The sequence below is a fragment of the Amblyomma americanum genome, chromosome 2 (genome assembly GCF_052857255.1).
Source record: "Amblyomma americanum isolate KBUSLIRL-KWMA chromosome 2, ASM5285725v1, whole genome shotgun sequence".
In the NCBI taxonomy this organism is placed as follows: Eukaryota; Metazoa; Arthropoda; class Arachnida; order Ixodida; family Ixodidae; genus Amblyomma; species Amblyomma americanum.
The window spans coordinates 1,063,603-1,273,014 of NC_135498.1; the positions used below are offsets into that span (position 1 = coordinate 1,063,603).

The window sequence follows — 209,412 nt, forward strand, 5'->3', positions numbered from 1 at the left end:
ACCCTATCCTTTGCCAGCTGCATCCACCCTTTGCCTGCAAACTTCTTAATCTCATCCGCCCACCTAACCTTCTGCCGCCCCCTGCTACGCTTACTTTCTCTTGGAATCCACTCCGTTACCCTTAAGGACCAGCGGTTATCTTGCCTTCGCATTACATGCCCTGCCCAAGCCCATTTCTTTCCCTTGATTTCGACTAGGATGTCATTAACCCGTGTTTGTTCCCTCACCCACTCTGCCCGCTTCCGATCTCTTAACGTTACACCTATCATTTTTCTTTCCATGGCTCGCTGCGTTGTCCTTAACTTAAGCTGAACTCTTTTCGTTAGCCTCCACGTTTCTGCCCCGTAGGTGAGTACCGGTAAGATTAAGCTGTTGTGCACTTTCCTCTTGAGGGAAATTGGTAAACTGCCACTCATGATCTGCGAGAATTTGCCATATGCGCTCCACCCCATTCTTATCCTTCTAGTTATCTCGCTCTCATGATCCGGAGCAGCCGTCACTACCTGCCCTAAGTAGACGTATTCCGTCACAACTTCTAGGCTCTCACTGCCAATTGTGAACTGTTGTTCCCTTGCTAGGCTGTTGAACATTACCTTGGTTTTCTGCATGTTAATTTTTAGACCCATCGATCTGCTCTGCCTGTCTAACTCATTGATCATGATTTGCAGTTCACCTCCTGAGTGACTCAGCAAGGCAATGTCATCAGCAAATCGCAGATTATTTAGTTATTCTCCATTTATTCTTATTCCCAACTGTTCGCAATTCAGGCCTCGAAATACCTCCTGTAAACATGCGGTGAACAGCATTGGCGAGATCGTGTCTCCTTGCCTGACGCCCTTCCTTATTGGAATTTTATTGCTGACTTTATGGAGGACAATAGTAGCTGTGCAGTTGCTATATATATCTTCCAGTATTTTGACATAAGGCTCTTCTACCCCCTGATTACGCAATGCCTGTATGACTGCTGAGGTTTCCACCGAGTCGAATGCTTTCTCGTAATCAATGAAAGCTATATATAGAGGTTGGTTATATTCTGCGCATTTCTCTATCACCTGATTGATAGTGTGAATATGATCTATTGTGGAATATCCTTTACGAAAGCCTGCCTGATCATTTGGTTGATTAAAGTCTAACGTTGCCCTGACTCTATTAGCGATTACCTTAGTAAATACTTTGTAGGCAACGGATAGTACCTAAACTGATCGGCCTATAATTTTTCAAGTCCTTGGCGTCTCCCTTCTAATGAATTAAGATAATGTTTGCATTCTTCCAAGCTTCTGGTACAGTCGAGGTCATAAGGCATTGCGTATACAGGGTGGCTAGTTTTTCTAGTACGATGTCCCCTCCATCCTTCAACAGATCTGCTGTTACCTGATCATCCCCAGCTGCTTTTCCCCTTTTCATTGCTTCTAAGGCTTTCTTTACTTCATCTTTCGTTACTGGCGGGATGACGCATTGCTGTGCACTGCTCTCTTTCTCATTAACGCTCTGATTACATTGGCTACTGTACAGGTCTGTGTAGAACTCTTCGGCTACGTTAACTATCTTATCCATATTGCTAATGACATTGCCCTGCTTGTCTCTTAATGCATACATCTGGTTTTTACCTATGTCTAGTTTCCTCTTCACTGCTTTTAGGCTACCTCCGTTCTTTTGAGCATGCTCGATTCTCTCCATATTAAACTTCCTTATGTCGGCTACCTTGCGCTTATTTATTAAGTTTGATAGCTCCGTTAGTTCTATTCTATCGGTAGGGTTAGACGCCCTCATGCTTTGGCGCTTCTTAATCAGATCTTTTGTCACCTGAGATAGCTTCCCGGTATCCTTTCGAACTGTCCTACCGCCTACTTCTACTGTGCACTCCGTAATTATTGATGTTAGATTATCGTGCATTGAATGAACATCAAGATCGTCTTCCTCAGTTAAAGCCGAATATCTGTTTTGCAGCGCTATCCTAAACTCCTGTGCTTTCCCTCTTACGGCTAACTCGTTAATGGACTTCCTCTTCACTAGCTTCTTCCGTTCCCTCTTCAAGTCTAAGCTAATTCTAGACCTTACCATTCTGTGGTCGCTACAACGCACCTTTCCGAGGACGGCCACATCCTGAATGATGCCAGGTTTAGTGCATAGTATGAAGTCGATTTCATTTTTAGTTTCACCATTGGGGCTCTTCCAGGTCCACTTCCTGTTTTCTTGTTTGCGGAAGAAGGTATTCATGATCCGTAAATTATTTCTATCTGCGAATTCGACTAATAACTCTCCCCTGCTATTTCTAGAGCCTATCCCATAGTCACCTACCGCGTGGTCGTCAGCCTGCTTCTTGCCCACCTTCGCATTGAAGTCGCCCATCAGTACAGTGTACTGCGATTTTACTTTATTCATTGCCGATTCTACGTCCTCATAGAAACTTTCAATGGTGTTGTCATCATGGCTGGATGTGGGTGCGTAGGCCTGTACCACTTTCAGCTTGTACCTCCTATTCAGCCCAATTACTATAGCTGCTACCCTCTCGTTTATACTATAGAGCTCCTCTACGTTCCCAGCTATATCCTTATTAATGAGGAATCCCACACCTAGTTGTCGTCTATCCTTTAGTCCGCGATGGCTCAGTATGTGTCCGTCCTTTAGTGCTGTATACGCCTCACCTGTCCTCCTAACTTCGCTAAGCCCAATCACATCCCATTTAATTCCCGCTAGTTCCTCGAAGAGCACTGCTAGGCTAGCCTCACTAGATAAAGTTCTAGCGTTAAACGTTGCCAGGTTCAGATTCCAATGGCGGCCTGTCCGGAGCCAGAGATTCTTAGCACCCTCCGCTGCGTCACAGGTCTGACCGCCGCCGTGGTCACTTGCTCCGCAGCCGCTGGGGACTGAGGGCCGAGAGTTAATTGGTTTGATCATAGAAGGTTGTGGCCAAGTACTACACCAGGGTGGCCAAATCCTGCTCTGGTGAGAGAGTGCGTTGTCGGTTCTGGTCACCGAGATCAGGCCGCACTCCAGGCCTGGTTATGCATTTCCATCGACACGTGGATTTTTTATGTGTTGCATATTGCAATCACTCAGTTCAGCCCTTGGGCGCGGCCGGGCAGCCACCAAACCACGTGACGTGACGTCACGACAGCCGGAGGAAAAGCTGGGCCCCAACTCGCGCGGTCACGCGCGGCCGCAGCCACCACCTGACTCCCGCTCCTCCCGCTAGGGGCGCTGCGCCGGCGCGTGACGTCACAGAGGAAAAGCTGGGCCCCAACTGGCGCGGTCGCGCGCGGCCGCAGCCACCACCTGACTCCCGCTCCTCCAGCTAGGGGCGCTGCGCTATGATTGACGTCACGGCATATGTATAAAAGAGCTGCACTCCTTCGCCGGGACAGTCTTATACCTCTGTCACACGGGCATTTCGAGGGCCCTCGAACCGATAGTCTATCGACTCAAAGGCGATCGAGCGCTGCTACACGGGCAGTTTCAATGGCGATCGAGTCAATAGCCTATCGAGTCAACGGAGCAGCACGGAACTCCATCGAGATATGCAACGCATTCTTGGCTTAACCAAGCTAAGCCTGGCAATTTTTTTTTTAAACCCGGTGGAGAATTGCGCGGCACCTGGATTTGAACCCCGGTCCTCTTGCACGCGAGGCGGATGTTCTACCTCTACGCCATCGCTGCATAATCGCCATCGCTGCATAATGTCTGTTGTCATAACACTGTTAAATTAAAAGTTGCAAAGCTATTTCCATGGTCCAATGTTAAAAGGCATTTGCCAAGGTCGAGTAGATTTGCAATAAGGCAGTAATTATTCATTAGCATCCACCTAAGCGCAGCCGTATGGCTGCAAGGGACAGCTGTACAGCTTTCACAGAAACTTTTCGTTGCTAATGTCCTTATTACAAATCTTACTCCACCTTGGGGGATTCCCCTAAACTTTGGATAACACTGTCCCCACTTGAAATTGATCAATTCGCTCTTACCTGGCCATCTGATCTCCTGGCCGTCCTGATTAGCTCAGTAGGTAGATCGACAGGAGGTGGTCCTGGTTTCAAGCCTGATTTTTTCTTCAACTAGGAAGCTTTCCTTTGTAGCCATGTGGTGAAATTATTGCTCAGATATCCTGTCATTGTTTCGCTCCTTGCCAAATCACCGGTCAGAGGAAACTTCATCCAGGCCGTTCAGTACTACTGATGAAGAGGACAACTGCCTGAGCGATGGGCCATCAACCCGTTAGCTCCGGGTAGCAGCACCCAACACCAACTTCCATGCCACAGGATTTTGTGTCAGCATGGAGCGCAGAAAGAGGAGGACTTCTGCAAGGCTGCATAATCAATCTGTCATGCTGCCTTTTCTCATGGTTTCACTTTTGACCATGACTTCGCCATTGAAAAGGTTGTGTACACCTGTCTGCTATTAGAAACTGGAACAATCGCAACTAATGCTGTGCGAATATCTGACATTTGGGATGTGAATCGAATACCTACGTTTGTTATTTGGTTTGAGGAATAGATATTTGAGAATTTCCGAATATTCAGCAGCAACCGCAACCACCGACTTTCATAAATCTGAGAGCATAAAAAATCACAATGTCTGGGCAGATTTTCTGAAGATCGAGTTTTGAGGCTCAGGAAAACAATACAAACACGTCCTTTTTGCTTTATTCTCCGCTGTTTATTGGGTGGACCACAAGTGGGCTTTCCCACATTTTACATTTCATGAAAACAAGATGGCCGACCGCGTACTTGCAACAGTCGCACAGCAGAAGAGCACTGCCCGTGTGTTGATGCCCTCACCTGTGGCACTCGTCCTGTCACCTTCGTATTGGTCATGAAGCGATGAAGCCTTCTCACAAGGCTTCACTGCATGTTTGTGAATCTTTTTTTTTTTCTGGTTGTGGGGGGGGTGCATATTTTATAACTTGACCTTCAGATAATTCAGCCATTTTTTCCAGACCCCTTTAAAGGGACTCTGCAGTGAATTAAAAGTCGCTTGTAAATGTTTTCAATGGCTAGAAATGATGCTAAGGAGCATTTACACTAAGTATGAGTCTTCGGAACCGAGCCTGCAATTTATTATGAGTTTCTAAAAACCGTGTTTCTCAAAATTCGCGGGCCGATTGGTGTCCTTGTAGTGACGGATCTTGCAACTAAAATCGTGAAAATAGACGCCACTAGTTCCGCGACATCAGCAGGCCACCACACGCTGTCGTTCACTGGAGCCACGGCAGCCACGACAGCTATGGCAGCCACGACGTCACGGGCACACTTCCGCTAGCTGTGAAAGTCACCTGCTCATGCCGCCGCGCGAGCCCCTCGGGCAAGTGCAAGCCAGGTAACTGCCTTCGCGCATATGGTTTCAATTTACCTCTGCCGCCTCTTTCTGTCGGGAGTTCCGGAGCCCCCCGCAGTGCCTTTTTCGTCCACAACAACAGACGACAAGCAAAGAAATCCGACGCACGCCGCAATCCAGAAAGGCGAAGAGAGACCGCGGAGACGCTGCTGATGCTGCTGGGGCGCTGGGTGTGACAACCGGAAGTTGCAAACCGAACGTCAGCGGATGAGACCTGTTTTCTTTATTTTTTTCTGGTGTCCCCCGTGTACGAGTTGAGGGGGGAGAGGACGAGCCTAATTTTCAATCGTCTATATCTTGGTTGTTATTGATGCTAGATCAAAAATTCTTGCACTGGGATGACGGAGTGATTGAATGCCAATCTCTTGTCTGCTTTACGTAACCTCAATTAATTTATTGCACAGTCCCTTTAAGTACAAATCCCCTGGCTTTACTAGCCATTATATTTTTAGTTGCTGGTCATGGATTTCATTTCATAACTCATTTACCATGACCACATTACTGGGTGCACACCGTTATGCTGTCTGTAATTAAGCAATGTACATTTCTATGCATGTCGTGTTTTTTTGCATATTGCTGAGCCAGTCTAGCTTTGTTTAATTTTGGTTGCAGAAACCACAGACTAATCTGAAAAAAATAAGAACAGCTATAGCCTACTTATCTTTTTCTGAAATTTTTTTTTTCACACTGAACAGATATTTGATTTGATATTTGGAGGGATTTTTTCTTCATATTTGTATTCAATTCATATTCAAGAATTTCAGTATTTGCACGTCTCTAATCACAACACAAGAAACAATAGAATAGTACTAGCCACCGCGGTGGCTATGGCACTCGGCTGCTGATCCGAAAGACGCGGATTTGATCCCAGCTGCGGCGGTCGAATTTCAGTGGAGGCGAAATTTTCTTAGGCTCTCATATGTACCCTGTGGGAAGTCTGTATGTGAGGGAATATGTTTTCTCATCTTACCACCTTCATCAGATCGAGTAGATTACGAGGCTAACAAGTGCAGTGGTAATTCAAGAATGCCTCCTCCTCATGTTACCAGATGGAGTGTAACGGGCGCTGTTCTTTCCAATATTTATTACCAGATGCTGTAGTGGTAGCCACTGTTGCTGGCCAAACGATTGTTTTTTGGGCGCAGAAGTCAGTTTTTGGCCCTTAACACACCGGGGTGTCTGTCCATGGTAGAGCAAAAGGCAGGAATTCTTGACGACACAAAACAAGGGTTGAAATCCAGTGTTTCAACTGGAGGACTCGCCTGCCTAAGCGTCCGGCATCATTGGCAGAGCATAAATGGGGCCTGGTGGGCAGTGGAATGTGACAATCTGTTGTCCAGGCAGGATAAAAACAAACAGCAGCTCAACAGAATGGAATCCAAGGGTCGGGGATGGTGGTACTGGGATAAAGCAATTGAGCAGCATGGCACGAGATCCAGGAAGTAAAAAAAGAGAGAGGCACCCCTCACAATGATTACTCAGAGGAAGACAAGTGAAACAATGGGCAAGCAGACCGAGGCTCTTTGTTCTGTGTCGTCAAACACATGGTGTGTTATTTTAAAGCCAAATAAATGCTGAGAAAATGAAATTGAGCTTACATTGGACATCAAATTAACAGAATATGCCGCTAGCTTGAGCTGATGTGTTACTGCCTCTGAGAATTTTAGGCAGAGGCAGGCTGAGCAACTTTTGCAGATGTGGGGCACAGGAATCGTTTCCACTCAGCCACCTTGGGCTTTTTACCTGAAGGCTGCACAGTCCCACGTCGTGCCAGTCGCAATGCACTCTGCCTGACATCCACCCGAGGGGGCCACCCGAGCCCAACACGTGGGCAACGAGCAGTGGCAGGGTGGAGTGCAAGAGGAGGGGCACAGCTCTTCCAAGAAGGGGGTGGGCGGGCGTTGCAAGTAGTGTCGTGTGGCATGTGTGTGTTGTTATGTGGGGGTGCTTTCACAGGTTGCGTGGTAGAGGCTTCCCTAGTGAAAGTGAGCAAGGTGTGCAGCAGGAGGGGAAAAAGGGGGCCTAGTCCAGCCACTGGGAACGGTTGTGAGCGAGGGCAGGTGTTTAGCTGGGCATGGATATGTTGGTGGCAAGATCACAGAGGGAGTTCTGGCTGCCACTGCATACTGTGATGGATCGCAGACAGACAACCAGATCCGTGATGAGAGGTGCTCAGCATAGGCTTGACACTCTTAGCTTTGTTATTTTTCCATTTTTGCACCAACTTAGCACACTGCGAATGCGCACTCTACATGCGCTATTTTATTGTGTACGCTATATTAAAACTCCCTATTAATGCTTCTTTGAATATTGTGAATTACTGGCTATACTGAACTCACCCTAAACATTTTTTATCAACCCATGCAGTTTTTACCACATATATCAACCACGGTTTGATGTTGAGCCCCCAGCAGCAAGAGATGCCTACTCGAATGGCAGGCTTCGCTGCACCTGCAAGTCACTGGTGCAGTAAGTGTTTGCGACGTGGTTGATATCAAAAGATCAACAACTAGGTTCTTTTCGTTTCTTTTTATCCTCGCAAGAAAAAAATCACAGGACGGTTACAAGCGTGTAATGCGAATGCTTGAGCGTTGCCTCTGCTGTGAATTTTCACAAACGTGTTCTGTTTCACAATGACAGCTGTTAAGCGCCCATTCCGGAGTTTTGCATCATAGTAGCCATCATAACCATTGAGTGTGGGGGCTACCCTGGAAGGAGGAGTGAGCCGTTACCACTGAAGGAAGGATGAGCGTGGAGGAATCCCCAACAGGATATGGCACCTGCCAACCGAGGCTTACCTCCAAAGAAACCCAGTTCCTGCATTCAACACATCATCAGAAACCAAGAACAGTTCTATGCCTAGCACAGCATACGCCGCTGTCAAAAATGTGCCTGTGCTCCTTACGTGAAGGGCTTCAGTGAAACCTTGCCCTGTATTCTTGGCAAGGAAGGGGTGCAAACAAGTCAACCACCACCACCATTGGACCACCCGAAAAATGGTCATCCTAAAGAGAAGGCCCAAGGCCTTGTGTACAAAGTCTCCTGCTCAGAGTGCCCGGCTTCGTACGTCGGGGAACTGAATTTCACGAAATGGGTAGGAGCAGCACAAAGCTGACATCAGACAAGCAAAGCGTGGTGGTGGCCAAGCACTGCGAGGCATGTGACTGCAGGATTGACTTGGACGCAGCTATTGCACTGCAGACCGAAGGAAACCCATGCAGAAGGCTGCTGCTGCTTGAGTCGTGGGGAAATAACCGCTCCCTCAGAATGCCTTCCTAAGCCCATGGTTAAGTTTAGTGACCTGGCGGTCAACTGCATGCGTTTAAAAACTCGCCCGCAGTGACACTCCGATGAAGGAACCATGGCATTTTCTTACAAGATGGTTGGTGTGCATATCTTACTTAAATTTTCATCCCCAGCCAGACACACACCCGTCGAATGTTTTCATTTGAGCTCAAATAATGCACCATACCTTGTGTGCAGTATTTTCAATAATGATGCATTAGTATTTATGTACGTTGCAGTTGCACAGTACAAATGTTATGCACATGCACTGAAAATGCTTAATTGTCTGACCTGTTCGAACACAGAAAACAGCATTGACTGGATGTGCCCACTAGACAGTCTTATGAAAAGAAGCATCTTGCTGCCATCGCTCTGCTCATGGACGAGCACATTGCACAGCCAAGTCTTAAACTCACGGAATGGGAAATTTCAACAAGCACAGCAACAAATATGGATGCTCATGTTTCGGAGTGGGCCGAGAGAAATTATTGGCCTTTATTGGTACTTGGCAAGTGCAAACTATTCTTGTGTGCCAAAAAGGATTTTGAATCGCTCTTTTCCTCGCTAAATTAAGGTGCAACTTGGAAAGGGACACAAAGGGTGCCTGCCTGTGCAACAGGTCTTGCAGCACTATTTAATACATTTTTTATGCACCATGGCAATGCAGTGGCCTATGGCTCTCACAACAGTAGACAGCTCCAGATTAATTATGACCTCCTGCACTGCACTGAAATCGGAACAGATTTATTTTTCACCTCCACTGGGATGCAGCCAGGATGTGGCCTTGGCAGCAGGCTCAAACATGTGCATTTCCACCTGTCTTTTGCAAAGGAAGCAACAGTGCAACACTCTTGTTTCACCAGTGGTCCAAAGACCAGCCCTTTAATTTTTAGTGAGGCCATACAATCTCAGCCTGCAGCAAATACCTGTTTGCAAACAAAGGAACAAACAAAAGAAGAGTTACATGCGGTCCAAAGCGCACAAGCCAAACCTCTTGAGCACGCACAGCACAGTCTTGTGGACGGCCTTGATGAGCCACACGCGTGCACACACCGTGGCACTGAGGTGTGGCTCTGGAGGCAGAAGCACCCGCACCTTGCCGTAGTAGGCGCTGAACTCTGAGCAGAGCCCCTCTAGAGCCCGCAAGAGGCTGTGTGCATTCACCTCCACCCTGATGCTGCTGCTCCGTGCAGGCATGGGCTCCCCAAGCACCTGCCAGCACTGGCACAGTCTATGCCACAGCAGCCACTCGGATTCCTCCGACAACAGGGCACAGTCCATGTCCGGCAGTGGGCAAAGGGCCGGGTACACGCCTGGGTAGGGAAGCAAAGAGGGTTACACTAGGAAAATAAAAGCCAACCTAGGCACAACACTGCAGGGTTTCATTGTGAAATGCATTCCGAGGTGACTGACCAGGTATGCTGCAAGCACTAAGTAGAACAACTACTCAAGCAACTACAGGCAGAGTGGGAAAAGAAAGGTTGCTTATGTCATGCAGTCATGCTATATGCCTAGCATCCTACATGTAGGGCACAGCTTTTTTGCACAGTAACTCAAAGTGTATTATGTCCAAGCTTGCGCCCACTAGCGCAGGTTCAAGACAGTCTCAACTTATCCTGTGCAACTGTTGTTTTGTGTGCATTCAACAGGACCCACCAGTCTTCTCTGGATGCCATTTTTGAAATTTGACACCATTCGTCACATTGTAATTGTGCAAGAAAAGCAAGCAATTCTAGCTCACTGTCATCAGGAAAACAATACACGTGATGAGAAATGTGATTTTAGAAATGTCAAATATTTGAAGCTTGAAGTACCTTGAAGTATCTTGCATTATAGAACGGCTCCAAAGTCTGTGTCGAGAAAAATATCTCAACCAATAAAGGGCTAATTCTGAATTGTGAAATAGACATTTTATACCGAAGAATATTTCATTTTTTTTTCTTCAAATTTATGAACTTTCAGCACATATGGGCTAATCAGCAGCATGAAACAGCTTCTTTTGCTAAGAAATGGCATTTTCATTCCATGCACACATTTATTTTAAACCGCTTTGACCACATGCAACATCATGAGCACTGTGCATGCCCCAATAAACTATACTCTGTTTCACACATAGCAGGCAATGCTGCCAAAGCTAGCATGCCTGTTTGCACAGGCTAAGTCCGCGCCCAAGAAATAGTTCACCCTACAACCAAAGTGGACACAAGCATATTTCACTGACATATCTATAAAGTGCCGTGAATGGCAATCTCCTGGACTTCATTCTACATCCTGCCACATTTTCTTCCTCCAACTCATCGAGACTTCAAGAAGTAAGAATCACTTCCAAAAACTCGCCAAGGCTTTAGTGCGACCTGATAATGAGTTTCATAAACCTTGCTTTTTTCTTCTACTGAAAGTTTCCCTCCAGAATATCTTGATGGTCACAGTAGCACACTTAGGTAAATGGGCACAAGTGAGACAATGCTAACTGCCCACAAGTGATAAAATGAAATTCTGGGGATCTCTGCCTTAAGCTAGCAACTAGATTCTTAATGAACTGTGAACTTTGCAAGAAGGCCAACTTCCAGCTGGCTCAAATAACTGCATGAAAGATTCACCTTCTTTGACAGCAGACTCGTACTTGTTCACTATAGCAGCAATTCTAGCCAATGTGTACTGACAAAAATAGTGGCCCTTCTCAGCGTGGCTCAAGCGTTGTGAAAGTTTCATCTTGACATTCTGTTTGCTTGAAAGAAACTCGTAAGCAACTTCAGTTCCAACAAGCATATTGACTGCAGAAGTGAGGTCCTCGGGAGAACAAAAGGCTTGAGGGCGGTGGAAGGCTTCCGTCACAAACGCCTTCCTCTGCTGCCAGTAATCATCAAAGGAACGGTCAGCAGGTTCGACGCTACCCTCGTGCATCAGGTGCAGCACCTGCAGCTTGTTTGTCTCTGCCAGCTGGCACAGTAGTCCAGCCTGCTGCACCACAAAACTCTTGCAGGCAGGGGCCACAACAAGCACGACACCAGGTGGAGGTTCGCAATGACTCTGCACAGCATGGACAAGCTGGCTCGCAATCACAAAAGCTTGGCTGTCGATGCTTATTTTTCCAAGGCATGCATCACAGCCCACCACATCAAGGCCCTCGCTCATGACATAGCTACTCAAATCAAAAGTCATATCCTTCTCATTATAGAACTTTGAGCACCAGGCCACATGGGCTACGTCATTTTCACGCAGGCAGTCCCCACTGCACGTTGCTACACTGACCGAATCCAGTTGCCCCTGTGTGTAAAACGGCCTGCTGGCATAGATGACTGCACCCATGCGTCGTTCAGTGTAGCACCTCGTAACATAGGCTGCCAGTTGTTCAGTCCGGATGCTTGTAAATGAGGTGTCCAGGTGGGGAACAAATATCAGCACATTTTCCTCACTCGTGTAATCTTGTCTCCCTGTTCCAAATATAAAATCAAGAAGTGACCTGTAAGCTGCAGCGCGGTTCAACGAAACTTGCACATAACGCGATGACAATTCGCACTTGGCGACAGGCACCGTCCATGCGGCGCTGGCAGAGAGGAGCTCGCTAGGCAGGCACTCCAAATGCGGCTCGAGGCTGGGCTTCCCGACGAAGATTCGATAGTCCGCCGCCCCGCGCTTAGTGGGTGCACCCACCTCCACAGCAGGAAGAGCGGCGTCGCTCACGTTCGCTCGGCGGCGGCAGAAGTCCGCGAGGAAGGCGGCAATTGCCTCGCGGGCTTCCATCACTCGGCCTTTCGCCGTTTCGCCGGGTATTTCTCCCGTATGCTGTCGTTGCAACCTTCCCTGTTCCGCGCTATCTCCAAGGCGTAAAACTGCACCCTTGGCACGAGGGTCGTGTTCTCTTCGGCGTAGTCCTTCTCGCTGTCCAGTCGCACTAGAGTGGCGAAGTTGAAGTCTTCGACGACGTCTTCGAACTTGGTGCAGAATTCCCTCCACTCCTTTTTGGACTCTTCACTTTTGATTTCAGACTCCACGAGATGTCCGACATCCAGCTCCGGGAACCGTTCCCTGAAGTCCTTATAGATAGCGTCGTCGTGAGGAGTCAACTTGAGGACCTTCGGATCGACAGTGCTGATCAGGCTGAAGTAAACCTCCATGTGCTCGACAGCTTTCATGGCCCACAGGGATTCCACCATGGGATCGTTGCCAAACTCGGAAGCGGGCCTTGTGAGCAGCTGCGCAGCGCCCAGCGCCCCAACTGGATCCACGCCATCCGCAATATTCGCCATTACTACGGCGTCTCGCGATAGACTTGCAAAATGGCCATACACTGCACGATTGGCACGTGCTCGGGTGCCGGTTGCGAGTTGGATGAATGGATGGATGGATACGGCTGAACCCTTTACATCGGGCGGTGGCTCAAGCCACCTAGCCATGTCTTGTGAAATTTTACTCCTGTCTTGCTTTTAGCCACCAATCAGATAACCTTCGCTTGGTTACTTCTAACCTCTTAAAATCCACTTTCCCCTCACTATCCCTAAACCCCAATGCATTGGGTAAGTCAGCCCCGCTGCCTTCCACTGTAGGGTGAAGCCCTTTACAGAAAAGTATCAAGTGTTCAGCCGTTTCCTCCTCCTCTCCGCACGCAATGCACAAAGTGTCTATCTCCTGGTACCTGACTCTATACGTCTTAGTCCGCAAAACTCCAGTCCTGGCCTCAAACAGCAAAGAACTTCCCCTACAATTATCATAGATATTTTCTTTGACAATTTCCTGTTTAAAGGTCCGGTATGTTTCCAGTGCCGATTTCGTCAGCATCCCTGTTTTCCACAACGCTCTCTCTGTTCCTTTAACCTTTTTCTTAACCGATAAATGCTGATTTGCCCCCTTACTGCTGTCCAGATATTTGCTTGTCAATTTTCTAGTTCGCTTTCTCCATTTCGTGTCAACATTCTTTATATACAGGTATCTGAAAACTTTCCTAGCCCACCGCTTTTCCTCCATCCCTCTCAATCGTTCCTCAAATGCTATCTTACTGCTAGCCTCTCTGCTCTCGAAAGACGCCCATCCCATATCCCCCTGTACCCCCTGATTTGGTGTATTGCCATGTGCTCCCAAAGCTAACCTCCCTACTCCCCGTTGCCTAATTTCCAGCCTTGCTTGAACATCTGGCCTCATACACAGGACCGCATTCCCGAGGGTCAGGCTAGGGACCATCACCCCTTTCCAGATCCCTCTTACCACCTCATACCTATTGTAATTCCACAGTGCCCTATTTTTCATGACAGCTGCATTCCTACTAGCTTTATTCATTACATATTTTTCATGCTCTGTCAGATACTCAACACTGTTATTTATCCACACCCCAAGATACTTGTACTCATTCACTACTTTTAGCACGAACTCCTGTATTCTATGCTCGCCGCCCTCTTCATTAAATATCATGACTGCAGATTTTTCCTTACTATACTTGAAGCCTAATCTATCTCCCTCTGTACTGCATATGTCTAACAACTTCTGCAGGTCTTCCTTGTTGTCAGCCATTATCACTATATCGTCCGCGTATATTAGTCCCGGTAATGTCTGTTTAATCAATTCCCCTTGCTTGAAAAAAGATAGGTTGAAGCCTAGTCCACTCCCCTCTAGCTTGGCTTCCAAACCTTGCAGGTACAACATGAACAACAAAGGGGACAGAGGACATCCTTGTCTAAGCCCCCGCTGTATCTCTACAGGCCCTGATACATTTTTTTCCCATTTTATGAGCACTCTGTTACCTCTATATATATCTTTTAAAAGATTAATTACTCCATTTTCCACATCCAATGTGCTCAATATGTCCCACAAATGCTCCTGAGTAACGTTGTCATAGGCTCCCCTAATATCCAGAAATGCTAGCAATAAGGGCCTATGTTCCTTTTCCGCAATTTCTATACACTGTGTCAATGAAAATAGATTGTCCTCCAACCTCCTTTGTTTCCGGAACCCATTCTGTAGTTCTGGCGCTAGCAGCGCCAGTCGGCGTACGATCTGTGCTGCTTTTGCACTTAGTTACACCTACACTGAAGTGAAAGATTTCTCATCTTCTAGTTGCTCCTAACTATTTTTATAGCAAAACGCGGTGCTTTTATAACAAGAAAAAAAAAGCCGTTGCTCCTTTTACGATTTCAGGACAAAGGTCATCATCATCATCTGTAATGCATTTCAAGTCTAGACTAAACTCGCGCATCAAGCACGTTGCCGCAAACTGCGAGCAACTTGCGTTCCGCGCGAAGTCTGTGGCTATTGCTCGTAGCTTGCACGCTTTTGCTAAAGTTTAGTGGTCTTAAAGATGTCCTTGTCTGCCGTGAATCCGTCTAGCCTGCTGCCACTGGGTGCGGTTATCTTGCGCCAATACTTAATTCACGTTGCAACTTTCGCGAGCTCGTAGTGGTCACTCCGGATTTAACTTGCGGCATTCTTTTCCTTGTAGAGCTGATTGACAAATGCATCGGGTCAAAGATTCATATAATCATGAAAAGTGACAAGGAAATAGTGGGAACTCTGCTTGGGTTCGACGACTTCGTCAGTATCCTTTGTTTATTCATTTTATGTTCGTGTTTTTGCTCGTTAACCTGCGTTCTGGTCATTCGAAGTTGAACTTAATGAAAAGGGTAAACAGCGTGAGAGTTCTTGCTAACGCTGCGTTAGTGTCCTGTGTGTTCCTTTCTCTTTGTCTTAAACCTTTCGCGCAGTTTACCCTTACCATTCAGCATGAACGCCCGACAAATCTTATTGTCCTTAACAGCGGCTTGTAGATATGGTGCTGGAAGACGTCACAGAATAGTAAGCTAAGCTTCTACTTTGGACTGCTGCTCCGCTCTGGTCGTGCTTGCGAGCGTGAACAAAACTTACCTGTTCCCTTTCAGCGAAAGCACCCCCGAAGGCAGGAGAATAACTAAACTCGACCAAATTCTCCTGAACGGAAACAACATTACTATGGTAAGCAATGTTCACGCGTTTGTTTGCTTGGACGCACACGAGCGATAATGCCTCGTGACAGCTGCTGTCGTTTTCTTCCTTCAGATGGTTCCTGGAGGCGACATGCCCGACTCTTGAACAAGAAGTGTTCGTGCCTGTGTCGAAAAAGTACATGTCCAACTTCTCATGAATTAAAGCATTTGTCGTGTTTAGTGAGTAAAATGTTTAGCTTGCCCGAAGAAATGGTGTTGAAACTCATCTTCGCGGCACAGATGGGCACACTCGAGGGTAAGGGGCGGTAGGCTTATCCGGCAGTTATCGGCCTGCCAGTGGTTGAAGTGTCATGATGAAATTCGTAAAACTGCTGAAACAAGCGAAATGAAGGAAGCCAGTGTGTGCAAAGAAGTGTGAACAGCTATTTTTTCACACTCGAACCCTGTCCTCATTTTGCTTCATAGTTTTCTAATCTTTTCCAGAACTAATTGCAACTAAACATGTTCTGGTTATTGGCTTTACCACAAAATATATCAGAAGGCACACTGCAACTGTGTTGCACACAACCAGGTGCCGATTCATTGAGCAGGGAAGAGTGTCATGGAGAGTTCGAGCAACGCAAAGCTTGCTGTCTCAGGTCTCTCGTCACGTTTCAGACTGCATTGCAGTTTTTAATGCGAAAGCATTTCTTGGCCCGCGAGTGGCGTCACCGGAAGCTGTGGACAGAGTGTGTCCACACGAACTGAATAAAAGTTAGGGTGCCTTGATAGCGCCGCTTTCAGGGTGAAGGCACCACTCTTAACATCGGCATGTTGGGTCCCACTCTGTTCGCCTACACTGAAAGCAGTGCGGCGGCGTGCTGTTTCAAACAGGAAACTACCTCTACCGCATGATATTTCTCGAATTTGGTGTCCTCCCAAGACAGGGTGGTTCCATAGATTATTTAAGGAGTGAACCATAGTTACCCAGAAATATATCTTCTTTCGCAGCTAATCTGCCGAGAAACTCTGTGCCTTGTGAACAGTCATTACATCCTCACAACGAGCATAGCATACTCCATTATTATATTCGTCAGACTGCTATTCAAACAGCTTTTCGTTCACCATGAAGTCAATTGCAAGAAGTCGCCCTTGACGGTTGCTAATTTCATTTTACAGGGATGGAACGTTAAAGCTGCGCATTATACCTCCGCCCCCAGCAAAAACTGTTCTGGAACGCAAGCATTTCGCATGCCTTACCTCGCATACTTTGAAGTTTGTTGGTTTCCAGTTGTCTCGCTTGACATGTGATTCCCACTTTTTTTCTTTGCGCGCTCTCCTGAGCAAAGCGAAATAGCTGCTGTCCTTTTCTAGCATGAGCAGAACTCCCGGGAACAGAACAGTCCGCTTGATCTCAGACTGCTGCATCACGCACACAATGCATGCACACTTCCAGCACAGGCATGGCCCAATGGGCGAGATTGCCTACTTTCGCCTCGGTTTTGTATGTTTCGAGTGTTCTCCGCCGCCTTCCTTTCTCCCGATTAGAAACACATCATTATGTGCCATGGCGTTTATTCTCCCGAGTACAGCAGCTTCGCTACACATCGCACCTTCTGCACCATGCTGTCAGAAGTCGCATGTTTTGTTCACAAGACCACAGGCAAACCATCAATGCACCAACAGATAGTGGAGACAGCATTCATGGGCTATCACACTTTTGTTCTTTAAACAATGCAAAAAAAAAAAGCTTTGAGGATAAAGGACTTACAACTGGATGTATAACATGAAGTTTATAAAATGAAGTCCTTTGTGATGACTGTTCTGAAACTGAAACTTGCCTGAGTAACAAAGAAAACTTGGTGCTATGAATGCGACTAAATTTATACCTGTTATGGACTGTTTCACTAAAGGAGCACTACAGCTATCGCAAGAAAAATACACACCTGCAGCAAGGTACTTGAACGTTCCAAAGCATTTAATATTTAAACAAGGTACTAGAATTTCGTAATCCACATGCTACATGAATAGCAAGCGATCATTTTGAGGTGGCAGCTGCTGGCACTGCATCCTTCTGTTTTGCCTGCAAAGTAAAATGAGTGTCAACTGTCAGCACTCTTTCAAAAACATTAACATCAGACAGCACTTATGTGGAACCAGTTGACAGCCACCACAAGAGAACACCTTTTATGTGTGAGCATTGGAGGGGACATGTTGCAGAGATGGTGGCAGATGAGTAAACAGAGTGAAGCCCATTGTGACAGGTGGCAGTTAAATTAATGACTGCTCATGAGAGGTTAGGGTCACACAAGCCCCACTGATGGCAGCACCTAACCGCTGCACCAGGAGTGGTATAAGGACTCCTAGGGATCTATGAACATATAGTAGAGAACGATTTATGTCGCATCGTTCAAAGAATGAAAACGAAGATGCCAAGAACAAATTTAAAAATTCGTGAGCGGTCTATGAGCGTAGCTTGCAACAGCGACTGCTCGTGCATTTCCAGTGTGTCACCGAAGCGAGTGCCATTGAATTTTTTTCAAATATAGCCTTCAAGGTCAGTGTTATCTCCCAGAAGAATTAACAAGCCTCTGCTGAAATGCCTGAAAGCATTAGCCAGCACTGCTACAACAAAGACCAGCTAGCACATATGAAGTGGCATGTCAAACTTGCTGTTTTGTGTGAGAAATATTACTGGCAAAAAATTATAGGCATAACAGTGTTCAGGGCCTGGGCTGAATATCAAGGAGGCCTCACAAACAAACAAGAGCACAAACAAAAGCATCAAATCGTTTACAATACAAAACAACACTAACAACTTATCGTGACTAAAGGGGAAGACAAGCAACACATATTCAGTAGCAAGCACAAAGCATCACCAGCAGCAGCAGCAGCATGACTATGCCCACTGCAGGACAAAGGCCTCTCCGATATCTCTCCAATAAACCCTGGATATTGGTAAACTGCCATTCATAATCAGAGAGAACCTGCTGTAAGGCCACTGTAGCGAGCACAAGGCCTTTCCAGCGTGTGTGCCGAAAAAAGAAGAGAAAGAACTTTCCCAAAGGTGCACGCTGCTGTAAGCACACCCCAGCGCAGGGGACAGGATGTCTTCCCCCTCGCGACCTTGGCGAAGCGAAGCATGCGCGGACAGATGTTCGAGAAAGTTCCAGCCCTCTCGAGAAGACAGGGGGAAGGAGACTTAGCTTAATGTGTGCTGGAACGCCTCCTCCCTCTCTCAGCGCCCTCGCCTGCTTCTAGAAATTTCGAAGTAGGTTATTTAAGAGCGTGTAGCATCTTGTTATGCAGCTTTAAGCCAGGCTTCGTGCAGCGATGCAGACAGGCCCCGGCTTTTGGTAAGCCGTAAAGAGCGAGCTTGGAGCTTGAGTGTTAAAACACTGTTGTGACAGCTTTGGTAGCTGGTGCGAAGCTGATGTAGTCTACCATGTGAATTTGTTTCTGTACAGTTTATTTTGAAGTGTTATAAAAGTCCAGTTCCTCTGTTCGTCCGTGTGTCATCATCTTGCTGTCTACTACGGGTCTTAACGCCAAATAAACGAGCAACTCAAAGGAAGTGAGGTGTGAAGAAAGAAGAACCTATCGTCTTTACTCTTGCCATATGCTCTCTACCCCATTCTTCTAGTTATTTCACTCATGTGATGTCATTGAGCTTTGGCGCCCACATTCACAGGTTGAAAGAAGCTGGTTACCCACCCCTTTTTATTTTGGCTGCCTCTGAAATGTTACTCCAGAGGCCTCATGATAACAGACTTCCGGAAGCACGAAAAAAATCTGTGCCTGCCATTCCTTACATTCATAAAGTTTCCCATGGCATAAAAAAAGTCGCAAGGAAATATCAGTTTCAAGTTATGTTTTCCGGCCCGTCAAAGCTCTCAAAGAATTGCACTGTGACTAAGCCGGAGAATAAACGACTGGTTTGCACTATTAAGCATCAAAAAAAGTTCACCAAATGCAGGTCACAATTTGTATGCCAGATTCCTTTAAGCTGCGGTCTCGTTTACATAGGGCAAACCGGTCAATGGTTCATTGAGCGCACCAGTTAACACTTGCGGAATGTGCGCAACCAACATGGAAGCTTCCTTGCAGACCACTGCAAAACCTGCAAAGAATGTCCTCCGGAATTAAACAAAAAATTTTTTTTGAAGAGCGGCAAAGACAAATTTGAGTGACAAGTAGTTGAGGCATATTATATCAAGAAAGCGGGAAGAGTGTGCGCTAGTAGACCGTCCATTTTGATCAGTGACACCGAGGTTCTTTTCTTGAAGGGTGTCTAGGTTTTAATGTTTTGAAGTTTTATGTGTGCATAATTTGTTGTTCCTGGATGTGTTTTGTCAATCAAAAGAGAATTGTTTACAAGCCAATACTTTCAGTACTTTGACACTGAGATGATTTCTTGAAGGTTTTAAAGGGGCTCTGAAAGGGGCACTAATAAAGTTGCGGTATGCAGGGGATATTAAAGCACGCCGCTTCACGAATATTGTCAAGCAAGAATTTTTCTAATGCACTTTTTATAAGCTGAGTTATCTGTAGTCAAAATTTGAATTTCAGCAGCTTTGCACCTTTCCCTCTCCTCTCCTCACTTTTTGCACGCTGGAAGGTCGGCGGTCCTCCGCTGGCCCCACCTCCGGGAGTGGAGCCTCCTCATCCGCCGGAGCTAAGCGGCTTATTGGCCGCAGCCACGGTAGCTGCCCGACGTATGAACGAATCTAACCAATAGCCACCTTTCAACTTGTATACGCAGATGCGAGTGACGGAGGAGGGTGCGAGGATGAAAAAGTCGCCTGGAAGGGCTTGCCAACTTTCGCGCGTGATCGCGGGTTTTCTGCTGCGTGTAGAAGTGTATTATTTGGCTCAGGCTTTCGTGACAACACAGTGTAGTAATTGAGCGAGTTGATGTGCTCTCCTCGGAAGGTGTTTCAGAGCCCCTTCGTGCGCACTTTTTTTTTTTGAGTTATTGTTGGTCATTCAGTCATTGTCACCTGAGGTGTTAAAGAAGGAATGTCAAGACTGCGCCCTGTTTGCCTTGGCCAGGCAAGTGTGTATCTCCGTTGTGAGGATGAATTGCGTTCCTGTTTGGTTTTGCACTCAGATAATCTTGGGACTTAGTCCAACAAGTTTGCTCTTATCAGATGCGTAGTGCTGAATTGTTTCTTCCTGTCTGTTGGAAGTAGCGCCTACGTCCTGAATTATGACTGTTGTTGACTTCTTATCTTCGTATTATATCTGTTCGTATTAGACTACTGTGATACGGCTCAGGCGCTCCATAAAATGTAAGGGTGTGGGTGAATAAACCTCACTTGTGTCACCCATCCTGTTGTGCTCTTGTGCCTCTCTTGTCCTTGTCCCTTTTGCGCCATTATGACGTCAACTACAGCTATCAACCAACTAGCCCGAACCAAACTACTTCTTTAGCACAAGTAGTCCGTCTCATTGATATTCACAGGTCTTTTGGGTATTAGAAGTTGCTTCAAACGTTGATGTCTAGGTCGGTGATGCTTCAAAAATTTCGCTTCTTCGCAATGAGCTTCTTGTGCTAGGAAAGGTAATCTGCACAAAACACTCGGTCAGAGCTATACTTTGTCACCATGAGACGCACGTGCGCAGTGCACGCAGTAAGAGCAAAACGCAAGCACGCCTCTCACTCATCTGCGATGGAAGTAAACATCTGAAAACCGATAGGGAGTGCTGTGCCCGGGCTCCCCTCCACCCTAGGTGGACAGAACGCATCCGGCGTAGCCACTGCGGCGACGGCAACAGCAGGTCCCCTCCGGAGTCACCAGCACATCTTTGCTGGTGCACCCTTTGCCCACTTGATGAAAACTGTTCCCAAGGCCTGCCATAATGGACCACCCAGAGAAGACCCGAGTGACTATGGCTCCAATCACCGTGCTGGGACGTGTCACAATGCGGCCATCGTCAACCGAAAAGAACGTCGCGCTGACCTTTGAACACAAAAGGCCTTGTTTCTGGTGGTTCTTCAGCGTGCCGAGCACCACAGCAGCGCGTGAGCGCGCATTATTCCCATCCACCGCGACCATGTCTGGGGACAAAGGACCAGTTCGTGCCGGTTTCCTCTACCCCATGTGCCTTCCTAAGGACGCGAAAACAAACTCTCAAAGCGTCGCTTTCTAAAATGAGCATCTGTGGTGGGCAGGCGTATGCATATAGTAGTCCCGCTCTGACCACCGCTGCGGAGGTCGAATCGTCTCGATACTGACGTCCTCAGTGCCACCAACACCTTTTTGCTACTCCAGATCTTTCCTAACAAACTGATGTCCAATCCTTCCTGCATTCTGTGGACATAGCAGGCAAGAAGTCAAATATACACCATTTGCCAATCCTTGCTCAAGGGCCTCATTGGAGGGATCGTAACTACTCATCATCATCAGCCTGACTATGCCCACTGCAGGGAAAAGGCCTCTTCCATGTGTCTCCAATTAACCCTGTCCTTTGCCAGCTGCGCCCACCGTATCACCGTAAACTTCTTAACCTCATCCGCCCACCTAACATTCTGCCGTTCCTTGCTATGCTTGCCTTCTCATGGAATCCACTCCATTACCCTTAAGGACCAGCGGTTATCTTGCCTTCGCATTACATGCCCTGCCAAAGCCCATTTCTTCCTCTTAATTTCGACTAAGATGTCATTAAACCACTTTTGTCCCCTCATCTCATACCGCCCGCTTCCTTAATGTTACACCAATCACTTTCCTTGCCATGGCTCGCTGCGTTGTCCTTAACTTGAGCTGAACCCTTTTCGTTAGCCATTCATGATATGAGATAACCTGCCATATGCGCTCCACCCCATTCTTCTTCTTCTAGTTATTTCCCTCTCATGATCCGGATCAGCGGTCGCTACCTGCCCTAAGTAAACGTATTCCCTTACCACTTCCAGCAGCTCGCTACCAATTGTGAAGTGCTGTTCCCTTCCTGGACTGTTGAACAATACTTTGGTTCTCTGCATGTCATTTATTGATGCACTAGAGAAACAATATTATGCAACATAATTTTTATCGGTTGTGAAATCTGATATAAATGAGAATATGTGGACAAAGTTTAAAAAATACAATTTTTTTTTTAAAACTGTCGTCACAAGTTTTTATTGTTCTATGTTTTCTTGAAGTTAACGCGATCATCTCTCGTTATCGAAAAGACATAAATATTACCTCTGACAGATTGATATATCAGTGTGCATAGATGATAACGCACAATTACTGCCACTCTACAAGTCATTTTAAGAGCGTTAGCTCTTGTCATGTTTCTCGATTTCTTGGGGTCTGCTACCACCTCCCTTCGGTGTGAAATTTTCCAAGTCCTAGGAATTCAAGATGTTGGCCCCCTAGTAAATCGATATAGCAACCCAATTGGCGATTGATTGGTGATGTCATTAGTATATCGAACTGGTGCTTAATTGGAGAGGTTTCGTCACTGATTTCGTGACGTCACAATTAACTAGTCACCTGACTATGTTTAATCGCTTATAACTCAGTAAATAATGAGGTCATCATAAAACGAATTAGATATTTGCAATCCTCTAGATGAGTAAAACACGTTAGATGCCAATATTAACTTATGAAGTTCATATTTAATTACAGTTAGGCTTAAATTTAATTTATTTTAAATAATTAACCAATGATGTCATGATCTAGCTAACGACATATCTATAACGGGCTCGATGAGTAGAACATGATAGACATCAATATCGCCTAATTACGTTAATATTTAGATATGGTTAGGCTTAACATGGCGGCCGTGACGTCGGCACTCGGCAGCTCACAATTTCATACCTCATGGCAATCGGGCACCTGCCACCTCGAGGTAAGGAAAAATGGCCCTCCAAAGAGCCGATAAAATTTTTCATCCCAAATTGGTCAAAAATATCCGACCTCAAGGTGGTAGGCGCTTGCTCGCCATGAGGTGTGGAAAAGCCTAATCTTGTGGTAATACATCGCATGGCCGATATATTGCGCCAACAATCAGCTAACGCTCGTGACTTCAACGCCTTACGAGACGGTGGCGGCACGTTTTTGATATAACGGCCTGCAAACTAGAGAGAAAAATGTTCTTTGGGCAGATTTTGACTTATTTTATAAAAAACATCTATAGCTTGCAGACAGACAAAAAAAAACGGAGCACAAATTAAAACAGGCATACCTTTACTCAAACAATTTTCAGATAACTAACGTTGATATATTTTATGTAATTCATAACCAAAGTTGGCCAAAACAAGAGAACACTTAAAGGGGCTCCGAAACACATTTTCAGTGCATTGTTTTACCTGTTGGTTGCATAGAATGAGTTATAGTGATGCTATTAGCATCGGTCGTACCGCGTATACTGCGGTTTTTAATATTTTAATTAGCTTGCAAAAACGAATTCGTGGCGCTGACGGTGTCACCATACAGTGGTGGTTTTTAGCAGCAGATATGACATCACGGAGAGCGAGCTTTATGATTGGACAAAGAGTAAATATACTGCAAATTGGGTTAATAACTAGCGATACATTTTGTCAAGTTTTTGTGTTTTATATTACTTTAACAAAACCAGCTTGTTTGCCCTAGATAAAAGCACTGTAAATCAAGTAAAACAAAAACACGCCACCAGAGGCACTGGCTATTTTTTGCATCGGACTTTGCGCCTCTCTGTAAACATCCTACGACCTAGCACCAAAAACTTATGGCTACTCTCTATGTATCTGAGAGCGGCTTTGCAGAATCGATCCGATCGAGCCATTGAACTCTATAAGCGTTCGTTTTGGTCCCAAGGAAGGATGTGTTCGTTTCACATTTAGCAGGCAGTGCACATCGTCAACTTGTGGAAGATCACCGGGTGGCGGCGCCACGTTTCCGTGAACAGCGCGCGGTCCTTGCTCGCCGTGACCAACCAGCGCGCTAGGAGGGACGAGCTATGGTTGGTGATAAGCAGTAGCGGTACGCGCTATGCTAAATGTGTCTGATATTTTGCGCAGGCTGTCACAGCGTCGCAGTATCTTGCGCTCGAGTTCGGATCAATAAGTAAGAGAACGTCATTGACCAGTGTTCCCTTCTGCGCCGTCGACGTGACGGTGAAGCATTGCTGGATCAGCTGAGCGTTCACATGGTTGTAACCATGCAAACGGGGCTGCCAGCCTTGGCATGAACGAGTTACAGAGAACAGGCAACCATGGAGTGCAAACTTCCGCCACGTGCTAAGATAGGCTGTTTTGATTGGTTGCTCTCGGTGTCGTCATTGGGAGAGTGAAATGGGAAAGGGAAGCTGCGCAAAAATCGAGTTGAGGGCAACATTTTGTTTGCTTGTATTTTGAAATTTCTTCATTGAATAACTCCCGTTCCTATGCATCGATTTTCGTAATTCTTTTTGAGTCAGCATCTGTGTGACATAAAGAATCCATCTGAAGCGTAACCGGCATCCGTTCAAGCAGTGTTTTGCAGCCCCTTTAAGCGCGGAACTCCACTTCGTCAATAATTTCGCGTACTTCGAAAAAAAGTTTTGGAGCAAAACCAATTGCGGATCGCTTCTTTCCAGTGATTAGGCAACAATATATAAAAATTTCAAATAAATTTAAAAGGTTGACCAGCCACCCTTTGCTTGATCTTGCATGCAACCACCCTCCTTTTAGTTACACTAATATGCTTTGGCGGGCTAGTTGGTTACGAAGTATCTTGAAATTAACAGTGCAGTCTGAGACACACACACACACACATACAGAGGGCAAGCAGCGCTGTGCTCATCCTCGGTGTGTGTGTCTCGGACTGTGTTGTTCACTTCAAGATGCTTCTTTATTACAAATGCTTAACTACGAAGCATAAAGCATCCAACTGCAAAATCTGTTGCATAATGCATGAAATAGTGCAGTGGAAGTATGACCTAAAACACATCGACTTGATACTTTCTATGGCAGATGAAAAACTATCCGCAGACATTATCTAATACCAAAGCAAATCCCATTCTGTAGTTTATTGCAGAAAGAACAAAAATTCAGATACATTTATGCGACTTTTGCATGGTCTAAGTCCTTTCCTTCAACCTGAATATTTGCATGTCAACCTAGACTTTACCTGATTTGTGAACCTCTAACACTGCAGTCATAGATGCCCATGACAAATCTTGCAGTCCTGGTGCTCGATTTCTTTAGGGTGAAATGCTTGGGAAATGGGTCTTTGACCCCACCTTGACTAGAAGAAAGTACCTTGTGCCATGGAGCTCTTTGGCCACAGATGCCCTTGCACCATAAAAATCCATCATCACCAAATCTTGGAGTCCTTTTTTGAACACGCTCTATCTTCAAGAACATCTGTGAACAAATTCCACGCTACACACACACACATACTTTAACACTGGCCTAGTATTAGCGGGGTACAAAATTTCCTTCAAAACTCTGGGTGGATGTCCAGTCTAATGTCGCAGTTAGTGTGTTAATGTGATGCCCAGGTATTTCATTTCGTCAACACATTGTACCAGAACGTTATTCAGACATGAAGTAGACAACTTTTTCTTTGCAAAGTGTACATAACATTTTGCTATAATTCAAATCCGCCTTCCATATGCCACACCAAGAGCAATTTTTCTCAAGACCAAACTGCAACACGCATACCTTGTGAACATGATAACATGATATATAACTGACAGTCAAAACAAAAACAGCTGTTTGGGCTTGTTGGTCAGTGAACATGGTTTTTTTCGCGCTGCATTCTTTTACCATGTTCACTGACCAACAAGCCCAAACAGCCGTTTTAGTTCATCAGATTTCTTCTACATTGGGCTCTTTTCTTTCATCCATGAGCAAGCAAAATGCAGCCATAACCTGCGTGAACCTCATCGCTCAGCGCCCTGTCCTGTCCACTTCTGTCCGTCCTTGTTTTTTTCGCGCTGCATTTTTTTACCATAGTCAAAACAAGGCCTTCGGTTGAATAGCTGATAAAAATGAGAAACAGCAGTGGCCCAAGGACCAATCCTTGTGCTGCCATTTGTGATGTTTTGGGAAGCAAAGAAAAAAACTACGGTTTTAACCTATTTAAACCTAGTAAACATGCGAAAGCAAATGTTTAGCCTGACTGGCTCATGGTTTTGTGTTGCTGGGGCATCGGCATGTCTGGCTATGATATTAGACTCGGATTAAGCTCTGATCGATGTTAATGGTTTAGTTTGGTTTATTGGGGTTTAACGTCCCAGAGCAACTCAGGCTATGAGGGACGCTGTAGTGAAGGGCGCAGGAAATTTCGACCACCTGGGGTTCTTTAACGTGCACTGACATCACACAGTACACGGGCTCTAGAATTTCGCCTTCATAGAAATTCTGCCGCCGCGGCCGGAATCGAACCTGCATCTTTCGGGTCAGTAGCTGAGTGCTGTAACTACTAAGCCACCGCGGCGGGTTTGATCAATGTTAAGCTGATCTGATCTGTTCGTGTCGCAGATGGAAGTTGATGCAGATGCCGATGTGCAATGCACAGCGTGAGAGTGTGTTGTAGCTTATGTTTCACACGAGGCCTGATCAGCTGCGGCATTAGCATAGTGCTCTCGTGCAGTGGCCAGCAAAGCTGATCTGTTTGCGCCGCCGTGGGTTCGAATCCTAGTTGCGGGAATATTTATTTATTTATTTATTCAAAGCCAAGGATTCAGTAGTTTGAAGCTTTGGTCATGAAGTAGAGCTTTTGCTCTAAAAAAAAAAAAAAGAATTGGAGGGGACACTTATGCTCTGCCTTAAGAGTATGGCACGATAGCAATTATGGATTAATGGTCATACATGTAGAAATGGTCGTTCTCTACTTTGCAGTCACTGATCCCTGGAAGTCCCCATACCACTCCTTGCGTATGCTGCAGTGGGCAAGCAATGTGCCACTGCCGTGCGATGGCAGTGGCAGGTCAGCCACCGGTGGGACTTGTGCGATCCAACTTGCTCTCCCCAAGCAACCTCTCATGACCAATCATTAATTTAACTGCCACCTGCCACGGTGCGCAGTTTGCTCACACAATCCAGTTGGCAGGTTGTGAAGATGACACAAGGTTGCCTGACCTAAGTGGCCCACCTGCCTCCTAGGTTGCTTCTCTAGGGATTTTTGGTGCATTTTTTGCTCACAACACCAACATTGACGACTACGCCACATTTTCTCTGACATGAAGTGCTTAACACTGTCACATTAAAAAAGAGCGAAAGAATGTGGGCAGCAAGTGCAAAGCCAAAGGGTTCTTGAGAAATGGTAAAATAGAAAGAATAAAAGATTTTTTTTACCTCATCTATTTTTACCTTAAAGAGACCTTAAAATGATTCTAGTGCAACAGATCTGTAGAGGTGGTCTTTGTGGGTATTCAAATCATATTTGAAAGCTCCGAAATAATTTTTGAAAATCGCTGCTCACAGCTCGTAACTGATTAGGGCGACACATCCCACCGCGTGGTCCCTACCCTCATGACGTCAGTGGGCAGATGAGGCGACCTTGAAGGCTGGCTCTTGCTGCTCAATTGTGTTTATCCAGGTCAACCCGACCAGTCATACCATGCCACCTGTCGCAGGAGCTCCCCATGTGTGGACACACATGTTCCCTATATCCCCACCAACCCTTTCTACTGAGCTTGTGCACTTCTTTTCACAGGTTAATCCTTTTAGATGCCATCGTCCCCATCCCTTCCTCTTCAAAGAAGAACTTGGCAACCCTTATTCTCTGACAATAAAGCTTCACTCACTCCTCACAGTGAAAGCCCCACCCACCAATGATGAACGCTTTGTCTCAACAAAGTCCTCTGTCTTTCCCCTCCCTTGTTCACTTGAAGTAAGTTATGCGAGACTACATCAAAAGAAATGAAAACAGCATCTACCACACATTCCATATTTATCAGTCCTACTACTAAAACTGGAACTTACCTCAATTGTCTGGAATCGGCGAAAAACTGCAGTCAGCTGCGGAGGAATTTTCGTCAGAGAGAGCGGAGCAGCCGACTGCAGTTTTTCGCAGATTCTGGACAATCCAGGCAAGTTCCAGTGTTAAACTGTTTGTAAAATAATGCTCACTATCATAAGCTACCTTGCGGTTGGTGATTGAGCCCAAATAGGCCAGTAGTTTGAGCAGAAGAATTTTTTACAACCCAGATAGATAAATACAAAACACGTAGCATATGCATACTTATGTTAAAGCAATGTGCAATGTCATGGATGAATTCAGTAAGCTGAATGAAATACATGCTGAGTTGGGATGAAAAACCGTGGCCATGAAGGTACTTAATAAGAACAGAATAAATAACACATTCAAGCGTTTTACAACAATCAGATGTCAATGACGTCGGTCTATACAGCCGCTTTTAATAATAGAAGTTGCATTCCCCATTTCAGTCAAGGCAATTTTCTAGAATTTCATGACTTGGCAATTCAAACAAAATAGGTGCAAAGCGTAGGAACACACTTGGGATGTGATTTGGTGTCCCACCTGAACCGGGAGCAGAATGAGGATTTAAATTGTGAAATAGTGCCCTCATTTCAGCCTTGCTTAAAAAGATGTCATGCATTTCAGATGACTGTTGTTATAGTACAGGTGCCAGTGCTTGATGACAGGCTATGAAAGCAGAGTGAAAATATACGATCAAGCAATCAGCTTTTCTGGCATCATCTGCAAACATATCTCCTTTATGCGGGTGAGCTGGAACGTCTGTAGTCTTTTTTGTTACTTTTCACATATCACCACAATCCCTTTGGGTTATATATCATCGGCTAACAATGAGAAGTATGCTCGTTTTGCTGTCTAACTTTTCATTTTAAAGTTCTAAGTCTGTGATAGGAACTCTGATTTGGTGTTTTTTTGGACGCACGTACACCCCTGCCTTCTTTTTCACTGATAAACGCAGCTCTTTATTAACCTACGGAGTTAAATCTATAGAGTATCAAGAAATGGCGCTGAACTAAGAAGCGCACACAAGTAAAAGGGGGCTTTATGCTAACCCTATGCCATTGGCACTTTTTTTCTGCAGTACTCGGATGGTGGATGTGCACACACGTTTACCTTTAGCGTGTAGGCGCGCAGCAGGGTGGGTTCGTTGAAGGTGTGCTGGCAATTGTTGTAGCCCATTCCGAATCCGCTACCAATGCCGAACACGACGGGCCAGGCGCGCCCTAGGACAAGAGGTGTGATTTCTCCTCGCGTTCCTTCAACCGAAAAATCGTTCTGCAATGAATATCACTTACTTTTGAACAGCACCAGAGAAAACAGGGCACCGACACCAAAGCCGGTACCTGAAAACGAAGGTTAGAGGAAAGGGTCAGGGGTAATGCCGAGTCTAGAAACGCAGAAGAGACGGAACTGCACTGTAGGTTTGAGACGATAAAGTAGCGAGCAAATAAATTTCTTGTGGGGCACATCGCGACCGGCAATCAAAACATGCTGATCTTTTAGCGCTAACACCTCTGGGGAGCGTTACACTAGCGCAGGGTTACGGTAAAGTTATGGATCGCTGCTTTAATTAGGCACAGAGACACTCACCAACTTTGATTAACGTGTCGGCTACGCACTTATCCCACTTTTCGCCGAGAACGTCCTCCGACCTTGTCGCCATTTTTCGCGAATGGAAGGGGATGGATGTCCACGGCGCTCGCGCTGCTAACATTTAACCATGAAATAAATACTTACAGAAAATTTGTTTACTTTTTTTAATTTTATATTCCAACACTTACTTAAATCCTCACTTTGTTGCTTTCTCGGTTGAGTCGCACTTTCAAACCGTTTCTGTAGAGTCAAGTTGGCCAAGTCGCAATCAAGTCGGGAATAATCGCAGCCGGTGCAGCTGCGGTTTCGAAATGCCACCAAATGCTGCTGTCGCGTAAATTGTACGTCGTTTTACCGCCACTGGCGGCCCAGGGCAGTGTCACTAGTGGTTTCAGGCTTCCCTCACTTCGAAGACAAAGCAGTAACTGTAAGGCGGTAAAGGTGAGCTTTGTTTTTCAACGCATTCATGTTGCGGCGGCACATACGCATTACGAACAGCTGATCTGAATCACGCAGGAATGCTACCGAGTTCTCGGCGTCAGCGAAGGTTCCAGCATGAGAGAGGTGAAAGAAGCTTTCGTCCACATGGCTCGGAAGTACCACCCGGACAGCAGCAGCGGGACAGCGAACGCGGCCAAGTTCGACGAAATCAAGAGTGCCTATGAAACCGTTCGCGGGCACCTGTCTGGCGACGCCGCTACGGCTTATGACGATGTCTACGAAGTCATGGAAAAGGATTTTGGGATAAAGGTGCTTGAACAAGCTTTAGTGATGCAGGGCCGTGATCTTTGAGTTGCAGGCATTCCAACCGTATTTAAATGCCGCTACAGTACTTCTTTTTTTTTTTAGGGACAGTTTTTTTTATTAAACCGAAATTATTCGAAGATTTTGTCTTATACAGATACGTTTGCGGTGAGAAGTTCCCCTTCAGGCGAGAATAGTGTTGAGCTCCGATTTAGACTACAATTTATAAAGTACCGATTTTTGGTTTTCTGCTAATGTCGAAGCCTTCCTGAACATTAGTCAGTGATTTACATGCTTTTCCGCTCTTTACTAGAGCCAGAACAGTGCAGTTCTCGAAACTGTACGTGGCGAGCGGGCTAATTTGGAGCTAACTTGCAGTCACTCACAGTTCTGCTAACGTCGAAAGCAAACGTGGGAACTTTATGAGCTCAGCTGATGCTTCAACAGCAGTTAAGGTGCATGACATGGATTTCATTCGACGCTGGCACATATTACACTGCGCTCTTTTGTCCATATGTGTGTGGCAGGGTTTTATTTTGCTTTTGAATGGAGACTTACGAAGCATGTGCTAGCCTGTTTGGGAAAAGTATTTGCACATATATGTGTACTGTGCAACGTCGGTGCACGTTATGAGAACCGCATCCGGTCGAAATTAATCTGGAGCCTTCCATTATGGCGTCCCTGTCTCTTTGGAAGGGCTACTGACAGCGACCCCTGTCGTGAGCTATGGCTGAAAGGCCCCGGCATTTTGTGCGTCTACAAGGGCCAGAGGAGCGAGCCTCTTGTTACTGTTGTGGACAAATACCCTCCCAGATCAGTTCTGTTTTCTACATCAGCGAAACGAGAGAGGCTCAAGATTTGTCTCCTTGGCAAGCCCAAAATGTCAACGAGCCCTTCAACGACACCATCTGAGAGCGTACCTTGCTTAGAATGTACAGTTTTCATGAAAAATGTAAAGCCCAAGGGGTTCGCTTCTAAGCCGTGCAGCGAGGCTCCTTCGAGAGATTAGGGTCGCTGAGGGTGCGAAGAGCCGCGCGCTGCAGGGCTGCAAACCCCTTGGGCTGTACACTTTGACAAAGCTCTCACATTCAGTGATGGCAGCATGGCTCGAGCGAAAGTATTTGAGGTACAACGGGGGCGCTACATCGTGATATGGTCGTGGGCCTCAATATTCTGAGGTCCGAACCAGGACCGCTAAATTATCACTATGCTGAGCCTGGCCTGAGCCCGTACCAGCAGTCGGAAAATCCACTCAGACTGCAATAACGCGTGAAGGAGTTGGTTTTGCAAACAAAAAGGAATTGGGTGAGGTGGGTTTGCCCGTTCAGCTATTTTGTCTGTGATCCGAGAGCTAAATGAAAAGTGTTGCATGCGCACGTGAAAAAATGCTTTACGTTACCTCTGCATTTCAGTCATTTTTTACAGCCCGCAATGTGTAATTTTACTTGCCCTATTGAGCGAAAACCCATCTGTTTGTGTGTGTGTGCACGCGCAGAAAAACTTTGAGTTCAGATCAAGTGTCCGGAGAGCAGACTTGCCCTCCTGTCCTTGTCAGACGGTTGAGATCCCTTAAGACGTGGCAGCTTCGAAGGCTTGTCTGATGATGGTCTTCTGCTCTTCCAGGTCCTGGCTGCGTAGAAAAACCCCCCGTGACTCCTTACTGTCCACTAAAGTGGTTGACCGGGGCGCGTGCCCACATCACATGAGCAAGGATTGCTCGTTCTCCACAGGCCCTACATTTGCCGTCGTTTAAGCCCGGCAGGAACCTAGTCAGTGTGGCTGGGTTCAGAAAGGTGTCCACCTGCAACTGCCTCCATGCTGCTTCCTCCTTCTTGCTCAGCTCTCTGAGTGGTTCTGGATAATACCGTCTGCAGAACTGTGGGATGTCAGAAAGAGTATTGCCGCTCGTTTTCTGAAACGTATCCGTCCTCGGAGGGATTCGTGGAGATCGGCCGGAAAGCCAGCCCTCAGGCAAGCTCATAAGCTCCCTCATTACCCTGGAGGGTTGGTGTGCAGGCACCCAAATAAAGAGGACGAGATTCTCAATTTTACCGTTCGACAGTATGCATGCTGCCGCTGGCGATACTCTGCCTAAATCAAAATTGCTTGTCGCAGTCACTCATGACCACCTTTATGTCTTTTTGTGTAAGTGCAAGAGCGATGGCCGCCTCCTCTGCCGTCCTGACCGCACCTCTTCTGAGCGTGCAGCCGCTTAATAACCGGGCACCTTCTTTTGCGACCACCACCACCTTGGCTGTTCGTCCGGCGTACTCCAACGACCTGCCGCCCTGCGTGTTTCCGCTGCAACACTTCCGCCCTGTCTTTCCTGCGTTCCTCATGAAAGGAGGGGTGCATATTCCGTGGCACAAGGGGGATCCTTATATTTCTGCCTCGCTTCCGCAGGAATTCCCACCTCAAGTTGTTCACTTGTGTGAGAGAGCATCCCAACTGCCTGAGGATATGTATCTACCCGTCTTCATGGTTGATGGCGTCCTTATGCAACCTGGCATGTGGCTGTTGAACTGGATCACACAAATTCCACCGGTGGCAGCACCTGCCATCCCAGGGCTGTGGCATGCCACTTAACCGCTGTACCACACTGTACCACTGCGCCAGGAGTGGTATGAGGACAACCTGGGATCTGTGAATTTTAAGTAGAGGAAGACCAGTTCTGCATATATGGGCATTAACACATTAGCTATCGCTTCATACCCTTAAGGCGGGGCGCGGGCCGTGGTTTATGGCGACGACTACCTTCACAAAGTTAGCGCGCAGATCGAAGGTCGCGGCGGCAGCTACGTAGAGCTGTACAAAGGTAGAATTGCCAGCTGTGTGGCATCGGGTTACATCATGCCACGGCGCGTGGCGACTGCATTCACAAAGTGAGGGGTGGTCTTACGCCTTCTCACACGTAAGCAGTCTCTACCGACTTTTTCGATATCCTACTCGAAGCCGCAGTAACAATAACTAACACTTTTTTTATGTACACGACTTCGCGGCTTGAATTGATGGCTGCGTTTCAATGGAAACGAAAAGTAAAAGCGCCTGTTTGTTGCGTAGTATGACTCGTAATGGCCATAGCCAATATGCTCTTCACCGTTGGCATTTCTCATAGTGATGTGTTTTGGAGAGCTGAAGAAAGATGATCTTCGAGCAAAGAAATCAATGTCCTCCTCCAGCGGTTACTACGAGGCTTCCAATCTCCAATCGCGAGTGATAGCGCGAAATCTTGCAGATGCGGTGCGCCTTTTGGTTCAGAGCCGACGGCGTGGTGTGTTTACTGGTAGCTGAAACAGCCTAAGCCGGCAGTGCTCTGTATTTTAGTAGGCGAGAACACTCGTGCAATTCAGGCATGTGTAAGGCGTCACTAAGAACGCCGCTGAGCAAAGCTGAGTTCATTTGGGTCGTTCACACTTGCTGGGAGATGGTCATAATTTGTTCGTTAAAGAGCCAGGGTATGCGCCCTATACTTTCGGATTTGTTTCATTATTTTCAATTTTGCCTTCTATTCAACTAGAATTTTTTTTTTTTACGACAAGTATTTGCAGTGTTTATTTCTTTGCCCCTCTGTTCTGTTAGAATTAAAACTCTTTCATAAAAAAAAATCTACTGCGTAGATGTGTGCTATTCCAGTTCAGCAGCTTTGCATCTCCGTGTAGATAAGCGTGAAGAAAGAAAAAGCTAACTTTTTTTGATTATCGAAACAATGAATAACTGCGCTAAAAGGACGGGACAAGAGAGAAGAATCACACGAGACAAGCACAGACTAACAACTGGTTTATTGCACCAACGCCTTCTTCCTTCGACAACAAAGCGCATGTGCACCAACAGCAAAGACAAAAGCCATAATCATCACGCCAAACCAAGAAACTCCAACTCCTTTTCGGCACGTTGCAAGCTGTCGTTTTTGTGCAATTTGGTTATACCAGATAGGCAAAAGAAGATTGAGTGTGGCACCAACCGCAGGAACAAGTTTGTGAAATGAAGAGTGAATGTAATCTATCAGATTTTGCTGAGCTGTGGTAAGGTGTACGTAGGGCAAACTGGCCGATGCATCAACATTAGATTATTAGAGCATGCCAATTCCTTACCTGATTCTAGAGGGCAGCATCTGCCTAGCCATTGCAAGATCTGCAAGCATGACGATAAAGATTGCACTCCACTTTTCGGCAGCACTAAGATTATCGGACGCGCGAGGGATAAGAAAGAACGTGAAGTTATCGAAGCCTTGGAAATCACGAGATTAGGGCCTGACAAATGTGTTAGCGAGGCTTCCATACACCTGTACCGCAAGGAGTTGGAGTTTCTTGGTTTGGCATGCTGATTATGGCTTTTGTCTTTGCTGTTGGTGCGCATGCGCTTTGTTGTCGATTGAAGGAGGCGTTGGTGCAATAAACCAGTTGTTAGTCTGCGCTTGTCTCGTGTGTTTCTGTGTTTCTTCTCTCTTGTCCCGTCCTTTTTGCGCAGTTATTCATTGTTTCGATAATGTTGGATCAACTAGCCCCTCATCGCACTCTTCTAGTTTTCTTGATTGGTTGATTAAAGACTTTATTATTAGCGATGAAAGTAGGGAGGAGGGTGAATTCCTTGAGTCGTTCTTTTCTGTTTTTCTAATAATGGATCAAACGCAACAAGTAATTACATTTCGAGATGTTTAAGGTCGAACTGGCTACTCGGTTTTTCCCAGAAACACTAGTTTCGCGCTTCCTTTGTTGTCATTCAATTTCCTAGCCTCTGTTCTGCATCTCTCACAATAAGAGCACTGGCCCGGGCTGAAAGATATGCTTTGTTTCGCCGGCCATGGGCATTAATTAGTCCCGGGCCGGGCCCGCATGTGGAAGGCCTGCGTCCTGCTTTTGATTCATTATTGCAGGTTCAAGTGCGGGTCCAACGAAATTTTTCGATAAACATCTGGGGAATTCATTTCTGGCATGCGTTGACGCACGTTTTGTTTGTGTGAAAATTCATGCGATAAGCAACAAGGTGAAATCTGGTGCGCGGCATCCATTCCCTAAAATAAAGGCCTCTACACAAGCTGCTGATGAAGCCCACACTGACCCCGTGTACATTCTTTTCCGTTTCACTGCAGAGGACGTCGTTCGTGCAAGCTCTTTTACAGTGGTTTTCGATGTAACAAAATTCCACATTGAATGAAGGGGTTCGCAGAGTCAGCCCACCTTGTTATATACAAGTTTAATTTTAACGCGGTATCATTAAGGCTCCTTCTGCAGAAAATTCGGCGTCAGCATTGTAAGTGAAAAAGTAGGTGGCCCACCTGCCCCCTATGTCACGTGACCTTGTGGCGTCATCAGAACCTGCCCACCGTGGCAGGTAGCAGTTAAATTAATGATTGGTTGCGAGAGGTTATTCGGGGATGAGCAACCTTGGTTTCAAAAGCTCCACTGATGGATGTTTTCTAAACAGCAACCTGCCGGGGCAGTGGTGCTGCACCACAGCCCCAGCAGTGGTATGAGGATTCCCAGCGATCTGTGAATGCAAAGTAGAGATTTCCCATGTGTGCAAAGTGGAACGCAAAGAGGACCCCAGGCCTCTGTAAGAACCCATTAAAGCTATTGCGTCATGCCCTTATGGCGGCCCGTCAGTGATGGCCTGGTCGTGAGTAATACACGGCTGCTAAGAACCTCCATGCTGAAACGCTGAGCTTTTGTTTGATAAAATGTGCCTGCATGTTCGTTGTTAGCGCTATTCACAAACTTCTCTCAAGTGTTGAATCCGACTCTGCGCAGCACACCGTTCCACAGCACCGCCAGTACCTGAGCTTTGAGGGCGTGGGCCACGGGACCCCGACGCAGCGCTGGCAGCAGTACCAGCAGCACCGGCTGCGGCAGGCTGCCCAGAGGGTGCATGACCACCGCCTGGGCAGCAACAGAGTGGAGGAGCGGACGCTTGTGCTCAAGGACGCCACGCTGGCACGCCAGTACAAGACCACGTGAGTGCGCAGCATGCATAGGGGTCTGTGATGTGATGTGACGATCGCCGCCATGCACACGCCTCTCGAGGAATAAGAAGCGACATCTTGCACATGTTAGACGATGTCATCACATTTATTTATTCCTATAGTGCCTGTGACAAGCACGAAGGAAGCACGACACACAAATCTGTTACTGTACGAAACAAAACTCTTATTGCAACTAAAGTAATAAAGCACACAAGTGTGATTTTACATAAGTACTTAAAACAGATCACTGGAAGAATGACCTGAAACAGAATCATGTGATGCATGCGGCATATCAAAAACTGGCCGCAGACACTATCTCATCCGCCAGCACCACGAACAGATTTGGAGCTGTGGCGGCGCCGCGAGATGCAGACGACTCTCCTAACCGCGTCTCCACTGCCAACTTCTTTTTTCCTGTTTTTGGCTTATCGCCTCTCTTCACCCATGCAAGCAGTTTGTCGCATGCCCGAGAACTCAGATGGGAGGGGTAACTGCTAGACTTCAATTGGAAGCACGACACGAAGCACGACACGACACGAAGCATGACACACAAATCTGTTACTGTACGAAACAAAACTCTTATTGCAACTAAAGTAATAAAGCACACAAGTGTGTTTTTACATAAGTACTTAAAACAGATCACTGGAAGAATGACCTGAAACAGAATCATGTGATGCATGCGGCATATCAAAAACTGGCTGCAGACACTATCTCATCCGCCAGCACCACGAACAGATTTGGAGCTGTGGCGGCGCCGCGAGATGCAGACGACTCCTAACCGCGTCTCCACTGCCAACTTCTTTTTTCCTGTTTTTGGCTTATCACCTCTTCACCCATGCATGCTGTTCACCCATGCATGTTTGTCGCATGCCCGAGAACTCAGATGGGAGGGGTAACTGCTAGACTTCAATTGGGCAGCTTGATCAGAGATGGGCATCCTCACGAGGGCAAGCCCTCATGAGGGCGTCCTCACCCTCACCTCATGAGCATTTGGCTCGGTGAGGTGAGGGAGGATGGGAGCATTAAAATTCGTGAGGACGAGGGTGTGGGAAGAAAGACATAGTGAGGTGAGGGCGAGGGAAGGAAGATATGGTGATGTGAGGGTGAGGGAGGGCAAAATGCACTGTCTGAGGGCGACGGTGGTGGCCCGAAACGTACTCCGGGCTAACATTTTCTGTCTGTGCAGCCCGTTATGAATTAACGTTTTAAAGCGCTAGTTCGTAACCCCGCCGCGGTGGCTCAGTGGTTAGGGCGCTCGACTACTGATCCGGAGTTCCCGGGTTCGAACCCGACCGAGGCGGCTGCGTTTTTATGGAGGAAAAACGCTAAAGCGCCCATGTGCTGTGCGATGTCAGTGCACGTTAAAGATCCCCAGGTGGTCGAAATTATTCCGGAGCCCTCCACTACGGCACCTCTCTCTTCCTTTCTTCTTTCACTCCCTCCTTTACCCTTCCCTTACGGCGCGGTTCAGGTGTCCAGCGATATATGAGACAGATACTGCGCCATTCCCTTTCCCCAAAAAACCAATTATTATTAAAGCGCTAGTTCGAGTGAAGGTTTCCGGGGAAGACGTTTCTGCAGTCTGGGGGTACACGAGACGAACACGAAAGTCACGGAGCTGCACGCTTTCTTCGTCGCCATGATGCACTACACCGCTGACAAAGCTATGCCTATAAAAGCGATCTTCTAACTCAAAAAGCCTATTTTTTAAAATTCTGTAAAGTTTTAGGTGAAACACCTCGTATAGAGCGCTAACAAGGAGGCACTGCATGGTCGGACCGTGCGGGTGGCAGCCTGTCCAACTCGAACCGTGGGGCCACAGTCAACATTTTCATTATCAGCCCCGAGTCTGTCGGATGGTCAGAGTCTAGAGTAAAACGTGTAGAAATTACTGTATTTATTCGAATCTAGAGCCGATAGTTTTTTTAAAATAATCATATTCCTAACTCTAGGGTCGGCTTAGATTCAAGGATTTTAAAAAACGTGCCAGTTTTTCATTGAAACTGCTAAATGCGGTACATGGCTAGCGCCATCTAGAAAAGTCAGTATCGCAGCCGCTACTAGCCGTGCCAGTAGCCAACCGTACACAAGCGAGGTCGCCATTTTGACCTGTGTCGTGTCAGCCGTATCGGTGTGCGGCGTGGTGCTATCGCGATGGCACCAAGCAGGAGATGCCACTACAGTGCCGCTTTCAAGCGAAAAGTTGTAATAGTTGCAGAGGCATCGTTGAACCTTCAAGCCGGGCGAGACTTCGGCGTCGACGAGAAAAACGTCCGTCGTTAGAGGGGACAACGACAGCAGCTTTTTGCATGCGCCGCAACGAGGATGGCATTTAGCAGACCAAAGAAAGGCCGTCACCACGAAGTGGAGATAGTTTTGGCCGACTTTGTTCGGGCGCAGAGAGCAGCTGCTGTTCCAGTGACAACAGAAGTGCTCCAAGCGAAAGCTAGGGAACTTGCGAGGGAGCGAGGCCTAATGCCAAAGGATTTCAAAGCCAGCCGGGGCTGGCTTCAGAAATTCATGAAGCGCTTCGTCTTCAGCCTCCGACATCGCACTTCAACCACCCAGAAGCTGCCAAGCGATTTCGAAGAAAAGCTGATAGCTTTTTAGCGCTATGTGCTGCGAAAGAGAGAAGTGGCAGGCTACAAACGTTGTTCGATAATCAAGAATGTCCTATCATTCAATATCCTGTCTATAAATCATAACAAACGAGCAGAAAAGCATATAAATGCAAAGTTTGCTCAAAATAAGCGATGGCTTGCTCTCCTATTGGCCAAGCATTGCAGGCCACAAAAGCCAATATTTCGTGCTTAACAGGCGCACTTTTAAAAAGAAATATGTTCTTAAAAAAAATGTTGTTGCTTCGACATTTTAAAAGGTTTTTCCACAACACTTCAGAAAACAAAAACCTTTTATTGGTGTCGTGTGCTGTTCCGTTTTCGCTACTATGGCTTCTGCACACTACTTTTACGCCAGCTTGCCACGGTGGCTGAGTGGTTACGGCGCTCGGCTGCTAGCCCGAAAGACGCGGGTTCGATCCCGGCCGCGGCGGTCGAATTTTGATGGAGGCGAAATTCTAGAGGCCCGTGTACTCTGTGATGTCGGTGCACGCTAAAGAACCCCAGGTGGTCGAAATTTCCGAAGACCTTCACTACGGCATCCCTCATAGCCTGAGTCGCTTTGGGACGTTAAACCCCTATAAACCATAAACTAATTTTACGCCAAAGTCGTCTACGCACGGAGCGCGCCGTGGATACGGAATGGGACATCTCAGTAATGCCACTCTACGTTCCTGAAAAAAGCCTACTGTCCCGCACCAAGTAGCTCATCGCCCCATGATGCTTTGCGTGCCCATGAAGGTTCAGGTGCAGCGCCGCCAGCCTTCCCTCTAGTTAATAGTAAGAAACTCTTATGGGTGCCAAGGAGGTGAAGGTGCGCTCTGTGGGCTACGAGAAGCAGCGCGCATCTGTGGTGCTGTGCTGCACAGCTGATGGACATAAACTCCCTCCTTATATGATATTGCCACACTACTAACTCCTCTAGTGGCGCCGTACTGCGGCTAAACTGCATTTCCTGGCAGTTGGCAAGCCTTGAGCCATCTCGGGTCTAGATGCTTTGTCGTCTTCATCTCTCGTGCTGCCTTGCGCGTCCAAACAATGATCTGCGCGTATAAGTAACGCAAGTAAACCAGCCCTGCGTACGTCAACCGTTTCTCTGTGACATATTTGGTGGAGCCGCTGGGTAACGGCCCATGTATGCTGACCTCGAGGGCACCCTTGACATCAGTTCTCAACGCGTGGCTACAACACTAGTCCACAAGGTGAGCCGCTGCCTGCGAGGCCTAGAACCCGAGTTCGGCCAACTCACAACATTGGCAAGGGCCATGACGTCCACTATGGCTAGCCAGACAAGTCAGCATTCTGGGAATGCTTCGCCGTTCGTCCTCCACACACCTCGGTTGCCCCCATCGTTCCACGGTGAGAGGTCTGAGGACGCCGAAGACTGGTTGGCCAGCTTCGACCGTGTGGCGGGTTTCAATGAGTGGGATGGCGAGCGCAAATTACGGAACGTCTACTTTGCACTACGGGACTTGGCCAAGACGTGGTATGAGAACCATGAAGCTTCCTTCACTAACTGGGAGGTTTTTCGCCGAGAGCTCTTAGCCACGTTCAGCACTAGCGAAAGAAAGGAGAAGGCTGAAATTGCATCGCAATCGAGGTCGCAGCAGCCAAACGAGAGCGTTGCCATGTTCATTGAGGACTTGACGCGACTTTTCAATTGCGCCGACTCTGGTATGCCCGAGGCCAAGCAGGTACGTCACTTAATGCGCGGCGTAAAAGAGCAGTTGTTTACAGACTGGTACGTGACCCGCCAAAAACTGTGGCCAACTTTGCGAAGGAGGCAACAAGCATGGAGTGCTCTCTGCAGGAACGTGTCATGTCACGCACTACGATTGTCAGGCTAGTGTAGCAGCCGCTCACCACTGTACGCCTACGTCGCTACCCACTGAGGAGCTTCGAGAGCTTGTGAGAAGCCTGGTACCCGAAGAACTCGAGAAACTTTGCTTCGAAGCTCCACAGGCCAGCGTCGCAGCCATACCGGACGTGGTCCAGGATGAAGTCCGGCGAGTTGTTCAGCCGCAGCCGGCACCCTACGTGATGACGTACAGTGAAGCACTACAAAGCCATCCTGGGCCAGTGATGCAAGCTTTCCCCCCGTCACTCCTGTGCCTTCACTGCGGTATCCAATTGCAGCTACACCTGCCGAACTGCAGGAATCCCGGTCCACCATGAGAAAAGCGCACGTTTGGCGTACTCCAAACAATAGGCCACTCTGCTACCATTGCGGGGAACCCCGCCACATTCTCCGTCACTGCCCCTACCGCAGAATGGGCTTGCGGGGGTTTTCCCCTGACGCACCTCGACCGCGCTATGGAGAACGGCCGCGGGATATCGAGCAATGTCTGTCCGATAACGTGCACCAATCGACATCGCAGCGACGCCAGTCCCGGTCACCATCTTCAAGGCGGTTTTCTTCGCCAAGCCGCCCGGCATCTTCTGGCCAACTCAGAGGCACGTCCCCACATCGGGAAAACTGAAGACTGCGTCCTCCGGGGGTAGGGCCGCCGCTATTGGACCAAGTCAAGAGCCTCTACCCGACGATCCGCGGCTACGATCCGAGCGACGACTACTTGACCTCACGACCTCAACGACGACACGCTGTGACCGACTGGTTTCTGCCGAAATCGATTCCCTGCTACGATCCAACCGATGACCTCAACGACGACGTGCTGTGACCAACTGGTGTCTGCCAAATCCCAGTAACCGCTGATAACCGCAATGTGACCGCACGTGTGGATACCGGTGCTGATTTTTGTGTAATGAGCAGTCGGTTAGCCACGGCCTTCAGAAAGGTTCTGACCCCTTGGTCTGGACCGCAGATCCGCACCGCCAGTGGCCATGTGGTTAAGAAATCTAAAGTCTGACGAAAACTCATCTGGTCGGGAAGAAGATTCATGAATGAAGTAAAAGGAACGCCGACCAAAAGGTTGTTGTTTAAAACGAAGACGTTTCGGCTTCCATGCGGAAGCCTTGATCACTGGGCCGAAAGCCCAAAGCACAAAGCTTAAGTAAATCCAGATGGGCTTTGAAAGCAGCGAGACGCATGGATAGCGAAACGTACTGGCGCTTAAGCTTTGTGCTTTGGGCTTTCGGCCCAGTGATCAAGGCTTCCATATGGAAGCCGAAACGTCTTCGTTTTAAACAACCTTTTGGTCGGCGTTCCTTTTACTTCATTCATGGCTATGTGGTTATGCCGATTGGCGTCTGCACGTCACGAATCCAGATCCGCGGTGCTACTTTCCCTGGTTGCTTTGCTGTGCTGCCCGAGTGCTCCAAAGACCTGATATTTGGTTTGGATTTCCTCGGAGTACTGTGCCGTCATCATCCTCCAGGAGCTGGTTGTGTCATTTTCCACTCAGCCCCCTGTTGACGGCGATCCCAAGCCACGCAGGACTAAGTTACGCGTCTATGACGACCACATATTGATCCCGTCAAGATCCAGCATGTTTGTTACCGTAGATTGCGATAACAGCACCGGAATTTGTGGCATCGCTGAAACAACATGTTGCGGCTCCTTGGTCGGCAAGTCTGTGTTGCTCGAGGAATTGTTGAACTGAACAATGGCCGAGCCGAACTCTTGGTGACCAATTTTGGCTGTGAACCTCAGTGTTTGCCTGGCAGAACAGCTATTGCGTATTTGGAGGAACTCGGCGAATCCGCGGGACAGCACGCTTTGTCCGAAGCCCCGGCATCTGTGGAGGAACCGACCACTCAAATAAAAACTGACGTGAACCCAAACCTCCCATCTAATCAGATACGCTGCCTTTAAAGCGTTATCCAGTCTTTCTGCGACTGCTTTGCCTCGACCTCCAAGGTTAGACAGACACCGCTCGCAAAGCACCGAATTATAGTTGACGCCAACCAGCGGCCGTTATGTCAGCCGCCTTACCGGATCTCTTCGAAGGAGCGTAATGCCATTCGCCGCCAATTTCAAAAAATGCTCCAGGACGACGTGATACAGCCGTCGATGAGCACGTGGGCGTCGCCTGTTGTTCTAGTAGCAAAGAAAGATGGAACCCTACGGTTCTGCGTTGATTACAGACGTTTAAACAAAGTCACAAAAAAAGGATGTTTATCCTTTCCCGCGTATTGATGACTCCCTGGACTGGCTGCGCCACGTGAAGTACTTCTCATCGCTAGATTTACGAAGCGGCTATTGGCAAATTGAGGTGGACGAATGCGACCGGGAAAAAACCGCCTTTATTGCACCGGACGGTCTGTACGAATTCCGGGTGCTCCCTTTCGGCCTGTGCTCGGCTCTTGCAACTTTCCAGAGGATGATGGACACCGTTCTTGCCGATCTTAAATGCCAGTCCTGTCTTGTGTACTTGGACAACGTTGCCATCCTCTCAGACACGTTCAAAGGGCACCTGAGACGCCTGCGCGCTGTGTTCAAAGCAATTCGGTCGGCCAGTCTTTCCCTGAAGCCCGAAAACTGTCACTTCACTTTCGAAGAGTTGAAGCTTCTGGGCCACATCGTGAGCGCTAAAGGGGTTAGCCCAGACCCCAATAAGACTGCTGCCGTGGCTGCTTTTCCTGTGCCCACCAATAAGTGCAGTGTGCGCCGCTTTCTGGGTCTCTGTGCCTATTATCGGCGTTTTGTGCAGAACTTCTCCCAGATTGCTGAGCCCCTCACCCGACTCACGAAAGATTCCGAACTGTTCTTCTGGCGCCTGGAGCAGCAGCAAGCCTCTGAAGACCTCCACACTCGTCTCCAAAGTACGCCCATCTTTGGACACTTCGACGAGTCAGCTGACACTGAACAGCACACAGACGACAGCAACATCAGCCTTGGTGCGGTCCTTGTGCAGAAGCAGGATAGTCTCGAACGCGTAATCGCATACGCGAGCTGCACCTTGTCATGATCTGAGGCGAACTATTCCACCACCGAAAAAGAATGCCTGGCCATTGTGTGGGCGGTAACCAAATTTCGCCCGTACCTATATGGCCGCCCTTTCAGGGTCATCAGTGGCCACCACTCGCTGTGTTGGCTGGTAAACCTCAAAGATCCCTCGGAACAGCTTGCACTCTGGAGCCTTCGACTTCAGGAATTCGATGTCACAATCGTCTATAAGTCTGGTAGGAAGCACAGTGATGCAGACTGTTTGTCTCGTGCTCCTATCGAGGACCCCCGAGCTGACCCCGACGACGATTCTGTTTTTCTTGGCGCCATCTCCACGTCCATTCTCATTCAGCACTACGGTCCCTCATTGAGTATCTGGAAGGAAGTGCTCAGTCTACCCTGAGAATCTTTTCGCGCGGGCTGTCGTCGTTCTTTTTACGTGACAGCGTCCTGTGTAAGAAAAACTACAGTCCAACAGAAGCTGTCTATCTACTCGCCGTGCCTACGGCCCTTCGCGACGAAGTCCTGCAGGCGAGCCATGATGACCCATCTTCTGGTCACCTGGGTTTTTGTCGAACTTTGGCACGAATGCGGCAAAAATACTGCTGGCCCAGGGTTGCTGCAGTTGTGAAGTGTCACGTAAGAACTTGCTGCGAGTGCCAGCGTCGCAATACGCCGCCAACTAAGCCAGCCGGTTTACTTCAGCCTATTGATCTGCCTCAGGTCCCCTTCCATCAAGTCGGCATGGACTTACTCGGCCCATTTCCAGAGTCCTCGCTGGGTAACCGCTACATTGGGGTCGCCACCGACTACCTCAGCCGATACTGTGAGACTAAACCTCTTCCCCATGGTACTGCTGACGCAATTGCGAACTTTTTCATTCAAAACATTGTGTTTCGTCACGGTGCACCCATCATCGTTTTAACTGACAGGGGAACAGCGTTCACCTCGGCCCTTACGTAGGAGGTTATGCGGCTGAGCGGCACCAGTCACCGCAAAACAACCGCTTACCACCCTCAAACGAACGGCCTCACCAAACGGCTCAACAAGACGATCGCCGACATGATTTCCATGTATGTCGACGCAGACCACCGGAGCTGGGACGCGATACTCCTTTACGTCACCTTTGTCTATAATACTGCGGTCCTGGAAACAACACGCTTCACTCCATTTCGTTTAGTACATGGTCTCGAAGCCACAACCATGCTGGATGCAGTGCTGCTTTCAGTTAGTGCTACCCCCTCTGTTATGGGTGCTGCCCAATTTGTTCGTTACACTGAGGCCGCCCGCCAACTCGTTCGACAGTGCATCCGACACCAGCAAGTCCACGACGCTCGGCGCTATAACCTCCGCCACCGAAATGTGCGTTACCAGCCTGGCGAACAAGTCTGGGTGTGGAGCCCAATCCGCATGCGAGGACGCTCTGAGAAGCTTCTACGCAGATACATTGGCCTCCACGAGGTGCTCTGCCAGCTCAGTTAAGTTACCTACGAAGTTCTCCCCCAGGGAACAGTTTGCTCTTCTAGACGGCCGACCTCCGAAGTTGTCCACGTTGCCCGGATGAAGCCGTACCACGCCCGCTAGCCCCTCGTGCGTGTCTACACTACACGCCAGACACGTGCAACTACCCTTGTGGTCCTGCCTCCCATTGCTACCACACCGCTATCAAACTTGCTATCAAACTATCGCTCTTCGTCCGTTGGAAGCAAGCTAGAATTATGCAATAGCTGCCGGATTCGTATGCATACCGGCTATAGCGGCCGGGAAGAGCAAAAGTTTGACTTTTGTCAGAGCAGTGCAGCTGAAATTGGGCTCTCCCGAGACCGTCGCAAGCACGCCAGAATTATGCGCCTACCAGATACGTATCCATGCCGCTTATAGCAACCGCGAAAAGCGAAAGTTTCAGTCGTGTCAGAGGAGTGCAGCTGAAATTGGGCGCTCCCGAGACTGTCGGAAGCGTGCTAGAATTATGCCACGCCTGCCAAATACGTATGCATGCTGGCTATAGCAACCGCGAAGACCGAAAGTTTCAGTCGTGTCAGAGCAGTGCAGCTGAAATTGGCCGCACCCGCGACCGTCGGAAGCGCGCTATAATTATGTAACGCCTGCCGGATTCGTATGCATACCGGCTATAAGCGGCCGGGAAGAGCGAAAGCTTGAGTCATGTCAGAGCAGTGCAGCTGAAATTGGATGCTCCCGAGGCTGTCGGAAGCGTGCTAGAATTATGCAACGCCTGCCGGATATGTATCCGTGCCGGCTATAGCAACCGCGAAAAGCGAAAGTTTCAGTCGTGTCAGAGGAGTGCAGCTGAAATTGGGCACTCCCGAGACAGTCGGAAGTGCGCTAGAATTATGCAACGCCTACCAGATATGTATCCATGCCGGCTATAGCAACCGCAAAGAGCGAAGGTTTCAGTCATGTCAGAGCAGTGCAGCTGAAATTGGGTGCACTCGCGACCGTCGGAAGCGCGCTAGAATTATGCAATGCCTGCCAGATACGTACGCATGCCAGCTATAGCAACCGCGCAGAGCAAAAGTTTCAGCCGTGTCAGAGCAGTGCTGCTGAAATTGGCCGCACCCGCGACCGTCGGAAGCGCGCTAGAATTATGCAACACCTGCCGGATTCGTATGCATACCGGCTATAGCGGCCGGGAAGAGCGAAAGCTTGAGTCATGTCAGAGCAGTGCAGCTGAAATTGGATGCTCCCGAGGCTGTCGGAAGCGCGCTAGAATTATGCAACGCCTGCCGGATTTGTATGCATACCGGCTATAGTGGCCGGGAAGAGCGAAAGTTTGAGTAGTGTCAGAGCAGTGCAGCTGAAATTGGGCGCTCCCGAGACTGTCGGAAGCGCGCTAGAATTATGCAACGCCTACCAGATACGTATCCATGCCGGCTATAGCAACCGCAAAGAGCGAAGGTTTCAGTCATATCAGAGCAGTGCAGCTGAAATTGGGCGCTCCCGAGACTGTCGGAAGCGCGCTAGAATTATGCAACGCCTACCAGATACGTATCCATGCCGGCTATAGCAACCGCAAAGAGCGAAGGTTTCAGTCATGTCAGAGCAGTGCAGCTGAAGTTGGGTGCACTCGCGACCGTCGGAAGCGCGCTAGAATTATGCAATGCCGGCTATAGCGGCCGGGAAGAGCGAAAGCTTGAGTCATGTCAGAGCAGTGCAGCTGAAATTGGATGCTCCCGAGGCTGTCGGAAGCGCGCTAGAATTATGCAACGCCTGCCGGATTTGTATGCATACCGGCTATAGTGGCCGGGAAGAGCGAAAGTTTGAGTAGTGTCAGAGCAGTGCAGCTGAAATTGGGCGCTCCCGAGACTGTCGGAAGCGCGCTAGAATTATGCAACGCCTACCAGATACGTATCCATGCCGGCTATAGCAACCGCAAAGAGCGAAGGTTTCAGTCATATCAGAGCAGTGCAGCTGAAATTGTGTGCACCCGTGACCGTCGGAAGCGCGCTATAATTATGTAACGCCTGCCGGATTCGTATGCATGCCGGCTATAGCAACCGCGCAGAGCGAAAGTTTCAGCCGTGTCAGAGCAGTGCAGCTGAAATTGGGTGCTCCCGAGGCGGTCGGAAGCGTGCTAGAATTATGCAACACCTGCCGGATACGTATGCATGCCGGCTATAGCGACCGCGAAGAGCGAAAATTTCAGTCGTGTCACGCTATAGCGCACGCATTACGTAGCGTGAAACGCGGTATCTGAAAGGGGATGAAGAGGGGGCGTGCGAGAGGAGGCGAGTGGAGAGGAAGTGGCAACACCACATGGCCGCTAACAGCAACTCTATGGCCGTCAAACTCGGCTGTACTAAATCTGTCGTGCTGTCTGGCATTATTGGTACTGCAGTCTGGTCGCCATTTAAGTTACGCCAGCCGGATCCATGCCGTCGTCGACTCTTACCGTGGGCACTTGACCGACAAAGTGAAAGCTGCGCTCGCCCAAGTGAACACGGACCTCGCTGTCATACTGGGTGGCATGACGGGCCAGTTGCAGCCACTTGATGTTTGCATCAACAAACCTTTCAAGGATCGTCTGCAGAAATATTACACGGACTGGTTGACTGACGAAGACCACACGCTAAAGGCAACGGGCCACATCAAATGTGCATCGCTATCGCAGCTGGCGGGCTGGGTAGCTTCAGTGTGGGATGACATCCCTGGTACTTTGATCGTGTGCACCATTAAATAGTGCAGCATATCTAATGCGCTTGACAGTACCGAAGATAGTGCACTGTTTGAAGGTGACAGTGACAAGGAACACAGCGACGAGTCTACCAGCGACGATGACGTTGAATGAGCTCTGCAAGTTCAGATTCAATAAATGCTGTTTGCATTTTGTCAATTCTGTCCTCGCTCTTTTTTTTTTGTTCGGCCTACATTCGAGGTAATATATTTTTTTTTTATTGGCTTCGGACTTTAAGGGGTTGGCTTAGAATCGGGGTCGGCTTAGATTCGAGTAAATACGGTATACCTAGTAAGGCTGTTGAATTCCCACGCTTAAACCTTGTTTCCCGGAACTAAGTCCGACTTCAGCTTAGTGAGGATTCAAAGAACTGGCTGCAGCACAAAAACTGCTGCTACGAAATTCCACTGTCAAATCAAAGCCTGTTGCAGCATTGGCGTGAAATTTTTTAATTCATACTTTGACGAGTTCAGTATAGTCGTATCTTTATATTTTCGCTGGAATTGCGGTGTAGGAAAGCGGTGCCGAAATGTGGGGGGCAAAGGCAACCACTGCAGTCTTATGTAAATTAAGCAGCAGCTTAACCACCCTTGTCTGAATCATCTCTCGCTCCGCCTTGTACGAGGTGCTAAAGAAGAAAAAGTTGTACTGCTCTCCAAATAACAGGAACATCTCTTGGTTTATTTCTGTCCCTGGTGAGTCATGTGACCGCGCACGTAATCGCGCATCTGATTATACGAAGCAAGTTTCTTGCAGGCATGGTAGGGAATTGACACTCTCAGCATATGGGTAATGCCTAGACATGCAAGCAAAAAATCACAGGTGGCTGGGGTTAACCACGAATTATCGTGTGCTAGTACCATTAGTCCTGGGGCGGCTTGCACGAAGCAATTTCAAGTCTAATCTTATTTGCAGCCTAAAATCTCTCTCAGCTTTGAGAAAGGGAAAGGCACATAGCTGATTCGCTATGTCGGTGGACACCCCAAGTGCGCCACAAACGCCAACTTAAAGCTTGGCAACCCTAGCTTTTATTTTCCGACAAAGTGAGCCAGCTATGTGCCTTTTGTTTTCTTAAAACCCAAAAGAGGTTTTAGACTGGGAACTACACTGTCTTAATTGTTTCTTGCAAGCTCGCCCTGGCTTTGCATGGTGTATCCTGCCTCTATGAACTGCTAACCAATGTCATCATCTTTGTCACGTACCCGTGTTCGCACGTGTTGAACTGCCAGTCTATCACGCTGTAGTTTGAAAGCGTGGTTTTCATATTCCATCCGTGTTCATGGAAGCGTCATCAGACGACCATGCAGCAAACTGCATGAAATGGTGGGAGGTTAGAAGCGGTGAAATTCAGAAGGCCTAGTCCTATCGCATTGTCATTGGGTAATGAAAATTAAGCGATCTACAAACTTTCCTTGCTCTGAGTCTATCCTGTGCTTAGCATTTGTTGTAATGGTCGTGGTAAACGCTACTGCATTGTTTTCTAAATATTCTTCGTGTACATTAGTTTTTGTGCACAGACACAGCAATGCACTGACTCATTTGAGCAGTGCATTTAGATAAAAATGGAATGTTATAAGTACAAGACACATGTATGCATGCAGTGTGTGCCAGAAGTAAAGGCAGAGTGATAGTTTGGGGCTCAACTCGTAGCTGTCTCGGTTTTGTCTCACGTATTAGCTCAAACAACGCACACACATGTACACGCAGACAAACAACAATATAAGCATCTAGCCTGTCGTCCAACAGTGACTTGAGGGCTTGTCTTATTACTGTTTATGTTTATTACTGTTGTGTTTATTACTCAGTAATATCGCCAGAAGTTGCAGACTACAAAAAACTACTCGAGTTTTAAAACGACTGTTAGTGAGGGTGAGGAAGGAAAAGTAAAAATGAGGGCATTTGTCCAGTTGGACCTTACACATCACACGTTCATTGATTCTTTATTCACATTGGCTCATTTTAGGCATGAGAATACCATATATACTCACCTAATGAACCCACTTTTTTTTTTCAGAAAAGTTGACATCAGTTTGGAGGGAGGGTTCTTTACGCGGGAAAAAATTTTCATATTTTTTTGGAAAAGTCGAAATTTCATATTCATATCATACCTCCGTCCGTTCTTCGGTTATCAACAAATGCACGCGGTCAGACGTGTTCGTTCATGCCTTTGTTGTTTAGTGTCGTTCACTTTGATGCGATCCGCCATTTTTTGGTAGCCAGCGGCGGCGTGAGATAACGCAAACATGCTGAACACGGGCCCTGCAGGTCAGGTCCGCGCTTTTTATGAGAGGTTAAAAAACACAAACACAGGATGGCTGCGAGTGTGTAATGCGAATGTTTAAGCCTTTGCTTAGAGTGCACAACCTCTTGGTGCTCTGCCAAGTTTGCTGACCTCGCCGCACCCCCTCCCCCCCTTCTTCTGGCAGGAGATAAACAAGCCGTGGCTGGCAGCATCTTGGCGTGCTGCCAAGGCCTGCACTGCGAAAACTGAGAAATCCGCTACAAAAACTGAAGGCTAAAAAGAAAATTCTAGACGGCAAAATTGGGGGGCGGGTTCATTATGGGAGTATATATGGTATGATGCCATTTTTCACCAGTTTTCTGTGGCCCGACTTATAGTTCAGGAAAGACTTGGTGGAATGACCCGACTTATAGTTCAGGAAAGACTTGGTGGAATAAGGAGAGTATAACCAACACACATGGTGTACTACTTCTATGTGTAGTCTAGAAATTGGAGTACCCCATCTTTTGGAAGTTGTGTCGTGAAAGTTAGTCCTTGTGCACTTTCTTTAAGCACCTTCAAAACATCTGCTAGTCATCGCGTGGTGTCTCCCTTATGAATAAATGCGATGTAATTGTCTGCATAGCAAAAAATTCTTACAACTAGCCCTCCACAGCTACTATCAATTAATCTGTCTACCCAGGCGAGGAAGATGTTTGAAGGTATCAGTGCTACTTTAGACCTGGCACATATACCATCATTTTGGACAAACGACCTTCCCTTCCATTCAGTTGCAGTCCACTGGAGGTCAAGAGACAAGATCTCTAACAAGATGTCGAGGGAAACGGCACATCTTGCGATGAATTCTGTTTCATCATTGTGTTCAGCAGTTTGTTTTTCACAACGAATCATTACCAACTTGTTCAAATCTCAGCCATTCTACAGCCTTTCCACGGCATGTGATTTCACATTGACGTGTTTTCGTAAAAACATACACCATGCGAGCATTTACATAAATACCTGGCACTACATGAAAAAAAATATGTGAACTACACGCGATTTTGCTCTGATGACGTAAATAAAGCAAGTGCAGTAAAACACGTTGCAGGGCACGTTGGCGCATGGTTTCTGGAAAAAAATAAAGCGCCAAACAGGACAGCGCTGAGGATGAGATGTCAGCGTCTGTCTCGTCGTCCCTTCCTCTGTGCTGTCCTGTTTAGCGCTTAATTTTTTCTACAAGTAAAGCAAATTATGTTGGAAGTATGGTAGTGCAAGGAAACTGGGAAAAAAGGTTAGGACTACTGAACTGTGCTTCTATTTTTTACTACTGAGTATTGTGTTTCCTCTGTAACTGTAGGCAGAATAATAAATGACAGTATTGAAAACATCATAATCGACACTGATGCTCACGGCACTGCATGCCAGAAATGCCGTCGAACCCTTTTTAGGAAGTGTAATACACAACATGCAAAAAGTCACAACACGTATGATAAAATTCTGCTGGGTGCCGAGCCATGTTGGAATAGAGGCTCATTCTTGGACAGCGTTGCTTAGTTCCAATGTACTCATTTCCCACTATTCCAGAATGGCTCGGTATTCATAGAAGCTTCACAGTCTGACCACGCTGAATTGCGTCGGACAGCGGAGGTGCGCTTTCACCGGTCGTGTGTTTTTGGCTGGTCTTGCATCACAAAATGTTGCCCATTGCTCTAGGCCCTGTTCACCAGACAGTTGAGTTGCGTCTCACCTCTGGAATGGACAAATAAGGTTCTGGAACCATCCGTCACGGCGCCCGGTAACCTGATGTCCCACAGGGGAACTCAATCCTCTGGAGACTTCCAGCGGTGCTAATGGAAGGGTTTATAAGATTTGGCAATTGCTGTAGCACAAGCCTCTATGCACAGGTGCGGGCAATGTTTTTCATGCGTTGCCTAATTGAAACTGGAAGCTGTGGTACACGCAAGCTGGCATTGGAGGCTAATGTGCTTTCGCATAGGCGTGATTGCAGTTAGAACAAAAAAGCAATATGTCCACATGTACACATGGACCCTAAGCCTTCTCTGCGAGATTTCCAAGCCAAGTGTACTTTGCAAGGAGGTGACAGTCAATGTGAAGTGACCGTGAGGGACTGCCTATGTGCTGCTGCAGTCAGCTGATGCTGCTTGTGCTGCAGCCAGGCCATCGAGCGGCTGGTGGAGGACCTGATCCAGGAGTCGATGGCGCGGGGGGAGTTCGACAACCTTCGGGGCTCAGGCAAGCCACTCAAGTTTGCGCCCGAGAACCCTTACGTGGACAGCACGACGCGCAAGCTGAATGAGGTGCGATTGCAGCCTCATTCCATCCCAAGTGCTCGAACATATGTTGGTATTGTAGATTTGGACACACAACGCCCTGATGAGTGCATGTATTTCTGGTACCAGCAAGACAACAAATATAGCTGATGTTACAGCGAGCAAATTAAAGAAATTCCCAATGATACGGAGGTTGCAACGGAGATTATATTCAGGTGCAAACTCTCAGTAACGGCAGACGCGAGTTATTTTAGAAATACTAAAATCTAATTAACAAGAACTTACTAATTAGCTGTAATTAGCTTGGCCTGGTATTAGTGTGTCTTGTCCGTGGCTACGAACTCATCATTGGCGCTATAACCACTAGACTTAATTAAATCATTAATTATTAGTAAAGCTCAGTTAATTAGACAATTAGCATGATTTTCAATAAAACTGATGTTCACTGTTGCCAACAGTTTCTTTCTGAACCTATATATCTTTTTACATTTCAACCGCACTATACTTAGGAATTTTTCTGCATGTTCGCTGAAACAGCCAGGGTTTAAGGTATACTTTAGCAATAGTTTTTGTCGGGCTAGTTGGTCTGATGAAAGTTGGTTTGCTCAAAAATGGCAACACATAGAAAAACAAGGCGATAGAACAAGCGCAACTAACAACTACTTTATTCAGGGGTTTGCACCTCCAAATATAAGACAGGTGGCCGGCACATACTCTCAGAGCATGCGTGGTAAACATGAATCATCACAATAATGATTTCAATAAGGCTGACTCGCTTTTGTACAAAACGACAGATGTGTAACTGACGCAGTTGTGTGCATTTTTTACCAGAAAAGCTTCCATTATTTCGCGTTGCTGCCCTGCCTTAAACTCGTGGCAGGGGCAGCCGCAGCCGGCACCCGCGTGCTCGAGTTTTTGTCCCCTATCTCCTAACGTGCCTGTCTTATATTTGGAGGTGCCAACCCCTGAATAAATTAGTTGTTAGCTGCGCTCGTCCTGTCATCTATGTGTCAGCTTTTTTGTGCGAAAAACCTTCCATGGTGTTTGAAGCACAGGGTGTACACTTCTGCAAGCCCCCACCCCCTCCCTAGTTTTTCAGCCGGTAATTTGGAAAAGGAAGAAAGTCCACAAATATTGAGTCCTGTATGTATGCGTTTCCTCGTGGGGAGCTACGGGGAGGCGACAGCGGTTGTTCTGCTCACACTGCTCTTCTCGCACTTCGCCACTGTGCCTCAGCGCCGCTGCCGAGCACAGTGTTCGTCTGCTGCGCAAAAGGAAAGCGATTTGGAATAGCCGCCGCCTATCATAGGTGGCATAATGCTGTTACCAAGAACACACACAAATACAAACAGTAAGTACTGATTTCTGCAATGCAGCGAAGAGGGCGGAAAAACAGGCCAGGAAGCACAGAGGGTTTCTGATCCACTGATCCACTGCTCTTCCCGAGCTCCCGTAAGGCTCATTTTTGCTCACGTAGAGGCTGCCCCTTTCTCGCTGTTGCCACTGTGGGCTGGTGGCAGTTGCATTGAATTTATTTGAATTAATTCCACCATTTTTCGTGACGCCGGCTTCTCACGAGAACGCTACCTCTAATGCAGTCACATTAAAAAGGTGCTGCGGCACCGCAGGTGCTCATCACCAATGGCTATGTGCCCGAGTGGGTGGTGCTGGAGCGCGAGATCGGTGAGGAGAAGCGGAGGCTGCGCGCGATGCTCGCCCAACGCCTCGCCTCGCTGGGGGACGAGGAGGCCCTGCGCGGACTGGAGCCGGAGGCCGCGAGGCTCAACCGCAAGATCGACAAGTTTAACATGGTCGTGCCACTGCTCAACAAGCAGCAGGTGAGCCTCATTTGTGTGCGCCTGCGGCTTTGCTGAGACAGTTGCCACAGGAGTCGTCGTGGCATGGGTTTGCAGATGATTTCCGAGACGAAACACATTCACTGCAGAGGGGGAGGGAGACATTGTTTGACGTCAACGCTAGAGTCCAAGTCCCAATTTTTCTTTGTCATTTACTGAAGGTGTAAGTTGCATGACCCACGTTCGTATGCAGTTACGCCAATGATTTGTTGTCGATTGCGTAAACCTCGTACATTATAATGTCGCGTGTTCTACGACGTCTTTAGAAACCCATCGTTTGTGCAGCCACTGGAACTACTCATCTTTTCAAGAATACGGGCCCTCTGAGCAGCCTTCCTGCTCCCAGCGGCCAAATAGAGTATCTCACGCACTTCACCTTGAGTATTCGCCCACTGAATATACGTCATAAGACGTTGCATGTGCCTCTCAAGGTGCAGAGATCTCTGCACCAGCACTCTGCATAATTCTAACCTTTTCGAAACAGCAATACAGTTTCTCTATGGTTCATCACATCATGGATTTTTACACACTTTCCGGGAAAAGATTCATATCCATATCTGGCCCCTCAATCGCAATGGAAATCCATTGAACTACGCTGCACTGCATGCACAGCAAGCAGGATCTTATGGCCATCTTCCAATCACACTGTGCAGTGTGAGTCAGAAATCCTTAATTGTGCACTGCAAGACATCCCAAAAGAATACATTGCAGTGGATGATGACATGTTCAACGTTTCCTCCTCCTTGTCCCCATGGTACCTGCAGTAGGGAAAAAAAAAGGCATGATATTTCAGTTTTTCAAATTTAACTTTTTACCGCTCTCAGACTTCCGCTTGACCTTGATGGGAAGACAATATCAGAGAGTACCAACGAACATTTATCACGTTATTAGCCACAGTTTGTTCCCAGAGCAAATGCATCGATGAATTGTTTCCTGCCTTGCGTGGAAATGTTTTTATTAATGATGCACCAATTTCAAGAATGCCCTTTTACAATGGCCTAATGCCATCGTATACTTCGCGCTAGAGCCTTCTGTGCCAACCGTTAATTTACACCGTCCAGGCTTGTGGCCAAGGGAGGCTCACGTTTCCCCACTATTTCAGTAGCTGGTCGAATTCTGTCCCTCGGACGACGCGCGAAGTCTTTCCGAATATGTTCAATGGCAGAGACCTCCATAAGGCCCGTGCTCTTCTTCAACAATTTTTGCACAAGCATATGTAGAAGAGTGCTTCGGATCTTTGTCCTGTAGAAACACATTCAAGTTCCAAATTTTTGCATGCCTAAGGAAGCAAAACCTTTTCAATAATTCCGTGGTGACTCTCTTTGTTCATGGTACCTTGAATTAGACAAAGGCGACGAACCCCATGAGCAGAGAATCAGCCCCACGCCATTACGGTACCGCCTCTGTAGTTCACCGTGGTAAGCTGATGACGAGGTCCATATCAAGTGCATTTGGGGCGACGCGTGTAACTAATCACATAACTCCCTACGACCAAGACTGGAATTAGCCAATGAAATCACTCTTTTAAATTGGTTGCATACCCCAACCAGGTGTTCCTTTGCCTAGCTTATCCTGGCAGCCCAATACTCCTCACTGATTTGTGGGTTTTGAGCTGGGCTCCTGCCGTTTAGCTCAGCACATTGCACATGAATGTCTCATAGGCCATTAAGTCTCTGTAGAGCCGGATACCAGGGTAAAATCTCTAATTGTAGATTGTTGAGTGTTTTTTCGACTGGCGTGAGCAATGAGCAACTTGGTTGCTCGATATGGGGTGATGGAAAAACCAAACCTTCCCCAAATCTGTATGTCTTCAAAACTTGTGAAGCCTCGGAATATGCTACTGTGATATGCATTGAACAGGGTTTGGCCAAGGATAATTGATAGTCTTGGTGACGTCATGTGCACCTCCAACCATTCTTTTAAAAATGTGCAGTATTAAACGTAGCCGCCGAATATGTTGCTTGAATATGACAGCAAGTTGTTAATAGTTTAGAACTAGGGGTGTGCGAATATTTAAATTTTCAAATACGAATCGAATACGAATATTAAGAAAAAATGGCTTCGAATATCGAATATCTGTTCAGTACAAAAAAAAAAATTTCAGAAAATGATAAGCAAGCAAACATTGTTGCCCTTATTTTTTTTCAAAATAGTGCACGGTCTTTGCAACTAAAATAAACAAAACTAGACTGCCTCAGTACCATATAAAGAAACATGATGTGCACAAAAATGTATACTACTTGATTAGACAGCATAACAGTATCCAAACTATAATGAGGTCATGCAAAACAAAATCCATAAAATGACAAGAGTGGCAACAAAAAAATAACGACTATTAAACCTCATTCATTCGGAGTTCAAGGGACCGGAAGAAATGCCCGGTTCATCCGAAGGCCTCTGTTAATAAAATTGCCCATGCCCCCCCAAAAAAAAATTCTGCCAAAAATGCTGAAGATGCAATAATGCCTTATGAGGCGGCTCCATCGCGCTCACACCTGCAAGCCCGTGACGAGCCACCCGTTTTGGAGTCCTGGAGGAACAACACAAATGCAAGCAAGGGGCCGGGGAACACACACTGGCGTCGGAACGGCGAGGCGGTTTCTAAAAAGGAAAAAAGAAGTAAGCCGCGCGGAGCTGGGATTGGACTGTCGGCGAATGCGCGGGCCGACATTTAAAGTTGCCGCGGGGCAGCGGTGAAGCACAGAAACCGAAACTACGCAGCCAGGCTATTTTTGTGCCCTAGCGACAGAGGCCTTCCGATCGTTGTCACGCCTGCCGTTACGCCCACTAAAGAGGTGCGCGGGTTACAATGCACTATACAATAGGCAAGATTTTTACAGAGTCGCTTGCCCTATTGTGACTACTCGACGCACCCCTTCAGGAGGCTCCCGCGGCATTCCGCAAGTAGGCTTTCCCGCATAGCGTAGTTCACAAAACGGGATGGCGGAAGTCCCGCTCGGGGAGTTATGAAGGCCACAGGACACATTCTTCGGATGTGGGCATTAAATATGTAACGTATTACCGAAGGACTAAAAAAAAAACGGGATTTCGCGTTGCGATTGCTCGAAGCGGGCCGTCGGCCATCTTGTTAGCAGCACGGGTGATATGTGGGAAAGCCCACTTGGGGAAATTACACGAGGTGAAGCCTTGCGGCGTCGGCATGCGGTCGGTCCGCGTGATAAACGGCGGAGAAGGTAGCGGATAGGACCTCTGTATTGTTTTCCTGGAATTTTTAACTCGATTATCGGCTAATTTGCCCAGATATTGTGGTTTTGCCACGGTCGAATTTATGAAAGTGTGTGCAGTATACGATCGCTGGCGAGTATTCGGGAATTTTCGAATATTCAGAAATTCACGAATATCATATTTCGAATACGAATCGAATATCAAACATATTCAATTCGTATTCGAAATTTCGAATATTTGCACACCCCTATTTAGAACAGATGGAAAGTGAGCGCAATTTAAAGTTCCCATGAAGCGACGCAAATGAAAAAAAAAAATGGGGAGTGGTTTCAACGTAGTTGAACCATGTAGACGTGCGTAAGCATGTGTTTAGCCTAGTTGGCTCACGGTTTTGCTTTGCTGGGTCGTCAGTACGTCTGGCGACGGTATTAGTTCGATATTATTGAAGGGCAGTTTATTAGGACGTGGGAAGTGCTGGTGACAAAGATTTGCACAAGTAATCGGTGAAGCAGCCGGGCGAGAGGCAGGGTAACAAGGAGCAGTTCACCAGCACGAGCGTCAGCCGGCCGCCTCAAGAACTTCATTGGCGTCGGCGGATGATTATCTCCTTCATTCTAGTAGTATTAGTTGATGACAGTGATGTGCAGTGCGCAGCACCAGGGTGCGTATATTAGTTCCATAGCAGTATTCTTTTATGAAGACGACGATGTGCAATGCACAGCTCAGCAGTGTGTTGCAGTCTAACACGAGACGTGGTCGGCTTTGCCGATAGCACAGTGCTGTCATGCAGTGGCCAGCGAAGGTGATCTGTTCGTGCCGCCGCGGGTTAAAATCCCAGTGGCTCACACAGTGAGCCGGTTTGATCTCGCGAAGTAGTTCTCTCGCAAGCAGTTACGACTCTAACAAGTCCTGGTGGAAGGAGTGGGCATTATTGCATTTTGAAGTTAGACAAGAAAATTAAAAACATATCTTTGTGTTCTACCATCAATATCCTTCTTATACAACCAGCTTTTTACTGGTAGGGTCCCTGTAAGAGACAGAAAAGAAAAATTGGCAGTGGCTTAGCGCGGCTATGCCAGGATATACGTAGCGAAAGCTAAGGTATAGCTTGGCTAGCCTTGGTTAACCTTGATTGCAAGTCCAGGTTAGTCTGGTTGTCTAGCTATGTTATTGTTGCATTAAAGACGACACATAACGTGCCCGTCTCGTGGCGGCATATTCACGGCATTTAGCCAGTCGTTTGGCGCACTGTTCCTCTGTTTCCTGGGCGATTCGTTTTCTCTTCATCTTGTTCCGATGTCGATTCCAGGTCTCCTCCTGCTTAGCAGACTTGTCGCCGTCCATACCGCTGCCTCAACTGTGGTTGTAGCGCACATGAGCTCTCCTTTTCAATCCTCCAACATCTTATCAGGCATGCGAAACAGCTGGCGAAGCGAGTGGAGGCGAGCGCAATGACGATGGAAGCGGTGTGACGTCATACCAAACGGCGGCGGCGAGGCGCACGGTGTGACGTCATGCCAAATGGAGCGGCGAGGCAACGGCTCAAGGTCTGCCTCTATGCCTCCTCGGAGCACCGCCACACCGAAATTGCGCAAGTTCGAGGCCAGTAAAGCTTTTGCTTTAAAAAATGTGAACCTCTGACTCTGCCTCGCGAGCTGTTCTGATATCGTGTTCATCATTTTGCACCCTGCAAAACTCTCCCGCCCACCACTGGGAAATTCCTGCGTGCATCGGCAGCCGGGGGAGAAGCGCCAACCTCTGAGCGTGCACGAGAGGAGTGCGAAAGGCGCGAAGGCGCTGAAATTCAAATTTTTATACAGATAACTAAACTTGTACAAACTATTAAGAAAAATTCTTGCTGGAGGATATTCGTGAAGCGGCGTCCTTTATCATTCCAGGAATACCGCACGTTTATGAGAGCCCCTTTAAAGCACCAGTGCCGGCCACGTGCCGAAGGTGGCGCCGCTTCTTGCAGTTGCGTCGACGGACCGGCTGAGGCAGTGACGTCGCCTTCTCTTACATGGTCGGCACATGTACCAGAAGCGGTGAAGGTAGCCAAGAGCTAAAAAACAAATAAACTAAAAGTGGCTCCTGAACATGTCTCCTGCAATGCATTTCAGGCTTTCATATACCCTCGACGACAGGACAGACTTTGCTGGCCTCTAAAAACTGACTGTGCACGACAGCATTTGCGGTCTTTGCAGTTGTGTTGCAAAGCTTACCTTGGGGACTCCACATGGAGCAACATTACACTATGCAGTGCAATCTCAGTGCAATAGCAAGGCCTCTTCGGGAATCCCTACAACAGTTGGCGGTTGTGTTATGCACTGGAAAGAGGGCAAAAAAAAAACGCAGTGTCGCTGTCTGCATTTCTTCTGTCCAGGTCTGCGCGCACTGCAGTGAGAAACGATTTTGCCATTAAACTTTTTCACGCCTCGTTGGGTTTCTTTAACCTTTATTACTCGACTTTTTTCCTCATGTTTTGTTTCAGCTGCACTTTTCGCTGGCGTCGGAAAGTGAAAAAATCCTGACCTCTGTTGTTCCAAGGCAGCAGTCGTCAACGGAAAAGACAAAGGCCCCTAAAGTCAGCAGGAGTGATGATGAAGGACTTCTCTCCTTCATCTTTAGTGCTATAACAAAGTGGTAGCGTTTCTTTCAGCACAAACATTGTGCGTCTGTGTTCTTTCCACACACTTTCTCGAACGCATAGGACAAAACAGTGTCGGTGACATTTGCCATGCTACTGCACGCAGTGTTACTGAGTGAGACCAGATATAACTTCAATCGTTGGCCTTTGCGCACCATTTAAAAATGAACAGTGGGGAGATCCTAATGTTTCAATAGGACCCTTCTTGCTCAGAGGCAGCGCTGTTTTCGCGTGGCCAATGCGAAGAGTTCCCCAAGAAAAGTAAAAAAAAAACGTTAAAATCTCGGGTTAAATTTTATTTTCGGCCGAATCACCCTATGTTCCTAATCGTCCAAAGTTCTTATTGGACAAGAGTACTAGATCCGGCAGCATTCTGCACATAATTTATTTTTTATGAGCCTTGTATTGTACAGCTGTGGTTTAGTTTTAAAAAAAGATATTACGTTATTCGTAGCTTTGTATCCTGGAAGTGCAGTGCCGCCGCGGTGGCTCAGTGGTTGTGGCGCTCGGCTGGTGACCCGAAATACGCGGGTTCGATCCCGGCTGCGGTGAGGCCCGTGTACTGTGCGATGTCAGTGCACATTAAAGAAGCCCAGGTCGCCGAAATTTCCGGAGCCCTTCACTGTGGCGTCCCTCATAGCCTGAGTCGCTTCATAAACTATAAACGATCTTGGAAGCGCAGTGATGCAGGCCGGCAAAGCCGTGACGACGCTTTGTTGCTCCTTGGCTCAGTAAGCACACAAACACACCGCTTCGCCGTGCCATTTTGCATGTAGCAATGACGTCGTGACAATGGCATATCTGAGAGATGAGTTGCATTTGCAGGTTTTAATACTAAAATTAGATATCTAATGCAAACAAGGAGCAAATTCTTGTGAACAATAAGAATGCTTGCTTGTGTAGGCGTAAGCTATTTTGCTGTGTGTGTCCGAATCAAGATATGGGCTGGACTGAAAAAGCTAATGCATCAGCAGCACAGATTGTTGTCAAGCCAGTCAAGAAAATGTCTACACTCTTTCCCATTTGTTGCTATGTGAACATATCTGCTGCTGAACAGTTTGGAGTGCTGTAAAGTGTTGCATAGGCACTGCGTTTTGGGGGATTGGAAGTAAGGAAGTAATTCTTCATTAGCATTCACCCAAGCGCAACCATATGGATACAAATGATGATTTTTTCTTCAACTACGAAGTTTCTGCAAAAGCTGTACAGCTTTCCTTTGTAGTGCTGCGCTATAGGGTGGATGCTGATGAATACTTAGTGTGTTGCATAGACTTTCCAGAAAATGGCAGTTTCTTCCTTGATGGCAAAGGAAACCCGACAATTATTTTATGCATGTGCACAGAATTACTTAAAGGCAGCTCAGTGGGTTGCTTTGCATATTTTAAAAAAATGCACAATGAGAGAGAGGCGTTGAAACGGTCAACAACAAGCGCTGTCGGTGCACGTGATGCAGGAGGAGCTGTAGTTCTGCGAAGCGGGCCACTCTTTGCAAGGTCCATGGAAGTTGGTCGCCGCAGCATCTTCCTCGCGGGCGACTCCACTTGTAACCGAAGCACTGCTCAGTCAAAGTCGGGCGCTTCTATGGAGGGCTGCTCTGAAAGTGAGACATAGCGCGGCAGAGGTCCTCGGTCAATCCTCCGTTCGCTCACCAAAATTTAGTGCTCAAGGAACTACTGCCGTCATTGGCGCCCATTGCAGCCCCTGTTCCTGCGTTGTTTTTGTTCATGTATGTACCAACTCGCCGTTTTACTCCCTGTCCAATGCCGTCCATTATGTGCCCTGCCCATTCTTCTCGATTTCAGCTAGGATATCTAAATGGTGCGCCACGCACTTTCACGTGCATCTTTATCGCAGACAACTTTTACAAATTTTCCCGGCTCAGCCGCTCGCTTGTTTGCAGCGAAACTGCGCACACTGTTTTCTCGTAATAAGTTTGAGCTTGTCTGTTCCGGCCGCGCATGGTGCCGAGATGAAGGGACCGAAAGCTGCCAGCGCTGGGTTTCCGCTGAAGGGCGCCATGTGTCGTCTACACCATGCAACCAGATTAACGAGGAAGAAAAAAGTTACCGCAGTGCACAAGCTCCGTGTGCACCGCAAACGAGCCCCTCCATGGATGCATGCCACCCGCGCACACCTGTGGGCAGGAGACATTAGTGCTAAAGTGAGGAGTGAGCTGTGGAAGAGAAAATGATAGGTGGGAATAGGACAAAGTTAATGATATCCTAGTTGATATCAAGAAGAGAAATTTACGCTGTCATGGCATGTAATGCGAAGGCTCTAAGATAACCAATGGTCGCTTAGGCTAACGGAGTGGATTCCAAAAGAAGGCAAGTGAGGTGGGCGAATAAGATTAGGGCAGTCATTGGACCGGGATAATTGGGAAGATATGGGAGAGGTCCTGCCGGCGACATAGTTAGGCTGCTGCTGATGATGATGATTGTTCCCCGACCCACTCTGCCCCCCCCCCCCCCATGATTTTCCTGTCTTCTTTCATACCACCTCTGAAAGCCAAATAGACTGCTCGATGGTGCTCGGAAGCTATTCAGTTTATTTTGGGGCTAGAAAATTGTGCTTATGTCTGTTAGCCACACACAGCTGGTAGCAGTACTACTCCGGAGCGGAGTTCTGCGAATAGTCGTGACACAAGCAACGAACACATGAAAATACAACTTGGCACCGTGCATGCCTGCTGTAGCATTTCCTTTCCAGCTTGTTGTCGGTCCTCCGTTAAAATAAAGTTGGGGGGATTGGATGGACGTTTTTCCATGCCTCACGTGACACAAAAGCACTCTGACGTCACAGCCATCATTCGGTTGTTGAAACCGAAAAAGCATGACAAAAAAAATTCGATTATAATTTATTTAGCGGTCGTAGGCGAATAAGACATGGTGATTCATGCGTAGTAGTGTCCTCCGCGTCACTGTAGAGAAGAAAACATGCCACCAAAAATTAGATGTCTAGTACAAGCTTTCCTCTGGCCTGGAGCTCGGCTAGTAAGGGCTGAAATGCTTGAAAAATGGGTCTTTGACCCCACCTTGAGTAATCGAAAAATACCTTGTGTCATGGCGCCCTTTGGCCATAGACGCCCTTGCTCCATAAAAATCCATAATCATCAAAATTAGGTGTATATACTCCTTTAAGCTTTCGTCAGCACGTTTTGTGTAGCATTCTCGACAGACGCTTGGCGACTGTTCGCTGTGCACTTTCACGTTTCCCTGTCTTCACTAAACGCTACCGTATAAACTACGAAGCACAAAATGCAACTGATGGACGTAACTCGTAAAAAGATCTCGCAGACTAGACCAACAACGACGTGCTTTTGGTGCCAGCATGACCCGCCATAAAGACGCAAACCGTGTGCAGGCCTCGCTCTGCCAATGGAAACGCGGTTGGAGAAACAGTGGCCCCGACAGGACAGGGTGTCCCGCTGTGCTGGGGCAGACGGTGGACTGTGCAGGGCGTGACGGTCGCCTCGTGGATCGCTCCCGCGCGTGGTGCTGTGATGAATTATTATTGGCTCTTTCTTTATAACAATGGAAGGAAAAGGTGCTGCCGGCCGTGGAATCTGCCATCGAAACCTGAAGCACCTGAGCTGCGGCTAGCGCGAGTAAAAGGAGAGGGAGAAGACAGTAAAGGGGAGAGCGACAGCAAGAAAGGATATGAGACAAATGGAGACTTCGCGCGTTTCCAGACGACCCTGACCACGGGCACCTGGGCTGATTAAGTGCCATTATAATTATAGACCCCTAGAGGGCGGCGCAAAACACACAGACTCCCATGTGCAGTGGCGCGCACGCATTCATCGCTTTGGGTGTGCACGGCTTCTGTGTGTATTCGACCCATAAGGTTTCTTACTACTGACTAGAGGGAAAGCTGGCGGCGCTGCACCTCAGCCACCATGGACGCTCAAAGCATCAGGGGCCGGTGAGCTACTTGGTGCGGGACAGTCGGATTTTTTCGGGAACACGGAGTGGCGTTACTAAGATGTCCCATTCCGTTCACGGCGCGCCCTGCGCGCAGACGATTTTGGCGCGAACGTAGTGCGCAGAAGTCATAACGAAAATGCAACAGCACACGACGCCAATAAAAGTTTTCTGTTTTCCGAAATGCCATTAAAAAAATCTCTTGAAGTCTTTAGGCAACATTTTTTTTTAACACAATTTTTTGAAGAGTGCGCCTGTTAAGCACGAAATATTAATTTCTGTGGTGTGCAATACTTGGCCAATTGCAAAGCAATCCATCGCTTATTTTGGGCAAACTTCGCATTCGCATGCTTTTCTGCTCGTTTGGTGCAATTTATAGACAGGATATTGAATGTTACGGCATTCTTGATCGTCGAACAACGTTTGTTTTTAATTATTTTTTGGCCAAAAAAAGTCGGTAGCTCTCCATCCTATGATGCTTAGAGCACCCATGGTGGCTGAGGGCGTTGGTCTTGAGGAAGCTCCATGCAAACTTGCATAGATGGCGCGCTTCCCTCTAGGTAATAGTAAGAAACTGTATGATTCGACCATAGAGTTTCTTACTGTACACGAGAACATATCCTATGCACGGACCATGCACGGACATAAGGCGCGTCCACTTATCTCCACTAGGGGGCTGGATGGCGCATCGGGCGCCCGAAAGTGGAGCCACTGGCAGTAAGCGGCCTTGTCCCGGAATTCAGCCTTTGGCAGTGCACGAAATCGGACCTCAGCACGGTTTTTCAATTTCAGTTTGTTTTCTCCCCCCCCCCCCCTTTTTTTTAAATTGGTTTTTGGGGAAAGGAAATGGCGCAGTATCTGTCTCATATATCGTTGGACACCTGAACCGCGCCGTAAGGGAAGGGATAAGGGAGGGAGTGAAAGAAGAAAGGAAGAAAGGTGCCGTAGTGGAGGGCTCCGGAATAATTTCGACCACCTGGTGATCTTTAACGTGCACTGACATCGCACAGCACACGGGCGCCTTAGCGTTTTTCCTCCATAAAAACGCAGCCGCCGCGGTCGGGTTCGAACCCGGGAACTCCGGATCAGTAGTCGAGCGCCCTAACCACCGAGCCACCGCGGCGGGGCATTTCGTCTTTTTACCGTTCTCTTCTTTTTCCACGACAATGCCTACCTGTTGCGCCGTCAACTGCATGAGGAGACCAGCAAAGTTTTCGGGAAAGACGTTAGATATGAGGGTCCAATGAATCGCAATGGGACGACACTAGCAGACGACAGAACGTCGCTGCACACAGTACGTACGGAGCTTCGTCTGTTCAACTGTGGCGTCCTGTTGCGCTAGCGTCGCCAACTCTGCTCTTTGTTGTGATGCACGTTGTCGCGCTCTAAGCCCTAGTTATAGACCTCCTGCATGTTTGTAATCAAACGAGGTGGCGCTGCAGTCGCTAGCGGGCTCGTGGTAGGCGAAAGGCCAGGGAGTGTCGTCGCGGAGAGGTGTTGAGCGCGGGTTTTCAAGGCTTGTAGGCGCGTTTTCAGTTTCTGCGAATCACAGCAATGGTTGATGTTTACAGCTTAGTAATTTCTTGAAGTACACGAGCTCCCGTTGGCCACTTGCGGCTTATTCAGAGAAATAGTTTGCCACTGTGTATTGTATATATGGTTAGTAGTAAACAGAAAGCGTTTCCGCCGTTGATTTCTACGCTAGGCATTGAATAAAATAGGAAGTTTTTGACACTATGCTCTAGCCAGAAGGATTTTACTTCGGGACAGTAGTGAGAGGATGTGTTGGCGTTCTTTCGGCGGAGCAGACGTGCGCTCACCGTCTGCTGACATATGTAGGTGTCGTGCTGTGCGAAAAGTGGTTACAGCGTCGTGTCCTTATTCTCCTCTAGCTGTCCCGCTCAAGCGCTGTTTTTATCCGCAGGATCACGCAACAGCCAGGCCGACTTCTCCCCTTGTTAAACTGGTCGATTTGGCGAAAATTTTTGATTTCTGGAATTATTTTCTTTCTTAGTCCTGGGGTGTTCTGTTTCGTGACGAAAAATGATAGCAAAATATTCAGTAGAAATTTATAAAGTACGCTTTCGAGATGCGGTGTCGTCGAAAATTGAGGTAATTCCTTTGAGGCTTTGAGTTCAGGGCCGCATTTCTTTGACCAAAGCGCAAGCGAAGAGGCCAAAAACGAGGAAATAAACATTAATTATAAGGTTCGTTTTCTGACCTTTCACATTTTCTGCGATTGGCATCACTCACACCTTCGTAATTTTGTAACGCATGAAAATAGAATGATTCTATTTGTCGAAAACGATTCCTGAGACGTTGAGGAGTGTAAATTTATCTCTCGATTTTTTTCCTACACGTGCAGTATTACGTTCGTTATTTTTGTAAGAAACGTTTTCACGTAACTATGCATGCATAAGTACATGATCATCTAAAAAAAGAAGTAATAGCGTCATATAGAGAACAGGGCTTTGTGAACATGCTGGCATAAAAAATTTGCGCACTTTCTACTCAATTAGTTAAGACCTTGAGATGACTTGACGAGGGTGTTAATTATAATTACCCAAGAACTGCACCAGGCATAGCTAAAAATAAAAGGCATTTCCGAAACTAGCGTAGCAATTTCATATTTGCACCAAATTTAGTTTCATATCGCGTGCATAAATAACGAAAATACCTTTCATTGCCGCGCCCCCTCTCAATCTCGACACGTCTGTTAGTATAGCACGCCTGCGGCTGCTTCTTTCCAAACAAGTTTAATTCGCGGTCATGGACTGCATCATGAAACATGACATATGCATGATGCAATGAAAAAGCATGTGGCTTTTAGCACACTTAAGGTACGGTATTCTAAGCACGCCAACGTGACCGCGCATGAACTTATCAGACTTCTTTCTACTCGAATCAAATAATTACGTCCGTCATATTAAGAAACACTTTCAAGTAAATATCAAATGCCATAAAACGTGCCATTAAAACATGCTTTGCTATTAACAAAAGAACGCATTCCTTGGGGGCGAGTGAACCTGCCGGCGGGGGCCCCGTGCACACCGGCTCAAGGTGATAAATGCGTGCGCAGCTACATACGTGCCTTTTTTTCCTTGCGCAGTTATAAGCGTACCATGCTGACGTTCAGGTGAATGAACGCAGTAACTTACATGCTGTTAAGTACATTGAGTGGCAGTGCCGATCGACTCCCAGACTTCGCGCTTTAGTACCGCGGCCCATTCCCCGTTAGCCAGTTTGCTAATGCGGTATTTATCGCGAGAAGCCTATCGGGGCTAATTTAAATTTCCTTTTATGCTACTACGTGGATCGAACAGTGACACAGCTGATCAATACATGCTGCTTTTGCAGTGCGCAGGCATGATATGCAACCGCCGGTAGCTGCAGCAGCTGCGGTAGGCACCGGCTGGCCGTAGCTGTTTTGCCTACCATGCGAAAGTCGCTGCTGACATCAGCGCCGCCGTATCTTCGTGACGTCGCGGGGTGAAGGAGGTCTATGGACCTCCTGCATGTTTGTAAACAAACGAGGTGGCGCTGCAGTCGCTAGCGGGCTCGTGGTAGGCAAAAGGCCAGAGAGTGTCGTCGCGGAAAGTTGTTGAGCGCGGGTTTTCAAGGCTTGTAGGCGCGTTTTCAGTTTCTGCGAAGCACAGCAATGGTTGATGTTTACAGCTTAGTAATTTCTTGAAGTACACGAGCTCGCGTTGGCCACGTGCGGCGTATTCAGAGAAATAGTTCGCCACTGTGTATGGTATATATGGTGTAGAAAGCGTGTCTGCCGTTGATTTCTACGCTCGGCATTGAATAAAATAGGAAGTTTTTGACACTCTGCTCTAGCCAGAAGGATTTTACTTCGGGACAGTAGTGAGAGGATGCGCTGGCGATCTTTCGGTGGAGCAGACGTGCGATCACCGTCTGCTGACATACGTAGGTGTCGTGCTGGGCGAAAAGTGGAGGCAGCGTCGTGTTCCCATTCTCCTCTGTCTCGCTTAAACGCTGTTTTTAGCCGCGGGATCACACACCAGCCAGGCCGACTTCTCCCCTTGTTAAACTGGTCGATTTGGTGAAAATTTTTTATTTCTGGAATTATTTCCTTTCTTAGCCCCCTGGGGTGTTCTGTTTCGTGACGAAAAATTACAGCAAAATATTCAGTAGAAATTTATAAAGTACGCTTTCCAGATGCTGGGTCGTCGAAAATTGTGAGGTAATTCCTTTGAGGCTTTCTTTGAGTTTAGGGCCGCATTTCTTTGACCAAAGCGCAAGCGAAGAGGCCAAAAACGAGGAAATAAACGTTAATTTTAAGGTTCGTTTTCTGACCTTTCACATTTTCTGCGATTGGCATCACTCACACCTTCGTAATTTCGTAACGCATGAAAATAGAATGACTCTATTTGTCGCAAAAGATTCATGAGACGATGAGGAGTGTAATTTATTTCTCGATTTTTTTTCCTAAACGTGAAGTATTATGTTCGTTACTTTTGTAAGAAACGTTTTCACGTAACTATGCATGCATAAGTACATGATCATCTAAAAGAAGAAATAATAGCGTCATATACAGAACAGGGCTTTGTGAACATGCTGGCATAAAAAATTTGCGCACTTTCTACTCAAATATTTAAGACCTTGAGGTGACTTGACAAGGGTGTTAATTATAATTACCGAAGAACTGCACCAGGTATAGCAAAAAATAAAAGGCATAGCCGAACTAGCGTAGCAATTTCATATTTGCGCCGAATTTAGTTTCATATCGCGTGTACAAATAACGAAAATACTTTTCCTTGCAGCGCCCCCTCTCAATCTCGACACGTCTGTTAGTAGCACGCCTGCGGCTGCTTCTTTCCAAACAAGCTTCGCGGTCATGGACTGCATCACGAAACATGACACATGCATGATGCAATGAAAAAGCATGTGGCTTTTAGCACACTTAAGGTACGCTATTCTAAGCACGCCAACGTGACCGCGCATGAACTTAACAGACTTCTTTCTACTCGAATCAAATAATTACGTCTGTCATATTAAGAAACACTTTCTAGCAAATATCAAATGCCATAAAACGTGCCATTAAAACATGCTGTGCTATTAACAAAAGAACGCATTCCTTGGGGGCGAGTGAACCTGCCGACGGGGGCCCCGTGCACACCGGCTCAAGGTGATAAATGCGTGCGCAGCTACATACGTGCTTTTTTTCCTTGCGCAGTTATAAGCGTAGTATGCTGATGTTCAGGTGAATGAACGCAGTAACTTACATGCTATTAAGTACACTGAGTGGCAGTGCCAATCGACTCCCAGATTTCGCTCTTTAGTACCGCGGCTCATTCCGTTAGCCAGTTTACTAATGCGGTATTTATCGCGAGAAGCCTATCGGGGCTATTTTAAATTACCTTTTATGCTACTACGTGGATCGAACAGTGACGCGGCTGATCCATACATGCTGCTTCTGGAGTGCGCAGGCATGATATGCAGCCGCCGGTAGCTGCAGCAGCTGCGGTAGGCACCGGCTGGCCGTAGCTGTTTTGCCTACCATGCGAAAGTCGCTGCTGACATCACCGCCACCGCATCTTGGTGACGTCGCGGGGTGAAGGAGGTCTATAACATCAATGGGGGATAAGTTTAAGAAAGAATAGGAGGAAGCCTTCACCAGACAGCCGGCTTTGCAGTGACCATTTTACCGAATTATGTTTAGACCGGCCGAACCGGAGCGAGGGCGAGGCTACTGCCTGGTGAGGTGCCGACGGTGTTCTGCTGGTTCACATTAGCGCCTCCAAAAGGTATGGTACTGCTTCTTTGACGGAGTGTATCATGTACTGTTTCGTACTGTAGCAAATTATGCCTGAATGGGCTTTTATTCGTGATGCTTGGTGCAGTTGACTTCTAACAGCGCTTGTCACAAGCGCTGCAGCATTAGTCTTTCTCGTCACTCTTTTCTCTCGCGCTCTGCAGCTGAGACGTGGTTGTGCTATGGAGTTAACTAGGTTAAAAGTACGCCCGGACGATAAATGACATCCTAAAGCGGTAAACATCACCTGCCGTCGATGAGAAAAGACATTGTTCGCCACCAACTCGAAACTGAAACTGCGCCAGCTGTATAACGAGTGGCTCTTCGAGTGTCAGGATTTCCGCGCCATCGTTGGCCTGTTTTTTTTTTTTTTGATACCAGATAAGAACATGGTGTTTAATGCACGTATCCCTTAGCCGCGGCAGGGTGAGACCTACATGCCTGCTTTCTTTGGCTTCTTTGAAATTACAGGGTTCCTCAATCAATGCTCACATTTCTCGCATTGAGCTTGCTTATTCCTTTGATATTACAGTAGACGTTACAAACTGAGGACGGAAGGGTGAAAGACGCGACTTTTTGCATTGAAATACACAGCAGACACCGAACTTCCGGGATATGCCGCCTAACTTCCGGTGGCTTCACTAGCGCCCACTTCGGGAAGCGGAAATGCGGCATCCAGCCGCCTAGTGGGAAGCACTTTGTGCCGACACGTGTGTTATTTTTTCCCCTGGCTCTATATGCACTGGCCACAGCCTGCTCATATAAAGATGTTAGTTCAGCGCTCTTTCCTATCCGCCTCTTGAAGATTGGTTGGTTTTTGCGGAAAGGAAATGGCGCAGTATCTGTCTCACAGCTCGGCGGACACCTGAACCGCGCCGTAAGGGAAGGGATAAAGGAGAGCATGAGAGAAGAAAGGAAGAAAGAAGTGCCGTAGTGGAGGTCGCCGGAATAATTTCGACCACCTGGGGATATCTAACGTGCACTGACATCGCACAGCACACGGGCGTCTTTTTACGTTTCGTCTCCATTGAAACGCGGCCGCCGCGGTCGGGTTCGAACCCGGGTACTCCGGATCGGTAGACGAGCGCCTCAACCACTGAGCCACCGCGGCAGGTTATCCGCCTCTTCCTTCCTTGAATGTGCCGCTGAAAAGACGATCGAACTCCAACCTGCTCGACAGCTTGCGTTATAGGAGGCACTTGGCTCTCCTGTGGTATTTTAAAGAGTACTTTTAATAAAGGAAGTTATGCTGTATTTCTTTAACAAAATTAGCGTAAGTGAATGCTTTGTATTAGGCTTGTATGGAAGTTAGGAGAGCGTTCATTTGACGCATGTGTCGAGAAAGGCTGTATTAGCTGCTACGGCTAAATGCACACTTTCTACCCGACACTATAGCCAAGCCAAAAGTGAGGCCATTCCTTCACGCCATTACCGCGGTGGATGAAACTTCCTTCTAGGAATGTACGAGAAACCCAATCCACTGCGAGTCAAATGCCTCTCCCATCTCCTCGCAAACTTGAGACTTTGTCGAGTGTGAGCTGAATAGCATCACCCTGTAAAAAGAGGCTCCTGGATGAAGGGATATTCGGCCTTCGGTCAAAATGCGCTCGGATCTCGCCATTTGCGAGGCAACCCCGTAGGCCACGCCCTTTGTCTACAGACGACTGTGCACCACTGAAACTGGCCGAGGCCTCCGATGTTTTTTCAAGTGAAGCTTAGCGCAGTCGCGGATGCCTCTCACGGGCAAAATGCCGGTCAGTTGTAGGCCGGTACTTGGCAAGGATTCCAGGCCTCACTTTTGCGCCGCTCCATCTGCTCGAGGAGGGCGACGGACACAAAGCCGGCCACAATGCAGACGACCAGCATGGCGGCGGCCAGGACGAAGAGCAGCAGCGAGTGGCCCGAGCGATCCTCCTCGTCGTCCTCTTCTCGGGCCTCGCGGCTTCGAGCCTCGCCGTAGCCGCGGCGGGACCTCCTCGTACGCCCGCTGCTCCTCCTGCAGGCGTTCAGCGATCCGTAAGCAGCCATCCGAGTGACGCCGACTACGCTGCGTGGCGCGCAGGCTACGAGCGGTTGAAGCTCTTTATTGTTTCAGTCACCTACGAACCGGGAGATCTTGGGACTTGGCTGTAGGCCGGCAGACTTCAACGCATGTAGTTTGCGGCATGAGGCGTTCGAAGAAGTATGTCTCATGCGCAACTTGGTTGGTTTATAAGATTCCCCCAAGGTGTGGTCGATTTTATTCGGCCAAACTGGCACATGTTTAAATATTCGCTTCCAAGAGCACGCGCGTACCTTGAGTAGGCCGGGAGGACCTGCCCTGCCCGTTCACTGCAGTCGCAGTTGTAAAGGCTGCTATCCTTAGCCTAATTGCACAGAGATCATATTAAGAAGGGGCAGTTGGAAAGGGAAATTGTCGAGGCTGTTGCCATCCTGGGATCGGAGTCAGATAAGTGTGTCAGCGCACCTTCTGTGTCTATTTTTCAGAAAGACTTAGCGCTTCGGTCAGCGTTGCGCTAGGTTGTTTTTGTTTGGTTTTGCGCAGGTTAGTTGTGTCATCGTTACTCGGTTTTTTTCCCTTCGCCGTACCGATTGTTTTCGTCATGGTTGCCATTGAACTGTTCACTCATGCTTCATCTTCATTTTACGATTGCTTGCCAGATTACACGCGCGACTGATCCATATAAACTCTGCTGTTTTTTAATAAATGTTCAGCTGCCAGTACCGTCCTGTGTGGTCGCCTGCCTCAGTCCCGTCCTGTTTTGCGGTTTTGCTCCTCACGGGAGATCTTGTTTGCTTTTGGACGCCATTGCGACGCCTAAGCTTGTATCAGCAGCTCCGATACGCCGGACCCTTTGTCATCATCCGTCGGCTGAGTGACGCCACCTGTGTCATCGCAATTGGTGACGCATCGAAGACGACGCAGCCCGCTCACGTGGCTCCACTGTAACGGTGCAATCCTAGGTCTTCGTCTGCCCGGGTACAAGTGTTGCGCCGATTACGCTGCGCGCAGGGTGGAAGAAGCGCGATGACTCGGGCTGTGGGTCGCCTGACGTTCCCAGCTTTCACCCATTTTTCCGCTCATCTTCTAAATAAGCCCATCCCCGCAACAGAGAGTGTGCGTTGCGACGTTATGACCAAGGGCGGTACGTACTTACTCTTGTCGGCTGGAGCTTCCTCGCCGGATGCGACGACGGTGGGTGCCAACACGAGCGCATCGCTGACGCCGTCGCCCGCTTCGCTGGACACTGGCGCCGGCTGCTGGGCGGCCGCTCTCGCTTCCTCGGGTCGCGCATCGGGGCTAGCAGTGGCGCTGCAACGACCGCGTCATCGCAGCGCTTTGAACACCGCTTTCCTGCCTTGGGTGTGGGCATTCGAGGGATGCAGAGTCGTGTACGGGGGAAGAAAAAGCGGCTCTTCCAGCCCCTCGGTGCCATGGCCAGGCTGCCCTTGTAGCATTGAAATCGCATCCCCAATAGAACGCTGCTCGAGCCATCCTGTGCTTGCATTAGCGCTGGAACATGCCTTCAAGCTGATTTCTTAGTAAGAAATCCGCGCGTTTACAGCATCGCCTCTCTACGATTCTGCTATCACCTGCAGAGTGGCAGTCGCCTCACGACAGAGCCATTCGCGAAGCCTGCGCTGGCATCCAGCGCAGTCACCAATGCTCCCTTTTCATTGAGACAACAGATGGCGCCTCGCAATAGTTCCGCTGATTGGCCTCGTACATTGCTCAAAACGGCTTCCGACTCAAGCTTCGCGAGCTGTAGCAATGTCTCACGAACGCACGCTGCAAATGGCAAACCGTGTGTGGGGCACAGGAGGCTGCATGCGATGTGCGGCCGTACCTCATATCCGCGCCACATGTTGGCGACCGGCCGGCTGGCCTCAGCGGCGGCTGTCCCCGGGGCAGCTGCTGTGCGGAGTAACATGAGACGCTGAACAGCAGTGATGATGGTGATATATCACAGGAACGAAAATAAGTGAGCGATGCTGATGCGCATAGCGCTGCCGTTTGCTTTCGCCGTGGTGAGGTGTTCCATTTTCTACAGCCGCCGTAATAAAAACGTTGGAGGACTCCTGTGCTACGCTTATGAGTTTACGCGATAGCGTACGCCGTTTGGTGCGTCATCTGATGCTGCTGCGACTCTAGATTTTTCTTTACAAGATTCTTTTATTAGGACGACGATATACACCGATACTTAGAATCAGCAAGCATTGGCTTTCCATTCTCAGTTTGACAACTTTGAACGCATTTTTATGTTTTCATTTGTTTCAATTAATCAGTTGACCGGTTTTGCACTCTAAATTTTTTTATTAGCATCATCATGATCATCAGCCTGACTACACCCACTGGAGGGCAAAGGCCTCTCCCATGTCCCTCCAATTAACCCTGTCCTTTGCCGGGTGCGTCCACCATATATGCCTGCAAACTTCCTAATCTCATCCGCCCACCTAACCTTCTGCCGCCCCTTGCTACTCTTGCCTTCTCTTAGAATCCACTCCGTCACTGGAGGTGGTGGTGGCCTGGTTCCAGTCCAGGAGCGGGACCGAGCCTTGGGCTTGTTAGGGGTGGACAGAAACACAACCTCATAATTAAAGCTCATACACACATCCGAGGCCTCCCCACAGGATCTCCTCGAGGAGCTTCGTGATCTCTACTTCCCTGCATATCCCTCCGCAGACCACCCTGACTACACAGGCTCCCCCAACGACCTTCTCGACCAACCGATCACCGAGGCGGAAGTGAGGGCAGAACTTCAGCGCCTCAACGCGTCCTCTGCTTTTGGCCCGACGGAGTGCACAAGGCACTCCGCAACCTCGATTCCCCCTCCGTCAAAGCTCTAACCGACTACTTCAACGAATGCTGGCTGCGCGGCGCCCTCACACCTCAGTGGAAAGACGACAAAGTAGTCTTTATTCCCAAATCCGGCAAACCACTTCTCCCCGCTAACCTCCGTCCCATCTCTCTTACGTCGTGCATGGACAAGCCCGTGGAGCGCGTTCTCCAGACCCGGCTCAGCCGGTATTTGGAGAACAACCTTATGCCTTCGTGCATGTTTGGTTTCCTCCCGGGCTTGTCCACCCAGGACGTCTTTCTACAACTCAAGCACCACATCCTTGACTCCCCCGCGGGACCAAGGCTATCGTCGGCGTCGACCTAACCAAAGCTTTCGACAACGTTACCCACGCAGCCATCCTAGAAGGCCTCCATGCCTTAGGCGTAGGCCAGCGGATGTACTATTACATCCGCGATTTCCTCTCCGAACGAACAGCCACACTCACCATGGGCGACCACCGGCTGTCCGGTGTCTCACTGGGAGCGCGGGGAACTCCTCAGGGCGCTGTACAGTCTCCTATCCTCTTTAATATAGCCCTTCTCCAACTCCCCCAGCAACTTGCCCAAGTACCCGACATACATTTCAGCCTCTATGCTGACGACATCACTGCCTGGGCTAATCGAGGCAGTGATGCCGACATGGAACACAACCTACAGTCGGCGCTCAACATCATCGACTCATACGCTCGCGCGGGCGGCCTAGCCTGCTCCCTTTCCAAATAAGAACTCTTCTACCGCCCCAGGCCGCACCACCCCGCCAACCCTCCCATCTCACTCACTCTAGGAAACCACCCCATTCCCCTGGTCTCCAAGATTCGCATCCTGGGCCTCGATCGGCCTTCACTCCCACGGCGCGCATGGCAACGCCATCCAAACTCTCCAGACCAAAGCCCAGCAGGCCACCCGTCTCATTCGGCGCGTGGCGAACCGGCGCGCGCGGGTCTGCGAGAGCGGAACACTCTCCGCCTCACTTAAGCCTACATCATGAGCCGTACGGCGTACTCATTCCCCTACCTCCCCCTAAAGGAGAACGAGCAGGACTGCATCAACGCGCTCCTCAGGAGCTGCACGACGGTTGCCCTCCGCCTGCCCTCCAGCACCTCTACTGCCCGGCTCCTCAACCTCGGTACCCACAACATGTTTGAGGAGCTGGCAGAAGCCACCCTAACAGCACAGCTGATTCTCCTGTCGAGTACCGCGGCAGGCCGCACTCTACTCTGTCAGCTAGGCATCACCCCGATCACCCATCCTACCGAGGGGGTTCCCCTACCTCCAGACCTACGCTCCCATCTCCTCATCCTTCCAATCCCTAAGAACACGCACCCCGTACACGACGGAGAACGCAGGACAGCCCACGCCAAAGCCCTGCAGAAGCTCTACGGCAACAGTTTTGAGGTAGCCTACGTGAACGCTGTAGCGTACTCGTCGGGCTCCCGCGTGGTTCTCGCCATCGCTAATACTAGGCCCGACTGATCGCACCAGGATCCGTCACCACAGACCCCTAGGAAATTACAGACGAAGCGGCCATTGCACTCGCTCTTGCCTCCACCTCTGCCACCAAAATTATCTCCGAGTCAAAATCCGCCCTATCCAATTTCGCCAAAGGCCTTATATCCCGCACCGCGGCTCGGCTTCTACGCTTCTGGCACCCCACCCACACCGTAACCCTTATCTCGACCCCCGCACACGCAGGCCTCCCGGGTAACGAGGAGGTCCACTCCCTCGCCCGAGGTCTCACTTTCCGGGCTGGAGGTGGACCTCCTCCACCGTCTCAGGAGCATCTGCTTACGTTCAAAGATATTCTTACCTACTACCGAGATAAACAATGATTTATCTGATATTAGACACATCGTTTCTGGTGTCCCGCAAGGTAGCATCTTGGGACCATTGCTGTTTCTTCTTTATGTTAATGACATCGTCTGTATTAGTAATCTTCCAACCTTTGTGATTTACGCTGATGACACCACTTTATTCTTTAGAGCTGCACAGCTGCCAGATCTTGAGAAACAAGCCACAAAATGTTTACAGTCACTCAAAGAATGGTCTCAAAATAATTTGTTAAACATAAACACTGCAAAAACGAAGGCCGTGCTTTTCCGGCCTCGTAACAAGTTGACAAATATGCCACCACTCTGTTTGAGGATCGGTAAGTCGCTCATCGAAACTGTCCCTGCGGTCAAAAGTTTAGGTGTTATTTTTAATGAGCATTTGAGTTGGAATGATCACGTTGACATGGTGATGAACAAGCTGTCAAAGGTTGTCGGTATTTTGTGTCGACTGCGATATTTCATGCCGAAGAGTATCAGGAAAATGTTGTATAGTGCACTTTTTTCCTCTGTTATAAAATATTGTTTTTTGGTGTGGGGTACCACTTCTTTTACAAATATTAACCGCTTGTATCTTCTTCAAAAAAAAAAAGCTGTTCGAAATATTATGAATGCTCCTCGACTAGAACACACCGAACCGTTTTTCAATGAACTTCGAATAATCCGTTTGCCACAGCTGTACGATGTTTTACTTCTACAACGGTATAAAACCGGTATTAATCACAATAATTGCAATATGCTAAATCTGTCAAGATTACAATGCAATGAGCCAAAGTACACTACACGTGCGACACCCAAATGGTATGTGCCTAGGATGCGAACAAATTATGGTTATCAAATGTTGAGCTACACTCTCCCACATCAACTAAATAAGTAGTCCGAATTGATGTACAGCTAATGCCAAATATGTTACTTTTCATTTCCTTTTTTTTATCCCTCGAAGTGCTAACATGTTGTGTACCACTGCAATGCCCTTGTTGGGTGCGTCGGCCTCGTCAAGCCTTCCCAATGGCTTTTTGTCGGCGCACCCAACATCGTCATGATGTTATTTATTTTATTTATTTATTCAATACTGCCAGCCTCCATTTGGTGGCCAAGGCAGGAGCGGTACAAGGATACATCGTACATCGCGACAAAACAAAGCAAGTAAAAATGCGGATAAAGAAGCAAAAGCTAACACACAGGGTTTTATAGAAACACAAAGAGCAAAGTTAAATGCACTCGGTTACCTAAAATACAAAAGAAAGCAAACAAAAGAGCATGAACGAATACACTGCGCTTAAAATGACGATATGACAGCAGATAAAAAAGACTTCTGGTCTGTCAAACGGACCACGTCACATGGAAGCCCGTTCCATTCCAATATCGTTCTTGGAAAAAAAGAAAACTGATACGCTTTCGTTCGGCACCGTGGCACCATGATTGTCAAATTGTGTTTATTGCGCGTTGGTCGTGAAGTGTTGTATGCCATGTAGGTCTCAAAATGAATGTTTGTTAAGTTATTAACAATCCCATGCAACATTGATTGATTTATTGAGATAACCGGCGCGTTTACGCACCGCCGGCTCCCTTCCTAACCTTAACCCAGGCCTTCCACTGGCGCCGACTACAGGCCCGAACTGGTCCCTACCCTATTCTCCTTCATGCCCGCTACCCGACCAATTCTTTTCTTCTTGTAAGCTCTGCGGGAAACCGGGAGACTTCCTTCATGTCCTCTTCACATGTCCTACCTTCCCACACCCTCCATCCCCATCCACGGCGGAGTCATACTGGGAGACTCTTCTGGCCAGCTACGCTGCTGCTGACTAGCGCCGGATAATTACCGATGCCCTGAAGCGGATAGCCCTCCAAGGGCTGTCCTTTGCCCTGTAAGGGCAGCCCCCTAAGGGTTGCCTCGTGCCTTGTTAGGGGGTTTGCCCTTGCTCTGTATTTGGCAATAGATGTTTCCACCACCACCACCACTCCGTCACCCTTATAAGGATCAGCGGTTATCTTGCCTTCGCATTACATGCCCTGCCCAGGCCCATTTCTTCTTGATTTCGAATAGCAGCATCATCAAGCATTGGCTTTTCATTCTCAGCATTTTGACTCCTTTGAACGCCCTTTTTCAACTTTTCCATTTTATCGTTTCTTTAATTCATCAGTTACAATGATTTCATTAACTCGTCATCGCCTATCGCACACCAATCAGTCGTCAATCACTTGAAGCACGAACTACCACGATATTATCTTTTTACGCAGCCCCCAGATCCAGTGCAACGCTTGGCCGGAAAAGAGGCCGTTCTAGGTGGGCACGTTTAATTGGGCTCACATTCGATGTCCGTCTTCTGATTGAGTTGCACTATTATATCCCTGAGATATATTAGGACGTCATCGCTCAACTCGTGGCCGTTTCGACATCGTTGGTATTCGCCATTTTGAATTTGACGTCCCGCTTAAAATGGTGCGTTGTTCCCGAGCAGCGTCGTCGTCAGCAACAAACAAACATCGCATCGGTGGTTGGGCTTGCAGGTGTTTCTGCTCACTGACCGCAGTGGCCGACCGCAGCGTGGTCCGGGATGCACTTTCGAGATATTGTGTGCACAGGGCAGAATAACATCAGTGACGTCCGGGCGTGTGAAGGCGTCATAAATGTTGAAGTGGATGGCAGACCAGAGTTGCTCTGGCTGCATGAGGCACAATGCCGCAGGGGATGGAAACGGCTGCTCGTCAAGTCTCGCGCGCATTGAAGTATGGAGGAGTGTTAACTGGCAAAATCCCTCGAGCGTTGAACGTGTACCCTTGGACCAGGCAGATTGTGCCTTCGGTGTGGCCAGGGTGGTGACACAGCAGACAGCTGTGTGAGCCAGGATCACTCGTTATGAGGAGGAGGAGGATCGCCACGTGGGTGGAAGCTAGCCACGAAGCTCCGCATGATGACGGACACCTAATGGTTCCGACCATCTAAAGGCCTGAGTGCGGTGCAGAAACGGCCGAGCTCTCAGTTGCTCCCCTGCACCTTCTTTCAGCAGTGTTGTCTTGAACGGAGATACTGCAACCAGTGAATGAAACGAAAATTGTTTTTTGAGGAAAGGAACTGTTCCACATACCGCGGCGGACACCCGAAGCGCGCCATAAGGGAAGGGGTAAAGGAGGGACTGAAAGAAGAAAGCACGTAAGAGGTGCCGTAGTGGAGGGCTCCGGTTAATCATTTCGATCACATGGGGATATTTAACGTGCACTGACATCGCACAGCGCACGGGCGCCTTTTGCGTTTCGCCTCCATTGAAATGCGGCCGCTGCGATCGGGTTCCAACCTGCGTGTACTCCGGCTCAGTGCACGAACGCCTTAACCCACCGCGGCGGGTCGGACGGGATCCGGTGTTTCACGGTAGTGAGGGCCGCTTCAGCATCCGTTATTTTCGGCGCTCTGTCCGCTTGGCTGCCTCAGTTTCATGGGCGCCATCTCAGAAGGTTCTGCGTACAGCTGAGGGCTGTCAAGCATCCCGCAAAGAGTGGCCGTGTTCCAGAGAAACGATCAAGAGGAAATCGTCTGGTGCTGAGGCTGCCTGTTCAGTGACCTCAAATAAGTCTGTCAGGGCGATTGATCCGGCGGAGTATGCGTTAGTATTAGTGTTCCCCACTCACCAGGGGGGGGGGGGGGCTGGCATGGTCCAGTCCACAATCCTCACCACTCCGAATGGCTATCAGGGTTTCCCATCTCTCCCTTTCTTCTCTCCTGATCTCCAGTACGCTTCCTCTTCCCGAGGCTTCGGACAGTCTTTGCGCTATGCGGTTTCTAATGCTAGCACATTAATTGGTTTGGCTTGGTTTATTGGGATTTGACGTCCCCAAAGTGATTCGGGCTATGAGGGACGCCGTAGTGAAGTGCTCCGGAAATTTCGACCACCTGGGCTTCTTTAACCATCGCACAGCACATGGGGTTCTAAATTTCGAAATGCGACCGCCGCGGCCTGTATCGAACCCGCGTCCCTCGGGTCAGCAGCCGAGCGCCGTAACCACTGAGCCACCGCGGCGGCTTGCTAACGCGTTATTAAAGGCGACAGCTGCTCTCAAAGCCGCCAGTTTTGAGGTGGAGCTTCCCACTCCAGGCCCTCGGTAATCACATTACGGTATCATCATCATCGTTCCACAGCGAAGCAAGGGAAATGAGTTGCGCAGGGTGGGCGCTGACTCGCAACTTGACTGAATGTCATTCCAGAGCTCAGTATTCGCAGAAAAACCAAAGAAAAAAACAATGAAAAACGCATGAAACGCGCCCACGCACGCGCACGCACAGGCACGCACACGCGCGCACACACACACACCAAAGAAGCGATAAAAACTTATCACAGAAAACATACCTGAATACTACCGGAAAAGCAACTGCCGACTACGCGCGGCGTGGAAGCCTAGCGAACGCAGTGAAGGAGGCCAGCCGCAAGCGCGCGAGACCAGGCAGAGCCAAAAGGTGTCCTACGATCCAAGTGGGAGATTTGGTTCTCAAATGCAACCACGCGCTCAGCGATGCGAGCCCGGTATTGCGGGGTAATCATCGCCGTCCAGGTTCCGGAGCTTCGGCGTCCTGCGTCTGCCGTGGTCGTCGGTCGTGTGCTCCTGTCCGCACCCCCTCGCTGTGCCCCAGACCAGAACCGACCTCGCCGTTCACCCCGACCAGAAGACACGCCGACATGACGACGCCGCCGCAACTAGAACCAATGACCCCGCCGACCCGAGAAGCCGCCAACATGCTCGAACACAGCGCCCTGCCATGCCGTTCGGTGCGTTCACGGGCTTCGGCCGTCGGCTCAAGATGATCTATGGCCCGAAAGCTTCCTGGACCAACGCTCATCCGATCGTCAATCTGGTCATCTCTTTCATCGTGACGGCAAGCCCTGCACCTTCTTCTCTTCTGTGTTCATCCCTCCTGTCACGCCCATCTTCACGTCTTGCTTTTCATCGTCACTGCCATTCTTCTCGTTCGCGCGATCGCGACGATCGCTCGGTGGCCCCGGGTAGGAACTCGAAAACGACAAAGTGGGCAGTGGCGCTCGTGCTGGGCCCACCGCCATAAAATCATTCCATTGCCAACCTGTTTTCATCGCCTTACCGTCACGTAACAATATTTGTAGTGGGTGAACAGCTAGCGTAGCTCCATAAAGGCAGCAATAAAATTGCAATAAGCAAGGGTACCTACCACGGGTACTTCGAGGGATGTTGGTATAATCTATGATTCCGAGATGGTGGAGCCTGATGCGCGGCTTCTTAAGCGCAGCGGGTCCCCCATGTCTCATTCGTTGTCTTCTCTGGGCACCCAGTCCAAATAACAGAAGCAGCAGCTTGGCACTAAACCCAAGGATACCATTTTGGAGCAGGCAGTTGCTGCTGCTAGGCTTTCGCAACCATAGCGTCGTTGCGAGTTCTGCAGTGGAACTGTCGCTCTATTCTTCCCGCTTCCACAGATTTACACTGCATTTCTACCCAGCTTAATCCGGATGTCATAATTCTGCAAGAAACGTGGCTTTCAACCGACAAACATTTTCACATAAAAATTACCGTTCATTTCGCCTAGACCGCCAGTCAAGAGGAGGGGGTTTACTAACTTTAGTCTCTTCAAAATTTTGCCACAGGGCTATGGCATCTTTTCAACAAATGTCTCCCGACTGTGAGATTTTGGCACTAGACTTTGTACTTCCTGGGTGCTCTCCATTTTCAATAGCAAATTGTTATTTCCCCAATGGAGTCCAGGATGTTAGACCTCTGGACTTGTTAGTCGCTAACTGTAAAAACCCAGTTCTCGTGGCTGGGGACTTCAATTCTCACCATGTGTCGTGGGGTTTCAGGACTAATACATGCGGCAAGTGCCTTTGGGACTGGGTTTCTGATCACAACCTGATGTGTTTAAATTCAGGATCGGCCACTTATCTTCGCTCACACACTCAATCTGTTTTAGATCTCACATTCATTAGTCCTGGAATTGGCGTAACGATTTGGTCGACTGTTGATAGCGGCACCTTAAGTGACCCTATACCTATTCATTTTGACATCATATGTCGTGTTACTCCGGCGTCTTCTCAGTTGCGGTCACATGTAAATTATGACAGATTTCAGACGGCGTTGCGCTCTGCCCTTGCTTCAGTGTCTAACATCGCCGAGGTCCACCAGTCAGCAAGCATATGTCTGGCTATAGAGGAAAGCCGTAAAAAGTCGGAGTTCCTGGTGAGGCCAACAAAATGGAATTCTTCTAACTGGTGGAATGCGGACTGTACAAGAGATTACAGTCGGAGGAAGGCAGCATGGAAAAAGCTTCTTCATAACCAATGCCCGAATAACTGGAGTGATTATAAATTTATTGCAGCCACTTTTAAACGCACAGTTTCTCGCGCGAAGGAAAAATGTGACTCAGAACACTTCGATTATCGTTCAAAGGCGGGCAACCGACGTGCACTATTCGGTTTTCTACGGTCTAGGAAACAGCTCATGTCCTCTCATAATTTTCAGTCATTAATTATGTCACCTGAAGAAGTTATTCAGGCGGTTGAATTAATTGCCACAGGCCTGCAAAAGCGGTTCTCGTCTTTACTACCTTTGCGCCCAATGTTGTTTGCACCAGTCGTGCCAAATGATAATGCCTCACAAGTAAATCTATCAGAGCTTTCACAAGTTGTCCAGAGATTGCCAGCTGCTGCTCCTGGTCCTGATGGTGTTACTACAAAGATGCTCAAGATTCTCTTTGAAGAGCCTCCCAACTCCTTATTGCACCTAATAAACTACTCTCTCAAACACGCTTGAATACCTTCTGAGTGGAAGCTGTCCAAGGTGATCCCTTTACTTAAAAATCAGGGTGGAGGCTATGAATTGGATAATATTAGGCCAATTTCTTTAACGTCAAACGTGGTAAAGTTGATAGAAAGGGTGTTACTAATTCGGGTGTCAGCCTTCGTGGACCGCAAAACTATACTCAGCCCGTGCCAACTCGGTTTCCGGCCACGGTGTTCGATATGGAATGTACATGCTGATCTTGAGAGCAGAATTCTCCTTGCTCGTCGTCGACGCCTGGTCGCGGCTTTGGTTACGTTAGACGTCGCCAAAGCTTACGACAGTGTAGAACACTCCATCCTGATACATAGGCTACAGTCTCTTCAATTCCCAGGTTATATAGTTGCATGGGTATCTGCGTTTCTTTATAACAGGGAATTCTTTTGCGTCCATAATGGTGTTCATTCAGAGAGGTACAGACAAACGCGAGGTGTACCGCAAGGAGCTGTTCTTTCTCTTGTGCTCTTTAATATTCTGTTGAGCTCAATTTTTCTCCACCGCCATGTACGCACTTACGTCTATGCGGACGACATTGCGTTTTTTTGCGGCTGCGCCGGATATACATTCCCTGTATGGTATGTTGCAGTCATATTTGAATACACTTGAGCACTGGTTGAGCGCATTACACCTGAAGTTAAATGTTGGAAAGTGCGCCACCCTTGTTATCCCCTCTATACACTCCTGTAGTGGTCTCTCTCACTTGTCAGTTGAAAATAATACCGCAGGTTCAATCCCTAAAATACCTAGGGGTCATTTATGACAACAAACTCACCTGGCGACCTCACATTGACCATGTCGCGGCGAAAGGGGCTCGTGCCGTGGGCATGTTACGGAGATTATGTCATCACCGGTGCGGCATGCGCAGAGATGCGCTATTAATGATCTACACTGTGTATGTCAGGCCAATTTTAGAATTTGGATCAGTGTTGTTTTCAGGCTGGGCTACATATAAACTTCGTCCTGTCGTCCTTTTAGAGAGGGAAGCACTTCGCATGTGCCTCGGCCTTCCAAAATTTGTGGCTATCAATGTGCTGTACCTTGCAGCCCGCATTCCGCCTCTCTTATCATGACTTCAATTTTTAACTGTGCAAACTTACCTCAGGATCTATGAATCCCATTTCCACCGTTCCCAAAGCATTTTCTGTTGTCAGCCGACCTCCTGTTTTGGTGTCCCCTGGTCTCGTTTCAATTCCCCTCAGGTAGTGTTTGTGCAAAGATTACTTCAGCCTTTAGATGCAAACATATATGATATCCTTCGTGCACTTCGCAATGGGCCCGCTATCCACATTGTTTTCGGCGACATATTCCCCAAAAATGCAAAATTTTTGCCGCCGAGTATTCTAAATGGTCTTCTAGAAGATCATCTGAGGACCATACCTACAGATATAGCAATAGCCACTGACGCATCGCAATGCAATGAAAAAGCAGGTGTGGGAATATTTTGCTAGCATTTAGACTGGTCCTTTTCACTGCATCTTCCAGATTTCACCTCTATTTTTCAAGCAGAGTTTCTAGCAGTAGTACTTGCTCTACGCAAGCTATAGAGCCCTCTATTACAGCAGTTGCAGTAATTACTGATTCTTTATCTTTGTGTTCCATTTTAACAACTTTTTTATCCCTACTTCCTCCGCATTTGAGCCTTGTTCATTTAGTATGGGTTCCCGGTCACAGCACTGTGACAGTAAATGAGATGGCTGACAATCTCGCAAAGGTTTCCCTCAGCGGCCCCGTGTTGCCAATCATCCCGGCTACAGCCTATATTACAGCATCTAGATTTCGGCGACGTGCGTTTTTAAGCACGCAAGACAGAACACATTTAACATCGGCGGATTATGAGCACCTTAGATATTATTGGAACAGGAAAATTTGTTGCTCTCGGCAGCTCGAAGTATCACTGACGAGGCTGCGCTGCCGCATCCCCCCTCTGAATTTCTATTTACACAAGTCGGGTTTGGCGCTCTCTCCCCTTTGTGCATTTTGCCGTGATCCTGAATCTATAGAACATTTTTGGCTGTATTGTCGCCGATTCAACTCTCTGAGAAAAAGGTTCTGGAGGAACCCTTGCAGCATCTTGGCCTTGGTTTGAGCAGCCCGCTCTTGCTATCATTTGGCGCCACCACATTTGGGTTCAGCCACAGATCTGTTTGTACCGCTGTTCTAAATTTCCTGATAGAATCTCACCGACTGCCTTGCTATGTTTTCCAAACTTTTCTTTTCTATCAATTATTACATTTTGACAATCATTATTATTTATTTCCTCTCTTTATTATTATTCTTATAATTTTGAAATCAAAACTCTCATCCCTTTTCTGTTCATGACGAAGAATTCACCGGTGTTGCGCTCCCACGTGCATTTCCTTTTTATTAACTGCGTTCAGGTGAATAGTCACCCGATTCTTGGCCGATCCCCCAGTGTGGATATGTGCCACCTTTTGATAGGCTAACAACAACAACAACAACAATTCGAGGCCTGGATTGGGAATAGTTGGGGATAAGAGTTAATGTAGAGTAGCTTAATAATCTGCGATTTGCTGTTGAAATCAGCTTGCTAAGTTAGTCAGGAGATGAAATGCAGAGACTTATAAATTAGTTAGACAGGCAGTGCAGAACGTTGGGTCTACATATTAATATGCAGAAAACCGAAGTAAGGTTCAACAGTCTCGGAAGGGAACAGCAGTTTACTATTGATCGCAAGGTGCTGGAAGTGGTAAGGGAATACGTCTGCCTAGGGCAGGTAGTGACCGCTGATCCGGATCATGAGAGGGAAATAACTAGAATAAGAATGGAGTGTACGCATATGCCGGATCCTCTCACACCTTGAATGGCAGTTTACCAATATCCCTCATGAGAAAAGTATATGACAGCTGTATCTTCCCAGTACTCACCCATCTGGCTGAAACGTGGAGGATAAAGAAAAGGGTTCAACTGAATTACAGCGCAGCGAGCTATGGAAAAATGAAGAAACAATGAGAATGATGAGCGATCAAACACGAGTTAAGGACCCGTAGTCGAAATCAAGAGTAAGAAATGGGCTTGGGCAAGACATGTAATACGAAGGCAAGATAACCGCTGGCCCTTAAGGGTAACGGAGTGGATTCCAAGCGAAGGCAAGCATAGCAGGGAAAGGCAAAAATTTAGATGTGTGGATGAGATTAAAAATTTTGCAAGGGCAGTGTAGCCGCAGCTGGCCCACAACAGGGTTAATTGGAGAGATCTGGTAGAGGCCTTTGTCCTGAAGTGGTTGTAGTCAGGCTTATGATGATGAATGGAGTCAGATTACGGCTGCAGACATTTTCTTGCATTGACGTCAGTGGAACACATCGGAAAGCACAAACCCCGTACTCTGGGAGAACTGGGAGAGGCCTTTCTCCTGCAGTGGTCGTAGTCAGGCTGATGATGATGAATGGAGTCAGGTTACAGCTTCAGACATTTTCTTACATTGATACCAGTGGAACATATCGAAAAGCGCAAACCCAGTACTCTGGGAGATCTGGGAGAGGCCTTTGTCATTCAGTGGTCGTAGTCAGGCTTATGATGATGAATGGAGTCAGATTACGGCTGCAGACATTTTCTTACATTGACGTCAGTGGAACACACCAAAAAGCACAAACCCAGTACTCTGGGAGAACTGGGAAAGGCCTTTTTGGTCCTGCAGTGGTCGTAGTCAGGCTGATGATAATGAATGGAGTCAGAATACAGCTGCAGACATTTTCTTACATCGATATCAGTGGAACACTTCGAAAAGCACGAATCCAGTACTCTGAGAGATCTGGGAGAGGCCTTTGTCCTGTAGCGGGCGTGGTCAGGATGGTGATGATGAATGGAGTCAGATTACAGCTGCAGACATTTTCTTACACTGACGTCAGTGGAACACTTCGAAAAGCACAACCCCAGTACTCTGGGAGATCTCGGAGAGGCCTTTGTCCTGCGGTAGGTGTCGACGACTTCGCGGGACCGATGCGGGCTAAATGTTGGAATGCAAGCTTTGCAGCCCCGCTAAGAACGAATTAGGTGAACTGCAGTTTTCTTTGGGCAGCCCCATTTGGGGTTGGCGACGATTTTTCTGCATAGAGATCCCAGTCGTGTTGTGTGAGCCCAAACTACCTGCCAATGTACCGATGGGGTCTAAATGTGGAAATTTATATTTATTTATTTGTTTATAAATAAATTTATTGATTTATTTATTATAGAATAATAATAAATGCAATATTTTCTGCCACACTAAGCCTGATTCAGGTTCAAATATGGATTAGGGCGGGGAGCTCCATTGGGACTTGGCACTTGAGCATTTTTCTGCATCAACCCGACATTTAAAGGGGCTCTGAAACGCCTTCTAAGGAGAGCACATTAACTCACTTAATCACTGCACTGTGTTGCCAGGAAAACCGGAGCCAAATAATACTCTTTGACACGCAGCAGACGACCCGCAATCACGCGTCAAAGTTGGCGAGCCCTTCCCGGCGACTTTTTCATGCTCGCACCCTCCTCCGTCCCCCGCATCTGCGTAGACATGATGAGAAGCGTGAATTGTTGGGCGAGTTGGTACATGTTGACGTGAAAAAAAAACCAGCGAGAAAAGACGCAAGACCAGAGGAAGACGCACATAGACTGTCGCCGGCAAAAAAAAACCAGCGAAAAAAGACGCAAGACCACAGGAAGACGCACATAGACTGTCGCCGGCGACAGTCTATGTGCGTCTTCCTCTGGTCTTGCGTCTTTTCTCGCTGGTTTTTTTTTCACGTCAACATGATGAGAGGTGGCCATTGGCTAAATTGTTTCAGACATCAGGCAGCTACCGTGGCCGCGGCCAATAAGCCGCTTATTTCCGGCGGGTCGGGAAGCTCCGCTCCCAGAGGGGGGTCGGCGGAGCGCCTGCCTTCCATCGTGCAAAAAGTGACGAGAGGAGAGGGAAAGGCGCGAAGACGCTGAAATTCAAATTTTAACTACAGATAACTCAGCTTCTACAAAGAGCATTTTAAAAATCTTTGCTGGACACTATTCGTGAAGCAGCATGCTTCAATATCCCAGGCATGTCGCATCTTTATTAGAGCCTCCTTCACAGCCCCTTTAAGTTTGAGTCAACCAGCGAGTGGAGCTTGCAGGAATACAAGCCCCACTTAGACACAATCCGACGGTGATTTTTTATGGGCTGTCGTAATTGGACTTGTCCAGATTATTTTTGCATAGAGCCCATTTTGCAGACCCACCACGACTGATTTGGGACATACAGATGCTTTATGTGGGTAACTCCATTTGGGCTTGCCCCGGTTCTCTCAACATGGAGCCCACATCTGTGTTTAGGCTAGCCGAGGGGGGTCTAATGTAAGCTTCATGGTTTAATGCGGGCTCAAGTTACCCTTTTAGTGGCGATGAGGGACCCCCGTGGAACTTGGAGGGATGAACACAATTGGGGCTTATCCACATATTCGCCACTGGGGGCCAATGTTGGTATTTCAGGGGTTTCCGGAGCCCCACTGGCCCCTGTGGGACCCACCGGGGCCCGACATTGTGTGCCACTTAGGTGGTGTCAATAAATGATCGGGCAGCATACACTATAGTTCCCTGTCAGATTTTTCGCGGATGATTGCGTCGGGTACTAAACAACTATGTTCCAAAGTAACCAACAGGAACTAAGCACTAATCTATAAGAAATACAAGACTGGTGCGCCAAGCGGCGAATGGTGCTAGGTCTGGACAAGCCTGCAATTGCGTTTGTTGCCAGAAAACAAAATGTCATGAAATAGTCCTTTCTGGTAGTCAAGTTAATAGGGGCCAACAGCACATGTATCTTGGCTTGGTATTCACTTCCGACCTCATAGCTGATGTGTGCTCCAAGGCGCACAGGATAATTTGGGGATGAAGCCGTAACATCCGGAGAGCAACTCTTGATGCAAAAAGTCTCACTTATAGACGCTTTACAGCGCCGTATCATGGGGGCTGCCATCTTTGGTCACGTGAGCACGCCGCCATTGCACGCCTCCTGACTGCTCCGAGCGCGCCTCGTCGCGACGGCTGCCGCGTCTGATGGTTCGGTTCCAACAGGCTGTGTTTCGGCTGATACGGTTGTAAAATAGTGGGAAGGAGACAGTATGGTTTGCCCAAAGATTCGAGGGGCACGTGAGAACTCTAATTTGATCTCTTGTGGCCTTGAAAACGGTGTCCGGTTTCATAGCCAGCCAATGGATGGATTTCTGATACTTGTCTTTGCGTCCGCAGAAGGCTTTGCTGAATGTTTTTTTATTGTTATTATCTTAAACGGCAAGGTTTAATGCTTCTGCGGCAGCGCAGGTCGTTGTAGTATTCTGTACATGCACGCAGACACCGCTCTAAAACGCTCGCATGCACATCGTACGCATTTGTTTGCAACCTGTTAACGGTGCTTAGGAAACCGAAAATATTTTCTATTGGTTTGTTAAGCACACAAAGGTGACAAAAATAAATAGACACACAAATGTTAACTACCATGTATAGCAGTACCATTCATCAAGCAGCCTTCACAATCTGGCACGCAATCGTTTCGAAGGATTCTGCGATATAATTGTTATAACGCGCACAGCAACGCATTCACACTACACGAAGTTCATAATTATGTCAGTCTCACAAATGAAATTGCGGTACGCTCCACTCTCGATATGCGGACATGAAAATGCTCGAGGTCTCGTTGGTGGTAAGTAATCAGCTTCTCTCTGAGCGCTGGCCTGCGGGGTAACTTTTAGTGGCTGTCTCGCATGGACCGCGAGGAAGTGGCAATCATCCAGCCCAGCAGCCGTAACGCAAATGCTGTATTCCGAATCTGGTCCACGAAAAGCGCTCTACTTGGAGCGAAGTTCAAGAGTAGCACCAAGACGGCATACAATACACGAACGGTAAGCGTTGTCCGTTCGTACAGCTGTGCAGCGCACGATCTACAGTAGCGGCATGTAGGAGCATAAGTCGTCCTTCTTTTCCGTACCTGATCTGGCCTCCGGCGCTGCTGTTACTACAATTGCCGAACACCTTAACTTACGAGCAATGGGGCCTCACTACACACGTAGGCGCAACTGCACAGCAACTGAAAGCACGAAGTGACGGTTTCGGTGGCGGAACACTTTGATCATGAAGCAATGTTGCGCACTTACCCTCGCAGATTTTCCAAGATCGTAACCTTTCTTTCTATATTGGCCATCTAGCACTGGCGGACGTGTTTGTCGCGTTCGCCCGTTCGGAAATGATGCATGGCAAACGGGCGCGAACAGGGGCAGTACTTCCTTGTGCAGTTCGGTTCCGTGAGGCTCGCAAACGATCGCATCCTGCACCTTTAACTCTCTGTCGCAATTCTTGCAATCCACAATAAAGCACGTATTTCCTCTGCCTTTCCCCATCTTCGCAGAAAGAACACTTCGGCAGCCACCCGCGATATTTCCATTACTGCATCGAGGCGTACACTCCGGCGACTTACGAGGTCCGTAATGGCGCCGTGTTCCGAGCGCGTCTGTGGCGCCATCTGGTCTCAAACGGAAGAACTGCGCGCTGTAAACGGTCTATAGGACTCTGGTGAGACGATTCATTGAATATGAGAAATCGTGTGGAATCTCTACACTTCATCTAACAAAACAAAATTGACAGAAGTCTTGCTCCTTGTTTTATGTGCAATAATTATCGCCGCATCTATTCATCGGCTGAGTTATGCAAATTAGCTTTCCTTGGAACTCTCGAATGCAGAACAAAGGTAGAAAGGAGGAAAGTTTATTTTCCTATTTATCCAAGGTCACTTTACGATTAATATGTCGCAATATTTTGCAGTCCATCCCAATGAATCATCAAGACATCTTCATAGCATGAACATTCCTGTGCCACTTTCTCAAAATGAGTGTTTTAGGTCTAGCTTTTTCCCCCGAGTTATTAAAGAGGGGAAGCCGCTGCATGACTGCCCTGAAAAATTATTCCCGTTGAGCCTTTCTTAAAAGCTTTGTATACCATAGCACACCTGACGAATAGTACAAGTTGTGGGTTAAACTTTAGGTTGTGTCTTCTTGTTGGTTTATTTTGGTTTGGTTTTTTGGTTATTTTGTGTTGAATTGTTCCGTTTGCTGAAATTTTCTCTGTATGGATTTATGAATGCGCTTAATCTATTCTCGAGTTTTTCTAATCATATAGTAGCCTGCAAGAGCTGACGGCATCATTAAATGAAATAAAATGAAAATGAAATTCGCTTCTCGAACACGTCTATGTTGGCAAAGCGCAAGAAAAGGTTATCAGCAATCATAAGCCAGAAAATAAAAAGAAAACGTGTGCTTGTGCCTAGCCTAGTGGGCACAACGAAAATTGGGCTGACATAGGCCACCTTTTTTTGTGTAGATAAGCGATGCCGACATTCCTTCACATAACCATTTCCTTATTGTGCCATGAGCCAACAGACATGGTTCAAAAATAAAAAAAGGAGCGCGGTTGGAACTGGAGGGAGCTAAGATACAGGTGTTAGAAAATAAAAGTTAACGATAAAGCTAGCATAATTCCCTTGAGAAATTTTGTACGGCGTCAATTTTCTGTGCATACGAAGTTTCATCAGCTTTCGTCGAATTTTGTTAAAGGAGGTAAAAATTTTCTTGCGCACAGAAAAACCGCTGGTATCCCTCAGCAGCCTGAATCCTTACTTCCGTCGTTTGGTAGTGGGGAGCGTGGCAAATAGGTTTCTTTCCAAGCGATATTGACTCAGGGAATAAAGAAGGTATGTAAATGTAGCTGAAGAAAAAGGGTAGTTAGTGTAATGAAAAGCGGTTGTCTGGTGAAATGAAGTCGAGGAGCAAGAGATGGTGTGGTCTCTGCGTCCAAGCGATATATGACGAAGGAGTGGTCGGTGAGCGACCCGCTGCCCCCAGGCGCCGGATACACATCGGCTTCAGCGGCGGGCAAACCTGTAACAGGTGGTGGATACCGGCCTCAGTATTCTGGGATTTGCAGACGAATACAGTTGTGTTCTTCGATGAAACCAACAGAATACGCCTCTTCTTGCTGTTGTTTGCCTTTAATTAGATGACACATACCCACACTGGGGGAACAGCCAAGAATCGGGAGGCAGAGGTTGCTATTCACCTGTGCTCAGTAAAGGCAAAAGAAAAGCACGCAGAAAAAGCAACACCGGTTGATTCTACCTCAAAAAAGGCATGGGCTGAAAAGGGATAAGAGTTTGGATGCAAAAAAAAAGAAAAGAGAGATAAAAAGGAATAATTAATTTAGTAAAAGGGTAATAATGCACAGAAAACAAAATATTGTAAAGCTTAGCAAGGCAGTCGATGAGATTCTAGCGAGAAATTTTGAACAGTGGTACAAACAGAGCTGCGGCTGACCCCAAGTATAGTGGCGTCAAATGACAGCAAGAGCGGGCTGCTCAAACTAAGGCCAAGATGCTGCAAGGGCTCCTCCAGCAACCGTCTCGAAGAGGTAAAACGGTGACAATGGAGCCCAAAATGATTGATAGATTCAGGCTCACGGCAAAATACACAGAGGGGAGATAGCGCCAAACCAGACCTGTGTATAGATAGAAATTTATAGGAGGGATACGTGAGCGTAACATTGTCAGAGGTACTTGAAGCTGCCGAGATTGACAAACTTTCCTGCTCCAGGAGTATAATCCGCCGATGTAAAAATTGCTGTGTCTTGCGCGCTTAATAATGCGAGTCGACGAAACATAGATACAGACGGGAGGATAGGCGACACGGGGTATCGGCGATCTCGCACGCACGAGAATAAACGTCTTCCTCGTCGCAGCCCGCCGAAGATGGCGCCTCTCACGCTGCGCGGCCCGTCGCAAATGGCCGCCGGCCGGACCCCGCCCGGGCTGCGCTGAACGGAGCTTCGACGGAGCCGCTCTTCCTAACGCCACAGCAGACGATGGAGCTGTGAGTGCCAGAATCTTTTTCGTACTGGTTCGGGCGTAAACTGGACACTGGCCGGCCTCCACTCGCGGTCACTTTCCTAAGCACCAGTCGGCGAGACTAAGGCATTCTGTGGCACTCCCTGGGTTACACAACGGGGCTCCGGTCTCGTACTGACCGCCCGCAGCAGGGTGCTTATACCGTCTTCGCATTTCGCGAGCGTGATGAGCAGCCGCGGGTACGTCCCTCGGAAATGAGCGACTGCAACCTTGCAAGGACTGCACTGCGTCAGTGCACGTCCCGCCTTGTACTGTTTCTCACAAATTGTGAGGGTCGAGAGTGGGAAGTCTTGTGGGCCAGCCGCGACAGTGTTTTTCGCACTCACCCGCCTGATTCTCCGTTTCATCAACCCTCGAGGGGTAAAGGGTTCGTTTTTAACGGGCGCTGAAATGTGACGCTTTCGTGTTTCGCCACTTTACCGTGGAGGCTTCGGGCATGGTTTGCGCTTTTCACATGCCATCTGTTTCGGCGTTTAATGAATTCATTATTAAGCTCCAACCTTTGAACAGGCGTCTAGCAACACAGAGCCTTTAATTTCAGTGTTGTGTGTTAATCGTACTCCGCTCTTTTCCTTTCAGGGACGAGGACAGGGAGCCCATACCGGATGCGGAAACCATGGAGTTCTATCGAATGTGAGCAATACATCCATTGGTGGTACCAAGAGGTTGCGTGATCCGATCTGCCCTCGTAGAACATTGTGCTGCAGCAGCCGTCCAGTCACGAACCAAAATCCGATGCCCGGAGGTTATCGGATGGTGTCGCTGGAGGGTCAGTGGCGCCCTAAAGAAGCTCTTCTTTCTCCGCCATGTACAATGTGCATAGGGCAGCGCTTGACAGGTCACTTGAAGGCCGCAAGTGGCGCGACACTCGGTCGAATATCGAGTTTTGCAGAGTTACGATTAACGCTGGCGTTTTTGGACCCGTTGGAATGCCGTAACTTGACACTACACTCAGACCTGCAACTAGTAAGATTGGAACGTCCAGACTGATATATCGCCGTTGCACCTCCCGTCGGTGAAGCTGCTGCCATGCTTGCAATCGGCGTGTGTCAGGGGGCCGGATTAGCAGTGACGAGGTGTCCCCGTAACAAAATTAAGGGCACCCCCGCACTTCGCGCCCCCGTCTTGACGCGCTTGAGCTTTCGCTTCAGAGAACGGTTGAGAAGTCTGCGGACTGTTTATGAACATCGCCCGTGCGTCTGCTTTCCTGCATAGCACGCGGACAGGCGACTGAAATATCCTAGGAGATGACGGCACATCGACAACGTCATCGCTCAAAAATCAGAACACACGTTCTGAAAAACGGCTCTATCGAGCTACTGTTATTTGCTCAGCTGAATCGGCAGCACGCGATGATTGTCTGCATGTGAGCTGAAATAGACAGGTGGGTCTTGTAAATTAGCTGTTCGCAATTTTTTGTTGTTTAAACGCCACCAGTCGTCTATTAAGTGAACAGTGCGGTGGTAACGGTTCAATGAAAAAACTGCCGCTGATTTGTTGCGCATTTGGTGTGTGGCGGACAGAGAGAAAACTTGAAAACTGTCCAGTTTTGTCGTTTCTGAGGCTTTGTTCAATGCCGCCAGGAACACAAAAAAAGCTAAAGAGGAACCGCAGAGATTGGATGAATTCGTTGCAGTAAAGCATGTTGCCGGGCTAGTTGGTTTAGCATCTGGAAACTTGAAAACACCCTGGCGCAAAAAAAAGAATCCATACACACAATAGAGACGACGCCTGTCCGATGCCCGTCCGTCGTCTCCTGCTCTCTGTTGTGTGTGTGAATTTTTTTACAAATTTCTGGATGAATTCGTGGTCGCTCTGTGCACAGGTGTGCTCCATGGAAATAATAAAGCGCACTAAGGACAACGGACAAGGAAGACCAAACAACACAAGCGCTTACTCGCAACTGGCCGTTTATTCATAAAAACGCAGAAAAAGAGAGAAAGAAACCACAAACAAAACAAAAGCCTTCACGCAGGCGCGTCAAGATGCGAAAACTCTTTCATTCAGGACCACCATTAGGTCAGCAACACACGTGTGCTCATTCTTACGCATGTGATAGGCCTCTGAAACCTCTCTAGTTACTTGATTTGAATGCCGAAAGAAGATTGTGGTTTTGATCAAGCAAAGGCTTGCAATCGCTGCATTTCGAACAGTGCTTAGAGAGATTGGATGAAGGCAGCTTTTTCAAGGACAAAAAATGCTCGTGCAGGCGAACATTAAGGCAGCGCCCCGTTTGACCAGTGTAGGTCCGGCCAAAAGAGAAGGGAATGTTCTACACCACTCCTTTTGCTCATCTGACACAGCGGTTCCCGTGGTTCATGGTGCACCGCTTCCCTTTATCACTCAAGCCGCTGCTGGAGCGCGCGGCAACATTCACACAAATGCTGCTAACTCTTTGGGGGGCAGGAAAGACAACATTAACACCATAACTGTTACCCGCATTTTTTGGTTGATGCGAAAACCTATAAACATATGGAAGAACTGCAACATTTTTCTTTTTCTTCTCCTCCTCTGAACCCGTAGGAAGTGACCTATTGACATCTTTAACATTTTTAAGCACCTTGCTAGAGGCTAGAGACAACACATCCTCTGGAAACTCAGTCAATCTTACCCTATTCACTTGCTCACAGAAGCTATTTTTCATTGCGTGAAGGCACGACTTGAGCAAAGATCGGAAGCAGGCGACAGCAATGCCACCCTTCACAATTTTGTATGACTCGGCTTAAAATTCAAGAGAGGTTTCACTGACCCGGAGAATACCTCCAGCACCCATGATCCTGCATGAAACGAACTTTGATGTCAAAATGGAAATGTACAGCGCAAATACAGACAAGGACACAAGAAAGAATGACATGGAACACACGAGCGCGTTTTTGCTATAAATACTGGTCCGAATTTCGAAATAAACCTGTTGCAAGTCAGCGCTCGTGTGTTCCATGTCATTCTTTCTTGTGTCATTGTCTGTATTTGCGTGTACATTTCCATTATGAATCACCAACATGCCCAGTCTGCCACCTTAGTGAACTTTTTTGATGTCAAGAAACTGCAAGCAATCATTTGTGGGCGTTTAAGAGGTAAACTGGAGTCCACACCCATATTCTTCAAAAATCTTAACATCCACCGCCCGCCTTGTAAATTCAGGTCTATCAACAAACATCAGATAATCATTGACATACCTGAAAATATCTTTTGAATTTTTCATTATTATTAATTGGTTTTTGAGGAAAGGGAATGGCGCAGTATCTGTCTCATATATCATTGGACACCTGAACCGCGCCGTAAGGGAAAGGATTAAAGAGGGAGTGAAAGACGAAAGGAAGAAAGGGGGAAAATTTCGACCACCTGGGGATCTTTAACGTGCACTGACATCGCACAGCACACAGGCGCCTTAGCGTTTTGCTTCCATAAAAACGCATCCGCCGCGGTCGGGTTGGAACCCGGGAACTCCGGATCAGTAGTCGAGCGCCCTAACCACTGAGCCACCGCGGCGGGTCTTTTTTGAGAGACCACTCAGATTTTTTCAGCACAGGAGTCAAGTCGAGATAGGAAGATATCACTGAGGACTGGAGCTGCTTTGGATCCGATACATACGCTCTTTTGAAGAAGCAAACGCCCATTACAGCCATCAAAGGTGTAAGCAAAATAAAAAGATAGCACTTCTAAAAACTAAGGAACCGAAATACGACCAGCATTAACAAAGCGTTGTTCGTCGTTCCCCTCAGTAATGCACTCACAAACAAATTTCATCAATATCAGGTGGCAGCGAGCATAGAGATTCTTAACATCAATACTGAATGCAGAAGCTCCTTTCGGATTATGCAACAGCCAAAGAATTCGTCGTCTGGTATGCGTCCGCTGAAGTACGACCTTTTTAAGTGCCTTAGCAGTAAGCATGAAACGACATGTTGCCAAGTCGACCGCTCAGTGACAATAGCACGGTATGGTATGCCATCCTTATGAGTTTTGGCCGAAAAGAAGACTTCGAGCCTTAGGCCTTCAGCCTTTTTCACACCAGAGCGCAAATGCTCTAGGTTTAAACGTGCCAAAAGTTCCAAAGCGTGTTCATTTACCTCTGTAACTTTGACTTTAACAGGTCTACGATTTGCTTCCATAGCACTATCGGCCTTTTTCTTGAATAAGTGCTCGCGTAACACAACGAAGTAGCCCTCTTTGTCGGAAACAACTACCCGCTGCTCACTGGATGTCAGAAAATCTACCAAAGGCTTCAAGCAACGTTTGCTCTTTATCCCACCGCCAGATTTTTTCATCGCATCTACACATTCCACTATGTACCTGGAACGGTCCTCCTCAAGAACTTGCCTCGAAATGCCTCTTGCAGTTGAAGTCATCTTATGAAGGTTTGGCTTTAGGCAAAGCTTCAGTCCGAGCTCCAACACCTCGCGATGAACATCCTTTTTTTTTTAATAAACGCCCAGTTGCGAGTAAGCGCTTGTGTTGTTTGGTCTTCCTTGTCCGTTGCCCTCAGTGCGCTTTATTTTTTCCATGATGCTATCCCGACTAGCTCAAATGTCGATTCTACCACAGGTGTGCTGTCGAGGAATACTTTTTTCACTTGAAAGTCTTCCGTTCCCGTTTCGCAGAGGTCCGCCGGTTCCCTCCATCCTGCGGAAGCCGGGACAACCATCGAAACGTCGGTAGGTACAGTGCTGCGTGTTTGTTCAAGTAGAGCGGCACAGTGGAGCCCTCACGGAATTCCCTTCAGACCAAAGCGTTGTTCTCGCCTAACAGAAGTTTACAGCTTGACGAGTGCCTTGAGGCAAACAATGCGGCAGTCTCGTTTTATTTCGCTGTCGTCCCTTTGGGTTGTGTTGCCTGTGGGCGTAATAGAGAGCGGTGCTGCAAATGATCAAGCTAGCCTTTTAAGCTTCCGGCTTGTGCTGTGTGCGTAGTGCATGTCTCAAGAAACGCGAGGAATATTTCGAGCAAGTGCTGACGTTCGCCTTTGACTCCTCCAGGCTGGAAGCGTCCCGACGAGTGTCATTCTCCAAGGACGTCTCAGAAGGGTAAGGCCGCGAGCTAGGTCGCCGAGGACTCCGCATCCGCTGCCATGCATGGGCAGCGGCGCCAGTTTCAATGCGCCGCGTGTGTGGCAAGCTGGCTAATGCTCACAGCGAGGCAGTAAGCTTTGTAAACGCGGCGCATCATCGAACCTCCGTAGATTTGAGAAAAATTTCGCTCCCTGCGATTAAGCGTATGCGCGCTGTCGTTTGGATAATCAATGATTCAAGATAGAGCCGTGGTTTCTGTCTCTTGCTTTTGCGATCGCACGTGCTGCTGCCCAGTTCATATTGTTTGTGGCAGTTATCGAGTGCTCGGCAAGTGCGTTTTGATCTCCGCGCCGGTTCCTGACGTCACTCTGGGGATCGCGTAATCTTTGTTCATAGTTCCCTGACTCGCAGTCACGCAGTCGGCACATGGACTGGCCTGGAAATTTTTCTCTCGAGTTTGTCCTTGGCTCTGACTCCTCAGCATTCGAGCTGGACGTCATGGGGGCGCACTACACGCGCCAGAGTTTCACTGATGCCTGGAATTGAAGTCGCTTCTTTCTGGGCACCCGGGGTTTGTCGTAGTACGGCGCTGCACAGAGTCAGCGAAAAATCACCGCCCAGCTTCCGCCACTTCCCGTCTGGAAGAGACGGAGCAGCGAGCACACCACAGAGCGTTGCTGTGCACAGACTTTAGGTGAAGGTAACGCCGGTTTGCCTGGGGTTTCGGCAATCTTTGAAATTTAATCTTGACGACTGTCGGGAGACGAGCACATCAAAAATTACGGTAGACACTTAACTTTACGTGCGGTGAATGCGACAGCATCATTTGACCTAAAGGTCTTAACCCTAGAAGCGTTTGACCTAAAGGCCTTCACCAAAAAAGCCTTTACCATAAAGTCTTTGCCTAAAAGCAATTACCATAAAGGCCTTCACCCAAAGGCCTTTACCGTGGAGAGTTTTAACCTAAAGGTCTTTACCATAAAGACGATTTGGCTGAAAGCCTTCATCATGAAGACCTTAAGCCTAAATCACCTAATGAGTAAACTTCATTGCCCATGGTATACTGTTAACTGTCTTGTGGGCTACTGCTCACGTCATATGAGACCATGGTACGTCATTGGGGGATTCGTAGACCACTTTTTCTGGGCACCATCAGTGCCATGAGCCATGCATTGCTTTCGCATCAAAAAGGGAAGGCCGCCATCGATTTCCTCTTAAACTGTATGGCATGCTCCAGGTTGTTCAGGTGGACAGTAAAGTCGTGCAAGCTTGTTTTATCAGGATGCAAAAGCAACGCATCTCAGGTACAATTTGGGGGCAGGTGTGAACGCTGCTAGTGCGCAGCTCTCGATTTGTGCCATTGTTTAGTTACCGAGCGTAAGGGAAATACCGGGCGTTTCAGCGCACATTTTCAAAAATCCCTGAAAATATTGGGTTCGATATAGCAAAAAAATTAGGTGCAAGATCACACACTCTGCCCTGGCGGACACAATATGCCAAAATCAATCTAGGTATTCAGGTAATTAACAAACCTCGTTAATTAACTTTTAATTATCGTAACTGGGTGGTTAGTCCCAATTGGGAGTTTGATGCAGTGGCCAAGACGATGTCATATCAGTTTTTGAAACGTAGAAAAAACTCAATTTCTAGAGCCCTGCTGCGCCCAGAAATCCGACGCTTTTTCCCGCACGCGACCGAAACCGAGCGCACGAGGAGCGCCGGGAGTAGGGCGTGGGCGGTGCGTCCGCTGGCGACGTGTCGTATTGAATGCGGCGCTTAGTTCGAAACGCCTGTGCTAACTTTCCTCGCTAGAGAACGTCGGCGCTCGGCTTAGACCGCGGCCGGCGTTATCGGCTGCTTCGTCTCTCGGGGTAAGGAAAATTATAGTCATCGTCTGCTACACGGCCGTCGCTTTTGGGAACACTGATAAGCACACCTGGCGCTCTGCCTGTCTGGTTAACTCCGGAAAGTTTTTTTTAAACATTTTTTTCATTTTCGTCACTAGCTTCGTGAAGCGGATAACGGTACTCTTCTCTGACATTGTGCAGATTAATCTTCAACGTTAAATAGTGCCGGTATATCGACATGCATTGTATCATTTCTGTCAAGCGTCTACTTCTTTTATGCGGTATCGGCTTGGCTGTTGCAATAAATAGAATGACTTCGTAGATGAAATCATTCTACCTGAAGACTGCAATTTTAGCACTACGGTGCTACGTACCGGCTGGCTCAATACGGTTGCCGTGTGCTGGATCAGACACGTCCCGTGCTGTAATAAGTGCTAGTACTTTATTATGAAACCTTGTCCACACATGTTTAGCACTTTCTAGTTGAATAACAAACAGGAATGAATGAAATTTGTACCTTTTATGGATTTAGTTGGTTGCAGCCTCACTTGGACACTCCAGGAAAGAACTAGTATATGGGATGAAAAGAAGCAGTCGCGTGCGGTTTCGGTCGCGTGCGGGAAAAAGCGTCGGATTTCTTCGCGCAGCAGGGCTTTAGAAATTCATTGAGTTTTTCTTCGTTTCAAAAACTGATATGACATCCTCTTGGTCACGGCATCAGACTCCCAATTCGGACAAACCGCCAAGCTCCAAGAGAAGGCAAGCGTAGCAGGAGTCGGCAGAAGGTTAGGTGGGCGGATGAGATTTGGAAGTTTGCAGGCATAGGGTGGATGCAGCTGGCAAATGACAGGGTTAATTGGAGAGACATGGGAGAGGCCTTTGCCCTGCAGTGGGTGTAGTCAGGCTTATGATAATGATGAGGCAGAAACCGAGATGCCAGATGATGCACATCGGTAGGAGTTCTTTCTGGCAAGGTTGGGTCGGCCTCAAGGGCGGCGGTGCAGAGGGATTTTACGTCGCATGACTTTCCTGGCGTTTATTTCAAGGTGTCGAAGCTTTTCATCGACGTCATAATAACGCCACCTTTATTTTTCATCCAGGCGATGAACGAAGGGCGGGAAAAAAAGCTGGACATCCGGCTTGACTAGCTGCCTCCTCCTCCCCCAACAGTGTACACATTTGTTTTGCAAAGGCACACAGTACAGCTTAACGTGCACGCACTTTGCACGATAGAAAAAAATTAAATCATAGCGAAAAATAAAATAATAGAAAGTGCGCATTCAGCCAAAGACAACCTTGCATAATACAGGCATCAAAGCACACATATAAAGAAGTAAGCAATGTTCTTGTAATCAGGAATAAAAGAAAGTGGTACAGAGTAAAATTTGTCAACAATTTACAATGAATAAGAGAGAAGCGAAAATAGAACAGAGTTCAATACAGTTTGCCAGAATTGACAAAGCAAAAAAGGTAGTCAAAAATCTGGTTAAGAATAAAAATTACGCAAACTGGCTTTATATAACGTGTGAAGGTTAATGTCATGGTTCAGGCAAAAATTTAACACTTCAGGAAGTTTGCGTTGTATTCTTTTGTTCCCCTAAGTAAGCCTACAAAGAAGAACTTTCCAGTGTTGTTGTAAGAGTGTTATATACAGGCACGTCTGTACTTAAAAAGCCTAGATGGGCAAGAAAATTTGTATTATTTCTTATTTCTGATTTAAAAGAGGAGCACAAGCGGTACATATACGTATTGTGGATGCTAATAAGACCATATTTATGGAAAAGCGGGGGAGAGGACTCACAGTAAGAAGAGTTAGCTATGTTTCTTACCATTTTTGTCTGCAAAATATCTATATATTTTTTTAAGTTGGTGTGAGTATAGTAGTGCCCCACACCAGACAACAGTAGTTCAAATGAGACAAAAATAGGGAGGAGTAACAAAGACGCTTCACTCTAGACGGCATAAAATATCTATTGATGTGGGTAACTCCTATAACACAAGAAAGCTTATAGAGATCGTGTTATTTACATAGTTATCCCAAGTCAACCGTTCTGAAAGTCACTCCGAGAACCTCCGAGTACTAACAATCTCTATTTTAGTGTAGGGTGTAGGCTCCTGCCGAGAACCGGAGAGAGAACTCGGTGCAGAAGCGGCGATAAATTCTGAAAGGACGAAGGCGTGATTATTCATATATAGGGCACACCATGCATGCCTGAATGCCTTTTATTTGCATTTGGGTTTTATTTAACTTTTGCCTGCCCAAGAAACGCGTTGTTGTAATCAGTTGCGTCGCAGTAGAGCCTTTTCAATTGTCCCTTTTAGCTATTTAGCCGGCCGCTTGGTGCTTGACAGGAAAGCGGAATCGCCCGTCTATTTCCAGGTCGACGGAGTCCCTCCCTCACGAGCTTCGCTGCAATGGTCCGCCGCCTGGGAGGACGCTCAGGAAGAAACAGTAAGCAGCGTTTTGTTTGATCTCGTCGCGGCGCACTTTATACTTGGTTCAGGCAATGAGTTCGCTGGCGTGGAGGCAGAGCATGCGCTTCTCCGGGCACAGAAAGGCCGTTCACATCCCTACCGTGTGAGTGCCGATGGAATTGGATAGCCAGGTCTGGCATGATTCCCGTAAACAGCCGAGAATCGGTGAGGTTGAGCTAGTCATGCTTAAGTCGCACTGGAAGCGCTCACTGAAAGAGCAAAGTAAGAAAGCGCCACCCTGGTGCACACACCACGTCACGCATCTCTATCGTAGCGGCTTTTAAAATTCCTCCCGTCTCAGCCGTTTGGCTCGTCTGCAGTGAAACTGCGACGGAAGTTGCATATTACGGTCTCGTGGAAAGTCTGACAACGGAATCGTCGGCGCCGAGATCGAGGGACCGAAAGCCGCCGGGCTGGCTTCTTCTGCACAGGTGCAGATGATTCCGCATGCTACGTAAGTATGCGAGACAAAAGTATGCAAGCTCGTGAACAGCTTCACCGTGAGCGTTTGAGGAGGGAGGATTTTCAAAAGCTGACACGATAGAGATGCATGTCACGGTACTCGGATACCGTTTCCTATAGATCAACACCGTGTTACGAACTAAACGGGAGGTGCGCGGCAAACGGTTTCGAATGGAATGAAAAGTATGCTTAGCACCCTCAGGAATACATGGAAGCATCACCTTCCAAAGCAGTTTTCTGATCTCGGAGTGCATGTCGTCCTTTAGTGAAGAACAACCAAATTCATCCTAGAACAGGTTCTGAAAGCGTGGAGCGTCATTTCGAAGGCGCCGGCATCGTGCCTCCCGCCGATCGGAGTACGCGGCGGTTGCGCGGCCCATAGAAACCTGTGGGTCCACATGTAAGCAAAACTTACCAAATACTGGCCGGGGTAAATCATAATAACGTGAACTTGTAGGCGCCGACCGAAAAGGAACAAACAAACAAACAAACAAACAAAGGCGTTTCGGCTCCCGTCCGGGAGCTTTGTTCACAATGAAAAGAGAAGCGGTAGCGGGAGCTTATGCATGCTTGAAAAGGGGGCGCAGACAGGGCGCGTAAGCAGTTGTCAGAATTCCACAGTTCCTGTTCAGGGTGTTACTGGTTGTTTGTATCGTCAACGATTCCAGTTGAAGGCGAGGGAATTTCTTCTTTTCAGTTGCAAGAATGCGTGCCCAGTCGATATCAGGCTGACTCGATAAGGAGTGCTCGGCAAAAGCTCGCATTACTCGCTTGACACACAACATCCATAGAGGCGGCCGTTCGTAAATAGTTGGCGAGTGCTTTGGAGAAGATGGTTTGGTTTGGTCTCTGGGGGTTTAACGTCCCGAAGCGACTCAGGCTGTGAAAGACGCCGTAGTGAAAGGCTCTGGAAATTTCGAACACCCGAAGTTCCTTAACGTGCACTGACATCGTACAGTACGCGGGCCTCTAGACTTTCGACTACATCGAAATTCGACCGCCAGGGCCGGGAACGAACCCGTGTCTTTCGGGCCAGCTTCCGAGCACGCTAACCACTAAGCCACCACGGCGGACAAGTACGCTTCGTGATTTCGAAGCTATCTTTTGAAGCGAAAGCTTCACTACGCCAGGTTTTCAAGACGGTAGTGCAGTTCCGTTCGTGCCCTTGAAAAGATTTACAGGTCAAACCGTGGAGCAAAGTCACGTAGTGGCGCCATAGTGGCGCATATATGCCAAACCAAGATGGTGGGCCATCCCCCAAATCTGTCGAAGGTCAAGGCCAAAGGTTGAAGAGCTGGGACAACTTGCGATGCTGTATGACGGTGACGCCATATAAAAGGCATTTGAGTAAACAAGGACATCAGTCATGGAGATAGACATCCTGCTTGACAACGGGGGCGGAGCCACCGTCTGTGACGTCAATGGAGAGCTGTGTATTCATACCAACGGCGAGCCGGTGGGGGTAGAAACGGGTTTTGCGATGAAGGAGGAGGAACATCCTGCCGTGATAGCGTGCCGGTAAGCGAAGCTTCAACGTTTCAATCAGGTGTCACTGGTGAGACGCACCGCCTAAAGTACTTTCTGCTGTTTCTTCGCAGTAGCACTCTTGCGTCGTTTCTCGATGCGCGTCCCGTTTCGTACCCCCAGCCGGGAATCACCCCCACGCGCACTTAACGCGTGATTTAAAAATACATCATGGCTTTCGAAATGACGCTTCATACTTTCAGAATTTGTTCTATGATGAACACTGTCAAATGTGAAAACTGCTTTGAAAAATTTTGCTTCCATGTATTCCTATGGACGCTTAGCTTACTTTTCACCCTCACGTTTTCCCCCAGTCGTTCCAGCCGGCGACAGCAGCGCCACCGCATCTTGCTTACGTCAGATATCGGTGTTGTTCTTCATGAACCTCTACAAATGGCTCCCGGCCCTGACTGCCTTACGCCAGCACAGCAGATGAGGCGGCGGGATTCCGCACCCGGTGCATAGACATTTCATGCTATGCTGTGCTACATTAATGACCCACAAGCGGCGTGCAAATCCCAAAATTTCAATTTTTAAGCGTGTATAGCCTGTAGACTGTGTACTGAAATTTACGGTAGACTTGGGAGGGAGAGGGGTGGTCTGCTGGGCGGTAAGAGGGAAAATAGACAAGTGCTCGAGATATTCTGCTTTTACCGAGGGCCTCAGTGCAGAGACAGAGGGAGCTTTATTTTGCACCCAGGTCGCTGGATAATATGTATGGGTCGGCGCCGTGCGGTGGTTACGCAATGACCACCTAGCCAACACAGTCACGGAGCGCGCAACTGACGTATGGGGCAGGGCAGCTGGGCAGGGTCTCTCGGGGACAGAGGACCTGATTGAAAGGATCAAGAGAACAAATGTCTAACGCTTTGCTCATCATCATCATCAGCTGCCTGACTACACCCACTGCAGGGCAAAGGCCTCCCTCATGTCTCTCCAATTAACCTTGTCCTTTGCCAGCTGCGCCCACCCTATGCCTGCAAACTTATTAATCTCATCCGCCCACCTAACCTTCTGCCGCCCCCTGCTAGCTTGCCGTCTCTTGAAATCCACTCCGTTACCCTTAAGGACCTTGCCTTCGCATCACATGCCCTGCCCAAGCCCGTTTCTTCCTCTTGATTTTGACTAGGATGTAATTAACCCGCGTTTGTTCCCTCACCCACTCTACCCGCTTCCGGTTTCCATGTCTCGCTGCGTTGTCATTAACTTGAGCTGAACGCTTTTCGTTAGCCTCCACGTTTCTGTCCCGTAGGTGAGTGCCGGTAAGATACAGCTGTTGTACAGCCTTGCTCAATACGGAGCGTAATGCAGAAGCTAGGAGAGGCACAGGTGCTGCCTTAGCGAGTACACTGCGCTGTGTCGATATACTTTTTGTGCGGATGCCATTCACTTCTAAACGCTGATCACGGAGCCATTTTTGAACGTGATGGACACAAGTAAGGACGACACGCATAGTATCTATCAATACTTTCCGCCCTGCCTGAATGGAAGAGCGGGAAATGCAATTTTCTCAGCAATAAATGCGTCCTGTGCTGCCGGAGAAACAGTAACATGGCTAGAGAGAGCGATTTTTAGCACGAATAAAAGTTGGACAGAGTGGATCTCAGTGTCCCTTAACAAGCGCCAGAGCGCGTAAGTCTCGGACCCGACAGACTTGGCCAAACTCTGAAAGCTAGTTTGTAAGCGTAACCTGAGTGACGGGAGAAGGGAAGACGTCTGAGCATGCCCTGAAGAACGCAGGAAGCCTCGAAGAGACGGAAATCGTATGGTTGAGGCAGTTGCAGAGCAGCCGATACCACCACTTCACCGGAGCAGTCGCTCTACCAACTGAGCTGAGCGGCTGTAGTCGATGTCAGGACGGCGCGAAAGGGACCAGGACAAGAGAGGCCAACAACTTAGCAGGACAGGTGCCTCTCGTGTCCCCTTCGCGCCGTCCTCACATCGACTACAGCTATGAACCAACTAGCCCAAACCAAAGTACTTCTTGAGCTAACCGAGACGGCAACCTTATGGTAGGGCGAGAGCGAATTGATCAATAACGCCAAGTGGGAACAGTGCTGGTGAAATGTTTACGGGAATTCACCTAGGCGGAGTAAAGATGGAGGCAAATGAGTAATGCTCCCTGATTACAGTGCCTTATGTCCTCGAGCGTAGTGAAGGCATACAAGGTATTTACTAAGCTAATTGCGAATAGAACGAGAACTGCCTTAAGGGCTGCAACCAACAGAGGGAACAAGCTGGCTCTCTGGGTGGGCGCTCGACAGTAATAGACCACATTTACGCTGTCAATCAGATGATTCGTTTATTTATTTATCGCAGTACCCACAGCGCTCATAGGCATACAGTGGGGAAATAATTGCGCTGAATACAACGGATATAAATAAGTAAATGCGCAGAATATAACGAGCCACTGTAACAGCCTCGGTCAAATGTTCAAAGGAATCCCCCGAGGTGGAGTAGATTGCAATCAAGGAGTAATTACTCATCTGCATTAACCGAAGCGCAGCCATACGTCTACAAGGAAAAGCTATGCAGCTTTCATAGAAACCTCACAGTAGTTTATAGCCTTATGTCTGCGCTTGAGTGGATACTAATGAGTGATAACTTCCTTATCACAAAACTACGTACTCCACCTTGGGGGATTCCGCTAAACATTGGATCAACACCGTTCGCACTTTCAGTTCTTGGTCATTGGCTGTCGCCCTGATCTGTTAGCCATCCTGGTTGACTCAGTTCGTAGAACGACTGACAAAGACAGGCGGGGGTGCTGGGTTCAAACCCTGGACCAGGACGAATTCTGCTTCCACGACGAAGTTTCTATGAGCGCTGTATGGCCTTCCATTGTAGCCGTGGCTACAATTTCCCCCTGATGATCCGGATCATACCGGTGCTCACCTATGGGGCATAAACGTGAAGGATAACGAAAAGAGTTCAGCTTAAGTTAAGGACAACGCAACGAGCCATGGCTGCGCCTGGGCAGGTGCTAAATAGTATTTACTCCGATGTGGCAATAACCTTAATCTTTTACGACAAAGATATTGATTCGGTTGAACCATCAGACCCGGAAGAAAGGAGCTGGAAAATATCTGTAGGGACTGCACTGCAGCTGTGGTGGCCCACAAGACAAGGGATGAAATCGCGAGCAGGAAGGGTGGCGCACTTTCTCACTGCTGTGTATTTGCAGGAGGAGAACTGCATTGGGAATGTTGGGGATAAAACTTATTGGAGAGTGCCTTAGTAATCCACGATTGGCAATGTCCGGCTAAGTAACCCTCGGGACGACTTGGAGAATATCAGAACGGTGGGGCTCAAAGTTGAGATCAAGAAAACTAGAGCATTGTGAAATATCCTAGGAAACGACCAGCAGTTTACGACAGGCAGAGAGGTATTTTACAAGAGTAGCGATGCCAGTGCTTTTTTGTTTTCTCGGAATAATCAACACAAGACACACGGAATACGCCTAAGTCAGGTAAATAATTTATAATTCATTTTTCTCTCTCATTTTGTTTCCGTTTCGATTTAAACAGATGAATGGTAGCTATGACGTCAGAGTCGAGTTGAGCCACCGCTGAGGTTACGTGAGTACCGGTAAGATGCAGCTGTTGTATGCATTTCTCTTGAGGGATATTGGTAAACTGCCATTCATGATCTGAGAGAACCTGCCATATATGCTCCACCCCATTCTTCTAGTTATTTCCCCTCATGATCCGGATCACTGAGTACCGGTACTCACCTATGGGCCATAAACGTGAAGGATAACGAAGAGTTCAGCTTAAGTTAAGGACAACGCAACGAGCCACGGGAAGAAAAATGATAAGTGTAACGTTAAGAGACCGGAAGCGGACAGAGTGGGTGAGGGAACAAACACGGGTTAATGACGTCCTAGTCGAAATCAGGAGGAAGAAATGGGCTTGGGCAGGGCATGTAATGCGAAGACAAGAAAACCGCTGGTCCTTAAGGGTAACGGAGCAGATTCCAAGAGAAGGCAAGCGTAGCAGGGGGCGGCAAAAAGTTAGGTGGCCGGTTGATATTAGAGAGGTTATCGGGGATGCGGTTACCGCAGCTGTTAAAGGATAAGGTTAATTGGAGAGACATGGGAGAGGCCTTTCCCCTCCAGTGGGCGCAGTCAGACTCATGATGATGAGGTTACGTGAACCTTACAGATAACAGCTGTTTGTTCATTCCTCGTCATTGGGGCTCTTGAGCAGTGTGGCTAATTGATTGGATTAGAAGAAAATGCAGTGATTTTATCACAGTTTGTGTATGCCTCAGTTCACCTCAACGTTGTCTTAACTCGTTGTAACGCCATAACAACCGTTTGGTGGTCATAAACGATTTGGCTGGTCGGCGAAACTGGTCTATAAAGTAGCCGCTTAACAGTTGCATCTTTCTTCTCTGCGACCAGGAGCGTGTCAGTCATCGCCTTCTGCTCGCTGGCCATGGTCACCCTGGTGGGAGTTTTCTGGGGATACATCATTCACGGCATCGTTCACGCAGAAGGTGCTGTCACGCGCCTCCGAGAAAGTGTCGCCGCGCTTCACGTGACTTGCGCGCTTTGTTGCCCGGCTTAGCGAAGCCTGCAACTGACTTCGCGGAGAGAGGAATGTTTTTCAAAGCACAACCGGACCTAGGAAGGCAAGCCTCAGTCCGCTGACAAAGCTAGTCTCAAACTGAGGCTCACCTACCTCCTAGAGCACTGCTCGGGCCGGTCCGAAAGCCCGATCTTCAGGTTGCGGGCCCGTACTACCTCGATGGAAAGAAATGCGAACAGCCGGGCGCCAACACGCCCCGCTGTTGCAATTTATTTTCATCGCGCTTTTACCTGAGTGGTACGACAAAGACGTTAGGGTAGTCCTAGAATGTATCATGGACGAGTCTAGGGTCTTTTTGCTATCACCGAACTAAAAGCGCGATGGAAAGAAATTGAAACTGCGGAGCGTGTTGGCGCCGGATTGTTCGCGTTTCTTTCCATCGAGGTAGTACGTAGAGGGCCTGTGTTCTATTTTTGAGTCATTATTGCGGGGGGGGGGGGGGGGGGGGGAGGGGGAACACTTGGGGTGTTATAGCCGCGACACGGATGAATTAGGGCCATGGTTTTAGCTGAAACAAAGAATTACATCCGATTCAGCTTACTGATCCAAATGGCAAGTATGTGCGCTAGCACGCCGCGTCTCATTTTGCGGTTGGTTCGAGGCTAAGGTTCCACGGTTCAGGCAAAGATCGGCGAAATCGCTGATTGGGGACCTATAAAAGTTTTGGACCACTTAACGCATTGCGATAGCGGTGTGTTTGGATTCATTGCGCACGGGTGGAAGTTGTTAACTACGACAACATGCAATGGACAGCGAGAGAGAGTGGCAGATGAAAACAAGAGGGGTGATCGGTTGCGGCAACAGCAATGTGCTCTCGTGCAGTGGCAAGCGAAGCTGATCTGTTCCCGGGTTACAGACCCAGGCGCGGCGCTGTAGCCGTCATATTTATATTTATTTTATTTTTGCAGGTCTAGCTGGCCTCAGACGAACAGACAACAGGTTTTTTTGAGACTGAAAGCCTTTCTGCTAGCGCACTAATAAACTGCTCCGCGCTCAGGTATAACGGCATTTTCGTCACGCGAGAAAAATTACAAACAACACCGATTTCCGACCGCTACCCCAAACGTCTCGGAAATGAAGGAATGCCGGCGCTGTTCCTTTCCAGCGGCTTATTCACAAACCCCTGGTACTGCTTTTTCGCTGACGCGCAATAAGCCAATTGGTCGACCTAGTTTAATCAGACTCAGTCAGGCACGTCTGGCCGCGTTGAACGATCCACAGGCGATCAGTGCGATTCCTGCGGCACAGCATGCGTTAGCATTAGAACAGGGCAGCCGCTGCCGGGTGCGAGAGGGGGCGGTCCTCTCTTTCCCCACCCCTCGAGTCGCCGGACACTGTTTGCGATAACTGCTGCTCGAATGCTAGCGCGTCGAAATAAAGCTCAATATCTCAGTCTTAGTGGAGCGCTGTGACGCACGAGTGCGTAAACCTAAGTGCACACACCCGCTGTCAGCGAGCACACGCCGTCGGATCTGCCAGAAGGCGCTCCAGATCGGCTCGGCTTCGTGTTTCCGCTCACGACTCGACATATCATGTCTCATAAGAACCGCTGGACAAGGACCTTCGTTCGATTTTTCGACGGGGAGTCGTCCGTTCCCCTACAAAAAACGCATCTCTACGCTTCGAGAAACGCCATTGGAGAAGAGCTTGTTGGTTTAAGACACATCGGGTCTTTAAACAAATACTACACAGTAAAAATGTGCTTTTGCTGTTCATCTCTACAGAAACGCTGCCAGTGCGGTCATGAATTTAACCCGCGAAATCGAGCTCATGAAAACATAAGAAATGTCATTGCTATGACTCCGAGTACTTATTGATATTCAGACATCGAAGGCCATGAAAAAAATAGGTTAAAACTCTAGAAGTTCATTGCGCGTATATGCAACCCTTTCCATTTGGCTCTCGGACAAGATCAGTGTTCGAAAATCTGAGCGGGCTGGCCCGCCTGATCGTCTCCTGTTTTTTATTACCAAACCGATTTTTCGTAGTTTTGCTGCGATTTGAGTGCCTTTGCCGGCCACTTGTTTACTCGTGTAGTATAGGAGACTGCTTGCACTCGCTGGTGACCAATGTGCCTCTTGAACTGTTGCGGGCTCGGGCGTGGCCGGGCCTCCCGTCGAGCTTGGCGGGCCGGGCTCGGGCCGCGCTCGAGTCCCAGAATGCGGCAGTTATCTAAGCCTCGCTATGAAAGCACATCGTATCATGGACTTCACACGTGCCGATGACGCCTCAGTTATTGAGCATCTTGAAACATGCATTGTCGAATTTGATGGAACCGACGCCTGCGCACTCTGGAATCAGTTTAAGAAAATGTGTCACTATTGCCTTATAAATTTCATACCTGTAAAATACAAAAACATTCGCAAGCAGACGCCTTGGATGACACGCAGTATCATTCATCTCAGACGCCGAATCAAAAGGCTAAAAAAGCATCGTGCACAGCAGAGCACAATCAACCATTTAAGAGAAAACCTCGCCCTTGCTGTACGCCGTTCAAAAGATTATTATTTCAAAACAGCTCTGCCGAACTTCATAAAAAACGACCCGGGTAAATTCTGGCGCCACATTAGGGATAAAAAAGCCCCTATATCAGAAATGACTATCAACGGTACAACGGTTACCAATCAGCCTGCCATTGCTCACCATTTTAACAATTACTTTCACAGTGTATTTTCTAAACCAAAACCGTACGATGCACCAAGCACAACTTCAGCACATCCATCTGAAGTTAGCTTCATCTCGTATGATGGTGTCGTTTCAATGTTACTAAACCTGAAAACTAAATCATCCCCAGGGCCCGACGATATTCCTAACGGTTTTCTTCGGAGGTATGCTGAATCTCTGGCCAGGTTTTTGGTTATTATATTTCGCGCGTCATTGTTAACCGGGTGTGTACCTGAGGACTGGAAGATAGCCCGAGTCGTACCTGTATTTAAAAAAGGCGACCGCCTTCAGGTGACCAATTATCGACCTATATCCTTAACGTCATCTTGCTGCAAATTAATGGAACATATTGTCGCAACTAGCATTAATGAATTCTTAGATCGCAACAACATTCTGACAGATTACCAGCATGGTTTTCGCAAAGGGTTTTCCACAGTTACTCAACTACTTTCAGTTATCCATTCATTTGCGGCATCATTTGACAATAACAGCCAGATTGACGCGATCTTTCTAGATTTCAGTAAAGCGTTTGACAAAGTTCCACACCACAGCCTTATTCTAAAACTAAAAACTATTGGACTTCCGCCTATATTTATTTCCTGGATAAATGATTATTTCACTAACCGGAGTCAACATGTTTCAATCGGTCGTCACCAGTCTGGCTGTCTCCCAGTCACATCAGGTGTGCCACAGGGAAGCGTACTGGGGCTACTACTCTTTCTAATATACATTAACGACATCATCGGTGAAGTTTGTACTGGCGTACATATTTGATTATATGCTGATGACTGTGTTTTATTTCGCGATGTTAGCAATGAAAACGATCAGAGTGACCTACAAAATACGCTTACTAATATTGTACAGTGGTGCAAGCGCTGGGACATGACACTGAACACAGATAAAAGTGTTTCTCTTCGCATAACTAACAAGATAAACGCTCTACAATATGCATAAATTAGAATCATCACCATTGCAACAAGTAGCGTCCGTAAAGTACTTGGGTGTAACACTTACTAATAACCTTTCCTGGAACTCTCACATAGATAACATCTGTTCACTCGCATTCCGTAAGCTTTGTTATATAAGGCATAAACTTCGAAACACCCCCGCTAACGTTAAGCTCTTAGGTTACAATACTCTAATTAGACCCAAGCTTGAATATGCTTGCATAATTTGGGACCCGTATACTAAGTCTAACATAAGAAAGCTCGAGAACGTTCAAAGGAAAGCAATTAGATTCATATATTCAAAATATCTACCCACTGACTCCCCCTCAGACTTGATGCATGCTAACGGTATTGAAGAACTACAGGTAAGAAGACGAAATTTTTGTTTAGATTTTCTTTCTTTACTTCTTAATAATAAACTCAGACTTGACCCTTCTGCTTATCTTTCCCCAATGCCAACACGGAATACACGACACTATCACAAAGCTCTTTTAAAACCATATTTTGCCGGACTAACTCGTTCAAGTTTTCCTTTTTCCCACGCACCATATCTGACTGGAACTCATTAACCGAACCAAATCAACTCTGAAAAACAGACGCGTTCCTCAGCCATCTTTGATATTGCGTATTATGTATTTTTTCTGCTTTGTCTTGCATTGCTGTATTGTTGTTTTACTACATTATCTTTGCTGTATTGTTGTATTTTTGTTGCTATACTTTTGCTTTTTGTGCACCTGCCCTTCCTGCTTGGACCTAACCAGGGTCTGCAGTATGTACATAAATAAATAAATAAAATAAAAGTGAAGGTCGTTTCCTTGCTAAAGGGCCGGCGCCGTTTTCAGGACAGGAGGGACGCCTTCGCCACCGCATCGAAACCGAGAATACTTGAAGGGTGAGTGGCCTTTGCCGCAGAGGGGCGTGGCACAGATTATTAGTTACTCTACCCGCAGAATAGCTTTGATGTGTTGTTTTTTTTTCGCTGTTCATTTTACATACTGCTTGAATTAATGCTGATAGTTTGGCGTATTGCTTCTTGCCCCGCTAACATTGTGAAATTAGGCCAGCTATATCAGCACGCTTTGTCATCTTCAAGGGAGTCCCGATTCTCCTCCAGTGAAATGTTTTTTTTTTATGGTTTATGGGGGGTTTAACGTCCCAAAGCGACTCAGGCTATGAGAGACGCCGTAGTGAAGGGCTCCGGAAATTTCGACCACCTGGGGTTCTTTAACGTGCACTGACATGGTACAGTACACGGGCCTCTAGAATTTCGCCTCCATCGAAATTCGACCGCCGTGGCCGGGATCGAACCCGCGTCTTTCGGGCCAGCAGCCGAGCGCCGTAACCACTCAGCCACCGCGGCGGCCCAGTGAAATGTGTTTCACTCTTGGTCTACCCACATCGTCCTATGTAAGTAAAACGACCAGAATCCACAGATGTTAGTCCGACGCGTCACATGATCTACTTTTGGCCAAGAAAGCGAGTTTAGTGCTAACTGAAATATTCTCTCTACATAAGCGTGGTCCACCCCATCCCTCACGTGCATAAAATAAAATCTTCGTTATTAGGCTAGCACTACGTAGCCCTATCATGCGTATGATGCTACACAACGGACGCAATAACAGCCCTTCGTATCCTTTTTCCAGCCAGTCCCGCAGAAGAGGTCCTGAGAAACCTGGAGGATTCAGACTACGCTGTCCCTAATCGTAAGCGAAGCACCCACAGCCGCGCAGCTAATTTGTTCAAATCGATCGTGTCTCTGCCGTGACATGTGTCCTGACTAATTTGTTCGGTTTATATGCCGGCATACTTTAGTTAAAAACAGGTATGTGTTAATTATTAATTAAACCACTTTTTGCGTGAAGCACAGAATAGGACAGTGGCAGCAATAACCAGATTTAACACAACTAGATAGCGTATAAGAGACAAAGCAATTCTTACATCGGAGCCCGTAGGAACAACCTCAATGCAATTCACTGCCTCGAACAACACACTTAGGTAGCCTGTTTCATTTGTTTATTGTGCGTGGGAAAAAAAGGCGATTGTTATGCTGATGCTATCGCGTGTTTTGCAGTAATGGACTTTTATAGCAGAAGTAGGCGAAGGCTGCTTCGGGTAAATATCGCGATCCACAAAATACAGTTGTTGTCGGGCTAGTTTGTCAAATTCTTCATTCGACAGAAGTTTTTTGCGCAAAAAAGGGTAAGGGGTTGTTAGCTCTGTCAGATAGAGATGCTCGATGAGCTGAGTAGAGCAGAAATCACTGAGTACAATAAGATCATAAGAAAAGTATCGTCTTCCTTAAAACTCCCTTAGCAAATTTGAAGAGCACATAATCTGGCGACTACAAACTAGTACTCTGCCCAGCCTCTACTTATTGAGTAAATTGTATCTAGACACATACAATTCGTCTTGCTCCTTCTGTGGAGCAGTTGGCACACTCTTTCACACAGTTTGGGAATGTCAAGAAAACCCGGACTTGGACAGCAATCCCGATCCGACATGTGAGCGCTGAGAGGCGACCCTTCATAGCCACAGTCCCCTCGACCAGAAATCGTCGGTTGAGAGGGGCCGGATTGCGATGGCGCCCAATGGGGTTTCCTACTGAATCCACCCAGTATTTATGTTCTTAATAAATGTTTTTACTCCTGCTTGAGCAGAAAAGACGACACATAGACAAGACGACAGTACGAGCGCAAAGTAACAGCGGGTTTATTCAGTGGTTTACACCTAGAAATATGACAAAAATTCTTCACTTGCGCATCGGGCACTCCCACGGCATGACTGGTATAAGCGTGCATCACCACACCCTGCAATAAATTTTTCAATAAAGCTGGCTCCCTATTGTACAAGGCCACATACATGTCACTGACGCAGTTATGCGAAGTCGTTTCAGAAAGGCTTGCACTAATTCGCGCGCCTCAGCATTGCTGCCCCTGCCAGGAATCTTAACCTCACAAAGTCGTGGCCTGCATTCGCACGTTCTGCAATGCTCAGTCAAATTCGTGCTTTTATGACTGTCTCCTATAATGTACGCTGATGCTCCCTTGCACGATGATTTATGCAGCGTCCCGTTTGTTCAATGTAGGCCTTTCCACATGTTAGTGTAATTTCATACACCACTCCTTTTGGGCATTTAACATAGCGCTTGCCATGTTTTTTGGCGCAATCACTCTGCCTAGTTCTCTTTTTATCAGTGGGAGCAAAGAGCTTGGCTATCTTCACTGGTGCCGAGAACACCATAGGTGATCCGTGCTTGTTGGCGACCACTTTCATGTTGTGCGCCACGTTATGCATGTAACGTACTACCACAGGTTTTGCACCTTCATTTGGGGTCATTTTGATGGGGAAATTACCCATCGCGTCAAGGCGGCGCTTAACTGTCCCCTCCAATTTTTTCCTTCATTACTGAGCTGTTGGAAATTTCCTTTCGGGACACAGTTCTCAGCGTAAGTGATGGTCATGATCGTTGTCTTAACCAGCCTGTCAAAGTAATTAAGGCACGCACAGGTGGTGCATCTCTGTTCATTTCGTCCGGAGGCAGCCTGTTCATGCTGACCACGCAGTAGTGTTCCTCACGGAGCGGTCGAAGCCCCGGCGCGTGCCCGTGGTGGTCCTGAGGCGGCACCCGCAGTCTTCGCCGCCACCGCCCCGTCGCGCGACCGGCCGGCCCCCGTATCGATTCCGGCGCTCGAGCACGACGCGCCGGCGGCGACCCAGGACGACGCCGCGAACCGTGTTCCAGTGGCGGTCCAAGGTGCTCGCGAGTCCCAACTCCACCACCGTGGACGGCGCGCTCTTTCCGGCCGCCACAGAGGCCGGCGCCAGCAACGCCACTGCGTCGGTCGGCTCGTCCACAGAAAGGGAGTCCGCTGACGACGGCGTTTCTTCGAGCCCCCTTCTGAGCGACGATGACACTGGCGAGTCTCGGCCGCTTGTCGACGACGACGAAGCAACGAGGGCCGGTTTCGCGACGGTGCGTTCGAACGAGACCACCGCGCAGGGGCCGATCGTTAACGGCACTGACCTGGACTATTACGAGTGACGTGCTTGATGGCGACAAGCGTTTTTTTTTTTCGCTCACTGACCCCGACTGTTGTGCACACCACGTTTACCGTACGGTGTACATATTCACGTTACGTTCATTAAATATTTTTGCAGCAATGGCAGCCCATGTGTCACACCGTTTAAATAAGTTCCAAAATAAAGCCGGAACTTGATTTAACGCAGTAAAGAGGCGCCACGAATCATGGCGCTAAACCAGGAAATTCATCACATCGAGAAAGTTTTCGGCCCTTCAAATTTCTAACGTCATCGTATTTGCCGCTAACCCGCGCCTCCGCGGTGAAAAGTCCGCGAAGGCGGCCCGAATCGCTTGTAAGTGAAAGCCACCATCCTCCGTATCCTTGGCCTATACGTGCAGCATTCCGCCGGGCGCAGTGACCACGCCTTTAAAACACTCAAGGCCTCAACACACACCGTGTTGCAGCTCCTACACCGTGTTTCCTTCTTGCACAAGGGTTTATGCGAAGCGGACAACTTGAGAGTAGTATATGCTTCTTCTGCTCTTAGCAGCATTCTGTACGCCACCCCGCACGGAAACCGCGGGCACGTGAACGCCATGAACCGCCTTGCAGCTAAGGCATCCCTAAACATACGTCGTAGCACTAGCACTGCGAAACAAGCTTCCACTTGGCATGCGTAACACCCTTCATTAGCTAGTTGACACTCACCTCCAGACGCAGTACCTAAGACTTAACGCGACCGCCACTAGCCGCCGTATCTGAAAACCGGAGCAGCGCAGACAAAAAAGATGTACCGTGATGAACAAACCCGTTCAAATTGCCAGTGTTCACCAGGCCGCCATATCCTCGCCTCTCTTCGCTTCAGCATGCACGGTAAACCCTTATAGACATCTCTCGACTCATCCATACTTCTCGTTGTTAAAACCCTTCCTGAAAACGTCCCTCGCCGTACAGCTCGCGCTAATGCCCCTCAGAAGGTTTACGGACAAGCCCAGGACGCCATTTGCGTAGACGTTGCACGCACAAGGCATGAAGATGTAGTAGTTTGTTACACTTCAAGCCTACCCCACCCTCTATACATCGTCTTCCTTCGGACTCTACGCTTGAGGAGACTGCCCTAGCCCTTGCACATTCGGATGCTAAATACATGCTTAGCGATCCTTTAGCGGTGGCTCTGTCCAACTTTGCCAGAGCAGGATTCACACCCCTGCTTGGCACTTGTTGAACACCCCAACCCAAAATTTACCACGCAGAGTAGAACTTCGGTGGGGGCCGGCTCACTCTGGGAACCCCGGAAACGAGGCTGCCGATAAATTGGACCGAGGTTTGATCTGCCGGGCTCAGGACAGCCTCGACCGGGGCTTCTCGAGGGAGCGGGCGCACACCTTTGCAGAGCTCAGGCAAATACCCCGTTTGGAACGTCGGACTTACCCTACCCCCACCCTCCCGTACCACCCACACCCAACAGACCCTCTGGAGATGCCTCCAGACCTGCTCTCTCTCATCCCCTCAGCTGCTATTCCACTATTGTGGCACTTCCCCTGCATGCTCTCTATGAGGCGACCCTCACGCTACACACACATCCTTTTTGGCAGCCCGGCTGATACTCCCCCGCAGAGAGCCCGCCATCCCAAGACTGGGAGGTCCTGCTCTCGTCTCCGGACCAGACATCGCTGCTTGATGCGGTGATTCGGGCTGCCGACGCGATGAACAGAAGAGAGATGAACGTTTTGACATAGCGGGACCGCGCGGTGATCCAGGAAACCAGTGGGGCCGAAACTCACCGCATAAATTTTTTCCGTCCGTCTGTCTGTCTGTCTGTCCGTCCGTCCGTCCGGTGTAAGAGATTTGACGCCAAGGCGGGAAGTGCCGCTGACTGCCGAATTATGTGTTCTGTGCAAGGCGCAGCTTGCAGCCCCATTAAAAAGCTACACACGTGACAACCGCGCCTAGATGTTGTGGCTGGCAGAATACCAACAAGCTGCGAGAATAACCTCTATGCTTACTGATTTCTTCCCACAAAGATTGATTGTTTTTTGGTTCAGGTGTCGGCCGATATGTGTGACAGGTACTGCGCCATTTCCTTTCCCTAAAAACCACTCTTCAATTTTTATGGGGGAGGGGTGGAAAGGAGATGGCTCAGTATGTCTCACATCTCGGCGGACACGTTAACCACGCCATAATGGAAGGGACAAACGAGATACTGAGAGAAGAAAGGAAGAAAGGTGCCATAGTGGAGGGCTCCGGAATAATTTCGACCACCTGGGGATCTAACGTGCACTGACATCGCACAGCACACGGGCGTTTTAGCGTTTTGCCTCCATAAAAACGCAGCCGCCGCGGTCGGGTTCGAACCCGGGAACTCCGGATCAGTAGCCGAGCGCCCTAAGCACTGAGCCATCGCGGCGGGTTTTGAAAATTGAAAATTGGTTTTTGGTGAAAGGAAGTGGTGCAGTATCTAACAATCGGTGGACACCTGAACCGCGTCGTAAGGGAAGGGATAAAGGAGGGACTAAGAGAAGACAGGAGGATAGAGGTGCTGTAGGATGGAAACATTTATTAGATAAAAAAAAATCTTCCAGGGTGGTCCCCTACTGATCCAGGAGTCCACGGGCTGGCGCTTCACATAAAGCCCGTTTCACCAGCCATTTCTAGCCGGCGGGCTGAGCGGTCCGTAACGCAGCCACCCAGGAAGAATGAGTGGGATTGGGGATGGTGGGTACTGCCTGTGGGGAAGAACATTCCCAAAGGTAATGGAAAAGTGTGGATCTGGGCACGCCACAGGTGTTACAATGAGGAGGAAAGGTGGGGTGAAAACATGAGAGGCGGTAGGGTGAAATAAAGCCGCCAGTCTGTAATTGTCGCCATGTGGCGCTGGATAAGGGCGACAAGGTACTGTGGGGTGGCGTTAATGTCATGCGGCTGAGTTAGTAGAATGTGGTGATTTGGTGATATGTATAAAGGACCGATGGGGCCTCTTGCGCAGGGTTGGGTGCCTGATCGTCCGGGGTCCGGGAAGAGACTTCTCGGGCCAGCGCATGAACGCGCTCATTACCGGGGATCGAGGCATGCCCAGGGATCCACGAAGGAGTAATCGTTCGGTCGAGACAGGTGGCTGTGGCATGAATACGGTGTGTGGCCGGCGTCGCCACGCCCTTTAGGTAGTGGCGGTATGCGGCCTGGGAATCTGTGCAAATTTCGGCTATGTTTTTGTCAGTGGTGGAGTGTGCCAGCGCAAGTGCTATGGCGCCTCCTACCGCTTCTGCAGGCGAATTAGTTCGGATAGTGGCGGCGGCCGCCACTGTGCCGTCTTCATAGGCAGCGACTGCCATGAAAAATCCTACTTTAGAATTTTCTGCCGCGTAGACAAAAGATATCGGAGCGGTTGCTGTATTTTTGGTGTAATAGCTCGCTCGAGCCTGCCGCCTACCCTGATGGAGGCTAGCGCTCATATTTCGCTGTAGGGGCTTCTGATATATGTGATCCTGCGTGCGCAGAGAAATCATGTAAGGTGTAGGACTTGTTGGGTTGGGAATGGGTGGATTGAGACGGAGCTGTCGCAGTAGGCGTTGTCCTGTTTCCGTGCGACTCAGGCGGACTAATTGGTTGGTGCGTTGAGCCTCTCTTAATTCGATCACGGTGTTGTGGCTACCAGTGGATAGGAGACGTTTCGTGCTAAGCGTCCGTGGAAGACGTAGGGCGGAGGTGACAGCCGTGCATATTAGGATGCCTGCCTGTTGTGTTTTGCGCTGGGTGAGTATGTGGTATGGGAGGTGGTATGTAATGCGGCTTATGATTAATGCATTTGTCATATTGAGGATGTCGCGTTCAGACAACCCATGATTGAGTGCTTTCACCCACCTGATTAGTGCAGCCACCTGTTTGTTCTGTCTTTGCAAGAGCTGAAGGGTGGTGGTTGCATCGAGTGTGTTAATGAGAAGGCCGAGAATCTTCACCTGAGACACAATGGGCACTGGATTCCCGTACATGTGCAGTTCAATGTGGGGGGAGGGGGGGGGGGGGGGGTTCACTTGGGAGGGGAGTGGTTTCAGCTGCAAGAGTTCTGATTTATTTGGAGAGCAATGGAGGCCTCTGTTTGCTAAATGTGTGGTGGTGATGTCTATGACAGATTGCAGGATATCCTGGGCTGTTCCAATGTATCCTCCCGTTGTCCAGAGTGTTATATCATCTGCGTATATGGCTTCGTGGAGCCCTGGGATAGCAGCAAGGGGCTTTGCCAGGGGCGCTAAGGCAATGTTAAAAAGTAAAGATGATAGGACCGGACCTAGTGGGGTTCCCCGGTTAGGCAGGGGGAAAGGCTGGGAGGCGGCATCCCGAAGGTAGAGTTCTGCCATGCGTCCCTGAAGGAAAGCCCGAACATATTGCCATATGCGGGTGCCGCAGCCCATGTGGCTAATGTCAGGATATGGTCAAGGCTTATTGTGTCGAAAGCCTTATAAATATTCATTATTCGGACAACAAGGTCTCGGGTGCAGGGGCAAAAGGCAGATGTGATCTGCCTGACGGGGCCCAAGCAACCGTCGCACAGCTCAGAATAGGCAGCAAAAAGAACAAGAACTTCATGTACTAATTACATAGAGAACGCACTATAAACAAAGTAAACAATGAAAAAGTGCATACTTTTGCAATGACAAAATTATACACTGAATAGTTCCAAGGTATGAATAAAGTCAGAAATGCAAGATAATTTACACAGTCAACGTAGCGTCAGAAACAATGGATATTTCTGTGACCAACCCATTAATCGCTAGAACAAGAAAGCAGGTAATATGAAGCATTCTTTTTAAAAGATTTCTCGAACCCATATTTCTGAATAATTGTCATGGCCTGTGTATGCTTATTAAAAGTACTGGGAATTAAATAGGAAAGCATTTGGGTACGTTCCTTCGCACAAGTGGCATTCGGTAGTTGTGTCAACTTATGAGGATTTTGGTTGGTTTATGGGGGTTTAACGTCCCAAAGCGACTCAGGCTATGAGGGACGCTGTAGTGAAGGGCTCCAGAAATTTAGACCACCTAGGATTCTTTTAACGCGCACTGACATCGCACAGCGCACGGGCCTCTAGAATTTTGCCTCCATCGAAATTCGACTGCCGCGGCCGGGATCGAAACCGTGTCTTTCGGGCTGGCAGCCGAGCGCTATGACCACTCAGCCACCGCGGCGGCAATTATAAAGAGCATTACTACTTAAGTGTAATTTAAGATATTTAGACGGCTACGGTTTGTATTCTTTAAAGATATGACAAAGCAATTTCAACTCAAATAATTGATCCACCTTTAGAACGGAGTGCTCTAAAAAGTACAATTAAACCTGTGTGATCGTTATAGGCAAGATTGTCGACATGTATGGCTTTTTTCTGCAACGTTATCAACCTCATGAGGTTAGGTTTTGTTGTACACCCCCAAATCAGTAAACAATATGGATATTTGGGGCCAGTATGGCTCGTGTAGCAGCTGTACGGCGCTCAGTGTAAAATAGAGACGAAGAGCGAGAGGTACGTCTTGCGCCGACGGAAGCCAAATTGAACGTTAGAAAGCCCGTTGTTTCTAGGAACAGTTGCAGGCGACTGAGGATAACATGCTCGCAGACATTGCCGACACAGCTCGTTAAGGAGATGGGGCGAAAATTTTGAAGGGCGAGGGGTTTGCCGGGTTTTAGTTGCCGTAGTGGAGGGGTGCGGGTTTCTCCTCCATCGAAACGCGGCCGCCTCGTCAGATAATCCAGGATATACAAAGCGGAAGCTGTCGGCGTTCATTGTGGTCATTGGCGTTGGCGTTGACAACGTTCCAGACGGCGATCATTTAGGAAAAGAAGGGGGCATAACTGGCTCCCTGGGTCAGTGGACGCCTCATTCGCGCTTTGATGTACTTACGTGGCGGGGGTGAGAGAAAGAGATGTGGGCTGCATGCATTAGCGCTGACGACATTGTGGCTCACACGCGACACTGCAGCAATAGGCCGCAGAGTTTATTTGGTGACCAACTTCTCGCGATCAACCATAAGCTGCCACCTGCCAGGGTGGAAGGGTGGGTGCGCCGCCTACCCAGTGTGGGGAACGCTATCATCGAAGCAGGTTTCTGCTATTGAACAGCCAGGCCAGCCCGCACCAGACAACCGCCTGCTGGAGCTGCGCGCTCAGAGAGACCAGGCAGAGCGCAGGGCGCGACGGACCGACAGGGCCGCCGATTGGACTGTCTACAACCGCCTGGACGCGAAGGCGCGCCGCCACTCCAACAAACTATACCGGCAGCAGTGGGCTTCACTCTGCAACAGGATGGAGCAGGACGCTAGCTCGCGGAGGCTTTTCGACACCCTGCGGCGCATCTCCGAACCGCAGGCAAACCCTCAGCCGCTCGCTGCCCTGGCAATAGCGAGCGGGCTCAGCTTTGAAGAACTCGCTGAGCGGTTTGCCGATCGGTTCGCGCCGCAAAGCCCCGCGGGCGCAGCCAGCATGGTTGCATCGGAGAGCCCCAGAAGCGGTGCCACGCCCACCCCCGTCACATCGGAAGGTCCCTGTGACGCGCCTTTCACCGCGGCGGAACTGAATAACGCGCTGCAGCGCTGCCGCCGCCGATCGGCGCCCGGACCGGACGGGGTGACCTACCAGATGCTTCGGAACCTGGATGCGGAGCAACGACAGGTCCTCCTGCAGCAGGTCAACCTGGTGTGGGAACGCGGGGAACTACCAGAGGAGTGGCGCACTGCGGTCGTCAGCCCTATCCTGAAGCCCGGTCGCCCACCGACGGAGCTGAGCGGATACCGACCAGTGGCATTAACATCGGCAGCGGGTAAGCTCATGGAGCGCATGGCGTTGCAGCGTTTGAACGAGCGAGTCGCGGAGGCTGATTTGTTTGACGAGCGGCAGACTGGTTTTCGCGCGATGCGGTGCACGGCCGATTCGATTTCGGATGTTGTCACGGCGCTGGAGCACGCTAGAGCGGCGCGGCACGTAGCGCTGCTGCTGCTACTGGACGTCTCCAGCGCCTTTGACAACGTCCTCCGTGCACCAATTCTCGCGATACTGGAGGGGGCAGGTGTGAGCGGGCGCCTGTTGCAATATGTTCGCGGTTTCCTGACCGGGCGCACCATGCGCGTACGAGTAGGGGGCAAGCTCTCCGAGCCTCGTCCGGTGGAACAGGGCGTGCCGCAGGGCTCTGTTTTGTCGCCTTTTCTTTTCAATGTGGCCATGTCGGTGGTGCCGGCCTGCCTCCCCGCGGGCGGCCGACACCATGTGTACATGTCCATATATGCGGACGACATTGCCCTGTGGTGCCGTGGGCCACCGGGCGAGGCGCTCCGCGTGCGTGGGTGCCTTCAGGAGGCGCTGACGGCAATTGACGCCCGCTTGCGCGGCCTGGGTCTGTCGCTGAGCGCGAGCAAATCGGTCGCCATGGCTTGCGTTTCGCGCTCGCGCGCCCGCCCAGCGCCACTGTCACTGGACGGGACTCCGATTCCTTGGCGATAGTCGGTGCGGTACCTGGGCTTGGACATCGACTGGCGCCTCTCCTTCCGCCCCGCGGCGACCAAGGCCTGTTTGCAGCTGAAGAGGACCACCGCCGCCGTGCACAGGCTCACCGCTCGAGGCCAGGGCATCAGCCAGCACGCTGCGCTGCGACTCTACAACGCCGCAGCGCTGGGGGCGGCACTCTACGCGCTGCCACTCGTCACGGTGCGCAAACCGTGCTGGCGAAAGTTGGAGACGCAACATCGCAAGTCCCTGCGCGTGTGCCTCGGCCTGCCCAAGAACTCTCAGAGCGCCGCAACGCTGGCCGAGGCAGGAGCTTGGCCGCTCCAGCTCCAAGCAACGCGCAGGGCACTGCATCACATCGATCGCCTGCACCGCGCACCGGACGGCGCCTCGCTTCTGCAGCGTCTGCGCTCGCATCCCCACTCAAGAATGGGCGCGGCGCTGCAGGAGTACGAGCGCCTAACTGATGCCGCCCCCCCCCCCCCCCCCCCCCCTACGGACCCTGCCCGCCCTGGCCAGCTGCCTCGGAGATACAGCGAGACATCGTCGGCATCGCGGGGAAAGCGGAGCACACCCCTCTGCGCTGTGCAGCAGCTGACCAGAGCCGTCATACACGAGGAACTCCGGGACTACCTCCTCGTGTATACAGACGGCTCAGTGGTCAGAGACAGCTGCTCCCTCGCAGCGGCGGCCACCATCCCCGCCCTGCGGCTGCACAGCCAGACGCACGCAGCATTCCTGGGCTCGTCCACCACCGCAGAACTGCTCGGACTGCAGCTCGGGGTGGACCTGTTGCTCACAATCTCCCCCCCGCCACCCAGGAGTGCTCTGCTGTGTGACTCCCGCTCCGCCCGCACCCGCCTGCAGTGCAACGGCCGTGGCACACCACTCGTGCGAGCCATCTGCTCCGGCATCGCGCGGCTCGCGCAACAAGGATGCGTTGTGCGGGCCCAGTGGGTGCCAGGCCACTGCGGCATTGCGGGCAACGAAGAGGCCGACAGTCTCGCGACCGCCGCACACCAGCTGCCAGCCAGTGACCACCCCCTCTCGCTGGAGGATGTGCGTGCGGTGATCCAGGAAGATCTCCGACAGCAGCACCCGGACCCGCGCATCGCCGGAGGTGAGCGCATACCCAGCCTCAACGGCTGCCGTGCCCTTTCGCGGCAGCAACGCGCAATGATCCTCCGCGCGCGCGTTGGTTGCGTGTGGCCCGGGGTACGACGGGTGCGACACGGAATCGCGACGAGTGATGTGTGTGATGGATGCGGTGCAGTGGAGACAATGGAGCACCTACTCCTACGCTGCACCGCGTTCGCTGACGCTCGTCGCGATATGCTCGCGGCCTACAGAGCGCTGGGCATCTTCCCGGACTCGCTCGAGACGCTCCTGTGGCCGCAAGGCAGTGCGCGCACCCGCGAGCGAACCTTGGTGAGCCTGTGTGTATTTCTCGAACAGGCGGGCTTGACGTCCCGCCTGTTCTGCGCCAGGTAGTACAGTGCTGTGACTGAACGCTTCGCGTGTGCTACCTCGGACGCTCTAACAGCTGGGCGCCCCACACCAGCTGTTGTGTGCAAAGTGCGGCGCGCGTGTGACCATTGACTGCCGAGTTTCCCGTCATCAGCACACGCGCGCCGCGAAGACAACTGACTTTTTGACTGTTTGTGTAAATAATGTATATAGTATATTTATTTTGCATTTATAGTGTTCACTTTTAATGTTTTTATGCAGTGTATATCTATTTTATGTAGTGTACTATTTACCTCCCCCCATGTCTTTCTTCTGTCCCCTCACCTCTTTTATTTCATTTCTCCCACCTGCCTGCTATCCTTTCTTTCCGCTGCCCCAGCTCAGGTGCCGCCGCACGTGATGGCAGATGCCGGGGCTAGCAAAAATCTTTTACCTTCCTTTTATGTTATTTTAAATAAACCACCACCACCACTACTACTACTACTACTACTACTACTACTACTACTACTACTACTACTACTACTACTTGAACAGCAACGCCACCTACATGAAAGCGAAATTGAGAATTATTCTGGAGCCCTCCACTACGGCACCTCTTCTTCCTTCCTTCTTTCACTCCCTCCTTTATCCCTTCCCTTACGGCGCGGTTCAGGTGTCCAACGATATATGAGACAGATACTGCGCCATTTCCTTTCCCCAAAAACCAATTTAAAAAAAAGGCGTCCACTGACCCACGGAGCCAGTTGTGTGTCATTCCATTCGTGAAACTAAACAGCCTCTGCAACTTTGTCAACGCCAATGAACCTAGTGAAACCTGGCGGCTCACTGTTTGGTTTATGAGGGAAGGAAATGGCGCAGTAACTGTCTCACATATATCGGTGGACACCCGTACCGCGCCGTAAGGAAAGAAAAAGGAGAGAGAGGGAATGCAGAAAGGAAGAAAGAGGAAACTGAAAATTGGATTTTCAGGAAAGGAGCGGCGCAGCTGCGGGACACCTGTGGCTCGGTGAAACTAGTGGCGCATGCGTGGTAGTGACTAAGGACGCTTACCCGAAATGCGCCGCTGACTAGCCTAGTGTAGCTTTCGCTACAAAATGCTTTCGTCCGGAATTGTTGGGTATGACTATTCCGAAGGCCTCTACTACGACACCTCTTTCTCTTCTTTTACTCCCACCTTCATTCCTTCCTTCGGGCGCGTTCGGGTGTCCAACGAGATCTGAGACAATTACTGCGTGATTTTCCTTTCCTCAAAAACCAATTAACTGCGCAATGTCAGTGCACGTTAAAGATCCCCACGCAGTTGAAATTGTTCCTGAACCCTCCACTACGACACCTCTTTCTCTTCTTTCACTTCCGCCTTCCTCCCTTCCTCACGGTGCGGTTGCGGAATTACTGCGCCATTTCCTTTCCTCAGAAATCAATTAACTGTGCAATGTCAGTGCACGTTAAAGATCCCCACGCAGTCGAAATTGTTCCTGAGCCCTCCACTCCGACACCTCTTTCTCTTCTTTCACTTGCGCCTTTTTCTCTTCCTCACGGTGCGGTTGCGGAATTACTGCGCCATTTCCTTTCCTCAGAAATCAATTAACTGTGCAATTTCGGTGCACGTTAAAGATCCCCACGCAGTTGAAATTCTTCCTGAGCCCTCCATTACGAGACCTCTTTCTCCACTTTCGCTTCCGCTTTCCTCCCTCCCTTAAGGTACGGTTCCGGAATTACTGCGCCATTTGCTTTCCTCAAAAATAAATTAACTGTGCGATGTCAGTGCACGTTAAAGATCCCCACGCGAAACTACTCCGGAGCAGTCCACTACGGCGCCTCTTTTTTTCTTTCACACCTACCTTCCTCTCTTCCTTAGTGCGCGGTTAGCGTATCCAACGAGGTGTGAAAGTTACTGCGCCATTTCCTTTAAAAAAAAATGGAGGACGCTTAAGCTTCGCCTATAATAGCGGAACGCGACAGCGTGTTGCAGCACTGCCAGGGAGCCCACGGAACGCCATCGCCCGTTTGGCGCGACACCTTGCCCGTCAGACAAATCGCTCTGCTACGTACGTGCAACGGACGCGCAGTGCGGCAAACCACGTAGAAGCGCTGCCAGGCACCTTGCCGAAACGTGCGAAACTTAAGTTGCAGTCGTAGTTCGTCGACACATCGTTCTCGACAAACCCGATGCCACGAACGCCAGCATAGCTTCCGCGCCGAACGATTGGGCGGCAAGCTGCAAGCTTCGGGGTGAACGCGCTTTGGACGTGCGCTGCGTTGTTCGCCGCTCACCGCGTGGTTCCTGCGTGCCCGCACGGCCCCACTGCGCCCGTACGAGAGATAGGTCAGACGCGTCACTTCCTTTCCTTAAAACAAATTTTCATTTTCCTTCCCTTGCGGCGCGGTCCGGGTTGTCCACCGAAATATGTGACAGGTCGAACCCGACCCGCGGCGGCTGCGTTTTTATGAAGGAAAAACGCTAAGGCGCCCGTGTGCTGTGCGATGTCCCCAGGTGGTCGAAATTATTCTGGAGCCCTCCACTACGGCACTTCTTCCTTTCTTCTTTCACTCCCTCCTTTATCCCTTCCCTTACGGCGCGGTTCAGGTGTCCAACGACATATGAGACAGATACTGCGCCATTTCCTTTCCCCAAAAACCAATTATATTATATGCCCCTTCTTTTCCTTGTGCTGCCGTCGCGCGCTATCTGTTGGGGCAGTGGCGTACATTGCGAGGAAGAGGAGGAAGAGGGATTTTTTGCTCACGGCCGACGCCGACGACACCGGCTTCCCGTGTTCCAAACCGACCGTGGCGTCTGCGTTTTTATGGATTTTTGGATTGGGAAACGTTTATTATCGATGGATTTGTTGATCTTGTTATGTGGCCGTCAGTGGAGACTGGCGGCGACCTCTTCGGCTCTCGTCACCACCTGTACTTGGGTTTCCAGGTCGGAGCTGAGCAACAAGGTCTCCCACGGGCACGGGGGCGCGAGCCTCTTGAGCGATATTGGTGGGGGATCTCTCGGACAGTCCCAGAAGATGTGGTCTACGGTGGCTTTGCCGCCGCATTTGCGGCACTCCGGCTTAAATCTATCCGGGTACACATGGCTTAGGACAGCTTGATTAGGGAGAGTTTTTGTTTGAAGTTGTCTCCACAGTACCTCCTGTTCTTTGTTTAGGCTTTCATGCGGAGCAGGGAAGGTTAGCCTTTCTAGCCTGTAATGTTGAGTAAACTCATGGTAGGTATTAAGGCCGTCTCTCGTCATTTCGACGTCCGAGTTAGCATCCACAGCTCGGCCGATAGATCCTCGAGCTTTATCGTGGGTTGTCTCGTTCCCCGGGTTTGACGAGTGAGCCGGTACACAAACCAATTCCACGTCTGTCCTGTCTTTCGATAATTCCTGAGAATTCCCAAGGAGAGGGGAGATATTCTGCCCTTGGCGAAATTGCCAATGGCTGCTTTTGAATCGCTGACAATCACTTCTGCTCGCGGGTTTGTCAACGCCAAGGCGATTGCCGCTTCTTCGGCTATTTCTAAGAGTTGGTGCGTACTGTCGCGTTCGCTATGAGTTGGCCTTCCTCGGTCACCGCGGCTATCGTGAATGCTTTCTCGGGTGTTGGGTAAGCTGCCGCGTCTACGTAGACGACGTCCCGTCGGCCCTCAAGTTTCTTAGCTAGGGCTTTTGCTCTGGCCTTGCGTCTTCTTTCGTGGTGGACGGTGTGCATATTTTTCGGCAATGGTTTTACCGTCATTGTCCTTCGGAGGTTGGACGGGATTTTTCGAGTATCCGCGTTGAGCGGTTCCGCTTTTATTCCGAGCCTTTCTAGGATTGCTCTACCCGCATTGGTTCTAGTGAGCTTGAGCTCTTGCATTCTACGATGGGCCTCAGTCAATTCGTTAGCGTGTTGTGTAGGCCGAGTTGCAGTAACTGCTCAGTGGAGGTGCTGACTGGTAGACATAGGGCTGCCTTGTAGGCCTGCCTGATGAGTCCTTCAATTTTGAGTTTCTCAGCGTTATATAACTGTAGATAGGGGAGGGCGTAATTCATCCTGCTGATGACAAAGGCTTGCACCAACCGACATAGATATTTTTCCTTGACTCCTGTTCCCCTGTTCGCTATGCGTCGGATCAGTCTAATGGTTTGGTGAACTGAGGCTTTAATTTTTCGATTATTTCTGTATTTTTTGGCGGTTCTCTTGGATTATCATTCCAAAGATTCGGATGGAACTCACTTCTCTAATTACTTTGACTTGCACTTGTATGCTTCTTTTCGCTGGCGGGAGGCTGGATTTCTGTGCTCTCGGAATGTCTCTTTTAATTAGGAGCTCCGATTTGGGATGAGAACATTCTAGTCCTACCATTTTAACGTAGGCTTCTATGGTATCGACGGCCCTTTGTAGGGTCTCTTCTATCTCCCCATCGTTTCCCTTCGTAATCCAGAGGGTAATATCGTCGGCATAGAAAGTGTGTCTGAGATTAGGGATGGCCTCGAGGTGTTTCGGTAGTTCTACGAGGGCCAGGTTAATTTAGAACGGCGAGAGTACCGAGCCCTGCGGGAACCCCCGACAGCCCATGCGTATAGGATCCGAGATCACCCCATCGAGCGATATCTCGGCCGTCCTTTGGTCCAGAAACGATCTTATGTAATTGAAGGTTCTGAATCCTGGATTTAGCCTCGATAGGTTAGTGAGGATGGCCTCGTGTGACACGTTGTCAAAGGCCTTGTTTATGTCTAATCCGAGGTTAGCTCTCGTGTTCTTGCTTTTGGGGATTACATCTTCACTGAGTTGAATCATGACGTCATGCGTGGACAATTGGGCTCTAAATCCTAGCATGGAGTGGAGTAGGAAGTCGTTATCCTCCGCGTATCCCTGGAGTCTGTTCAGAGCCACGTGTTCCATTAGTTTCCCTAAATAAGATGTAAGGTCTTAGGTTTTCGGCTGTTAGCTTCTTGCCTGGTTTGGGTATAAAGATGGTTCTGGCGTGTTTCCATTCTTGAGGGATTTCACCCTCCTGCCAGAGTTTGTTGATTAGGTCAGTTTGGGCAGTCACTGACGTAAGGTCTAGATTTCTCAACATTTTGTTGGTGACGCCGTCGGGTCCTGCGGCTGATGTCGTTCTTAGTTGGCTCATGACTTGCCATACTTCCGCCGTGCTGACTTCCTGGTCTAATTCTGAGTTCGGCTCGCCCTTATACCAGGGGAGGGGGTTGGTGGATTGCGTGGTGTTTAGGTATCTATCCTTGAGCTCTTTGATCAAGTCTTCTGTGTTACCTGAAAATTTGTGTGCTACTTGAGGAAGTCTATTGCGTTGAGCCGATTTGGTCTATGTGGGGTCGAGTAAGTGTCGCAGCAGAATTAAGCCACGTGTTTTTCTTACCCAGGTGCCCGTTCATGCTATCGCATACCTGTCCCCACTGCTGTTTTTCCAGCTCGAACGCGTACGCTTCTATCTTCCTTTCCAGCTGTGTTATCCTCTTTCTGAGGGCGCGATTGTGTTTTTGTTTTTCCACCTCAGCTGTAAGCTCAGGTGGGCTTCCCACATGTATTTCAATTTGGGGCCGGTCGTGTGTTGCGATGTTATCGCCTCTGTGTCCTCTGTGGTGGCTTTTACATATTCCTTCGAGGCGCGGGTCCACTCGTTCAGGTTGTCGATTTCTTTCGGAGCGGTTTTGTCCCTAATTTTGCGGAAGCGGTCCCAATCTTTGAGTCTCGTTTTTAACGGGGGAGATTTGCATGGGGCCGTCTCGAAGGTTGTTTTTACTATGTAGTGGTCGCTTCCTAACGTGAGGCCTGTATTTGTCCATATGGCCGAGTTAATGTTTTCACTAAGGGCAAGATCGGGGGTTGTGTCCATGCTGACGCTATTGCCTATCCTAGTAGGCGCTTTGACGTCGTTAAGGATCGTCATACCCTCGTCTTGTATGGACTGCTATAGCGCCTTTCCTTTTACGTGCGCTATCCGGTATCCCCAGGCCGGGTGTTGCGCGTTGAAATCGCCTACCACTGCAAGTTGGGATTTCCCTGCTAGTTTTACGGCCTTACGGATAATGTCGGAGGTTGCTTTAGTTCTGTCCTTGGGTGAACTATAGATGTTAAGAATGTAGACGTTTCCATCCCCTTTTCTACGCGGCGGGATTTCCACTAGCGTGCGCTGGACCTTTGTGTCTTCGATGTCGTGTTGTATGGCTGCGATGCTGCGTTGAACGAAAGTCGCGGTGACCGAGATACGTTTTTTCGGATCCGTGTTTGGGGGAATTTAAGGCGTGTAACCCGTCAATTTGATCGGGTAACTGGCTTCTTGTAGCGCTATGATGTCTGGTTTTTGGGATATCTGCTGAATATGGAGCTGCAGGTTGCCGCGTTTGTTTTTGTAGCCCCTGCAGTTCCACTGCCAGATCTTAATTTTCTGGGGTCGAGGGACCATACTGAGTTGTTTGGGGGGGGGGGGGGGGGGGGGGGGGCTTCGTGGCAGTTGCTGCACGAGGGGGGGGGGGGGGGGGCTTCGTGGCAGTTGCTGCACGAGCATTTGCACGGTAGCTTCTAGAGCCACGAGGTGGTCTAGTGCTGTTAGGCGTTGTACGATTTGTTGGAGGGTCTGTCCGACTAGTGAGAGATTGTCTTTGGTTTCCTGGTTGTCTTTTTCAAGTTTGCCTAACCTCTCGTTTATGCGCGCAGTGCCTTTAGAGGTGACAACGGTTTTTGGTTTGGGCTGCGGCTCACCCTCTGGAGATGCCTCAGCTACGCTCTTCGCGTTAGCATCTATGCCTGTCAACGCCTGTCTCTTTAGCGTCCGTATCCATCGCATCCTCGGTTACGATTTGGGTCGGAGTTGGTCGAGCCGGTCGCGCGCCTACCGGTTTGTTGAGGGGGATATAATTGGGACCTGTTTTGACGAGTTTTTCAAGCTCGTCTAGACGCCTACGGAGTGCAGCATTCTCTTCTTTCAGCTTTCTATTTTGCTCCAGAGACGCGCGCGCCCTAGCGTCCGCTTGGGAGACAATGTCCGCCCAGCTCACCTGTTTGTGAGCTGCTGCTTCCTGAGAGGGGAGGTTTCTTGCGCTCGTTGCTCTTGCTTCTCGGGATGCTTGATCCGCGGTCGTCCAGGGGCGGGCAGGAGGTAGACCTGTCCCTCGACTGACTTTCGCTGCGGCGTCGGCTCGACGACCGTTGTCTGGATCTCGAGCGTCGTCCGGGGTTGTCGTCGTCTTCCGAGGAGAGCAGGGCGTACCGATTTCCGATCGGTGGCTTCTTGGTCTGGAGTTTCTTCGGTTTCTCGACGAAACGGTGCTTGCAGTTGCGGCTTCCCGTAGCGTGCGCACCCTCGCAAATGATGCATTTGGCCTCGCAGCCGGGGGACTCGCCTTCCTCTGGTGGCGGGTGCTCCTCCCCGCAGCGACGGCAACGTTGGCTTTTCGGCCTGTAGCACACATCGGCTCGGTGCCCGACCCTGCGACAGTTGAGACATGTTTCTACCCGTTCTTTATACGGATAGCAGGTGAAAAGGCCTGCTTGGAAAATCATTTCCTTCGGCGGTTTGGTGCCCTCGAAGGTGATGACGGCCGCTCTGGAACGTCCCATGCGGCGTGCGTTGACGATGGGGAGTTGTGGGTTTTCAATGATGCAGTAATGAAGAATTTCATCCGGCGTCTCGTTGCCGAGGGCTCCGTAAATCACTGCTCTTACGAATCGCTCTGGCGTGGGGAAGTACGCCATTACTGGGTTGTCTTCGTTGTTCATTGTGAATTCTGGCATGCTCCGGTAGGCGCCTGCTCGTTCTTCCACGGGGGTGTTCATCGCGAAGGTGTTGTTGTATGGGTTGATCCGCAACCTGTCGCTCGTGAAGATTTCCTGAGGCGGGAGGTTGAGCTGCTGGCAGATCACTTTGAGCAACTGCCCCGGGGTAGTTGTGCGAACGTTTAAATTCCTCGGCCTGACTACGACCTTGTGGTCATATTCCGGTAGGCGTGGGAGTGGTGGCCTTCTACGTCTCGTTGACGACTTTTTATGATCGGTCACTACTGAGGACTTGCCTGTGTTTCAGACGCGTCCGACGTTGGTCGATGCGGCGTGCTGCTGCGTTAGGCCAAGCTGCTCCGCTCTTTCCCGGATCCTGGTTTGGCGTGCTCCTTCATATTTTCCGCTGATGGTACTCCATCCTTCCTCGGAGAGGGCAGCGGGGGTGATCATCTCGCCTTCCACGGCGTATACCTCCATGGCAGCAGTTGTGGGGGCCCGCGAGTACGACGGCGGGCCTCCGGCGTCCCGGAAAAACGCTAAGGCGCCCATGTGCTGTGCGATGTCAGTGCACGTTAAAGATCCCCAGGTGTTCGGAATTATTCCGGAGCCCTCCACTACGGCACCTCTTTCTTCCTTTGTTTCACTCTGTCCTTTATCCCTTCCCTTATGGCGCGGTTCAGGTGTCCAACGATATTTGAGACAGATACTGCGCCATTTCCTTTCCCACAGGGCCAGTTATTATCAAAACGAGCTCCTTAATGCTATCGCGTTAAAATTAGGTCCGGCTTAACTACTGCTGAGCCTGATTAGAGAGCGAAAGCTGTTTTGTATCGGGCAAGTAGACGCGGCTTGGCGTCGGTAGCGTTTAGTGTTCCCCACACTGGATAGGAAGCGGCTTGGCGTCTGTAAGGTTGAGTGCGCTCCGCACACTGATTGGGTGCCCACTGCGATGTCTCAGCGGTTAAGGCGCTCATCTACTGAGCCGGTGTACCCGAGTTCGAATCCGGCCGCGTCGGCCACGTTTCGATGGAGGCGAAACGCAACTGAGCTCACATAAGTCTGCCTACGTGGAGGACTGCGTTTTGGACGAAATGAAACGGCCCAGTAGCTCTTAGATCTCGACATCTCAGTGGACACGTGAACCCCCGCGAAAGCATGACCTCTGGCTCTGGAAAGGTCGAATTTAGTGACACGCGAAGAGCGGCTTTACCTATAGCGCAGTGAAGGTTTCGTTTCAAAAACCAGTGAAATGTGCGATGTCAGTGCACGTTAAGGTCCCCACGTGGTCGAAACTATTCCGGAGCTTTCCAATACGACACCTCTTTCTCTCTTTCACTGCTACCTTGCTCCCTTCCCTCAAGGCGCGGTTTAGGTGTCCACCAAGAAGTGAGACTGCTAATATATGGTGTACAGCGTGCCACATAGGCGCTCTGAGCGGTGTTCGTGTGCACTTTTGAGATTTGCAACAAGAGAGTTTTTAAAATTTTTACTGAAACCTCCAGAACTTGCACTTGACGTGTGGGTTCATGGGTGTCCCTCGCACGCACCGGAAAGCGTCGCCGAATCCATCGCTGTTCGCCAGCGGAATGTTCACCCTGCAAGCGGACAGCGCGCGTCGTGTTAGTCGCTTCTCTGATCGCGCAGCAATGCCGCGCCGCTCTGTGGAAAGGTTTTTACAGCGACAGCTGTTAAATGCGCGTTGCCAGGTTCTGCGACGTTGGCTTAACACCATGCTGCGCCACGCCGATTAGTCAGCATGCAGCGACGTCACGCATGACATCAATGCAACGCACCATGGCAACACACCATTCCGAATGGTCCGAAATGAGTGACGTCGAAAATTACAGCATGTTGTGACGTCACGTGCACTGTGGAGAATGCAAAATACTAATGAATAAACTGTGTCACATTCAGTCCCACAAAGGTCTGTCGCTGATCTCGCGTGACAGGTTGGCAAACATCCTGTGAGGTTCCGGGCCTCTGCAGCGTCTGCATGATCGCCGGACGGAGAAAGAGGGACGGGGTCGAGCGTCCGCATAGAGGGCAGGCTGACGTCACGCTGCCAGTCGTCGGGCGTGAGGCGGAGCGTAATCGAGCGGCCACACAAGCAATGGGATCGGTGCGTGCGAACGGGTAAGCTCCCGACCGCTCACGAAAGGCGGCAAGATCCATTAATTGCAAAAACACAACGGAAAACCTGTTAGCAGTCGTTAAGCGCATTACCACGAATCGACATATTTTTTTCCTTCCAGTACACTACCACCAAATCGTTCAACTCGTAAATTTCCATATTGATCGCCACTGACCTGCTGGAATGAAACCACTAACATTTTCCCCGCGCATAAATGTAACGCTTATAGTAGAACCATTGGTACGCAGTGCCCACCACTTACAGAGTCAAGCAATTGCATGCATTGTAACCTTAGCTAACGCCGCATTTTCGTTACCTGTGTTGCGTGAGTGCCACCGTTGAGGTCCTCACATGGCGCTGCGCGTGTCCTTCGTTGGAGTTCTCGCAGAAGCCCTGTTCGCGCGATAAGGAAGGGGGGGGGGGAGAGGCGAATGAACAACAGGGAGAATATCGAGCTGACGAAAAGTCAACGACGAGAACGTATGTGGTACATGGTGGAAAACCCTTGAACTGCCGTGGCTGTTCAGAGGAGTTCTGCGACGCGTGATTCGAGTGGTGTCGAACAAACTCGCCGCCATTGTTCGTTCCGCTGCTACGCACTCGACCCCCAAAAAGTGGACTGAGAGAGAGTCTGACCGAGCCGCCCTACCGTCGGGCCGCTTATGAGCCGGGCATGGACTGCGGCTCCCCCATCCTTCCACTCAGTGTGGATAAGGGAAACAATTCTTCCGTTTGCTGTCCACTCAGCCAAGAGCTTCAGTTTTACACCAGATTACCCAATTCAATTGAAAGGAATCCTGAAATGTTCTCGAAATTTATCAGCGGACATAAGAAAAATCCAAATTAAGCCGAGCGCGTCCAGAACGCTCACAGCAGCCGAGAAAAGTACGCGCAGTGCTAGAGCGGAAGATTGATCTTCGGGCTTAAAAGGTTTGATCGCCACCTGTACGGTACAATTTTCGCGATCTAATAGAACCATCAGCCGCTACTAGGCATTTTAGGGCAGGAGAAGCTAACGCCCACGTGGGCCGCGGCGCGAATGCAGCGATTGGCTATGATTCTGGCAGCGTACCAGTACCACCTCCGGTATCGCCGGGGAAAAAACGTTCAAGTGGCCGGCGCCTTGTCCAGATTACCACTACTAGTCAAGGCTGGGGAAGTTCCAGGGAAGTGTCTCGCAGTGTTTCAGTGCCCTCCGATAACTGCCGATGACAATGTTCAGGCGACAAGGCGAAATTGGACTGCGTCTCGTGTAACAGAGTTTTCCTTGAACATTTGGCCCTACAACAACTCGGTGCCTATTATAAGTGTCGCGATGAGCTTTCTGTGGAACAGGGTTGCGTAATCTGGGGTGTTCGGGTGGTGATTCCGGACCAAATGAGGGATCGCGTGCTGAATTTTCCGCATGAGGAGCATCCAGGCACCAGTCGCCTGAAGATGCTGCCTAGGAGTTTCGTTTGGTGGCCTGGCATTAATCTGGCAATCGAGCAGCACACAGCAAGGTGCAAAGTCTGCTAAGTGGTTCAGCCCGCTGCTCAGCCTGCATCACTGCATCCTTGGAACTATCCTCTGAATTGTTGGTCACGCGTGCATGTAGATTTTTCCTCCAAAGTTCTCACGTCTTCCTAGTGTTAGTGGATTCATTTTCCAAGTGGGTCGAAGTGTGCTTGATGTCCTCAACATCCACCTCGAAGACTATAGGCGAACTCCGCAGTATCTTTGCAGCTTACGCCTCGCCGGAGGTCCTAGTGAGCGATAAAGGCCCGCAATTCACGTCCTCGGAGTTTACCGAATTCTTGTCTCAGAATGGAATAAAGCACATTCGTCGTCCGCCCTATCATGCAGTGCCAAATGGTGCTGCAGAACGCACGATGCAAACGCGTCAAAAAGCATTGCTCAAACAGGTTCTCGAAAGTGAGGTTTATCGTGTGCCGTGTTCGCTCCAGCAGTTTAGAACTTGACAGTTTCCTAACGAGCCACCGCAACTCTCCAAGCAGCATGACTGGACGCACGCCCGCAGAACTGTTCTTGAAGCGCCGTCACCCCACAACATTGTCGTTACTCAAGCCAGACTTTCACAGTGCCATGCAACATAAGCAGGCACACTTCAACGAACAACGTGATGTGACGCGAGGGTCTGCTTGATTTGGCGTGTTCGTGAAAGCAGTGCGTGGTGGTGAGCGCGGGAAGAAGGTGGGGAGTGCGGTGACGTACGTGAAGGTGCGCAACCAGCTTCGTCCACGGCGAGCAGATCCCGTATCGAGTCCTGCACGTTGAAGAGCAACGACCACCGGCCTCCACAGACGTCACCGCGACTGCCCCGGAAAAGCCTGTGACTGCACCGCCAACCACCAAGCCACTACAAGGCGCAACGGGTGCAACGCCTGACACAGAATCGGCCCAGATTTGAGTGCGTGACCTCACTTTCGGCTCGTGAATAAACGTGGAGTTGTTCCCAGGATGCCATCGTGATAAGTTACTTCCGTTTCGACGTGTGTCCTTTGAGAAAACAGCGCATGCATCGACCAGTGAAACGCCCTTCTCTTTTGTCCGCCGTGACTGGCACTCTTTAGTCCTATTATCCGTTACTTGCGGTTGCGAACTTGCAATGCAAAGGATATCCTCCTCCTTGTCTGCTGAACAACGCCTGTGGTATTCAACGAGGTGGTCACTTGGCAGCATTCGTAGCAGTGCGGAGGTAAGCATTGCTCTCTAAATGCCTGTTCTAACGCATTCGCCGTGAGAGCGGCCTTGTTGCGTTGCATGTGGTCGTAGGGACGGCGCAGGTCTCTTACCTCCTACCCGCGTCGTACCGTCGGCATGTTTATTTATTTCAGAATACTGCAGGCCACTGCTTGGCCCAGGAGTTGGGTCAAGTGCCCCTGGATTAGCACCCGAAGAGCTCCTTCAGAGGCTCGGTGACGGGGCTGCTCCTGTTGCTTGAGCAGCAGCCACCCAGCCGACCTCTCCTCGTTGGAAAGGGCGTCGTGTATCGCTGACTGCTCCCAGAAGGGCTGCCAGTACTCCGCTGCAGCTCGCTCTGGCAGCTTGACCTTTGAGCCGGCGGTTACCATCGCGAGCGGCCGGGCAGGTAGCTCCTGGATCGTCATTCGCTCGCTGAGTTTCGGCTTGCTGGTGGCCAAGCCTTGCGACGTATAGGTGACTATCCCGTCGCTGTACTCGCGTCAGGTTCTTCATCGGGCACAAGCGGTTCGGTAGCAGCGTGCTCCTCTTTAGGGTGTACTGGAGAAGAAGCGCTAAGCCTGGCGGAAGGTACGTTAAGAGCCTTTTCGTCCGCTTTTGTCTCAGGCGATCACCGGATCCGCCTAGCTAAGTTTCCTGAGATCTCAAAGCCGATACATTCGAACCTCGTCGTCGTGTCGGTCATAGCCGTAGTTCCAAGCTCGGCTTCGGGTGTTGGTGTCTGTGGGCCTCGTTCCTGTAACCGTTCAGTCCAAGTGGCTGCGCCTCCAAGGATCGTTGGCGATGGTCCAGCTGGGATTCGTTGTGTCGCCGATGCTTGATGGCCTCGACATTTATGGAATGTTACAGCGTTGTAACGCGAGAGAAACGCACTGTTACCCAGAAAATCCGGCGTAGGCGTTCTGAGTGAACAATCACGAGCATGACTTTGGCAGGTGATGCCGACAGAGTAACCTAGAAGGCAGGTGGGCCACCTAGGCCACGTGATCCATTACAACAAACAGCGCGAAAAACAAATGGTCGAAAAGAAAGAAGGACGCACGACGAGCGCGTCGTGGTGTGTGCTTTCTTTTCGTCCACGTGCCTTTCGCGCTGTTTTTTTTTTTTTGTAATGGATCACTGCAAGCTCACCCAACTACCTCTACTTCTAGGTCACGTGACCTTCCGGCATCATCATCACAACCTTGCCGCCGGACTGTGAGCAAACTGCCCACCGTGGCAGGTGGCAGGTAAATTAAATGACTGGTCGCTCGGGAAGAGCAACCTGGCCCAACAAAGGCCCATCGGTGGCAGAACCTGTCATCGCAGGGAAGCGGCGCGTCGCTTAACCGCTGCACCACTGCGCCAGGAGGGCTACGAGGACTGCCATGGGTGTGTGTAAAGTAGAGAATGACCTTCCGCGTCTATGGTAATTAACCCATTACGCTATCGCTTCTAAGGTGGAGCTTAAGCGTCTCCGCCAGTTTTCTTTCCAGCTTTCTGCATGTGAAATTTGTGAAAACTGAGAGGCACGCTCAAATAACGATGCCATTGCCTCGGGTTGTACAGCGACCACTGTTGTGTTTTGACCGCACCGGGCTGTGGGCAGCCTGCCCTAGCCACCTAGGTCACGTGACGTTGTGACGTGATCACAACCTTCCTACCGGATTGTGAGCAAACTGACCGCCGTGGCAAGCGGCAGTTCAATTGACGATAGGTTGCCCGGGAAGAGCAACCTGCATCTTACACCGGTGGCAGCACCATCCATGGCATGGCGCTCTGCTTAACCGCTGCACCAGTGCGCCAGAAGTGGCATGCGGAGTGCCAGCGATATAGGAGGGTAAAGTGGAGAATGACAGATTCCGGATGTCATTCCATTAACGCTATAGGTTTCTAGCCTTACGGTGGACTTTAGGTATTCCCTCCAGTTTTAGTGAGCTAGCACTAAAGCCCCCACTCACCGATTTCACCGATCTTAGTCTGAAGTCGGCTGGACCTTCAAAACCGAGCCTTGAACCGAATCCGAAGTGAAAACCGATGTGCTGGCGCACCTTATTCGCCTTTGGCCTCACAGCGCCAAAGCGTCCGTCATTATTTTTTGTATATGTACTGGAGCGGATTGCACAAATGATTTTAACACCATTTTAAGGTGTTTGCAAGCGTTTGTTCGCGTTGCGCACAGTAATCAGTAAACTGAAACAAACTGGACAGCTTTGTTTTCGGATGGCTGTATTTCAGCTCACATAATCCATCGCTGTCGATACGTCCACATACTCTGGTTTTCTGCCTTTAGTATACCAAGCGATACTGTATTCGGGGTTTTACTTCTTCTTTTTGCTAGTGTAGTCGGCGATGACGTTAAAATTAGTTTTCGCCGATGACCGTATGATCTTTAATGAGTTTGCACCAATAGGACATCAGCCATTGGTGATGTTCTGGTGCCGGGAGGCGGGTGCGCCTATAAATGTCTAAAACTTTTAATAACTACAAAAAAATTGAGTTGGAAATTCATTACTCTCTTGTGCCCCAACCCTCAGTAGGATTTAACGAATGCAGATACTCTGGAATCGCACTATCAATTGCTGGAATATCCGTATTGATGACATCCCTTCCAACCGAGACCCTTGGGTCCAGCGTGTAGGACCCCCATGTCCCATAAGCACGGAACGCAACGTATGCACACTGCTTCTCGTCCACATTTGTTTTGCTTAGTTACTTTGTTAGAAACGTAAGCTCTAAATTAAGCGCTTAGCTACGGTCCCGCCCGTGCAGCTCGCGTACTTCCTGACGCAATTGTTCTCACGCTTAAAATGTTTACAGCCATAGCCGTCAGTTGGGAGGCTCGCCGAGGAATAGTAGGCAGTTTTAGTGCAGCGTACGCAGACATACGCGCATAGGAATAGCGTACCCGATGTACAGTGCGCACGCGCTAACCTAGACCGAGCTGTTTTGTACGTTAGGCTAGCATACGCTAAAATTTGAGTCTAGCGTGCCCTTACGTTCGCTAGGAGATTAGCGTTAACGAGATGCGGCGCCCAGGTCGTCCGCTTCAGAGCGAATTCGTCGTTGCTACCTACTGTGTTTCCTAGCGTACTCATGCCTATGAATTCCGCATGGGGCTTTCGCTTTGCCTCATCACACCTACAGCACTAAGAATTGGCGGTGAATTTACCCTGCTTTTCATTTTGTTCAGCGGCTGCGGCGTCCCTAAACCTAACAAGATGCGTCGTTTTTTGAGTGGATCGCATTGACTTGGATTTTTACACCCATGTGGTCGTGAAGAGAAGCTGTAACCGTTTCCATGACTGCTGTTTAGTTGGTGTTGTCACTCCGATTAGGAGAGTTTGGTCTTAGCAAGATGGCAGCCTACCTGACAACAGCGCAGAGAAAGCCCCCTCCTAGTCTACGGTTGGGTGATTTAGCGCCCCTTCGGGAGAGGAACGCGCAAACTCAGCTGGGCTACCGGCCCCGTACGACTTGGCTGGTCCTGGCTTACGTGTAAAATAAGAGGCAGAGAATATTTTCTTATTTCGACACCAGGTTATACTGCAGTTTGCGTACGTTAAACTAAAAGCGCCGGTGTGGCACATATCATTAGGCAAATCGCAGCAAGTCTGCTGGAGGCAACCCCACACAGACACATTATTTAACCTGTACATATATTCAGAATGGCTGCCCGAAGAGTTCAGCCCCGTCTGTTCTCTTTGCGGGGACCCAAAAGCAAACACTCCACTCATTTTTTTTTACCTTTTCAAACAAGATACACAGCCGGAGGGCCTGCCACTACCTCAGTGGGAGGTCGCGCTGATAAGCTCGGACCCGGAAGTTCAACTCACGAGAAGAGGTCGTCGGGGGGCCACCTGGTGTCCGGCATAAGAAGAGGCCCACAAAGCACAGAGATGGGAGGACTACACCTTTTCGTGAGCCCAGTCTTTCAGAAAATAAAGTTGTTTTTCCTCTCTCGAAGCGTAACGTCCCGCAAAATGCTGGCGTATGTAGTCGGATACAACTTAAGTCTGCAATGAAGCTCCGCCCACATTTAGGACCGACAAAGAACGTAGAGCCGTTGTTAAAATTTCTCTTTGTCACATAAGCAAGAAGGTTATCGTGAAAATAAAAGCTCTAGAATTTTGACACCAGTTGGCTTGTTTAATAAAGTCAAACAGTTAAAAGCTGATTTTGTTTACTTTTGTGACTGGCCAGCGGAGCAATACAGTACGCCGCGTATCGTGGCCCAGTGTTAACAGCTGCTGTTTTCTTAGTTGTATTCTACTACAGTGTATGTACGTAAGCGCTTGCACGCTATACTAAAACTGCCTAATGCGTGGTCCGCGTCCGTCATCCTAACAACGGCTTCTACTGCGGGGCGAAGCATAGGCGACGAGGCAGCACTGCACAGAACCTCACCCTCTTCCGCAAAAAGGCCGCAATCCAAACATCACCATCACCCCCAGAACACGCAGTGTCAGACTGCCATCGATGCTGCGCCTTTCCGAAATACACTGATGGGCATTTTTGTTTTCCGCGGTTATGCACGCCAGCCAGTTAGGGGGCTCCAATCGGGAGCACCACTATGCCGAACTTGAGCTCACCATGGCGTACGCGGTGTAGAAGAGCTGCTCGGCGGTGACGTTTGGCAGGTTGGCCAGCACGAAGTTGCCCTTGATGCCGCGCTCCTTGAGGTGCCCCGCGTACATCTGCCGGCCGGGAGGGGGGGGGGGGGGGAGGCTATAGAAGTAGCGCCGAAGGACGCCGCGCTATGTGCACCAACTCACATTGCGCAGGAAGGCCAGGGCGGCGTTGTCCCGCACGTTGGACTCGGCCGTCAGCGAGCTGTATTGCTGCAATGCACAATGCGGAGAACTCTCAAGAACCGGCACTCTTCTGTCAGATTGCAGCCAAACTGGGCTACTGAAAACTTTCCCTGCCTGCTTTTCAGACGCTTTGGCGCTGTGACTCATCATCATTAGCCTGACTGCACCCACTGCAGGGCAAAGGCCTCCCTCAAGTCTCTCCAATTAACCTTGTCCTTTGCCAGCTGCGCCCACCCTATGCCTGCAAACTTATTAATCTCATCCGCCCACATAACCTTTTGCCGATCCCCTGCTACGCTTGCCTTCTCTTGGAATCCACTCCGTTACCCTTAAGGACCAGCGGGTATCTTGGCTTCGCATCACATGCCCTGCCCAAGCCCGTTTCTTCCTCTTGATTTCGACTAGGATACCATTAAACCGCATTTGTTCCCTTACCCACTCTGCCCGCTTCCGGTCTCTCAACGTTACACCTATCATTGTTCTTTCCATGGCTCGCTGCGTTCTCCTTAACTTAAGCGGAACCTCCACTTTTCTTCCCCGTAGGCGAGTACCGGCAAGATACAGCTGTTCTACACTTTTCTCTCGAGGGATATTGGCAAACTGCCATTCATGATCTGAGAGAACCTACCATATGCGCTCCACCCAATTCTTATCCTTCTAGTTATTTCCCTCTCATGATCCGGATCAGCTGTCACTACCTACCATGTGGCTATTTCGGGGCTGTACGCTCCCAGAAAATCTGATTGGTAAAAGAAACGTGTTTCAAGAAGTGCACTAAGTTTGCTTAGCTGTTGATGCAGTTTTTTTTTTGTTTTGCTTGCTCTCTTTACTTCCATACATGACAACTATAAAAACTTGCGGAATCCGAGTCAAAAGCCCTCGTTCACAGAGTGCGTTTTCCCCTCCTGCTCTGCCCACTAAACGTATTATTGTGGAAGATTGGCCCACCACTGTATTCTTTTCCGGGAAGGAGAGGGGGATTCCCCTTAATGTGCGTGAACCTGAACCCGGCGCAGTCGCCACCAGCTTTCGAGATCGTGCTCAGAGGGAAGTTGTCGAAAGGAGACAATGGTGCCTTCCCTTCACCAGTACTTGCCTCGACTTGCTCCTCGCGTTCGCACCCCTGCTCTGAGCACAAGAGGGGAGGGGTGCGGAACGCCAATTGTCCTACATTTCTGGCCACCTTACGAGGCTGCACCCACACCAACGCTGCACCGACGCTCTTTCTTCACCTGTCGGCGGTGGTGATGATGGTCGGTGCCAGTGTCAAACGCCGGGCAGATAACCGCAACAAAATAAGCGCGCGTGCTTTACAACCATGTGTGATGTGGTTTAAAGGGGTATGATAGATACTTTTTGAAAAAATAAGAGACGCCGACCAGTGAAAAAAGGTTCGTTCTTGACGTTTCGGCTTCCACACGGAAGCCTTGTTCACAATGAATTCATCACCAAACAAGGGTCGTTTAAATATGATTGAATAATCGGCGCAAGGAGCGTGCGTATATCGGGTGTAGATTGCCGTCAATCCGGTTTAGCGTGTGTGACGTAGTTTGTATGATTAGGGATTCCAGATGAAGTCGTGATGCTGCTACTTTTTCGGTTGCGATGATCCTTGCCTTGTCACAGTCAATTTTGTGGCCGTTCACGACGGCGTGCTCCGCTAAGGCGTTGTTGCGAGTGTTTTCATTTTTTACGTCCCGAGCGTGCTGCTGTAATCGCTTCCGGTAGTTCCCAGTTTCCCCGACATACACACCGTTGCAGTCTGCGCAGGGGATTTCGTAGACAACTCCGGGGAATCTTTCCTTTGGCAGTGTGTCCTTCACCTTTACAAGCTGATGGCGCATCTTTCTGGCCGGGACATGTGCCACCTGCACGTCATATTCCCGTAGGACACGTGCCAGGCATTCACTTGTACCCGGGACATACGGCACAGAAGCCCGTTTCTTGAGCAGAGGGCGGGCGTCCGGTTGTCTTTTTTTTTTTTTGACAACTGACGTTCTACCGTGTCGATGAAGCGCCTAGGGTATCCTATGATAGATGCTGCAGAAATTTTGAGCCAAGCACGTTCTTGTAAAAATGGAAGAGCGCAGTCACGCACGAGCAGCAATTTTATTGAAGGATATCAACTGGCGCATATGTGATATGCTTCGCTTTCTGCTGTGTCACCTCACCTGTTCGGTTTATTGCGTTCGGATTTTAAATTTCAAATAAAAAATATTGATATCACTTTTCAATGGCTGATGTAACCACAGCGTTGGCTACTTTTTGGCTCTTAACTGTCTAGGCCTAGTTGCATGGTTGGCTCTTTTTGGGCTACAGATTTTGTATATTTTGTCTATGCCACTCCGCGCCATCAGGCAACACTGGCATGTTGACAGGGCAATCAGGTCCCTGTCATTGAAGAGAATCACCTATGGGAACCTGTCAACATGCCACTCCCGAGTCTGCGCCTTGTCTGTGCTTATGTGCGCCTTTCGCCCCGTTCTATTTGCGCAGTTTTACTCGTTCTCAGTCCCAAGTGAACCAAGTAGGCCGCCTTAGCATCCTACTGGCTATTGAATTGACTGAAAATTTCCCCAGGTAAAATTTAAATTAGAAAGGGAAGACCTTCGACGGAAGTAAGTGTGGTAGGGTTTTGAATGAAAGTTGAGAAAGACTTGCACCAACCACCTATTTATTTCCAGCCCAACGTTCCGGGGAAAACTCGATCCATTCGTGAGGGTTGACTATGAAGCTAACAAGCAGCAGCAGGGAATAGAGTCACTGGATGTTTTCAACTTATCCATTTACTCTGGCAGGGAGAGGCCTTCGCTTTAATCCCTTTGTTATCACGTGCAATGCACATACTGGGAGGGGGAGCGTTCCCAAAGTCCCGTTTGCCTTTGTAATCCGGATGCGCCATGACTCCTCTTTGAACGGATTACGTTCCAAGGCCAACATGCTCAATTCTTCAAAGTCTTCTTGGCGGCCGGAGCACTGGCGGTGCTCGGCGAGGGGCTTGTTTTCTGAGTTGATTGACCGGACAACATTTTTGTCTTACCCGGTTCCCTGCTTGAGGCTTTTTGTACTACCGATGCGCGAGGCCAGGCCCTCGGAGCAGAGAATTTTGCAGAGAACGCCCGGTTGCTATAATGCGATATCATTTAGAGTGGCCATTCCCCGCATTCAGCCGTTGTCTGTTGCACTGGAAGTGGTGAGGGAATACGTCTACTTAGGGCAGGTGGTTACCGCAGATCACGAGAGGGAAATAACGAAGGATAAGAATGGGGTGGAGCGCATATGGCAGGTTCTCTCAGTTCATGAATAGCAGGTAACCAATATCCCTCAAGAGAAAAGTGTACAACAGCTGTATCTTACCGGTACTCGCCTGCGGGGCAGAAACGTGGAGGCTAACGAAAAGGGTTCAGCTTAAGTTAAGGACAACGCGGCGAGCTATGGAAAGAAAAATGGTAAGATGTAAAGTTAAGAGACATGAAGAGGCCAGAGTGGGCCAGTGATGAAACACGAGTAAATGACATCCTAGTCAAAATTAAGAGGAAGAAATGCGCTTGGGCAGGGTATGCAATCCGAAGAGAAGATAACCGATGGTCCTTTAAGGTAAGAGACTGGATTGCAAGGGGCGGGATGCGTAGCAGGGGCGTCAAAAACTTAGGTGGGCGGATGAGATTAAGAAGTTTACTGGAATAAGGTGGCCGCAGCTGGCATAGCACAGGGTTAATTAGAGAGATAGGGGAGAAGAAGCCTTCGTTCTGTAGTGGGCGTGGTCAGGCTGATGATGATGATGTTTGTTTGTGGGTCTGTCTGCTTGTTCGTGCGCCAGAAACCTGCTTTTTGGCAGGCAGGTTGCCCACTTGCCCATCGCGTTGTGAGCAACGTGCCATGTGTGTGTATATAATTCGATTAATGATTGGTTGCGAGATGTTGCTCGGGGAGAGCAACCTTGGTCGCACAATTAAGCCTCCAGCATTGGCAGCACCTGCCATCGCAGGGCAGTGGCACATCATTTAACCGCTGGACCACTGCCCCTGGAGTAGTACGAGGTCTCCCAGGGATCTACGGATGTGAAGTAGAGAATGACCAATCCCGCATGGGCATTAACCCGGGAAATGCTATGGCGTCATACACTTAATGGGCAAATGCACCACTTTTTGAGAATTCCGCGCTATTCATGGATACAAACCTATATCGGCTATAGATAGAGCATGCCACGTGGTTTTGCGTCAGCACTTAAAATAGTGACGCAAAAGAAGAATAAATTTTAGGCTTTTCGTCTTTGCACCAGACGAGAGCGAAAATAAGTGGTGTGACGTCACGGAAGGTAAGTTTTCTAATTTCCGCTGCCGTAAACGACACCCTGCCCTTTCTTCACCAAAAATTCTGCTGATGTCACGCATTTTCTTGTCAACACAGACGATATTGGCTTTGGGTTCTCTGTAGATGTACAAGACCGGTTTTATGCGGTCCCCCTATAGGTCAGCTTATGTTGGCTGTAAAAGAATGCATTGAAGCAGACGGCGACGTGCCCTTTCAGAATTAACCAGGCTTGTCAGTAGATAATTTCGTCTCTTTATTGGAGTTTTACTTGAGATCTACTTTTGTCGTCTTTGACAACCTGCCATTTTTGCAGCGCAGTGGTATTTGTATTAAGTCCAGCGTGGCTCCAATACTTTGATTTTTTTAGCAAAAGTAGATCAACTTTTACATAGGTATCTTAAAGGGGTGGGGGGGGGGGGGTTAAAGGCTTTTAGATATGTTGACGATTTTTTAGTGTTTTTAAAAATGCAGATATTCTGCTACCCCTCTACTGTTGGTGAAGTTTTATACGCCTTTAACAAACATGGAATCGGGCTGAATTTGAAAAAAAAAGACGCGGAAAAAACATGACAAAATATCAAACATGAAAAAAGAAAGACATTAATTTTGGACTCGAGTTACACCGCCAAAAATGAGGCCCTGAAGAAAACTTATGCGACTTGTGAACTTCATTCTGAGCCGTGGCCTATTCTGTGCAATATCTGCACATTTTAAAGAACAAGCTGAATACAAATTTCATTAGGGAGCTGGACTCTGTGTCTGATACTGTAACAACGCCGCTGCCAAACGTCCCGAATTGCTTGACAAATAAACCGGTGTAGAAAATGAACATTAATCCTGCTCTTCTGGATCTAAAAGGCACAAATTTTGTGCTGGTGAGCAAACAGACTTTCATGACATGAAAATGATAGCGGTATAAAGCAGGAGTTTGCAGCGATTGTGACAAAGGCGGGTTATTGTGTCGTTCGCAAGGGCTTTTGCTGGCAGTGAAGATGTACATGTTCATTGTTTTCTTCAGCCGAAAGGAACTTTAATTGGAGTGACAAAACAGGGGAAGTGCAATGTTGCCCGTGAATGCACCTTGGTTTTGTTTTAGGCTGTATTCAGCATCCAGATGAATTCATGAACAAAGTTACCAAGTTTTATGTGTCGCAAGACTTCATTTCTGTGTAAAAGGGATGCGCCGATCGCAAAAAAACGCCGGTAAGATTACGAGATGTTGCTCACAGCCACGGCCTCCCTCGTACCAGCCATCAGAAGTTATGTTTCGGAGGCTGCCTGCTTTTGTGCCAGTCAATAACGAGATTTTTTTTTTGCGGTGGGGAGGGAAGGGGTATCTCCGCCCGTTCTCTAGAAACTGTAATCGCCTTTTTTGGGCTCGCGAAAAATCAAATGTCTTGGGGACCATTGTAAAACCCCGGCAAAAATTCATGCTTGCCTTTGACGTTGGCTCAGTGGCTTTGGCGCTCGTATTCTGATCCCAAAGTTGCGGGTGCGATCTCGGCCGCAGCGGCCGTATTCGATCAGGCAACTACAAGAAGGCCTGTGCGCCGTGGGATACGTCAGCGCACGTCTAAGAGTCCCCGGTGGTAGAAATTATTCCGGAGCCTTACACTTTAGCGTCTCTCAGCCCACGCGTCTTTGGGGATGCTAAACCATTTTTTTTTAGATTCTAGCTTTTTAAGTGAGTTCGTAAAGGGCATCTGCTAAATAATTGCCTTATAAGCACCTCTCAATTTAAGACGTATTTTGTAAATTGAAATGTGTAACTGCAATCTCATGCGCGCACAAAATTTTGATAGCAATAGTGTCTGCGCAATTTAACCCTTTAGTTCTTTTACGCTACGTGCAGCATCGCTTTGCGCACGAAAATCAAGTGTGTCGTCGCCCAGTCGTTCCGTCACCAGCTCGCCTTTATCATTTGACAGACGACTGTGGCGTGGCCGGTTTTGCAGTCTTTCCTTTGCTGCTTCGCTTGAAGAAAATCATTGCACTACAGCGACAGGCATACGTTATTCGGCGCTAAACGCCACACGCGAAGCTTTCTCGGCGCTGCAGATGCCATGCGTGCTGCCGGTTCCTTAGAGCCTGTTCTCTGGTGTCGCCATCTCGCGTCGTCGCCACGAGATGCCTCATCCGCGAGCGCTCCCTGAACACACTACCCCTTTCTAGTGCCTGTGCTCCTCCACTACGCGGCACCTCGCTAGGCTATGCCCCCTCCACATCTCTGCGCCCGCGTTACCACGCCTTGTTCCATGAAGGCATCGACCTGTACGGTCACTGTCTCGGACACAAGATGCAATGCACTCACGGCGTTGGCGAAGAGCCCGCTGAGCGAGGCGTTGTACTGGTGCGCCAGGCAGCGGCTGTAGTTTGCGTAGGCGTCCCGGGTCTCGGGCCCCCACCAGTCGCGCAGCGCGCCGCTCTGAGCGTCGAAGAGCGAGCCGAGCCCCGTCACGGAGGCCATGAGCCGCTGCGCCAGGCCAGCCAGCACGCGGGGGATGTACAGCGGCCTGCGGAATATGTGCTCGCTCGAGATGGAAACAACTGCGCTGTTTCATTCAATGCCTCGAGCAGCCTTACGTCTCGGCGTTGTCGAAACCCATCGGTTCGGCGAACATGGCCATCGGGATGTCTGCGTGCGAGAAGCGAGTTTGCCGTGAGTGCACACTGACGCCGCCGTCCATTTCCCGCGCGCCCTTACACAGTGTGTTGTTCTGCGGGTCATAGGTCACGTGGACATCGAACACCGACCCGAACCACCTGGAAAAGAGGGGGATTAGAAAACCGCACAAGACCTCGCCGATGACCGCTGTGTACACAACTCACGTGCCCTGCGCGGGGCTGAAGAGAAGGCGCCGGAAGCGCTGGTCGACGTGCGCCGACTTGGCGCTCATCAGGCTGCGCAGCAGGTTGCCCACGGGGACGTCGCGTACCTGCGGCCAGAGCGGGTATAGCACATTTCTGAACGACCAGTCAAGGAACACCCATCAGCATACAAGAGCACCGATTATTTTTCAGATCAGCCTCCACTCCAAAGATCACAAGCTGTAGCGTGTTGGATCATGGCGTCGACATGACCATAAGAAACATTATATCGATAAGACTAAGTTCAGTGCTCTTTCCTATCCTCCTCTTCGTTTCCTCGATGTGCTCGCGCTGATGGAAATATATGCCGCAAGAGAAGGAAGCAAGATCCAACATTCGCATTTTCCCTCTGTTCTTTCTCATCTGCCCACCAGGAGCAAACATACCCAAGTGCGGGCTTCTCATCATATGCTTGTTATATCTCCTAATTTTCATCAGTGAAGCCACACCAGCAAAAACAGAATAACATTATTTACCTTCATCAAACAATAACTCTCCTTAACAGCCGTTCCAATGCATGGCTTCGGCTCTAATGGTACCAATAATTTTTCTTTTTTATTTTTCTTTCTTGCTGTGCGAAATACGTCTCATAGTAATTTGATATTTTTCTACTTCGTATTGGGCCCGGACACTATTCTTTCACAATTGCTTTTCTTAGTCCGACCACAGTGTTAGCTGCCTGCTGAAGCGACGACGACGGCCTTCCCGCTTCGTGCAGCGCTTGCCACCCGTGCACAAAGCGCCAAGAAGGGCTCAGATCACCTGGCACGGAGCCGGACGAAGGCTTCTCCAATACCTCCTCGACGGATACAACTCAAGAACCGAGCGGCAGATATACCTCAGAGGAGCCCCTTCAGCCAATGGCTCCTTGCCGCGCCGTTTCGACTGGCTAGCATGCTATCGCAGTGTGCGGCAGATGAATGGAGAAAGGCTTAATCGGGTTAACCGCGGCGGCATGCATGAAATTGGTCGACGCCATTGGCTGGCGGGATGCATCCTCTGAGGGCCATCTGCCGCTTCGTTCCCGAGTTGTATCACACAGAGCGGGGCCACGAAAAATCCTCGGTGAAGCAGCCTATAGGCGGGCCACCTAGGTCACGTCACCGTTTGGCGTCACCACAGTCTGCCCACCGGAGAGTGAACAAACTGATCACAGTGGCAGGTAGCAGTTAAATTAATGATTGGTCGCGAGAGGTCGCTCGCGAAGAGAAACCTGCTTTGCACAAGCCCCGCCGCCATGGCAGCACCTGTCATCGCAGGGCAGTTGGGCGTCGCCGGGGGTAGTGTGAGAACTCCTAGGGATCTATGAGTGAAAGCCGAGAATGACCAAGTCCGCATATATGGGCATTGACCCATTAACGCATTAGTCCTTCCTGCTGGGGTCATGCTTACAAGCGTGGCTGTCAAGACTGGGTTGGAAATTCCATGGCTGAGGGCGCGGGTGCGGAACGTTTCTTCCGCGATGTTTCTGACGAAGTAGTGTGCTTTTTAGTAGGGCGGGAAAGAAGCTTGAATATGCCTAACTTCCCCTCCTACTGAAAAGCACACTACTTCGCCAGAAACATCGCGGAAGAAAGGTTCCGCACCCGTGCCCTCAGCCATGGAATTTCCAACCCAGTCTTGACAGCCACGCTTGGAAGCATGGCCCCGGGAGGAAGGAGTTCAAGGCTTTGCAAAATTCTTCGAGCAGAAAGCTGGAGGAAAATACTTATGCACATCAACCTGGAAGAAGGAGCCTCGCGACAAATGACAAGGTATTTCATTAAATACGCCGAAGTATGCGGAGAGCTGTTACGGAAAGCGAGCTTTTCAATCTTCCAAAAAATGGAAAAGAATTGCCCGTCCAGCGAGCACGGAGCGGTCATGCTTTTGGCGCACACGCTTCTTGAGCAAGTCAGCAATATCTTTGATGACCAAAATTGCACTTGAACCAAAGCCCTGCCGGCGGAGGACCTTGCAAGGATTCATGGCATTTTAGACAGATTACCTGGCAAGGAAAGAGCGGCATGCACAATCGAAGCAGTGAGAGCCGGAGACAGGTTAACCACCCGAAGCTAAGAGACAACACGGCTGAAGATACCATCAACTTTCTGAGAGGGAACATCCTTCGCTTAATGACATCGCACAAGACAGGAGGGTATGTGGTCATCGACAAAAATCACTATATCAGTAAGGCTGTGGAAGGACTAAAAACTATGACCCAGTCAAAAATGGCCAGAGAAATTTGGCGAAAATTAGTAAGTGTAGCTAATAAGTGCGGAGTAATTACAAGATGCAGTAAGGAATCACAGAATGCAAAGAGACCCGTGTAAAGACCTTCTTCAGCGTCAAGACGCACAAGGAAGGCATGCCTTTCAGGGTTATCGTAGAGAACAAAGGAAACTGGCAGCGATGCTTGCCAACTGTCAATCCTTCCGATTCACATCCCAATCATGGCTTCAGGGTCCGAGGATGTCATTGATCTCCTATATAAGAACAAGCCCACCAGTGGCATGCATTTCAGTGGTCGTTGTAGACTGCAGCATACCACGGAGCGCTGCATTAGGAGCCGCTGAGGAACGCGCAGAAGAATTTGGAAGTGTCAGGCTTCAAGACCATTGTGGAGCGACTGTTGGAGGGTTCCTCGAATTGACTGAATACTACCTTAGCTCATTGTACGTTGAATTTGGAGGTAATTTGTTTTCGCAGAAGAGCGGAATCAGCAGGCTCCTGTTTGGCGCCTGTATCGCCCGACATTTGTTTGGCACAGGGCAATTGCAGACTTTTGGATAACATACTAGCCTGCTTCTGATATGTTGATGATTACTTCAAGTGGCTAACTGAATCTCTGAACACCAAAGGGATGAGTGGAAAACAGCATGTCGATCCACGGTATGTATGAGTCCTCCATGCAAAAGTCCGCCAGACGAGATTTCTAGGCTCGCTCGTCAACTGCATGCAGTGATGATCGCACCTTGTCAGCCAAGAGCAGAAAAGTCGGTGTTGCATGTTGATTCCGGCCATTGAAAATCATCAAGCCAGGTGTTACGTTATCCAGGTGTTGCGGTATAAAGCAAGCGACCAAAAAACCGTGCCCCCGCTCTATAATGCACCGCCTTGATCAGCAGGTCACCCGACTGAAGACGAGTGGTTATGCTGGGCGACTTTTGGGCAGCACTGCGGAAGCCCTGTTGAGAGAGATTGCTGGCTCCAAGTAGGCAAATAAAACGAGACACGAACGACGCTCCATTGTGATGCCGTATATTCACAACATTTCTCACAGATTAAAGAAAACAGCCGGCAAGCACGGCGGTAGTTTTCTCTGCCCCTCATAAGCTAATAGCAATGTGCGAAAAGGTGAATGAACAAGAAGAACAATAATAAACCAGGGTGTAGCGTCAGACACGATATAAACTATGTTCAGTGCGAAGAATAATATAATATTCCGCTCATAATTCCGCTCATAATATTTGCAATATTCCGTTTAGCTCCAAATAGGCTAAACCCGACCGCGGCGGCTGCGTTTTTATGCAGGAAAAACGCTAAGGCGCCCGTGTGCTGTGCGATGTCAGTGCACGTTAAAGATCCCCAGGTGGTCGAAATTATTCCGGAGCCCGGGAACTCCGGATCAGTAGTCGAGCGCCCTAACCACTGAGCCACCGCGGCGGGTGAAGGAGTTGCAAAATCTGGAAATCTGGCACCCCACTGCGCACCAATGCGAATAGGTTCAAGTTTATTGTTATTGCATGTACAAGAAACGGGCTTACATATTATATTCAGCATCAGGAGGTCCCAGAGTGGGAAACTGCCAGGGGGACCTCCTATCATTAGTGGGTGCATAAGAGTATTAGAGCAGCAAGAAATACAATTCATAGGGAACAAGTGCAAATAAATAGAAGACAATTAGATATATACTAAAAACAGCGTTATACAGTAATATCACAATAAATAATCATAAGCAGGAATATCTAGTAATCAGTAATAAAAATTTGGCTCTTCTGCATATTACGAACAAATAAAAATACAAAGTGTTTTACAGAAACATGAAGCCTAACGATACAATAACAGAAATAATGTAAAGAAAATTGAATAAATGCATTTATGACAAATGAAAAGATGGTTCTGCTAACAGTATTCTTTTCATATTGTGTTTAAAAAACTCGATGAAAGAGATGACTTAATATTAACAGGGATGCGATTCCAAACTGAAATACCATAGAAATGAAGTGCAAATTCACCATAGTTAGATATGATTTTAGGTAATAGAAAGTTATAGCGTTCTGAAAACCTAGTATTATTTTTGTTCATGAGGTTATCAAAAGGAAGACTGTCTAAGGTTGTTTCACGATGAAAGAGACGAAATGTATTGAGTGATAACTTATGATAGAACAGCTGTTGAATGGGGAAAAAGTTAAGACGTTGATAGATAGGTAAAGAATGGCAGCGGAATGAGCTAAAGGTCATTGATTTTATTGCCTGATTTTGAAGGCGTTGAAGCGGTTTGAGATGAATGGCATATGTATTATCCCTTGAAGATAAACAGTATGATAAATGACTGGTAATATAAGCATGATACAACGATCTAATAATATGAGGGTGGAAGAATGCGCGTGTTTTAATGATAATGCGGATGCCAAATGAAACCTTTTTTTATTAGCGAGTTGGCATGGCTATTGAACTTAAGGTGTTTGTCGAGAGTAATGCCCAGAAATTTAACAGTATCAGATGTCGGTATAACGTAAGTATTTAACGAGACAGTTATTGGAGAAGAAATCGACGTTAGTGGATTATGAAATAGTACAAAGGTTGTTTTTAAGGGATTGATTTGAAGTTTATTATCAGTGCACCAGGAATACACATTGTTAAGATCAGTGTTAAGTGCGTCTTGAAGTGCGGTAAGCGATTTCTGTGATGAGTAGATGGTCGTGTCATCAGCATATAACAAATAGTTACAATTGGTAAGTACATTAGGTAGATCATTTATAAATAATAAGAACAACAATGGGCCTAGTATAGAGCCTTGGGGAACGCCACAGTTAATTACTTTAGTAGAAGAGAATTGGTCATTAAGATACACTACTTGAGGCCTGTTAGACAAGTAGCTGCGAATAAGATTTAAAGGGATACAATCCACTATTAAAAAAATTGGCTGTGGTTTAGCTCCAGTTAAACCTGGAGTGACGCGATAGCTACATCTGGCCTAGTGGAACTCGCGCAGTCGACTTGCAAAGTCAGTCTTTCGCCGCTCCGTTTCGCTGGGCGTTCATTCTTCATCTTCGTCCCTGGACGTGGATGCACTCTCCCCCCCCCTCTCTCCAACCCCCTCCTCCCCCCCGTCCCGCCGCCGGCAGCTGATCCGCACCACGTGACCAGCCACGGCGCCGCCACGCTGAAGGCTCGAAATGGTAGCGTAATGTAGCTATCGATACAAAAGGCAGATGGTATAGGAAGAGCGCGCGAAAGAACGAGAAATCATCGAAGCTTCTTGCATGAAGATTGCAGCAGATAATCAATGTGTCAGTGAAAAAAAAATAACATTGGCGTTGAAGCAAGGAAATTACCCGAAACGCGCCGTAAGTGAAGGGATAAAAGAGGGAGTGAAAGAAGTAAGGAACAGGTGCCGTAGTGGGATAATTTCGACCACCTGGGGATCTTTAACGTGCACTGACATCGCACAGCACACGGGCGCGTTTTGCATTTCGCCTCCATCGAAACACGGCAGCCGCGGTCTGGTTCGAACCCGGGTAGACGAGCGCCTTAACCACTGAGCCACCGCGGCGGGCAGTGTCAGTGGGCCTTCGGTCATTTCTGGAGCAACGAAATTTAACTATTTGAAGGACGGCAATCTTAAGTTTTTGTAATGTGCACGCGGTGGGTGACAAACCCTTTTTCTTCGTGTGTGCTCTATTTTTGTTTTTACAAGTGAAGGCCCGAATCTAGGACTACTGCACATCTTTTTGCGCATGGTATGACGTGCGGTGTTTTTATACTCATGCCTCTTCCGAAGAATAAACAGTTGTTAGTAGCGCTTGGTCGTGTGTGTGCGTCTTCGTTCCAGTGCCAGTTAGCGTTTTTGATTTTCTTTGTGATGCGCTGATATCCGCAATCTTAGATGTTTTGTTCCGTCCGAAGCCTCTGGCAGACGGCCCTCGTGCCCGCCCCCGAGATGTTTGCCGAAGCGGACGCCGTCGTGAAGGGCTCCGGAAATTTCGACCACCGGGGCTTTTTTAGCGTGCACTGAGATCGCACAGTACACGAACCTCTAGAATAATTCGCCTTCATCGAAATGCGGCCGGGATCGAACCCGCGTCTTGTGGGCTTTACGGCCAACTATCTATTATATTAATAATAATAATCTCTATTTCTCCACCACAAGATGGCAAGGATCCCATATAGTAAGAGCTGTACTATGACAGCTTGACTGCGCCAGGGGCAGCCGTCCTTGGCATTTGAAACACTCAATGGCAGAACACTCCATAGCAGCGAGTGGGTTTCGAAGCTTCGCATGCGCGACACCTCTCTGGTGTTGGAGGACGCCTTTCTTCCCGACTGCGCCGTTCCCCTCGTTTGTGATGCGTCGATCGGTCGCCCTCGACCATACCGCCGAACCCTCAATTCTTTGGTCCATCCTGTGAACCGCAACGGGAAGCCAGACTGTTTGTGCCATTAGCGAGCACGGGGAAGGTTTGAAGACGGCCGCTTGCTGGCGGCGGCGGGAACTCCCGAAAGGGGATTTTCTCAGAATTCTGCTCCCCGTTTGGTCCCACACCACGACCGGGCGAAGCGCGGTAATGGCACCACGCTGACACATGGCGAGAGTTGCTGTCTCGGTGGCAAATCACGAGACCTGCTGGCGCCAGTCCTTATAACACACTGCGACTCCTCTTGGCACCTTCCGGTCCAGGGACGCCCGCTTCAGCCATTTGCACGTAGATATTGTCGGTCCCCTTCCTACCTGCGGGAACCACCGCTTTCTCAATGACAAGTTCACCAGATGGCCTCAAGCAATGCCCCTTCTAGACTGAGCGGGTCCTGTCAGATATATTTTGTGGAGACCCGGCGACGACTTGTGTCTGTTCTACTCCACAGTACCATAGAAGGAGGATTTATGGGGCAACCGGTGGGTGGTTACCGTGGAAAGAGGAAGGTACAGCAGAAGAGTCGAAGAATCCCCAACCGGAGGATGGCCACTGTGGAAGCAGGAGGGTATGGCGAGATAGTTAGAAGGCGCAACCGGTCGGTGTTTGTCGTTGAAACCACCCGGAAGGTATCTACCCTGGTAGGAGGAAGAGGGTTACCGAGGAACTTGGGAGGGCACGGGGGGAACAGCGTGGGAAGGCGCAACTAGAGGGTGGTTGCAGCGGTGCAGGCGGTGGCTACAACAGAAGGCGGATGATGTGGTGAGAGTGTGAGAAGGCGCAACCGGTACTTGGCTGCCATGGGAACCGTACGGAGGGTAGTTACCTTAGAAGCAGGAGGAGGAGGGTTGACGTGGAAGAAGGAGTTTATGAAGAGAGCGTTGGGAGGCGGTAACCATCCGGAACATGGTTATCATGGAAGGAGGAGGGTAGGCGTGGCGAGAGCGGGGGAATGGAGCACGGTTTACATGCTGCGAAACGCACCGCCAGAGGGGACGATTATTGGCGGCGGACTTGAGTGCATGGGGACCTAGACGAATACCGACTGTGAGTGGAAACTAGAAGGACCGCACTAAAGCTATACAGATGTGAGGCCGCTCTCATATTCTCTACCACAACATATCGTAAAGAAAAAAAAATGTCTTAACTGCGGCCGCTGAATCTCGCGTTCGCAGTGCTAACAGGCCTCCCATTTTTCCCCCCACTAAGTCATCGCCGCAGCAAAACATCCCAGTCTCTTGCGCTGTGTTTTGTATGTTGTCGTCTTCGTCAACTTTCATCTGTGTGCAATGGACTAGGACCACACCACTGCCCTCTTAAGCAGAGCCCCGAGCCGAAACCGAAGTTAAAATCGAAGTGCGAGCGCACCTAATTCGCATTTGGCCTAACCACGCTACGTCGTCCGTCATTTTTCTCCTTGCAGCGGCTGCAACAGCTCTCAAGTGCCGCTGGGAAACCCAAATCTGACAGCTGCAAATGTGCCGGGAGCTGTGGCATGAAGGACAGCACTACATGCGCAATTGTACGAGTTGGATATGAGGCATGCCGACACGCTATAAAAAGGTACACAAGCGATCGCTTCAGCAAACGCTGACCTGCGCTTTTCAGCTAGCTTTCTGCTCATCACGCAGAGCGGGGAAACAATTTTTAACGCACTCAAGGGCTCAGTCAGAACGCTAAGAAAACCGCAGCACAGGTGGCTGCTAGGCTTACATACTGAGATCACCGTTGAAAACGTTGATCATAGCACTGACGAGCCGACAGTGTCAACACATAAGAGCGTATATTTTTTCAAAATACGAAAGGGCGAATACTCTGCTTCCGACTTACAAGATTAAAGGGATCTTACACCTTACGGAAAACCACACAGAAAAGAAAAGAAAACGCCTCTCAGTTATATACAGCTCAGTTATATGCAAGTATTCGTTGACGGCACTTTACTGCTGTGTTCTATTTTGCTTGCTTTGATGAAGGCACTCGGCCTATCATGGGTGCCTTCGTACCATGCGGTATAAGTGAGAGGGGGTGTACTTACCGACTCGTAGAAGACGTTGCGCTCTTCCTCACTCATCACCCAGGCGGGGAAGAACTCGACAAAGTCAAGACGCTTCAGCTGAAAGTAAAATTGAACCCGACAGTGAGACTCGAAGCATTCGTCTCACCACGCGGAGTGTTACTCGGTTCGCTCGCGAGGATCGCGGCCTTTCACGAAGGTCAGAATTTGTTCGCAATGACGTTTTCAGTTTGAACGAACGCAACTACACGATAAACGTGTGCCACCGCGGTGGTTACGGCGCTCGACTGTTGACCCGAAAGACGCGGGTTCGATCCCGGCCACGGCGGTAGAATTAAGGCGAAACCCTAGGGTCCCATGTGCTGTGCGATATCAGTGCACGTTAAAGAACCCCAGCTGGTCGAAATTTACGGAGCCCTCCACTACGGCGTCCCTCATCGCCCGAGTCGCTTTGCGACGTTAAAGGGACAGTGAGGAGAACTCTTTCAAATTTTTTTTTGTTAGCAATATCTAATAGTTCGGCATTTCATGGCTTTGTCCGGGAGCGAAAGATGCATTTATTTCAAAGACATTTGGATTCCAAGTTGAAAAAGTTTTTCCCGCTCTCCGATTCAAACTCGGGAAATCTTATGACGTCACGGCGCACTCTTATGGCGTCATAGGACGGAGTGACGTGAGACGTGACGTAAACGAAGACCGTGATTTCTGGCGGCTAGCGGTGCGGTCTAGCAGCTGCCGAAATGAAAGCTACCGCCGCCGCACGTTGAAGGCCTCTATCGGGGTAGAGTGCGCTCTAGTCGGGGGTCGCTACCGTCGCTTCGTTTACGTTTGCACCGGCGTCTTGCCAGCGTTACGATGGATCCTGTTCCCGAACCCGACGACGAAGTTCTCGCAAAAACTCCGGCCTGCATTTCAGCGACCTCAGCCCCACAGAGCGTGCGATGCTTCTGAGGGAGCACGCTTAGGTTAGGCGCCGGCGGGTCGTTTCCCCCTCCCGCCGTGAGCAGCCGTTGCAAATTAAATATCATAACCCCAGTCCGGGGAGTCGATCGCGAGGGGCCAGGACAAGGTCGGCGCGTCGAGCTCATCGGAGGCTGGTCGGGGCTTTGGGGCCAACGGATTGTGATTCCTTGAACGGCGCGGTTGCACGGTGCAGTAGGCGGCGTCGAGGTCTCCCAAGGTTGCAAGGGCCAGGTTATTTTTTTTTTTTTGCCACAAAAAACGGATGGGTGCTCAAGGGCTCTCGCGTTTAAAGTTGGCGGTTTGAAACTAAAGCCGACGCACAACGCTTCAACGGCTTCCGCTGGATCCAACGGGTCCACTGGATCGGGCTCTCTCGCTCACTTGCATGTACCTTCAGATGTTTACTGTGAATTGATTAAATTAGCCGAGAGCTCGAAAAGAACAGCTCCGCCCAACTGCCGAAGGTATTGAATTACTTCACAACGCGCACCTCGCCGCGGAGCCTAATCGGTCTGGCCGGGTCGGCGGCGGCTGGCGCACTCGGCGCGAAATAGAGACATGCTCCAAGTCTCCGCCAGTGCGGTCAGAGTGTGCCGAAGCCACCGAACGCGTCGGCGGTCAAGCGCAGTTGGAGTATAGAGGGTCTCGCTTTGGCCGACGTGACGTCGAGTGCAGCGCGCGCGCGCGCGTTACGCCGTAGTATAAACGCGCCTTAACAGAGCCTGCGCTTAACCCCCCAACCAACGTATTCGGTGGCGGCATCTATGGGAGCCACTGAAACCCCCCGCCCACTCACTGAAGAAAAAAAAAAATCCTGTGCCGAGGCTCCAGATCGAACCAGGGCTTTTGGCGTTTGAGGCGGAGACGCTACCACTCCGCCACGACGGCGCAAGGTATAACGCCCAATAAAGGCACATTTAGTGAATGCGCCCTTCCGATGCAGACGCCTCCGCGCTTTCGCTACGTATATCCTGGCCTAACAGAGCTCGGCCATCAGCGATTTTTCTTAACTGCTTTGTTCCTTGTCTCCCGTCCCTAATAAACGATTTCCGTTAAGTAGTTTGAAGTTGACTGGCACAGCCGGGAATGTTTCGCCTGGCGAGCGTGCGAAGACACAAGTGCTCTTTATACTGCGAACTGCCTTGTACGATCACCGACCATCGTGCCATCATAGTTTTTCATCGACCGTGGCGATCATCTGACCAGCCTTAACAGGCTCCTTCAAAAGTTAACTAGCACTTGAGAGAACGCAATCGTTGGTTTAAGTAGTGGGGCTCTACGTTGCGAGGATGAATCGCCACTTCGGACAGACACCGGGCGCGTATATATACCCCACTCACTGACTGTCTTCCTGCTTACCTTATCGTCTAAACGTGAAAGGAGTAAAAAGAGAGTATCTCCAGCAGGCTCCTTTTAAAGGGCAGGATATACGCTGAGCGGCAGATTTACATCACTGGAAATAGGGAATACTTAAGGTTGACAACGAGAACCAATTCCCCTTCAAATCATGCAAAGTTATGGCACCAATCAGCATTTTCGCCGAGGTTTCAATCTCCTCTATTTGCTATGCTCAGGAACCCCGGTGCCGCGTTTAAAAGCCTCATCCCACTGATAAGTTATTATTCTTTGAAGTTCCGTTGATAAGAGTAAGCATTCAATGATCCAAGTGTGCTCCGGAACTTGCAGGGAGTGCGCTGGAGGGCAGCTTTCTCCCTTCTTGCTCCAATGCAGGCCTGTTCATGAGACTGACAACGCTAGTATAGCATAAGCCACCGTCAGCTCGAAGCCAGTTGATGGCAACTGTTCGGCGGCGCTTCCATAGAGGTGCCGTCGTCGTGCGGACCGTGAGGTATTCTCGGATTCCGGCCGCGGTGATATTTCTTGATGCGTAAGCATTGCTTGGCTCATGCGCAGTGTTAACAGAAAGTGCTTACGCGATCTACCCAGTCTATAGTAACTCGGCTAATTTCGGAGAAGCGCCGCGCCAGCTGCGCGAGAAGTTGCGCGCGAAGAGCAACGTGGATCGCACAATCCCTACGGGCAGGGCTGTCACAGGAACAGCCATCCGCCAGTGCAGTGGCGCATCGCTTAACCGCTGCGCCTCTATAATGGCATGAGGACTCACCGGCATCTACGAACGTCAAGTAGGGAATGACCAATTCGGCATACATGGGCACTAATACCCAGGGAGCTCCGAATGGTGTGCGGTTTGGGGGCCGAAGTTGCTCATACCACAAACTCGCCAACGGGAACAGCAGTACTGCACAATGTTTTCACATTCAAAGCACGCAGGCAGACTTACGTGTCCTCGATATTTTTCCAACCCGACTTGCTATTATCCCCCCTACTCGATAGAGCTATTTCTGCTTGACGAAAACTTGTACAGAAATTCCTGGTTACACTTGCCCAAGGGAGGCAAGTGTACATGTGTGTTGCTTTCGATTCTTTTCTTTCTCGCTTATTTGGGTTTTCGCGCAAGCCCGTTTTTAGGAATGAACTTGTATTAACGCTTTCTTCTTACGGCCCGATCCCTTTTACGCTGTTACTTTTGTAACGGGGGCTTAGGGCAGCGCTCAGCCGGCGGCGGAACCAGGGCGCCGAAACAGCCTCTGGTCTTTCCAGGTCAGCCGGCTCTCGCTCTGAGCAATGGCAGTGCGGCCAGGCTAATGCTCTTCTTCTTCGCAGCTCTTAGGCGCCCGTCCCTTGCTTTCTCGTCGCCGTCGGCGTAACCGGTGCCAGGGTCCTAGCGCATCCACCGGCTGCACCGGTCAATCTGGCTCGCATAAGCCTACGGGTGGCTCTGTTTGGAACAGCCACCTGCCAGTGCAGTGATGCATCACGTGACCACTACACCAGACGTAAACGCCTAAATAGCTATCGCTGCATCTCGTGTTACACAGTAGTAACTTTTCTTACGACGGTAACATGTGAAACAATAAAGACGCCCCCTAGACGCCGCCGAGTTTCCTTTGAGGGGAACATGAGTACCTTTTCTAGGGCCCTGGGCGCATCCTTGGAGGCCAGCCAGACGACGTCCTCGAGCGAGGCGGCCAGCAGGTCCTTGACCTTCCCGAGTGCTGCGCGCAGCTGGAGCACGTTGTGCTCCCGGACGAACGCGTCGTGGTACATGCCGAGGAAGGCGAACGGCATGGCGTCCTCGGCGGCGCGCAGGCACAGCCGCCATCTCGGCAGCTGCTCGCGGCCCCCCGTAAGCAGGCTGCCCCGCAGCGCTGCCATGCCGCCCTCCGAGCTGGGCGCCAGCAGCGGAGAGAACACCAGCAGCGCCTTCAGGCCCAGGTAGTTGACGATGGTGCGCCTGCGCGGCAGATGCCCGCCTGTGAGCGAGTCCTCCCGCGCGGGGCTTCAGCATCCACGCGCATAGACACCACGGCAGGACTACGTAGGAAGCAACTCACTGGTGCATTCTGGTTGAAGGCCACAGACATTAAAGCAATGATATCTGTTGCGCTAAAGCTTTCTGCTTGCACACTCGTAAGCTTTAACCAGAAGCAAGGAAAATGCTGCAAAGACAAGCACGATAGTTCCGGTATGTACCTTGCAAAACGCTAGTTGTTCACCAACGGCCCTTGAAATGTGGTCAGTGTTAGGTCGGGCAGACAGGACGTTATGTAGGCCACCACCGCGTTTGCAAACATAAGGGGCGCTCACGTACGCCGCAGCCATCACTGCCCGAACCGACGAGTGAAAAGTAGGTTTAGCGCCGGCAAGAAGAGTTTTGCGAATTCACCTATGACGCCATCCCTTTGTGAAGAATAGCGTATAGTTCGTCCTAGAAGAGACCACGAAAGAAAGGAGCGTAATTTCGACGTATTTTTAAAACACCGGGCTAAGTGCGCGTGGGGGTGATTCCCGGCTGGGGGTACGGAACGGGACCGCGGCCCATTGAAACGCATGAAAGCAAAACTTTTAGAAATATTTTTTTCTCGTTGCCCACAGTATCCCCATGGAGGCGGGCGTTTGCTAACCGTTGCCGAGTGCTATGGAGAAGAGTATGCCGCACCGTTTCGAAGCTGTCGTTTTGAAACTCCACGTGTGTTGTGAGGCCCCCAAAAGGCGCTCTATATCCGCTGGGTGAATGGCGCAACCTCCTCGGGTAGCCCGACATGCTGCCGCGTGCACTACACTAATGTAGCCGTAATTAAGATAAAACGAAACATCCGTGTCTCATCCGAGGACTGCGCATCTGCTAGCGCATTGCAGAAAACGCAAATCCTGAGCCAATTTTCAATGAGTGTATAACTTTAGCCACACGGAGAGAGATGGGGACACGCGAATTAATCAAGGCGTTCCACATGGCTAAGAAAGGCCCCGATTGTGTCTTTGAGCCCAGGTTAACTTGTATAGCAAAGAACTTTACCACCTACGCCTCTAACTTCTTTCTAGTTTTTGTTTGTTTTCTGCTTTCCTCTGGTTTGAGGTCCGATTAGGTTCTTTGCCTCTATCAGTTTTTCTTGTGCTTCTGGCTGTGTTTCTTGTTGGTTCTTTCTAAAAGCGCTTGTGTCGTCGTCTTTCTTCTGCTTGCGGTCGACCTATAGTTCCTTTCTTAAGATGCCACAGCTGCGCAGAATGTACACGTGTGGCGCAACGCTGCTGACCTCTGGCGTCCCTCGAGGATCTCGGCGAGCTTCTGGACGAAACCAACGTTGCGCACCACGACCACCTGGCCCCGGTGCACGGGTCGCACTTTCTCCATCGTGTGGTTCAGGAAGCGCAGCCACTGGAACTGCGACCACGAGTTGGCGCCAAACTGGGCGTGATCGAAGAAGGCAACACCCGCACAAAGACGAGGCGACACGCCCGACTTCCGACAACCTTGTTGTGGGCCAGTCCACGAATATATACGAACTGAACAACAACAAAATTTGGGAACGCTGCCTCTTTCGTCGTCGATTCTCACCCTAATGTATCAGCGCGCAAACTCAAGTCCCGCGCTAAGAAACTGTGTGAACGCTTGAATTTTGAGCTGTTGTGAAGGCGATTGAAAATAGCAATAGCAATGCTTTCAATATATTCTTTAGCGCGAAAACCCACAAGGCTCAGGTTCCGCTCAGAGCCATTCTTTCTGACGCTGAAACTTGGCGATACTCTGTTACTTCACCAATAGCATTGACTAGTGCTCGCAAGCATTTTCAATTGACATTAAAGATCTCTTTTACTCTTTGCCCCATAGCCTACTCCTTGAATGCGTTGAACATTCCACTGATAAATATGATCCCGTTGCCTTTCATAACACAGTGGCGTTTCTGTTAGTGGTTTCCTAGAGCTTTTATAAGTCTACCCACAGTCAACGTACATCTAGTTTGAAGAGACTCCTCACCTGCAAATACAGGGTGTTTGTATAGGCTCCTGCATTACCCAGCCCGTAGAGACACTGTTCTTGCTCATTCAGGCCGCCTCCTGTACATGTCCCTAACTAACAAGAATGTGCCCAAGGTGTTGCGGTACGTGTATGATTTTGTAGCGAGAGCTGCATCACGGTAGCATTTCGAGCCTTCAGCGTGGCGGCGCGCAACCCTGTGGCTGCGCCGCCACGCTGTCACGTGGTTGGTCACGTAGTGCGGAGCAGCTTCCGGCGGCGCGGCGCCGTGGCTGATCACGTGGTTCGTCACGTGACCAAGTTCCACTCGGCCAGCTGTAGCTATCGCGTCAGTCCAGGTTTAACCAGAGCTGAACCACCGCCAGTTTTTTTTTTAATTGTCTTAAACTGTGATGCACAGGCGCTCGATTGCGAAAGCAATGTGATTTTATCTACTTTTGAAATGGTGATGAACCTCCTAACATTACCCACGAACTCTTAGTCGATATGGCCGGATCGGATTTTTAGTTATTCGGTTCTCTTTTAAACGTGATGGTCCCTGCTGGTGCCTTGAGCCGCGGGCCAACAAAACCCCTTCTGCCTTTCAACTCTGCTCACACCAAGCTCGTTTGATGAGCTATAGCCATCTTGTGCTTCAGGAATGCCCTCATCAAAACGTGCCCATGCCTGATCTCAGAGGCGTTCAGCAATCAAGCTGAAAGACTGCTGAACGCTGGACATCCTCAGCGCCTCCTCACTTCAGTCGCTGAAGGCCTCCTCAGGACATTGCGCCCTGAGGTTCGAACGGGTGACGCCCGCGCTCAGCGCACACAGAAGGCAGCTGCGGTTCCTTACGTGCACACTCTGTCTCACAGCCCGGAATAAGCGGCCCAGCGTCACGACGCGAAAGTCGTGTTTCCCGCACCTAACAAGCTGTCTAAGCTTTGCACAGTGACAGATCTGTAGGCAATCCAGCAACGTGACTGCGGCAAGAAGCACAGATGACCTTTTCTTGAATGCACAGAAGGCGTAGTCTATCAATGCCCATTAAGTTGCGGATACTGGGATATGCTTGTACGATAGGTTATGAGAACACGCAAAGGACGTAAAAAATGCCAGTGAAGGAAAATATTCTGAAGGCTTTCTCGCTAGCCACTGCCTCACTTGAAATTATTGTTCCCTTAATCTTGACAGCACTGTTGTAACCAGTTAGAGCAAAGAGCGTGTTACAAGAGCGATCACGGTATCAAAACAGATTTGTAATCTCGAGACAGCCTGTGTCAAGTGGCGCTTTTTCTCCCTATGCGACGAAGAGCCGACTTATGTGCGCATCTGTCGTTGACGAGGGCGGGTTCAGTTGGCATATATTCGTGTATTAGCCCACAACAACAACAACAACAACAACAACAACAACAACAACAACAACAACAACAACAACAACAACAACAACAACAACAACAACAACAACAACAACAACAACAACAATAATAATAATAATAATAATAATAATAATAATAATAATAATAATAATAATAATAATAATAATAATAATAATAATAATAATAATAATAACCTTTATTTGCGCCATATGAGGTGACACGGGAGACCGGCAGTAAAAGCTGCCTCATAGGACAGCTTCACAAGGCCGCCGGCCCCCCTATACACTTTACAGCAAGGCATGGCACATTACATACAAAACAGGAAAAAACTGCAGGAACTATGAAACTGCAGATAAATAACTACATAAAAGAAACGCAATTTTATACACAAGAATGCATTATTCATTTAATTTTTTGTATCAACAAACAAGCAAACAAAACAATAAAAACGAGCAAGCAAGAGGTCACTCAGGCGGTTTAAATAACAGTAAGCAGGAATGGAATGGTGATGAGTTAGGTAATGAATGAATTATATTCATTGCTTGTTTGAACAACATTCAAAGAAATAAGTAAATCCAGAATGAGAAACGCGATTCAAGGGAATAAGTAAATCTAGAATGAGAAACGCGACAAGGAAAACACATAAATGGCAGAGAAACTTTTACCGTGTTATAAAATACTTGCGAAGTTCTTTAAATGTCATCTTTTCAAACTGAATATGTGCACAATGCAATCTGTTTAACCGTCTAGGTAACCTGTTTTGTAAAGTGTGTAGGGCAAATGTTGTTTTAAAGGTTCCAACTTTCCAAACTTGTGTGTGGCGTGTCTGGCGTGTTGGAGTATTTTCTTGTAACCTGGCTAGATGATGTAGACGTGTACGATTATTTGCCTTTTCATTCTTAAAAGCCTTACAGAGAACATAATCAAAATATTTAGTAGCAGGGAATACGTTGTATTTGCTAACAAGTAATAAGTATGTGAATTAAAAGGCAGATTTTCCATTACTCTCAAATATCGTTTCTGTAATTTGTGAAGCTTCTGCAAATTTCCATAGGTTGTTGGAACCTAAACTAAATGACAAAAATTAAGTCGAGATGAAAACAAGGCATTATAGATTAACATAAGAAGAACCTTTGGTGGCAGTACAGAACGATTGCAGTATACTAACCCTATTACCTAGCCAGCTTGATAAGCATACTGTTTACGTGAGCATCCCATGACATTTCCTGGAAAATAACCGATAACGTCTTAATAGTAGAAGTAATTTCTAGAGGAATAGTGTTTAAATAGATAGTCTTTTCTGTGCTATTCGTTTGTTTTTACTTGGAAAGAAAACAACTTTTGTTTTGCTTGCATTAATGTGTAGACTATTTTTACCTGTCCACTCATCCAATCTTGCCAACAATACACTTGCAGCATGGACAAGTTCATCGCCAGTGATACCTGTTAGTAGTATGCTGGTATCATCCGCGTACATGATACATTAAGCGGTTGTATCAATATTCACGATGTCATTTAGGTACATGTCAGATAAAATCAAAATTGCCGTTTGGGCGAGTTGGTGTGACATGATTCGAAAAGACCAGCGCGGAAACAGACAGGGACACGAGAAGAAAAAACACTGACGACAGGACGAGCGCTGACTAACAACTCTTTTTTGTCGAGGAACACCCAGCACAATATATGCCAAAACACCACGTGACAGTCAGGGGGCCAATGATTACAACCTAATCCACAGTCATCGAGGGGCGGCCAACACATGCTTGAACCAGAAGGAAAAACCACAAAAAGTGAAAAAAAGGGGTGAAACCTTATGCAGTGAGCATATCAAAAGTACTTTTGTTGTGAAATGTTGTGAAATGTTGTGTTTTGTTGTGAAATGCTGTGAAAGTTTACAGGTATGTGGATGACTACCTTGTAGTCATGGACACAGCTACCATTGACCATTTGCCGGAGGCCGCTAGTAGTATCTCCGAACTGTTCAAAGCCTTTTCTGGTGGTCTGAATTGCACCATTGAGTTGCCGGTCAATAACAGCATCCAGTTTTTAGACGTGTTGCTTCTTTTTAAGGACGACCATGTTTGCTGGTATTACAACGTAAGGTCTAGAAAGAGTTTGCTATCATTTGACAGCGCGCACTCAAAGTTAATAAAAAGAATGATAGTAACAAACGCACTTCAGGCGGCGTTAGCCAAGAGTTGTGTGAAAAATGGCAAAATCAAGCTTTGACAACCAGATACAGCGCCTCTACTCTGCCGGGTACACGCCTTCATTAGTTACTAATATATGTGAGGCGATGGTCAAAAAGTTAAAGGAGGGGAGGCAGGTTGGGAAGGAGCGAGAGAAGAAACGCGTTGCAGTCATACCGTACCTTCACAAGTTGTCCCACAACGTGAAAAAGGTAGCAGGACGGTATAACGTCCAGGTCGTCTTTTCCGCACCGTGCAAGCTATCGAGGATATGTGTCTTGAACAACAAGGCAAGACAGGCGACCTGCACTACGAGACACGGGCAACGGTACACACACTGCCGGACAGGGGTTGTCTATCAGATACCCCTAACGTGCGGTTGTGTGTACATAAGCCAGACGGGAAGATGCTTTAATGTCAGGGCCAGGGAGCACTTCCTCAACGTAGATAGAGGGTCTGGAAGTGATCTAGCAGACCACTGCAACCAGCCTCGCCACAAGTGTAAACCTATATTAGAGAACACAAGGTTCTTAGCAACATCAAAAAACAAAACAGAAAGGGAGGTCATTGAGGCCTACTTTATTGCTAAGGCAGGGGACAGTTGCGTAAGCACGCCCTCAATTTCACTGCACGAGAAAGAAATGCGCTTCCTTGACCATGCCTAAAGATTACTGATTTTACGTGTTCGCCTGCCAATACCCGTTTGCTCATAAATTTTCCTATGCTAGCCCGTGCGCATTCTTCTCCTCAGATTTTTTTGGTGCGGCTCATAAGTGGTAATTGTCCAAATTGTGTTTTTACATGCAGACTGTTTTTTACCTCTTACCTTATTGGCATTGACAAGTTTTTGCTTTTTAGGTTGTTTTCATTTGGTTTCAGTTGTTTGTGGCATCTGTAGGGTTGCATGACGTTTTATCTGTTTTTAGATTTCTGACTGCTTTTGCTTCGCTTGCTTGGGCCCTTTTAGGCTCGCTCTTTGTTGTTGTTAAAGTGTTCTGACACCGCCCTTTGGCCACGATGTTGTTTGGCACTTGTGTTTTTTTTCTTGGTTTTTTCCTTGTTTTTTTTTTGCTGGTTAAAGTACTTTTGATATGCTCACTGCATAAGGTTTCACCCCCTTTTTTCACTTTTTGTGGTTTTTCCTTCTGGTTCAAGCATGTGTTGACCGCCCCTCGATGACTGTGGATTAGGTTGTAATCATTGGCCCCCTGACTGTCACGTGGTGTTTTGGCATATATTGTGCTGGGTGTTCCTCGACAAAAAAGAGTTGTTAGTCAGCGCTCGTCCTGTCGTCAGTGTTTTTTCTTCTCGTGTCCCTGTCTGTTTCCGCGCTGGTCTTTTCGAATCATGTTAGATAAAATAAAGTGGTTGGAAGCTGAGCGTGTCGCCTCGTCTCGGTGGAGGGAATTGCCGTCCACGCCTGCGCCAGGCGCATAGCGGAAGGAAATTCTGTGAAGCGACTTTTTTAGCTCTGAGATGGGAAGCAATAGGAAATGAAATGTTATACGCCAGGTGCCACGAAGTTGGCAGAACTCGACTGTGCGCCTCACCTTGCTGCAGCGCGGAAGGTCCGCGACGGACATCTTCACATATCTGCGAACCTTCTCCTCGAGCTGGACAGGGGACCCCATGGCCTGCAATCGGCAAGTGCACGCTGCACTCCGTGTGTGTCATGAGTTCGGTGCTCACATTCCAGTGCAACAGATCTGTAGAGGTGCTGCTGTATCTAAAAGCGCTGCGTGGACCTTACAATTTACGAATACTTTTAACAAATCGCTGCTCGCAGTAGATCGCAACCGATCAGGGCGACCCCTCACCGCTCGTCTCCTACCCCATGACGTCAGTGGGCAGTCACAGCCGGTCTCAAGTGGGGGATGGGGGGGGGGGCGCACGCGCGTCCGGCCGTGGGGGGCAGTCTGGGCGAGCCCACTGACGTCATCGGGCGCGCCCAGGAAGCGTGGCCGGGATGGGGTGCGGAGCGGTGCAGTCTCGGCCTGTTTTCTTTTTTCTGGCGCGTCGGCGTGTATGAGTTGAGGGGGGCGAGGAGGAGCATCAACGCCGATATCCTCACGAAGCTAGCTTAAAAATTTTTGCGGTGCGATGAGCATGCCGATCGCTCTTTTCCTAAGTCCCTAGACTACCTCGCACTTCCCGTCGTAATCATGCGACCTTCTTTGCAGGGCGCCAACTTAGCCTTTGTGCCACTGTTCGCTTGAGCCACCAAAGTGTCTGCAGCGGTCGCAAGTTCTCTGCGCGGGTCGATAAGATATACAGGTTGTCTCGGGGATGCCCGCCACTGATATTTAAGAATAAACCCTTTGAGAAAGAGAGTTTGCGGATGTCAGACTAGAGGTTAATTATATGAACTGAATATCTTTTCAACTATTGCAGATAGGCGCCTGGTTTGCAGCTGAACGTTAGCGATAGCCACATGAGTTTTTAGATATTTGAAGCCACACGACTTCCCTCGGTGTGGCTGAGCAACAGATTGTGGCCATTTCAGTTCATCGCGGGCCCATCGGAAACCACTGGCGGGCGCCGTCGCTCTGCGCGATTCTTAAATTGGGCGAGAAATGACTAAACTTGGTTGGCCCACAGCGCCGAGGGAGTTGTAAAAGCTTTATCCTATTAACCGCCGGCTGCAAATATCTCATTGCAAACAGGTGCCTATCTGCAATAGTTAAAAAAGTTAATGTCCGCCGTAGACCTAGGAAGCTGTTGGCGGACAACAACCTTATTTGCACTCGACTCCATCTTCCACGTTCGTGGCAACGGAGACAGGTGGGGAAGGAGGAAAGGGCGCTCTATTCCCTGTCGGGCGCCGCAAGCCGCGTGCGCGCTGCGCCCATTCTCCGCCCAAGTAGTCACGAATTCTGTGCACCTGTTCTTCCGTACACACCAGACAGGTTCAGCATTTAGTTAACCAGCTTGTTAACATGGTGCACCTCTTTTCTGAGGTCCGAAAGCACTGGTGTCACAGCTGACAAGGATACCCTGTGTCCTCGTAGAGCCTCTTAATGCCAAAGCATGTCTTGTCTCGCGAGTGGCGTCCACAGGACTTGTCGGCACAGCGTGTCCGCACCAACTGTTAATAATCCATTATAGGGGTAATAATACAACAGCTGATTAATCTGTTGTGTAATTAGCGTGGGTTAATAATTAAGTCACAAAAATATTAATCAAACGGGTAATCATATAATTAGATGCAGGCATTAGTTCAATTAGTCAATCACTTCAAATGTATTTCACAACTTAACCGATTGTATGTCACCAAAATTGAAATTAATTGACCGAATTAATTATTTCATTCACTTAGCAAATCACTTGTTGCATTCATGGGTAATTTAATCAAATTTATGAATAGATTAATTAACAACAAATTACATAAATAATCAAATAAATTTACAGATTAATTAATCAGTACATCGATGTGCTCACTAGAAGCCCTACCAGCGGCACCCACGTCTTCGGATGTGGTAGAACCGAAGTTAGAGCGAGAACGCGACTTCGAAACGCCAAAGAACAAGCAACGACACTATCGGCAGCAGTAAGAGAAATGCTTTCGCGTTACTGCGCCTAAGCAGACTTAAGTGCACCCATGGATTTTTTTTTTTTGATAATTAGTGGCAGGCTTCCGTGCAGCACCTGATGCACGTACTATGGCTAATAGCGACTGCAGTGCTGAAGAGCAGTCAGCACAGTCGTTTCATGCTAAGACAGGACTGCACATCAGATGCCTTATTGCCACGCTTTGCTGGGTAACCGTCGAGGTCGGCTGAGGCAATAAAACCAAATTACCGTATAGATTGTGGAAATTGGCAGCAATAAAAACTGGGGGCTTTCATAACCACACCCTTAAAGAATAAAATGCGATAGCATTCACTTTGCCTGCTGTGGTGTCTACAATGAGAGTCTAATGTCCTTTGGATTTTTCGTCCAAAACCGCGATTGGAACCGGTTCCATTGCCCTTATATGGAATTCATTACTCATTCCAAATTTCCATAATCCATAATTTCCATAATCGGGATTTACAAAATGGCACTGGTTCTCATCTGCCGCATCACTGTAAAGCCCGCGGAGAAGAAAGGAAGACTAAGTGTGTGGCGAGGCTGAAAGAAGCAAAGGTTTTAAGCAGAAGTAAGGACCAGACAGCCCGTGAACTGTTGGAGGCCTTCTATATTAAAAGAAACTAGCGATTGTGTAAGCGCCCCGTCTATCTTCATTTATAAAAATGAAACTGCTTTTTTAGATACACGGGTGTGAGATACGTGCGTTCCTCACCTATCTTTTATCCAACTTTTTTTTTGCAAAACCCTCGCGCCCATGTGTGGTTCTTGCTACCCCTCTTGATTGTTGTCATTATATTCATTCGCATTCGCTGTGAATAAACAGAAGTTGCGCCTGTCCCGTCCCGCTTGCTATGTGTTGTCTTTTTGGGCGCTACAACCCTCTTCTGGAAAGTCTTTGTCACTCTCATTCAACCAAGTTTCTGCAACAGCAATGATCGAAAATGAGGTTGATAAGGTGAAAAGGAAATCATGGATGGCATCATATTTTTGCGATGGCTACGCGCATTAATGTGAATGGCTGATCGTGAAGAGGTGGCTAAAAAGCGGTTTAGCTCTCTCTCTCTCTCTCTCTCTCTCTCTCTCTCTCTATATATATATATATATATATATATATATATATATATATATATATATATATATATATATATATATATATATATATATATGTATATATATATATATATAATGTGTGTGAAAAAATTTACAAAGCAAGATGGAATCGCCAAGGTAGACCATTTTCAGGGTGATGACCTTCCTGAAAAACGTTACGGCTTCGCACAACCTCGCGTAGTCGTCTCATTCCAGGTATACAGAATTCTTGCTTGGTACATATTGGAGAGCAGTATAATCGACAGTGATCAATACTCCCGCCAAGTGACTGCGGCAAAGTAATTCACTGCATGAGTAGATTGCTGACGCTGAGAAGGCCTTTAAAGCGCTCCCCTTTTATGCAGTAAGATAGGTTATCTATATATAAGGAGTGTGTTAAATGAGCCAAGCCACATAAACCCGCATAAACAGTAGCAGTATGTATGTAGCAGCCAAGTGCACAAATAGAAGAGGGGAAGGAGTTCACGGCGGGCGACACAAAGCGGCGAGCAGAAGGGCGGCGCGCGTCGCAGAAGACGGCCAGTCCAACCGAAGCGTGCAGCGCTTCTTCTTTCATCGGCGCTTCGTCAGTGATCTGCCTGGGCGGCATCAGGCGCGGCCGTCATGGTTCGCTACAGCAGTAATATCTGTGATATGTGTTACATACAGGTTACAGCAACCCTACACCACGATGTACTGAAAAATTATGCAGATTATTTGGCCAGTATCAGCATGTAAACCTTGGATTTGGCTCTTTTGGATGTCAGACTCCAGATTTGACCCTGTTTCGTTCCATCAACTTTATTGTACCGTATTAATTGAAACTTCGTTTAAGGAAATAAAGCTTAAATTATTATGCTGTGATCTGAGCAGAAAAACAACCAGAGCATTCAGTGTGCGCAATTAGGGGCACTGTCGTGCTTCACCAATGCAAGCAAGTGTGAACAGCATACTTTTGTCAAAAGCGCTGACGTGACAGACTTCGTTTCTTAAGTAACTGGCCAGAATGTATGGGAACTATGATTTTTCATGGCATAAACATAAATTCACGATCAGTAGCGAAATGGCAGGCGCAGATAGGAGACAAGACAACCACTGGTCCTGTCGATTCCTGTCTGCCATTTATAAAGGATTTAGAAACGTAGCACCAACCAGCCCGACTTATTAGTTTAAGGTTGGATGTAGCAGCGGCGCACACTTGCAGACGCCCCCTTCGTTATTATCCTCTTCTGGGTTCACATCACTCCGCGACACATCCTAGGCAGTCGATCGATACGGCTCAAGCAGATAAAGAAGGCTCTCGCAAGTGGATTCGGCCCATTTTGATCTGTTCGCCAGCAGGGCCTGGCTCATTTTATGATTTGCGTACAGGTTGTTTAGGCGTTATGGCGCCCCTTTCCTTGGCATAGTTTTCCAAGGGAAAGATGTATTAGAATGTAATTTCATTTAGTGTCGGCTTCTGGATTTGGCTCATTCCTAAAATGAAAGGAAAAGACTCCTCGTGCAATTATATTACGGCGATGTCCGTATAGGCATGCAGAGTGGCTGCCCTACACATGCTGGGGGTGTTTCCCTCCTCCTTTTCAGTGCGCTTCCACACGACTCCACGGTTTTACTCGGTTCGTGAGACACAGCCAGACCTGCGATATCTCGTCCTCCAGTCCGAGCACGGCCGAGCCCAGCAGGTCGCTGAGCGCCGGGTTCGAGAGCTTGTCGAAGGCCTTGCGCGTCACCGCCTCGTACTCGAGCAGCTCGCGCTCCGAGTGCAGGAAGTAGCCCCGCCGGAACACCTCGCGCGAAGGCTCGTCCAGCTGTAGCGGAGGTGGAGATACGAAACACTGCACAGCCACACGATTTCAAAGAAAAAATTTCACACAAAAGGAAGTTCTCACTCCGGAAATGAAATGAGAATTCACATTTAAAGAACAAAGTTGAGCACTACTTCTTTAGTTCCGTTATCATTTTAGATGGTGATTTTATATCACACAGTTTGTCACTAACTTCATTGAAGAAATGGACGTGGATTAGCTCAGCTAATCTAGGATATACAAAGCGAAAGCTGTCTGCGTTCATTGTAGTCATTGCCGTCGGCGTTGACAACGTTCTAGACGGCGATGATTTCGTGGAAATGAAGGGCGCATAACTGGCTCCCTGGGTCAGTGGACGCCTCAATCGCGCTTTGATGTACTTACGTGGCGGGGGTGAGAGAAAGAGATGTGGGCTGCATGCATTAGCGCCGACAACGTTGTGGCAGACACGCGGCACCGCAGCAGTAGGGCGCGCAGCGTTCATTGGGTGACCAACCTCTCGCGATAAACCATTAACTGCCACCTGCCAGGGCGGCAGGGTGGGCCCGCTTCCTATCCAGCGTGCGGAACGCACTCAACGTTACAGACGCCAAGCCGCGTCTGCTCGGCTAGATACGTGGTCAGGCAGCAGCCGCTCCCCAGCTCAACTCATGCGGAGGAGGTAGCGATCGCAGCCTCCCATCCCGACTCTAAATTCATCCTCACAGACTCTTGCGAAGCCTGTCGTAACTTTGAGTTCGCGCACTCACATAGCGGGCGCCAGGCGTTTCTTGGGACGACCTTAACCCAGATCACAGCCCTCTTCTTTCTTTTAAAGATATTGCTGAGCACTATCGTGTCGAACATCGGCGCTACCCGGTTCCTCTGGAGGGACTGGGTAAAGCTGGCGAATGAACTCTCCTGAGGCTCTTTGAAAATACCCTGCTGTGCCCGGCGGTTCTCAAGCACTTTGACTCGTCTTTTGACGGCCGCTGCTCATTCTGTGGGGAGGTGGCAGACACCTTTCACATGGTTCGGGCACGCAGGCAAAGTCCTTCTCTCCTCCCATCACCCCTTCCCCTACCCGAGAGGACTGAGAGGCGGCTCTGCTCGGCTGCCAGGAACTATCGGCCCAACAGGCCCTGGTTGGGTGGATATATATATATATATATATATATATATATATATATATATATATATATATATATATATATATATATATATATATATATATATATATATATATATATATATATATATATATATATATATATATATATATATATATATATATATATATATATATATATATATATATATAGCTGTGGAGCCCCGGCGCAGCGACGGTGAAGACGGTTCGGTGAAGTCAAGTGATGCGTTTCTATGGCAGCGGCGCAGCAAGGACGTTCAAGGTCGAACTGCAACCCACGATGAAATCGGCGCCGCTATATAAAAGAATTTTGGGTCTTCTTTGCATAGTTTGTAAATACTCGTGGTTTAACGTATCTGTTTTCATAATGCTACGTATTGCCTTAGCAAAACTTTAATAGGATTTTAATAATGATAGGGCGTCAGCCCCGTATACTTAGAACTCACATTTTGAATGCATTCATAGAGTAGAGTATTTTTTTTTGTCTGCCTGCTTTTCTAGTTTTGTGCCATAGGTTTTTAAGGATGCGATTTATAGCATGTACCGTATAAAGCGATCCATTATATGATAACCGATTTCACTAAGTCCACTATTATTTACCGGGTGTTCCAGGAAGGCATGCCAATCATTTTTCGAAACAGGTTTTTTGAGGTAGAAAGGTGGCTTTTTTAGAAAACTAATGCCGCGGTTGGTGGACGCCAGAAAACAGGTCAATCACCTTAACTGGCAAGCTTGTTAACTAGGTTCTAGTAGTAAGTTTTTTAACTATTACAGATAGGCTCCTGGCTCCAAATAGAGTTTTGTAGCTGACTAATGGTAATAACCATATCAGCCTTTAGAATTTCGAAAACATTCTTACCCTTAGTGTTGTGGCGCAGAAACAAATTTTGGGCTTTTCTCGCGTTTCGAACCCGACCGCGGCGGCTGCGTTTTTATGGAGGAAAAACGCTAAGGCGCCCGTGTGCTGTGCGATGTCAGTGCACATTAAAGATCCCCAGGTGGTCGAAATTATTCCGGAGCCCTCCACTACGGCACCTATTCTTCCTTTCTTCTTTCACTCCCTCCTTTATCCCTTCCCTTACGGCGCGGTTCAGGTGTCCAAAGATATATGAGACAGATACTGCGCCATTTCCTTTCCCCAAAAACCAATTATTATTATTATTATTATTCTCGCGCAATTCGAGAGCCGGGCGCCGGCTGTCCGCGCGCAGCCAGCGACGTCCATTAAATCACGTGCCACTGCACCCGGCCGCGCCAGTGCTGCTTCTGCCGAGGCAGGGACGTCGTTCCCTGGTGGGCGCTCAACGCGGGTGCGCGACTTTCGAATGGCAAAGCGCCGCTATGGCTATTAACAGTATCTCTAATTGAAACTAGGTGCCTAATACGTTAACCATTGCAGTTTACTTAACCGACTTATTGGTTTACATGACTCTTCTCTTTTACGACGCCTTCACATACTGGTATTTCTGTGAGGTAAAAGTATGATTTTATTCCAAAAAGCTGGGCTTTTAGAAATTAGTGGATCCATGAAGTTACTGTTAGCTATTTTTAAGCAGAAAAGAGTTTTCCCTCGCGTATCCCTGAGCCTCCGGCAAACATAAACGGCATGATTATCCCTGGAAAGCTTCTTAAATCCTTTACCACTGGCTTATTCCGTAATGGTTGGCAGAGGCATGCGTTTTACTTGGGCGTATTTTGGGCGTAATATATCTAATGAAAGTGCCCTTTGAGGAATCCTGGTTTCTTGATGATTTATAACAATTTTATTGTGTGCTAAACAATCTACAACAGCTGACACGTCCTCTTGGAAGATCTAACATCCTATTTTTCGCTGAATGACTGCGTTACAGTGACTACATGCCTTTCAGCATGTACGCGGTTGTACATAATAGCCAGACTGGTAAACTATTTCCCTTCTCGTTTTTGTGAACACGTCTAATAACTGACATTTGAAGTTCTTTAGGTATCTTGCCTGTTTTCAATATTTTGTTTAACATCTTTAAAAGTGCATCTTTGATTTTATCCAAGTGGAAGAGTAAATCCCATGGGCGAAGTTTATAAAACAATGACGGCGTAACACTTTTTCATGCATCGTACTGTACTAAGAAATTCGTTTCAAAGATACCTGGAAGATATTCTGTTCGTACGCATGCGAGTTTGGGTTACAATTCGAAATGCCGGTCACTGTTCGTTTCTTCCAGCTTTTCTGCTGCAGCGATAAAAATGTCATTAAACGTACTACACGATGTTTGCATGTTTTGTAGCGATAGCTACACTACGGTAGCATTTCGAGCCTTCACGCGGTTGGTCATGTGGTGCGGAGCAGCTGCCGGCGTCGCGGCGCCGTGGCTGATCACGTGGTTCGTCACGTGGTTTGTCCCGTGACCAGCCACGTGGTGCGGAGCAGCTGCTACTACTGGCGGCGCGGCGCGCCGGCGAAACCGAGCTACCACAGCTGCGCGCATGCGCCGTGTCAAGTGGGACGAAGATGAAGAAGGAACGCCCAGCGAAACGGAGCAGCGAAAGACTGACTGCAATTCAACTGAGTAACTTTCACCCGGCCATCTGTAGCTATCGCGTCACTCCACGTTTAACCAGAGCTAAAGCGCCGCAAATTTTTTGTATTGTCATTTTTTTTTGTAGTTCCTTCCATCTACTCATCAATCTGCTCCTCGCCGTCAATGTTCATTTCACGTCATCCGTGCTTCCTACAAATCGACGCATCAATCTTTTCTTTTCCCGGCGTCATGGCGTTTCGTAAAGCTCGAAATTCCGCAGTTTTTTTCTACGCGTTGGTTAATTGGTTTTAAGGGTCTCAAAGTCCCAAAGCGACTAAGGCTGTGACGGACGCCGTAGTGGAGGGCTCCGGATAATTTCAACTACCTGGGGCTCTTGAACGTGAACTGACATCGCACAGTACACGGGCCTCTAGCATTTCGCCTCCATCGAAATGCGACCGCAGTGGCCGGGATCGAACCCTCGTGTTTCGGGTGAGCAGCCAAGCACCATAACCACTGAGCCACCGCGGCAACTTTTTGTTTTACGGTCAGGTTCTTTTCCTGAACTTTTTCCATGCTTTGTCTTTTATAAAGCAGAGCCCAATGATATCACGCGTAATCAATTTATCGTTAGGCTTTTTTTCTTTTATTTTTTTTCGATTTTAGGAGACTATACGTATATCCAGCTGAAAGTTTCAATAACATTGGCGTACAAAATGACATGGTCTAAAGCTAAAAGCGAATTCTAATTTGTGTTCTTAATGTACCTGTCAGCGTTTGTGTTAAGTATCATTTGTCTCCTTATTCTGGTGTCGCAATTCTCATTGCTGTTATCAGAGATAATCGCATGAGATACAAAGCAGAAATCTCCGAATTCGACCTCAATTACACGACTTGTGTAGCGTTGCTTTGGCAGTCGAATGACGATATGATGGACGCATGGTTTCGTTATTCTCTAGCGGCAACATACCTCTCTTCTGTGTTCATTAATTATTTTGGATGCTTACAAGTACACATTCTGCTGAAAATTAAGATGATCTGTAACAGCACAGCCTTCCTTGATATTGCAAGCATTGTGCGTGAACCTCATCTCTATTTCCCTATATTCATCATCTCCCGGCCATCGTCATCTTCGTCGCGAACGCCATTCCTGCGAGTGGCAACAAAGCCTGCTTCGGGCGTTCTCAGTCTCACACGTGGTGGGGGTAGCTCTTGGTGCCCCTGTACCTCTCCCTAGCCCCCTGGAGCTCCGTTCTGGTCGCCCCACCTGCCCCCATGGAGCACGTCTACCCAAGTCGCCCACCACAGTCCACCGTCCTTTCACCGGCATGTTTCCTCTCGGCCCCGATCCTTTTCTGCCGGCTGCCTGGGACCCACTGGAACCCCTACAACACCGCCGCCAGCCCAGCCCGCTTGAGAAGCCAGCACGACCCTCCCGTTTTCGCGGGCCTTCGTGGCTATGACGTTAAAGACTGGCTGCAGCAATACGACCGCGTAAGCACTTTCAACCGCTTAGATGAAGCTTGTCAACGTCTCATTTTGTTTATCCTATGTGGCCAAGACTTGGTTTCTCAACCATGAAGACGCTATTCCTGACTGGTCCTACCTCACGTCGCAGATTCGCCACATCTTTCGCAGGGACCGTCGGCGCTGGCCCTGCCATGTACAAGAAAAAAAAAATTGGGCACTCGCGTTCAGCTTCCAGGAGATCTAGTCCTACACATCCTACACTGAGGTCGTGCTCGCTCTTTGACGCCGTGTTAACAAGGACATGCTTGAAAGGCATCGGCTGGTTCGCCTCCAGTGTTCTAGCTGCCCAAACCCTTTCTCGTTACTGGACATTTGCACCAGCTGCCAGCGTCTTGACGACCTTCAGTCGAACCAGCTTCAAGAAACGTGAGATTCTTGCCCCTCTACTGATGCAGACTTGCCCACGCTCATTCGTTCCATAATCCGCAAAGAGCTCCACGGCGCCGTTTCATCGTCTGCCGCCAGTTTCCCACCTCCTCCTGCTGCATCCAGTCTGCATGACATGATCAAGGACGAGACAGACTCCTTCACGCGCCAGATTAATCGAGAGCTCCCCCAACCCCTCCCGTCTCTCGCTGCGTCCCGACGTATGCTGAGGCTGCAGCGACGCCACCGTCACCTTTCCTGCCATCCCGTTCTGAACCTGTGCAGCGCCGCTCTTTCTTCAAGACCTTCCACCGCAGCTTATCCGCCTGTGTGGCGTCCCCGTCCCATTTGTTTTTACTGCGGAATTAATGAGCATGCGTCTTTCGCCGGTGAATGCGTGCTGGTTACAGTGATCCCCGACATGTACGCGCAGTTTCCGTACCGCCCGAACTACGACTATCCCGATCATCGTCGCTCCTGTTCCCCGCCGACTCCTGCTGACCGAGCCTCGCACATCCGTGCATCGCGCCGCCGCTCCCCGTAACCTTTCCGTAGCCTCCGCACGCACCTTCTCGGCCCTCGGACCGCAGCCCGGAAAACTGACTTGTGCAGTTTCCGTAGGTAAATATGCACCGCGACCTCATCCTGCGAATCAACCTCCGGCCTCGTCCAATATGTTGTTCGTAGAAGTTGAAGGAGCTCTTGTCGAAGCACCAATTGATACCGGTGCCGCTCTCTCCGTCATCCGACGCGACCGCTGTTTTCTTTTGAAAAAAGTGCGTACTTCGGTCCTCGTTTACGTGCTGCTAATGAGGCTTCGATACATTCTTCTGGACAGTGTACCGCTCGAATCACTAACAAGGGCATCCGCCAGCACATCGAACTCGCTGTGCATCTTCCGGTGCTCATCAACTCATTCTCGGCTGGCATTTCCTTTCATCAGCGTCCGCTGTAAAGGCCAACCATCCCTCGAGGCTACTCGGACCGCCACCAGTGAGCCACCTGACCCGCCGCCTGTCCGCTTCGTTACAGACGCTGACCATGTCCTGTATCCTGGCTGCGACGATGCAATTCCAGTTTTTTACGCCCACATTTCCGATGGGAACGCATTGGTAGTACCGAGCCTGCGCTTTCTGTCCCCGAGGAATTTTTATTGTTACGTCGCCTCTTTGTTTTTCACGTGCTTCGTCTGTACTGGCCGCATCGAACACTACGCCTGAGCCTATTCTTCTGCGCCAAGGTTTTGTAGTCGCTTCAATCGCCAGCGCTCAGCCTATGACTATTTTCTCGCCTTGCAAAGCCGCGCAACTGACTTCCTCCTCTGCTTCCTTTGGTGAGACCCTGTCCGCTACGATCAGCCTCTACCTCACCTCAGACAAGCCATCGTCTCCGTCTTGAAGAAGCACTACTCTTTGTTTGACATACATTCCGCAGTTTTGGGCCAAACTTATGCAACCACCCATCGCATCAAAACTGACGGCTCTGAGATCGTTCGTCGCCGCCCGTACCGAGCGTCTAGTTCCGAACGCCAGACTATCCAGGTCAGTCGTCACATAACACGCCCTTCGTCCTGTCCTTGGTCCTTCCCAGTCGTGTTAGTGCACAAGAAGGATAGCTCGGCAGGTTTCTGCGTCGATTATCGTGCCCTGAACGAGACAACCCGCAAGGATGTATACCCCCTTCCTCGTATTGGCGACTCCCTTGACGGCTTGCAAGCAGCCGAATTTTTCTCCAGCCTCGACCTGCGATCCGGTTACTGGCTAATCCCTATGCATGAAGGTGACAAAGAAAAGGCAGCCTTCACTACCCCGGATGGCTTCTACGAATTCGATGTTATTCTTTTCGGGTTGTGCAACGCTCCCGCTACGTACGAGTGAATGATGCAGTTCTCCGGGGCCTCAAATGGAAAACTTGCCTTTGTTACCTGGACGATAGTCATATTTTCATCGACCTTTTGTGACCACCTTAAACGCCTGGATGAAGTTTTAACCACGCTTGCAGGGGCTGGCCTTCTGCTCAATACAAAAAAAAATGTCGTTTTGCCTCCAAATCTATTGAAGCGCTTGGCCACGTCGTCAGCAAGGATGGCATACAACCTGACCTCGACAAACTTGCGGCTGCGCTGCATTTCCCACGTCCGTCCAGTGCGATAGAGCTTCGCAGTTTCCTTACACTGGCATCCTACCTTCGTCGCTTCATCCGCAACTTCGCGTTTATCGCTTTGCCTCTACACAAACTATTGGCTGCTGGAACAAATTTCGTCTGGTCCGCCGATTGCTAGCCAACAATTGGAGAACATATGCAAGCTCTCACGTTCGATCCGGTACTGCGCCATTCTGCTGAGTCTGCTTCAACAATTCTGCACACTGATGCCAGCGGGCATGGTCTCGGCGCTACGCTTTTGCAGCGACAAGTTTCATCCGTCGAAGAGGTTTTTGCCTAGGCGAGTCGTACACTGACTCCAGCAAAGCAGGACTATACCACCAGTGAGCAGGAGTGTCTCGCCGTGGACTGGTCCATTCAATAGTTTCGCCCCTTTCTGTACGGTCGACACTTCACAATCGTCGGTGACCACCATGCTCTGTGCTAGTTGGCCTCCTTAAAGAACCTGTCTGGGCGGCTTCGGCGCTGGATTCTCTGCCTCCAGGAATTCAATTTCACCATCACTTACAAATCTGGCAAACAAAATAAGGACGCCGACACGCTTTCCCGTTGTCCGCTCACTTCGCCGCCTACCCCAACAACGTCGTCTCCAGGCCGTCCTGAGGAGACCCCGTCTCTTTTCATGACAACTGCCCCCACTGATTTCGTCTCCCCCTCCGTGCCCAGAGATCTCGCCTGCGAACAAAAGATCGGTACTTACTGCCGAATTCTGATCGATCGTCTCGCCGCTGCTTCGGAGCCTCAGAACGCACGACTGCGCAGTCAACTCACCAATTTCGTGACACAGAATGGCACGCTGTTGAGGCGCAGTTACAACCCTCTCGGCCACTCCTGGATTTCTGTTGTTCCTCGATCCCTCTGCCGTCAGTTGTTGCAAGCGTTCTACGATGATCCGACAGCTGGTCCCATGGGCTTCCAGAAGACCTACGATCGCCTTAAAAGCCGCTACTTCTCGCCGGTCCTTTCGACCAACACTAAAAAACACGTCGCCTCCTGTGTTTCCTGCAAACACTGTAAAACCTTCTGCAGGCCTTCTACGACCCTTTCCTTGCCCATTCACTCCGTTCGACGTTGTCGGCATCGAGCTATACGGACCTTTGCCGTTGACACCTGCGGGCAATCGCTGGATAGTTACCGCCGTGGATCATCTCATCACATACGCAGAAACTGCTGCTCTTCCTTTCACCTCAGATGCAGAGATCGCTCATTTTTTCCTGCACGCCACTCTTCTGTGGCACGGAGACCCTCGTATTCTTCTCAGCGACCGTGGCAAGGCTTTTCTCTCCGCCATCTTGGAGGAAGTTCTTCATGCCTCGAATGCCACCCACATAACAACATCTGCTTGTCACCGCCAAACCAGTCGCTTCACAAAACGCTTTCATCGGACCCTTTTGGGCAGGCTCTCGAGCCATCTTCAGCCTGACCATGCCAACTCCCTGCTCCCATTTGCTACCTTTGCCTACAATACTCCGCTCCAACGAACTGGTTACTCTCTCCTTGTCTATTGCCGTATCTTCGTAATGAAAGCATCTTTCTTTTTTGTCCCCATCCCGCATTCAGCACCCTTCCGCGAACAATTTACTTCCCGCATCACCCACTGCCGCGAACTTGCGCGATTGAACACAGAGGCCATTCAAGGTATTTAATCAACTTGGTCCCAGCAGCAAGGAAACGTTGTTAAATGCACTGGAAGCAGTCATATCAATTAAGCAAATTCCGGACTGCTGGCGACGCAGTGAAATTAATTTGATCTATAAAGGGAAAGGAGATGCGGCTAACGCAAAATTCTTCAGACCATAACTTCGGTTCCATGCAGACTGGCAATGCAGGCGGTGAAAATAAAAATGCAGACAGAGGTGAACAGAAAGTAATAAGGTAGTGGGAGAAGTTCAGAATGGGTTCAGAAATGGTAGGCGTTTAGATTCGTGCTTATGCCTAATGTTTAGAAAGAGCTCGGGCGGTAAACAGGTATTTAGTCTTCCTGGGCGCAATTAAATGGTGAGCTCCTGTGCAGCAGACTCAAAGATGAAAGTGTCGGCCATGAAATGCTATCAGAATTTGCGTAGAAATATACCGAGACGACAAAGCTGAGATCGCATGGGAAGGGATAAGAAGAGCAACAACAGTCGAGGCGCAAAAAGGATTAAGGCAGGGTTGTCACTGCTGCTGTTCACGATTTGTACGATAGCTATGGAAATAAGGTTACAAGACAGCTTCAATCTGCCGTACAAATTAGGCGGAATGGTGCCAGTGCAGCATCGGCCGAGGCTATTGCATGCTGATGATAGTGCCCTGATAGCCAGGAAGATTTACAGATTGTGGCTGATACTTGTGGAGACGAACGAGGCAATCTAGGCTTTACCTTTAGCACAATTAGGTCAGGTTTGATGATATTTAACGATTCCACAGATCAGGTGCTCACACTGCAGGGCCATGAGATAGCCAGTCTGGCGGAATACAGATATCTCGGGGTATGGGTAACCGAAGGACAGACATACATGGAAAAGCACAAAAAGATTTCCAGAGCGAAAGAAAAGGTGCCACGATGAGGAAGCGAAAATGCAACTGTTACGAAGTACTCGGGGGTGTTTGGAAAGGAACCAGGCCTTACTTTTGGGAATGCGGTTGTGCGCGTATGTTCAGTCCAACCTACCAAAAAATAAGAGAACTGTTGGCAGAATCGTACTAGGTGCCTTCTGCAAAATCACAAACGAGGCAGTACAAGGGCTGGACATCACTTGAAGCGCAGGAAGCTCAGAGTAAAATTTTCTGTGAAGAAACTGGACGATAGCAGATGGGCATCTAAGGTATTTGAATACCTGTACAGGAGGGTAGTTGACTCACAGTGGTAAAAATCGACTAGAAAACTAGCGAGCAATTAGGGAGGAAACCAGCAATACCTACCGAGGGCGAAATTCCACCAAAAACTAAATAAAATCAGAGTAGTGAAGCTTCGAGTTTCTAACGCCCGCCGAAAAGGTTTGACACATATCGCCGTCGATCGGATAATGGATGAAGTACTATATGAAGTGCTCTTTAGGAAACTCGCCGGCGTTCCCTGCAGGTATAACGTCGCCTGTCACGTGACGTCATGCGTGACTGGATGCGGCTATGCTAAAATGGCCCGAGCAGCGTGCCTCCAGTTCCGGGGCGTACCGTGATGACGAACTGTGCCGGGTTGTCGGGGTCTCGGTCCACGTCGACCGAGGAGAGCGGGAAGACGCCCAGCCGCGAGCCCAGCGCCCCGGCCACGCGCTCAATGAGTGACTCGTTGAAGTCGATCTTGACCGTGGGCCATTCAGCAAGGTGCAGGCTCTGCAGCACCTCGCGCAGGGGTCCCAGGCCGCGGTCCTCCAGCCGCTCTGCGTTGACATACACGTATGTACTCCGCGGTCATGCGCTCGAAGCGTCTCAGTCGGCGGCCACTTACCAACTTCCATGCATGCATTCCTCATGAGGATGGCCTTCACATGGCTCGAAAGGAAGTTGAACGCCAGAGGCATGGACAGCACCTTCCGCAACTCGGCTGAAAGAGGACACCATCTCTTGCAGCGGTGCCGAAAGAAGACAAAGCTTTATACAAAATCAAACTACTTTTCCTGGGCGCTATATTGCTACTATTTTGCGCGAGTGTGGCGTCAGTGATGGGAATTTTCCATTTTTCAGGGAATTCGAGAGAGAAATTTAGTGCGAAGAGAGTTTTTATCGAGTCTGAGAGAATTTTAAAACGAGATTGAGTCACTTTTCCAGAATTAACGTAGTTTTCAAGCTCCTGCATAGTGAAAGGGCCTGAAAGAGGAAATTTGGATGATAATTGGGGGAATTTTTGCTACGGCTTGAAACATCATTGAGCGCAGTAGGCGACACGTGGCCATCTCGTCTACTGCTCTGGTATGGCGATGGAGTGCTGGTTAAGGATCCCAGCTGCGCGCTCACCACAGGCGCGGTACACTTTACGTGTGGCGAAGTTCCCCCAATGCTCCTTGGATGGTTTAGCTGGCTGAACACCGCTAAAAAAAAAAGATCAACGTTCCTGGAGCGCAGGCGGCCGTTGCTGCATTCCGCGCCGTACCGTAACACGCCACCTAGCTGACAGGCAGCAGCAAAGCGAAACGTCACCTGCCACGGCGGAGGAATGGACAACCGGAAGGTGGCTGCAACACACCACCTGCCAGCCGTCAAGAACTGCACTCAAACTTCGCTTTACCGGCTGTCGTAGTCGACTCTTTTTTCATGTATTTTTTTTTTGAACGGCCATCCATACCTAATGGCATTCTCGAGCACCTCGCACCGTGGTCGGCGCAAACCCAGAGCGGCAACTCGCACGTGGGAGGCTCGTGACACGTAGTTTGCTATCATACTTCACACTTGCTGGATTAGTGCTCCTTTACGCTCCAAAGGTACACGCATGCGCTTTCAGGCAAGCCGTAGTGCAGATGTACATTTCGGTGCATGGACATTTCTGCCGCATTTCGCCGCCATCTCCTCAGTTTTTTTCAGCACGTGTGGTATTGAGAAATTTTGCAGTATTGTCTAGCCTCAACAGCCCGCTAGTCTGTCTTAATCTGCCTTCATCATAAATCGGCAGCTCAAGTGCTAAAGCTGTTGGTGCGTGCCTTGCGGTCGTCTCGGCTGCTCAGTTACATAATTGGCAAAGTCCATTCACATTCGTAACAAACGGAAAGGAAACACGGCAGTTCCTTGTCCGCGCCTGGACGAGGATTTCAGCGGAGAAAGTGTGCTCCATAATACGTTTAATCAGACCTTTGAAGATTTCGAGTGTGTTGGCGCCGAGGCAGCCCTGCACTTCACTGTAAGAAATTGCCATTTGGATCATCTGTGAACGCATCAATGGACTGTACGATGCATAACGAAATCTGGGTCATTCCGACCTTCCCCGATTTCTTCCAGAAAATTTATGGCTCTTCCTCACACTGTCACACGGAGAAATTTCAGAAATATTCTTGGGAAAAAAAGTGTCTGATAATGCGATCGACAGCCCTTCGAATTTGCATCATCATCAGCCTGACTGCACCCACTGCAGGGCAAATGCCTCTCCCATATCTCTCCAATTAACCCTGTCCTTCGCCAGCTGCGGCTACCCTATCCCCGCAGATTTCTTAATCTGATCCGCCCACCTGACCTTCTGCCGCCCCCTGCTATGCTTGCCTTCTTATCGAATGCACTCCGTTACCCTCAAGGACCAGCGGTTATCTTGCCTTCGCATTGCATGGCCTGCCCAAGCCCATTTCTTCCTCTTGATTTCGACTTGGATGTCACTCCACTGCACAGCACGGCAGTGGCGCTGCTCAAGATGCTAATCTGCCGCGTACTTAAGGCGGTCGTGCTCCCACTTGTCGTCTCACGTACTGTGTTTACCCGATGCGTCATCGTACCTGCCCGGTTTTAATAAAAGATTACTAACACGAGCAGCCAGTGGCGTAAATCCGCGCAAACTTCAGAGGAATACACGCCCCCCGTTACAAGTCCCAGACGCGGGCGTAGCACGAAGTGCCGACAAAGCAGCCGCCGCCAGCAGAAGTACAGCTGACCGGGCCGATGCAGAGAAGCAAATTGGCCAGTCGACGAGAGAAGGTTCCAAAACGTCCCCTAGGGAAATGCCATTACGCTCCAGCTACGAACCCTTCCGACAACCTTTGCGGATGTGGCCCTTGGGGTTCCAAGTTCTTCTATTGGGGATCTGGAGGTGGTTTGGACTTCATAAAGTTACCAGCCCTGCTCGGAGAGGAGCTACCTCATTATTTGAAAACGATGCGATTCCGTATTTCTCTACGAAGTCTCCTCGCCACTTAAGTAAAGCTATGCGCTCTTCGAAGCAAAAACGCTTCTTTATTGGCTGCTCCTCTGGCCCTCTAGCTGAATCAAACCCCAAGTCCCCAACAATGAGCATCCAAGCGCGCTTATGAGGGAACTGCTTACGCTCGCATGCTCTCCCCCCCTCCTTCTCACCCTAAGCGAAGCGGGTGTCAGGACCCGCCCCCCCCCCTCCCCCTATCCCTGCGAGCAGAGGTACGCGCGCTCAGTACCTGGAAGTGACTTTTTTTCATTGGGCCTTACATTTTTTCTTCTTCCTTCTCTTGTTCCCTCTCGCCCCCCAAAATATGTTACAACAAGCAAAACTCTTGTGAGGATAAGAAAACGGCGCATCCTGTCGTTTGTGCTTTTCCAGTCCCAGTTGGTCCTCTTATTACTTTCATGTTACAGCAGTTATTCGCCTAACAGAGACGATGCAGTATATATGCCTGGTCCCAAGTGTGGATAACGCACTTTTTCTTACTTCATGAACACATCACGCATGCAACCTGCGTGATTTCATCATCATCATCATCATCATCATCATCATCACCATCATCATCAGCCTGACTACACCCACTGCAGGGCAAATGCCTCTCCCATATCTCTCCAATTAACCCGGTCCTTTTCCAGCTGCACCCACCTTATGACTGCGAACTTCTTAATCTCATCCGCCCACCTAATTTCCTGCCGCCTCTTGCTACGCTTGCCTTCTCTTGGAATCCACTCCGTTATCCTTAAGGACCAGCGGTTGTCTTGGCTTCGCATCACATGCCCTGCCCAACCCCGTTTCCTCCTCTTGATTTCGGCTAGGATGTCATTAAACCACGTTTGTTCCCTCACCCACTCTGCCCGCTTCCGGTCTATTATCGTTACACCTATGATTTTTCTTTCCATGGCTCGCTGCGTTGTCCTTAACTTAAGCGGAACCCTTTTCGTTAGCCTCCACTTTTCTTCCCCATAGGTGAGTACCGGCAAGATACAGCTGTTGTATACTTTTCTCTTCAGGGATATTGGTAACCATGCTATTCATGATCTGAGATAACCTGCCGTATGCGCTCCACCCCATTCTTATTCTCCTAGTTATCTCCCTCTCATGATCCGGATTAGTGGTCACTATCTGCCCTAAGTAGACGTATTCCCTTACCACTTCCAGCACCTCGCTACCAATTATGAACTGCTGTTCCCTTGCGAGACTGTAGAACATTACTTTGGTTTTCTGCTTGTTAATTTCTAGATCCGCCGTTCTGCTCTGCCTGTCTAAATCATTGGTCGTGCTTTGCAGTTTATCTCCTGAGTGACTTAGCAGGGCAAGGACATCAGCGAATCGCCGATTAATTTGGCATTCTCCATTAACTCCTGTCTGCAACTGTTACCAATCCAAGCCTTGGAATACCTCCTGTAAACAGACGGTGAATAGCACTGACGAGATCTTGTCTCCATTCACGAAACCCGTTTTTATTGGAATTTTATTTCTGACTTTATGGAGAACTATGGTAGCTGTGTCGTCGTTTTAGATGACTTCCAGCATTTTCACATAAGACTCATCTACACCTGATTCCGCAAGGCCTGCATGACTGCTAAGGCTTCCACTGAGTCAAATGCTTTCTCGTAATCGTTGAAAGCTATATAAAGGGGTTGGTTATATTCTGCGCATTTCCCTATCGTCTGATTGATAGTGTGAATATGATATATTGTGGAATATCCTTTACGAAAGCTGCTTGATCATTCGGTTGGTTAAAGTCTAAGGTTGCCCTGACTCTATTAGTGGTTACCTTAGTAAATACCTTGTAGGCAACGGACAGTAAGCTGATCATTCTGTAATTTTTCAAGTCCTTGGCGTCTCCTTTCTTATGAATTAAGATAATGTTTGCATTCTTCGAAGCTTCTGGTACGGCCGAGGTCATAAGGCGTTGCGTATACAGGGTGGCTAGTTTTCTAGCACAAACTAACCTCCGTTCTTCAAGCAGAATGGGCGGTGTGCTCTCACAATTGTTCGCATTCTATGGGATTAAGAAGGCCTCAGTTGTGCGAACAATTGTCTGAACGTACCGTTCATTGTGCTTTCGAATAAAGAAATCTCGTTTTTAGAAAGTAAGACTCTAAACTGTCCTTTTAACCCTGCACCTTTACTCTTGTTACTTGTTGTTTCCATCCTTCAGATAATTTAGCCTGGCATTGGCCTTTGTCATTCTCGCGTCACCTTTACCTTTGTTTATTGTTGTTTCCATATTTCACTCTCGGTTTCATGGTTTTAGCCTCGTTGTTAATCTTGTTTTCTATCATTCATATGGTTTCGCTTTTATGCTTTTCTGCTTACTTCTTTTTAGGGCTTGCACCTTCATCTTTTACTGTTGTTTCTGTTGGTTCCACGTCTCATCCCTTTTGCTTAGTGTTTTCGCTCGTAATACATCGTTCGGCCGTTTCCATATTTCGTTTTTTTTTTGAACTTTTAGTTTCACCGTCAGCTTTTTACCTTCCTCTCTCCTTTTATCTAGGTATCAAAAGTGTTTAGGCATGCACACACTTGGGGTTTTTTAGATTGGTTCTCCAGATTGGCTGTACTCGGCTGTTAAACGTATCTGCTGTGTTGAATCCTGGCCGTGCCATGTGGTGGTTTGTTGCGTATAAAAGGAATGCTGAAGCGTTTTCGAATGAAGGTTGGAAGACTGCGCTCTGTGTGTGTACGTGTTTCTTGTCTCTGTCCCTGTTTGTTTCGCGCAGTTTAATCATGAACGAGAAGCACCAATAGCCCGCCAGAAAACCCTTCGCGAAAGCAGTATTGGCCTCGTAACCAGGAAAATGCCGTTGTGGTGAAGCCTCTTAAGTTAGTTACGTGACAAGTGAAATGGCGGGAAATAAACAAGACTTTGAATGAAGGTGACCTTGGATAACCTGGAGAAATAAAATAAATATTGCCGCGGCTGGGGTTTCGAATCCACAGCGGCGCGAACAGATCCGCTTCGCTGGTCACTGCACGAGAGGAAGGAAGGAAGGCCTCAGACGTTGCTGGTACATACCCACTACAGTGGAGTGGCCAAGACACAGGCGGTTAATTGCTGGATACAGGAAAGTTTTGACGGGAAAAAGAGTGGCAATAGTATGTAGTCTGATAGATTGGAAGGCGGAAGGACAGGGGAGCAGTGTGCTATAGCCGCTTTTTTTTCTTTATTGACTGTGCTATCGCCGCAGCCCATCACGCCTCGTGCTGAACTGCAACACACCCTCGCGCTGCGCACTGCACATCGTCGTCTTTTTATGGAGGAAAAACGCTAAGGCGCCCGTGTGCTGTGCGATGTCAGTGCACGTTAAAGATCCCCAGGTGGTCGAAATTATTCCGGAGCCCTCCACTACGGCACCTCTTCTTCCTTTCTTCCTTCACTCCCTCCTTTATCCCTTTCCTTACGGCGCGGTTCAGGTGTCCAAAGATATATGAGACAGATACTGCGCCATTTCCTTTCCCCCAAAACCAATTATTATTATTATTATTATCTGTGCGCAAGTCAGGAAAGGAAGAAAAAACGGCCTTCAATTGCGCTTTCAGCTACGTGTCGTTAGTGTCCACATCTGCAAACACCAGCATTCGCGCGATGTTTCGTGGTTAGCAATGCTAAACAGCAAGCAATTTCTTTCTACCTTTCCTTGTGTTCAAGTGTCGCATACATTGCTTCAAAGAAATGTAAAGAAAAATGACACTTCTCAGGCTAAGAATAAAAGAAATACATAAAACATTTTCTGCTAGCAGTTAATTGCTGGCTGATATGGAAACAAAATGCTCATAATTTTTCAGCAAGAAATTAGAGAATAGAAATAATAGCTAGTGTTCGATAATTTTTTTAATGACGCCTAGTTTTTCATTGGTCCGGATAATTCATAGAGCTGTCACGTGGCCGAAAAATTCTTTCCCCAGTAATATTGCCCTTTCAGCCGTGGGACAAAGAGCCATTATTTTTCTGGAACAAATATAGGAGGTTCGTGCGTTCGGCGTCAAATGAGCCGCCTTGGAGACCTATCTATGTTTGCAGCATTGCACGTAGATGCAGCCGCGGCCCATATTACTACTGCTGTGTCTGCGGTCGATACCGCTATTGTGAGTGCACATAATGAGCATTACTAACAAGCGCCGAGCACCAAAAGTTTCGCTTGTACAAGCTCCAACTCCTTTACAAAATATGTGGGCTGACTTTCAGGGGCAGTTTTCCCAATGTTCGGAAAAAAGGCAGTTTCCAACATGTTGCGACAAACAAAGCAAAAACACCTGCGCCAAGTTGCTCAACGAGAGGTTGGGTGAGAGCACGTTATGGAGCACGCCTACCGCGCACCATGTCGTCGAGCTTCTTTTCGACGTAGTCGACCAGGCTTGAACGGTAGGAGACCTTCTGGGCGCCGCGGGGCACCGGGTGCTCCTCTGCCCAGGTGGCGCACGTGTACTCGTAGAAGTTGTCGCACGGGCTCAACACCGGATCCACCAGCCCCGCCAGCCGCTCTCCTGCACGGCACACCGGCGGCGTCATGCGGCCGAAGACCGCGAGCATTAGTCACCACCTAGGGACAGAAACCTCTCCGGCTGACTCCCGGGCAAGCCTGTCTCAGCAAATACGTCCGAGCAAAATGTACGCGTCAGCTAGTTGGTGTCATTGCATAATGGTTTCCTCGAGAGCAGCAAATCACGAAGTTCAACGTACCCTCTTTGATGCAGCTATCCGTTGTGCACACATAGTCCCTGCTGAATCCTGCCAGTCACCGGGAAGAAAGGAAAAGTGAGGTAATGAAATCAGGGAAAGCCTTCACATACGACTGAAATGCGTCAAGCGCTGACACTTTCAAATAACCGGCTGCAAGAATTTTGCCTTCCTTATGTCTCGGCCATGAACACTCCTCGCGTGTGTTATTTGCCAAAGCAACGCACAAAGCGTTATAAGCACAACTTCAAAAAAGCGCGCAAGTTTGTAGTGCTTTAATGTGCCACTAGATGGAGCCACACATCCCACTTCGTGCAAAGCGAATGGTCTTGGTGATCGAAAGCTGAAAAGCCTAGTCATCTTTAGTGTGTGTGTGAGGTTTGTGTTCCCGATTTGCTTATTATTGTTTTTGTCCTTTTTTCTTGGCTGGGCGCTACAACGTGACCATCTGTTCCAAAGGGTTGCATACGAGGCAACCCTTTGGAAAGCATCACGCGCTCGTTGTGATCGTTGGATAGTGGTCAGGGAACAGTTAACATTCTTCCGGTGCAGCTCAAATACTGCGTTTAACACTTGATTTTAAGTCAGTGAGTAGCTTTGCTAAATAAGCAACTATTATGACACATACGAAAATTTGTGCAGTTTCGTTTCTCCTTGTGTAAGGGTGAACCGGTCGACGGATAACGCGAAGGTGCGAGCTGCACTTACCCCGAGGGGCGACAGTCTTTTGGATATATGCAGCTCCAAGCATTCCGTGGGGCTTCTCGACTAGCAGGTTATTAGCAGACGCTGTAAATATAAAGAGGAAAGAAAAAAAAAAAAACTCGTCCGCGACAGGACTCGAACCTGCAATCTTCTGATCCGAAGTCAGACGCCTTATCCATTAGGCCACGCGGACCGATGGTCGTTACGTACATAAATTCTGTATATGTAATGTACACTACCCTTTGACGTAGTTTCTGCTTTGGCTGCGACGTTTTCTGCTGCTTCGGTTGCCCGTTGCGCCATGCGGGAGCCCAGCACTGTCGACCGGGCTGTTGTCGGCTGCACTGCACGCAGAAATTTACGGCCGAATTTCAGTGGTCCAGCAAACCACATCACTCTTTTTTGGTACGACAACGTTACTACGTTCTTAGCAAGCTGCATGGAGAGTTCAGCGCATTGGCTGTTTTCAAAAGTCCGTGGTTTAAGGTACTGTACGTTTTTCCGGCTGCATCGGAAGAATCCGGCGCGTGTTTTTAAAGCGTGTTTTTAAGTTTTTAAAGGGTATATCGGATGGACCACGTGACATTTTTGTCCCGACTACGTAGGGCGGATATGACCAGTGTCCTTTCTCCCGGGCATTTTCCGGCCAAACTAAGTGCTGCCATTTCATTCTCGCTAGGCGGTCTCCTCGACTGTGTTCTCGCTGCGCTCTTTTGGATTGCCATCCACGAGGGAAGTGACCCCTTTGGCAGAATCCTTCAATTCTCCTCTGCTTTGGTTTAATAATGTTTGCCCGCTGCCCGGAATGGGCGCGCCAGCAAAGCTTGTTCTGCGACGTGCATGCATGACAAGCTCGTAGCGCGTCCTCTGCTTGCACAATGTTGTGTGGTTGCAGCGTGGCAACAACTCCTGGCTAGTTCCATTCCAACGTGTGCTTTTCTGCCGTTCGCAGCTGCCCGCTTCCTGAACTTGCTTCCTTGAGACCGCTCTCCTAACTCGGGGGCATGCCGCATCTGTGCTAAACATGTACATGTGTGGCGTGTGGAGATGGCTGAGCGGGGGGGGGCACTTCAGCTCCAGCTAAGCTCGAGCCCCCCCCCCCCCCCCCCTTTCCCTCGGGGATTTCAACCCCGCGTGCGGACACGAAAGAGCAAGCTGCGAGCCAGACATTTTCTTCGTCTTCGCTGCAAAAAATAAATAAATAAATAAACGTCGGTGTTTACTCGGAAGCGGCCCGTACTCGCTTCCAAATTTGCGGTCGCTACTCCCTACTGTCTCCGTGTGTTGTGGTGGAGCACGTCTCCTCGCCAAGCAGGCGTAATCCATTGCCGTTGTGCGGCCGGTTATGTAATAACCGTACGCATAAAAAAATTCTGCCCACTATTGCTTTTGCCATGACTGAGAGGCAAAATGTAATTTTAATGATGAGCATACTGTTTTCCGACAAAGAAGAGCTGACATGATATTTAACGTGTCTCGGACAGCCGCCGTGCAGCATGAGATGCGTGTAGTGCCGGGTACAGGCACTCGATCCCTAGTGAGTCATGATCATCAGCCCGGTCCTGTGCCATCTGCGGCCACCTATCCCCGCAAACTTATCCGTCCACCTAACTAATTCTCCCGTCCCTTAATTCTGTTTGAATCCAGTCAATCGCTTGACGACCGTCCATTTCCTTGCCTTCGAATTACATGCCCTGCGCATTTCTTCCTCTCGATTTCGACTAGCACGTCATTGACTTGCGTTCATTCTCTCAGCTGCACTGCTCTCTCACTGCTGCAACTATCATTTCCATTTCCACTGCTCGCTGCGTTGTCCTCGATTTCAAGGGACTCTGCGGAGAAATTGAAGTTGGCTTGCATCGACAGAATACCAGCTCCTAGCCCCGAAAAGACCACAGAGAAACAAAGCTCTTATGAGGTACAAAAGAGCAAGAAGTAAAATATGGGCATACCGCCGCAGGCTAATCTTGCTAATCTCGCCAACACAAACGCGGTGACGAAATACCCGAAAGAATCACGGGTCTCTGAGGCTGACAAACGTGCGCGAAGAATAGCTGGTGCACACGAAGAAGCCGCAAAGAAGACAACCTGGAATCCAAAGAAAACAGGCGGCCACCTTGCGTGCCCGGGTGGTTTCTTTATCGACGCGCCTCAATTTGCAAGCGCGGAGCAGCAGAGCAACTCGTGCGACGAGGAGAATGTCGCACGAGCCTCGGCGCTAGCAAGCGCACCATTCGGCATGTCCGCTTCGTCATGGTACCAAGAGGCTGGGCTGCATGACGAGGACTGTTATTACTAAACTTAAGTACGTCTCTGCTCATTAGTCATTGAGGTGGCTCGGCCGTGACAGCTGCCGCACCTGTAGCTTGGCTTGCTGCCGACTCCTCAGCGCTACGCTGCCATACCCGCCGCCTCAGCCCTCAGAAGCATTGCACGCTGTGTGGGGTTGAGATCGCTGAATGGCAGGCCGCAGTTGCTTGCGAGAACTTGATTGTGGATAGCGGGATCCATCGTAACGATGGTGCGAACGTAAACGGAGCGACGGCTCCGGCCGGCGGCAGTTCATTTCGGCTGCTGCTAGGCTGCACCACTCGCCGCGGCGGCAGTCACGCAGTCCGTCAGTTGGCGCAACTTTTCGGCTATTTGTCACCAGAGAGTTTGAATCAGAGCGGCGGGAAGTGTTTCAACTGTAGCCGGCCGTCCTAACTAGAGCCACCGGGGCGTGAAAGGGGAGATGGAGGGAGGGAGTGTAAGAAGAGAGAGAGGAAGAGAAGGCTTGTGCCCCGGCGTCGCCCATCGAATGGACGGGCTCAGTATCCGGACATCTTGGAGGCTCAGTAGGCATGCGCAATCAGGCAGATAGTAAACTGAATCCTAGAGGGGTGCCGAGGTAGAAGATTTCGGGCAGTCATGACGCGTCGGTGGCATTGCTCCTGATAAACATAAAAATAGCAGATGCAGCGATGTGAGCCTGACGTTATCGCTCGCCAGGGAAGGGGCCCATTTAATGAAATTCCCTCGTCAGCCTGAAGCGACTACATAACAGTCAGATTTTTTGAGGTGGCTACCGCCACCCTGCCCGTTCACTTGGCGCTTGACTCAAGCTAATAATGAACCTGTGAACACCAATACGTCGCTAACACACGCAGCAGCAAATTCAGCAGCTTTATTCACGTCTTCTGAACAGAGGGCTCAGACTCAAGATGGTGGGGAGGCGATCGCCGCCGCCCATTCATAAGTGCAAAGGATATGACACCCCCCTCCCTTTGCACTGAGCAAATATGAGCCCCCCCCCCCCCCCCCCCCGACCGCAGCCTCCGAGAGTTCCGCGTGGACGGTAAGGGAACTACCGACCCTCTGTCGCTCTGCTTGCATGCCACGTTGCGGTGCATACTGGAATAGCGATACACCCAATGCTGCTCCGGCCGCAAGCAGGATATATTGCCGTGGTAAATTCCTCTGATAAGGAAGCGACTGTAGTAAATAAGGACACAAGAAGAGTCGGTCGGCAAGCTCTTAGATTCAATGAGTGCGTGGTATGTATGCTTACCCGCCATCGTCGCATTCTTTTGCAAAAACTTGCTCATACTGGATGCTGAGGGCGAGAAGGAAAACACCATGAAAATATAACGTTATTACTTCTCGGCAGTGCAGAAACTTGGGCTTCATCTGAAACGCGATGAGGTTCAGCTACAGCTGTTCGCAATGTGGTATGGTAGCACGACCATTCATGGTTGTAACCGATATATGCCAGTAAATAAATGTGTTCTACAAAGTGGACGTCACCCTAATCAGCACAGCCCATTGCTAATGAGACCGGCCCTCCGGCCGACCTTCACGCCACTTGCGGCATTCAGGCGAACCTCTCGGCTCCGCAGCGCCGGCCAACGTATAGAGGCTGTAAAAGCAGGTGCGTAACAAGCTGCCCCAGAGCGAAGAGGGAGAACTCTTGTCGAACGCGTAACAGAATCTTCGGGACAAAAGTCAACCTCGATTCGAAAGGAACAAGCTCCCCCTGCTATGGTCTCGTGTTGAAAACTTTTAATATAAAGCTGCCCACGAAACCAGACCGTCACTTGAGCGCTTGCACAGTTATTAGGCGTTTTCAGAAAGCCGGAGAGGCATTACCGAAGACTTGTACAGGTTTACAGGACGCCAGCTCAACTGAGCAGTGGTCCTACCCGGCCACGCGCTTACCACTGCGCATGTTCGGCTCCCGTGCGTAAAACCGGTATAAGTCTCCTCTAGTACGTCTCCGGCAATCTCTCTTGTTAGCGTGCCGGAGACGGAGAGGCACACCGGATGCCTACTGCGCACGTGCAGGAGGCATCCGGTGTGCATGCTGAAAACGCCTACTGTCGAGACATTCCTTTGCCGTCTGGGGAACATTGCACTTTTTGGGAACTTAGGCTTGCACTATGCGTGTCTCGCGCTCTTAATTCTAGCAACCGCGACACACGGGACGAGGAGAAATGAGCAGACTAGTGCTTTTATTGCGCACGAGTACAGACTAAGGCGGTAGAGCAAGGGCTGCTACCGCGGGAAAGAACAAGAATAGATGATTGATTATTATGCGCCCGTGATGATCATTCCAAAGTTATTGCGATCCCGACATCTGAATGGCGCATAACTATGGCGTCAGTTTTGTGCCTTCCTGTGGTGAGGACCCACTTCTGTTGGCGATGATGACGCAGGCGACGCCCAGCAGCACGAGGAAGGCGACCGAGAGCACCACGACGCTGGACTTGAGCACCACCCTGGGGAGGCCCGCCTCGTGGGACAGCCGGTGGGTGCTGCGCCGTCGAAACACCTCAGCAAACTTGGCCCGCAGATTACTCAACACTGAACGCAGCTCCTGAAATAGGCGAAGAATTCTGCGCACGTGGGGAACGGGAGAGCTGTTGGCGCGTTGTTTACTCAAACTTTCCAACTTGTGAGCTTGTACTCCTCCTCAACCACACCGGAGTGGGTTGCAATGCACTTTATGAGGTCGAAACGGACGAGGAAATTAACAATACGTATTTGGCGATCTGCAGGGCGTCGCAAATGGCAGGAGGCCACAACCTGGCGTTCGAGGCGGCGGCGCCTTCGCTGCTGCTCGGCGGAGGCCCGTACACAGGAACTCTCTGGAACAGTGGAGGCTGGACCCGTGGCGCCGTGTCGTTGTAGAACACCTGCGCGCATTCGGCCGAGGACGCGTTTACATGCCGCATACACGCCGAGAAAATCAGCACTGCGCCTCCAAAGGAAAGAAACATCGGCGGCATGCGATCGTCGCGGCACTCTCTTCGTACAGAGACTGTCCTTAGCCAAGTATGCAGCCATGCATAAATGGGAATTTCGGCTACTTGTTTTCGCATATAGTGTGCATTTATCCTCAGGTCCTGCTCACACGCATCCAGCAGGCCTCGAAGGAGAAGGGAAGCTGCTCGGAGCTGGGTACTCACTCGGAACGACATATGCCGGTCTCTACATATCGAAAACCAACGACTGATAGGACATCCATACGTGCCAAAACACGCTGCGGGGCAAGTTGGCGCATGGTTTGTAGAAAAAATAAGGCGCCAAACAGGACAGCACAGAGGAAGAGACGAGGAGACAGGCGCTACTTGCAACTGTTTATTGAAACCATGCAGAAGCGGCTGTCAAAGTTCTTGTGATGTTTTCTGCCCCCCCCCCCCCCCCCCCCCCCCCCCGTGAACTTGCATCATTGTGCCGCACGATTGACAGTGAAAATTCCAAAGAAATAGAACGTAAAACAAAACACGCCGATCTTTTGGTGACGTGTGCCGTTGTTTATCGTTTTCCGCTGACTTGGGGGAAAGAGTACATCGATCATGCGGGCCGGTGTCTCAGTGATCGTTTACGGGAGCTGGAGCATGAGCTCTCGCTGAGAAATGGCGCCGGCTCGCACTTGCCGCATCGCTGCAAGGACTGCGGGAAGGAAGAACAGAAGGAATGTGAACCTATAGGAGTTAAGTTGCCGAGCTGTTGCTCCGGGACCGATCGCGCGCGCACCCCGAAGCCGGTAGCTGGGCACCCTTGGTTTTTCGTGTGTTGGCTGTTCTTCGGGGCTCCTCGAGAAGCCGCCATCCTGGCGCCGCCGAAAAGGGTTTGTTTTGCGACAAACGCGGCGGATGGCGGCAACGTCGGTTAACAGGCAGTGAGGAGGCCCGTCCTTGTAAAGTCGCACTCGGGCCGCAAGACGCGGCCGAAGCGCGGACCCCTGCGGTTTCGAGAGGGAGTCGCGTGTGAATTTATGGCTTTTAACGGCGGACCGCGGGACGGGCCGGGTGCCTCGGAGCGGGCAGCAGAAGGGGGGAGCACGACCAGGGCAGTGCGCTGTTCAGACTGGGTGTTCGGTTTCCCTGAGCTTCCGCTGGCGTTTTTAGTGATTTTGTACCTCTGTGCTGTAACCAAGCGGAAATGAGCAACATCTTCGTGCATTTCGCGCAGTGCCCGCGAGACAACAACAACGTGAGCACCGGCGTGCTATTGGCTCCTTCAGTTTGAACGAAATTCTCCTGATTGGCTCCGAGAAGCGCATTCCTATTGGTCACAAAAAGGGCCCCAGAAGGCGAGTTTTCGGTGCCAACAGCGGAGATCGGAGGGCAGCTCGCCTGTGAGCGCCCGTACAATAAAGAGATAGTGTTTCGAAGAACTTGTCCAGTCTGTTCCGCAACGTGTCGCCGGATCACCGAAACATCAGAAGACTTTGTCGATCACCAACATCGATCGATCAGTCATTCACCTTCCTCATTTCAAAATTAACTCTAGGCTTAAAAACGCTAGTATTATACTTAGAAGTAAAGACAAGGCTGAGCGTGAACTGATAGAGGCGCACCAGACCAGCCAAAATGGAAGAGAATGTGTTAGCACCCCATCTTTCATAATCCACAGGAATGAAAGTGTGTGAAATCGTTGATTCATATGTGTACGCCGATTTTGGCAGCGGCAGCAGCACCCTGCGAACATCACCACTTACTCTGCTGCCGAAACTGTGCAGATACGACGGAGAGCGCGGTCTTTACCTGGATCGTCTGACGCTGCCCTGCCCCATCGGACACGGCGGGCTGCCCGGCTTACTCAAGTCACCGTTCTACTGGTTACTGTTGTACTGCACGACCGGCTTCGCACGAAATCAGTTCTGCTATAATCGCCGCAAGCATCCAGTGCGCCTGCGCGCCTGACGGAGCCACCGACCGTACATAAATTGGAAGCACCTGGCGAAGCGGTCTTTTGGCAGCGGCAGCAGCACCCTGCGAACATCACCACTTACTCTGCTGTCGAAACTGTGCAGGTTAGTTTGTACTCATATTCTTCTACTTGATGGTGCTTGTGCTGCGGTCGATGCCAAAGACATGTAGTGTACGTTCCTGTGTTGGTTCTAGCGGCATCTTGTCGCAGTGAAAACCATGTCTAACGTCTGCTGCACTTGTAACGTGGTCTTTCTTGAGAGCGAAGGACGCGTAGCTTGTTCAGAGTGCGCACACGAGTACAATTTCGGAAAATGTGCAGGGCTAGCGGGAAAGTCTTTCAAGGGACAATCTGACCCTGCCAAGAAAGCGTGGCGATGCCAAGATTGTCGGAGCTCGGCGTCGCATGGTAGCTGCAGTGATGAAATTAAGACCAATGGAGATATAAAGGCTATCCTTACATCTATTAATCGGAAGCTTGAAAGCCTACCAGCCCTCGTACCTCGAGTGGACGCCATGGAAGAATCTATCACGCACATGTCGGCCATTTTTGAAGATTTAAAAAACACAATCGGTGTGCAAGAAAATGAGATTAGAGTGCTCAGAAAGAAGGTGCAAGAACTGGAGGCAAGGGATGAAAACAACCTATCAGCTCAGGTACAACTTCGACGAGAATAAATGAGCTTGAGTTTAGAAATAGGCAGCTTAATTTGGAAGTTCATGGTGTTCCTTCTCTGAAAGATGAAAACTTGCTCACGATATTGAATGAGGTTGCAGATAAGCTCAAGACGCCTCATCTCGTCGAACAGGACATTGTCTCGGCACCGAGGCTGCCCGCTCAGAAAGATAAGATACCTGGCATAATCGTGCGCTTCACAAGGCAGGGGATCAGGGAATCGTGGTTGAGTAAGAAGAACAACTTAAAAGGCTAAGCCAAACATCTTCATCCAAGAAAACCTAACCAGACACAACCGAGAACTGCTTCTAGCAACAAGAAAACTGGGCGAAAGAGGCCATGTTCAAATAAGTATGGCATACCCATGGGAAAGTTCTTGTGCTGATGATGGATGGGGCAAACGCAATCCATATTAAATGCCTCGACGACCTTGATCGCCTTAAGCCGAAATGAAGTGTGCACTGAGTGCTATACTTAAGGGAAGAGGGCAAAGATGTATGAGCACACCTTTTACTCTCCAGATGGCCTGAACATTACGGTATTTAATTTTAGGTCTTCCGTACTAAAATGTGTACACCTAAATGCAAGATCTGTCCGCAACAAAATATTTTCTTTAGAAGAATTCTTCGGTAAATTTTCTTTTAGCTCTTCTGTTATTATGTTCTGCGAAAAATGGAGCACGAGTGAGAGTTACGTTTTCAGAATGAAAGGCTATATACAATACGTACTACATCAACCGCCCTTGTGATCGCGGAGGTGGCACTACAATTCTAACTTTGGAACAAATGGACTGTGAACTGCTTGATTCATTTAGCATAGGGACCCCAGACTATGAAGTGTTAATTTTAATTGCAGATAATGTAATATATTCGGTCAGTTATCGGCCACCAAATGGGCATATTTCGACATTTTTTTTATTTTTATGAAGGCTTTCTTTCATTTGTTGTAGAAAACAAGTATAAGCTGATAGTCGCAGGTGATTATAATATTGATATGGGTGTTAACACTCCTACTAGTACAAATTTTAACAACCTTCTCTTGTCATATGGATTTGACAGCGTTAATAATGAACCAACCAGAATAACAACTGAATGTGAGTCAGTGCTAGGCATATTCATAACAAACCTTTCATCGCAAGATATAATAGCTGGTGCCATATCATGTTCCATTAATGATCATCTTCCCGTGTTCCTTTGTCTACAAGTTACCCGCACTCTAAACAGTTCGTCTGCTGACAGTCTTTACCAGCCAGTAACCGATACGGCTCTTAACGCGTTTAGGAACGAGCTGCTTCAAATAGACTGGTGCGAATTCCTGAATATACATGTTGCTAACAATGCCTACAATGTTTTCTTAGATACCTTCAAAAGATTGTACAATGCTCATTTTACTGTTAAAAGCCGCAAAAAGAGTAGAAAAATTCAAAAGCCATGGGTCACACATGAACTGTACCAACAAATGAGAGCAAAAGATAAGCTCTACAGACAGTTCTTAAACACCCGCAATCCTGATGATTTGGCCGTCTTTAAACGGAACCAACTAACGAAACAACTGCGCACCGCACGTAAAGAGTACTTCTCACGTTTTTCTGGACGACAAAAATGTGCCGAGTGAGTTCCTCTGGGACAAATTAAACACGCTATCGCGTCGCGATAACCAACGCAGCTGCATTTCTAAACTAACGATTAATGGCATAGCTTTGCACGAGGCGGAACTGGCTGATGTTTTCAGTAATTTTTTTACAAATATGAGTGCGCCAGGAAGCTCCTCAAATGCAGGTCGATATATCAGCACGCGGAATGAAAAATCAATATTTCTACAGCCAGTGAATGTACAGGAAGAAATTAAAGAACAGCAGCAGTAGGGATTTTGACGAAATTCAAATAACATTAGCAAAGTATGTCGCAGATGTCATAACACCAGTTTTAACGCATATTTTTAAATAAATGTCTGGTGACCTCGACATTTCCGGTGAAAATGCAAACCGCGAAAGTAGTAGCGCTTTTTAAAAAGGGAAGCCGAAATGAACTGGGAAATTACCGGCCGGTGTCTACCTTACCTATATTTTCTAAGCCCCTTGAGAAAATAATACACTGTAGGCTTGTAAATTTTGCTGATCACTGCGAAATAATAACGAAACACCAGTTTGGGTTTAGGAAGAATATGTCTACAGAATTAGCTCTGCTTCAATAGAAAGAGTATATTTTAACACAGTTTGAAAGCAAGGCAATAGTACTCAGCCTATTTGTCGATTTTTCCAAGGCATTCGACCTGGTGAATCATGATGTTGTGCTGCAGAAGCTATACCTTTACGGTATACGAGGGGGTGGATTACAGTTATTGCAATCATATTTATCTCATCGATGTCAAATAGTCGAAATAAACAACTCGCGATCACGAGTCCTGCCACTGCCTTGTGGTGTTCCACAGGGCAGCATATTGGGCCCCTTGCTATTTAACCTGTATATTAATGACATTGTTAACATTAATCAGAACGCCAAATATATTATATACGCAGATGATACCAGCATATTTTTTTCTGGTAATAACATCGATAAACTAATCAGTGATTGTAATGAAACTATAGTCGAACTGCAGCACTGGTCCTTATCCAATTACATGAAGATTAACGAAAATAAAACAAAATCAGTTGTCTTCCCGTCGAAAAATAAACCTGTTCGTCCTCATGCCGATATTGTTTTAAACTCTCATCCTGTTGACCACTTCAAATGTCTTGGTGTGCTATTCACTGCCAATCTGTCCTGGGAATCTCATGTGAATTTTGTATTAGCCAAACTTGCTCGATTAACTGGTGTAGTCGGTCGTCTCCGATACATGCTTTCTACTAAAACAAAAATATTGGTCTATAATTCTCTTTTCTATCCGCACGTCAACTATTGCCAAACTTGTCTGGGGCACGACTACTTTCTCTAACACAAAAAAAATATTCCATTTGCAAAAACGGTATCTACGCCACGTGTACAATGCTGGTTATAATGCAACCACTGCAGTATTCTTTCACCGTGCACATGTTATTACAGCTCACAAGCTATACCGCTACCGTTTGAGTGCTCGGCTTAAATATGAAGTGAAAAAAATATTCATAGCCTCCTTGCCTTGGCACATTTGGAAAGAAATGAGAAATGTTATAATACTAGACGTAGAGAAAACTGAAAGGTTGCTGTACCACGCTTGAATTCTGGTATGGAGCGTTTGTGTTATTCTCTGCCATCTCTGTTAAGCTATTAACAGTCACTGAATTTTGATTTATTTAGTCGTTCCACTGTTAAACTTTAGACCTGTTAGACCTGTTTGCTGATTCACTAACGTGATTTCGTCTTTTCTGGTGTTTGTTTTATCTAGCTCAGGACTTTTTTCTTTTCTTCTGCATTGATCAAGAGTCTTGATATGCTTATCGCTTGTTCATTCTTTGGTGCTGACAGTGTTTGATTTATCTGGCTCAGGACTTTTTCTTTTATTTTGCGTTGATCGAGTGTCTTGATTTGTTTATCGCTTGTTTATTCTCTGGTGCTGTCTAGACGCTGCCTTATATATAGGGCTGCGGACTCGTCAAGCCGCCAAGTGGCAGCTTTTTCTCCGTAGCCCCTCCATCTGTAGCACCTGATGGAAAATAAAGATTTGATTCGATTTTATTCTGCCATGCCTTATTCATGATCCCGCGCGTGATCACGCACCTGTTATTCCTACAGCCCTCCATTTATGGGTATATATATATATATATATATATATATATATATATATATATATATATATATATATATATATATATATATATATATACGTGTGTGTGTGTGTGTGTGTGTGTGTGTGTGTGTGTGTGTGTGTGTGTGTGTGTGTGTGTGTGTGTGTGTGTGTGTGTGTGTGTGTGTGTGTGTGTGTGTGTGTGTGTGTGTGTGTGTGTGTGTGTGTGTGTGTGTGTGTGTGTGTGTGTGTGTGTGTGTGTGTGTGTGTGTGTGTGTGTGTGTGTGTGTGTGTGTGTGTGTGTGTGTGTGTGTGTGTGTGTGTGTGTGTGTGTGTGTGTGTGTGTGTGTGTGTGTGTGTGTGTGTGTGTGTGTGTGTGTGTGTGTGTGTGTGTGTGTGTGTGTGTGTGTGTGTGTGTGTGTGTGTGTGTGTGTGTGTGTGTGTGTGTGTGTGTGTGTGTGTGTGTGTGTGTGTGTGTGTGTGTGTGTGTGTGTGTGTGTGTGTGTGTGTGTGTGTGTGTGTGTGTGTGTGTGTGTGTGTGTGTGTGTGTGTGTGTGTGTGTGTGTGTGTGTGTGTGTGTGTGTGTGTGTGTGTGTGTGTGTGTGTGTGTGTGTGTGTGTGTGTGTGTGTGTGTGTGTGTGTGTGTGTGTGTGTGTGTGTGTGTGTGTGTGTGTGTGTGTGTGTGTGTGTGTGTGTGTGTGTGTGTGTGTGTGTGTGTGTGTGTGTGTGTGTGTGTGTGTGTGTGTGTGTGTGTGTGTGTGTGTGTGTGTGTGTGTGTGTGTGTGTGTGTGTGTGTGTGTGTGTGTGTTCATCCGCTTCTTGTGTAGATTGGCGGCCCGGTACAGTAAGCAGTTCATCTGGCATCTGCACGCTTACCACTCGCTGCAAAGTTGTCGAAACAGAAGCCGACGAATTAGCGCGACCTTTTGCGGCACTGACGGGAACTGCATCACCTTCAGCCCAACATTGATGCAATTAGTGTGCTGAAGTGTAGGAGCAAACGGGCCCTGTTTACTGTTTTTTTTTTAAAATAATAACACCGCCATTAAAGACATCCTCATCCTCGTTCCCCACTGTTTCGTGCTCACTCGGTTCGGCTCGGTGGAAGCAGCGAGAGTGCGCACCTGGTCGGGGATCTCCTGGGGGACGTGCTCTGGAGAGCGGCGGCAGGGCGCGATGCTGACCGAAGACGCGGAGCCGACGACGGCCACCATGCGGCGCTGGCCGTGCTTGCTCTCCCGGCTGGTGCTGGGCCGCGCCGGAGGCATCTGCGTCGCCACCGCGTGGTCCGCATTTAACGAGCGGATGCAGCGTCGGTGTGGTCAGCCACCGACATCTCCGTGACGAGACAAGTTTTACGCTAAGGCTCCCGTTCTGCTGGAAACCCGCCATTTCGAGCGAAAAAAGTCACGTGACGTCATCACAACCTGCCCACCAGACTATGCGACGAGTACTCACCGGTGCAGGTGGCAGACCTCACCCCCACCGGCGGCTGTGTTTGAAGCCGCCACCTGCCGGGCCAGCGGAGCATCGCTTTGAGGACTGCCCGCAATCTATGAATGTAGTGTAGAGAAAGACTGTCTGCGGAGAGACAGCGCTTGTGTGTCCGTCCCGTTGTCTTCACTGTGTCTTTTGCTGTGCTGCGCTGGTATGTCACGACACGCAAGGAGGACGCCAAGCTGCCGAAGGGATCCGTTAAAGCTGCCGCGTTATACCCTCAAGCGGAGCTCGAGTGTCCCCTCGAGGTTTTTACTGTGGGGACATGCACGGCATATTAAATGCGACATAAATGACAATCCCGGCATTGCTGTGTTGCGGTGCCTACAGTTCCTGATTACAACAGCTGCACAGTGGGAACCAAAGGCGAGCTGGGGCGCTTGAACTGCGCCGTGACGGATGGGGGGATTTTCGGATGCGCTGCCACTGCGCAGCACACGGGTGTACATGGACCAGCGAGGGGGCCGGGCTCCGATCGTGCCAACTCGTGCTCGGTGCCACGACCTCCGTGGCGGGGATATTAACAGGGAATAACAAGCAGGTGATAGAAACAATCGTGTAACGTCCCGTAATGCAGTCGCCATAGACGAGGGAACAAAACAGGCGGTGACCAAACAGCGCTCGCAATCTGCGGTGACAGCGGTGACAGCCATCGGTCGCAATCTGCGTGCCGCAGACCAAGCACAATAGACGCTGGAGAGTGCGGGGAACTTACATTTCTAAAGGCGGCTCAGCCGTAGCCTGCGTCTTCCTCGGTGGCCGCGTTCTTCTTCTTCTACTCCTGCTCGGCGCTCGCGCCCTGATGCGCGTTTGCTTAAATCAGCTTCTTCGTCACCAGAGCGGTTTGTTCAAGGCGTCACCAGAGCGGTTTGTTCAAGGCGTCACCAGAGCGGTTTGTTCAGGGAGAATGGCCGGCCCAAGCGGAGGGTCTGCGGGAGCAGAGGGGAATGAGAAGAGCTGGGAAGTTTCAGGTTGCGGCCTCTTTCTCCCTGCGCCTTTGCGCTTCTAATTTTGTGGGCACAACGCACACGGTAAGGTCCTAAGCCTGGACTATGCCTGTCAGTCTCCTCGCCACGAGAGCTTCCCTATCCTCTGATCTTCTGCTCCTGATAGATTTTTTGCGCAGTGGCGTTCCTGTTGCGCGTGTGCCCAAGGATGGCGGTGCAGTCTGGATGACCGCATCACATGCCCTCCCCAAGCCCGTTTCTTCCTCTTGATTTCGACTTGAATCTCAGTAAACCACGTTTGTTTCCTCACCCACTCTGCCCGCTTCCGGTCTATTATCGTTACACCTATGATTTTTCTTTCCATGGCTCGCTGCGTTGTCCCTAAATTAAGCGGAACCCTTTTCGTTAGCCTCCACTTTTCTTCCCCATAGGCGAGTACCGGCAAGATACAGCTGTTGTATACTTTTCTCTTCAGGGATATTGGTAACCATGCTATTCATGATCTGAGATAACCTGCCGTATGCGCTCCACCCCATTCTTATTCTCCTAGTTATCTCCCTCTCATGGTCCGGATTAGTGGTCACTATCTGCCCTAAGTAGACGTATTCCCTTACCACTTCCAGCACCTCGCTACCAATTATGAACTGCTGTTCCCTTGCGAGACTGTAGAACATTACTTTGGTTTTCTGCTTGTTAATTTCTAGATCCGCCGTTCTGCTCTGCCTGTCTAAATCATTGGTCGTGCTTTGCAGTTTATCTCCCGAGTGACTTAGCAGGGCAAGGACATCAGCGAATCGCCGATTACTTTGGCATTCTCCATTAACTCTTGTCTGCAACTGTTCCCAATCCCAGCCTTGGAATACCTCCTGTAAACAGACGGTGAATAGCACTGACGAGATCGTG

The 209,412-nt window shown here is 48.9% G+C and overlaps 8 protein-coding genes and 1 non-coding gene across 21 annotated transcripts; 3 read left to right on the top strand and 6 right to left on the bottom strand.

Annotated features, from left to right (window-relative positions):
• Positions 1-9,464: 9,464 nt before the first annotated feature.
• LOC144120419 (DALR anticodon-binding domain-containing protein 3) lies at positions 9,465-12,937 on the bottom strand. The gene is made up of 2 exons (XM_077652779.1): positions 11,214-12,937; positions 9,465-9,926 (listed from the first exon to the last, which is right to left on the bottom strand). Exons 1-2 carry the CDS (start codon positions 12,355-12,357, stop codon positions 9,574-9,576), a joined length of 1,497 nt encoding a protein of 498 aa, XP_077508905.1. The 5' UTR covers positions 12,358-12,937; the 3' UTR covers positions 9,465-9,573.
• LOC144119467 (protein PBDC1) lies at positions 12,357-12,863 on the bottom strand. The gene has a single exon (XM_077652071.1). It carries the CDS (start codon positions 12,861-12,863, stop codon positions 12,357-12,359), a length of 507 nt encoding a protein of 168 aa, XP_077508197.1.
• A 1,807-nt stretch (positions 12,938-14,744) lies between the features above and the next one.
• On the top strand, positions 14,745-15,743 carry LOC144120424 (U6 snRNA-associated Sm-like protein LSm5). Its single transcript, XM_077652789.1, has 5 exons — positions 14,745-14,945; positions 15,044-15,139; positions 15,369-15,396; positions 15,480-15,552; positions 15,637-15,743. Exons 1-5 carry the CDS (start codon positions 14,903-14,905, stop codon positions 15,667-15,669), a joined length of 273 nt encoding a protein of 90 aa, XP_077508915.1. The 5' UTR covers positions 14,745-14,902; the 3' UTR covers positions 15,670-15,743.
• Positions 15,744-17,463: 1,720 nt separating this feature from the next.
• LOC144120423 (MICOS complex subunit Mic10-like) lies at positions 17,464-30,106 on the bottom strand. Its single transcript, XM_077652788.1, has 4 exons — positions 29,990-30,106; positions 29,695-29,742; positions 29,513-29,622; positions 17,464-17,586 (listed from the first exon to the last, which is right to left on the bottom strand). Exons 1-4 carry the CDS (start codon positions 30,060-30,062, stop codon positions 17,542-17,544), a joined length of 276 nt encoding a protein of 91 aa, XP_077508914.1. The 5' UTR covers positions 30,063-30,106; the 3' UTR covers positions 17,464-17,541.
• Positions 30,107-30,196: 90 nt separating this feature from the next.
• Positions 30,197-117,317, top strand: LOC144120418 (dnaJ homolog subfamily C member 28). Of its 8 annotated transcripts, none has more exons than XM_077652773.1 (14): positions 30,197-30,433; positions 30,509-30,742; positions 36,484-36,686; positions 52,746-52,890; positions 54,492-54,701; positions 93,466-93,596; positions 94,211-94,264; positions 98,233-98,286; positions 98,608-98,655; positions 102,868-102,939; positions 109,354-109,448; positions 113,999-114,043; positions 114,795-114,854; positions 116,718-117,317. In XM_077652773.1, exons 1-14 carry the CDS (start codon positions 30,314-30,316, stop codon positions 117,191-117,193), a joined length of 1,947 nt encoding a protein of 648 aa, XP_077508899.1. In that variant the 5' UTR covers positions 30,197-30,313; the 3' UTR covers positions 117,194-117,317. The 8 variants fall into 8 exon arrangements, 7 of the variants coding, with proteins under 7 accessions (XP_077508899.1, XP_077508898.1, XP_077508900.1 ...); XM_077652772.1 differs by having other exon boundaries at positions 30,198-30,433; positions 116,715-117,317; XM_077652778.1 differs by having other exon boundaries at positions 30,204-30,433; positions 116,659-116,846.
• LOC144120422 (uncharacterized) lies at positions 54,708-74,236 on the bottom strand. Of its 6 annotated transcripts, none has more exons than XM_077652786.1 (4): positions 74,103-74,236; positions 73,409-73,567; positions 72,051-72,250; positions 54,708-55,477 (listed from the first exon to the last, which is right to left on the bottom strand). In XM_077652786.1, the coding sequence occupies exons 1-4, from the start codon at positions 74,105-74,107 to the stop codon at positions 55,446-55,448; spliced, it is 396 nt and encodes a 131-aa protein (XP_077508912.1). In that variant the 5' UTR covers positions 74,108-74,236; the 3' UTR covers positions 54,708-55,445. The 6 variants fall into 6 exon arrangements, with proteins under 6 accessions (XP_077508912.1, XP_077508907.1, XP_077508908.1 ...); XM_077652781.1 differs by having other exon boundaries at positions 73,413-73,567; positions 74,103-74,235; XM_077652782.1 differs by lacking the exon at positions 54,708-55,477 and adding an exon at positions 59,460-60,232.
• A 6,150-nt stretch (positions 117,318-123,467) lies between the features above and the next one.
• On the top strand, positions 123,468-126,583 carry LOC144119470 (uncharacterized). Its single transcript, XM_077652072.1, has 3 exons — positions 123,468-123,557; positions 124,659-125,138; positions 125,235-126,583. Exons 1-3 carry the CDS (start codon positions 123,468-123,470, stop codon positions 126,150-126,152), a joined length of 1,488 nt encoding a protein of 495 aa, XP_077508198.1. The 3' UTR covers positions 126,153-126,583.
• An 8,737-nt stretch (positions 126,584-135,320) lies between these two features.
• LOC144118313 (neprilysin-1-like) lies at positions 135,321-208,354 on the bottom strand. Its single transcript, XM_077651277.1, has 24 exons — positions 208,278-208,354; positions 207,190-207,333; positions 199,556-199,665; positions 199,163-199,284; positions 198,042-198,086; positions 194,731-194,835; positions 194,495-194,575; positions 193,790-193,837; positions 193,420-193,593; positions 186,721-186,816; positions 186,447-186,652; positions 175,437-175,607; positions 170,688-170,771; positions 164,869-164,996; positions 163,241-163,568; positions 159,311-159,388; positions 150,620-150,726; positions 150,495-150,553; positions 150,374-150,425; positions 150,102-150,303; positions 143,438-143,503; positions 143,255-143,359; positions 136,297-136,373; positions 135,321-135,444 (listed from the first exon to the last, which is right to left on the bottom strand). Exons 2-24 carry the CDS (start codon positions 207,331-207,333, stop codon positions 135,336-135,338), a joined length of 2,697 nt encoding a protein of 898 aa, XP_077507403.1. The 5' UTR covers positions 208,278-208,354; the 3' UTR covers positions 135,321-135,335.
• TRNAR-UCG (transfer RNA arginine (anticodon UCG)) lies at positions 194,612-194,684 on the bottom strand. Its single transcript has one exon. It is a non-coding gene; the product is annotated as a tRNA-Arg (tRNA).
• Positions 208,355-209,412: the final 1,058 nt, after the last annotated feature.

What these genes read in the sequence shown, in the direction of transcription:
- LOC144119467 (XM_077652071.1), bottom strand. Translation starts at nt 12,863, where the DNA reads ATGGCGAATATTGCGGATGGCGTGGATCCAGTTGGGGCGCTGGGCGCT.
- LOC144119470 (XM_077652072.1), top strand. Translation starts at nt 123,468, where the DNA reads ATGGAGCAGGACGCTAGCTCGCGGAGGCTTTTCGACACCCTGCGGCGC. An exon ending in CTCAGCCGCTCGCTGCCCTG is followed by an intron (nt 123,558 to 124,658) that starts GCAATAGCGAGC and finishes CCTTGGCGATAG; the next exon opens with TCGGTGCGGTACCTGGGCTT. An exon ending in GCCTAACTGATGCCGCCCCC is followed by an intron (nt 125,139 to 125,234) that starts CCCCCCCCCCCC and finishes AAGCGGAGCACA; the next exon opens with CCCCTCTGCGCTGTGCAGCA.
- LOC144120424 (XM_077652789.1), top strand. Translation starts at nt 14,903, where the DNA reads ATGTCCTTGTCTGCCGTGAATCCGTCTAGCCTGCTGCCACTGG. An exon ending in GTCTAGCCTGCTGCCACTGG is followed by an intron (nt 14,946 to 15,043) that starts GTGCGGTTATCT and finishes TTTTCCTTGTAG; the next exon opens with AGCTGATTGACAAATGCATC. An exon ending in ACGGAAACAACATTACTATG is followed by an intron (nt 15,553 to 15,636) that starts GTAAGCAATGTT and finishes TTCTTCCTTCAG; the next exon opens with ATGGTTCCTGGAGGCGACAT.
- LOC144120422 (XM_077652781.1), bottom strand. An exon ending in GGAAGCTCCAGCCGACAAGA is followed by an intron (nt 72,251 to 73,412) that starts GTAAGTACGTAC and finishes GAACGCCTGCAG; the next exon opens with GAGGAGCAGCGGGCGTACGA. An exon ending in GCAGATGGAGCGGCGCAAAA is followed by an intron (nt 55,478 to 72,050) that starts GTGAGGCCTGGA and finishes TCCCTACTGCAG; the next exon opens with GTACCATGGGGACAAGGAGG.
- LOC144120423 (XM_077652788.1), bottom strand. Translation starts at nt 30,062, where the DNA reads ATGGCGACAAGGTCGGAGGACGTTCTCGGCGAAAAGTGGGATAAGTGC. An exon ending in CGACACGTTAATCAAAGTTG is followed by an intron (nt 29,743 to 29,989) that starts GTGAGTGTCTCT and finishes CTTCGTTTTCAG; the next exon opens with GTACCGGCTTTGGTGTCGGT. An exon ending in TTCTCTGGTGCTGTTCAAAA is followed by an intron (nt 29,623 to 29,694) that starts GTAAGTGATATT and finishes CTCTTGTCCTAG; the next exon opens with GGCGCGCCTGGCCCGTCGTG.
- LOC144118313 (XM_077651277.1), bottom strand. Translation starts at nt 207,333, where the DNA reads ATGCCTCCGGCGCGGCCCAGCACCAGCCGGGAGAGCAAGCACGGCCAG. An exon ending in TTCAGCCCCGCGCAGGGCAC is followed by an intron (nt 150,554 to 150,619) that starts GTGAGTTGTGTA and finishes CCTCTTTTCCAG; the next exon opens with GTGGTTCGGGTCGGTGTTCG. An exon ending in TCTACACCGCGTACGCCATG is followed by an intron (nt 136,374 to 143,254) that starts GTGAGCTCAAGT and finishes TCGCGCGAACAG; the next exon opens with GGCTTCTGCGAGAACTCCAA.
- LOC144120418 (XM_077652772.1), top strand. Translation starts at nt 30,314, where the DNA reads ATGCTGCTGTCGCGTAAATTGTACGTCGTTTTACCGCCACTGGCGGCC. An exon ending in ACCATGGAGTTCTATCGAAT is followed by an intron (nt 94,265 to 98,232) that starts GTGAGCAATACA and finishes CCCGTTTCGCAG; the next exon opens with AGGTCCGCCGGTTCCCTCCA. An exon ending in GGACAACCATCGAAACGTCG is followed by an intron (nt 98,287 to 98,607) that starts GTAGGTACAGTG and finishes TGACTCCTCCAG; the next exon opens with GCTGGAAGCGTCCCGACGAG.
- LOC144120419 (XM_077652779.1), bottom strand. Translation starts at nt 12,357, where the DNA reads ATGGAAGCCCGCGAGGCAATTGCCGCCTTCCTCGCGGACTTCTGCCGC. An exon ending in CGAGTCTGCTGTCAAAGAAG is followed by an intron (nt 9,927 to 11,213) that starts GTGAATCTTTCA and finishes TTCCCTACCCAG; the next exon opens with GCGTGTACCCGGCCCTTTGC.